This window comes from Hippopotamus amphibius, chromosome 12 (assembly GCF_030028045.1).
Source record: "Hippopotamus amphibius kiboko isolate mHipAmp2 chromosome 12, mHipAmp2.hap2, whole genome shotgun sequence".
In the NCBI taxonomy this organism is placed as follows: Eukaryota; Metazoa; Chordata; class Mammalia; order Artiodactyla; family Hippopotamidae; genus Hippopotamus; species Hippopotamus amphibius.
In genome coordinates, this window is record NC_080197.1 from 19,445,395 (window position 1) to 19,731,985 (window position 286,591).

At 45.8% G+C, this 286,591-nt stretch overlaps 5 protein-coding genes, 1 long non-coding RNA gene, 1 other non-coding gene and 1 pseudogene across 19 annotated transcripts in view; 4 read left to right on the top strand and 4 right to left on the bottom strand.

Moving 5' to 3' along the window:
- Positions 1 to 325: 325 nt before the first annotated feature.
- Positions 326 to 5,351, top strand: EMILIN3 (elastin microfibril interfacer 3). The gene is made up of 4 exons (XM_057703567.1): positions 326 to 507; positions 1,801 to 1,923; positions 3,073 to 3,296; positions 3,565 to 5,351. The coding sequence occupies exons 1-4, from the start codon at positions 341 to 343 to the stop codon at positions 5,349 to 5,351; spliced, it is 2,301 nt and encodes a 766-aa protein (XP_057559550.1). The 5' UTR covers positions 326 to 340.
- Positions 5,352 to 7,242: 1,891 nt separating this feature from the next.
- LPIN3 (lipin 3) lies at positions 7,243 to 22,609 on the bottom strand. Of its 9 annotated transcripts, none has more exons than XM_057702693.1 (20): positions 22,475 to 22,586; positions 18,525 to 18,959; positions 17,204 to 17,299; positions 16,058 to 16,323; positions 15,754 to 15,837; positions 15,121 to 15,241; positions 14,612 to 14,954; positions 13,747 to 13,846; positions 13,450 to 13,606; positions 12,965 to 13,026; positions 12,824 to 12,893; positions 11,132 to 11,224; positions 10,982 to 11,025; positions 10,151 to 10,289; positions 9,021 to 9,169; positions 8,733 to 8,819; positions 8,132 to 8,284; positions 7,793 to 7,907; positions 7,606 to 7,709; positions 7,243 to 7,400 (listed from the first exon to the last, which is right to left on the bottom strand). In XM_057702693.1, exons 2-20 carry the CDS (start codon positions 18,750 to 18,752, stop codon positions 7,256 to 7,258), a joined length of 2,556 nt encoding a protein of 851 aa, XP_057558676.1. In that variant the 5' UTR covers positions 18,753 to 18,959; positions 22,475 to 22,586; the 3' UTR covers positions 7,243 to 7,255. The 9 variants fall into 9 exon arrangements, with proteins under 9 accessions (XP_057558676.1, XP_057558675.1, XP_057558672.1 ...); XM_057702692.1 differs by having other exon boundaries at positions 12,965 to 13,058; positions 13,446 to 13,606; positions 22,475 to 22,585; XM_057702689.1 differs by having other exon boundaries at positions 12,824 to 13,026; positions 13,446 to 13,606; positions 18,525 to 18,723; positions 22,475 to 22,609.
- Positions 22,610 to 39,419: 16,810 nt separating this feature from the next.
- Positions 39,420 to 49,052, bottom strand: LOC130833920 (receptor-binding cancer antigen expressed on SiSo cells-like; annotated as a pseudogene).
- Positions 49,053 to 49,229: 177 nt separating this feature from the next.
- Positions 49,230 to 164,396, top strand: ZHX3 (zinc fingers and homeoboxes 3). Of its 2 annotated transcripts, none has more exons than XM_057702514.1 (4): positions 49,230 to 49,404; positions 92,025 to 92,132; positions 159,066 to 162,062; positions 164,263 to 164,396. In XM_057702514.1, the coding sequence occupies exons 3-4, from the start codon at positions 159,215 to 159,217 to the stop codon at positions 164,271 to 164,273; spliced, it is 2,859 nt and encodes a 952-aa protein (XP_057558497.1). In that variant the 5' UTR covers positions 49,230 to 49,404; positions 92,025 to 92,132; positions 159,066 to 159,214; the 3' UTR covers positions 164,274 to 164,396. The 2 variants fall into 2 exon arrangements, with proteins under 2 accessions (XP_057558497.1, XP_057558498.1); XM_057702515.1 differs by having other exon boundaries at positions 159,066 to 161,903; positions 164,263 to 164,388.
- LOC130834255 (U6 spliceosomal RNA) lies at positions 152,587 to 152,693 on the top strand. Its single transcript, XR_009048638.1, has one exon. It is a non-coding gene; the product is annotated as a U6 spliceosomal RNA (small nuclear RNA).
- Positions 164,397 to 172,917: 8,521 nt separating the features above from the next.
- PLCG1 (phospholipase C gamma 1) lies at positions 172,918 to 207,533 on the bottom strand. 3 transcript variants are annotated; one of them, XM_057702646.1, is made up of 33 exons: positions 207,427 to 207,533; positions 206,669 to 206,994; positions 188,213 to 188,365; positions 188,034 to 188,127; positions 187,848 to 187,895; positions 185,548 to 185,632; positions 185,380 to 185,463; positions 185,137 to 185,171; positions 184,835 to 184,907; positions 184,622 to 184,723; positions 184,318 to 184,436; positions 184,154 to 184,239; positions 183,955 to 184,075; positions 183,097 to 183,265; positions 182,861 to 182,983; positions 182,679 to 182,780; positions 182,411 to 182,598; positions 181,998 to 182,198; positions 181,810 to 181,929; positions 181,535 to 181,715; positions 180,601 to 180,678; positions 179,665 to 179,768; positions 179,407 to 179,503; positions 179,057 to 179,126; positions 178,514 to 178,671; positions 177,097 to 177,193; positions 176,780 to 177,004; positions 176,557 to 176,705; positions 175,649 to 175,763; positions 175,369 to 175,530; positions 175,177 to 175,265; positions 174,897 to 175,081; positions 172,918 to 174,726 (listed from the first exon to the last, which is right to left on the bottom strand). In XM_057702646.1, the coding sequence occupies exons 2-33, from the start codon at positions 206,883 to 206,885 to the stop codon at positions 174,684 to 174,686; spliced, it is 3,873 nt and encodes a 1,290-aa protein (XP_057558629.1). In that variant the 5' UTR covers positions 206,886 to 206,994; positions 207,427 to 207,533; the 3' UTR covers positions 172,918 to 174,683. The 3 variants fall into 3 exon arrangements, with proteins under 3 accessions (XP_057558629.1, XP_057558627.1, XP_057558628.1); XM_057702644.1 differs by having other exon boundaries at positions 174,897 to 175,084; XM_057702645.1 differs by lacking the exon at positions 207,427 to 207,533 and adding an exon at positions 207,312 to 207,405 and having other exon boundaries at positions 174,897 to 175,084.
- LOC130833227 (uncharacterized) lies at positions 207,114 to 234,015 on the top strand. The gene is made up of 3 exons (XR_009048435.1): positions 207,114 to 207,380; positions 208,593 to 208,805; positions 231,465 to 234,015. It is a non-coding gene; the product is annotated as an uncharacterized LOC130833227 (long non-coding RNA).
- The window catches only part of TOP1 (DNA topoisomerase I), an 86,490-nt gene continuing 16,535 nt past the window's right edge, over positions 216,637 to 286,591 (bottom strand). Inside the window, exons 3-21 of one of the 2 annotated variants that reach the window (XM_057702647.1) lie at positions 273,479 to 273,581; positions 259,795 to 259,918; positions 258,585 to 258,640; positions 256,106 to 256,201; positions 255,039 to 255,114; positions 251,756 to 251,868; positions 246,803 to 246,918; positions 243,354 to 243,475; positions 242,338 to 242,460; positions 237,606 to 237,793; positions 237,198 to 237,342; positions 226,761 to 226,904; positions 225,649 to 225,834; positions 224,132 to 224,200; positions 223,482 to 223,596; positions 222,420 to 222,547; positions 219,344 to 219,438; positions 218,983 to 219,132; positions 216,637 to 217,927 (exon numbers count right to left, since the gene is read on the bottom strand). In XM_057702647.1, coding sequence (XP_057558630.1) covers positions 217,825 to 217,927; positions 218,983 to 219,132; positions 219,344 to 219,438; positions 222,420 to 222,547; positions 223,482 to 223,596; positions 224,132 to 224,200; positions 225,649 to 225,834; positions 226,761 to 226,904; positions 237,198 to 237,342; positions 237,606 to 237,793; positions 242,338 to 242,460; positions 243,354 to 243,475; positions 246,803 to 246,918; positions 251,756 to 251,868; positions 255,039 to 255,114; positions 256,106 to 256,201; positions 258,585 to 258,640; positions 259,795 to 259,918; positions 273,479 to 273,581 — 2,252 coding nt within the window. In that variant the 3' untranslated portion in view covers positions 216,637 to 217,824. Of the gene's footprint in view, positions 217,928 to 218,982; positions 219,133 to 219,343; positions 219,439 to 222,419; positions 222,548 to 223,481; positions 223,597 to 224,131; positions 224,201 to 225,648; positions 225,835 to 226,760; positions 226,905 to 237,197; positions 237,343 to 237,605; positions 237,794 to 242,337; positions 242,461 to 243,353; positions 243,476 to 243,690; positions 243,867 to 246,802; positions 246,919 to 251,755; positions 251,869 to 255,038; positions 255,115 to 256,105; positions 256,202 to 258,584; positions 258,641 to 259,794; positions 259,919 to 273,478; positions 273,582 to 286,591 lie in introns of those variants that run through there. The other variant, XM_057702648.1, reaches the window with a different exon arrangement.

Sequence of the window (286,591 nt, forward strand, 5' to 3'; positions counted from 1 at the left end):
TTTGTAACCTCTCGCCCGCGGGCGGCCCCTCGGGCGTCAGCTGGGAGCTGGGGCGGGGGGCTGGCGACGGAGAGGGGGACGGCGGAGGAGAGCGACGCGGCCCCAAGTTTATGCTAATCCGCGCAGAGCCCGCCTCCCGCCTCCCCTCGGCGGCCCCAGGCGCGAGCAGCGCCGGCCACTCGGCGGGACGCAGCCGCCGCGAAGCGCCAGGCGGCCCGGCCAGCGAGCTCCGGGGGCCGCGACCGGCGGCGGGACCCGGGCGGGCGGGCGAACGGCGGGGCGGCGGGCGGACACCCGGCGGGGGCCCCGCGCGGGGCCGGGGGCAGACCCGGGGGCCGCGATGGGCCGCCGCCGCCTGCCGGTCTGGCTGTGCGCCGTCGCGGCGCTGCTCTCGGGGGCGCAGGCCAAGGGCACCCCGCTCCTCGCGCGGCCCGTGCCGCCCGGTGCCTCCCGCTACAGCCTCTACACGACGGGATGGCGCCCGCGGCTGCGCCCGGGGCCGCACAAGTAAGCGCGGGCCGCGCCGCGGGCGGGAAGCGGGAGGGATGGGCCCGGGAGGCGCTCCCACCTGCCCCGGCCGTGCGCGGGGGGCTCCGGGCACACCAGGACGAGCCCCCGTCCGGGCGGGCGCCGCACGCTCCGGGGGGCTGCGGGGCTGGCGCAGGAAAATAAGCCGAGGGGGCCTGGCGCGGCGGCTGGGGTCCTGGCAGTGCCCGCGGAAACCTTTCCAGCGAAGTAACATTTTCCAGCTGCGCTGTGTGCAGACTCCGGGCGCAGCGGACCAGGTGGAGGGAGAGGAGGGAGGGAGAGCGGGCGGTCCGCACGCGGAGCACGCGGGCCACCCCCATCCCGCGCCGGGGCCTCTCATCTCTCCCCTGCCCGGCCAGGTGGGCGATGGAGCCGTGCGCCCCGCGGCTCGCCCCCTCCCGCGGTCAGCCTGGACGCCCGCAACCCTTTGGAGGTCCCAGCGTGGCTGGGCCGCGGGGTCGGTGGGGGCTCCTGGGTCCTGGGCCCGTGTTGTGGCTCCAGGGCCCCGTAGTAGTCCACAGGCGGCCGGCTTATGGCAGGCGGCGGCCTCCCCAGCCCTTGTGGCCTCCCTTGCCTCAGCTTCTGGTCTTTAGCAGCTTCAGGTGAGCTAATGGCTCTGCCTGGGGCGCTAGCTGAACGTGAACTCTAGCTGAGTTTGAGAAGATTATAGGAGGTGTGTGCCCTCCTGCACCCATGGCTGACACTCAGTAGGCCTGGGCACATTAGAGCAGGCTTCCTGGAGGAGGTGGTACAAAAAGTGATCTGAGAGGGAGGAACCCAGGAGCGAAGGCAGGGGCGGGAAAACTACAAGGTGGGATGTCTTTCCCCAGGAGTCAGTTGGGAGGAAAAATGAGAAGTGTGGTCTCAAAGGCAGTATGTTGGGATCTCAGAAGCGTCAACTGCTGAGATGAGTTGAGAGCCAGGGAAGGAGGTGGAGGAGGGCAGGGAGTGGGGCAAGGCTCTTGGGGGAAATCCAGGGTGGGCCTCTTCCCCGGGCAGGGAGGGCAGCTGCGCTGGGCTCCTGGTTCATTCAGTACAGCACTTACTTAGCCCAGTGACCAACCCACTGGGGAGGCTGGAATTAGAGAGACCCGCAGTGGGGCTGGACCCTAGGCCAAGGGCCCTGGATCCCAGGAACAAGAAGAAGGGGCAGAGGAGAGATGGGAGTCTGGTCTCTTGCCAAGGCCCACAGTTGGGGGTGGGGGGAGGGGTAGACGCCTCCGCGGGCCTGGCACAGGCCAGCTATTCCAAGGATGCCACTTCCCCCTGCAGGGCCCTCTGTGCCTACGTTGTACATAGGAATGTGACGTGTGTCCTACAGGAGGGAGCAGAGAGCTACATAAAGGCTGAATACCGGCGATGTGGATGGGGGCCCAAGTGCCCCGGGACAGTCACGTGAGTGCACCCGCATCCCATCCACTCAAGATCCCGGGGCACAAGCCCCAGGCCTGCCTTCAGCCAAGGGCAGCAGCTAGCTCCACAAGGGCTATAACTCCTTGAACTCCAAAGAGCCTACCCCTGCCCCCACACAGGCCGGATGGAGGGGGCCGGGGGGGCCAGGGCAGGCTCAGGTTGGAGCCCCCAGGGGGACCCCGGGGAGGGCTCCCAGGGGAGAAGCGGCACAGGGCAAGGAAGGAGCAGAGGCAAAGGGGGGGGGGTGGGCACAGGGGAGAGCAGAGGGTCACACTGGCAATGGTTGATCCCAAAGGGGACCCTGGGTAGATCCAGGGAGGGTTGTGGTGACCGTGGAGAAGGCAGACCAAGGGTGAGAGGATGGGAGCCAGATTTCTGGGTCTTCGGCCAGATAGGGGGGCTGTGAGGACGTGCTGCACGCAGGCGTGCTGCACAGGTCTGTCCTTGGAGACATTCAGACGCATGTCTGAAAGCAGACCCGTTTGCTCCCACGTGTCAGTGGGTAAACAGGTCCACGGCTGAACAGGTGAGAGAGTGCCTGTGGTGAGTGCTGTCCCGCGCCCCTGGGTGTTCCCCAAAATCAAGGTGCCATTCTGCCAGCCTCTGGGACCAGAGCCGAATTCCCAGAGTAGGATGGGGATGAGGGGAAAGAACTATGTGGCCCCCAGGCCGTGTGAAGGGCAGCCTGCCTGAGCTCCACTGCTGTACCCCTCACCTATCCAGAGGGGAGGGGCTGGGGTTTTGTCAAAGTTTTCAAGGTGCCCCAAAGCCTGAGTGGAACTTCTGATGGCACTTTGAACCAAAGGGCATCCAAGTGGTCTTGGCAGTCTTGGGGCTAAACTCCCACTAGCCTTTTTCCAAGCAAACAGCGTGGGGGAGGGCTTGTACCTGCCCCCTCCCCTAATGCATCTCTGAGCCTCTGCAAGGCCTGCTTCCACCCCACTGCCCTGTGGCCTTAAGCACAGAAAAAGGAAAAATGCTGGCGGTGCCGTGGAGCCAGGAGCCTCTAGACCTTCTGCCAGTGTCTAAGAGTGGCCCTGGACCCCAGCCAGGGAGCAAGATCACCTGCCAGGAGACAGGAGCCACAGGCCACAGGTGCAGAGCCCTGCCCTCTCCCCGCCCCTGGCCCAGGTACCGCACAGTGCTCAGACCCAAATACAAGGTGGGCTACAAAACAGTGACGGACCTCGCCTGGCGTTGCTGCCCTGGCCTCGCTGGAGAAGGCTGCCCCGAGCATCTCACGGACCATGGGGCCACCCCACCTCAGCCGGTGCCTGAGCCTCAGATTCCCTCGGGGCAGGTGGGCCCAGGCCCCAGGCCCCTTCCTTCCAGCAGAGCCGCCCCCACCCCGCACGGTGAGTCTGCCCGTGGAGAGCCTCGCCGGGGTGATCGGGTTCCTGGGGACTGACCCAAGCTGGCTGAGCCCAAGCAGGGCTGGGGAGGGTGCATCTCATGCTGGACGTGAGGGTGAGCCCCCAGAGCCCCTTCCCACAGCTGGGGCGGGGGGACATACCCAGCGAGCTCAGCTTAGCACAGAACATCTCTCGGGGTGGCCCGCCAGCAGGACACGCTGAGAGAGCGAGGCCAGGGATGCCCCTGGGGTTCTCTCCTCCTCTTTCCCAGGAAGAAAAGGCCCAGGGCTGTTTGGTGAACGGCTGGAACGCCTGGAGGGTGATGTCCAGCGCCTGGCACAAGCATATGGTACCCTCAGTGGCCTGGTGGCCAGACATGAAGACCCCAACAGGATGAGCGGTGGCCCTAGGGCTCCTGCGGCCCCTGTGGGCTTCGGGGTCATCCCCGAGGGGTTTGTGAATCCCAGAGACAGAGCTGGAGGACCGCTCACTCCTCCCCTGGACGAGATCCTGAGCAAGGTGACAGAGGTAAGCAACACCCTCCGGACCAAGGTGCAGCTGCTGGACAAGGTGCACGGGCTGGCCCTTGGCCACGAGGCTCACCTGCAGCAGCTGCGGGAGGCGCCCCCGTCTCCGCTCACCTCTCTGGCGCTGCTGGACGAGTATGTGGACCGACGCCTGCGCCGACTCTGGGGGAGCCTGCTGGACGGCTTCGAGCAGAAGCTGCAGGGCGTCCAGAATGTGTGTGACCTGCGGGTGCAGGAGGTGCGGCAGCAGTGCGAGGAGGGCCAGGCGGCCAGCCGGAGGCTGCACCAGAGCCTGGATGGCCGCGAGCTGGCCCTGCGCCGGGAGCTGTCGCAGCTGGGTACCCGGCTGCAGGGCCTGAGTGTGGCTGGGGGGGGCAGCTGCTGCAGCCAGCTGGCCGTGATCAGTGCCCGCGTGGACAGCCTCGAGAGGAACCTGCAGGCGGCGACCGAGGCCCAAGGGGGCCACAGCTCCCCCGACGGGAGTGACCTCAGGCGCCTCTCTGCTGCCGTGCTCGAGGGGGGCGTGGATGGGCTGCTGGAGGGCCTGGAGACCATCAATGGGACGGAGGGCGGAGCCGGGGGCTGCTGTCTGGGGGTGGAGGAGGGGGGCTGGGGCGTGCGCGGCTTCCCCACCACGCTGGAGGAGCGCGTGCAGAGGCTGGAGGAGCGCCTGGTGACGCTGGCTGGGGAGCCCGGCCGGGACAGCGCCCCTCCAGGCAGGTCGGCTCGGCCCCTCGTGCAGACGGAGCTGGCTGTGCTGGAGCAACGGCTGGTTTCCCTGGAGACCTCGTGTACCCCCAGCACCACCTCAGCCATCCTGGACAACCTCGTGGCTGAGGTGAAGGCCTGGCAGAGCCGGAGCGAGGCCCTCCTCCGCCAGGTGGCCAGCCACGCGGCCCTGCTCCAGCGGCTCAACGGCACGGTGGCTGAAGTCCAGGGGCAGCTGGCGGAAGCCATGGGCAGCTCCCTGCAAGGAGAGATCACCCTACTCAAGGTGAATCTGAACTCCGTGAGGAAGTCACTCACGGGCCTCAGTGACTCTGTCGGCCAGTATTCTGACGCGCTCTCGGCTGCCAACACATCCCTGGATGAGCGGGAACGCAAGGTGGAGGCCGAGGTCCACGCCATCCAGGAGCAGGTCAGTAGCCAAGGCTCGCGGCTTCGGGCTGGCCACAGGCAGGTCCTGAGCCTGCGGGGGGAGCTGGAGCAACTCAAGGCCGGCGTGGCCGACGTGGCGGGCGGGCTGAGCCGCTGCCGAGACACAGCCCAGGAACTCCAGCTCGCAGTGGGCCACTTCGACCAGAGGGTGGCCCGAGTGGAAGGCGCCTGCGGGAGGCTGGGCCTGCTGGCTGCAGGCCTGGACAGCGCGCCGGCCGAGTCTCTTAGGCCCAGGGCGGGCCTGTGGGACCACATGGACCAGCTGAATCGCACACTGGCCCAGCACGCAAAGGACATCGCCCGCCTCCGGGATGACCTGCTGCACTGCCGGGCACAGCTGGCCGAGCAGGGGCGCCCGGAGCAGGCCGACTAGGTGGGCTGGACACGACCCAACCCCCAGATCCCGCCAACCCTGGGGACCCTCCCCCAGAGCCCAGCCTTGCCCAGCAGTGCCTCCCAGCCTCCCCTGGCCAGCACAGATGCCATTTCAGAGGGCCCTGAAGCAACAGCCTTGGTTCAGCTCCACCCGACTGTCCAGGTGCCGGACCAATATCCACGCTCAGTGCTGCGCCAACTGGACAATTCAGGATTGTGGTCAAGGCCGGTACGTCATGCCTGAAGGCCGGGGTGGCCCCGAGAGACCTCACAATCAAATTGCTGTTCTGCAGACACACCAGTTGGCACCCGTGCCTAGACCTCCAGGTCCCTTCTCAGACAGCAGTCTCTCTGCATCTCCATTTGCCCATGGACAACAGCCCCCAGCCCTTGGAGGCTTCTGGTCCCCCTGCCCCCTTGGCTTCTCTTCTCAGCCACCTGGGCTTGGTTTCTTCAGGAAGGTGGTGCCCACTGGCACTGTTCTCCCACCTGGCAGCTTTAAGGATGCTGTTTCTGAACCAAGGACCAGAGGTTTCCACCGCCCCATGGTTCCTTCAGGACAGAACGGAAACACCAGGACTGAGGGAAAGCTCTCTTTATTGCTTCTGGTCCTCCCCCAAGGTGAGGGTGTAGGCAGCTGTGGACTCCCGGAGGAAAGGATGGGGTCCAAGTGATCTGTTCGGAGACCCCTCCCACTGTAATTTATCCTTTTCTTCCCTTCCCCAAAGATGTTTTTAGGGTACTTTGGTCCCCACATGGTCTTCTTTTCCATTTGGGGGAAAATCTCCCCCCACCCCACGTCAGGGCCTCGCTCCAGAGGGTGGCCCTCATGTACGTCATGGCCTGAATGAGGCCAGACCCTGGGCAGGAGGCCACAGCTGGAGGGAAAGGGCTCCAGGCCTAGTTTCCAACATCCTTGGAAAACCCCAGCCCTGCCCGGATGTTCACAAAGTGGTGGGAAATTCAGGTACGACAACATAACACAAGCGTTTGTCTGGCCCGTGTGGCCCCCAGAGACCCATCCCTGCTGAGCCCCCCCCCCCCCCAGCCTCAGTTTCCCCAGGGCAGCTCGGGCCCGCCGGTGCTGTTCTGCAGGTCCTTGCAGCCCCGCCTCCTGGGTTCCTGACATGGGGTGTTCTGCCCTCCACTTTGGTGCTGTTGGGGGAGGGCGGGCCCGGATTAAAGCTTGTAGCCTGTCTAAAGGAACGTTCTTCCCCGAAGACTGGGAGGGAAAGGCCGCAGTGGGGCGTCGGCCCCGCTTCCCGCGGCAGCTGTGTGGGCGGGGCCGCGGGGTGTGCGTTAAGCCAAGCGGGAGCCACGCCCTCAGCCCAGACACTGCCCCTGGATCCCCCTCCCCAGAAGTCGGAGGGGCCCTGGAGCACCTGGGGCTGGGATGTGCCGAGACACCAGGCCACCAGCGTGGGAGAGCCGTGATGTCTGGCTCCAGAGCTGTGGGAAGGGGCCAGGGCTGTGCAGGGTCTAGCTTTAGCGGGTGCGGTCCAGGCTCCCTGACGTGGGTTGGGCGAAAATTTCTTCCCAGATGCTTGTCTGCCACCAACCCTTTCCTGGGCGTACAGTCCTCAAGCCTCACAGCGGCCTCTGACCTAGCAAGAGCTGAGGCAGGGCTCCAGGGGGACAGGGACAGAGACATCAAGGGTATGGCAGACCCTACAAGGACCCACTCATTTAGTGGCTAAGGGCAGGGCCACGCCGGGGCCTGGAGCGGCTGACCCACCCGTTGCGGCTCAGCTGGCAGAGGCAGGGGGCAGGGGAGGCTGTGACCAGCCCTCAGCCCCCTCCTCCCCTTCAGGGGGTTGCTCCTGCCAGCACCCAGCTTCCCACCCTGTGCCCCGGGACACACAGTCCTGGGCCGGGCCAGCGTGGGGGGCAGCCGGGGCAGGTTCAGGCCAAGGCGCTGAGGTCCACAGGGACCAGCGGCTCCCGCCAGTAGCAGAAGTTGCTGTATTCAGGGTTGGCCAGGTCTGCGCTGGGGCCACGAGACACAGGCGGGAAGAGGAGTTCGACCACCTCGCTGAGCCGCTCGTACCTACGGGGGCAGGAGGTGCCAGGCTGAGCCTCAGCCGCCACCAGCTGCAGCCTCCATCGCAGCAGGTGGAGACCTTGCATTCTGCCTGGGAGCCCTGGACCAGGGAGGGGGTTCCCGGGTGGGGGGTGTGCACTGGGCTCCGGGGAGAGGCTGGGGCATGGGGCCCCAGCAGGGCGTGGGGGCACGTGGCAGGGTCTGGCCTCACGTGGACTTGTGGTTCTTCGTGAGCTCCTGGCTGAGCTCTCCCCGGGGGTTGACTGTGAAGATGCGGGAGGCAGGCAGGCCGACCTGCCGGTAGGCAGTGACATCCTGTGGGGGCACAAGGAGGGGTCGGTGGGCTGGGAGGTGTGGAGCAGGTGGGCTCGGACCCACAGGAACCTGGCGACACTCACGTTGGGCCTATTCCCGAAGGCGGCATAGAAGGGCTGTTCCTGGGGCAGAAAGAGCTGCTGGATGTCACCCAGGCAGGCGATCTTGAACACCTCCGGCTTCTTCTCAATCACCTCCCTGCGGCAGCCGGGGCCGTGGGCAGGAGGGGGTTAGCAACCAGGGGACGGCAGGGTCAGGTGACACTGCTACAGGCGCTGACCCAGCAGACGCCCGAGCGAGGCCTGATGCTGGCCAGGCTTGGGCTGGGCTGGGCTTGGCTGGGCTGGCGGTGGGCCTGTGCAATCCCCCACTGGGCTGTGGGCTCACATCCCGCAGGGAGGTCGCCTGTGCAGGGTGCTTACCTGTGCAGGGCGGAGAAGAGGCTGCTGGGAGACAGCAGGATGGGGCCCTTGGGGAGGCCACAGCCCCGCTCGCTCACCCACTGCAGGTACCCCTTGGTGAGGTCAGCCATGCCAATGGCCCGTGCCGAGCAGTACAGGAACTTGTATCCATTTCTGGGGGTGGGACACAGGTAGCAGAGAGCCGTCAGAGACCAGCCGTCCCCATCTCACCTTCTTGGCTTAGGGCCAACTCAGCCCAACCCTGGGACCTCTGCAGGGAGGGGACTTAGGAGAACAGCTGAGCCAGGCCTGAGAGGTAGAAGGAGCCTGCAGAGTCTTAAGGCCCAGGTGCACCGGGATAGGTGAGGACTTGGGCAAGTCTGTAGGCTTTGCCTACAGCAGGAAGACCAGCAGCTAGACTCAGAGCCCAACCACAGCCCCAAGAGACAAGTCTTTCACAGGAGGACTGAGGGCCAGTTGGTCTCAGCGCTCCAGAGACCTGCCCTGGTCTCCTTTCCTGTGGGTCCCCAAGCCTGGCTTCCCAGGGCTGAGGCCAGGCTGCTCTAAGACATCTTGTCACTCCCTCCCTGAGGTCTCCCCCCAGCCCAGCCCAGGCACTCACAGGTGGATTTTGTGGTAGAGACTAGTGATACCCTGATGTGTCCAGTCTTTCCCCAGCTGGGGCAGAATGTGGCCCAAAGCATCCGACCTAGACCCACAGAGTAATGGTCACTCTGAGGCAGCCCCACGTGGCCCTCCTGCTCTGGGTGTGGCCCAGTGGGGCCCCATCCCCCACCCCAGGATGGCCCACTGGGAGGAGAGGGCCTCTCTCTCTGTCCCCCCCGCCCCAGCACAGAAAGAGGTAAGTCCCCAGGCCCTCCCTCTCCTGCCACGGCCAACCGGGTCTCACTTGGTGATGGTGCCGTCGATGTCTGAGATGACCACCTTGTCGTCCCATTTCCACAGGTATATGGTGGCCCTGCAGCGGCAGGTGCCCTGGTACTGGGTGGTCACGCTGAAGACCACATCGTTGGCACCTTCTTGCAGGTTCAAGTGCCGCTGAGGCCAGACAAGGGGGGAGCTGTGATCTGCCACAGCCAGACACTGTCCACCCACAACCACCCCACCCCCCAACTGTGGCCTTCCGTCTCCACAGGCCTCTCTTTCTCCTGTTCCTCCCAACTCAAGAACCTTCCTGAATTCATCAGAGATAGCCTGTGGGCAGAAGGTGGCCGCAGGGAGGACGTGAGGGGGTGCTGGTGGGGCCTGCCCAGCGCTGGATACAGGAGCTTTGAGATGAAGCTCAGGGACCAAGCCTGGCCCGTGACCCCATCCAGGTTTTGCAGGTCAGCCTCGGGGGCCGGCACTGCTCTGGGCAGACAGACACCCCGCTCCGCAGAGGGGGCCCTGTGGGCGTCTTCACAGGCAGCCTCCTGCCTGGGGCTAGGGTACCTGTGCCATTCCCTGCAGAGAGAGACCTAGCCCTGTCCTTGGTCCAAAGAGAAGGATCAGGGCAGCTCTCAGCACAGCCTGTGACATGGCTGACCCCGAGCTGGGTGTGAGCCCCAGGGAACCACATGGAGGGCAGCGACTCTGTACCAGGCTGGCCAGACCCTCCTGGGCACCTCCCCGACCACAGAGTCACACTCAGGAAGAAAACATTCTTATTACAGCAGCCACAGTTACTCAAAGATGTGGCTTGGGGGCCTGGAGTTGCCAAAGTCTGAGAGGCTGTCATCAGCATTTGATTCCTGTAGCTTCCGAAGGCAGACCCAGAGCCAACCAACCCGCTGCTGGCAGATATTTTAAGATGACATAAGAGGGGGCTTTTCTAGCGAGAGCATCCAACAGGGAATGGGCTGACATGTGAAGAAGTGGCACCGGAAGCTGTCCCTGGAGGATGCAAGCAGAGGCCAGCAGGGAGGCTGCCACGGGGATGGATTCTGGGCTTTGGTGAACACAAGCTGTTCCTCAGCTGGGCCCCGAGGCCACAGGAAGAGTTATCTCAGCCCCGTCACCCCTGCACCTGTGCGTACTTACGATCTGACTGGAGGAGAGGCGGAGGGACTTCTTGTAGGTAGGAGCATGGGCCGGAGGCGAGAGGGGTGGTGAGGGGGCCTCCAGGATGACGGGGCTGTCGGGGACGTCGTCCTCACTGCTCAGGGCTTCGCTTTTCTCCCTGCGGGCAGCCCGGCTCTCAAGCCACTTCCCCCAGCCAAGGCCTTCACTCCTGTAGATGGCCACCCCTCGCCCAGGCCGCGAGGAGCCTGCCGCTTGTCTGTGCCCCTCTAGGGACCCCTCCCTCTAGGTGCCACCCATTTTGGGGGTGGCAGCAGGCATCCGGATACAGGTCAGTAGTCTACACCCAGAAAGGTGACCACAGAGCTGGAGCGGAGACCCAGGGTGCTCTCCACAGCCAGGATGCTGGTACCTGCTTTGAAAATGTTTACCGGAAAAATCTAGAATCGCATCTTGGCCAATCCCACCTGCTGTGGGAGCAGTCAGCCTGTCCTTGATCACCCTCCACCCAGCCCTGGACATTCTGGGTCACTTCGGACGTGAAAAAAGGATGCAAGGTCGTCTGGCCCCTGGCGGAGAGGGGAAGCCCTACTTCTCCTTAGTACAGTAGCCCCTTGTCTGGGCCAGGAGCCTGGGTACCCGTTCCAGCTCTGTCACTTCCTGGCTGCGGGACATCTGATCATCTGTGAAATGGGGACATATCCCAGGAAAAAAAAAGGGGCGGTGTAGAAGTGATTGTGGAGTGACAGAGACCCACGGCAGGGGAGGGGTGCTGGCTCCCTCCCCACCCACAGCGATCTTCCCTGCGCTCCAGCTCCAGCTGCAGAGCCCCAGCCGGGAGAGCCCACTCACCCCCGCTGCTCCCGTGCTGTGATTTTCTCCCTCTGGGCACTGCACTGTGGGGAGAATGTCCATCTAGTGAACGCCATCTCCTGCCTGTGCTGGCCCTGCCCTGTGACCATGACCCCGTGCTGGCCCCGCCCTGTGACCATGACCACCTACCTCCTTGGCTGGAAAGTCCCTGCGCCGCCAGGAAAACCACCACCGCCCTCCCTTTCGGGGCATCTTCTCCTTCTCCAGCTTGTCCACGGTGCTCTGCGGGCAGATGAAGGCCATGGCATTTTTTTCCCACACCACACAAACCCACCTTACATCGCCCTCGGGGCCCCCATGAGCCCAGAGTCTGGGGCTGACCCTACAGCAAGGAGTTATTAACGTTTGGAGGCTAAAGAAGCATATTCACCCTCATCTTGGGATTCTGAGCAATGATTCACAGAGATAAGTGTGGGAGAACAAGGGCTACTTCTGCCCGCCTCCACCCCACCCCAGTCCTGACCCCCCAGCTCTAGCCCAGCCTTGGCCTGGCCCCCAGATCTTGTGGATCAATCTCCCTACTCCAGTAGCTGAAGGCAGTGCTTTGGGAGTTTCTCAAGATCTGGGTCTCCCTGCACGATGCTACCAAGTGGCGGCAGGGACAGTCTCTGGTTAGTACCACCCTCAACCTCTAAGACCAACATGGGCAATTCTAAGGTCAGTGATCTACCCCATGAACAGCCTTCCTCTCCACATGTTACCATCACTGTCTGGTGGGGACAACATGACCCTGTGAAAAACTCTGATTAGGTTTGTGCCAGATAAACCCAGGGGGAGCCCAGACCCAGGCCCACCTAGGAGACACATCAGCTTCCTGCAAACACAGACAAGAGAACCCACGTCAGGAGGACAACAGCCAGGGTGTCCACCTGGGCTGGGAACAGGCTGGGGGAGTGTCCCCTAAGGGGTGGAGCTGTCTGGGTAAGGTGAGGAGAGCCAAGCGGGGTTGGGAGGGGACCCTCTCTCTTCCCACAGGCTCTGGGTCCTAGCTTAGCCCCAGAGCCAGCCAGAGGACAGAGCTGAGTGTCACCAACGGGAGGCGCCAGCTGTCAACATCAGGCGAGCGGTGTTCTTTGGGCAGCCTAACCAAGCTGACAGAGGTGCGCCAGACCAGGGTGGGGCCCCGCCTGGCTCCCAGAGGGGCAGAAGGGGCAGGTGCAGGTCAGCCCCGCGCAGGGTGGAGGTTCTGGGAGGGACGCTACAGGCGGGTCCTCGCCAACTCATCCTTCAGACCTCTGCCCAGCGGGCACCTGCTCAGCAAAGCACATGTTGGGGGCTCTGAAAACACCTCAGACCTCTCCTTCCCAATACTCACAGTTGAACTGTGTATTCATTTGGCTGAGTCTTTGATTAACTGTCTTCCTATGAGGGCATGACTGTCCCCGGTCAGGGCCTGGCACACAGCAGGTACTCAACAACTGTGTGCTGATAAAGCAAGCACCGCAGCCCAGGCTGGAGAGGGTCTCAGGGGAAGGTGAGGGGTGGGACCTCCGTCTCCTAAGACTGTCTCGCAGATCCAAAAACACCCTGTTGAAGGCACGTCCCTGTCACCTCTGGTTTGTCCTGAATTCCTCTGAAGTAAAGTCCAAATCCAATCCAGATGGATTCAGATATGCCAGGAAACCAGGGAAGGGGGGTGCTTCGTCCACACCGCCGGGGGCGAGGCTTCAGGGGACCCGGATCTCTCCTCCCAGAGTGGGTCCTGCAGCCCGTCAGCCCCAGGCCCATTTCAGCCCACCCTCTGCTTCCTTGCCAAGGGTCCCCCTACCCCAAGGCTATGGCCACTTCCCTCAGGAGGCCCAGGGGTGCTCTAACCATTACCTTGGGCAAATTTTTCTGGAAGGCTTGCAGGGAGAGGATCATGGGGGCAGCTACAGCCCAGTTGTAATGCCTGCAGAGACAGATGGGGGTGTTAGGGCCGTGGACGGCGGGGCGACCCAGCAGCCCAGCCCCAGTACCCACTTCTCGTTGATCTTCACCACCAGGTTCGGGTCGTCCAGGAGGCCGGGGTTTTGGACAAGGTCCTGGTAGGAGACGATATGCTGGCTGAACTTCTCTGGGTACAGAGGCAGAGAGCAAGGGGTCAGGCTGACACATCCCACGTGACCTGCTACCCCGGCCCCTCCCGACTGCCCCACCTCTGCCACTCGGGCCTCCTGCGGCTTTGCAGGGCTCCTCGCTGGCTGGGGTTCTGGCGCCTGCTGGTCCCACCCCAGGGACTCGCCATCCTGGATTCACAGGATAAGTCCCAGCTTAGCGTGACTTTGCATTTGCTTCATAGGGTCTTGGAGATGCCCAGTGCCTGCTGGCCAAGGGTGGGCTCCACAAAGCCCAGCCTCACGCACACCTTCACTGCCCCACCCTCAGGGGTCTCCCCTCCCCTCTCCCGCCCCCTGGCCTCAGTGACAGTCCTCAGAAGGGCGGGAGCCACAGTCGAGCATACCCACAGAGATGCCCCCGCTGCCAGCCAGGCCCCCACAGAGGGACAGCACCACCGTGTCCGCTGTGTCCACACTGGGCTCTGGCTCCTGCTCGGGGCTGCAGTCCCCCAGGGACTTCTGGCTGCTGAGTTCACCGCACGTCCTGGCCCCCAGCCCACAGCCGCTGGGGACAAAGGGACCAACAGTGACATGAGTACAGAAAGGCTGGGAAGAGGGGCCGGAGCCCTCCCAGGCCCTTGATAGCTGGTCCCCAGCCCCACAGGCCCCGATCCCAAGACACCCTGGTGTCTAGAACCCAGGCACCTCGGGGGGAAGTAAAGGGCTGCATTCTCCGAATCCAAGGAGGGCAAGTCATCCAGGTAGATGTCACTGGGGCCCAGGTGCTGGCTTCTCTTCAGGGAGCCTAAGGGCAGAGGAGGGGACATCTGTGGACCTAACACGGGAGATCTACTGTTGCGAGCAGTGTGCGTCCCCCTGCCTTTGAGCTCTGTAAGGCGGCACTATCCAGCAGAACTTTCCGCAGTGCTAGAAAGGTCCTATGTCTGCACTGTCCAATAAGGTAGCTGCTGGCCACACAAGGCTATTGGGCATATTTAAAATGTAGCGTGATGGAGAATGGAATTTTAAGTGTCATTTACTTTTAATTAATTTAAATGTAACCTTAAATAGCCAGATATAGCCAGTGACTACCCATCTGGACAGCAGAGGGATGCCAGCTTCCCCTCCTAACCCTCTCCCTGGCCTTGCTCAAGACATACCAGCTGCCTCAGTTCCTAGACATGAAACCTCTTCTCCTCATGGCCTTGACACACACGGTTCCCTCTGCCTACAGTTCTCTTCCCCTGGTCCTCACGTGGCTGGATCTTTACGGCCCATGTCTCAGCTCAGGCATTACCTGCTCAGAGAGGCCTTCCCTGGCCACATGATTTAAATAGCCCCCGTCCCAACCAACGATTCTGTTCCGCGTTCCCCTCCCCCAATGTCATGCTCTTCCTGGTTTATGACTGTGTCATCTGTCTGCTCCACTGGACTGTGAGGCCTATGAGGGCCAGGACCAGCTACAGCGTCCGGCCCACAGGAGGTGTTCAAACATGCTTGAAATCCCAGAGTCCACCCCGGGGATAACGTGAGCCAGGGAAGCCGTGGGAGGAGCCCAGCCATCACTCACCTTTCCTCCTGGAGACCCCATCCAGCTGCGCGGTGTGAGCGGGGACCTCCAAAGCAGCCCAGCTCCACGACTTAGAGGGAGGAGGGAGGCCTGCATCCCCGGAACACTGTGTCTTGGCTTCCTCTCTCTCGGGGGTGGGGAGAGGGGGACCCACCAGAGTGGGTGCCTCCGTGTCAGGCTGAAGAAGGTCAGTGCCAGCCCCTGTTTGCAGGATTTGGGTTCCGGAAGGGTCCATGTCAACCACAGAGGCGGAGGGGGTGCTGGGCCCTCCCTGAGGTGGAGAGGCTGTCCTGGAGCTGCCGTCAGGGACCACTGAGGACGCGGGCCACTCCGCTTTGCCCACCTTCAATCAGACAAATGGGGGAAGATGGGGGCGGGGCAGGGTCTGACTCCCACACCCCGCAAGGTCTCAGGGAGGTGGCCCACGTCTCAGTCACTCCAGTCCTGACCCACAAGGGCCCCGGAGCCCCGGAAAGGTAAGGATGGGGGGTCGACACAGGGGAACTCACCTTAGGCAGCCTCCCCCAGGCCCACTGCACGTGGGACTCAGCTCTCAGGGGGCTGGCTTCAGGGGTCCGTACCTCCAGCTCCGAGTCACTCTTGGGGGATGTTAGCTCTCCCGACGAGAGGCTGCAGGAAGCAAGAACTCAGAGGCCCCCTAAGCCCACCTGCCACCCCTGCTGCCCTCCCTGGCCTGAGAAAATTTTTTCTATAACATGATTTATGCCTGTGTCAGATCCAGAATATATAAGGAGCTCCTATAAATCAACAATAAGAAGGCAATCCAGTAGAAAACAACAAACAATGGGCAAGGTTGTGGCTTCTTAATGGGTGTGAGGTTTTCACTTAAGGGTGATGAAGTTTTGGAACTAGATAGAGGGTGATGGTTGTACCACATCATGAATATACTAAATGCCACTGAATTGTGCCCTTTAAAATGGTTAAAATGGTAAACTTTATGTTATATGTATTTTACAACAATAAAAATAATGGTTAAAAGACCTGAATATTAACTTTACAAAAAAGAAATACGAATAGCTAGTAAACAATAAATATGTTTCTATTCATCAGAAACATGTAAATGGAGACCCCTCTGAGACCCTGGCCTTGAGTCTCTGCCTGCAGACCACCTGGATTCTCACCTGGCCTGGGGGGGCCACTCTCCATCAGAGTAGGGGTAGATATCTTTGGGCTGCGGTGAGGACTCTCCTTCTGGCTGGACACTTCTGAGGCGCCACAGGGAAATAAATGGTCAGTGACAGGACAAGTGCCCTGGGCAGGGCATGGAAGCCTGGACATCAGGGGCTTGAGGAAACAAAACAACTAAAGCCCAGAGAGGTCAAGGACCTTACCCAGGGTCACACAGCATCAGCAGAGGAAATTGTGCTTGAACTCCAGTTGGCATTCCCACATCCTCAACCCCTACATATCCTGGTCCCTACATACCCCGGGGGCTCCAGCCTCGGCCTTTCCAGCAGGGACAGCTCACTCTCAGAGCCTGCCTCTAGCTCCTCTGAACTAGAATCGGCCACCACCGCATCCTCCTTCCGCCTGGGTTTCCTCCTGCGACGCTTCTTCTTCCGCCCCGTGGAGGCTGTGCCCGCGATGCTAGCCTGAGGCTCGCTGGCTGTGCCCAGCCGGGAGTCCGAAGGGAACCCAGACAGGCCCCCCCAAGGGATGGGTGATGTGCACAGGCGGGGAGGCACATCTTCCTGTGGAGCAGACCAGGGGCAGGGCTGAGGGGGCTGTAGCTGGGGGCAGGGGTCAGGAAAACAGGCGTGGAGGCTGGATAGAGGCGGCGGCAGCATGACCTTGTAACTGTTGCTGGCCTCAAAGTTCCCTAACAGAGACAAAGCAGCCCCAATCCGAGGAGTGCGTGCACCCCTGGCAGCCCATGGCAACCACATGGTCCTCTCATCTCCCCTGCCCACACCTACCACAGCAGACAGCTACTTCCCCTTTAAGACTCAGCCAGGTGTCACCTCCTCCAGGAAGCTTGCCCTGACTTTCCTCGGGGTTCAGTTCCAGCCCACTTCGCTGCAATAACCAAACAGCTTTCACCTGTTGTTTACCTGTCTGTCTCCCAAGCTAGTCTGGGAACCTTCTTTTTAGGCAGGGGTCACCACTCATCCAGGTCTACCGCAGTGTCTGACATACAGTAGGGGCTCAAAGTTTCTCAAACACTTTAAACACTTCTACTGGCTTCTTCTGGGCCCTGCCTCCCTTCTGCAAACACCCCTCTGCTCCTCCCCCACCCCCACACTCCATATTCCAGCTGCCCTGAGCGGCATCAGATCTAGAACAAACTATCTCTTGCTTTCCAGTCCCAGCCACTGCTCAGCATGCTGCTCCTCTCAGAGCTGCCCAGGGAGGGCCTCCTTTTCACCCTTCAGGGGCCCAGCTCAAGTGTCTTCTTCTGAGAAAACCTCCCCAAGAGAAGCGTCAGCCCTTCCTGCCTCCCAACCCCCACATCCCTCCCCAGGTCCCACCAGCACAACCTGATGCCCCTGCCTCCCCACAGTGGGGACAGTGACAAATGCCCAGGCCCCGCCCGGAGGGAACACCAGTGAAGAGACAGGGCCAGGCACTCACCTCATCACTCTCCAGCTCCTGGACGAAGAAGGCCTCCCCATTGTCCCCCAGCTTCATGTGCAAGTCCACCGGCTCCCCGTTGATCTCGATGTCCACCTGTAACGGGACATGGTGGGGCGGGAGTCCCCACGGTTGGCTCTCATTCCCTTCCTCCAGTCCACTGGCCTCCCAGCTGGTCCTGGAGACACAGGCTCCCTGCTGCCCCAGAGCACTGTACTTTCTGGAATTTTCTTCCCCCTGACCTTGGGGCACCCCCTGCTCCCCACTCTGAGGGTCTCTGCTCACCATCTCAGTATTCTTGTTTATGCATTGGTTTCTGTGTTCCTCTCTCTCCCACAGCCCATAAGAACACGATCCATCTTGTCACTGTGTGTCCCCAACCCCCAGGGGAGCGCCCAAACATTTGTGGATGACATGAATACAAGGTAAGAATGACCTTTTCCTGGGCACTTCATCTTGTGTGTTACATAGACCATTTCATTTAATCTTCACAACAACCCCTGGCAGTAGTTCCCATCATTATCCCCACTTTATAGATGAGGAAACTGAGGCTCGGAGGGGTTGACTAATTCTCTGGGAATTACTATGAACCCAGAAGGTCTGAGTCCACAATCCAAGCTCTCAACCACTTAGCTATGCTGTCTCCCACAAGTTTACACTCTCCTATTAGGATTCTGGAAAGTTCACAGTCACCCCAACATGAAGGAGGTTTGGGCCCCCCAAAGCTCTACTCACATACCAGAACTCAGCGCTAACAAAAATCTGTCATGTTAGCCTGAGCCTCGAGAAGATGGTGCCGGTTTCCTAAGGGGGAGGAACTAATTTTTGAGTATCACCCCCATGCCTGTCTCTGGGACAGTGTTATCAGCTCCTATTTAATCACCAGGCAGATGAGAGAGTGCATCCATTTGTACAGGTGAAGCAACACACAGGTAAGGTCTCAGAAAGCCGGAGCCAGGACTGACGGCCCTAGCATGGAGACTGCCCTGCTGCGCTGCTTCCAGGGGAAAACAGGGACCATCTTAGACCAAAAAACCCCAAACCAACCCAAAACCTCCCAAGAAAATGAGGAAGCCTGGGTGTTAGGATTAAATTAAGAATGAATGTAAAGTTCTTAGCATTGTTCCTGGCGTATAAAGAGTGCGCCATAAACGAGAGTTATGTAACTATTGTATAATTACACAAAACTATACAATGAAAGGAAAAAAAAAAAAAAAGAAGCCTGTCCAGAGGACACATCCCCGCTGCAGGGAGGTTTGGGTCCTGTCCTGGGACTGCAGTGGCTGCCCCAGCTTCCAGAGCCCGCCCGGCCAATACGCACCACTTTCTCCCGCGAGCGCAGGACGCCCAGCTTGCCGAAGCGCACGTGGAAGGGCGAGCACCGGAAGGAGCCGTCCGCCTGCCTCACCACCAGCACGTCGATGCCACCGCTCAGCGTGGCCGGGTTCAGGCCCCGGTACAGCCCCTTCACCGTCCCAAACACGGTCTCCGCCAGCTGCCCCACGTAGTTCATGGCTGTGCTGGTAAAGGGAGGCTGCGCTGGGACCATGGCCTGGGCCACCGCGCTCCGCTGTGGTCCTCAGCGCACCTCCACGGACGGGCAGCAGTGACGGGGTGGGTGGTGCGCCTAAGGCTGTGGGTTCTAATCCCGACCCGCCGTGGGGCTCTTGGATGACCGCCTCCCTTCTTCAAGTGCTGATGCCCACGTCTGTCACATCAGGGCACCGGGTAAAGCCATCCAGGGCGCCGGGAGCCTCTAAATGCCATGAGTAATGACAATGACCTTGGTGCTCAGTGGCACGGCTCATTTCATCTTTACAACAACCTGCCAGGCTGGCCGAGCGAGTGTCATTATCCCTATTTACAGACCAGCCAGCCGAGGCTCAGAGAGGTGGAGTGACTTGCCCACGATCTCACCACTAGTCAGGAGAGGAGCCAGGATTCCCACCCAGGCCTGTGTGATTGCAGAGCCCTCAGTTTGGACCACTGGGATGGCCCAACTGTGGGGACAGGCACCCCACCCTGGGGTGCAATGAGGGGCAGCCTCATGATAGATCAGGCCCAGGGCCCTACTGGGTAACAGGTGACTGTCTTGAAGGCTGATCTCTTTCCAGGAAGTGGGGAGGAGGGCGCCTCAGTTTTTCTATCTGAGAAATGGGTTCAGCTATCTTGCTGCCGCCTGGTTCTAGGAGGTGGAAGGGACCTTGCTGGGCCACTATGGCTAATTTGTGGGGGACCAGGAGTGGGGGTACCCCAGGTACCCAACGTTCTGCCCAGCTCTCAGATGCTTGCAATAGGGCACCCCCATAGCTGGGCCCAAACTTCAAAATTTAAGGCCCAAACTCCAGAAATCCTTCCTGGGACATGTGGGAAGCCCATCCATGGCCACTGACCCCAGTGTCTCTAGGGCACAGTTCTCAGCCTTGACCCCCACTCCTCAGACCCACATTCAGGTATTGGGCTGGCCCCTGGCCCATCAAAGCTGTTCCTTCTTCCGCCAGCCAGACCAGTCCCTCCAGCTTTCCCACACCAGGCAGAGCCGGGTGAGCCAGAGGCGGGAGCTGTAGCAGCTGCGGAGAAGAGCCTGGGCCATACGAGAGCCACCTCCACGCTGGCATGGTGCCCGTCCCACCAGCTTCAGCTCATCACCCCTCCCCTGCTGGCCACGCCAGTGGCCTATAACCTTCTGGCTGCTAGGACCCAAACCATCCTACCTCCACAGGGCACTTCCCTCTGACCTTGCATCAGAACCCCTGGAGGTCCGCCTGCCACACAAGATCACCCCTCAAAGAAGTCAAGTGACTTATCCAAACCCTATGAAGCCAATAGGCTGTAGATGGGGGAGGGGGTGATGACTCATATCCTGGTTTCCTGATTCCATACCCTGGTTCCTTCCTCTCCATGGTCCCCAAACCACACCACAGTGGTCTGCAGAGAGGGCTGCCCAGCTCCCAGCCCACCTCTGCACAGCCCTGTAATGCCTAGCCACTCAGAACGTGGTCCAGGGCCCAGCATTACTTGGGAGCTGATTAGAAACGGAGAGCTTCACAAACACAAGGTCCCATGAGAATCGCTAAAGTGAAAACTTGAGATAAAAAATGAAACGCTTCGGACCCCGAACATGTCACTCAAATTGAACACGTCTTTTGTCTGCAAGGCACCTGCTACGTGGTAGGTGAAAACTCCCACTTTGGTTTCTCTGTCCCTCACACCAACGTCTGAATATAGGTCTGGGGAGACAGACCGACTGACAAGGAGAGACATGTGGTAGGCAGGGCTCTAGACCAGTGTGCCCAGAGAAAGCAGAAAAGACTCCAGAAGCTTCTAGGAACATGAAGGAGCAAGCATGCGAGGGGCACACCGGGAGTGGGGGCAAGGTTCTGCCCAGGTGGTGGCCCTAGCCTGAGCCATCTGCCCTGCTGAGAGCACAGGAGCATGTGGTGGGCGGGTGGGGTGGGGGTGGAGGAGACAGGCTCAGCTCCACCCACTACTGAGTTTTTCAACTTCGCCAACCACTGCTGTTTGGGGCTGGATAATTCTTTGTTGCCGGGTTATAAGACATTTAGCAGCATTCCTTGTCTACCCACTAGATGCCAAGTGGAACCCTACCTCCAGTTGTGACAACCAAATTGTCTCCAAACTTTGTCACACGTCCCCTGGGGGACACAGTGGCCCTCAGTTGAGAGCCATGGAAACAGCAGAAAGAGCTGAAGGGCAGAGGGGGCACCTGGGTCCTACTCTGATCCACCCATGGAATATTCTTGGGCAAGTAACTTGCTGGCCTGTTTCCCCTTCTAAGAAACAAGGCCTGGGTTTCTCAGACCTTCTCAGCTCTAATGTCATGGGAGCCTAGAATTCATTCCTCTCCTTGCTCTTCCTGCCCCATGAGTGGATGCCCCCGTCTCTGCCTGCTCAGCATTTTGGAGAGGAGGGGGAATCCTGTGAGCCATGCCTTGGGCTCCTCTCCACTACCTGCACCCATCCCTGAAGGCATCTCCTGTCCCCAGGACCAGCTCTGCCTCCTTGGTCTGCTGCAGATGGAGGAGAGCTCTCCCTGGCTCCCCTATACCACCCTTCCCACCCCCCAAAACGAACAGGTCTAAAATCAAACACTTCATCTTCCCCTGGAGAACCTGGTCAGCTGAATTCCTCTCAGGACTCATCGGTACCCCTCCCTCCCAAGCCTCCTGAATCCTATTCCCCAGTTTCCTGCTCATCTGGCCTTTCCTTTCTCCTCTGGCTGCCTAGGTCAAGGCTTTATGACCAATGCCTAGATCCTGGGTGGCAGCAGGCACTGTGGTGAAGGCACCAGACTGTCTGGATTCTAATCCCCTCCCTGACACTTACTAGCTGTGAGCCTGGGCAAGTCACGTTACCTCTTTGAGGCTCAGTTTCAGCCTCTGAAATGGGGTAACATTAGGGATGCCTGAGTAATTCACGAGATAGTTCATAGACAGCAGTAGCATGCAGTAAACGCCCACTCACGTCACCTAGTAGCAGCAGCCCCACTCACCCAGGCTGGTCCCGAAGGCACAATAGGTCAGATGCCAGTGCACTGCCCCTGCCCTGAGTTTAGACTTCTCAACTTGGCATTCGAGGCCCTGCGCGATGGTGGCCCTGCTGTTTGCTCCAGGTGGGCCTCAAGGGCCCACTCTGGGAACATCCACACGCCTCCCAGGCCTGCATACAAGCCCACCACTGGGAAGCCAGACCAGGCTGCCCTGGGTGTCAGCCCCCAGCCTTTCTGGGCTCCCAGATGAAGGCAGGGGTGGGGGTGTGGCTCTCCACCTAGGACCAGAGGGAGCCGGAGCATCAGCACTATTGCCCTGCAAGGGAGACGCTCCACCCACGGTTCCCAGCAGCCTTCGCAGCTACTGCATCTGCCCTGCCCAGTCTCAGGGCAGGCGGGCAAGGGTCAGACCCTGTTTTGCAACTGACGACACTCAGTACCAGAGAGGGTGGGTATTTTCCCCAAGGTCACACAGTCTGGAGTGAAGTTGAAGTGAAACTTTTCCCCTGAGAGGTTTGCACATTCTCTCCCGATCCCGTATGCTGGATGTCCGGGCGGGGCCTGCAGCCGCTGGATCGGGGAGAGGGATGAAGGGAAGCCGGCCCCTCAGGCCCGGGAACGGGAAGGAACGAGGGTCAGATGGCAGGACGGATGGACAGGGCAGGGCGGGGCGGGGGAGGGGTGCCTCATCTCCGGCCCTGGTTGGGCCCTACCTGGGGAGCTGCCCACTGGACTCCGGACCCCGGAGCCGCCGCTTCTACCTGAGTGCCGAGTCAGCCGGTAGGTGTCTTCGGCCCCGCAATCACTAGGCACTTCCGGCTCCTCTGGGACTGGGTGAGATCCCGGTTCCGCCCCTTCCACGAGCCAAGGGCGGCCTCTGCAGGTCCCAATCCGTCTAGACTCCACCCCCAGCAAGGAGACCCCGCCCCTGCTCAGTCCGCAAGCCCGAGGGCGCCCTTTCACCTATGGAGGGAGGGGCGAGGCCAGGCCCCGCCCACTCCGGCTCCAGCCCGCCCCGCCCTGCCCGGCGCCCTGGCGTTCCTGGATGGAAAGTCCCAGGAGCCCGCCACCAGCCCCAGCTCCGGGAGCGGCGGAAAAGCGGGGACTTTCGAATCGAGCAGACCTAAGCCTTCCTGGCTTTGCTCGTAGCTCGCTGTGTGACTCTGGTAAATTCTTTCCCCAAGCTGACCCCATTTTTTCGGCTTTGTCGAAGGGGATAGCCACCTTGCAGGATTTTCGAGATTACCTAAATGACTTTGTGGGGCACCTGGCACTCAAAAGCCCCCTCTTGGGGGCAGCGTGGACTCCCACCCCCACCCCCAACAGCCCCCCGCCCGAAGGCTGGACCGGACCCTCGTATCACACACACTCACATAGCCCACAGTTGTAATTTCATATTCGCTGCAATAACTATTTGATTATTGCCTGCCTCTTTGGATCTGAATTCCGTGAGAGCAGGTCGCGTTCATCCTTATACCCCAGTTTCCAGTTTAGTTCTGACATACAGCAGGAGCTCAATAAATGCCCGCTCTCCATTCCATACAGCTGATGCACTGGTGGAGCGGAAGCGGGCTCAATACCTCCACCCGCCAGCGGAGGGCAGGCGATGACAAGCCTTCTCGCCGAGCTGAGCATTCTCTCCGCCCGCACGCGCGCGAGGGAAACAGGTAAGCCCAGGTGTGCGAAGATTTGAAGGATTGATGGACCAGCAAGCCCCGGGCGAGGTTTGGGTCAGGCAGTTGTTTTATCCTTTGGAGCTGTGGTTCGTGGCTTGTCCTGGACCAAAGACGTCTCCGACAACCTGTGAGGATGTACGGCTCCTGCTAAGATGATGCTCTGAGAAAGGTCGGGAGATGAGGAATTTTGCTGTAAAGAGGGAGGGAACCAGGAAAAGTTCGGAGGGGTGGGATGCAATGGCAAACAGGCTCAGAAAGTACTGGGCGGTGGGGAGTGAGAGGTGGCCGCTATTGTTCTGACTCAAGATGACAGGACCTGGCTGGGAATGACTGGCCTCAGTTGTCATTGCTTTAGCAAAAGTCATGTGGTGTCAGTCCTGAGACAGGACTGTGTCTGGCTGTTAATCTCAGAAGAGCCCTGTTGGGAGCAGAGCTATTTCAAGGTGGCCAGAGGGCAGAGCCATGACACAAACATGTCTGTGGAAGCATTGTATATAACCACTATATTCGACAGTGAAACACTGGAAACATCAGGAATCCTTTAAGGGAGCCTGGGAGGGAAGGAAGGAGAGATCAGAGATTATGGCTACAGATGCCACAGTAGTAACTCTACCTCTTTGAGCCTCAATTTCCTCATCTGCAAGATGGAGATAAAATCTACCTTGCAGGATTTTATTGTGTGGATTAAACAGAATGAACTAAATCAGTGGTTCTCAACCTTGGCTGCACATTGAAACCACTGTGCCATTGGCAAATACTGATATCTGGGGTGTGGGGGTTAAAACAAACAAACAAACCTGTCCAGGTGATGGTAATGTGCAGCCAAGGCTGAGAACTACAGAGCTAAATAAAACGCTGAAGACAGCGCAGGGCACACACTAGGTGTTCAACAATGTTTAGCACATTTTTTTTTAAAATGGAGCACACATTGTTTTCATTGTTTCTTCTTAGAGAAAAAAAAAAGTTGATATAAAGATTGTTGCAGAAATTGGATTTCCGACAGGCTTGTTTCCGGAACAATGAATCATCTGGGATTTGATGCTTATGGGGGTGGGGAAGACAGGAAGCCTCTAGTATGACTTGTCCTAACACCCAGCTGAGATGAAGGAGGCAGGGACCACCCTGTCCTAGCTTGCATCACCATCTCTGAGGCGTACTTGGAGCGTGCGAGCAACATGAGCGCTTGTGTTTGGCCATTTCTGGGGTTAAGGATAGAGGCAATGTTCTGTTCTCCCTCACCGGTGGTGGGGGGTGGGGTGGCGGCGCTTACACCACTGTTTGTTCTTGGAATAACCCATCAGTGCAGGGGGCACTCCTTTATGGAAGTTGGTAGCCATAGGTGCTTTAAGTCACAGAGCCAATGATTATTTACTGTGTCCCACTGCTTTCTTGCTGGGTGAACCCGGCATGAAGTGGGAGGACCCATTCGCTCAGGCCTGCAGCTGTGGCCACTTGTCATGGGCAGCAAGACTGGCTGCAGGAGCAGCTCCTCAACCACTCCTGGTGGCCCCCGGTGAACGTGGGAAGGGAGGCAGAGGAACCTGCACCATCTCCCTCCAGGATGCAGGCTTGTAGGTTGCCTGGCAGGCAGTTGATGTCTGGCCAGGATGGTCAGATTTAGCAAATAAAAATAAAGAATGCCCAGTTAATTTTGAATTTCAGATAAATAACAAAAGATTTTTTGGTGTAAGTATGTTTGGGACATACTTATATTAAAAGAAATATTCTTTGGCATCTGAAATTCAAATTTATCCTTTATTTTTCCTGGCTGAATCTGGTATCCCTATGCCTGGTCAAACAGCCAAGGAGTACTCAGCACATGGGGTTTGCAATGGCCTCCTGCTTAATGTTGCCACATGCAGCTTCCACCTGTCAGTGCCCTGCTCCAGAACTATGTGTGGCTCCCAGCTGCTTCCATAGAGCAACTTGGACTCCCTGGCTGCTGTGCTGGGCTTTCCTCTTCTGCCAGGCCAGCTGCCCTGCTTGGGCCCTTTCCCACGTCTGCCCCAGCTCATGTTTTCCCTGCCTGGTGTGTCTCCTGGCCACTCCTGGTAGCAACTGCAAACACTTATTGAGCACCTACTGGGTGCAGGCAACATGCTGAGTTTTTCATTTGCATTGTCTCGTGATTGTCGCAAAACCTAGTACAGGAGGGACAGTAGTTATCCTATTTTACCAGTGAAGGAACTGATGCTCTAAGACATGACTCTTTTTTTTAAATTGAACTATAGTTGATTTACAATATTGTGTTAGTTTCAGGTGTACAGCAAAGTGATTTGGTTATATATATATATATTTTTTTTTCTTTTCCAGATTCTTTACCATTATAGGTTATTACAAGATATTGAATATAGTTCCCTGTGCTATACAATTAATCCTTGTTGTTTACCTGTTTTATATATAGTAATATGTATCTGTTAATCCCATACTCCTAATTTATCCCTCTCCCCTTTGATAATTATGTTTGTTTTCTATGTCTGTGAGTCTGTTTCTGTTTTGTAAATAAGTTCATTGGTATTATTTTTTAGATTCCACATATAAGTGATATATAACATTTGTCTTTGACTGGCTTCACTTAGCATGATAATCTCTAGGTCCATCCATGTTGCTGCAGTTGGCAATATTTCACCCTTTTTTATGGCTGAGTAATATTCCATTGCATATATATACCACATCTTTATCCATGTGTCTGTTGATGGACACCTAGGTTGCTTCCATGTCTTGGCTATTGTAAGTAGTTCTGCTATGAACATTGGGGTACATGTATCTTTTTGAATTAGAATTTTCATCTTTTCTGGATATATGCCCAGGACTGGGATTGCTGGATTATACAGTAACTCTATTTTTAGTTTTTTAAGGCATCTCTATACTGTTTTTCATAGTGGCTGCACCAATTTACATTCCCACCAACACTATATGAGGATTCCCTTTTCTCCAACCCTCACCCGCACTTATGCTTTTTGATGATGGCCATTCTGATTGGTGTAAGGTGATACCTCACTGTGATTTTGATTTGCATTTCTCTAATAATTAGCGATGTGGAGCATCTTTTCATGTGCCTGTTGGCCATCTGTATGTCTTCTTTGGAGAAATGTCTAGGTCTTCTGCCCATTTTTTGATTGGGTTGTTAGTTTTTTTTGATATTGAGTTGTATGAGCTGTGTGTATATTTTGGAAATTAAGCCCTGCATCGTTTGCAAATATCTTCTCCCAGTCTGTAGGTGGTAAGACATGATTCTTATAGTATGGCCTCTGGGCCAGCAGCTGCAACATCACCTGGGAAATGTACACTCTCAGGCCCTACTCCAGACCTACTGAATCAGAAACTCTGAGGGTGGGGCCCAGCAATCTGTATTTTAATAAGCTCCCTTCCCCAACACCAAAGTCTTTCTAGTTTGGGACCTGCTGTTCTAAGACATGGAGTAACTGCAGGAGCGTCCCATCCAGGCAGCGGTATAGAGGATGGTAGAGGGCCACCAGACAGGGCGTTTATGAACATTCAGAGCATCATGCCTGGGCCAGGCACTGGGGATGCTGCAGTGACCCCACAGTCTTGGTGAGGGCAGGGGGAAGGGAAAGAAGAACTGACAGGCAGTCAGGCAATTGTGATGTAAGGTAGCAGGATGGGAGGGTCAAGGAAAGCTTTCCCGAGTAGATATCTATCTAAGCCTGAAAAATAAATTGGAATTAGTTAGATGAAGAAGGGTGGGAACGGTGTTCCAGGTGTACTGACTAGTTTGTATGGAGGCGGGGCAGAGCTATCTGGGGATAGTTCAGTCTTGATGACGGAGGGTGTGACAAGGTGAGTAGGGGGCGGGGGAGGAATCATATTGTGTGTTTGTGGAGGGAGGGAGTGCGGGGCTCCTCTGCCCTCAAAGCAAAGGAAGAAGCTGTAATGGGTATTGAGAAAAAGCCTTCTGGCTTCCATGTGGAGTAGGCACTAGGGATGATGGGGGTGGGGGGAGAGGAGGAGAGACCCAGGGGATGTCAAGCCTTCCCTCGCCCCTAGATCCAGCCTGCTACCGACCTCCAAGGCAGCTGCAGAGACTCAGCCCCCAGTCACAGGTTTGGGCAGGTAGCGGTTCCAGGACCAGGGCTGCAGCACCCAAGGCCTGCTCCTTCCAGGGCTAAGGGGTGGGGCTGGGGAAGCAGCCCGGACCCGACCCCGCCCGCCGCTACCGGCCCACCCAGGGCCCCGCCCCCACCGCCGGCCCCGCCCCCGCCCCGCCCCTCCCGCGGCTTCTGGCTGGAGGAAGCCAGGCTCTGGGCTGCCACCTGGGTTGCTTTTCCCTTCCTTGTTCCCTTTCCCTGCTTATGTGGCTAAGGCTGTGGTGCTACTGGGGCCTCTTCTCCCAGGCCTTGCAGGGACAGGCTCTGGCTGTGGTCAGGGATCCCTAGGCTGGAGGGCAGGAGACTTCCGTTGCTGTCCGCTACTGCTGCCAACCACGCCGTTGGTGCCGGCCGAGGACTGGCCCGGCCTGGCCAGGCTGCCTGGCAGTGTGGGCTGCGGCTGGGCAGTTCCCAGCTCCAACTGTCCTTCCCGGAAAAACGTCAGTTTGACTGAACTCTTTTGGAGTCCATTTGTGATTTCTAGCCTAGGGAAGAATACTGAAAGATCATTAATCACTCCATGAAGTGGAGCTTTCTGTGTGTTCTAAAATTCCTGAAGGACTTACCAGCTGTCCCATGAACTGGACCTTCAGCAAGAGGACGTCTTATTCTTCCTCTTTCTATTTCGATATACTTTCCAGCCCCATTCCGCTCCATCTGGCATCCAGAGTCATGTCTCAGTATGCTTTGCAATTCAAGGAGGGTCTAGCATGGATGTTCAAAATATTTAGATTTTGTTCGTAAATAGAATGATAATAGATGCTCAAAAATATTATTTAGAGATCAATTGATGCTGGATTATATATAGATGGAGTATATACGGGAGGGTCGGGGCGGTGGAAGTGGTGAGTGAAGCCATGGATACTGGAGAGAGAAAGTGAGTGCAAGGAGATGGCCTGTCTGGCCTTGAATATGGGGCAAAACCGTGGGCAGTGAGGAGCCATTGATGTTGTTGAGCAGGAGAGTGATACAGCCTTGCTAGTCACTGTGCTGGATCCTTTGTAAATGTTACATGTACTGTCCTGCTCCCATTGTTCTCTCTACCTGGACAGTGCTTCCCTCCTCTGTCCATATAGTTAACTCATTTTTTTAGATTCTAGCTCCACTGTTCCTTGCTCAGGGAAGTCTTCAGTGGCAGAGAGACTTCGAGGTCACTCCCTGTATTCCCACCTCCTGGTTTTCATGCCTTTGTGTAACCCCTTCCTTTTGAGTGACAGTGGGATCTGTGACTTGCTTCTTTTAAAATTTTTTATAGTTTAATTTTGTTTATATGTCTTTGGGGCTGCGTTGGGTCTTTGTTGCTGCACACAGGCTTTCTCTAGTTGTGGTGAATGGGGGCTACTCTTTGTTGCGGTGCGCGGGCTTCTCATTGCAGTGGCTTCTCATGTTGCAGAGCACAGGCTCCGGGCGTGTGGGCTTTGGTAGTTGCTGCATGTGAGCTCAGTAGTTGTGGCACACAGGCTTAGTTGCTCCATGGCCGGTGGGATCTTCCTGGACCAGGGATTGAACCTGTGTCCCCTGCATTGGCAGGCAGATTCCTAACCACTGTGCCACCAGGGACGTCCCTGTGACTTGCTTTTAACCAGTAGAATGTGGCAAAGTTAACAGGATGTCACCTCTCATAGTACGTTATGGTGTATAAAAGTCTTGCTAGCAGACTAGCCCTGGAGACTCTCCTTGCTAACTTGATGAAGTAAACAGCCGTATAGAGAAAGCAAACATGGCAAGGAGCTCAGGGTGGCCTCTAGAAGCTGACAATCAGCAAGAAGCCAGGGTCCTCAATCCTACAGCCACAAGGAAATGAATCCTGCCAACAACCTGAGGGGACCTGGAACTGATTCCTCCCCAGTTGAGCCTCCAGGTGAGAATGCAACCCAGCTGTCACCTTGATTACAGCCTTGTGAGAGACCCTAAGGTGAACCCAGCTAAGCCATGCTCGGACTCCTGACTCGCAGAAACTGAGATAATAAATGTATGCTGTTTAAAGTCTAAGGTGGTAGTGATTTGTTACACAGTGATAGCTAACTAATACACCTTGTGGCTAGGTTAAATTTCCCTTACGTAGGCTCTCATAACATCATATGCTTTCTCATCTTACTCTTCTATGGGAACTTTATATATACTATTTGATGAATGCTGTATCTTCATGAGGGTACTTTTTGCACATCACTGTACCCTAGACCCTCACTTGGTACCTGTCACTTAGAAAAAGACCCATAATAAGTATTAGTTGCATGTGTTAGTGAGTGAATGCTCTCATTTAATTTTTACTCAACTTGGTAAAGTGGGAAGCATTGTTGCATATGAAGAAAAGGAAACCAATAATATATAGTCAAAAGTATACTGAACGGAATGTTATTATCTGATACTTAATACAATTTTGGTTGTGCATGCCAGTCTATCCTAATTTTTATTATGACTAAAGAATAAATGATTTGGGACCAGGGTATAGATTGCATGGTATGACATCCCTCATGGAGCATTGCATTTTCTGAAAAAGCACAACTATCAAAAATCACTTCTGGGCTTCTTTGGTTTTCCCCAAACCTTCTCTTAGCCCTTACCACTACTACTACTACCACCACCACCACTACTACTACTTCTCCTCCTCCTCCTCCTCCTCCTCTTAATTAATTTATATATTTGTTGGATGTGTTGGCTCTTCGTTGCTGCACGCGGGCTTTCTCTAGTTGTGCAGAGTGGGGGCTACTCTATGTTGTGGTGCACTGGCTTCTCATTGTGGTGATTTCTCTTGTTGTGGAGCATGGGCTCGAGCGCATGGGCTTCAATAGTTGTGGCACATGGGCTCAGTCGTTGTGGCTTGCAGGCTCTAGAGCACAGGCTCAGTAGTTATGGCACACGGGCTTAGTTGCTCTGCAGCATGTAGGATCTTCCCGGACCAGGGATCGAACCCATGTCTCCTGCACTGGCAGCCTAGCCCTTACTTATTCTTCTGAAATTCCTGCCCTGTCACTGTCCTTTTCTAACACTGACGGGCCTTCATCTTCCAATGCTTTGTGTGATTCTACTTGTACTCAACGTCACTTTCATCAACTTCATAAACTCTACGTCTTTGGCAAGATTGGCACTTTTATCTTGCACTCCACTTGCCCTGGACTCTCAGCGGTCAAAGCCATCTGATAGGGGGATGTCAGTTCTGGTTAGATCTCTGGTCAAGACCCTCCAATCGCTCCCACCTCCCACCTCTCTGCTGTCCCCTCCTACCACACTCCCCCCACTCACTGTGCAGCCACCATGGTCACATCCTCATGGATGTTTCAGCACACCAGGCACACTCCCCCTTGCGCTGGAGGTTTCCTCTGTTCAGAAGGCTCTTTCCCCAGACACCCACGTGACTCACTGCCTCACCCACTCAGGACCACTCAGATGTCACCTTCTACCGTGACCACTCCCGTCCATCTTTCCCTGTTCTGATCTTTTGCAGTTAGCACTAACTACCCATACACATGCTATATACTTGACTTATTTCTGATATTTGATGTTTATCTGTCTCTTCCTTTGAGAATGTAGGCCCCATGAAGACATGACTCACTGTCTTCATTGATATATCCCAAGAATGGGGTCTGGCACACAGTAGGTCTCCAATAAAGAAGAGCAGGTGAGAATGTCCACATCTTTGATGGTCTTGCCTCTACCTTGGTGTCTCTATCCCTTGCTTCTGGCCTGTCTCCCTCTGGCCTCTCTTGCTGTGCTCTGGGCCTTGTGCAGGTGATATGACTTGTTGCCGGTATCCTCCTGACACAGTAGGGCCTTCCTAGGGGGCCAGTGTTAGGACTTTGCTGTGTCTCTGCCAAGTCTCCTGCTGGTGTGAAATATTAAATTCCAGACTTTTAAATTTCTTTAAGGGCAAGAGAATTAAAGAAGAAGAAGCAAGGAGAAAAGAGATGATGCAGGAAGCAATGGGAGAGGGTGGAAAGAAGAAGACAGTCATGGATTTTCCCGAGGTCCCCACCCAGTCAGCTTTCCAAGCGGCTGGAGGAGCAGCCAGCAGGGAGTGAGGGCTGAGTGCCACATATTCTGAGCTGGGTGCCACGTATCGTGGGCTGGGGGCCACATTTCGTGGGTTGGCAGGCCATGTGGCAGAAGCAGTCCCGTTGAGTCATGGGACACACAGCCACACTGCTTTGTGAAGCTTGGTGTGTGGAGTATTTTTGTTTTTTACAGCCCAGCTGTCTGTGTAATGACTTCCTTCCCTCGGCCTTGTTCACCGAGGTGTCCCTGGGCGACCAGCTGAGTCACCACATTCCTTGCAGCTTAAAACACTGGCCCAAGCACAGGGGCTCAGTTCCTTCATGTAGGTGGGACCTTTGAAGGCTTCCAGGGAGTGCTGTGGAAAGACAGGCTACAGAGCTCCCATCTCTCACCTGCCCCTCTACCCAAAAACATGATTTAAGAAACCAGTGGAAATAGAAATTCCATCGTTTAAATGCTAGGGAATGGCCAAAGCCGTGTGTCACACACTGAACAATTATTTGTCAGCCACCATGAAATCAATACCAAATTGAATGTGTGGAGGGGGGTGGGGCCAGGAACCTACATCCGTGCAGTCTGTCCTATTGCAGCGTGAAAGGTCAGAAATCCAAGTGAAGAGACTGGGAGCTCTCAGGCCCAGCTGGCAGGAATGGAAACTTGCTCAGCCCTTCTGTAAAATAAGCAAAATAAGCAGGCAGATTTCAGTAAAATTAAGTATGCATTGGGCACGTAGTTCAGCAATCTTACTCCTTGAAACATGTTTTAAAGAAAGTTTGCTCAGATACGTAAGAAGACAAGGAGGACGTTATTTATCATCGCCTTGTTCATGGCATAGGTGAACAGGAGGCAGAAGTGAGCTAGTAAACCGTGGTGGGTGTAGACCTTGGAATTCTACATAGCACTGAGAAATGATGCAATATACAATAGCATGGATGAAACTTATAGTGTGAAGTAGGGAAACCAGTAAATGAGATTTAAAGCACAATGCGTTCCCAGTTTTACTGAGGTAGGAGTACAATCAACCACATATATTTAAAGTGTACAGTTTGAGTTTTGACATCTATAGGTACCCATAAAACCATCACCACAATCAAGCTAATGAATATATCCGTCTCCCTGCAAAGTATGAAGTAGATCTATATGTATTAAAATGGACCGGTGTTGAACACCTATTAAGTTAGGAAAAACAAGTTCAGCAGTGTGTGTAATATAATCTCATAGTTATAATAACAAAAAATGTTTAGGGACCCTAAAAAAATCTGGAAGAACATATACCAAATTAAATTATATTTGTTATTTGGAATCTTGCAAAAGCTGCATGGCCCCATTGTACCTTGCACCCCAGAAATTACCATACCTGTTAGCCCACATCATGGTCTCCAGGTTTCCAGTGAAGGTTTAAAACAGTAGAAATTTGTCATTATGGTCCCCTAATTTTGAGTGACTTTATTAAAATGTCACAGAGTCCATCACAATGGACCCTGACAGAGGGTGCCTGACTCTATTGTTTTCCACCCCCACATCAGAGAACTGTGTCAATAATTTCCTTCAGTTCAACCTCCAAGTCATTTTCTCTTGTCATCGCTCCAAACAGGAGATATTCTAGCAGTGGGTTGATTGTGGCTGGGGGCAAAAGAATGATTCCTCAACTTGTTTTCAAATTTATCTTTTATTGCTGCTCTTCTCATATCTCAAAAGTACAGGAGTGGAGGAAGATTGTGGGCGCAGGGGTGTACTTAGTTTTGTCTGGTTATGGGTTTCATATAAAGGACATCATTCATTAAGTGTGTGTTCTTTTGTGTCTGGCTTCTTTCACACTCCACATTATTTGTCTTCCACGTTGTGTGCAGCTGTAGTTCATTTGCTTTTAGTGCAGCATATAGCATTCCATTGGGTGAATATACCACAATTTATTTATCCCTTCAACTACTAATTGACATTTGGGTTGTTTCCAACTGGGGGCTATTATAAATAATGCTGCCATGAACATTTTGGTACATGTCTACTGCTTTACCTGAGCGTGTTTTTCTCTTAGGTATATACTTTGGAGCAGAGTTGCTGGGTTATAGGTATGCCTTATGTGTAATTCTAAAAAATAATGCCAAACTGTTTTCCAAAATGATTACACAAATAACACTCCCTCCACTGCCCCAGCGATAAATAAGAGCTCTTCTTGTACATTCACCAGCAGTTGGTATTGTCAGACTTTGTACTGTTAGCCATCTGGTGGGTCTGTAGTAGTTGCTCACTGTGTTTCATTCTCCTGATTACTAAGGAAGCTAAGCACCTTTCATATGTTTTTGGCCATTTGGATTTTCTTGATGTGAAGTGAAGAGCCTGTTCTTGCCCATTTTTTCTATTGGGCTGTCTTTTCATTATTTATTTATAGCAGGTTTTTTTTGTATATTCTGAATATAAATCCTTTGTCAGTTATATGCATTGCAAATCTTTCTCCTCTGTGCCTTTCCTCTTCACTCTGTTAATAATGTTTCTTGATTAATAGAAGTTCTTAACTGTAAGGAAGTCCAATTTATCAATCTTTCCTTTGTGGTTAGTGCTTTTCCTGTGTTATTTAAGAAAGACTTTCCTGCTTTGAGGTCATGAAAATATTATTGTATGTTATCTTCTAAAAGCTGTATTGTTTTACCTTACATATTTAAGTCCATATCCAACAGAAATTGGTTTTGTTGTTTATTGAATAAGTGAAGTTAAATTGGAATAACACATCCCATGTATACACCCATTCATTCAAAAAATGTTTATTGTTTCTTCTGTGTGTCAGGCCATGTTTATTGTTTTACTTTTCATATTTAGGTCCATAATCCATCAGAAGTTGGCTTTTGAGTATGGTGTGAGATAGGGTTCCGGTGTCATTTTTCCCATATGAATGTTAAATTGACTCAACACTATTTATTCAAAAGATCATTACCCCACACTGTTCTGCAATGATATTTTTATCATTAATCTGTTTTTTTGGGGGGGGGGTTGGGGAGTCCCTTTTCTATCCACTAGTTTTTGTCTACTCTTGTACCAATACCATACTATCTTAATTATTAGAGCCTTATTATAAGTATTATTAGCTGATAGAGTAAATCTTCCTACCTTGTACTTCTTCAAGTGTGCCTTAGCTGTTCTTCACTTTCTGCAATTTCACATAAAATTTATGTTAGAACTAGCTTGTCATGATCCATGTGAAAATCAACTGAGATTGCTTTGAATCTATAGACCAACTGGAGAGAATGATAATTTTACACTATTGAGCCTTATAATCGATTAACATGGTATTTTCCTCCATTATTCATTTATTCTTTAACATCTATTAAAATGTTCATGGTTTCCCCCACAGAGGTCTTAACATGTCTTTTGTAAGGTCCACCTATAGGTACTTGGGGTCTTTTTGTTTTTATTTTGTTTTTGCTATTTCAAAACTCTTTTGACTATTGTTTTAAAAAAAACTCTTTTCTGACACTTGCTGAAATATAGAAATAAGGTTGATTTTGGTATATTGATTTTGTAACCCAGAAGAGGGTCTTTCTCAGAACCCGACCATGGTGGCACCCTGATCTCAGACTCCAATCTCTAGACCTGTGAGAAATAAATTTCTATTGATTACAAGCTACCCAGTATTTTGTTATAGCAGCCAGACTAAGACATTCATTTATTAGTTCTAAAAGTTTTTTTGATATTCCTTAGGATTTTCTAGCTACACAATCGTGTCATCTTTGAATAGGGATAGTTGTTTTTTTTTTTTCCCTGTCTTTATGACTTTTTCTTTTTCTTGCCTTATTGCCCTGGCTAGGACTGCTAGTAAAATGTTGATTAGAGGTGGAATTAGTTGATATTCTTCCTCTGTTTCTGACTTTAGGGAGGAAAATATCCAATATTTTACCATTAAGGATGATCTTAGCTCTAGGTTTTTTTCCTACATACCCTATATCTGATTGAGGAAAATCTTTCCTATTCCTAGGTTGCTGAGAGTTTTTATTGTGAGTAGATGTTGAATTTTATTAAATGCTTTTCCAGCATCTATTCAGATGATCAAATTATTTTTCCCCTTTATGCTGTTAATGTGGTTGGTCAGTTTTTAAATGTTAAACCAATTTGCATTCCTGGGATAAGTTCCACTTGGTTGTGATTTATTATCCTTTTCATTTATTGCTGGATTTGATTTGGCTAACATTTTGTTAAGAGCTGTTGCATTTATGGTCATGAGAGATATTGGCCTGTGGTATTTTGTTTTGGTCATGCTCTTACCAGGTTTTGGTAGTAGGATTATGCTGAACTTGTAAAATAAGTTGGAAAGTGTTTCCTCTATTTTCTGAAAGAATTTGTATGAGATAGGTATTATTTCTTATTTAAATGCTAGCTAGACTATTTCCATTCTTTTATCTCTTAAACCTATACATCTTTATATTAAAGTGTCTCTTATAAACATCATATAGTTGTCTTGTTTTTTGCTTGTTTGTTTAAATTCATCCTGTCAATTTTTTTTCTTTTTATTAGAATATTTAGTCCACTTACATTTAACATAATTACAGGTATGGTTCCAAGTCATTTACATCTACAATCTGGTTATTTCTCTTCTATTTGTCCTATCTGGATTTTCTTCCTGTTTTTCTCTTTTTCTTCCTTCTTTTGGATCAACCAGGTGTTTTTTATTATTCCATTTTATCTTCTGTATTAGATTTTTTTTTTTTTTTACTAATTAAAAAAAATTATTTATTTATTGGCTGCATTGGGTCTTCGTTGCTGGACATGGGCTTTCTCTAGTTGTGGCAATCAAGGGCCACTCTTCCTTGCAGTGCACGGGCTTCTCAGTGCGGTGGCTTCTCTTGTTGCAGAGCACGGGCTCTAGGTGTGTGGGCTTCAGTGGCTGCGGCACGCGGGCTCAGTAGTCGTGGCTCGAGGACTCTAGAGCACAGACTCAGTAGTTGTGGCTCATCGTCTTAGTTGCTCCGCGGCATGTGGGATCTTCCTGGACCAGGGATCGAACTCGTGTCCCCTGCGTTGGCAGGCGGATTCTTAACCACTGTGCCACCAGGGAAGTTCTAGATTTTTTAAATTGTGGTAAAATGTACATAACACAAAATTTACCATTATAACCATTTTAAAATGTACAGTTCACTAGTTTTAAGCACATTCACATTTTTGTGCAACCAATCTCCAAAACCATTTTCATCTTGCAAAACTGAAATGCTATACCCATTAAACAATAACTTCCCATTCACCCCTCCCCTGAGTCCGTGGTAACCATCATTCTACTTTCTATCAGTATGAATTTGACTCTTCTAGGTATTTCATATAAATGGAGTCATACAGTATTTGTCTTTTTGTGACTGGCTTATTTTCAATTAGCATTATATCCTCAAAGTTCATCTATGTTGTAGCATTTGTCGGAATTTAATTTTCTTTCTTTTAAGACTGAATAATATCCTACTGTATGTATGTACTACATTTTGTTTTTCCATTCACCTGTTGATGAACATTCGGGCTGCTTCTACCTTTTGGCTATTGTGACTAATGCTGCTATGAATATGAGTGTACAGATTTGAGACCCTGCTTTCAATTCTTTTCCCACTGAATTTTTAGATAAACTATTTTTTTATATTTAAGTGCTTATTTTAGAGTTTATAATATACATTCTTATTGCAGTATAACTTGAATTAGTACTTTACAATATCGCACATAATGTAAGAACCAGTTAACAGTGCAATTCCCTTTACTGCTCCTATCTTCTATGCTATTTTTGTCATTTATTTTATTTTGCTTTTTTGGCCATGCGGCTTGCAGCATCTTAATTCCCCGACCAGGGATAGAACACAGGCCCTTGGCAGTGAAAGCACAGAGTCCTAAACACTGGACTGCCAGGAAATTCCCTTTGTCATATATTTTACTTCTGCATGTTACGAATCCACAGTACATTGTTGTTGCTTTAAATAGTAACTTGTTTTAAATTTAGAGTTTTTATATTTACCCACATATACCCTTTCCTATGATCTTCATTTTGTCTTATAGATCAATGGCTTCTACCTAGAATTGTTTTTCTTTGACTTGAGAAATTTTAATACTTCTTGTCGTACAGGCTTGTGGCATTGAATTCTCCAAGTTGCTTTTTTTTTTTTTTCTGGTCTGAAAATGTTGTTATTTCATTTAATTTTGAAAGCTAGTTTCACTGAGTACAAAATTCCCTGGTTGGCAGTTTTCTTCCCCTTTAAACTTTAACGATATCGTTTTAGCCTTCTATCTTCTTTTTGATGAGAAGCAGGTTGTCATTCTAATTGTTGTTTCTCTGAAATATGTCTTACTTTTTCTTCTGCCTACTGTTAAGATTCTATCTTTGACTTTTAGTAGTTTGACTATGTTGTGTCTAAAATGTGGCTGTCTTTATATGGTATTCAATGTATTATTTATTTGCTGAGCCTCTTGAATCTGTGAATATCTTTCATTAATTTTGAAAAATTCTTAACTATCATCTCTTCAAATATTTTTTTCTTTCCACTCTCTCTTTTCCTTCTGGTACTCAAATTACTTTTTTTTCTGTTTAATTGGGAGTTTATTGGCAATAACTCTAATAAACGTGTATGGTTTGTGATTTTACTATGAAATATCAGTTTAATTCAAATATATTATCAATATTTGGCCTGTAGAGTGTCTACAACATTTAAAAAAACCATGAAGTGTTAATTTGGGGCAACCACTTTAAAGAAAGAAAAAAATTGTAAAAATTCTAAAGCCCTAGAAAATCAGACTGGATGTATTTTAATTGTGTAGAAAAATATTAATGATATTTTAAACTAGCAAATCTACATTTTTCCCTATGAACACAATATATATCTATTTCCTTAAAACTATTCTGGAGCTAATCAACATCCCAAAATAAAAGTTTTATTACTTCTATCTTGGTTTACAATTTAATGAATCAATAATCCTATCTTAGCCAACAACAAGGTAACCTGCATTGTGTTAGATATATAAAATTGATATAGGAATCATCTAAAATCTTTGAAATAGTAGAATTGAAGGCTTTCTGCATTTGTAAATTAATGACTTTTGCGGGGGAAGAAGCAAGGCACTTAAATACACCATAACATCTTAAAATCTACAACAAAGGGAGAAAAACCACTAGTACTAGTTTTAAAAACTTACAAGTTACAACAATGTAAAACGATTTGCCATTTGAGCTGATTTTCAGTATGTTTGTATATGCAATATGTTACAAATATTTGTAACATTACAACACCATCTAAAAGAAAGCAGTGATGTATAAAATCTTTATGATAAATACAATTATTGCATTTAATGTCATTTTCTTGAAAATCAAAATCATCAAATTCCTTAATGTTGTATCCAACATAAAGAATACCAGTTCAAATTAGAGGAAATACATGCCAACACCAGCTTCTGATGACAAAAATAAAGAAGTTAACTTTGCTGTACAGCAGAGATTGGCACAACATTATAAATCAATTATACGTCAATAAAAAATAAATAAAAAGAATACTTAAAATTATTTATTTTATCATTATGCACATTGATGGAAAGCATTATAGACAGCAGAGTTCTTTCCCACCATAAAATTATTTACACCCATTTATTTAGCTAGAAACACTAGGTTGAAGAGGTACTGGTATATCCGTTTGTAATAATTTCTCCAGAGCAAACAAACCATTGTCTTAAGGTTGGAGCATGCTGAAGATGATATTGTTTTCTCATAAGTCTTTTTGTTCTTTCGAGTCTCAATCCCGAAGAGTTCAAGGGACTTTGAGATAATCCCAGTGTCCTGGATGACCTGATGAATGCATTAAAATCAAGCATTGTATTTGTATTCTAAAAATACTCTTAGATCCATATGAATGTTGTTTGGGTTGTGGAACTGATATTTGTCCCATCAGCATTAAGATTTTTGAAGAACATTTGTTATGAAAGTTTCACATCAATTTTGTTTTGTTCCTTTTCCATTTTTTCCCCTTGTTGTTCTTTTGCTCTTGTTTACCTGTCTGCTATCTTCTGCTGCCTCAGGACTTCTTTGGTTTGCCAGACTGCATCTTCTTTCTCCCATGCATTGGTATTTTCCTGCCAGGTATCCAAGTCATCTAATTCAGGAGACTGATGAATAGAAGGCCTATCTTGTGTAGCTGCTAATCTACTATAGAAATTTGTGCTACCAACTGGGATGCCAAAATGTAATGGTTCTCTCTTCTTAATGGTTTTTTGAGTTTTCCTTTTAGTCATTGTCATGTCCTTAAAATAGTCAGAATCCAGTTGTTCTAACACATTTTTTTGTGTTGCCACGTTCCCATTTCCTCCTTCAATCTTTACACTTGTGGGTGCATCTTCATCTCGGGAAGTCCACTCTTCCACATCTGTCTGCTGAGGAGCTGATGATGACTAACCAACTGCAGTTGGCAAAGTTATTTGGTCTCCCCTTAATTTCCATCCTCTGCCAGATCTGCATATTAATCTCTTTAGGAATGGGAATACTGTTGTAAGTACACATTTTAATACTAGGCAGGTACACATTTTAAATAATCGAAACCATGTGACGGCCATGGTGGGAGTCAAAACTTGCCCCTTTCTCTCCCCGCCCTCCCAGCAGAAGTTCCGATCAAATTACTTCTTATATTAGGCCAATTTGATATGTCCTTAGTTTCCTGTGGTTTCATTGTGATGTGTCTAGGTGTCGACTGACTTTTATTTATCCTGATTTGAACGTATTTGGCTTCTTTAACCTATGACCTGATGTCTTTCATAAGGAGGAGATATTATCTTTTCAAATATTGCTTCTGTTTTGTTTTCTCTCTTTTCTTTTTCTGCGACTCCAGTGAGAATGTGTGTTAAACCTCACTATATCTTCTGTGTCCCTTACTTTCTCCTGTATTTTCTATCTGTCTCCCCATATTTCATTCTGGGTGTTTTCTTCTCATGTATAATATTGATGGGCATTTGCAGTGCTTCCACATTTGGCTACTGTGAATAACGCTGCTATGAACATGGGTGTACAAATGTCTGTTCAAGTTCCTACTTCCAGTTCTATGGGGTATAGACCCAGAGGTAGAATTTCTGGATCATATGGTAATTCTGTGTTTAATTTTTGGAGGAACCATCACACTGTTTTCCACAGCAGCTGCACTGTTCTGCATTCTTACCAATCGTGCACAAGGGTTCCAATTTCTCTATATCTACTCCAACACTTCTTTCCTTTTTCCTTTCTTGTTTGGATAATAAGCATTCTAAGGGCTGTGAAGTGATATCTCATGATTTTAATTTGTCTAAGCTTGGCTTTTATTTCCTTGAATATAGTAAGCTTAGTTGTTTTTGGTCCGTGTCTGATAATTTCCTGTATTTCGTGTCCCTGTGGTTCTGTTTCTTTGTTGTTTTACTCATTTCCTCTTATGATGTCTTATTTCCTTACGTGTTTGGCTATATGTGATTTTGCATTAGGCATTGTAATACATTTGAAAAAATTGTTTGTAGAAACCATTTAAAGGATAGAATGATGTAGACTTCTTCCAAAGAGATTTTAAAAAGTTTTTTTTTTACTAGCCCCTGGGAAGTGCTAACAGTTCAGGGTCTCTTTAATCTGTATTCAGAATTTGACATTATCTAGACCACTCAGATGACTTGAAACCAGGCTGCATCTGTGAAAGGAATGGATCACTTCCAGTTTACATTTTCTCTGAAATCAAAATTCTTCAGGATCCTAGATTAAACTAAAGTGTAAAGAGTTTTGTTGGTTGAGAACTTGCATGTCACACTGAGGAGTCTAGAGAAGGGATGGGCAGTTGTTGGATTCATCAATCTGATTGGTCAGAGGGAAGCATGTTGTCAGTTTTTTTAATTGAAGTATAGTTGATTTACAATGTTGTGTTAATTTCTGCTGTATAGGACAGTGATTCAGGTATACATATATAAATATACATTCTTTTTTAAAAAATATTCTTTTCCATTATGGCTTATCATAGGATATTGAATATAGCTCTCTGTGTTATACAATAAGACTTTGTTGTTTATCCATTTTATATATAAAAGCTTACATCTGCTAAACCTAGCGTCTTACTCCATCCTTCTTCCAACCCTCTCCCCCTTGGCAACCACCAATATGTTTTCTATGTCTGTGATTCTATTTCTGTTTCATAGATAGGTTCATTTGTGTCATATTTTAGATTCCACATATAAGTGATATCATATGGTATTTGTCTTTCTCTTTCTGACGTGTTTCACTTAGTATGATAATCTCTAGTTGCATCCATGTAACTGCAAATGGCATTATTTCATTCTTCTTTATGGTTGAGTGGTATTCTGTTGTGCATATGTACCACATCTTCTTTATCCTTTCAGCTGTTGATGGACATTTAATTTGTTTCCATGTCTTGGCTAAGGTGAATAGTGCTGCTGTGAACATAGGGGTGCATGTATCTTTTCGGATTATAGTTTTGTCTGGATATATGCCCAAGAATGGGATTGCTGGATCATATGACAATTCTATTTTTAGTTTTCTGAGGAGCTTCCACACTGTTTTGCACAGTGGCTGCACCAACTTACATTAGAGGGCAGCACGTTGAAACTTAGTACTGTGGTCCAATGTGGGAAAAGGAGGAAGGCAGACTGGGCCAGACTAGGGCTAGGGAAACAGAACCAGCCACAGAGATGGGCTGTCCTGGCTGAGGTGGTATAAGGCACAGGGTCTACCAGGTGGAGTAGGGAAGGGGCGAAGCCAGGACTGTAGAGAAGCTAAGAATGTGACTGGGGATGACTCTGTATTCCAAGGTGTCTGCTCACCTGGGGCAAAAGCAAGTTCTCTTCCCTGGTCCTGGGCAGTTTGGCCAGCCAGTGTCTCCTCCAGGCCAACCAGTGCCCATTTGTATAGCCTGGGCTAAATCTGGACTCTCTGGACAACTTCATTATTGCTCTCCCTGCATCCATTCTGAGCCCTCCATTCTGATCTGCACCCAGCATGTTATCCCTACACCTTTATGGAAGGGCTCTTAGGATGCAACTCAACTTATTACCACTACCTTCAAGGCCCTGCATGATCTGGCCACTGTCCACCTCTCCAGCCTGATCTCCTCCCGTTATTCGCCTCATTTTCCATGCTCCTTCTCCCTCTTTGTTTAAACCACCAGGTACCCTTGGCCGCCACAGGGCCTATGCATGTGCTGTTCCCTCTAGAGGGAGCACTCTTCTTTCCCATATTTTCCTAGTGTTATGGACTAAATGTATGTGTACCCACAAAATTCATAGGTTGAAGCCCTAACATCCAGTGTGGCTATATTTGGGGTAAGGAAGTAAAGTTAAATGAAATCATGAGGGTGGGGTCCTGATCCAGTAGGATTAGTGTCCTTATAAGAAGAGATACCAAAAAGTTCACTCTCCTTCTCTCCCCATGCACACATTTGAGGGCACAGCAAGAAAGCAGTCATGTGCAAGCCAGGAAGAGAGTCCTCACCAGAAACTGAATTGGCTGGAAACTTGATCTTGGACTTCCAGCTTCAAGAATTGTAAGACTATCAGTTTCTGCTGTGGAAGCCACCTGGTCTATGGTATTTTGTTATGGCAGCCCAAGGCCACCAATACATCCAGCTTAACCCCTATTTTCCCCTTTAGATCTCACACCAACTATTTCCCTAAACATCTTTGATCCAAAGCCTCTATTTCTGGATCTCATGGTACCATGCACCATGTAAGATTTCTGTTTTTGATTATTTGACCAATGTCTGCCTGACATACTAGACTGTAAATTCCATGAAGGTCTTTGGTTTTGTTCAAGGCTACATACCCAGCACCTAACACACAGCCAGGTACATAGTAGGTGCACAATACCTATTTACTGGGAGAGAGAGTGGTGGGTGGGGACGGACAATGCCTTGAGTTGGGAGGGTTTAATCTCTGGTCTAGCAGCATCCCTCTAGCACTCTCTACTGACAAAACCTAACATTGTGCCACTGACAAAAAAGAAATGTTGACAGAATTCAGCTCCAGTATCACAAAGCAAGGCAAGGAAGTATGGATTTAGAGCAGAGAGGCAATAAGTTGGCACAACTGGATTCAGAACTTTTCTTAAGAAGACTAATGGGACTTCCTTTTTAACTTTTGAGTTATCACGCATCAGACACCATGGTTATAACAACATGTGGATTATCTCATTCAATTCTCACAACAACATTAGGGGGTTAAGTCAGTTACTCAAGCTCACACAGCAAGTAAGTGGGGGAAGACAGGATTCAAACTCAGGGGTTCTGGATTTAAATCCTAATTACTGGGACTTCCCTGGTGGCACAGTGGTTAAGAATCCAGCTGCCAATGCAGGGGACACTGGTTTGAGCCCTGGTCTGGAAAGATCCCACATGCCAAGGAGCAACTAAGCCCTTGAGCCACAACTACTGAGTCTGAGTGCCACAACTACTGAAGCCTGTGTGCCTAGAGCCCGTGCTCCGCAACAAGAGAAGCCACCGCAATGTGAAGCCTGCGCACTGCAGCAAAGAGTAGCCCCTGCTCGCCCCAACTAGAGAGAGCCTGTGCACAGCAACAAAGACCCAACACAGCCAAAAAAAATCAATCAATCAATCAATCAATCACTCCTACTTACTTACATACTACATTAAACTAACTGCTTCCCGGATTCTTTCACTCCAGACTTTATAAAGGCAACGTGAGGATTCATGGAGAGTGATATGACCTTCTCTATGAAATTAACTATGTACTGTTGATTAAGCTAAAGGGTTGTCACTATCCTGGTCCTATAGAATTCTTTTCCTTCTAATCCTCAGTTCACAGCTGGTTACTGTTCCTTCTCTGTGTTCTTCCTGCATTGTGATATCCCTATTCTTGACAAGGAGCTGGCAAAGAAATCACATAGAATTATTACCTTCTCTTCCTGCAATTGTTTACAGCTAGACTCCCACCTGTGATTCTGTGGTGCTGGCTGCTACCCAAGAGCTGTGCAGCAAATGTGGCAGAATAGCCATTGTTGGAAAGCTTTGGGTTTCAAGTAATAGAAAAATCCAGCTCAAGTCAGAATCAACAATAAAGGGAATGTGTTGATTTATGTGACTTGATTGGTAAATGGGATTCAGATAAGCCTTGGTTGGCATTCCAACGCTCTTTCTCTTCAGTGCTTTCCACTTTTCCCTATTCCATGTGTTGGCTTCATCTTTAGGCTGGCTTTTCTCACTGTCAGAGAATAACTGCCAGCAGCAAATGGGTCCTCACTGACATCCAGGGAGGCAGTGAAGGTTTTAGCCAGTTGTTGTGAAGAGGTAAATATTGGGTACTGATAGATGTAGGTCTGGGTAATAGATCTATCCTTGAAGCAATCAATACAATGTTATATTACATGACTTCAATGGACTTAGAACAGTCAGAATTGAGGTTCCACACTCACATGTGGGAGATGGGGTCCATCCCACCCAAACTGCCTCAAGGCTGTACAATATGGAGTGGGATAAACTGGATATTAGGAAGATGCATCTGTCAGGATAGGCTAGGTTTTGCTTTGGTAACAAACAAGCCCTGATCTTGTTTTTTTGTTTTGTTTTGTTTTTAATGTTTATGTATGTATGTATGTATGTATGTATGTATGTGGTTGTGCTGGGTCTTAGATATGGCATGTGAACTCTTAGTTGCAGCATGCATATGGGATCTACTTCCCTGACCAGCGATTGAGGCCAGCCCCCCTGCATTGGTAGCACAGAGTCTTAACCACTGCCCCACCAGGGAAGCCCTCCAATCTTGTTTTTATAGCAGCAAAGTTTTATTTCTTGCTTAGACTACATGTCTGCTTGGGTCATTATCCCATGTTTTCTTACTCCAGGACCTAGACTGATGGAGCTGTCACCACCTCATGTGTTGTCTATTGCTATTGCTGAGGGAAAGGGAGTATAGAAAATTGCCTACTAATTATCTTAAAGTTTGGGCCTGAGAGTGATGTACATCTACTCACACGTTAAAAAGTAAGTTACTTGGCCACTTCTGACTCCAAGCTGTAAGAAAGTATAACCCTCTCATGTGCCTGGGAAGCAAACCAGAAGTATTTGGTGGCCTAGCATTAATGTCAACTACCACAAAGGGCTTATGGAGAGGACCCCAAGTTTTGCCCACTTTTCGTTGGGAAAAAAACTCCCTGTTTTGATTCCTACATAAGAGTGAGAGAGAGAGAGAGAGAGAGAGAGAAAGAGAGAGAGACCGCCCTACTGTGCAGAAATCAGGTGTTTTCCTGATTGCTGACCAAATGCTTCCCAGGTGTTTTGCATTAAGCAGAATCAGTGGTTCTGTGGAGGACTTCTATGAAGATGTCTCCTTAACTAAAAATGACTCCCTTTTTTGTGGTCTTGATCAACAGAAGTGGATTCCTGATGAAACTCATGAACTGTAAGCTGGTCTTGATTGTTCTGGGGGAGGGGGACACCTGACTCAAATTGGGTCAGTTAGGGCCTTTTTTCTGGGATTTTGGAATGGGAATGATTAGGGATTTGTAGTCTCTCTGGGTAACTGGAATTATGTCTTGTCCTTGGGAGTGGCTGGGAGATAGATTTCCTATTGGAAGCAGAGGAAACAAGTTTGCAGGGAGAGTCTTACTAGCAACTTTTGCTCTGCCTCCATTCCATCCAGAAGTCCAGTTGGGTTCTTCCTGTTGGCCTGAGAATCCCCTCCCATTTGCCCCCTCCCCAAAGCCTTAAGATAAATTCCCCTCTTATTTTTCTTAAGCTGGGCTGATGGGTTACTGGTACTTGTAGCCAGAAAACTCCTAATTGAATACATGTTCTTTGCTTCTGGAACCTGACATGAAAAGTCACAGGTGCAGCCCATTCCAATAAAACAGAGGGGTTGTAATTCTATTGCAACAACTATACTTCTGGCAGTTTCTTTTCTGCCAGAGAAAGCTCATCGGAATGTGAATGGGTGCAGGTGACATCATTACATGGATTACCTGGAATTTGTTTAAAATGTTTTTTTAAAATAAATTTATTTATTTATTTATCTTTCATTGGCTGTGTTAGGTCTTTTTATCCTGTGCGCGGGCTTTAGTTGCGGTGAGTGGAGGCTACTCTTTGTTGTGGTGCGCGGCTCCTCATTGCCGTGGCTTCCCTTGTTGCAGAGCATGGGCTCTAGGCACGTGGGCTTCAGTGGTTGCAGCACACGGGCTCAACAGTTGTGGTGCATGGGCTTAGTTGCTCTGCAGCATGTGGAATCTTCCTGGAGCAGGGATCAAACCCATGTCCCCTGAACTGGCAGGCAGATTCTTAACCACTGCGCCACCTAGGAAGCCCCTAAAATGTTTTTTAAAGGAGAATGACCTGCCTCCCTTTGTAAACATTATTTGCCACATACCTCCCAACACTGGTATCAAGTGCATGCTGTTTCCTCTGCCTGGTGTCCTCTCCTCACCTACTTTTTAGACCCAGCCTCACTCTCACCTCCTCTGGGAAGCCTTTCCACACTTTCTTATATAGAACGAATGAGGTCTTTCTCTCTGCTTCCCAAAGCAGTTGACACACACATCTAGTGTTACATACTTTTTCCCAGAAGTACTTCTTTCCATGTCTGGCTCCTCTGAAATACCGAGTTCTTGGTGGTTGGGAGATTGCCTTATCTCTGCATCCCACAGTGCTGGATTGGAATAGATGCTCGAAGAAGTTTGTTGAATAAATGAAGTTTTAAGTGGGAGCAACATATCCCGTATACAGCCGTCCCTCAGTATCTGCTGCAGATACCAACATCCATGGATGCTCAAGCCCCATAGTTGGCCCTCTGTACCTCTGGTTTCGCATCCTTGGATTCAACCAACCACAGATCGTGCAGTACAGTGGTATGATTTTAGTGAAAAAGATCCGTGACCTGCGCAGTTCAAGCCTGTGTTGTTTAAGGGTCAACTGTATATATACTTACTCATTCAAGAAATATTTATTGACTAAGCACATCAGGCCATGTTCCAGATGCTGCGGATGGGTAACACAAAGTCTCTGAGAACGTTACAGATGTTACTGAGCCCATAAGGGCTATGAGGGAAAGTAAAGCAAGATGATGGGAGAGAGTGATGGGGGTTGGGACTTGATGTTTTAGTAGTGTTCTGGGAAAGTCTTTCTGGGGAGGTGACTTCTGAGTAGAAATTTGGATTAAGGGCACATGCGTTTCTGATATCTTGAGGGAAGAAACACTAAGTGCAAAGGTCCTGGGGTAGGAGTGAGCCTGCATGTTCCAGGAGTAGGAAGGAGGCTAGTGTGACAGGAAAGTAGTGAGGGGGATGAGTGGATAGAGATGCAGTTAGAGAGGTGGGAAAGTGTAGGCAGGGAGGGGAAGGAGATAGGATCTTGGAGCCCCTTGAAAAAAATTTTTTGGTTTTTGCTGAGTGAGATGGGAAGCTATTGGAGGCTTTAGAGAAGGAGAGAAACAGGTTTTGACTTAGGATTTAAAAGACTCTTTCTGGCTGCTTGAGAACAAGCTCTATGAGAGCAGAGTGGAATCAGGGAGAGCAGTTTGGAAGTTACTGCAGTATTCCAGGACAGAGAAGATGAGGGCTCAAATGAGGGTATTTTACAGGTAGAGCTGACAGACTTTGCTACTGGATTACATGTGGGATATAATAGGAAGAGAGGAGTCAAGGATGACTTCAAGGTTTGGCCGAAGCCCCTGGAAGGATGGAATTGACCTTAACTGAGGTGGGGAAGACTGTGAAAGCAGCAAGTTGAGGGGCAAGTTCCACAGTTTGGCTTTGGACCTGTCAAATTGGACATATTGCTCAATGCTTATGTTTATGTTCACTGGTTTTCAGGAACTGAAGGTTATAGTGCAACCTGAAGTTAAAGTCAGCACTGCTTATTTAACACCAGGCACTGTGCAGAAAGCTGCACGTGTGCTGTCATTTAATCCTTTCAGTCATTCCTGTTGGCTTACTTACTGATATTTTCATTGCTGTTTTATGGATGAGAGATTAAATAGCATGTCCAAAGTCACTCAGCCAATTATTAATCTGCTAGTATAATGCAGACCCGGGATTCCAACCCAGGTATGTCGGACTGAAGAGATTCTAAAGGGACCACTTTCTGAGGATATTTGCTACAAACTTGGACTCCATAACAAAAACGGTGCCTAGGACGTGACAAAAACTCAGAAAAGGGTCCTCACCCCAGTCGTTACAGGTTACACAACAGAAACTGTGAAAAAAGAGCATTATTGTACCTGAGGCTAACTGATACTTGAAAGTTCTGAAGTACCTGAAGACTTAATGTTAAGAAAGCAGTCATCAGAAGTCGTCGTTGTTAAGAAACAGAAGAGATTTAAAAAAATTGCGGTGATGTGCTCGTGGGATAAAAGAAAAACCAACTCCTAGGCGAGGCTCCTTGCTGGGAGGAGTGGGGCTGGGAAAGGGCCGGGGTCCTTGCCCTGCCTGCATCCTTTTGAAAGTGCAGCCTGGCGTGTCCTTCCTTAGGTGGTCCTCTAGAAAGACCAGGATACAGAGTACAAAAGCCGGGAACCTCCGGGGCCGCAGCATCCGCCCCCTGTCTCCTCCTTCTCCGCCCCCTTCGGCCTACCCGCGGGGAAAAGCGGGAGCGGCGCCCGCGCATGCGCCCGGAGTAAGGTCCGCTCTCTGCGACGACAGGGGGCTTGCGCCCGCACGAAAGCCCCGCCCCCCCGGGCGCCAGAGGCGACCTGGGCGGGGGGCCTTGGGCCACGCCCCCAGCCGAACCGAGCGGGGGCCGAGCGGAACCGAGCGTCTCCGAGTGCGGCCGAGTCTAGCCGAGCGGCCCGGAGTCGGTTGGTGCAGCTGCGTCCCCGCCGCCCAGCAGTTCGCGGCTCCGGCGTCGCCGCCGCTGCCGCCTCCGCGGGGCCTGCTCCGGCCGGGCGGCCGCCCGCCCGCTGGGAGGGAGGCCCGGAGAGCGGCCCAGCCGCGGGCGCTGCCGCCGCTGCAGCTGCCAGGTGAGCGCCCGCCGCGGCCCGCCAGCCCCGTGTGCCCCCGCGACTGTCAGCCCCCGTGTGTGTGTGTGTGTTGTGTGTGTGTGTGTGTGTGTGTGTGTGTGTGTGTCTCCGCCTGTCAGCCCCCTGTGTCTGCGCGAACTCCTCCCACCACGCCTGGTCCCCGGCCCTGCCCGCAGTGCCCGCCACCCCCTCCCGCCCGCTGCCCCGGGTCTTTCTGTCAGCCGCCAGCACCCCCTGGCTGGGAGGCTCCGCCCCTTCCCCCCGAAGCCCCGCCCTCCGCCCCATCTGTCATCACACCCCCCCCCTCCACCCCGCGCCTCGCTCCCGGCTCGGGCGCCGCGGAGGCGTGAGGGTGCAGCCGCTCCCCGGGGGTCCGAGGAGCCCCCGCGGGCCACGCGGCTGCAAGGAAGGGGTCGTGGAGGGGCAGTGGGGGTGTCCACCGATGCCCGCCGGACCATGTGAGGGTGCGTGTCCCCGTGTGCGCCGGGTGCGAGCACCGCGTGTGCGCTCGAGAGCCGGGAGGAGAGCGCGGGGGGCGGCCTGACCGACATGGGGCGGAGATGCCGGGGGAGGAGGGGGGAGCTGAGAGCCGCTTGCTCCGAGTCCCCCGGGCGGGCTGCGTCCTGCGGAGATGCGGCAGCCCCTGCCTCTGGTGCGCTCCACCAGGGAGGCAGCTGAACCGGGACTCCGGCCACTCGGGGGACAGCAGACGCCTCCATTCTGGGACCGGTGTTGGCTCTCGCGGAGGCAGCGAAGCTGGGCTCTGGCCCCCCGGATGCCGCAGGTGGCACGTGAGCGGAGTTTGGGGGCTTGCTAAACCTTCCCGGTTTGGGATTTCCATTCAGAGAAGCCTGTCGGAAGTGATTGCGGAGTGGGTGGGATGTGGAGCTTAGGTGGAAAGTGTTTTGAGAGCTTGAGTCATTTTGAGTTGCGTGATTGGCATTTTTGAGCAGTGATTGCCCTGGGCTTTTGCCCTGTGAGAAAGTGTTATGGGGAGGGGGGGGTGTAGTGGAGGAGGGAGGGCACACTCCTTTCTGTTTTTATCTGTTTCATGTGTACATATAGTATATTTATTCATGAGACCTCCACACATCCTCAGTTTTAAAAAGTATTACTGTAGTTTCCATTTATACATACTCTTGTGTGCTGTTACCTTGATGTTCTTTATTTGCAGTAACTTCGTGTTGCTGTATTTCAAAACTAAGAGAAAATGCGTCCTGAAACAATTGGTATTTTGCCGGATAATTCGCAACCACGGGGAAAGAGCCAAAAGCGCACTTCATTAGCTGGAACAACTTATTCGGGCTTAATTTGTTTCTAAGAGACACACTGTGGAAAAATCCGGAAGCGGCGTAGTAGTAGCTAAGAGTGTTAGGAGATTAATGAAAAGGGCCCTTCTATTGCTGCCTTGGAAAGATGGTATCAAAGTTGCTGTAGAGGACAAGAGCTGCTATGTAATGATAAACATATTAACCAAGTTGGTTTTGTGACCTTGATACATTGCGCGGTGCTCGATTTGTGCCATGCTTCGTAGCAGGAAAACATTGCATGGGAAGCAGGGTAATTTGGGGAGAAAATGGTCCCCCCCCTTTTTTGGTCATATTTAAATAAGATTTCAGACTAGGGCAGTCTTATGGTGGGAGTGGTTTTTTTCTTTTCTAAGTTAACATCAAAAATTACAAAAGCTCATGTTTAAGGCAGAAAACTAGGGGGAAAAAAAACCTAAGAAAAGCATAAGAAAAAACCCACCATCCCACAAACCATAGTAAACCAGAGTTTGGTATTTATCCCATTAGTCTTTTGTTCCTGTATGTATTTTTTGTCTTACAGAAATGCTACGGTACTATAAGATTGTTTTATTATCTGCTTTGTTACACTTATAGATTGTGAGAGGTATGTCTTGTTTTTATAAGAACTTGTTCCTTTTCTGATCCTTTTAAAAAGGAGAGTAGATCCTTTGCTTAGAGAGCTCCAACAACTTGGCATCTTAAAGTAAATTCTGAAGTCCTTGCCGTGGTCTACGAGGCTGCCTCCCTGTCCTCACTTCCAGCCTTGCCAGACAGATCTTTTTCTAGTCCTTAAAAACTTCAAGCATATGCCAGCCTCAGTGCCTTTGCATTTGCTGTTGCGTCGACTTGGAACTCTGTTCCCTGGATACCATGGTTCTTCCCTCAAGTCTATGCTCCAGTGTAACCTTTTAAGGACTTTCACTGACCACTCTGTGGGAGATACACTCCATTCCCCTGTCCTCCTTAACCTACCTTACTTTTCTTCATGGCACTTACCACCACTTGGCAAACACGTATTTACTTGGTGGTTTATTGTCTCTTTCCCTCTATTAATCTGGAAGTTTGAGGCTTTTGCCACTGGTGAATCTTCAGGGCCCAGAACAGCACCGGACACATTATGGGTGCTTAATCAATATTTGTTGAATGGATGAATGCTCATTACCCATCCATTCATGCGACCTTCCTGGTGGCCTCCTAGCCTTTTAGATAGCTGTATCTTGAAGTGGGATAACAGTCCTTTAAAAGTTAGGATGGTCCTCTGCTTTACATACCTGAGGAGAAAAATTTTACAAAGAGAGGCTTATGATCTTAAAAAGAATTACAATCTTGATTTAACTTGAACAGTTGAGGGAAGGAACAGTTTTGGCAAATGTTACTTTCCTTCTTATACATTACTCCTTGTGTTACATTGGAAATCTTTGAAACAAGTGTCCCAGTTGTGTTTATTGCTATGATTTCATTTTGGTAGTTCTTAGTGATAGTATTAGCCTCAAGAGGATGGTGAGTTTTTTGTGTCAACAGATACCCAGAGATATAATTACAGCTTTAATGCATTTTCATTTGAGGAATAGCTGTTATATTTACTTATTTTCCTGGCAATTCTATCCTTTTCAGCTCCCTGCTTGTCAGTTTTTGGATGGCCTAGCAGGTAACCTAAGGTTTTTTTTGTTTTGTTTTGTTTTTTAACATTTTAAAATAAATCCTTGATCTATTGAGCATTTTACAACTCTCACATGACTTGAACTGTTTGAAAGTACCAGCTTCATCTTTCAGGATGAAATGACGTCTGTAGTAAAACATATAGTTGCATTTTCATTATAAGGAAGTGAAAAATTGTATGTTGGGGTAGAATTTTTACAGAGAGAATATAGTGTGAGTGTAAGCTTTCTAAAGTCTTAAATTTCAAGTAGGCAATCTTTAATTTTAGTGAGTTTTTGAAAAAAGAAATCCTTGCCTTTTGCTCTAAAGGAAAAGAATTCCTTTGAACACAATCCAAACCTTCAAAAAGTTTTTTTCTTATGCCTCATACATATGAGAACTTGGAGGAAAAATCCTAAATGAAAAATTTTATTATTTTAAAGGCCTAAAGGGAATGTGTTAAGAATTTATTTTTATTTGTTGCGCAGGCATTTATCAAACACGTAGTTGGGGCAGTTCTGTGTGTTTTTGTATGGGTTACATTACCATGTTTAGGTTAGGTTACCAACCTGATTTGGTATTATTTCTTCTCTTCCCGCTTGGCTACCTCCCCTCTCTCATCATACTCTCTTCCTAAGTGATCTCATCCATTCCCAGGACTTTTCTACCCTCTGGATGCAGATGACTACCTCAGTTACACCTCCCTTCTGGACCTTTCTTTGGTTCTAGACTTACATTTTTAGCTACCGCCTCCCTGCTGTCTGTCCTGCAGCCTCACAGCGATCTCAAACTTCACATGTCCAAAATCGATCACTTAGTCTCCCTCTCAGCCTTCCAAATTTATATTCCTCATTCTTGACCCCCTCCCCTCTCTCCTCCAGCCTTCCCCTGCCCCCAGTCTTTCCTGTCTCAGTGTCATTACTGTCCCTTCATCGTTTAGCCAGAGACTTGAAAGTTGACCTGGATTTTTCCCGATTCCTCACCCTATGTCCAGTCCATCAGTGTGGCCTGTAGGCCTAGCCTCCAGATGCTTTGGATCCTCCCTTCCACCCTCCTCCTAATCCAGCCACTGTCCTCTCTCAGCTGGGTGCCTGCCCCTGCCTGTCACCCGGTCTCCCAGCTTTCACTGCTGCCTTCTCTCCCCCCCTCAGCCAGTGAGCCTACCAGTCCATGTCACCCCGCTCACCCCCTGCCCACTTTGCGGCTTCCCACCGCCCTCAGACCCACATCCACACTTACTCAGTTGCCGGCCCCTGCCTCCTCTCCACCTTGCTTGCCGCACTCCGATCAGGTGGGAGCACCATCAGTTCCTCGCATTGCCAAGTTCTTCTGTACAGTCCTTCCCTCTGCCCGGCACTGTTCCCCCAACTCTTCCAGTGGAAGGTCCTTCCCCAACATCTGGGCTCAGCAAAAATGTCCCTCCTCAGAGGAGCCTCCTCGCTGATCACCCCTTTACAGTAGCTTCCTCCCCACTGTTCCCCTCTCAGTAGGTGTGCGCTTCCTGCTAGCACTTCACCAGAATTCCAAGTATTTCATTCATTTGTTTGTTTCCTTCTTTACTGTCTACTCCAGTAGACTGCAAGACCAAAAGGGCAGGGACAGCCTTGGCCTGTTTATGGGCCAGTCTTGGCACCATGCTCTGCCTAGACTCCACCAGCCACAGGACCCCAGTACCTTTTGAATGATAAGGATTGTTATAACAGCTAACCTGTATTGAGACTATGTGCCAGGTGCATGGCTGTGTTCACACATTATCTCTAAATCTCTGGGAGAACCTGCTAAGGTGGTGTTGTTTATTACATTATCATTTGGGGTTTTGTTGTTGTTGTTGTTTTGAAAAAATTGAGCTTAGAGAAGTAATTTTTAAAATTATGCAGCTAAAGAAAGTGGTGGAGCTAGAATTTGGATCCGTTTGATCTGACTAGAATCTTCCCTCTGATTCGTTGCCACCTTCTGATATGAATGTAGGAATGAGAGAATGAATGTGGAATGTGTGGTGATATTAATATTGGGTGGTTCCTCATGTTTGTGTTTCTGAGCATATATTGGAGTATAAAAAACAATGCTTAGATTAGGGTGGTGCATTTCCTGGGAAGTTTCTGTTAATAACCACTGTGCCAAAGCACAGAGATTAGTTTGTGTTTGGGCTCTGTGTTTTAATTTGACCTTTGCCACTTTCTAGCTTGCAGCCCATGGGCAAATTCCTTAACGTGTCTAAGTCTGTTTTTTTCCAGTTGTAAATGGAGAAAAATAATAGTTCTTATCTCACAAGGTCATTGTGAGTAGCATAATTAGACCCCCAAAAAGAGTCAGAGTTAGCGATCAATATTAATATTATATGGAAGAGAAAGAAAAAGTTAGGAAGAGACTTTTAGCCACATCAACAAATTAGAGTTTGGTTAAGCATAGTAGACAGGCCATAACTAACAGTATTGTTTCACTGACTCTAGTTTTGAGTTTATAGAAATTATTATGGAATTAACTGTTTGGCTTTGGATGTATAATCATTCTATTGATGTACGCAATTTTGCATTTGTATTTAAACTTGTTAAATGCTTCTAGGTAAGATAGTTTTGTTTTCTTCTTTTTCTTTTAAACTCCTCCCAGTCTTAAAATGATTCTCAGGGTTGAGGGATCCTTTGAGAGGCTGGCTATTTTTTTTCTCCCCATTCACCACCATTACAGCTTACCTCAGTAATGATTATCACCAAGGAGCTTCAAATAACCAAGCAAACAGTAGGCCCAGCATAGGCATGGAGGTTAGCAGCCCTTACGATGAAATATCTGGGCACAGTTGCATTTTCTGGTGAGATGGCTCATGAGCAGGTGCTAGCCTAATGACTTCCATCATCTCTGTGAAATAGAGGGTGAGGTTGTCTAAGAGTAAGTGGGAAGAGGTCAGAGGAAAAACAAGGAGATTTGACATGCACTTGAAGTCAGGAAGAGGAAGAGTGAACTCGGGGTAACGTCCACGACCTCTCGGCAGTTTGCAAAGCTCCATTAAGGTAGGAGACCGTGGATTGATCGGGACTCCAGGAGCATTCAGCTGCCTGGTTTTAGAAGCGAAGAAGACATATAGTTGGACTGAGCCAGGGTTGAGGTTTGCTGGGGGTGAGCAGCAGCAGGACAGTGGAGCAGAGGAGCAGAGGGTGTTGAGCAGGGAGTGATGAACACAAGTGGTGAGGGGGTCTCTGCTGGACACGGAGGAGAAAAGGACCAGAAGTGTGGATGAAATGAAGCAATGGGTGTATTGGAGTGATGGAGTAATAGGAGGATGTGGTTAGAGAGGGACATGTGAGCAGAAGATTTCAGAGTTGGAGCAATTAATTACTGGACATGACAGGCGCCTGGGTTTTGCCACAGACATAAGTGGCTCAAGTGAAGCGAACTCAGTGAAGGAGATCAAGTACCTGAGGCTGGAGAGTTGTTTGGGTCATCTGTGTAGTTACCCAAGCCATCAAAAGGATGGCAGGACATTTGGGGTGGAGAGAAGGAAGGCATGCCAAGTCTTTGGTGAATGACGTACCAGCACTGAGAAGAGGTGTGATGACCAGTCTGCAGGAGCCGCAGAAGATCAGGGCATTTTGTCTGAGGGCAGTGGCAGAGCAGTGACCTGGAATATTTGTTGGTTGCAAGGTCTCTTTGGAAGAAGCCAGCCTTGGCCCAGGTTCATTATGCTCCTGAAGGAATCCCAATTCCAAGAGGGCAGCATAGATGGCGTGTAGATTTGTGTTTCTAAACCTGGTCATGGAAATTGTCCAAGGGTCTGTGTTAAAAATACAGATTCCAGGGCTCCACCCCAGGCCCAATGAATTAGAGTTTCTAGGAGAGGAGCCTGAGAATATGCATTTTAACACTCTGCCCTCCACATACACACCTGGTAATTCTTTATAATTAGGCAAGTTTGGGAAATGCAGCTGTAGTGGATAAGAATATGGCGTCTGGAGGCCGACTGCCTGGGTCTGAAGTGAGGCTGGTGAGAGCGAACCTTAGCCCGTGACTCTTTTTTTTTCTTTTTTTTTCTTTTTTTCTTTTTTGGGGGTACACCAGGTTCAATCATCTGTTTTTATACACATATCCCCGTATTCCCTCCCTTCCTTGACTACCCCCCCCTCGAGTCCCCCCCACCCTCCCCACCCCAGTCCTCTAAGGCATCTTCCATCCTCGAGTTGGACTCCCTTTGTTATACAACAACTTCCCACTGACTATTTTGCAGTTGGTAGTATATATATGTCTGTGCTACTCTCTTGCTTCGTCTCAGTTTCCCCTTCACCTCCCGCCCCCTCCCATACCTCGAGTTCTCCAGTCCATTCTCTGTATCTGCATCCTTGTTCTTGTCACTGAGTTCATCAGTACCATTTTTAGATTCCGTATATGTGAGTTAGCATACAATATTTGTCCTTCTCTTTCTGACTTACTTCACTCTGTAAGCCCGTGACTCTTAATAGCTTTCCTTTCCAAGTCTAGCTGATACCAGACGCTCTGAATTAAGAGACCCTCCATTAGAGGCAAACCCCCTGATGAAAGCGAGAAGAGACAGCTGCTGATGACGGAGACAGTAATGCTCTAGAAAATAATTCAAAGTGTAGCAGTCTGGGGACATTGGTAGAGGAGTCTCGTTTGCCTCCATGGTTTCGGAATACATTAATCATATTGCTATCCTGTTCATCAGGAATAGGTCAAATTATGGTTTGGTTAGTTCAGAAAGGTTGAGAAGGAGGTAATGTGATTTAATTTAGAAAGCTTTCTGTTCTAATCTTGCATGTTTTAGTGCTTCAGTTATCAGTAAAATTAACTTACGTGACACAGTTCTGTCTCTGAAGATACTGGATTAAAAAACCCTTTACTCAAGGACAAGCTGAAGATAAGAACAGTTATTATCCCTGAGGGGCTGCCTACATGACTAGATACTTAATATCATGATACCAGCAGCCCTACCACCCCATTCTCCCTATTTTTATGAAGAAAACTCTGCTCCTTTCCATGGCACGGATAAGGAATCCTGCAAGAGAATAGCTGCTGGGGAGGGAACTTGGAGTTCACCATCCTGGGCTGACCACTTAGAAAACCTGGTTGCTGGTGAGGAGGGTGTGAGTTTGAGTGTTTGGAATATTAGACTATGCTTACCGCCTGTTATGTCATACCCAAACACTAAAGGTTTGGGAAAACAGTGTTGTCAGCCCTGCTAGAAGTGGTTGCTTTGGACCTTGAGCCTGAAATTTGAGTCGCTCGATCGTGTGCTCTGTTTCCTATTTCCTCGTACCACTGAGGAGCCTGGTTTTCAAACTGGTGAACTGGGCGTCAGACGTGGCATAGCATCTCGGCTACATTCCCGTCACTTGCCGTGTCCTTCCACGCGCTGTCTCACCTCGCTGCTGAACTGCAGGCAGCCATTTGAAGGCACATCTCGAGACCTAGAAAATGTGGCAATGGAGGTTTAGCAATGCCAGCTCCACCAGGGCTTTCTGTTTGCAAGTGAGATTTTTAAAAAGTAATTCCCTTTTAGGAAGAAAAAAAAAAACCCAAACAGGAATTTAGAGTATTTTTCCCTTGTAGAAAAACATTTTCTTCTGAAGCTGAGAAATACTGAACAGAGTCCAAAGAGGATTTTAATGATACTAATGTGTTCTCTGATACCACACTTTCAGAGCTCAGGAACCCTTGAAGGCTCTGCTGTGTTATGGGCCCTTTACAGCATCTGAATCACTAAGAGTATTCAATTTGTGAAGTGTTTGTATGCCTGCCTTGAAGTAGGCAAAAAAAAGGTCTCTGGTCTCCAAGAACTTTTTTTTTTAAGTTAGACAAGGTGCATTTAAATCTCTAACCTCAAGCAGACCACGCAGTGTGCTGTGAAGGAGCTATAATCAAAATGTAGGATCACAGACAAAAGAGAGGTTATTTCTGGTGGTGGGTGGAGGTGTTGAGAGAGGGTTGGAGGACGCTTTCAGGGAATGTTTGTAATCAGACTGGATCTTGAAGGTTGGGTAGAATTTTGAACTATTTTTGATATTCTTTATTTACTAAGGCATCGTTTATTTTAGCAAGACTATAGAAATATTTTGGTGCTTAATGAATTAGCTTTCAGTTATCTAAATGACTCATCCAGAATGCCTCACGCCTTAATTATTTTGGATAACTTGTCTCTGTAAGAGACATCTGAAGTATTAAGGAATGTATGATGGAGAAGGGCTTTTATGGAAGCCCTTAAAGATAATCTTGGGATCATAGTGGATATCGCAGATCCCTGAAGAAATGGAAATATAGTGCTGTGGTGATTAATGGAAAATCAGAATGACAATTGAAGGCATATGTTTGGGTGTGTGGTTTAGGAACTGGGGGAAGATGGAGTTCTAAGTGATACTGGTGAGGATTTCACAGGAAAGGAATAGTCTGCTGGGTTAGGAGGCCTCTTGAACACCATAATAAGCTGAAGGCGGCCAGCTCCTCCTTGTTCTCCCTTGCTCTAGCGTGACTGAGCACACGGGGCTTTACAGGAAGGCTGTGAAGCCATGCCCAGAATTTCTCTTCCTGCTGAAGCCTCTGGGTTCCTTGTTGCTGGGCTTGTCCTGCCTCAGACCTGCATCTTTGTGCCACAGATTCTGTCGTGTTGATGTATGTCCCTCTGGGTGAATCCTCACTCCTTTAGCAAGCCCATTTCTTGCCATGATAAGTTAGCGACAGCTGGGCCATTATACCAGCCTTGCAAATGGTTATATTATGCCAGAGACCTTGCAGTTTTTCCTTTCCCCGTAAAGGCTCTATTCTCAATCTTCCACTTGCCCCATCAAGCCAACACTTAATTTTCCAGGAAGGTGAAAAACATACCACTTGCTGCCTTGTGTGCTGAAGTGGGGCCCCGGCTCAGAATACTGATCCCCTTGGGCATCAACAGTACGATTCGGAAAAGGTAGTGCTTTCTTTTTTTGGTTATCCCTGATAATGCCAGTAACATTTTGAAAGCCAAGATGCTTGGCAATACTATATGTCCCAATCTACCATGTAGATGACTAAAGCAACTCTAAGAAAATGAATTCAGTTGCTTACCAATAATGTACTTATTGTGTGTCTGCTGTGTGTCAGGTACTGTGCTAGATACCGTGGGGCGCAGGTCAGACGTGGTCTCCCTCTGACCTTGTGCCGCGGACAGTCTGCGGGTCCATGGTCAGGAAGCCATGGTAGGTTAGTAGAGTTACGGTAGGCAGGGGCAGAAAGGCCTGGTGTCTAGTTCTGCTTTTGCCTTTTCTCAATTACATGACCCTAGGCCTTTGCCCCTCTTTTCTGTCAGCTGGAATAAAACACCTTTTAAAAAGGTTTTTATAAGGGTTTTATAATACTTAAATGACAGTACATAAATAAGAGTTTTGAAAAGGTCAAGTTACTACATACGCTAATGTAGGCTGGGGTAATCGGGCCCTGTCTTGTTCAATAGGAGTAGCTAATGGAGAGTTTCCGCTACTCCATGGCTTCAGAGCATCACCGAATACAATATTTGGACTATATGTTATTTCACTAATTCTAATGTTTATTAATAATAAGAAAACCAGCTATTTTTTGATGCCTGGGGTTAATATAGTCTACTTAGTCATCCCTAAAGAATGGTAGGTTTAATACATACTCACATTATTTCAGAAAGGAATGTATGCTTCTAGATATTTAGTATATAACCAGAAATTTATTACTGCAACAATGAACAACAATTAAAATAAACAATATCCCTTGTAAATAGTAGAAGATATGTTTAGTTTTTGCAGATTTCGATAAAGAGTTTCATACTGCGTGGGTCCTTTTTGGTTCTGACCTGTTGTTTTTATGGTCCCCTTATGCTTGTCACTGAAGAACTAAGACCTTTCACATTGTAGATATTTTCTGTAGCAACCTAGACAAGACCCTTAGTCTTTCTGAGCCTCATAAAATGTGGCCTCTTCTTGGCCACGCCAGTTTCACAGGGTTGTTGAGTCATTCAAGTTGGAGTGGATGTGCTACTCTCAGTGTGAGGGTCCCCATTCAGTTGTAGGTGTAGCAGTCAGGTAATTCTGGCAGGTGAATGCCCCAGGAAGGCTGTGTCTCAGTTTACAGCACAGCCCTTGTTCAAGTTTCCTGATTCTTCCTCATCACAATTTGGTGCCTCCCACATCCTTTTGTCCCATTCTCATTTAATAGCATTTCACTTTATACCCGGTTGGCTGTTAGCCAACATTTATTGAGCTGCTGCTGTGCGTCAGGCACTGTGTAGGGTGCTGTGGGTGTAGAGGTGAGAGGGCTGAACCCTGACTCCAGAGTGCCTGTCTGAGTCCAAGACTGCCCATCAACTCTGGCATGCATTTCCGGCCTGCTGGTCTTCCCTGCAGATTTCAGACTTGCCAGCCCCTACAATCATGTGAGCCAGTTCCTTAAAATAAATCTCTTAATTTGCATGTGTGTACACACACACACACACACACACACACACACACACACACAAATACATATCCTGTTGGTTCTGTTTCTCTGGAGAACCAAGACTGATATGGTACTCAACAAATCCTATCAGTATCAATGAAGAAAGAGGAGAAGGACCAAGTGTGGTAAGCAGGTTGCTTAGTGTGGTTTTGGCCACGTTGAATTTGAGGTGCCCATGGAATCCACAGGGGATGTCGGCAGGCAAATGTAGCCAGGGCACGAAGAGCTCACACAAGTGGTCCGGACTGCAGACATGTAAATTTGGAAGTCACCAGTATGTTGCTATCAGTTGAAGCTGTGTTTGTGGGTGATTTCAGACAGAGCAGGGTTTGTAAGGTAAGAGGAGGTGTAGAAATGGAACCCTAGGAAACACTAACATTTAGGGGAGAGGCAGAGAAAGAGGAGCCAGTGAAGACAGAGAGTGAAGACAGAGAGGAGGAAGATCAGGAGAGAGCAGATCATGGAAATCATGGCAGGGGAGAATTTCAAGAGTGCAGCACTGTCAAGTGCCATAAAAAGTTCGAGAGAAATGTTGCTGTCTGTCCACTGAACCTAGCTCTTAGGAGGTGTCATTAGAGGTGACTGTTTCAGTGCCATAAGTCATTACAGTGGGTAGGATAGAGGACCCAGGGTGATGAAGTGGAGATGCATATTTGCTGCTGCTGCTTCTTAAAGGAGCTCAGTTATGAAGTAAGGGGAGAAGAAAGGACTGTGGGCTTCCTGAGGAAGGGATGATTTTAGGATGTGAGGGGCCCTAGCATGTTCACAGAGGCTGAAGAGACAGAAGTAGAAGAAAGGAAGAGGCAGAGGTTCAAGGGAGAGAAAGGACAAATGATTGATCAAGGTGTCCTCCATGGATAGAGGGATGTGCACAGCGGGTGGTCAGTAGTGTTACCAGAGGAGGGATGCCTCTCACTTGGTAGAAAGGGGAAAGGGTATTTGGAGATACCAATACATCTAAAGAGGCTAGGGGGCTGGAAGTTTTGCCCTCATAAAAGCTTCTATTTTCTTTGTGAAGTGTACAACAACCGAGAGCCAAGGGGAGAGGGTGCAGTAAGGTCTTTGAAGACACAGGTGAAGGTATAAAAGTACTGCTGTGGGGCTTGAAAGTGGAGTCTGACTATTGTTCTCCATTCTCTATTGAATGAAAGTTACACTCCACAGTTTGATGTTTATAAAGTCCTCCATGGTCTGCCTTTAACCAATTCTGCCAGACTCGCTGTCTTTGTTTTATTCCAGCACCCTTGTGTGCTTCAGCTGAGAGTATCTGTTGTAGCACTGGAGTGTGGCTTTGAGAGACTGGATGCTGCAGGGGAGATGCTAGTGGACTAGGAGTCGGGAGTCCTGTGGTCCTATCTTGGCTCCTCCATTTACTACCGATGGGACCTTGGACACACCTTAACTTCTCTAAGTCTGTTTCTTTATTTGTAAACTGTTAATTGTAACAACACCAATGATAAGTGATGGTGGTGATGGTTGTGTCAGATAAGAAAAGGAATTTTAAAGTACTTTGAAGAGGATAAGGAATATATAAATGGAGCTGGTGTCATCAGGCCATGAGTAATCTTAGATCCAGGCTTTCTTCTTTGCTTCTTCTTTACTGCTAATCCTCCCCCCTTCTCTCCAGCTATCTAAATTCAGCCTGTATTATGTAGAGAAATGCAAGCTCCTGTAACAGATAAACCCTGCTGAAATCTCAGTGGCTTAGAACATTTTCATGCTCAGTTCAAATCCAACCAGCCATGGGGGTGGGGGGCCCAGACTGGTGGATGATGCTCTGCCACCTTCAGACCACGGTTTCCATGGTTGCCCTGGGTGTGGCTGTCCAGGCAGCAGTGTGGGGGAAGAGAAGGTCCATGATTAGGAGGTTTTGATGCATCAGGCCTAGGATGGGAACTGGTGACTAAGGCCAAAGGAGAGATGGTTGAGAGGAGACATTTACTGGATAGGAGATCAGCTTGGGGTGTGTGGGTTTTAGTGTGTGCAGAAGGGTGGAGGGGGCTGAAAAGAGTGAGGCAGGACCTGTGGAGCCTAGGACAGAATGGAGAGGCTACTCCTCCTGCCTCGAGGGACAGAGCTTGGGAAGGGGGAAGAGCTGAGGGGCATAGGACTGGTTCCCCATGCAGTCAGGCACCACAAAGGTAGGAGAGAGGCCCCTGGGTCAGGGGAGACAGGTGGGTGAGAACTGGGATGTCTACACAGCTTCTGAGATGAGCTTCCTAACAGCTGGGGAGGTAGACCCTGTTTATCTTCTTCAAGATGAGAAAACTGGTGAGGTGGTGACTTGTCAGGAGACACACAATTAATAGGCAGCAGAGAAATGAGCTAGAACTTGAGGTTTTTGATGTCAGAGCCCCTAGCGGTGAGAGCCAGGAAATATTCCACTGGAGGACTGGAGAACCTGGACTCTGAAGTTGGCTTGAGGTGAACCCCTGGGGAGGGCGGGGTGGGAGGACCTCTGTGGTGGCTGCTCCTTTATAGGGATTCTCCCTGTGGCTGTTTGGGTTGGAGGAGAGAGGGCAGGAGGGGGGCATTCTAGGCAGAGGGAGCAGCCTGAGCAGAGATCCTAGGGCAGAAGGGTGCTTCGAGGGTTTGGGGACTGCAGGGAGGCCAGCTTGGTCCACGCGGAGCTGCAGGGAGAGTGTGGAAGATGAAGCTGGGGCAGGAAGAGGGCCCAGATCACACAGCGTGTGCAGGCCGTGGCAAGGAGGTGAGATTTTATTCTGAGGGCAGCATGAAACCTTTTGAGTAGGGGCAAGATGGTTTGATTTCTACTTTAAAAAGACCACTCTGGCTGTTGTGTGGAGAGTGGGTGGAAGGGAGGTCACATTTGGATGCGGTGGGTGAGGGAAAAGGAGGAATTCACACGGAAGGGAGTCTGGGGCTCTGAACAGAGGTTCAGGCTGGCAAAGAAAATTTGATGCTGTATTTCCCGTTAGCTCCCTTCCTGTTCTCACAGTCTCTATTTCCTCACCTCCTCAGCTCAGGCCGCTGTCGCTGCCACTTCCCAGAAATGTCTCAGGCAAGGGGCACTCTAGGCCCTTTATGATAAGCCAAGTCCAGGCCTTTGACCCTTGCCTGGCTTGAGTTGCATCCAGTCACACCATGAGCAGTTCCTCCCTTGAAATGCTCCTTAGCCCTCTGTCTCTCTGGCCCCTTTGTGGTCCCCAAGTCCTTAGGCTTGTCCTGAAATGATAGCATTACCCAGGCTCCCGACCTTGGTCCTCCTGGATTTCCTCTGTGCCTCTCGGAAAAGAAAGAGCCTTCCCCCTGTTCATGAGGGCAATGCCTACTTGCCCCCTCCTCCAGGTGCCCCCTCCTCCAGGAAGCCTTCCCTGACCCTTCAGACTGGGTTAGGTGCCACTTCTCCTCCTTTTCTGTTTCTCCTGGAGCATAAAGTGGATATGGTAGCACTCAGCATCCTGCTTACTTATTAGTCTCCCCGGTCTAATCACGCTGGAAGGATAGGATTACAACGAAGTGCCCTGCGATCTAGGACAAAGATTGCGCTCTCCAGTTCAGGTGAAAGCCACACTTTATAATGAAGGTATCTACACCTGATTGTATGTCCTTTAGCATAACATTCATTTCTCACTGGATCTGAGGGCTGTGAGTTCTGGTATAATGTCTTCTGTGAACAGAAGGAATTCATTTAACTCAAAAGAATTAGTAATCGTCTCCATCTTCTGAAAGGAAAAAAAATCTGAAAATTTAAGAATGTGAACTGATTCAGAAGAGCTTCCAAAGACCTGCATTGCCTGGTAACTTGGGTCTCCACGCCCTTGCCCCCACCCCTAAACCTGTTACATGTGCCTCATATTTTGTGATTCCGCAATTCTGGGTTTGACATTACGGCTGCCTCCATGGTGATGAGCACTAACGTTCTCCTGGGCTCAGATGTGATTGCCTTCAAAGGCAGCAAATGGGCTGAATGAAAGATGAGCTTCTGCCTTTAGATCATTCCCTGCTAACCAGGAGTGAAAAAGAAGAGGTGGGTAGAGACAGCAAAGTATACATGTCACACATCTGGAATTTCGGTAAGGTTCTGGGTGGTTAATGTCACTGACTCTCACGCTTCTCTTTTAAATGTCTTTTTCTACCCTTTTGAATTCTTTTTGGTCTTTTCTCTCAGTTCTAAACCCACTTTATCTTTTTTGGCAGGTGGAACAAAGAAAAGAAAAAAAATCAGTGGCTTGCTCTTTGGAATATTAAAAAATTTTTTTCCCTGTGTTTCGTTTTCTGAGCCTAACAGAGCAAAAAGCAGAGATACCTTTGACCAAATGGAACTCTTAGCTTCATTACTCAAAATAATGCTGCAGGTTGTACTTGTGCTTTTTGGATGTAGCATTGGGCTCATTATTTTCTAAGGAAAAACACTATGAGATTGTTATTTATTTTTAACTTTAGACATCTCTTAAATGAAAGTAATGTGTGTGTAATAAGGGACCAAGTTTGAGCTCCCACATTGCTCTCTCAAGGGTTTGCTGTTTTCAGGATGAGAAATGCTTGCACACGAGTTCCACTCTGTCGATTCCCACTTATGTTTATTTCTGGTGTCCAAACGAGACATTAGAATTACAGATGCTAAGACAGGAAGGGACACAGGGTTTACCAGTGTGCCCACTAGTGAGATGCCAACTCCCCTCCTTACGTGCGGGGCCTCTCTATTAGCCTGAGAACATTCTTCCTCACAGGAAGCTACAATCTTTGACCCTTTGGTTTTACTTAGTGAGTCTTTTCCACCACATACAGCATGTTCAACTCTTTCGGTACTTGAAGACAGCTATCTTCCCTTTTATTGCCCAAGCCCTTTTTTATCGACTATGGATTCCTGGTTTCTTCATATGTAACCTCCTTCCTTATTCTGTGTATTGTGATAGAGCATCCCACAGGTTCATTAGCTTTTTCTGGTGGCTCGGTCTCCTGTTGAATTTGCTCTCAGCTGAAACCCACCTTTGTGGAACTGTGGAACCCGCCGTTGAGTGGCGGTTCTAAAATGTCTTTTTAACGGAATATTTTTTAATCTCAGTGGTCTTACGTAACAGTAAAGCATTTTGTTACATTTGATAATGTTATAATATACTTTCCCTTAAAAAGAAAACAAAGGCTTTTAAGTCCTAGGGTGCAGGTAGAATGCCAGTAAGGCTGTGGAATTTGATTTCTCGCCAGAGGAGGCTTAAGCAAGTTCAGTTGGGTCTGATAATAAAGGCTGGCATTGAATGTGCCCTCACAGCATGCCTGCCACTGTGCCAGGGATTGTTGCACATAGCATTTACTTTCTTACTCACAGCGACCCTAGTTAATAATGATACCATTAATAGTAGATACTGTTATTGAGCTCATTTTAATGATGAAGAAATGGAGTCTTAGAAAGGTTGGGACTTGCCCCATGTTTCACATATTATTGTAGTGTGACCCAGACCTTGAGCTCTTCCTATGCCGCTGTCCTGCTTCTCTGACACCTTTCTGCTGGGTAAAGCTCTGAGTACCATGCCCTTCTCTTGTGCCTCATGTTTAGCTCTGTGGTCTTCTTAATTAAAAAGTAAATTTTAGGAAGAAAGAATTGGATGTTTCTTTGCAACTCACCAGGGCACCTAGAAGAGTGCTCTGTACATGGTAGGTGCTGACAAGAGAATTGAGGTCCTTAGTTCTGTGTCTCCAGGCCCAAGAAAAAGAGACTAAACCTCTATGAGGTCTTTTTTTTTTTCTTTCTTTTTTTTTAGCTCTTTATTGGAATATATATGAGGTCTTTAGTCTTGGGATGACTAGGGCCACTTTAGACCCCATAAGTCCATCTTAAACCAGTAAAAGTCTAATGCCATCCTGGTGGGCTAGGACTAACCCTTTGATTTGCATTTGGACAACTGGCTAGCACAGACCAGAGTGGAGGGTATGGCTGTTGTTGTTAAGGTTCGACAGGCAGCCAGGACTGAATATAGGGACCTGATATCAGATCAGCCTTACACACTCATCCTCTGTGAGCCTGTGTCCTCCTTTCCAGGAAGTTGGGAGGGAGAGAAAGGCATGAGGGGTGTGGGGAGTTGGTTATTCCACATTTTTTCCCCACGCTTTCAGAGGTTACAGTAGCCCTTTTGGTGTTGGAGAGTCAGTTCTTGTGCCTTATTTCCCAACTCCACACTTGAGACAGTGGCATAGTTGGGAGGATGGGACTTTGGGAGGCTGCTGTTTCCTCTCTCCCAGTCTCTAAGAAATTAGTGAATCAGACACCGTTTTAAACTTGGGATAAAACTGGAACTCTTTAACTGAGCCTGGACTGAGGAATTAAAATATAGGTCTGCCCAGAACCTCACCCCCAGTTCACAGGGCCCCAAGGGTTTAGGAATGGATGTTAACTCCCCTGTGGTCTGAGGAGAGTGGCTCGGTTGTAGGACTACTTCAGTCCTATTGGGGGAGCACCGGCTAGTCTGGGCAGCCTAGTATCTTAGAATCATCAGGTCCTGCCTGTGTGTGCCTCTCAGCCTGAGATGAAGTCTGGAACTGCTCACTGTCCCTGTGATTCAAGGTATAAATGTTGTAGATAGAATGCTGCAGATAGGACTTTATCAGTCAGAGTCCCAATAGGAAAAGCTGGTATTCTCAATTCAGGATAATTATGGGAGAGTTAAAGAGGTGTGGGTAGGATGTAGAGGCAATCTCAAGGGACAGAGCAAGACCCTCGAGTTGTGGTAATGATGGAATTAGTACCACCCCTAGCTGTAGTGGGACAAGTGGATGGAGCAGTCATCAGAAGCCAGAAGAGATTGTCATTTAGAAGAGGCCACCTTGAGAGGAGCAGCGCCATCTGGTTGAGGGAGACAGCTGGCAGAAGTAGAATATATGAATTCCTAAGCTCAGCCTTCTCTCGCCCCCCACCCCCACCCTGCTTCCTTCCCTGACCTCTTTCTGGGATTCAGCATTGGACAAATTTAATGAGAAGTCTGGGGCACAGGGCCAGTTGATGGGATCTATAAAGATCAGCCTGCAGGGGCAGGAGCAAGGTAGGGAAGGGTGGGGGGCGCACCTGGAGAACAATAGGAAGATACTAGACGGAAGGACCACGCGAATTCATAATGGACAGAACGTGTGTGCATGTGTGTGTGCGTGCATATGTGTGTGTAATGGAAGGTGTGGAAGAAAAGGATAAGGTAAGCATTTCTTGAGCATCAGCATGTGCTAGGGACTTTCTCCTGACTCAGTCACCTTGCAGGGTAAGTAGAAGTATTTCCATGCTATAGTTGTGGGAAACTTGAACCCAAATCTCTTGGCCCCAAGTCAGCTCAGTCTTGGTGATCCCCATGGTGACAGATGTTAGCCAGATAGCTCATACATCTGACTTTCTCTGAGCTCATTCCTGAAAGCCACCGTTCATGGCATTGCTGGGAGAACCGGGGGGTGGGGGGGACTGTAAAAGAGCTGCTGTGTATTTTTTTTTTCCCTTCACATCTACGAACTTGAAGAGAAGGGGAAAGAGGAGGAAAAAAGCTCAACTTGGCATGAATGATGTTAACTGAGATCAAATAAGGTGAAAAGCAAAATAGAATCCAGAAATTTAGTTTTGCTTTTACCCGAAGTTCACGGGCGGCTGCTGTACAAAGTCCTTTTTACTTTCCATAAATGTTAAGCACTTTTCATAACATGAATCTCATTATCTTTTACTTTTGGTTGTTTATGAAAAATAGCTTTATAAAAGACAAGAACCAATTGAACATTAAGATCCAGCTAACTGTCGCCTTTGTGATTTAATTTCTTGCTAATGTACAAATTATTACACTTATAAATTAAAATTATTTTGGTTCCTGATACAGTCATTGTAAAATTATTTATTGAACAGTCAACAGTGAAATAGAAATTCTAAATTTAAAAAAGAGGAATCCTGATAGTCTAGAAAATAAAGTTTAAATTTTTCTTTTTTTTTCTTGGTTTTTATTATATGCACGCATACATTTTAGATGGCTAGAATTGTGCAAGTTTATATTGTTTTCTTGTCATTATGAGTATATTTCCATGTCACTATATAAACTTCGTGATTATTTATAATAATTTATCAATTTACCTTAAACATTCTCCTAATTGTTGGATGTTATTCACTTTGCTTCATGCCATAAAAAGATTGGCGGTGGAAGCAACCTAAATGCCCATCAACAAATGAATGGATACAGAAGATGTGGCATATATATACAATGGAATATTACTCAGCTATAAAAAGGGATGAGATGGAGCTATATGTAATGAGGTGGATAGAACTACAATCTGTCATACATAGTGAAGTAAGTCAGAAAGAGAAGGACAAATATTGTATGCTAACTCACATATACGGACTCTAAAAATGGTACTGATGAACTCAGTGACAAGAAGAAGGAAGCAGATACAGAGAATGGACTGGAGAACTCGAGGTATGGGAGGGGGCGGGGGGTGAAGGGGAAACTGAGAAGAAGCGAGAGAGTAGCACAGACATATATATACTACCAACTGTAAAATAGTCAGTGGGAAGTTGTATAACAAAGGGAGTCCAACTTGAAGATGGAAGATGCCTTAGAGGATTGGGGCAGGGAGGGTGGGGGGGACTCGAGGGGGGGGGCGTCAAGGAAGGGAGGGAATATGGGGATATGTGTATAAAAACAGTTGATTGAACCTGGTGTACCCCCAAAAAAAATAAATTAAAAAAAAAAAAAAAGATTGGTGGTTTCGTTGAACATTTAAGTAGTTTATTTACGGTTTTTCTTTATAAACATTATTCATTTGAATCATCATGCATCTGGTTTCCCCATCCCCTCTCTCTTTTGTTCTTTCTGGCAAAGGGAAAGGAGCTGTTAATTTTTTGGATAATTTCTCAGAAGTGAGATGAGCAACTCTGAAGGTATATCAAGGAATATTGAATATAGTAGTTTTAAGGGTCGCTGAGAGAAGCAAGATTACAGTTAAAATGAGTCGTTAAGCAGAGTTGTTGCTTAAAATGTTAATGTGGGTTTTTATTAAATCCTAGGTTTAAAAAACGACTGCTGAAAGAGAAGTTAGACACCATTTACATTTACATACAAAATTTAGCTGAAACCCTAAGTCATGATTAAGTTTTAAAAAATTTGTTCTTGGCTAAATTGAACATAGTGTAATTCTGAACAAATTTTGTATTTGATTAATGATACTGGCCCTGGTTATCCTGCAACTCTGGAATATAGCATTGGCCTGCGAGTCCCCTGGGCTGCTCCCTGGGAGGCACAGTTCCCCTCCCTAACCTGTTCTGCTCAGCCCAGGGGGCCTGGCCACTGCCATCTGTGCACTCTTTACAAAGCTGGAGCCCCCTGGCCAGAGGGGCTTCCTTGTGTGGCGCCCTTGCCCTTCCACTTGCCGTCCATCTGCCACAGTTCTGCTTTCTGGAACAACAGACAAGTTTCTCCCACTAGTCGGGAAACTAGAAAATCAGAGAGCAGTTCTGGTTTCGCTCTGTCCTTAGCTCCTGGCATTGTGCCTGGCACATAGCAGATGCTCAAAAACACATTTGCAGAATGAAATATCTTGAGACAGCCCTTCAGATGTGTGAATACAACCACAGTGTCCCCACTTAGTCGCCTCTTCTTCGGGTTTAAAGTCCTCCAGGTCAGCCATTCCTCATGAAAGACTCTCCAGATCCCTTTACCTCCCGGTTCTCGCCATTGTCTGTGTCCACAGTTTGCTGTCAGCCACTCTGTTAGAATATGTGGCCAGATCTGCAGCCTCTTCTCCAGAAGTGGTCTGATTTGTAGTAATACAGTCAAGTGTGCATTACTTTTTTTTTTTCTTTAACAGATTGCTGATTGCTTACATCTTTTCACGTGATCTGCTGTCAAACCTGGCCTCTTCCAAGAGGTGCTTGTGCAATCGAGTGTTTCCTTCTAGATTAGTGTTACTTGGGATTTGATGAGGGCTCTTTGTGTCTTCATGTGAGTCATCAGTAAAAGTGAGGAACAGGGGAGGCCCACAGAAGAACACTGTGGAAACCTCCCTCCACTTTGACAGTAATCCCCTAATCCCATGCTTTTTCAAACTGTGACATGCATACAGATTATCTGGGGGTTTGGTTAACATGCAGATTCTGATTCAGTAGGTCTGGGTGCAGCTTGAGATTCTGTCTTTCTAACGAGTTGCCGGGTGATGCTAATGCTGCGGGCCTATCACTTTGAGTAGCAAGGCCCAGTTTTGGGGAAGAGTTGTTCATGAGTAAATAAATCCTTCGGTGTTTGGATAGCTGTGCTCTGATGAAGGCACTTGACCCCATACTCAAAGGTTCATCTCCTACCCCACTAAGTAAATGAAGAAAACAAGAGTGGTGCTGTTTTGCCAGCTTCCAAGTGGTGTGCTTTCTGTGCATCTTTGGTTGGACCATTTATTCCAGCCTGATAAACTGCTATCCGGCATATTTGGTATCTTTTCAAGTTTCTTGTCATCTGGACATTTGATACAGTGCTATGTAAACTGAGCACTTTAAAAAATTTTTTATTAATATGGTATACCTTCATATACCAGAAAGTTAGCCGAAGAGAAACTAAATGGATACTTAGTTTTTTAAACGTTGGTTATAAAATAGTGTTCCTGATAAAATTCTTCTATAAGAAATACTATGGAACATCCAAATTTTTTTTTCTCTTGAAATTTGGAGAAAATGGATGCAATGTTGAAATTACATTCCTAAGATGAAAGATCCTCATGTAGCTGATGGCCTTTCAGTAATAGATTAGCAAGTTAGTCTGTAGAACACAAGGCAGGGAGGTCATGAGCACCTGACCCCTCTTTAAGCTTTTACTCTTTTAGCTCAGGGGACAGGTATTTTTCTTTTGCCCTTTATAAAAGGCAGGTAACACTGTGGCCAAGATTTTTTTGGTCATTTCAAGGGATGATTATTATGTCAAAATGTAGAGAAAAAAATATTGACGCTTGCTTATTTTGTAGAGCTTATTGTGACCTGGTCAGTAGGGTGTGTCTCGGAATTAGGGATTCCCTACCTCTATATGAGCTGAGCTATTTCCTCAAAGCCGGAGGATGCGGCTAAAGTTCTTGAAAGAGAAGTTTTGCTTTGAATCATTCTGTAGCCCTAAGGGTGGGGGCCTTCTGGGCTCAGAGTTTGTGCTTAGAACCTAACCAGCATTCTCCTTTCCCTGAGCAGGCCTCTGGGATGCAGTGTTCTTGAGGTGGGAGCATCTCAGAGTCACTCTCACAGTGCACCCTACCCAGTGCCTTTGTGGCAGTGTAGAGCCTGGGTGGTATAATTATTATAGCACACACGCACACACATGCTCACACAGTCCTACAATCCCTTAAATTTTACCTGGGTAGGCCACTTTTTCCTTTTTTTGCCCCAGTGGAACAGAAGGAATTTTGTTTTATTTTTTATTATTTATTTTTTATTGGAATATAATTGATTTACAGTGCTTCAGGTGTACAGCAAAGTGATTCAGTTATATATATGTGTGTGTATACATACATATATATATATAGTTCCCTGTGCTGTACAGTAAGTCCTTGTTTATCTATTTTATATATAGTAGTGTGAATTCCACTGTTAATCCCAAATTCCCAATTTATCCCTCCCCTCCTTTTCCTTTCTTGAAAATATAGGTGTGGCGACCACCCTGGAAGGTATGCGGCCCACTGAGTGCGAGAAAGCCCTTTCTCCCTGGGTTCTTAAAGCCCCTGAGCCCTGAGTTCATCACGTGAGCCTGTGGGGGACAGTTATGGAGCGACATGTCGCTGCTGTAATTCACCCGTTCATTTCCTCCCTTTCTGTGATGGTTTTCCAAGATCAGTCAGATGTCTTTGTGTTCTTTCAGCAGCTCACATGCAAGCACAGGTGCAGCAGCAATTATGCCTTTCCTTTCACAATTTTTTTATTACAATGATTTTCAAATATGTATTATGAACCTCCATGAACCCATCAATATAACCTCAACGATGTCAGCATCTTTCTAATCTTATTTCATTTATTTCCCACCCCTTTTCATCCTCTTCCCCACCCACTAGCATACATGGTCTCCCTGCTCTCCCCCCTCCCCATCTTCTGGTCTTTTAAAGCAAATTCCAGATATCCTGTGATTTCATCTATAATATTTCAGTATGTAACATAACAGAAATTTTCTAAAACTTTTTTATTAGAATATAATATACATAAAGAAAAATGAACATAAGTTTAGAGGCTGATGAATTTTCACAAACTGAGTAGGTCTGTGTAACGATGACCCAGATCAAGAAACAGAACGTTACCAGTACCAAGTGGTGGACTTTGGACTTTTCTGCATAAATTCAATGTTAATCTCCAACTTGTCCTTTACTAAATATTCTGAACCTATTCTGGTGCGTAATTGAAGCACCAGAATTTATGGTACATCCACAATTTAAGTAAATATAAGTAAATTTCATTCCAAATATATAAAACACAATTTGACTAACTCTGATTTTTAAAAAAGTATTATTAGTCTCAATAGTTGATTACTTCACCACTGTTGATTAATGTGTTTAAATAATTTTGACTCCTAAATACTAAAAACAGTGACTTCCAGATGTGTCCTAAAATTGAATCCTGTAACTGGACATTAAATTAGGAAATCCCAATCACAGGAGAAAGACAATAGCAACAAAAATAAAGCTTTGACATTGATAATAATTAGACCGCTTTATTTTAAGTGAAAAGTAAGCAATAATGCCCATATTCAGTTCAGGTTGAAAAGTAGTGACTTGAATGCATTAACAATGGTTGAATAATAGTACTTTAAAAAACCTGTAACTATAGCGCCATTACTGTACCTAAAAATAGCAGCAAGTTCTTTAATATCATCTGATACTCAGTATACTAAAATTTTCCTTATTGTTCAAAAATGTCTTTTTTTTTTTTTAGATTCATGCTTTAGTTGATGGCCCGTGTAAAAATTGTTGTAGGTTTAGAAGATGTATTTAAAAATTGATCCAGCCAACTTTTCCAAACTTATACTAACTTGGTTTAGTACAACACCAACTTACCAACACTTCTGTAACCCTCCTTCTGCAAAGTCATTTGTATTATTCTGGGTTTGCCTTTCTCTGGCAGCATTTCTTATCTACTTCTGTACATTCTTTTTTTTTTTTTTTATTTATTTATTGGCTGTGTTGGGTCTTCATTGCTGCACACAGGCTTTCTCTAGTTGCTGAGAGCGGGGGCTACTCTTCATTGTGGTGTGCGGGCTCCTCATTGTGGTGGCTTCTCTTATTGCGGAGCACGGGCTCTAGGCATGTGGGCTTCAGTAGTTGTGGCACACAGGATCAATAGTTGTGGCTCACAGGTACTTCCATACATTCTTTTTTTTTTTTAATCTCTTTATTGGAATATAATTGCTTTACACTCTTGTACCAATTTTTTGAGGTACACCAAAGTGAATCAGCTGTATTTATACATATATCCCCATATCCCCTCCCTCCCGAGACTCCCTCCCACCCTCCCTGTCCTGGCCCTCTAAGGCATCACCCATCATCGAGTTGATCTCCCTTTGTTATACAGCAACTTCCCACTAGCTATCTGTTTTACATTTGGTAGTGTGTCTATGTCTATGCTACTCTCTCACTTTGTCCCAGCTTCCCCTTCACCCCCCACTCCCCCCAGCCCCGTGTCCTCAAGTCTGTTCTCTACGTTTGCATCTTTATTCTTGCCCTGTTGCTGGTTTCATTAGTACCATTTTTTTAGATTCCATATATATGAGTTAGCATACGGTATTTGTTTTTCTCTTTCTGGCTTACTTCACTCTGTATGACAGTCTCTAGGTCTGTCCACCTCATTACATATAGTTCAATTTCATTCCTTTTTATGGCTGAGTAATACTCCATCGTATATATGTGCCACATCTTCTTTATCCATTCATATGTTGATGGGCACTTAGGTTGCTTCCATGTCCTGGCTATTGTAAATAGTGCTGCAATGAGCATTATGGTACATGTTTCTTTTTGGATTATGGTTTTCTCTCAGTATATGCCCAGTAGTGGGATTTTAGTTATTTAAGGAACCTCCAAACTGTTTTCCATAGTGGCTGTACCAGCTCACATTCCCACCAACAGTGCAGGAAACATACATTCTTAATGTGAATCTATTCTCTTCCCTTTTTCATGTGGGTTGCCTGCCTTGAGATTATGTGACTCCCCTTTTAATAGTGGAAGAAGAAAAACCCCTGGGTTCAAATCTCAGTTCTACCACTTTGTGACCTGAGGCAGTGTATTTTACCTCCCCAATTATTTGTAACATGTTTACTTCCTTTTTAGTGGCCTGCAACAAACAATACCACAAATTGTTTAAAATAACCAAAAGTTCCCCAAATTTGTAGGCAAGGAGGAAGCAAATCATCAGGTCACTGCTTGTCTTCCCAAATTACAACTTAGGGAGCATTGTCTAAGGAGTCAGGATGGGAGGCCCTACGTGCAGAAAGTGGGAGAGGAGACCCAGGAAGGGAGATGGTAGCTAGTATTTCCTGAGTGCCTGTGTTCACTTTTCCCTGTGCTCATTTGGACTTCATAGCTGCCCTGGCGACTTTATGATCAGTGTAACATTGCCTCTGCCAGGGTAGCCAAGTGGTTAAAAGCAATAGTCTGGATTGAAATTCCTGCTTTGACACCATGTGACCTAAGGCAGGTCTCTTGACCTCTCTGTGTCTGATTCCTCATTAGTAACAGGGAGGTAATGAGCCTCTCTTTCATAGGGTGTTGGTGAGGATTAGATGAAATAAGTAAGGTGCCAAGCACAGCACCTGGTATGTAATCAGCATTCAACAAAGCAAACTGCTATTTACCCTTTACTTCTTTTTAGACTTAACAGTCTTTTTTAAAAAAATTTTTATTTATTTTTGGCTGTGTTGGGTCTTCGTTGCTGCTCATGGGCTTCCTCTAGTTGCAGTGATTGGGGACTACTCTTCATTGTGCTGAGTGGGCTTCTCATTGCAGTGGCTTCTCTTGTTGTGGAGCACCGGCTCTAGGTGTGAGGGCTTCAGAAGTTGTGGCTCGCAGGCTCTACAGCACAGGCTCAGTAGTTGTGGCACACGGGCTTAGTTGCTCCAAGGCATGTGGAATCCTCCCAGGCCAGGGATTGAACACGTGTCCCCTGCATCGGCAGGTGGATTCTTAACCACAGAAATTCCTAGACTTAACAGTCTTTTTAAAGGAAGGCTGTGGAGTTTTAGTAGCATAATAACATTCAAAATTGTGACTACAGATTGAGCAGATTTTCCAACAATCATAACAGAACTTTGTCGAACATATGAGTGCTTTCTTTTCAAACTAGTCATCTTGAAAGTCTTTTACTTATTCCAATGTTGCCTTTGCCTCAAAACATGCTTGTACTTCTTATTACTAATTTTTAGTCTATAGGTGTCTTTTTGCTAGACTTACACCTAGGATAAAGGTGAATACTTGCATAATTAAATTTATTTATTCAACAAATTTTTTTGACCACCTACTATTTGTCACCTACTGCTAGACACTAGGATAATAGCAGTGACAAGTAAGATGGGATCATTTCCCTATGGCATTTGTAATCTAGGGGGCAAAAATCTTTCACCACCTTGGATTGTGTAAAAAAATGTGACAGCACTAAATGGCATTGTTAAAACCGCTGAAAGGAAAAATGCAGATTTTGGAATATTTTGTAGATATATCCAATACTTTTATTGGTATAAGATCACATCCATGATATGTTACCCAAAGAAAGATAGATGCCTTCTTTATGAGTAAAATGATATGTACTGAGGGAGACACTGATCTGTGTCCATGCAATGGATGTAACCAGCACTTTAAATTCAAATTTGGAATAAAACAAGGGGCTCCTTTATATCTTTTCTGTTTGACTGTGACTTGGAGTCACTCATTCATGAACTTGAAATCAGAAGCACAGTTAGATTAAACAAAACAATTGAAACTAAGTTATCATTCACCAGTAGCCTGGTGATGATTGAAAATAATTCTTGGTTATGCACTCAAGAGTATTTGTCAAGTTTCGGGTCTGGATTGGAGCAGAGAGTCCCAGGCACTTGTCCCCTCAGTGGTTGCCTCTTGGCCCCACCACTGCCCTGTGTCGTGGGACAGGGAGACTGGAGACCCAGCTGAGAACTTAGAAGGGTAGAGGGAAAAGATATTTTTTCTCCCCTACACTTTCTGATGACCATGAAAGGGTGGCTGGGACACCCCACTTGCTCTGGAAGCTGCAGATGGGATCTTGCAAAAACTGATAAAAGTCATTAAAGAATTCTTATTTCATTAAATAAGAATTCTTACTAAAGTCAGCTCTCCCACATCTCTGTAGTGCTCGGTCAATCAGGTTTTACTCCTGATTCTTCTCTGAAAGTGTTTACAGTCAATTACAAGCGAGCGTGCTTCATGATGCCGTCGCTTGAGTAACCTTGAGAACAGGCCAGCGGACTGCAGGTGCCCCTTATTAAATGCATGGTTACTCCCATCATACAGAGACCTAGCCAGTGGGCGTTTACTCCTACCTATACCGCCACCTCCTGAAATGAGACGCAACTGTTTGAATGGACTGACTGATTTCCAGGACTGAGGTTGATTTAGGTTAATGGAGAAGAAGTGTAATTCCTAAAGAATGGTATCTGAGTTTGTGAAGAACCTGCCAAGGTTGTTGTGGTGACACATGTGACTGATGGGTCTGTTGGATTTAGATACCTGCAGTGTTTTCAACATATGTTTAGCATTAAAATTGTTCCTGGGTCCTTTGCCAAAAAAGAAAAAACAAAGGTATTTGTTAAGGTTCCATTGGTTAGCATGTCTAAAAAGTATGTTGATTTCTTAAAACTTTCCAAATATTTCTGTTCAGTTTTTAACATCTTAATGTTAAATAATTGCAAATAAATACATAAATAACATATATAAATAAACAATTATAGAGTCCTGAAATTCAAAGGAGCTTTAAAGATAATTTAGGATAGTCACCCTTACAGTGCAAACATGCCTTCAGCCAGTGCCCAGCACCTCTGGGGATGGAGAATGTTTAACTATAGACCAGGGGTCATGGGCATATAATAGAAAGGTGGGAATTTGTCTTCATAAGACAGGAGTGGTAGTTACCTATGGGAAGCTTTTGGGCTCTATCTGTAAGTACATTTTTTTCCCCAAGTATCATTCTGGCCAGCTAAGATTTGTCTTACACAGTTCAGTTTCTTCCTGTGGACCTCCAGTTTGTAGCCCTTCCAGTAAACGCTGGCGTTGGCTAGAGAAACATCTTTTTAATTTTCCAAATTTGTAATTACCATTATAGCATATGGTTTTAACCATGTTTCGATTAGCTAATATTTATTGTGTCTATTGTGTACTAGTCACTTTTCTAGGCAAAAGATGTGATAGCACTGAGCAAAAAACAACTACCAGAATGGAGAGTTCATGAATCAGTGGCTCTAAAGTTGCAGTCGAACATGAAATAAAGGAAATGGATTAGGTTTGAGGGAGTTAATGATTCTGACTTGGGACATGTTGAGCATGGGAGGCAGTGGGCCATCCGAGGGCAGATATCTGGTGGGCAGCTGGCTCTGTAGTTGAGGGATAGCTGGCTTTAGGGATTGTTGGCATGGAAGGTGGAGTTTGAAGCAATCGAAGCAGAGAAGGTCAACAGGGGAAAGTGGTCTGAGAGAAGAGAGTCTAGGATGGCATAATGCTTGGTGCCTTGTAAGTACCAAGTAAATGTTTATGAATTCACTTATTTGATCTGCAGCTCTGTTCCTTTTGAAGTAACTGTGTAGTAAGCATTCTTTACTTGGTAATTATAACAGTATGAAGCAAGTACAATTTTCTTGTTATTTTGGGGAAACTCTCTTCTGTGACAAAGGTTTGAGAAATGGAGGTTTTCGTGTAATAACCTTTTTCTTTTTTTCCTTTTTTTTTTTTTTTTAGATTTGTATAAGTAACTCACAAACTTGTAACAGCCAAAAAACATACAAGTATAGAGAATAAAGTTTGGCCCTTTTCCCTCTCTTCTCACCTTTTTCCCACCTAAGACTTTTCAGTGACTTTCCATGTACTGTGCCTAAGAGAAGCTGTGTTCTGAACAACACCTAGGTTGGAGATTGGAGAATGTGATTCCTTATGTGTGTCTTCGACTCACAGTGACCATAGATAAGCTATATTAATGTTCATTCACTACCTCCCCAGGAGATGTACTTGCCTTAGCCCTTAGTGATGGGCGACCTTGCCTTTATGGGAAGTCATTCAACTGCATAGTTAGTAGATAGTTGGAGCTCCTTATTATGGACTTCTGGAAGCTCTGTTATAGCTAGATAGATGCAGGTTAGGGGAAAAATCTCATTTCCAGGGTACAGGAAATCATTGGTGTGTGAACACGTGCACACACACACGTGCACACACAGATGTACCCAGATGGGATACCTAAAGAGTTGTGAAGTATCTTTGGTAATTCACTGAGTTGTGAATGTTATTACTTGTACCAGTCTCTAGCTGATGAAAATAATCATCTTTAGGGACCATTAGTGAGAAGTAGTCATGAGACACTGTACATTTTATTAGGTCCCTATTTGCCCAGTTGTACTGCATGTAATGGACCTAGGTTTCTAGAGTTGATGTTTGGCTGTCATTTGGAGGTGACCTCATTAGAGGCACCTAAATGTGTTTAAAGGACCTCTGCAGCATTGCCTCCATAGTATTAAATATGCATAAAAATAGGTGTTTGAGGAAGACTGTTATATGGTAGGGAGGATGAGAAGAGAAGTTATGTGCCTGCCCTCAGTTATTTGCAGTATTATCATAGGATTTAAATTTAAATGAATAATTAGTCCAGAGCAAAAGCATCGAAAGGGTATTTAGTGTTTCGTTGACGACTTGCTGATCTCTGATCTCCCTCATCTTGGTATAATAGTACCTTCGTGGACTCTGTTGGTAAAGTCAGAAACCTGGGAGTCATTCTTAACAGCTCTGTCCCCCATGCCCACTCCACCAAAAGGCCTGCGGATCCCACCTCCACCGCCCAGAGAGCCCACCTCCACTGCCAGCGCCCTACCGTAGGCCACTGTTTTCACTGTCTGGGACTTCTGCAGTAGCCTTTTGTCTTCCCTTTCAGCTCCTCTCTTGCCTCTCTCCCAGGCATTTTATGCTTCAGCCAGAGTGATCTTTTTGGAAACATAAATCGAGTGTGGATTTACTCCCCTGCTTAAAACTCTGAAATGGCTTCCAGTTGCAGTTAGGACAAAATATTTAAATCCCCAGCTTGGCCTGCAAGGCTCTTTGTGACATGGCCTTGGACTCACTAACGTTATCTTGAGCCCTCTCACTCCACGTAGCATCATCCACCCAGTTCTGGAGCCGGGCCATCCTTTTATTTGAACCCAACCTTCTCTGTAGGCATCAAAATTGAATAGCACTTATATTTCCTCCACAAATAAGAAAAGACTTCAACCTACTTTTTTCCTAATCCTTTGGTTCCCAGATGTTTTTTTCAAAGTTTCTAATTAATTTTCTATATTATGCCAGTGCTCTTTCAAGAATTCTTATTAGCACTTCACATTATATTTGAGCAATAATTGTTGAGATTTAACTGGAAGTTTTACTTCTTTCTTTGATCAGCATTGCTTCTTATATCTCAGTTTGACTCAGTTAAATTTTTTTCTTATAAATTTATTTATTTACTTATTTATTTATCAGCTGCGTTGGGTCTTTGTTGCTGCACACAGGCTTTCTAGTTGCAGGGAGCGGGGACTACTCTTCATTGTGGTGTGCGAGCTCCTCATTGTGGTGGTTTCTCTTGTTGGGGAGCACGGGCTCCAGGGCTTCAGTAGTTGCAGGGCATGGGCTCAATAGTTGTGGCTCATGGGCTTTAGAGCACAGGCTCAGTAGTTGTGGTGCACGGGCTTAGTTGCTCTGAGTCATGTGGTATCTTCCTGGGGCAGGGATCGAACCCGTGTCCCCTGCATTGGCAGGCAGATGCTTAACCACTGTGCCACCTAGGAAGTCCCTGACTCAGTTTAAGTTAAATTTTGCTAAGGTACAACTTTAAGTCTCTTCTGCTTCTTTCCCCTCCAAAATGCATGCATGGGTGGTGAACTTCATGGAGCTCTTGCATACCCCCAGATATCTTCATTTTGCCTTCATACTTAAATGATGATTTTAGGGGGATCTAGGATTCTAAGTTTAAAATGACTTTTTCCTTCAACTCTTTGTAGAAGTTGTTTCATTTGTGTTTCAGCCTCTGGTGGTATGGATGAGAAGCCTGGTGCAGGTCCACTTTTCCATTCGTTGGGGTTGGCACCCCTGCCATCCTTCCCCACCTTAGATTGCCAGGGTCTCTTTATTTTTGCAGTTTAAAAATTTCACCAAGTTGTATTGAGATGTTTCTTTTTTCAATGTTGTTATAAACCATTGACCCTTTCAACCTAGCACTCAGGTCCCTCTCCAACTCAGAGAAATTAGCTCCTGTTCTTTCTTTGATATTTTTTCCCCCTCCATTGTCTCCCTTTTAAAAAACTACATGTATACCATATATAGATTGGATCATCTAGATTTATCCTCCCCCCCTCCCATATTTCGTATCCCTTGGTTTGGGAGAATTTATCAATTCAACCTTCCAGATCATTCCTGTCATCTTTGATCACACTCCTTTTGCTATACAGGGATTTGCTGTTGAGGGATTTAAAAAATAATTTTGTTTGTGTTAGTTTTGGTTCTTTATTCTCCACTAGTAACTTTTAGCATTGCTTTCCCCCACTGTAGTATCTTTATAGATATTTGGAATGGTATCTTCCTAGATCTTTCAGAGAATACTAAAATTATTTTGTTTCCTTTGTTAACCTTGTTTCTTCTGGGTTTGGTTCCTTTATTCAATTTGATGCCCCCATTCAATCTATTGTTTTTCTTAGTGTTTTATTCTTAGTTGGTTTTCTGTTCACATTTCTAAATAAGGATCTAGGTTAAATATTTTCAGTCCTACGGTACGTTGAATTATATGGGGAGAATTTAAATACAAATGCCTAGCTCCTCAGTCCCTCTATAAATGCTAATTTAATTGGATTAAGGTGGGGCCGAGGCAGTTATTTTCATTTTTTTGACATATAATTGACAATATAACGTTATGTTTCAGGGGTTTCACATGTGTGGTATAATGATTTGATATGTGTATGCATTGTGGAATGATCACCACAATAAGTCTAGTTAATATTCATCATCAAACATAGTTACGGAAGTTGTTTTTTTTCTTGTGATTTGGACTTTTAAGATCTACTTTCTTAGCGGATTTCAAATGTGCAGTTATTAACAGCAGCCGCCATGCTGTACATATCTATTTTATAAGTAAATAGGTACACCCGTGATTTCTTTATTTCGTGTCTGGAAATCTGTACCTTTTGATCCCCTTCACCAGTTTCACCAACGCCCCCTACCCTCTTGCCTCTGGCAACCACCAGTCTGTCCTCTGTATCTGTGAGCTTGATGTTTTTGCTGTTGTTGTTTTTGTTTTAGATTCTACATATAAGTGAGATCATACAGTATTTGTCTTTTTTTGATTTACTTCACTTAGCATAATGCCTTTAAGGTCCATACATATTGTCACAAATGACAATATTTCATTCTTTTTTTATATTCTAATATATAAATATACCACATTTTCTTTATCCACTCATCCATCAACGGACACTTAGGTGGTTTCCTAAGTGTCCTATATGTGGGGGTGCATATATCTTTTCTAGTTACCTTTTCATTTTCTTTGGGTAAGTACCCAGAGGTGGAATTGCTGGATCATATGGTAGTTCTGTTTTAAGTTTTCTGAGGAACCTGTGTACTATTTTCCATAGTGGATGCACCAGTTTATACTCCACCAACAGTGTACAAGTTTTCCTTTTCTCCACTCTCACCAAAACTTGTCATTTCTTGTCTTTTTGATAATAGACATTCTGACAGGTGTGCCATGATATCTCATTGTGATTTTGATTTACATTTCCCTGAGAATTCTTCTTTCAGGAGAAGATTCAGAGTACAGGAGCCCTGGTCCTGCTAAGTGGCCAGGATATCCCTACAGAGCTCTGGGTGGGTGTGTGCCTTGTCATTTGTGGTGCTATTTCTTCATCCTCTAGTCCTGGCCCTTATGTGAGTGGTCCCCTACTGCTGATCCCCACTTTATAGAGAGCTGCTTTCACAGCTTAGCCCTTCTGAGAACATTGGAGGATGTAGCTGTTTCTTAGACCTTTAATTATTCTCTTGACCATCCCTGGCTCTCTTCAACTTCCACATCCAGCTTCTTCTATCTCTGAATTTAGGTTTGTTTTCCACCAAGCTTCTCTTGGGCACACACATTTTAAAAACTTTCTTCTTTTGCTTGGTTCATGTTGGAGGTTCCTCTACATGGTTAGCACTGCCATCATTCAGTTCTGATGGCATCCTCCCCCCCCCCGAATTCCTTGCTCTTCTCCTGATGACATCTTTACTGTTTATCCTGTGCTGCTGTGGACTTATTCTTACTTATATTTTTATGATATATATCCTTACTGTTTTAATAAAAAATAAGTCTCTTATATTTGGCATTTTAAAGGAAGGGAGAAGTACTTCTAATACTCTACTATTTGTCATGAACCGGCAGTCCCCACTTTTTTTTGGTTACCTCTGAAAAGTGTCAGATATCCAAGGAATTTAGCAGACTTGTCATGGAAGAGGAACTATAGGCAGTTTAACCAAGTGAAAAATGACTTCATTCCATTAGTGAAGACTGCAATTAAAGTTGTAAGACCCCATTTGCACATATCAAATTAGCAGAGTGTGTTTTTTGGGGGGTATGGTGGGAGGTACGGTAGGGAGTAATGAGGAAGGGGGAGTGTGTGTATGTGAGGGACAGAGAAAGAATTTAATGCCAGCAAGGGTGTCAAAGTATAGATATTCTTATACACTGCTTGTGGAACACAACTTGATATAACTCTCAGTGCACTTTGGCCATATGGACCTTTTAAAAAGTTCATACTCTTTGACCCAGGGATTGAAATACTGGCAGTCTATCCCAAGGAAATAATTATAGGTTAAGACAATAATTTATGTACAGAGATGTTTATCTCCACATTATAAAGTAAAAAAAAAAAAAAGCAAAACGTACACATTCAGGTACCTGACACTGAGCAATTGTTAAATTTTGGTACGTCTATGCAGCTAACAAAATTCTACAAACAAAATGAAGCTAACAAAAATAAATGTTTAGAAAGACTTTAATGACATAGGGAAAATGCTTATGTAGTTTTTAATGATGCTAAGTGAAAAAAGATACACTCTAAAACGAACTTACCCAGAATATCAATTCTATAAGAAAAACATATTTGTAAAGAAAAGTAAAAATTAACAGTAGTGATTTTTTTTTTGATTTGGATTATGTGAGTTTTCCCCCTCTATAGTTTTATACTCTTCTTATGTATTTTCCACATTTCAGAGTAACTATATTATAATCAGGAAAAAGAATCAATATTGTTTTTTAAATTGCCAAGCTGTCTCACACAGAGAAATAAGACTGACCAACAATCACATGAAACTATTTAATTTTAGTAGTAACAAAAAAATGCAAAGAATGCTCAGTGATGTGGAAAATGTTTGTTACATAAATTTAAGTGAAAAAATAGTAACAGTGTGTACACTGTGATCCCAGTTTGGTTAAAACTGTGTGTGTCTGTGTGTGTATCGAAATGTGGACAGTACTTATCTTTGGGTGGGGAATATTTTTCAGATGACTTCTACTTTTCTTCTTTATGCTTATGATTTGGATTATGTGAGTTTTCTTCCCCTATTGTCTTCTGTATTTTCCAGTTTTCCAATACTAAATGTGTATTGCTCTTGTAATCGGGGACATTTTTTTTCACACATTAAAAAATATCAAATTAGTGTTTCTAATCCTCTGCACTATACTTTCTGCTCTGAAACATTCTTAAAATATTTAACTTGGATGTCGAGTAAGAGAAATTTGAGGAAATTCTTTACCTAATTCAGTCTTAAGAATTAAACGATTGCATGCTACTTTGAGAGATTTATCTTTGTTTTGTCTATAGGAATATATTTGAGTACTTTGAATATCTTGTCTCCTCAGAATGTCAGCCACATAGGTGCAACATGATGGAAAACTATCTTTTTGCCATTTTTAATAAAGACTTTTGAACTTTTTATTTTTAAAAATTGAAATATAGTTTACATACAGCAAAACATGCAGATTTTAACTGTATAGTTTAATACATTTTGGCAAATGTTTATACGATGTAAATACCGCCTCAACAGTCTGTAGAGCATTTTTGTCATTACAGAAAGGTTCCCTTGTGCTCCCTTTCTTGTCAGTCTTCACATCTGAACCCAAGCTCTATTATTATTTTACCACCATACACTACTCTTGTTTCTTCTAGAACTCTACGTAAACAGAGCCATGTATTATTCTCTTTTATGTCTACCTTATTTTGCTCACGATGATTTTGAGAGTCTTCCTATGGTGTATATTGGAAACTTTGTTTCTTTTTAATTGCTGAGTAGTATTCCATGGTATGACTACCACAATTTGTTTATCTTTTCTCATGTTGGCAACCTGTAGGATGTATCTGGGTTTGGCCCATTTTAAAATTAGGGATGCTGAGTTTGTATCTGTGCCCTAAACACCCCCCCCCCCACCCCCGCTTCTTTTTTCTCAACTAGCAGTACTCGCAAATCAGGGCTTGTTTCCAGGAGCTTGTAACTAAGACCACCACAAAGAGGTCAGAGAACAAAAGTCAAGTGGGTCTGCCAAGTCCAGGGCAGATGCCTCAGGAGTTCAGCTCCTGGGCACAGAATCGCAGGCCTGCAAGTTAACTGAAAGCTCCTTTCATAGGAAGAGAAAAAAAGAAAAAGCTAAGCATTAAAGAGCTCAGAGCACCCAGTTGAGGACCAAGAGAGCCATTACGGCATTTGATCCAAATCACAGCAGTTGTTTGAGGTTACTTGGGATGCTGAGTGTTAACTACACCGAGGCGGGGGTGGGGGTGGGGTGGGGGTGGTGTGTGTTTCCTCACCCCCGCTGGCCCCATAGCAGGTGTTGCCCGAGTGCCCATCTGGGCTCCCTTCTGCTGGGGTTTCTGGGGTGAGGGGTGCCAGGATGACTTGAAGCACTTGCTATGTGGCCCCTGACTGCTCTGCCAGTAGAGCTGTATAAAAACCCCACAGCCTCTTGGGGCACGTTATTTGACAGCTGGGAAAAAACTCCTCCCAGACCCAGGTGGCTATCACACATTCAGGTATTCAGCGTTATTACCCAAGAGCAGAAATTATGAGTTCTGGGTTTGAGAGGCCCAGGATGTCTCTCTGTAGGACAGAGACGGGCACAGCACTCCCTTCCCCCATTTCATTCCTTGTAGAGTTTATTTCCATCTGTTCTGCTCCCACCAAGGAGAACATGGCCTTTAGCCCACTTTCTCGGGCAGTGCTTCTTCTCCCGCCTTTCCCTTGAATCGTGACACAAGAGTCAGATGAACTGAGTGCAGATAGAGCTGAGGAAGCATGGAGGGAGAAGTACAGTTATTCAGTCAGTGTGTGGAAACTGCTCTTAGAGGGTGGGAAATGATGTGGTCCCTGAAGACACGACCCCCATTAGGCAGTGGCAGGACCAAAGGAGAGGGTGCCCTCTCCACCTGCCACGTGATAAGGGCTTTCCAGTTCTAGAAGAACTTGTGGCAAAACTCATGCCATGAGAGTATGTCTACCATGGATGTTATACTGACCAGCTTTGCTGATAACTGTCCTCCGAAAGGCTCCTCTGATGCTCAGCAGTGAACTCAGCCAGCAAGCTGTCCCCTCCGTGTGCCCCCAGGCCAGCTGTCCCCTCCCTGGACTGTTGTTTGTTACCTCACTGTGTCAGGTTCTTACCTGCTTATCTGGCCCCCATTTCTTGTGCAGGTCTGTTTTTTTCCCTTGCCGCCTCATTATTTTTTGCCCTCTTCAACTTAAACTTCCTGGTTAAAAACTAAAATAAACCGAACAAACATCAGACCTTCTAACTTTGCCTTAGCTAACATTCCCTGCCAAAGCACTGACCCTGAGCACCTGCCAGAAGATATTTTTATTACCTTTGGTTTCATTATGGATGACAAAATACATAGAATTGATTTCTTTTCCCCAGGATTTGGTTGCTAGTTGTTTATCTCAACACCAGATGGTATTTTCTGATTGAAGTTATTTATAAGCAGTTTGATTCTTAAAGTCCTTTTCGGTATTACTGGATCACCTTGGACCATGAGTCCCATGACCCACATGTTAAGAGGAGGTATAAACCGAAGCTTTGAAAAGTTGACACCAAATACAGGAACTGAAGGAATCACTGCCCCTCAGACTAATAATCTACTGGTTTCAAGATGACTTTTACTTTTGGGGAATCTATAAATTCCTTGAAATTGCTGCTCTTAGAAAAAGCCACAGTTATTTTTCCTGGGTTACTGTAATTGTCTTCAGTTCTAATTTTGACATAAGCGCAAAGAACAGATTGTGTCCAGCCCAGGTTACATTTATAACTTCAAACAATTGTTCTCTCATAGTCTTTAGCAAAAAATTTTTTAGAGAAAAGACTGTTAAAGACTTCTTCCCCTCCCTTCCAATTATAGTTGATACTTTAAGCTCTAACTAACCAAGGGTTTTTGAACACAGTCTTTGCCAAAGTAGATAATGTTTCATAATCAGTTTTTAAAATTTGAACTACATGAAAGAGAGTTCATGATACCATTTGATGAAGTCTACTAAACAACTTACTCTTTATCAGGGAATATAGAAGATTCATGTGTATGAATTCCTCTACTAGGAACTGAAGATGAAGATTAACTATAAATCAAGGAAATGAAAATCCTTGAGTTCTAACCCTTTGCATAGACAAAAGCAAAAAGCAAGACCCTGAAAAATTGACATTCCTTCTCTGGAATATGAATACTGGGCTCTCCATGGTAAATATAAACTTCATATTTGTGACTTACTCCAGGGTGTACCTAGTAGATTACATAGAGATACAGAAACTAAAGGAACTTATAGCATTACCTTATCAAGGACATTTTAAGGTAACTTAAAATTGTCATATAACAGAAAGATAGCCCATATCTATGGATTGGAAGACTTGATATATAGATGGCAGTACTACCCAAAGTGCTCTATGGATTCAGTGAAATCTCTGCCAAAATCCAGGCAGCCTTTTTTGCAGAAATGGAAAAGTTGATCCTAAAATTCATATGGAATTGCCAGGGACTCCAAATAGTCAAAACAATCTTGAAAAAGAAAGATATAGTTGAAGGACTCATGCTTCCCAGTTTTAAAAAAAGCTACAATAGGCCGCTTGCCTTCTGAGATGGCCCGCACTCTGTCTGTGGAGTATGTTTCTCCCAGGGCCATTCTCGCCTTTTGAGACGGACTGGATTCTGTCTATAGAATGTGTATCTCTCTAAATAAATCCACTTCTTACCTTTAAAAAAAAAGCTACAAGAATCAAAACAATGTGGTACTGGTGTAAGGATGGACAATATAGATCAATGGAATGGAATTGAAAATCCAGAGATAAACCCATATATCTATAGTCAATTGATTTTTAACAAGGGTACCAAGTCCATTCAATGGGGGAAAGGACAGTCTCTTCAACAAACGGTGCTGGGACAACTGGATATCCATGTGCAAAAGAATGAAGTTAGATTCCAACCTCACACCATGTACTAAAATTAACTCAAAATGAATCAAAGACTCTTAGAAGAAAATATAAGGGTAAATATTCATGACCTTGAATTTGGTAATGGATTCTTAGAAATGGCACTAATGGCATGAGTAACAAAAGAAAAAATAGATACATTGGACTTCATCAAAATTTACAACTTTTGTGCATCAAAGAACATTATTAAGAAGAAAGTGGAAAGACAGTCTACAGAATGGGAGAAAACATGCAAGCCTGAGAAGAGCCTGGTATCCATAATATTTAAAAAAAAAACTCTGAGAACTCAACAACAAAAAAGACAAACAACCCAATTAAAATGTGGGCAAAGGCTTGATTGGACATTTACCTAAAGAAGATATACAGATGGCCAACAATTATATGAAAAGGTGTTCAACATCATTGATCATTAAGGAAATGCAAATCAAAACCACAGGGAGATACTACTTCACATCCACAAGGATGGCTATGATTTAAAAGCATACCAAACAGAAAATATGAAGTGTTGGTGAGGATGTTGGACCCTTGTGCTTTGCTGGTGAGAATGTAAAATGACGTAGCCACCATGGGAAGCAGTTTGGCAGTTCCTCAAAACGTTAAATATAGACTTACTATATTTCCCAGCAGTTCTCCTTCTAGGTATATACCCCAAATGAAGACAGATATTCAAACAAGTACTTGTACACGATGTTCATAGCCGCACTATTCTCAGTAGCCAAAAGGTAGAAACAACCCAAATGTCCATCAGTGAATGAACAAAATGTGACATATCCCTACAATGGAGTATTTTTCAGCCATAAAAAGGAATCAATGCTACAATATGGAAGCACCTCAAAACATCATGCTAAATGAAAGAAGGCAGACACAAAAGGTCACATATGGTGTGATTGCATTTATGTGAAATATCCAGAATAGATAAATTCATTAAGGCAAAGAGCATATTAGTGGTTGCCAGGGACTGGAGCAGGGGGAATGGTAGTGACTGCTTAATGAGTACAAGGTTTCACTTGGGGATGACTAACGTGTTTTGGAACTAGATACAGGTGATAGTTGTACAACATTGTGAATATACTAAATGCCATTGAATTGTGCACCTTAAAATCGTTAATCTTATGTAAATTTTACCTCAAATTAAAAAAATTACATCACATAGTTTTGTGATCTCATAAATAACTGTGGCTTTGCTGTCATAGTTACCTTGTGACTGTCGGAATCCGTGTGCTTCGTAGCATTAGTACACGGGGAAAGTTCTCTCCAGCTGTGGGCAAGAAAACTTGAAGACGAATGATCCCAAGCAGGTTTATTCCTAGAATAACAATTAAGGAATATAGTTTTGCTTTTTCTTTCTTACTTGTGGAAGCTGGTAAAACTTCTACCTTGAGTGGGCCCTTGGTTGTTTAAAGTGTGATTTTGACTGATAGGAGTTGGTTTCTTCATTTAATTTGAAAAAGCAGGTTTACAATAGCTTCATAGTATTTGGAGGTGGAACAGCTTTTGGTTTTATGAAAATTAGGAGTAATTATTAAAGAATGTAAGATATACATATGGAATTGCAGTAGGATTTTTCTGGTGGTTTGCTGTGTTGCACCGCTAGAGATTTTTGTGACACTTTCGAAAGCCACCACAAGTGCTTTTTTTGGTCAGTGGAATTGGTGTCAGGAGTAAGGAATTCCTGTTTTCAGATCAAGCACATCTTGTGCAATAACTAAAAAAGCTTAGTTTCTTGTTTCAATCTTATACCTGTTTTGTTTTTTGAAGGAGGGACTTGAGGTTAGACTCCGGCAAAAGATCTGCGCTTGAGAAGAGCATCTTAATCAGAAAGGTAGAAGTGCTTTGCTGGGGATTGTGAAGCTTTTCTTTATGAATGGAGTTGACGCTTCTGCCTCAGAGTCCTGCTTCTGCCCCTGTGTTGTGTGCAGACTTGTTTCTCTAGCAGGTGTTATTTATGCTAGTTGTCTTGCACGCTTCTGCCTGGTTCCTCTTATGACCCAAAAAATGCCATCCAGGCTAAGCGTTTGCAGACATGCAGCAAACAAAGTGAAGTGGTTTGTGGTGGATTGAACCCACAGCTTTTGGCATCATTAGCGTTGGGTCCCAATCAACTGAACTAGAGCGCAAAAGAGTAAATAAATGCCTTGCTTGAGCGAGGGATTTGAAATTTTAAAGCTAGAAGCGATCTGGTAAGCATGATAAAGTATCTGGAATAAATATAATAATCTGAAGTAGGGGGTGAATGTAAGCAGCTGAAAGTCGTGATTGCTTCCGCTTTCCACAAAATTAGGAAGAGTTCCTTTTTGTGGTGTTCACTGGATAATTTTTTTAATTAAGAAAAGATCAGTTTTTTAAGTTGTGGAGAATTTAAAGTTTTTAATAAATTATTAATTAGAACAGTTTTCCAACAAGAGCTAATTTAGCCGTTGAGCTACTGCTATACCATAAGAGCAGTAGAAGAAAGTGAAATCGGTGGATGAAACTATAGCTTCCTGCAAGATCATGTGTGCCCAGGAACCCCTGCCTGTGAATGGCAGCATGTAGTGCATTTTTTTTGAACAATTTTCTTAACCTTTCTGTGTCTCTGTCTCCTCATCTGGGCAATTAGAATAATAGAATCTGCCTCATAGGGTTGTTATAAAGATTGAGTTAGTTAATGTAGTTAAAGGTCTTAGAACAGTGCCTGACACAGAGTAAAAGCTTGACACGTGTATACTAAAGACATAAGAGTGATGGTGAACGAGCACTCGGAGCTACTCTGGCGCTGGGTGCTTTTTTGAGGGCCAAACTTGTTTGCATTCGGATACTCATAGTCCCGACTCTCTCCAGTGTACCCATGCACCGTTCAAAGTTCTGAGAACCTCTGGTGTACTCACTTTAGGGCCATTTTACTGGGCATCTCAACGAAAGAGAAAGCTTCAGAAAAGAAGGAAAGGACTCAAAAGCAGTGGTTTTTCAGCTGTTTCCCAAGTAATTTTAAGATCATGTGAAGCACTTCTGGTCATTTGTTGAAAACATAGTTACTGTCTCATTCATTTGCCAAGAGTTACCATGTGTCTATCATTGGGTAGAATGGGACCACATAGGAATAAGGGTCAGAGACAAAGATGAAGGTAACATAGAACTCACAATCTAGACCATTTTTGGTACTTCTAGAATCCATGTCAGGAAAATGCCAGGGCTTTGAACGGAAGAGCATCAGAAAATAGCACATCCTTAATGGTATATACATCCTTGAAGTTGTAAGGCCATGTATCAGTTAATTTTATTATGTCTGCGAAGCCATCTCAAACTTAGCTAGGAGAGAGAGGTGGGAACTCATTAGTGGAAAGAGATTTTAATGAATCATCTTGTTCTGATCTTTTATCAGAGACAATCAAGTTTGCCTTTTTTCCATTGATATTTTTCAATTGCTACTAGCATTTTTAATCATTTTAAATTGCTAGTTTGTATTTTAATGACCTCTTTTTACTCTCTCAGTCCCCTTGGTTTTTCTGTTTGTGTGTAGTTCTGGTGAAAATGAGTTAGGAAAGGAGGTTGATGAGTTTGGATAGCTCAGCTTCCTAGAATACACTTTATCTCTTTTCTCGTAAAGTGAGGATATGCCACTTCTTTTGCAGGACTGGATTACAACTGCAGAAGCAACAACAAGTGAATATTTAAAAGATGCACATGGGGCTGCACAAAGAGAAGAGAGAAACTGGAGAAACCAAGGAAGTGAGGAAAAGGTATGTTTCCTGGGTAGTTAGTACACTTCTGAATTTTAAGTTTCTTGCCATATCAATTACCATCATGTCGTCACGCCTAAGTCTTTATGGCCGTATTTAGTCTTTGTATTGCTGTCAAACATTATTTTCTTCGTCCTTGATTTTTATTGCTGAGCTCTTTGACCAAATGATTCTTTTTTGGATTAATCTAAAAAATCTGTATTGAATATACAATTTAGGTTACTTCTTAAATCACTTGATAGGAACCTGTTATATCTTAGGTTGACCATTGGGTATTATAAAAGTAGAGTTGTGTGTTGTGTCTCCGTGATGTGAAGGTTTAGTTCAAGGTCAACTTTTAGTCTGAGTGCAAAACTTATGCTTTATTAATTGAGAAACACTGGTTTGAATACCAAATTATCCAAGCCATATTCTCAGGCTACAAGATGCATGGCACTGCCCTCTGGAATAGGAAACTTAATACTAAAGGCAAAGTAGACTGGCAAATAATTAATGTAAATAGGCATAGCCTTCCCTTGATGAAATAGGTGTGTCCTAGCAAATCTTTATACTCATATTTTATGTGTGTGTGTATATATATATATATTTGAGTTGGAAACTCAATTTATTCTGTTAATGGGCCACTCACAAGCTTAGATTTTGAGGGTTTTTATTGTTAAAGTTTTTTCAAATAAAGGAAATTTAGTACATTATTTATCATTATAAAGTTAAGAACCTGTCTTCAGTATGCTGAGTAGAACTTTTTGGAAAGAAAGGGGAGGAAATGGAGTCACAGCCATCGCTGGTATATAATGGAAGTTCTGTGCACAGCAGCCTGACTTGGACAACTCCATGGCAACACCACTCCCTCCCCACAAGCCTGGGCCACCCAGCCCATGGGAATTTCCGCACAACTGTCACTTGTGGAACTTCCTGCCTCATGGTGGATTGTGGCAGGGCTACTGTTAGATACAAGATATATTCCAGTTCTCTCATTTTTTAACTTTGAGTTGGAAGGTGGAGTAAAAACTATTTAATGGCCTTGCATCAATCCTCTAAACTAAAAATGGCATAGGGGAAGTTTGTTACAAGTGAGGGGAAGTTTATTACGAGTGAACTTGCGCACACATTTTCTAGTGCTCACCTTCACACCGCCTTTGCTTCAGTCACACCAATCTCCTTACTGCTCTTCAGTCAGTGCTGGAATCTTCTCCTCCCAGGTAGCCACGTGGTTTCTGCCCACCTTGTCCTTCAGGTTTCTGCTGTGGGGGCAAAGTGAATGTGATGGGCAAAGCCAAATTAGAATCACCAGTCATTTTCTGTGATGTCGGTCTCTGTACCTACTCCCTGGCAGCACTGAACCACCTTGCCTAGCTTCAGCTTACTTCCTTTCTCCCACTCCACTCCTCCTACCTATTAAATGTGGTATTTTATTTATCCTACACATCATGCTTTTTCTATTTCACCTTTAAGATCTTTTAAAATTAATCTTTCACTTTGACAGGCACATGCCATTTGACTCAGCAATTGCATTTCTAGGAATTTATCTCACATATAACCTCACACAGATGTGCAAGTAATCTTGTACCCCCTCAGCCTCTGTTAAATCTTCCTGCATGCTTCTGATTTCAGTAGCGCTTGCACTGAGACCAATTATCTCTTGCTGCCACCATTCTGTTGTTGCCATGGGTCACGTCCCCCTCCGATGCCTTGGGTGGCTGCCTGCCTCTTTGCCTAAACCGCAGTGGACTGGAGACTCTGGCACAGGAGCTAAATATTTATGTCCCCTTTTGGGCTTCTACTTCTGCACTTCTTTTGCCTTACAGCGAATATCACAAATGGTTTTGCATTACATTTTTTAGATATTTAGATAATTACATATATAGTAGTGGCATCTCGACTTAGCTGCACATTAGAATCAACTTAGAAGCATTATAAAATTACTCATGTCTGGTCCCACCCCCAGAGATGCTGAGGCAGTTTGTCTGGAGTGAGTTGTAAGCGTTGGCATTTTAAAAAGCTGCCTGGGTGATTTTCATTGTGATCAAGTTTGAGGACCAGAAATAGTATTGATTTTTTTATGTTGGTGATGACTTTGGTCACTTTAAGCTCATTGTAACCATTTAAGTGATTCCTTTGGGTTTGTAAGTTACAGTAGTGTTATATATATTAAAATTTTTGCCTCTTCTTTTATTGTATTTGTATTTCATACTTGTTTTTATTGCTTTTTATTAGAAGGCACTTCTGATCCTGTATTAACAGTGATGATAAAATGCTGTTTCACTTTGTGCCTATTTTTAATGACTGCATGTCTCATTTCTTCCTTGAAGTATACTGTTGACATTTGGTTTTAAATAGATACTCTAAAAGGGGTAAGAAAGTATACCTTTATTATTAGTTTTAGAATTTTAAAATTAATATCTGTTGGAGTTCAACAAATGAATTTTTGGTATCTGGTGACATGACGCAATTTAAAATTTTAACCTATTCCTGGGTTCTATTTATTTATTTATTTTAAATTTTTGAGCATAAATTTTAAGAAAGCTTCATCTGTAGTTTTCTCTTTTCATTTTCTTTAGCCAGTTTTAGAATTGGGTCAGTAGAATGAACTAGATAACCTATATCTTGACCTTTTTTAGCTATGTTTTCTATCATGTGGTTTGTTTGTTCCTGGAGTTTGAAATGGTCCACTAATAAACAGTCAGGGATGAGTTGCTTTGGGGGTGGGGGTGTAGTTATTTGTTTTTAAAGATATTGGTCTAGTAAAGTATTTTATTTTTCTTAACATTGGAATTTTACATTTTTAATGGAAAATCCATCTATTAATTTTTTTCAAGTTTATTAACACATATTTCCCTACAATTTTATTGCTGCTTTTATGTCCTATATTTCCATTTTCATGCATTTCTTCTTTTTTGTAATTAGCTTTACTAGTAGTATCACTTTTAGTCTCTTCAGAGAAATTTTAGTTGGGGAAATTCAAAACTTTAAAAGTACAAAATGTGGGAATTCCCTGGTGGTCCAGTGGTTGGGACTCCATGCTTTCACTGCCGTGGGCCCAGGTTCAATCCCTGGTCAGGGAACTGAGATTTCCAGTAAGCTGTGTGGTGTGGCCAAAAAATAAAAATAAAAAATAAAAACGTAAAAGTACAAAATGAGGTAATGAAAAGTCAGTTTCCTCCTTACCCCTGATCCTCAAGCAATACGTTCCCCTCCTCGGTGGCACCTCTTGTTTGTTTATTATGGGTCCTTCCAAAGTATTTTGGTTTTTGCTTTCAAAATATCTAATTCTTTTTAAGAAAAGTTCCTCTCAGGCTTTTTCAGTTGTTTGTTTCTCGAGATTATTAGTTGCATTTTTAGCTTTTGTTTTTGTTTTTTTGACGATACTTAAAGCAGTGCTTATCCTCTATTCTTTTTTTAATAGTCTGTAAATTTCTTGTGCAGTGATTTTGTTATATTTTCTAATTTCATTGTTATTTCAGAGCTCTTATAAGCAGAATATTGTTGGGTTTTATGTTCTGTTCAACCAATTTTGAAGATTCTATAACTTATTTGTGAATTTAGTGTCTATAATTTATGGTTGCTTTTGCATTTGTTATGTTTTCTATGTATAATTTGTTTCTTAATTTTTATATATTGCTTCATTGTCTCTTTCCTGTTACACCTTCTGTTTTGTGGAGCGTCCTCTCCTTCTTTTTAACTTTAAGACAGACTTTAAAGGTGAACAGTTCTCTTAGTGCTGAAAATAACATTTGTTCCTATATTTATTTACTATCATCAAAGCAAAAGCAGGAACTTTTCCTTTCCTTCCAAATAAGGAAATTCAGTTTTTCCCTGTTTTGGCATCGCCTCTTCCTACTCCTCATCTAACCCTGTTATTTTTACCCTTCATGTTTTTACATTTGTTCTGTGAGGCACACTAATTCTTCTAGGCTTCAGCCTGATACTCATAAGTGTTTTGTTATTCTTTTTTTTTTAACTTTTAAACTTTTTATTTTTTACAATAAAATGCATATATTTAGAGTGTACAATTTGGTATCCCAGTCTCCTAATTCATTCCCCCCCCAACCCTCCCCGCTTTCCCCACTTGGTGTCCATATGTTTGTTCTCTACATCTGTGTCTCTATTTCTGCCTTGCAAACCCGTTGATTTGTACCATTTTTCTATAGTCCACATATATGTGTTAATATACAATATTTGTTTTTCTCTTTCTGACTCACTTCACTCTGTATGACAGTCTCTAGGTCCATCCATGTCTCTAAAAATGTCCCAGTTTCATTGCTTTTTACAGCTGAGTAATATTCCATTGTATATATATGTACCACATCTTCTTCTTTTTTTTTTTTTTTGTAAAGATGATGAACCTTTATTTCTCTTCATTTTCCTTGGTCTCTAAGCATCACTCAGTATTTTTGATACCTTCTAAATGCTCTTATTTTTTTTTTTTAATTTTATTTATTTATTTATTATTTTTTTGGGGGTCCACCAAGTTCAATCATCTGTTTTTATACACATATCCCCGTATTCCCTCCCTTGACTCCCCCCCCACCCTCCCTTGAGTCCCCCCCACCCTCCCCGTCCCAGTCCTCTAAGGCATCTTCCATCCTCGAGTTGAACTCCCTTTGTTATACAACAGCTTCCCACTGGCTATCTACTTTACAGTTGGTAGTATATATATGTCTGTGCTACTCTCTTGCTTCGTCTCAGCTTCCCCTTCACCCCCAGCCCCCTCCCAAACCTTGAGTTCTCCAGTCCATTCTCTGCACCTGCGTCCTTGTTCTTGTCACTGAGTTCATCAGTACCATTTTCAGATTCTGTATATGTGAGTTAGCATACAATATTTGTCTTTCTCTTTCTGACTTACTTCACTCTGTATGACAGACTGTAGGTCTATCCACCTCATGACATATAGCTCCATCTCATCCCTTTTTATACCTGAGTAATATTCCGTTGTATATATATGCCACATCTTCTTTATCCATTCGTTTGTTGATGGGCATTTCGGTTGCTTCCATGTCCTGGCTATTGTAAGTAGTGCTGCAATAAACATGATGGTACAAGTTTCTTTTGGGATTATGGTTTTCTTTGGGTATATGCCCAGCAGTGGGATTACTGGATCATATGGTAGTTCTATTTGTAGTTTTTGAAGGAACCTCCAAATTGTTTTCCATAGTGGCTGTACCAACTTACATTCCCACCAACAGTGCAGGAGAGTTCCCTTTTCTCCACACCCTCTCCAACATTTGTTGTTTCCAGATTTTGTGATGATGGCCATTCTGATTGGTGTGAGGTGATACCTTATTGTGGCTTTGACCTGCATTTCTCTAATGATGAGTGATGTTGAGCATCTTTTCATGTGTTTGTTGGCCATCTGTATGTCTTCTTTGGAGAAGTGTCTATTTAGGTCTTCCGCCCATTTGTGGATTGGAATATTTGCTTTTTTGGCATTAAGCTGCATGAGCTGCTTGTATATTTTGGAGGTTAATCCTTTGTCCGTTGTTTCATAGGCAACTATTTTTTCCCATTCTGAGGGTTGCCTTCTAGTCTTGTTTATGGTTTCTTTCGCTGTGCAAAAGCTTTTAAGTTTCATGAGGTCCCATTTGTTTATTCTTGATTTTATTTCCATGATTCTAGGAGGTGGGTCCAAAAGGATCTTGCTTTGATGGATGTCATAGAGTGTTCTGCCTATGTTTTCCTCTAGGAGTTTTATAGTGTCTGGCCTTACATGTAGGTCTTTAATCCATTTGGAGTTTATTTTTGTGTATGGTGTTAGGAAGTGTTCTAATTTCATTCTTTTACGTGTAGCTGTCCAGTGTTCCCAGCACCACTTCTTGAAGAGGCTGTCTTTTTTCCATTGTATATTCGTGCCTTCTTTGTCAAAGATAAGGTGCCCATATGTGTTTGGGCTTACTTCTGAGTTGTCTATTCTATTCCATTGATCTTCCTTTCTATTTTTGTGCCAGTACCATACTGTCTTGATCACTATGGCCTTGTAGTATAGTTTGAAGTCAGGAAGCCTGATTCCACCAACTCCATTTTTCCTTCTCAAGATTGCTTTGGCTCTTCGGGGTCTTTTGCATTTCCTTACAAATCGTAAGATTTCTTGCTCTAGTTCTATGAAAAATGCCATTGATAATTTGATCGGGATTGCATTGAATCTGTAAATTGCTTTGGGTAGTACAGTCATTTTCACGATGTTGATTCTTCCAATCCAGGAACATGGTATGTCCCTCCATCTGTGTGTCATCTTTGATTTCTTTCATCAATGTCTTAAAGTTTTCTGCATACAAATCTTTTGCCTCCTTAGGCAGGTTTATTCCTAGGTATTTTATTCTTTTTGTTGCAGTGGTGAATGGGAGAGTTTCCTTCATTTCTCTTTCTGCTCTTCCATTGTTAGTGGATAGGAATGCAAGAGATATCTGTGTGTTAATTTTGTATCCTGCTACTTTACTAAACTCATCAATTAGTGCTAGCAGTTTTCTGGTAGAGTCTTTAGGGTTTTCCATATATAATATCATGTCATCTGCAAAGAGTGACAATTTTAGTTGTTCTTTTCCAATTTGTATTCCTTTTATTTCTTTTTCTTCTCTGATTGCTGTGGCTAAAACTTCCAAAACTATGTTGAATAACAGTGGTGAGAGTGGACACCCTTGTCTTGTTCCTGTTCTTAGAGGGAATTCTTCCAGTTTTTCCCCATTGAGAACGATGTTGGCTTTTGGTTTTTCATAAATGGCTTTTATTATGTTGAGGTAATTTCCTTCTATGCCCATTTTCTGGAGAGCTTTTATCATAAATGGATGTTGAACTTTGTCAAAAGCTTTTTCTGCATCTATTGAGATGATCATATGGTTTTTATCCTTCAATTTGTACCACATCTTCTTTATCCATTCATCTGTTGATGGACATTTAGGTTGCTCCCATGTTCTGGCTATTGTAAATAATGCTGCAATGAACATTGGAGTGCATGTGTCTTTTTGAATTATGGTGTTCTCTGGGTATATGCCCAGTGGTGGAATTGCTGGGTCATATGGTAGTTCTATTTTTAGTTTTGCAAGGAACCTCCATACTGTTCTCCATAGTGGCTATATCAGTTTACATTCCCACCATCAGTGCAAGACCGTTCCTTTTTCTCCACACCCTCTCCAGCATTTACTGTTTGTAGATTTTCTGATGATGCCCATTCTAACCGGTGTGAGGTGATAGCTCATTGTAGTTTTGATTTGCATTTCTAATAATTAGTGATGTTGAGCAGCTTTTCATGTGCCTCTTGGCCATCCGTATGTCTTCCTTGGAGAAATGCCTGTTTAGGTCTTCTGCCCATTTTTTGATTGGGTTGTTTGTTTTTTTGATATTGAGCTGGATAAACTGTTTATATATTTTGGAGATTAGTCCTTTGTCTGTTGATTCATTTGCAAATATTTTTTCCCATTCTGAGGGTTGTCTTTTCGTCTTGCTTATAGTTTCTTTTGCTATGCAGAAGCTTTGAAGTTTCATTAGGTCCCACTTATTTATTTTTGTTTTTATTTCCATTATTCTAGGGGGTGGATCAGAAAAGATCTTGCTGTTATTTACGTCAAAGAGTGTTCTTCCTATGTTTTCCTCTAGGAGTTTTATAGTGTCTGGCCTTCCATTTAGGTCTTTAATCCATTTTGAGTTTATTTTTGTGTATGGTGTTAAAGAGTGTTCTAATTTCATTCTTTTACATGTAGCTGTCCAGTTTTCCCAGCACCACTTATTGAAGAGGCTGCCTTTTCTCCATTGTATATCCTTGCCTCCTTTGTCATAGATTAGTTGACCATAGTTTATCTCTGGGCTTTGTATCCTGTTCCATTGATCTATATGTCTGTTTTTGTGCCAGTACTATACGGTCTTGATCACTGTAGCCTTGTAGTATAGCCTGAAGTCGGGAAGCCTGATTCCATCAACTCCGTCTTTCCTTCTCAAGACTGCTTTGGCTCTTCGGGGTCTTTTGCATTTCCATACAAATCGTAAAATTTCTTGTTCTAGTTCTGTGAGAAATGCCATTGGTAATTTGGTAGGGATTGCATTGAATCTGTAAATTGCTTTGGGTAGTATAGTCATTTTCACGATGTTGATTCTTCCAATCCAGGAACATAGTATGTCCCTCCATCTGTTTGTGTCATCTTTGATTTCTTTCATTAGTGTCTTAGAGTTTTCTGAGTACAGGTCTTTTACCTCCTTGGTTAGGTTTATTCCTAGGTATTTTATTCTTTTTGTTGCAGTGGTGAATGGGAGAGTTTCCTTCATTTCTCTTTCTGCTCTTCCGTTGTTAGTGTATAGAAATGCAAGAGATTTCTGTGTGTTAATTTTGTATCCTGCAACTTTACCAAATTCATTGATTAGCTTGAGTAGTTTTCTGGTGGCATCTTTAGGATTTTCTATGTATAGTATCATGTCATCTGCGAACAGTGACAGTTTTACTTCTTCTTTTCCAATTTGGATTCCTTTTATTTCTTTTTCTTCTCTGATCGCTGTGGCAAGGACTTCCAAAACTATGTTGAATAGTAGTGGCGAGAGTGGACATCCTTTTCTTGTTCCTGATCTTAGAGGGAATGCTTCCCGTTTTTCACCATTGAGAAGGATGTTTGCTGTGGGTTTGTCATATATGGCCTTCATTATGTTGAGGTAGTTTCCCTCTATGCCCACCTTCTGGAGAGTTTTTATCATAAATGGGTGTTGAATTTTGTCAAAAGCTTTTTCTGCATCTATTGAGATGATCATGTGGTTTTTATCCTTCAGTTTGTTAATATGGTATATCACATTGATTGATTTGCATATATTAAAGAAGCCTTGCATTCCAGGGATAAATCCCACTTGATCATGGTGTATGATCCTTTTAATGTGTTGTTGGATTCTGTTGGCTAGTATTTTGTTGAGGATTTTTGCATCTAAATTCATCCATGATATTGGTCTGTAGTTTTCTTTTTTTGTAGTATCATTGTCTGGTTTTGGTATCAGGGTGATGGTGGCTTCATAAAATGAGTTTGGGAGTGTTCCTTCCTCTGCAGTGTTTGAGAAAGATGGGTGTTAGCTCTTCTCTAAATGTTTGATAAAATTCACCTGTGAATCCATCTGGTCCTGGACTTTTGTTTGTTGGGAGATTTTTAATCACAGTTTCAATTCCATTACTTGTGCTTGGTCTGTTCTTATTTTCTATGGCTTCCTGATTCAGTCTTGGAAGGTTATAACTTTCTAAGAATCTGTCCATTTCATCCAGGTTGTCCATTTTATTGGCATATAGTTGCTTGTAGTAATCTCTTATGGTGCTTTTTATTTCTGTGGTGTCTGTTGTAACTTCTCCTGTTTCATTTCTAATTTTATTGATTTGAGTCCTGTCCCTCTTTTTCTTGATGAGTCTTGCTAGAGGTTTATCAATTTTATTTATCTTCTCAAAGAACCAGCTTTTAGTTTTATTGATTTTTGCTACTGTTTTCTTTGTTTCTATTTCATTTATTTCTGCTCTGATCTTGATGATTTCTCTCCATCTACTAACTTTGGGTTTTGTTTGCTCTTCTTTCTCTAGTTTCTTTAGGTGTAAGGTTAGATTGTTTATTTGGGATTTTTCTTGTTTCTTGAGGTAGGATTGTGTCGCTACAAACTTCCCTCTTAGAACTGCCTTTGCTGCATCCCATAGGTTTTGGATCATTGTGTTTTCATTGTCATTTGTCTGTAGGTATTTTTGGATTTCCTCTTTGATTTCTTCAGTGATCTGTTGGTTATTTAGTAGCGTATTGTTTAGCCTCCATGTGTTTGTCTTTTTTTACCATTTTTTTCCTGTAATTGATTTCTAATCTCATAGCGTTGTGGTCAGAAAAGATGCTTGATACGATTTCAGTTTTCTTGAATTTACCAAGGCTTGATTTATGACCCAAAATGTGATCTATCCTGGAGAATGTTCCATGTGCACTTGAGAAGAATGTGTAATCTGCTGTTTTTGGATGTAGTGTCCTATAGATATCTATTAAATCCAGCTGATTTATTGTGTCATTTAAAGCTTATGTTTCCTTACTAATTTTCTGTCTGGATGATGTGTCCATTGGTGTAAGTGGGGTGTTAAAGTCCCCCACTATGGTTGTGTTACTGTTGATTTCCTCTTTCATAGTTGTTAGCATTTGCCTTACGTATTGAGGTGCTCGTATATTGGGTGCATATATATTTATAATTGTTATCTCTTCTTCTTGGATGGATCCCTCAATCTTTATGTAGTGTCCTTTCTTGTCTCTTGTAACATTTTTTATTTTAAAGTCTATTTTATCTGATATGAGTATCGCTACCCCAGCTTTCTTTTGGTTTCCATTTGCATGGAATATCTTTTTCCATCCCCTCACTTTCAGTCTGTATGTGTCCCTAGGTCTGAAGTGAGTGTCTTGTAGACAGCATATATATGGGTCTTGCTTTGGTATCCATTCAGCCAGTCTGTGTCTTTTGGTTGGTGTATTTAGTCCATTTACATTCAAGGTAATTATCGGTATGTATGTTCCTATTACCATTTTCTTAATTGTTTTGTTTTTGTTTTTGTAGGTCCTTTTCTTTTCTTATGTTTCCCGTTTAGAGAAGTTCCTTTAGCATTTGCTGTAAGGCTGGTTTGGTGGTACTGAATTCTCTTAGCTGTTGCTTGTCTGTAAAGCTTTTGATTTCTCCATCAAATCTGAATGAGATCCTTGCTGGGTAGAGTATTCTTGGTTGCAGGTTCTTCCCTGTCATCACTTTAAATATATCATGCCACTCCTTTCTGGCTTGTAGAGTTTCTGCTGAGAAATCAGCTGTTAACCTGATGGGAGTTCCCTTGTATGTTATTTGTGGTTTTTCCCTTGTTGCTTTTAATTACTTTTCTCTGTCTTTAATTTTTGTCAATTTGACTACTGTATGTCTTGGTGTGTTTCTCCTTGGATTTATCCTGCCTGGGACTCTCTGCGCTTCCTGCACTTGGGTAGCTATTTCCTTTCCCATGTTAGGGAAGTTTTCAACTAAAATCTCTTCCGGTATTTTTTGGGGTCTTTCTCTCTCTCTTCTCCTTCTGGGACCCCTATAATGCGAATGTTGGCACGTTTAACATTGTCCCAGAGGTCTCTTAGGCTGTCTTCAGTTCTTTTCATTCCTTTTCTTTATTCTTTTCTGCATCAGTGATTATCACCATTTTGTCTTCCAGCTCACTTATTTGCCCTTCTGCCTCAGTTAATCTGCTATTGGTTCCTTCTAGTGTATTTTTCATTTCATTGATTGTGTTGCATATCTCTGTTTGTATGCTCTTTAATTCTTCTAGGTCTTTGGTAAACTTTTCTTGCAACTTTTCGATCTTTGCATCCAGTCTTTTTTCAAAGTCCTGGATCATCTTCACCATCATTATTCTGAATTCTTTTCCTGGAAGAGTGCCTATCTGCTCTTCATTTAGTTGTTTTTCTGGTGTTTTATCTTGTCCCTTCATCTGGTACAAAGTCTTTTGCCTTTTCATTTTCTCTGTCTTTCTGTGGCTGTGATTTTCAGTCCCACAAGGTGAAATAGTGCTGATACTGCTTGATACTGCTGTCTTCCCTCTTGTGGAGGCTCGTGGGTGCTTCCTGATGGGAGGGACTTGTGGTGGGTTGGGCTGGGTGGGTGGAGCTCAGTGACACTTTAATCTGCTTGTCTGCCAATGGGTGGGGCTGTGTTCCCACCCTGGTGGTCGTTTGGCCTGAGGCGACCCAGCACTAGAGCTTACAGGCTCTTTGCTGGAGCTAATGATGGACTCTGGAAGGGCTCACGCCAACGAGCACTTCTCAGAACCTCTGCTGCCAGTGCCCCTGTATCCTCGGTGAGCCACAGCTGCCCCCCACCTCTGCAGGCAGTCCTCCAACACTAGCAGGTAGGTCTGGTTCAGTCTCCTATGGGTTCACTGCTCCTTCCCCCTGGGTCCTGGCAAGCACACTTTTTTGTGTGCCCTCCAAGAGTAGAGTCTCTGTTTCCCCCAGTCCTGTGGAGGTCCTGCAATCAAATCCCGCTGGCTTTCAAAGTCTGATTCTCTGGGGATTCCTCCTCCTGTTGTGGGACCCCGAGGTTAGGAAGCCTGACGTGGGGCTCAGAACCCTCAGGACTTCTGCAGTATAACTGTTCTCCAGTTTGTGAGTCACCCACCCAGCATCTATGGGATTTGATTTTAACACGATTGTGTCCCTCCTACCGTCTCATTGCGGCTTCTCCTTTGTCTCTGGATGTGGGGTGGTTTTTTTTGGTGAGTTCCAGTGTCTTTCTGTTGATGGTTGTTCAGCAATTAGTTGTAATTCTGGTGCTCTTTCAAAAGGGAGTGAGCGCACATCCTCCTACTCCACCATCTTGATTCTTCTATCAGTATTTTGTTATTCTTTTTTAAATTTTTTAAATTTATTTTTTGGCTGCATTGGGTCTTCATTGCTGCATGCAGGCTTTCTCTAGTTGTGGTGAGCAGCTTCATTGTGGTGTGCGGGCTTCCCATTGTGGTGGCTTCTCTTACTGCAGAGCGCAGGCTCTAGGCACATGGGCTTCAGTAGATGCAGCATGTGGGCTCAGCAGTTGTGGCACTTGGGCCCTAGAGCATGTGGGTTTCAGGAGTTGTGGTGCGGGGCTCTAGGGTGCAGGCTCAGTAGTTGTGGCAAACAGTTGCTTCTCGGCCTGTGGGATCTTCCTGGACTAGAGATCGAATTCATGTCCCCTGCATTGGCAGGTGGATTCTTAACCACTTCACCACCAGAGAAGTCCAGTATTTTGTTATTTTTCATTAAGTTAGTTAACAACTACCAAAGCCTCACTGCGAGATGGACAGACACTGAGCTAGGTGCAGGAGATACAAAGGAGAAGGCAGTTCTGTCCTTGCCTTCAAAGTCCCTTTCTGGTTGAGGAGGTGGCCAGCATGCAAACCAACGACAAAAGATGTGATGTGTCAGGCGTCCTGGAGACACAGGGAGGGAGGGAATGGTTCGGTGAGTCAGCGAAGGCATCCTGGGAGCTGAATGTTACTGTGCCAGTGGAGCTTGGCAGAATAGTGGATAAAATGAATGAGCAAAAGCCCGAAGGTACCCAAGTGGCTGGAGATGAGACTGGACAAAGGGATGTTGGGGCCAGATTGTGAAGCACCTGGAATGCCTGGCCAACAAGTTCTAGTTTGTATCCCATGGCCGCACCAGAAAGGTTTTAAAGCAGGGGAGTACTCTGCTCAAACTCATTTTTAGGAAGATAACCCTGGCTGTCATGTGAAGCACGGGCTGAAGGGAGGAAGTCAGTTAAGTGGCTGTGGCAGTCATCCAGGTGAGAGATGATGAGAACATGGTGATGGAGAATATGAGGTATTTTGAGGCAGAATCTGAAAATACTAGTTCCTGACTCAGGTGAGATTGGAATTTAGAGGATGACTTAGGTTTTCGTGTTTATTTGTTTTAGGAAAGGTAATAATAGATGGTGGAAATATTGACTACCTTACGTCATGGAGTAAAGGTTGTGGAGGGGGTTGCAGAGACTAATCTGGAGAGAGAGCATTTTAGGACTTTTTGAATTTAAGAAGTCGTCAAGAGATCTAGGAAAACATATCTAGGAGTAATTGGAAATATGAGTTAGAAACTTAATTGAGATGTAGGGGCTGGATATAAAGGTTGTGAGATATACTTGCTCCAAGGAGGAGGTCAAAGCTTTGGAATAGATATAAAGTTCTCTCAGGTAGAGCGTGTAGACAGAAAAAAAGGGCTTTGGTTGGCCTCCTGGCCAAGACCAGTCTTTATGTGCAGGAAGTCAGAACATACTGAGCATTGTAATGCATGTCCTGCGTGGCGTGGTGAGCGCTTTTTCAGATGGTTTACTTTATCTTCTTAATAGCCCTGTGTATGGAAATTATTACTACCCTACTTTATGGGCCAGGAAACTAAGGCTCCAAGGCATTGTTACCAAGCTAGTGAGTGGGATTGCAGACCAGGCCTTATAGCCAAGCCGATGCTAGAGGAAGAGGTAGGGGAGAAGCAGAAAAGATTGGTGTGGGAAAAGATGATTTCCTACAAGGCGCAGTGGCCGGCAGTGGCCACTCACCCAGAGGTCTAGTAGGATAAGGAGAAGCTGAGCCACTGGTTTTCTAAGGTAGAAAACCGATAGTGACCCCACCATGCTCAGTCCACAGAGTATGGAGGTCAGCTCACACTGGAGTCAGAAGGCGCTGAGGAAATGCAGACAGCGCTGTTGACTGCAGCTCTTGGAGACATCTAGGTGGTAGAGGAATGAAAAGAGCATCTGGCCTAAGGAGTTGGCATCATTTTGTTTGTTTAGAGATGACAGCTTGAAGTATTCTGATTCAGTCATCTGTTATCCTTTGAGGTCTTATAGCTTAGATTGCCTTGTCTCTGGGCTTCTGTTACTTAAAAAAAAAAGAATCAAAAGTAACTGCTGGATTCCCTTTCACATAACCTGCTTGTTTAACTTGTCAATTTGGAGTCCTTTCCTACACATTGTTTTCAGATGTTTCCAGGCTGTTGTCTTAGTGACCTACTTTGATTGCTAATTATGTGTGACATCTTAAGAGCCCCTTCTTGTCTCTTCACTTAGGTCTTTCCATTCTGGAAGTGGTTTTCATCTGTCATTTGAATCTTTTGTTCAATTCAGCTTCCTCCAGAACTTGAATTCATGGACTGTCTCTCTCTTCCAGATGATAATGTGTTCTTGCATTCTCTGACGGTAGGAGAACGTAGTGCTAAGAGCCTGCGCTCTGGAACTATAGGCTTGCCTGGGTTCAGATTCCGGCTCCACCAGCTATGAACTGAGTGACCTTGAGCAAGTCACTTTTTGTAACTTCTTTGTGCCTCATTTTCCTTATCTGTAAACTGGAGGCAATAATAATACCTCTTAGCAAAGACTGTGATGGGACTTAAATGAACTAGTGGATGTAACGGGCTTAGAAAGCACAGTGTCCAGTGTGAGTTGTGTATTTCACCGTTGTAAACTATTCTTATGGTTGTTATTGTTCTGGAGGAAAAGAGTGGGAGAGGTAATAACCGTTTCCCCATTGTCATTTGGGTCACGCAAATAAGTGATGCATTTACAGTCTGTTGGAGCCTCACTTGATAAACTCGAAATAGGCAAATCCTGGGGACCACGTAGCATTCCTTCCAGTCGTTAAGGAGTTCAGCAATGAACACTTTGAGCCTTGGTCCAAATATGGCATCTGGAGTTGCAGATGTCCACTGTGTGACCTCACCTTCCCCATGGCTGTGTTCCATTGACTTCCCTTAAATACAGGCCATAAAATTTTTACTTCTACCTTACTGAATAGTTCTTCTCCAAAAATGTGATTTAATTTTGCTCACCCCATCAGCAAATAACAGAGGCTGGCCAAACCACACAAAATTAGGTAACTTTCCTGAAGTGCGTGGTGGAGCTGGGACTTAAGAAGCCCATAGTATCTGATTCCAGTAGTATTAAAAAAGGAAAAGAGGTTCACTGATATCTATGTCTCTATCTTTATCTACATATATATATATGTAGAGTGCTATTTTAGTTTAGGCTGCTGTAACAAAATAGGGGTGGCTTATAAACAGACATTTGTTTCTCACTGTGCTGGTGGCTGGACGTTGAGATCAGGGTGCCAGCATGGTTGGGTTCTGGTGAGGGCCCTCTTCCGGGTTGTAGACAGCCTTTTTCTTGTTGTAGACTCATATAGTGGAAAGGGGTGAGAGTGCTCTCTAGGGTCCCTTTTATAAGGGCACTAATTGCATTTATGAGGGTTCCACTGTGATGACCTAATTATCTCCCAAAGGCCCCATGTCCTCATACCCCATCACATTAGGGGTTAGAATTTCAACATGAATTTGGGGGGAGGGGGACACAAGTGTTCAGTCCATAATAGGTACCAGTCTCTAAAGGCATGGTTATGAACATGCCACATTTTCTTTTTGATAATGAAGATATGCTATTTTTACAAGTAGAAGAAAAATAAATCTCACTGAACAAAAAAGTAATAACAAAGTGCTTGCATGACAGACATAGTAAGGGGGAAATAATATCAACTAACCTCTTGGAGTTTTTAAGGAAAGCAAGCAGCCTTCTTAAACAGAGCCAAAAATCCTTTAAGAAACCTTTGCCAGAATTTGCATAGTCTTAAATCAACTCCTTCAAAATATTTATTAACTGTAAAGGAAAGAAAAAATAGTAACTTTGTAGTAGAGAAACCACCTTAGCCAAGAGGTCAAGGTCAGCATCACCGATAATAAGAAAAGCAACATCATGAACCCCATGATATGATGCACTAAGAAGAATACAACATCATTTCTGTGGCATTTTTGCCAGAAATGTATAACCTCAGTGTAATCATGAGACAACATCAGGCAAACCCAAATCAAGGGACATTCAACAAAGTAACTGATTAATACTTCCGAAAAGTGTCAAAGGCATAAATAACAAGGAAGACTGAGGAGCTGTCACAGACCACAGCAGACTAAGAAATAACGACAAAATACAATGGGGATCCTGAATAGGATCCTGGGACAGAAAAAGGACATTAGTAGAAAAAACTGGTGCAATTTGCATAAGACCTTTGGTTTAGTTAGTAGTAGCGTGCCAGCGTTCATGCCCTGGTTCTGTTCAGTTACTGTGGTTATTATGTAAGATTTGGGCAGGCTGGGTCAGGGATATAGGGAAACTCTCTGTACTATTTTTGCAACTTTTCTATAAGTCTATAATTAGCTCAAAATTTAAAATTTAAAAATTTCTGTTTTTTCTCTCTCTCACTTTTCTTTTAAGTAAAAAATCATCATGGAATAGAGAAACTATTTGATCCTCGGTAGAAACTGGCTTAAGAGGAAAGAAAGCTTAGAGTTAAGGTCCCTTCTCCAAGTGGGTAAATATTAATGATGACCTTTCACAGTGTTGCCTCAAGGCTCATTCCAGATATGTTGGATTTCCTAGACCTTTCTAAAGGGTACAGTAGTAAAAAGCTATGCTGTTGGGAGATTTTTCTGAAAATTTTATGAGGCCAAGTGGATAGAAAATTAGACAATGCAAGATCCTGCACTTAAGGGAAAAAAAAATCCAAACCAGTCTTAAACAGAGCTTTGGGTGGGTATCACTTAGTACCCTGGGGTTCTCTGAAGATACTGCTCAGCATTTGCTGCTGAGGCCAAAATGGCCTGAAAATTGGTGCACGTCCATGCAGAGATGACCAGACCCACGTGATCCTCTGGAGGCATATGGAGATGAAAGTTCCTCTCTGGTCATTAGAGAGAGGCCAAATTAAAGGACTGTAAACAGAAAAATCTTAAAAGCGAGGGGTTTATGACTCGTTCAAATGAAGAATGCTGCAAAGGGACACCAGATTGGAAGTCTGCATGCAGCCTGGGAAGGATTTGGAGGATTGGACTCCATCAGAGTACATCTCCCTCTGTCCACAGGAGGCGAGATGCCACAGTGGCCTGGGGCAAACATTCTGCTTGCTGCAGAGCTGGGTTTGCTATATACGTAGGCTGAAAACCTTCTTAGAAGTTCTAAATTTGTTCCTCAGGCAACCACATGATTCCCTAATCTGTTTGCCAGGTGTCCTCATGTTAGGAAAGATCAATTATGGGTAAATTTCAGAAGCAGTAGGGCTCCTGGAAAGCTAAACTCTCTCTAAAATGAGGGGTGGGGGTATCTAATGTGTCTCCATTGAGTTTGGTTGGTATTAAACCACTTCTGCCCCACTAAATTAAGAATTTAATAATCTCAGTGAACTAAAAAAACATTGTTATCTCTGAACTTATAAAGCAGGGGACTAGATCATTTACTTATTTAGTCAACAAATATTTTGTGAGCACCCACCACAGGCCAGGCACTATTAGGCCCCGAGACCACAGCAGCGAGCAAGACAGTTGTGCTTCTCACAGAGCCTCAGACCAGGAGACAGTTCCTCTGAGCCCAAACCAGCCAGCCCACCAGCTCACTAAAGGGTGCCTCCACTAAACAGGCTTGGTTTGCACCAAGATAAAAGTTTCCCTGTATATAATCCCATAAGTTTTAAACCTCGTTATGTATATTTTGTTATTTTAATTTCCTTACAATAGTGCTAGAAAGAAAAGGTGTTTTCATGTGTAGTTCGTATATTTAATTTACATAATTTGGAAGCAACATTTGCTTTTGATCGTAAAACCTTCCCCGTCCCCCGGCTGCTCCCCTTAGGCTCTGCTATTGAAGACACTTGGGTCAGGCTTAGTGGGTTTGCCAGTGCATACAGCCATCAGAAATGTGTTTACCAAGGCAGAGCGAGCTCTGAGAGGTGCAGCACGGCCAGCTGGCAGCATCCAAAGGGAGCCAGCCCTTCTCTGCTGCTGCCTGGACTTTTCTCCCTTCCTGAATTTAATCTCTTTGGTCAGATTCCAAACTGAACCTCAAAGCAGTGAACCAAATAGAGTGGTGCTAACTAACTTGATTCCATAACACTGTTAGTGAGTTCTTGCCTGGCCCTCCCTCCAGAGGCTCTGGGCCTTCTTCTTGAATAGAGATGCCTTGAATTGGTAAAATAGTTACTGTAATGAATTTTTAGTTATTCTATACAAAGAGTGCAGTGGCTAAATGATTACCAGTATTTGTTATTGATCAGATAGAAAAATCAAGGATTTTTTTTTGTCAACAATTAATTGTGGAGACTCACCTCTCCTAACCCATGGGATGTATACATGGGTGATCATTTTTCCAAAGTACCAAGTCCACATTCATCAGTAGAGTTTTCTGCCATCTGATCCCAATCTCTTTCCAGCCTCAAATCTTTTAACCTGCCCCTACATATCTTTTCTTAAGCTCTAGTAGGCTCTCTGTACTTTCACATTACCAGCCTTTTTCTTCCCCTTCTCTGCCTTCAAGTTCCAGATCGTCCAGGGCCATCCCCTTGAGGCCTTCCTGGGTCTTCCTGGGTCATTGTCATCAGTCTGTTTTTCCCATGTCCCAAGCTCAGCATCACATACCACTTTGTGATGCTTCTGTTGACATGGCTTTCTCCTCTCCTGGATGATCAACTCCTTGAGGTGTCAGGGACTTACGCATTCCATTCGTCTTCCTATTCTCCAAATACCCAGCATAGTGAGCTTGCTCACGTTGATCGAGAGCTTATACAGTTCCAGCCACTGTCTAAGCACTTTGTATATATTGTCATGTTGAATTGTCATAATAACTCATGAAAGAGAACACTTATCCTTTTTTTTTTCACAGAGTAGGAAACTGAAGCACAGAAAGGTTAAGGATTTTGCCCAAAGCTGCAAAGTGGTAGAGTTGGGATTTGAACCCAGGCAGTCAGTTAAGGGTCAGGGCTTCTAGCCACTGCTTGCTACTGGAATAATACACTATAATGCCCTTGTTCTTTATGTAATACTGGCATAAGAATAGCTAGCTTTTATCAAGCACCAGTTACATGGCAGGTACCGAGCTTAATTGTTATATGTTTATTATCTTAATCCTCAGAAAAACCCCATGAGGCACATGTAGTTATTATTTCACACATGAGGAAACACATTCAGAGGGTTTGGGGTTAAGCAGCTTGTACTAGGCAATTCTACGGTGTGTGCCTAGGAAGTGTTTGCCCGTAAATGAATAAATGGATGAATGAAGATAGGGAGAGGGTTCAGGAAAAGAACCCTTTCTTTTCCATAGCATATGTTTTCCCGACATTTTATTATGAAAAATTTCAAACATACTGCAAAACAGAAGATTTTACAGTGAGAAGCCACCCACCCACCACCAGATTTAACCATTAACATTTTACTCTGTGCTTCCTATTCCTCTGTCCAGCCGTCTGTCCATCCTGTTTTTTATGCATTCCCCCTCAGTGCTTTGGCATGTGTATCACTAAGTAGAGGTCATTATTTGTTTATAGTTTTTTTCTTATGAGGTAAGATTGGTACATTTCATTGTAGTTAAATTTTAACTGTACATTTACCGAGTTTTGACAACTGCATACACCTGTGTAACCCAAACTCCTATGAGGATGTCATTACCCAAAAGTTGCCTTATATCCCTTCCCAGTCAGTGCCCACCCCTACTTCCCAGCAGAGTGTCTACTATTTTTATGCTGTATTTTTATATGCTGTTTTTTTGTTCCAAAAGAATTTAAGGTGACTCATTTAGGCCCATAAAAACATAAAGCATAAATCATAAACGAGAAATAGTTGGAAAAAAGAAATTAAGGTAGGAATGTTAAGTGGACCCAAGAGAGCACCTGTGATATGCCAGGCACTTTTATAAGTAATATATTACTTAATCCTCATAAGCGGCATGCATACTTATTTCCATTTTGTAGATGAAGAGGCTGCAGAGTTATGTGGCTAATAAGTAATAGGGATACTCTTTGACTCCAGAGTCCATGCTTTTTCCACTATAGCCCCCAAAAGCAAGACAACAAGTAAAGTAAAAGTTTATTTTAAAAGTTAACATGGTCATCAATACATGCTCAAGTATTTGTAAAATTGTGTTACTTCATCATGTGTGTAGTTTAGCTATGGGAGATGGCAAAGGTGGGGGCACTAAAATAGTCCTACAGTGTTTGCAAGGTGCTGTAAAGTCAAGGTTGGCTTTGAGTTATCCTGTATGGAACTAGAGATGGGATTCCATGTCCTTAGTAAGAGAAAAAGGTAACTTTTCCAGAATTGATCGTAACAGTGGGAAGTCTTGAAATAGTTTCATTGACTGTTAAATCAAGCCCTAGCAACATCAACAAGGAAGTATCTTATATGTGAAGGAACCTCGGTCAGAGATTTCAACTCTCACTTTAAGAGGGTTTGTATACTCATTGTGTTAAGAAAGGGTAAAGGTAATCTTTGGTAAAAGAATTACAGATCTCTAATAGGGAATCTTAGAAAACATTTTATCTGCTACCTTGTGCATTCTATGTTAAATTTCCTTTATAATAGATTGGATACACAAAGGGTAAGGAAGAATTGAAGATTACTTTGATGAGTTTTCTTAATTGAAATGCTAGAAAAAGGATTGGGTCTGTTATGTTGGGAAGCTTATCACTGGGTTCCTGGATAAAGTTAGAGAGAGACTTTGAAAAAGAAAGGAAGAAAGGGGCGTTAAATTGATACCAACTTGGCAATATCAAATAGAAGAATTTCCTCTTCTTTACTGTGGCCTCCAGCATGGTGGGATGATCCACATGTTAGGCTCTGTTGGGCTGTGAGGACCAAGCCATGCTCGTGTGGCCTTGGGTGATAGAGTGAAGAAATATGGGACCCAGCTCAGTGGTCAGGCCTGTGGAGACCTAGAGCAGTGACTCTGGAGACCACTGGAAGTGGGGCAGGTTTCCAGCAGTCCTGCCCTGCAGTCCCCATCTGTCAGCTCCCTCCCCCTCCCTACCCCCATCTCCCTGAATCTCATGTACAAAGCTTGCAGAAAGAACACTTTCTGAGTCTTTCAGGCCTTCTGCCTTGTACCTCTGGTCCTCTGGGGAGCAGGAAAGGGAGAGACAGCCAACTCAATAGTAGAAAGAGCCACGTTAACCGTGGCTACCAATGATAAATATTAGTTTTTCTCCCCAGGCAGCAGCAGTTATCTTTAATAGACTGCTTTAATTGAAGAGAATTTTTAAAAAGATAATGTTTTCTGATTATAAAAGCCATTCATTCTGTGGTAGAAATCTGAAAAATATAGGAAAGCATAATGAAGATAATTGAGATTCTTGCTAGTGATACCCTAACATGTATTCTTTTTTAGGCATTTATTTACAAATTCTTTACATACAGTGCAAAGTCATACTCTATATACATTTTGTATCTTGCTTTGAAAATATTTACTTATTTAATTTTCATGTCTTATAAAATGTAATAGTCTAAACATTTTCCTGTATCATCAAAACTATTCATAAGCATAATTTAAAAGAGCTATTGATATTCCATCTACTGTATGGACAGCACTCTGTTTTCAGCCTGCTTATCTCATTGAATTTGAAGTGAGTTTTGTGTGAACAGCATATAGTTGGGTTGTAGTTTTATCCATTCTGACAATTTCTACTTTTTTTTTCTTTTTCTACTTTTTAATTGGTTTATTTAGACTGTTTACATTTAAGATAATTATTTACATATTAGCCTTTTAATCTGCTATTTTATTATTTGTTTTGCTTCTGGTTTCTCTTTTCTTGCCTTTCTCTGGGTGACTTGAACATTTTAAAGGATTTTATCTTATTTGTAGTGTTTTTGAGTGTATCTCTTTGTATCATTTGTATCATTTTCACATTGCTCTGAGTATTACAACATACGTATTTGACTTATAACAGTCTACTGGTATCAACATTTCACCACTTTGAGTGAAATGTGGAAACCTTACTTCCATCTAGTTCCCTGTTATCTCCACTTTTAAGTATAATTATCTTGAGCATCAGATGGTATTATAATTTTTGTTTCAGGCATTAAATATGATATAAAACTCATGAGGAGAAGAATAGTCTATTGTGTATGCTCATTTTCTTTTTCTGTTCTTTATTCCTAACTGATATGCCAAGATTTCTTGTATCATTTCCTGTCTCTTTGAAGAACTTTTAGCCATTCTTAAAGGGTAGTCTTCTAGCTACACATTCTTTTAGTTTTCCTTAGTCTGAGAATGTCTTTTCCCCTCCAGTCTTGAGGAATAATTTCCCCAGATACAGAATTCATGGTTGACAGTTCTTTTCTTTCAGCACTGAAAATGTTGTAGCTACTTCCTCCTGGCCTCCGTGGTTTCAAATGAGAAATCTGTTGTCATTTGAACTGGTGTTCTCTTATAGACGATGTGTTGTTTCTCTCAGTTTTCAAGGGTTTTTCTTTGTCTTTAATTATCAGAACTTTAATCATCTTGTGTCTTGTCATGGCTTTCTTTGAGTTTATCTATTTGAGGTTTGCCCCGCTTCTTGAATCTGTAGGTTTATGTCTTTCACCAGGTTTGGGACATTCTCAGCCATTATCTTTTTGAATACTCTTTCAGCCCCTCTCTTTTTATTCTCCTTCTAGGACTCTGATGATATGAACTTTGGATCTTTTGTTACTGTCTCGCAAGTTCTTGAAGCTCTGTTCATTTGTTTTCAGTCTGTCTTCTCTCTTTTGTTCATACTGGGTAAGTTCTGTTGACCTAGCTTCAAGTTCATTGATTTTATCCTCTGTCATCTCTATTATTAAGCTTATCTAGCAAGTTTTTATTTCTATTATTGTGTCTTTCAGTTCTATAATTTTTATTTGGTCCTTTTTATAACTTCTGTTTCTTTGATGAGATTTTCTATTTTTTCACTTATTTTAAGAGAATTTTTAATTGCTTGTTGCAGCATTTTTGTGAGGGCTGCTTTAAAATCCTTTGTAAGCTGATTCCAACATCAGATTCATCTTGGTGTCAGTTGATCATCTTTTCTCACTCAAGTTATGGGTTTCCTGATTCTTGGTAGGAAGGGGATTTTCCATTCTGTTCTGGACATTTTGTCTATTATGTCAGGAGACTCTGTGTCCTGTTTAAACCTTTTATTTTACCAGGAAGTCACTCTCTTTAGGTTAAGCACCCAGGTTGGGATCTACTTTTGTGGGCTGTGGTTCCAGTGACAATTTACTTTTCAGAGCCTTTGCTGTTACTGTTTTGGTCTGCTTGGTTTATCTGGTGCAGCTGGGGCTCCCTTGGGCCCTGCTGGTGCTATCTGGTGGAAGGAAGAAGTTTCCCCAGCCCATGCTGCCTGGTGCCTTCAGGTGGGAGAAAGGAGTCTCCATCCTGCTGGAATAAAGAGTACTTTCTGGGGGCCCTGAAGAGAGGGAGAGTGTTTCCCCAGATTGTTTTAATATCAGTGGGCTTCTGATCTGTCCTCCTTGTTGTGCTGCCAGCTGGCCTGGTGTTGTCAGCAGAACTCCCATTCTGTCATAGGGAAGGATGTGCCTTCCTGGGTTGCCTTATGTTGCTAGGCTGGGGCTAGGGAAACATTTGGCCTGGGCCACGTTCTTCAGTTGGATAGGGGAGTCATAAGATGCCCTGCTGCTGTGTTGTTTCCGTAGTCCTGGGGTCCCTGACATGTTCACCTTCCTTTTCCTACCTTTCAGACTTCTCCTTTAGTTGTCTCTTGTATTATTTCCAGGGTTTATAGTTGTGCTTAGCAAGGAGGCTGGTGGAGAAATGGTTTACAGCATCTTGTCCAGGATCGTGACAGTGTTCTATTTTAACCGTTCATCTTTTGGATGATTAGGTTGTTTTAAATGATGACTACTATAGACAGCGTGATGGCAGGGTAGGGGTGAGGGGCTAGGGGTGAGGTTCCAACAGCCTTGAAATTTGAAAGGCTTCCTTACTCCACAGACCCATGGGCCTGGGTCTGGTTGGCCGCCCAGTACAGGCTGTTACTCATCTGTCTTCCGTTTGCTTGGCTGTAATGTCAGCTCTTCGTGTCTGCTTTAAAGGCAGGCATTTCTTGTTGTTCTTATGCTCGCTGAATAATGCAGTAGTTTGTCACACTTCTAGCATGATTAAAACAGATAAACTATGGCCTTTGTAGAGCCATTTTCTCAGCCTCTCCTTTTGGTTAATTTTGTTTCTCTTTTGGCAGAGATTTTGTATTCAGCCGTGCAAATTGTATTTAATTGTGATTTAACTGGGAGATATTTACTTTTTTTATGTGAATATTTCTATTTCAGGGCTGCAAAACAGTGACCAAGTTTTTTCATAAATTAGTGTGAAAAACTTTTTGACATTTTTCCACTTGCAAGTGAGGAATTCGAGGTCATCTCAGTTCTTCCAGAGTAAATGTGTCTTTAAGAAAAATCAGAGTGGGAAATCCTTTGTATTGGAAGGCATGGGTCCCTTTGTATAGTTTACAATAATAGTTTTACACAAATAATTTCAGGTTAAAATTGCATACTATTTATTCCCACCCATTTCCTTTATTGGCTGTGACACACAGGAATTACGCCCATTGCTTGACTAACCTTTCTGACCTTTTGTTACTTGGCTATAAATTGACTTGGGTCTTTTGCAAAAACACTGTCAGGGGGGAAAAATCTTTTTGTTAGAACCCAGCCAATTCCTGCTTCAGTGCAGAACAGTTTGTTCTCCTGAAGAAATGAGCCAGTTCAGTGAACAGAAAAACATAGCCATGAACTGGCATCGCCAAAAGCTGCAAATGCGATTGCCCGTGATCATTCCGTGGAGCAAGGGAACTTTAGGAAGGAATGAGGCTGCGGGGAGAAAAATACAGTTTGGAGTTCCACGGGCTTTAGGTAAATGTAATTGACTCGTTAGAGTTGTAACCACATAAAAAGGATTCCTTTTTCTGAGCTCTGGCAGTCACCACCATGTCACCATTTTCAATGGGAATATTGTCAAATTCTCCCTCTGTCAGCTCTCACAGTGGCAGGCTGCTCTGGTAGCTCACAGCCCCTGCATTTGCAGCGGCTCTTCCCACCAGGTTGGAAGCTTCTTTGGTTCAACACTGTAAACATTTCCTGAGTGACTGCTCTGTGCAAGACCAAGTCCTGGATTCACCCCCCAAAGAAGATATTTATAGTGGTCGAGTGAATTCCAAGAAAACATGAAAAATAATTATAGCATGGCAGGTACAGTAACAGACAAAGATATAAAACACAGTCACTATTTGACAGACTGTCACAGAAGTGGGGCCATTTGAAGACTGTCTAGCACTTTGCCAAATAGATGAAAGGAGGAGGGTATTCTGGGCAAAGAGAGGAGTGTGTATAAAGTTGAAGAGTGATGAGACAGCATAGGGTTCCGGTACTATAAGTAGAATTGCTTGGCTATAAAGTATGAGGAGGGAAAGGAGTGGTGGCCGGTGAAACTGGAGATGAAGAGGGACCAGATAACATGTCTCAGGTGCTACATGAAGTAGTTTGGAGTTTATACTGTAAGCCGTGGGGGCTGTGTAAGGGCTTTGAAGCAGGGGGGTGGGCTGGGCAGAGTTGGAGTGGGAAGACTTGCATTTGCAAGGAACCATGAGCTCAGAAAGGGTGGGTTGGGCTAGACTAATAAAAGACCGTGACACCAGCCTCAAGTGGGTGGACTTTATGCTGCACGGAGTCACTGAAGACAGTGATCTGTGTGTCTAAAGGCTAATGGGGGAAGGAGGTTGTGCGTGTGCAGGCAGTGTAGGTCACTGAAGACACCACAGCTATTTGCAGGCAAAAGGAGATGTTCAGTGCTCAGAAACTGTGCAGAAGGGCCACCTTGGTGATGGACAGTTCAGGGAGTGAGGAAGGAGGCAGGGAGCCTGAGACTTTTGCCTGACTGTCAACGTGCCCGCCAGGGATGCTTTCCCATAGACTATCTTGTTTACTTTTTGTAGTGAGCCTTACCCTGTATGCACTGATACCATTTCCATTTTATAAAAGAAAACTGAGGTTTGGGAGGTTAAATACATCACCCAAGACCCAAGTGACCTGCACTAGGAAGTTGCTGAGTCAGGGTTGGGACTCAGGTTTATCTAACTCCCAAGATAGTGACAGGCTACCTTTGAATAGAACTTGCTAGAACTGAGCTGCCTGGTGTTGCAAGTCTCAAAATGTCTACATACTCTCTGTAAGAGCTATGCCTATAAATAATAGCTCTGCTAATTCTTAGACTTTACTATTAATGTTAATACAATCAATATTTTAAAAGCCTATTTTTCTTCTTAACCTGTCATCTCATGAAAACATCAGGTTCATAATTTTATTTCTTAAAATCTCACCATTTTGGAAGGATTGGTCTGGAGAAAGGCCCAACTAATTTGTTAAAAAGTTAAAGGACTGAATATACTTAGAGAAATGTAATGTTTTAATATTCAAGTGAGTATGTGTTATAACAGTTCCTATTAGAATAACAAACTCTGGCTTTCAGTAATTAGAGAACCTTTTAGGACCAACATGAAGTTAATATGGTGATTTTTAGTAAATATATGCTTTTAAAGGTGTTAGAAAATACTTTTCTGGTAACTCTACTACAGCTGAAGAAAGGGGTTTACTAAGCAAAACTTATCTTCAGTCAAGTCCCAGGACAAATGAATGATGCTATGAAATATTCATTCTATAGTCGTGAGGTCATGGATTCCCAGTTAGGGCTTAGGAGGCAGATAAGGAAGAATCAGAAACAAATCTGGCCTAGTCTGTATCAGAAACATGTTCTTGGTTAGTGGATCAGCGCCTGTTTAGTTACCAAAGGGAAACACTGTCCCATCTGGGATTGGAGCCTTGAAAAGGGAAACAATGTCCCATCTGGGATTGGAGCCTTGAGGTTCCAGCATCAAAGGCTGTAATTATGGGATGTTGTGAGCTGTCTCTTCGCCATCTCATTTTCACCCTTTCCTTTGCTTCTTGAAGTGGAACCAGAAATAAAGTCTGTTTTTGAGAGAGAGAAAAATGCTGTAAATGTGGGGAAAGTATCTAAACCTTACGCCAAGTCTGTCTTCTTCTTTTGCGGCATCACTAGTAAAAGAAAATTTGCTGAATTCTTAAGAAAAAATGAGTATCTCCTGTGACTGAGTTGTGGAACTGCAGCAAGCTCCCCTGCCAAAATGGAGATTATATATAGCACAGGGGAGGCAAGAGCCCCGCTTCCCTCCAGGGGCCGAGTGGAGCAGGAGAAGCACTTATGTAAGGGGTGTGCGTGTGCCTGCTCTTCTGCCCTCCGCTCACACAGCTGGGCCTTGGCGGCTCTTTGTTTGCCTCCGTGTTAACTCTTGCCTGCTTCCTCCATGGATGGGAGCCCTTACCTGGTTCGTAAGGAAATGCTGGACACACAGGACCCAACACACAGCCTCTGACAGTCTCAGTCTAGTGAACCAGACTGGCAAGGGAGGGCAGCAAGGGCTGTGGGCCCTGGAGCTGAGGGGAGGCACAGCGAAGGGGGAGGGGCCCGCCAACCACTCCTGGGGCCTCTGGTCATTTGGGGAGGCCCCTCCAGCCGGGAACAAAGAGAAATTCCTCACCTCCCTACACCTTCCTTTCCTCTGCTGTAGAAAGATTGCAGTAGCCACACTGCTCATAGGTATCGTATGATGCTGTGAAACCCGAACGTGTAACTCATGCAGTGGGCCTCGCCCAAAGCTGGAACTCAGTGTGCGTTTTGTAAATATTCATTTCTCTGCCTTTTTCTTTTCCTCAATCCCCCAGACTCAGTTCTACTTTGTTGTCACTTCGCTGAGCAACATGGTGCCCTTTGTGAACTCTGTTGGTATATCTCTTGAACCTCAAAATTCTTTCATCTTCACCCCCTTTCTCTTTTTTCCTTCCTGTCTCCCAGGATAGGTATCCCAATTCCTTTCAGCTTTTCCCGGGCAACTGCAGTCCAAGGGTGAGAGGTGTGGGAGTGGGAGATGGCCTCTGAAGGGAAGGATGACGTCGCCGTCACGGGCAAATCGCAGCTCGCTCGTCCTCCTAGTCCAGGTCCCCTCAAAGCTCCCAAATAGGTTTGGAAATTCCAGGTTCCTGTAGTTTTCCCCTTGTCTTCCTCTCTTGCTTCAGTTCACTGAAAGGAGAAAAGAGAGTATGGGAGTAAGGGTGCCCTTTGCAAGTTGCCTGGTCTAGAATCCTTCCTCTCCTCCTGCAGAGGTTCTTCTCCCAGCCAGGGTCCTCCTGCGCACCTTCAAAGGGACCTCATCCTGGGGTCATGTTTGGCCCCATTTATCCTAATGTCGTCAGAGCCCGTACCTGAAGGGCTTAATGAGAGGACACGCGGGGCACTCTCTGTTCCCTTTCCTGTGTGGTCATGGCCTCCCCTTCTTTCTCTGCTCCTCCACAGACCACCGGCTAGCCAGGTGCCAGTTGCTGGCACATCACCGTCTAAGGCAGTGGGTCTCAACAGGCGATGTTTGGCAGTGTCGAGAGACTTTTTTGATTGTCACAACAAGGGGCAGGATGGGAGGTGCCACTGGTACCTAGTGGATAAAGGTCAGGGATATTGCTAAATATCCTACAGTGCAGCCCCCAGGACAAAGAATTATCTGGTCTAAAAGGTTAGTACCAAGGTTGAGAAGCCCTTGTTTCCTATACGGTCCCTTTCTTTGTGCTTTTCTCTCTGTGTCTGTGCTTTTAGGGGCTTTTGTTAACCTCCACAGCTCCTGCTCCCCAATGGGTGGCCTCACCTCTATCGGGTCTTCCCATCCTGACCTCAGTCGGAGCTGATCCTCCCCCCAGGGTTTCCACACGGCCTGTGTCCATTCACTCCAACACTTACCGCCCTTGGCATTCTGATAGCCCCCTTCAACATGATTTATTTTTTCTCTTTTGAAAGTAGAGTGAGAGCTGGCTGTAATGAGGGTGACCATCCAAACTCCAGTTTATATAATAATAATATCCCAAGGCCCCAAACCTTGCACAATGTGGAATGAACACTGGACTTGGCATCAGGAGATTCAGTCTGGTCCCCAGTTCTGTGACCACAGACATAACTTCCCGGAGCCCTGGCATCCACGCAAGTAAGGTAGAGATAATGTCCATTTCCTAGGATTGTTTGTGGCTGTGAGGAGATGTTAGCTCAGAACCTGGTACACAGAGATCAGGCAAATATAGGTTGAAGCTGAAAATGATTCCAGGGCCCCGGATGTGACCCTGAAAACAGAATTGTTTCCCATTGCCTCGAGAGCAGCAGTCTTAGTTCCAGATCACCCCTCACTGTCGCTCCTTACAGGAGAATGAGTAGGAGCCCTACCAGCACATCCTGTTCATGGCAGAAGTACTAGAGTATTGAGGAAATCCCATATGCTTCTGACTCCCTGATGTTTTAGAAGGAGATATTTCCCCCTCACTTGGAACACCGGGGCCCCAGAACCATGCCCTGGAGGTTGGGAGGTTTGCCGTGCCCTGAGGTAACCAGAAGTTGGCTGCCTTATAAAGGGGCTGCTGAGGCATGAGAAGGACACTGTCCCCATTCACTCCCACCACTTTCTGGTACATGGAGACCAGCGCAGAGGAAGTGGTATTACATTTTGTTCAGACATTAATGTTACATTTACTTTTTGCCACAGTGGTAGGTGGTTAGAGCTAGGGCTAGAGTTATACAAATCATGTAAATATTCAGCAGTGGAAATAACATCTAGTATTTCCCCAGAGAGTTTCAAACTTAATTCCTCAATATACGCGCTTATCTCTAGAACCCAGAGGAAATCTTGGCACATCAGGAAAGAACTGATTCCATCCTTGGAGATCACTATGAAACGTCCTAAGGCCTGCACAAATGTTGCTGGCCTTCCGTTTTTATCAATGGCTGAGAGGGAAGAAGTGTCACAGGAGGCGGCCGTGGGTCTGAGGCCAGGGGACAGGCGGGGTACCAGCAATTGGGCACCCGCTCCCACGACGGACAGCGGCACGTGATAGCTCACCCTCATACCGCGGGCTGCCTTTGGCTTCCCCAGAGTCCCCAGGCGCTCAGCTCTGCGTTCCAGGACTGAGCTCTTCACTCTGACATAGTGTCTTGTACTGTCCGCTCTTTCGGGATGTTCGTGTTGTGGGTTAAGAGTGTCGTTTTGGAATCAAGAAGGCCTAGGTGTGAATCCCAGCTGTTGCCTGCTGCTTGTGTGACCTGAGTCAAGTTACTTAGCCATTTAACTTTGGTCTCCTAATTTGGAAAATCCATTGATGATACTTAGCTGATAGGATTATTGTGAGGATTAAATTAAATGAGGAAATAAATGTAGATGAGTTAGCACAGTGCCTGACAAATAGTAATTTTACTAGGCTGGTGGCGGGAGTGGTGGTTGTACTCCTTGAGGGCAGAAATGTGGCCTTGAGTCCTCCCATTTCCACCCTGTTTCTTAGGACAGAGCTGAGCACCTAGTAGCACTCAAATATTGTATTTAAAATAAGTGACAGGCACACACGTGCACATGCAGGCACACTCTCAGAGGGTAATCTGATGCTGACAGTAACTTAAAAAACTCTAGAGTCAGGTTTTTAACATGTTTTAGCTAATTTTTAGAAATTTGCTATATAAGAAGGAGTCTAAAACAGGTCAGTCTCTATTCTTTGCAGTAAGTTAGATCATTTGAAGAGAAGCATCTGAACCATTTCATCTCAGCCCTCTACTGAAATACCTTCACTTGATTTTGACTTACTCTCACGTCCTCTGTCTTCTGGAGGATCAGCGTAAGAATGGACTGTTCAAGTGGGTTTCATTGTATCTTTCCAAACTTAGCCTGCTTTCCTCTCCTTTACCTGTTTTCCCTTACGTAGAGTGCGAGACATATTTCTTCTTGAGTTTACCTCCAAGTGAGTTTGTCTCTGTACAGGAATAGATGTTCATCTTTGTTACATGATAAAGTATCACGTTACATGATAAAGTATCACATTTGCCCTTGATACTGGGGATCTGAGTCAAACTCAGTACCAGGTGAGCTGTGGGGACTTTATAATTGTCCCCATTCCTCTCCCATGTCTTCTACCTTCCCACCTCCTCTCATAGCAAACAACATGTTGTGTTTGTCTTCTGGTAGAGAGGAATTGGTACCCCCTTAGCTCCAGGGGTGGCCCTTGAGTGTTTAAGCCCCATCAGATAACCCCTCACATGTCATTACAGTGATTAACCCAGTGGTGGTCACTGTTGGGGGGACAGGTTCAGTGCTGGGCACGTGACCCAGGTCAGGCCATCAGAATGTTTGCTGAGGACTTTGGGAAGAAGCTCTCCTCAGTGTTTTGAGAGGTCTTCCCAAAGCCAGCCCTCTCTCTGTCGTTCTGGGTGGTGTGGGGACATGAAGCCTGAGGCTGCTGTAGCCATCTTGCCATGACTAGGGAAGTTACCCCTAAGATGCAGCTAACAAAGTTGAGAGAAGAGAACAGGGCCTTGCTTTCATCATACAGCAACTGAATCAAACCCTACCTCCAGACTTTCCACTTAGGTGTGCCAGTAACCCCCCGTTATTACAAAGGCCATTGTGAATTTGGGGCTCATTACTTGTGCCTTAGAGTCCAAATAGTACTTGGTAGATAAATTTCCTTCTATTTTGCATATATCGGTGATTTTAAACTGTGAACCAAGACTCTACCTTGGAGGAGGGGGGAGTCATCTGAAGGTTTTGATTAATGAAATACAAATTTAGATAGAACTACTGAATTTATAGGTTTTTGTTTTGTATTTCCACATGAACAGATGTTAAAAGTATCATGTAAATTTCTGCAGAAATGTTTTTTAGTAGAGAAGCCATTGCTCAGGTGTTTCTTCCCTTCCTCTCTTTCCTTTGTCTCTTTTCCTTCTCTCTCTCTCTCTCCCCCCTCTCCCTCCCTTCCTCTCTCTCTCTTTCTAGTTCTTTCTCTAAATCCTTTATCACTCAGTTTTCTTTCTATTTAGTCTTATTAGTTATCTCAATGTCTGTTGGAAATAGTTGAGATGTAAGTTTGAATTAATTTTACTTGGATGTGGGCATTAAGATTTAGCTTAACTTTTCAGGCTCTGCACCTATAAGTTCTCCATAGATACAAACAGTGACGGGTGTTGAGTCCTTTAGTATCAAGGGACCTAAACTGAGGTTCAGCCACATGTAACAAGTTGAGTATCAGATGGAAATACTTGTAATTGTAGTCCCCCTTTTCTTGTTAGTAAAGCAGGACTCTGCAAGTGAACTCGTGTAATTGCTGTATTTAATAGATGGCCACTGTATGCATATCACCGTTGCTAAGGCTGAGTGGTCTAGTGCTGAGCCCTTACCTCAGAAATTTTGCCATTCTTTGGAGAGAAAAGCCATGTACATCAGATACTATATGAGCCAGGGCTATTTTTATAGAGGAATACCTCAGTAGACCATTTTGAAACCTCTTTTTTAGAATTACTCCAGAGAGTCCTCAGGAACCCAAGTTTCATAAATATCGTCCACTGCTATTATGAAATATACTGTTTACTAATAAAACATATTGCCTCAATGCCCTTCTCCTTACCTTCTCTGTTTTTTGTTGGTGTTGTTGTTGTTGTTGGTGGTGGTGGTGGTGTTTTGTTTTGTTTTGTTGTTAATGCTGCGTGGCTTGCGGAATCTCAGTTCCCCAACCAGGGGTTGAACCCGGGCCACGGCAGTGAGAGCCCAGAGTCCTCACCTTTAGGCCGCCAGGGAACTCCCACCTCTGTTCTACCACCAATTCCTGATCAGTAATTCTCAGCCTTTTTTTTTTTTTTTTAAAAAACAATCCACAGCAGTTTTTTGCCATAGAACCAAAATTTTGACACCCCTCCCAGTCATGCACATCCAGAGAATTTGCTGCAAGTAAAGCATTGTAATAATTCATAATTGTAACTCTCTCACGGAAAAGAGGCTGCTGTTGGCCCCACATAGGTATAAGCAAGCTAACCGAATGCCCTTTCTTTCTTTCCTATTGAATAAAGTATAGCTGAATACAGGGAAAGAGACTTATCATAAGGACCACCTTCAATCGTCTTCTAGTTTGTTCAAAACAAAACTTAGCAACTCTGGCTGTTCCACGTCAGCAGTGACAGAGGCTTGCTGAGCGCCCAGTAGTTCTAGGATGCCAGTGGGAAGGCCAGGCCGAGGCTGCCAGCTGGCCATGGAGCCCTTATTCTAAGACAGTGCTGCCACTTTCTTGTGACACTGGAGTCAGAGGCAAAAGGGGCTTGGCTGCCAGTAACCCAAAGGGCTGTATTCAGGCAGTGACCTATTTTGACACTGTAATCTGGTTGGGTTTCTCTTTTCCGTCACGAGGAGGTAATCTCACATTCTTCTGGGTGCGTGGGAAGCCATCTTCCTGTCACCTCTTTGGCTTGGTGGCTTTTTCATGTGATGGAGGTCACTCTTAACTGGGGACACAGATATGTGCTCCTTTTCCTCAGTTGGAGGGTCAGGGTTGATTTGTGAGGATAAAATGATAGAATAGGAAAGCCTGGACCAGGTGAGGATGGAAAGCTTACAAGGAAGAATAAAACAAGATGAACTGCATAGGGGAAGGTGTTGGGATAACAGGTCCAGGGTTCTGCCCTTTTAAATCCTATCACGTGTATGAGCTGATGACTTAGGTTACTCATCCAGTTTGTTTGAGCTCCATATGTGCTGAGTGATCGAGGCATGGTGATAAAAAGGTGACCGCTCTTGCCTCAGCCCATGGTCTTGTGGGGCAGGAAGCTTGTACCCACAGTCATAGTGCATTGTCAACAGTGCTGTAAGGGAGAGGGGCGCCCAGCAAGGCTGTGACTCATTGGGATGGAGGGGGGCCAAGAGGTGTCAGGGAGCTTTCTAGCCAGATCCTTGCCTCCCAGTGCTCTCGACTCCAGCCCATTCACGCCTTTAGCAGACCAGTGCCTGGACTGCGTCATTTTTGTTTATTTGTTACCACTTACGTATGTGCTTTGTATAGTGTACAGAGGTCTCCTGCCTCCTTAAGGAAACCCTGGGACAGGAGGAGAGGTTGCCTGGACAATCTCTCTCACCCTTTGAGACCTGCTTCCACAGGATGTCAGTTCTTCTCTCATGTCCTGAGGAAAACACCCAGCTAGTACTTCTCTGGTGTTTCCATTGCCTTTTTTCTTTGCTCTGTTAGACTTATAGCTTTGGAGTCCGATGATTTATCCACCTCCCCCTCTTGGACTGTGACTCTCGGACACAGGGCCTGGGCTTTATTCATCGAGGACACACCAACTGCTTAGCAGGAGTGAGTCACGTGAATGAAGTGTACGTGTCATGTAATGAGGTTCCCCCTGGCACCAAGGTGACTAAAGACACGGGGAGGACCTCAAAACATCCCTGATGGAGTCTCAGACATTTTGAGCTCGTAGAATATCTTTTGTACTTAACAATAAAAGGAAGGGATATGGAGAAAGTTCTGGAGTATATAGCCTAGGAGGATGTAAAAAGTGGCCTGTTGGCATTCAGGAGACAAAGAGGGATTGGAAAGGAGGGGCTGTGTACACCGTGGCAGAATGGGGGGACATGTCAGAGGAGCACCCCACTCGGGTGTTCCCTGACTTTTGTATATTATGTACTCCAGGGCAAAACTCAAAGGACGTGGTAGACAGAATTGTCATGCCTCAGCAGCAGGTGCTGATGTGCCAGCTGACGTATCAGAGTCTGCGTTTGGCATTCAGACGTGATTGGGACGCAGCCGTGTTCAGTGTTCACAGAAGTGAGGTTGCCTGTATAAGAGTCTTCTTGGTACCAAAGTGGGAACTGCAGAGCAAGTGCTTGATACAGATGGTTGTAGCGATTAAATGAACATTAGGACCAGTCTGGTTTAAGTTTCTCTGGACTCTGTCATGGTTTGGACCCTACATTTTCAGAAATACTGACATATGTCAAGAATCTTCCTTGATTGAAGGACAGTTACGTACACCAGAGGGTGCTGTGTTTCAATTTTCGTATCTTTATTTCTTTCCTATTCCTATGGTTGTGCATTATGTGATTCGTTTGATGATTAGCCAGTTGAGGATTTGCCCTCAACAAAGGATTATTGAAGGCCTGAACAAACCCTACCCACTTGCTGCTTTCTTAGCATAATTAAGACGATAGCACGCACTCCCTTGGATCTGCTTTGCTGTAAGCTAGTTCTTAGCCAGTAAGTTCTTTCTTTAAAACTAGACAACTTTTCTTATGCTGCAACTTAAGTCCATTTTCAGTATTCTTTCTTTGGTGGAAATGGAGACCATCTGGTCACCATCATCTGTGCAGTAACAATGATTGAAGATGGTTATTAAGTCACCCTTCGGCCTTTTCTCTTGTCTGGGCAAAATTGTCTCTGTTCCTGTGGCCATTCCCCATAAATCTCATTTTCCAACCCTTTAATCATCTTGGTGGCTTTCTTTGGAAACTACTTCAAAGGTTCAGTTTCAGGGCCTCTATTCTGGTGGAGTCTGGGCTGTCAGCTAATGGATGTGGAATGTGGTTTTAACCATTCAATTTCCATAGCTAGTCCCCCCATTTCCAAGCCAGTCAGAATCCACTAACCATTAGGGAATGGTTCACCATCTCTTAATTGTGACATGGTTTATAAGTGTTATTACGGTATGGATTTGAGTTAAAAAACAAATTTTAGCTTGTGAATAATTTTAACTATTGGGTGATATAGTTTTGCAGCCTGGTTTGTTGCATTTAAGATACTTTTCTGAGCTGTCTGATATTTCAGTGGATATCTTGTCTCTTATTGGAGGATAATCTGAATTTTATGTTTCCTTCATTTATTCATTCAACATCTGTGTGTGCCCACTGAGTGTCAGGCTCTGTGCTAGGGATGGAGGACCCAAAGATGAACAAAACATGGTCCCTAACTTCAGGGAGCGCAAATCTAAAGGGAAAGTCAAGCACATGAAAATTTACAGTATGGGAATTCCCTGGCAGTCCAGTGGTTAAGACCCCGCACTTTCACTGCTGAGGGCCTGGGTTCAGTCCCTGGTTGGGGAACTAAGATCCCACAAGCCACACATCACGGCCAAAAGAAAATTACAATATAAAGTGTAAAGTGCTGTAAAAGGTGACTTAGGTGCAGTGGAAGTTTAGAAGGGCCTCACTGAACATGTCATATTTGAACTGGGTCTGAACATGAATTAGTCTTCAGGGAAAAGGAAGGTAAAGTCTAGTGGGGAGACTGTAGTACATGTGAAGGCAAGGAGGCTGGCATGTCAGGGGGCAGGGAACTCGGAGTGGCCAGGCATAAACCCGAGTGGCTGGAGAGCAAGGGAGATGCCAGGCTCTGAAAAACTGCCCGTGCCAAGCCAACGAGTATCCAACAGAAATATAACGTGAGCTGCATATGTCATTTTACAATTCTAGGAGCACCATTTTAAAAAATAAACAAGATAAACTGTAGCTTTGCTGTACAGATATAACAACTGTTAACTTCAAGTTCAAGTTCAATTTAACCATTGACTAGTTACAAATGAATGTCATTTGTGCAACTTACAAGCTGTTATGCAAATCATAAAGTTTGGGATATGTTTTAGAAACCGTTTTTTAAGTTTTCTTGTTGGATAGAAGCTGTCTCTTAGCAAAGGCTAATGGTCTAACTGTTACTAAAGCTTTTGCTCTGTCATGCAAGAAACTCTTATCAAGCACCTTCTCTGTGTTTGACATTGGGTTAAAGAATGTAGATACAGTATGGAGCAAGATAAACCCATTTCCTGCTCTCATAGAATATATTGCCTCATGTATAGTAACCATTAACCATGAAAGACATTCAAAGTAAATGTTAAAATGCTGTCTAGAAAACATAATCAGATATAGTTTGCCTAAAAATCTTAAGCGCACCATTCAGATTAATAATTCTAGGTTTTCCTAACAATATTCATGAACAGTTGTTCTTAGTTAAATGTAAGACTCAAGAAAGAATTGAGTGTTCCACTGAAGAATGAACGTACTGTTTCCTAGCCAGGAGTGTGCTTCAGAATTATCCAGGAATATTTTAGAAATACCTGTGCCTTGGCTCACTCCTAGAGATTTGTCTTCCATAAACATCTCTGTATTAAGTTGGTTTCCCAAGATGGTTCTTACCTAGTTAAGAGCTGTGTGCTATTGAAAATTCTCATTAGAGCACCTATATGCCCCACCAATAGCAATAATTTGAAGGAAAATAAGACAAAGAGAGACATGTATTGATTAACTACATTAACCAATAAGAAGAGAACAAGCAACACCCAGGGTCCAGAGTGAAAGAAGCTTTGTGATTGCTTAGTGATGCTTTCCATGTGGAACTTTAGGATTTGACTCCTGAGATAAGAGGACTAGTAGAGCAGAGAGAAGGATACTTCTACTTGTTCCACGGGTTTGGAAAATTTGAGAAAATGACTAAAGGATTCTCTTAGGCATCTTATGATTTCCAAACTGGGTGCACTTGAATAGTTTCATTTTGATTATGAAGATCCTAGAAAAGAAAAGAAAAAGTAGAGTGACCACTAATGATCAGTGACCATCTGAAAAATGCTAGGGAAAATACTATCTCCAGGTAAGCTTTGCTAAGCATCTAACCAGGATAAGTAGTAAGCTCTTATCAAATGATTCCATCCAACTGAAATCTCTTCCTGGGGTTTGTACTTAACTCTTTTAAGTGAACAGGAAGGAAAAAAATATATTGACTAAGCAGTGCGCTTGTATTAACTATAGTTACGTGTGCCTTTATGAATGTTGGAATAAAATGTTTCTCCAAAGGTACATATACTTTTGAATGTTATATTTACTAACATTGCTGCTTACTAAAATAAAACACATTAATAATGAAAAAACAAACAAACAAGATATGAGCCATCAAGCCTCAAAAAGACATGGAGGAACCTTAAATGCATATTACTAGGTGAAAGAAGCCCATCTGAAAAGGCTACACACTGTGTGATTCCAACTGTATTACATTCGGGAAAAGGCAAAACTATGGAGATAGTAAAAAGACCCGTGGTTGCCAGGGGTTGGGGGGATGGAGGGATGACTAGGTAGAGCACAGAGGATTTTTAGGGCAGTAAAACTATTCTATAGGGTCCTGCAATGGTAGATACATGTTGTTATAAATTTGTTCAAACCCATAGAATGTAGACATCAAGAGTGAACTGTGATGTAAACTGTGGACTTTGGGTGATAATAATGTGTCCTTATACATTCATCAGTTGTAACAAAGGTACCATCTGGTGGGGGTGTTGACAATGGGCGAGGCTGCGCATATGTGGGAACAGAGGGGATACAGGAAATCTTTATACCTTCCACTCAGGTTTTCTGTGAACCTAAAACTGCTCTTTAAAAACTATTGAAAATTAATGAACAAACAACTTGAGTTTATTTTAACAATATATTTTATTTAACCCAGTCTATCAAAGTATTAATATTTCAACATGTAATGAATATAAAGGTTATTAATGAGATATTTTTGGTACCAAGTCTGAAATCTAGTCTGCATTTTACACTTCCAGTGCATCTCCGTTTGCACCAGCCACATTTCAAGTACTCACTGGGCATGTGTGGCTAGTGGCTGTTGTACTGGATGGAACAGGCCTTGAAACCTGAGCTTCCCTGATTCAGAAATCTCACTTCTCAACCACGTTGTTCTCCTGCTGCCTAAGCACAGTAATGATCAACACAAAAGGAAGGGATCTTTCAGGCTGTCATTGAATCCCCTGGCATCAGCTGTCGCCTGGCGGCCTGAGTTCAGAGCATCTAGAGCAGCACTACTAATAGAAATACAACGCGAGCCGCATGTGTGATTTAAAATGTTTTAGCAACTACATTGAAAAAGTAAAAAGAAACAGTTAAAATTAATTTTAAGACTGTATTTAACCCAATATATCGAAAATACTGTTTCAACATGTATTTAATATTAAAAATTATTAACGAAGAGATACAGACCAATGGAAGAGAATAGAAAGCCCAGAAATAAACCCTCACACATGATGTCAAATGATTTTGATTAGAGTCCCAAGACCATGCCATGGGAAAAGGACAGTCTTTTCAACAAATGATGCTGGAAAAACGGGATAGTCACATGTAGAAGTGTGGTGTTGCACCCTTACCTTTCTACCACATACAAAAATTAATTAAGAATGGATCAAAGGCCTAACTTAAAGAGCTAAAACTATGAGACTCTTAGAAGAAAACATAGTGGAAAAGGTTTATGACAATGGATTTAGCAGTGATTTCTTGCATATAATATCAAAAGCATAGGCAACAAAAGAAAAAGTAGGTAAATTATACTACATCACAATTAAAAACTTCTGTGCTTCAGAGGACACATTCAACAGAGTGGGAGCCCAGCCTATGGAATGGAAGAAAATATTTGCAAGTCATATAGTTAATAAAGGGTTAATATCCAGAATATATAAAGAACTCCTGCAACTCAACAACAAAAATACAACCTGATTTTAAAATGGGCAGAGGACTTGAATAGACACTTCTCCAAAGAAGTTATATAGATGGTTAATAAGCACCTGAAAAGGTGTTCAGCATCACTAATCATTAGGGAAATGCAAATCAAAACCACAATAAGATACCATCTCACACCTCTTAGGATGGCTACTATCAAAAAATCCAGAAAATAACAAATAGCAACTTGAATGTGGACTAATTAGAACTCTTGTCGCTGTTGATAGGAATATAAAATGGGACAGATACTATGGAAAACAATATGAAAGTCACTCAAATAGTTGAACATATAATTACCATCTGATCCAGCAATTCTACTTCTGGGTATATACCCCCAGAATATTGAAAGCAAGGACCCAAAGAAATATTTATACACCCATGTTCATAGCAGCGTTATTTACAATAGCCAAAAGATGGAAGCAACTCAGGTGTTCATTGAAGGATGAATGAATGAATGAAATGTGTTATATACATACAAGGGAATATTATTCAGTCTTACAAAGGAAGGAAATTCTGACACATGCTACAACATGGATGAACCTTGAAGACAGCCTGCTAAGTGAAATAAGCCAGTCACAAAAGGACAAATACTGTATGACTCTACTTATATGAGGTACCTAGAGTAGTCACATTCATAGAGACAGAAAGCAGAATGGTGGTTTCCAGGGACTACAGGGAATTAGGAGTTACTGTTTAGTGGGAACAGAACTTTCTGTTTTGCAAGATGAAAAGAATTCTGAAGATGGATGGTGGTGATGGTTATACAACACTATAAATGTACGTAATGCCCCTGAATTGTATACTTAAAAATGGTTAAGGTGGTAAATTTTATGTTATGTGTAAATACATGCTTTTTTTTACATTATTTTATCACAATATTTTTTAAAAAATCCCCCTTTCAAAAGAGATGTAATTACTTCTGAGACCATAGACATTTCAGATGGAAAAGAGAAAAAGGAGACGTGAGTAAAGGGACTGAGAAAAATAAGAAACTACCAAAAAATGTAAGCCTGTTGATATAAAAAGTTCATTTAAAAGTGATTTAAAAGACATTAAATCAGTGTTTGTTCTATTTCTGCTTTAAATAAAGAACTCTGTTGTACTAAAGAAAATTATTAGTCAGTAATCTTACATTCCTTTTCATACTAAATTTTCAGATCCAGTGTGTATTTTATCCTTATAGCACATCTCAATTTGGACACGCCACAATTGAAGTGCTAAATAGCCACACGTGGCTGGTGGCTAAAGTATCAAACGACGTAAGTGTAGAATCTTCTGATTAGAAGTTAGATGCCCACAGAAATTCTCTAAACCAAGGAGTGACATGAGCAGATTTGTGTTTTCGGATGTTGAGCATGGTGGCAGTGTTAGAGGTGGACTGAAGGGGGAAAGAACTAAGGGCTGGGAGACTGAACGGTTGTTCTAGGACTCCAGGCCAGAGCAGACAAGGGACTGAATTAGGGTGAAAGACGCAGGGATGATGCCAGTAGCCACCGTTTATGGTGCACTTGCTAGGTGTCACGCATGGTGTTGCACCCCTTATACCCACATCTTCATTTTTGTAACAACTCTGAAAAATTAAGACTGTTGTCTCCACTCGAAGAGGAGGAATGGAGACCTAGGAGGCACGAGCACCTTGCCCAGGGAACCCAGGCTCACAGGAGGCAGAATCAGGACATAAACCAGGACATAAACACACTTAACCACTGGGCTGTGTCTTGCATGGATGGAGAAGGAGGTCAGATTTGAAACATTCTTCCGTGTGTAGAATTTGCTGGCAGCGGCTAAGGGGGAGATGGGCGAGGGCTGCATGAAGGATACAGGGGTGGTTTGGAGATCAGACATGTTCCTTGCAAATCTGGATGGATGATGAGACGTGAGATGAAGATCTAGGCAGTAGGACATGGTAGCTGAATTTTTTGTTTTGCTTGTTTTGTTTTGAGGGGTGAATGCCAAGGTAAGAGGAGGTAGAAACTGTACAGTTTTAAAAAACCTGCAAGGACCAGTGGCATTTGGAAGTGATAGACTTGAAGCTGGACCGGTAATTTATGGCTGACAAGGGCAATTTGGAAGTCATTTGGGTACAGAAGATTGCAAAGCCCTGGGCAGGGGTGAGTTTGCTCCCTTGTGGAGAGCTTGTAGAGGTGTGGTTTTTAATCTCCTTTAGGTCCTGAATAACTTTGAGACTTGCCAGCCGGGGAGTCAGAAAGAGCCACTTGACTGGTGGCCTTGGTGCCAGTAGTTTGTGCAGAATAGGAAGGGGAGCAGAGCCTGCAGTGTGCCAGGGACTGGCTGAGCGAGGAAGTGGGGTCAGTGCGGCAGTGGCAGCGGCTGTGTGGGGGAGGGGGGCCGAGGCCAGTTAGGGGGATGATCTCTGTTCTTATGAGAGTTAAGTGGTATTTCAAGTAAAGTCAGATGAACTTTTGTTGCCAAGATTATCATAGAAATACCACCACCATGTACTATTAAAGCAGCCTTTTGCTTACAAACAGATAAATATATGATGGCAGGGACGTCACATCAATTCTCATCTGTGCTGTCAAGAGAAATTCTTAGAAACTTTTAATTTAGCCTCCTGAAGTCTCATGGAAAGAAAATAAATATGTTTACGAGTTTGCAACAGAAACTACACCTGCTCAAACACTCTCCTGCGTGTACCAGTGGAGAGTGTGTGTGCTGCGCGCACACCCTCACGTATAATAGGAAGAGGGTTGAGATGAGAGTAGGGAGGTGTGTGTACTTTATTCCTGGTTTGATGATGTTTGTGAGTAAATAGTTGTAGGAATTTTATATTTTGCACAATCATAGCCACTCCTGTTTCCATGATGTGTGATTGACTTTACAGCTTTATAGACTAGAGAAAGCGTGGGTGCTGAGGCCTATTGCTCCTCCTTACCCCGGGAGACCTTGGCACCCTAAGGTTCCTCAAAACAGAGCCACGTGCCCCCAGAAGGCCTGTTGTCTCTTCCATTTGGCTCTCAGTGACTCTGTCCTGCTGCCCCTCAGGACAATAATGTGAAAGTGACCATGATCCTGAAGAGTTATGAGAAAATGTGAAACTTTATTGATCACATCCAGTTGGTCCCTCTGGTTGGACGTTATAAGATTGGAAATGGGTTTGCGTAGAAATACCCTGGCTGTCAGTCACAAGGCTGTTAAGCCCAGTGAATGTTATTTAATTTTACCTGTCAAGGGAAACGAGTAACTTCCTGATGAGATACTGACAGCATTCAAAACATTACTCATAGGGAATTCCCTGGTGGTCCAGTGGTTAGGACTTGAAGCTTTCACTGCCGGGACCCGTGTTCGATCCCTGGTCAAGGAACTAAGATCCCGCAAGCTACACGGTGCAGCGGGGAGAATTACTCATAAACTGAACATTATTAAAACTGTCCTAAACCAGCTGAGCTTATGCCACAGCCCTGCACTGTTCCAGGGGCCTGGGCCCTGGGCTCCTGCTGCTCCCTCCTGCTCAGGCCTGGGGCAGGGCACTACTGCAGACTAGGGCCCTGGAGATTTTCCAACAGAGGGGAGAAGGAGAAGCTTAATAGCTTCCCTCTCTTCTTGACAAAGATATAAATTCAGATTTTGACCTATTGAATTCACTTAAAAATAGAGGAACCTGGAGGACATCAGAAAGGACTAGGGAGTGAGCTTGGGGCAGAGGTAACTTGGTGACAGGAGCAGCATAGGTGAAAGCAAATATGACCACTATAACTAGTGCTGTTCCACTGGCGTGATTGGTTGGAGAAGAGTTGAAAAAAAAAAAGAAAAAAGCGATCTCTATCCACAAGAATTGAAAGCAGGGTCTCAGAGACCCGCACACACGTTTTTATGAAGCAGCATTTTCACAGTAGCCGAAGGTGGAAGCAACCCACGTGTCTGTCAACAGATACATGGATAAAAATGTGGTCTGCACACACAGTGGAATATTCAGCCTTTAAAAAGGAAGGGAATCCTGTCATATGGTACAGTGTGGGTGAACCTTGAGGACATAACACTTGAGTGAAATCAGCCAGGCATAGAAACACAACTACTGTCTAGCTCCACATCTGAAGTAGGCAAACTCTTATTAGAGAGTAGAGTGGTGGTTGCCAGGGGCTAGGGGGAGGGGAAAGGGACCCATTGGTGTTCAATGGATACAGAGTTTCAGTTTTACAAGATGAAAAGAGTGCTGGAGATGTGTTGGACAACAGTGTGGGTTTAGTTAATCCTACTGTACACTTAAAAGTATTAAGTTGGTGTATTTTGTGTTATATGTTTTTTACCACAACTTTTTTAAAAAAGCAAGCAGGATAAAACAGCAGATGTATCTTTTGCTGTTCCAGTTAATTGTCATCCTCCAGTGGCCAGCCTCTGAGTAGAAGGTGGTAGGATTAGGGCAGCCGCAGTTGCTGTAGTGACTGTGATCTATTGAGTGCTTTCTGTGAACGAGGCAGCACGCTAAATCCATTTGTGCACTCCTTATCAATTCGCTGAATATCATGCCGGCTCGGTGAGGTAGGCGTTATCGTCTCCATTTTACCAGGGAGGAATCAAGTCATTTGCCCAGGAATACACAGTTCACAGTGGCAGGGCTCTGGGACACACACCCAGCTCTGCCTGATGTTAGGGTTGCTAACCCCATTCTCAGCTCCCATTTATTCATCCACTCACTCACTGAAAATCATGACAGTGTGCCTGGCACTGTGCTGGGTGCTGAGGACACTGGGGGCTTGGGCCCCGACTTTATCGAGCTTACAGCCAACTAGGGTGAGAGACGGTAAGCAGGAAAAGACGTGAATAAGGAGCCAGTGACACATTTTGATAAGTGTTATGAGAGAGACAATTAGGGCGCTGTGATAGAAGACTGTTAAGGGTGGAGGTTGGGCCAACTTAGACATTTAAAGAGGGTGTTCACAGAGAAGATCTGAGGGCTGTGATCCCTGGGGAGAGAGGTGTTAGCAGCGTGGAGGGATCCCTGGCGCCATCCCCACCCAGGCCCTCTGGAGCCTACAGGAGCCTCACTGGCCACAGAGCTGTGATCCAGGTGGCTCAGTTATAATAAAGACAAGAAACTGAAATGTTCCTTCCTTAAGACGAGATGGTGGGTGTGTGAGGGGAGCGGGAGTAGGATGAAGGCAGTCAAAAGGGTCAGACTTCCAGTTATGAGATAAATAAGTACTAGCATGGTAAATATAATAAACACTGCTGTACATTGTATATGAAAGTTGTTAAGAGAGTAAATCCTACGAGTTCTCATCACAGGGAAAAAAATTTGTTTTTCGTTTCTTTAATGTTCTGTCTGTCTGAGATGATGTGTGTTCCTTAAACTTATTGTGATCATCATTTCATGCTGTAGGGAAGTCAAATCATTAGGCTATATGCCTTAAACTCATACAGCAATGCTGTATGTCAGTTATATCTCAATAAAAGGGGGGGAAAAGAAGATGAGAAGGTAGAATTCAAAGGGGAAGAAAGCAGAGAGCTGCTCTATCAGAATTATAAAATACGTACCCAAATGGCCTCATGATGAAAGAATTCCAGTCCCACCAAATTCCAGCAGTGTTCCTTTGTCCCACTGGGTCACCTCACCTCTCTGGGCCTTACACTCCTCATTTGTGTGGGGAGAAAAAGAAAATCGAAGTTTTTCCTGGATGGATTTCTGGTAGCATTTGCAGTGGTAGTAGAATGATTGAAACACTGCCTGGTTCGATTCTCCTCTGGTTGGGCTAAATCTTGAATGCTTGTTCGGTTCTGATTGCCACATTTTGAGAGAGACACAGACAAAACAAAGTGTATTCAAAAAAAGCAGGTCACTGGAGAGAGAATGGGTTGAATTTGGGATGCTCACACTGCAGAGGTGAATGCTAAAGGATGAAATGACGACCTTCAACTGCATGAAAGGCTGATGTATAGACAGAGCTGACTGCACCACATAGTGAAGAGTATTGACCTGTTCTGTGTCTGCTCAAAAGACAAATCTAAAACCTGGGAATCAGGTTCAACTAAGAAAAGAGCTTTTAATAAACTGTCATAAGCGGTAACAAGCTCTCAGACCATGGAGATATTCAAGTGGAGACTGGATAACAGGTTGCTGTGGGATTTTTTTGATTGGGAAGGAGGTTGCTCTGCACATAGTATCCCATTCCTCCATCTTGGATGCTTTGAAGTTACTTTAGAACCATGGCTTAGGCTGGAGGCAGACGGAATATGTTTAGTTGTAGATGTTATATTTAGTTGTAGATGATGTGCCCTTGTGCACCGCTACGGAAATTAAACTACAAGCCCATCTGAATTTATTAGGAGTTTGAAGTGTAGAGGAGCCTCTACATGTTGTTCGACCCCAGTCACATATTCTTCAAGGCCCTCTGCCTCATCAACCGCTGACTTCTTCACTTGCTGCTGTTTGTAACAACTCACATACTTCAGGATAGAGGCTAACATTTTTCCATTTATATGTTTATTCACATTTTAATCTTTTGTTTTGAACACCTAGCACCTTCACGTTGTTCAGAATTTAAAATGGTTCACAGGCAAAAGCTTCCGTCTCCCTGTTCCCCTCCCCAGAGGCAACCACTGTTACTAGTTTCTCATGTACTGGCCTGGAGAGATTTGAAGTGCGTGTATACATGAGTACATGTATATTTTTTCTTCTGCACTTTGCTTTTTAAAAGACAACATATGTCAGGACATCTTCACACTACTATATATAAAATAGACAACTGATAAGGACCTGCTATAAAGCCCAGGGAACTCTGCTCAATATGCTGTAATGGCCTAAGCGGGAAAAGAATTAAAAAAAAAAAAAAGAGTGGATATATGTATATGTATAACTGATTCACTTTGCTGTACACCTGAAACTAACAGAACATTGTAAATCAACTATACTCCAATAAAAATTTTTTTAAAAAAGACATCTTGAAGCTTAATCCATAGCAGTGTAAAAAGTGTACCCCCACTCTTTTTCATGGGTGCGTGTTAGTCCCTTCCCCTGTTTGTGGGACAGTTAGGTTATTTCCAGCTCTTTGTTACTACAGGATTGACAGTGGACCACCTTATACCTACATCGCTGTGCTCATGGACAAGCACATCTGCAGGCTACATCCCTAGAGGCAGACTTGCTGAATCAAGGGGAGTGGGCATTTGTAATTTTGTTAGCTGTTGTTAAACATTCTCAGTAGAGGTTTTACCCACTCTCACTCCCACAGCTGTGTGTGAGGGCGCCTTATTTCCTCACTCCCCTGCCAACTCAGTACATTGTCAAATGTTCGAGCCTCTCCAAAGTAAGTGAAAGAAGGAGAATCAGAGTGGTTTTAATTAGTAATTCTCTTACTCTGAGTGAAATCGAGCATCCTTTCTCATGTGTGAGAGCTTGGTGGGCTTTGTAGTGGGGCCACTGAAGAAAGTTCTCAGTGCAGATTGAGCCTGGGAGGGGAGAGGGGAATAGTGCCCCCAAAGGGGAGAGCCAGAGAGTTCGCTTCAGATGAATGCTCCTGAGAGGCTCAGACATGCCCACTAGCCTGCAAGCTATTTAGCCTGTAAAGTCTCTGACCCACACTTGGAAAAATTCAATTAAAACAAAACCAGTGCAATTCAGAAGTAAAACCACATCCAGAACAAACCATTTACTTTTTGCTTTTTTGAAAATATTTAGTTTTAAATTTAATAAAGTAATTTACTTTTGTAAATTGAAACAACATTTGGGATTCAAGTATGTTTCAATGTAACGATTAACTTTGGAAGGTGCAGGTTCTGACTAGTTGGCTTTCAAGGTATCCTCGGTCTGTCCCCAGCTTCCCCCGTCCCCACCTCCTAATCCCCCAGCCCCCACCCGCTTCCCAGAGTTTTTCTGTGGGTCCGAGCAGGTTTTGGCAGAGACCAGAGTCTTTTCACTGGGACACTGGCCTTACGCAGCCTCCCAGCTCATTAGCAGCCTGACCATTAGTTCTCTGAAACGCTCATGTCCAAACCAGCTCAATCCAATTTTTCACCTAGAAAGGGACCTTCCAGTCTCAGCACACATTTGCTTTGGCTTTTGACAGGAAGCTTCCCAGGTTCAAACCTGTCTTGGTTGACAGCAGTACCACCCTTCCAGCTGCCGAAGTCACAAACCTTAGAGTCAGCCTTGCTTCCTGTGTTTGTGATGTTCACACGCTCCATCCTTAGGGTATCTTGTCAGCTCTCCTTTCAGAATGTGTCCAGAATCCAGACGTTTCTCTTTACCTCCATCTCTACCATCCTGGCCCAGGCTGTTGTCATCTCCTGTCTGGATTGCTGCCAACAGGTTTCCTGCTTCTCCTCTTGTTTTTCCTGCAGTCTGTTCTCAACACAGCCAGCAGATGCGTCCTGTGGAATGCAGGTTAGATCACGTCAGCCCTCTGCTCCAGGCCCGCCTGGGCGCTACCCATCTCAGAGAAACTCAGGTCGTCACAATGGCCCTGCACAGTCTGCCACCTCACCTCTTTGACCCTGTCTTCTGCTCTCTCTCAACTACTCCCACTCAGCTGTCCTCCTTGCTGTTCTCTGAACAAGCTAGGCACATTCCCACCTCAAGGTCTTTGCACCAGCTTGTGCCTGTGCCCGGAACACTCTTCAACTCCAGATGGCTCACTTCCTCACCCCCGAGTCTCTGTTCCAATGTCATGTTCTCAGTAAAGCCATTCCAGCCACCATATTTAACATTGCAACCTCATCCCCTCCCCATCTACCACATTCCTTGTCCCTCTTCCCTGCTTTATTTTTCTCCATTGCACTTGTTACTCTTTAACACACAATTTCACTACTCTATTTGATTTACTGTCTCTCCCCTAAACTAGAGTGTAAACCCCAGGACGGCAGAGAATTTTGTATCTCTTTTTTGTCCTACCCATATTCTAGCATCTAGGACAGTGCCTGGCACAGGGCAGGTGCTTAGTAAACATTTGTTAACTGAATTAACTTTCTTTTCTCTATCAAGCTAGTTCTTCAAAGTCTGCCAAACCTAAAGGGAAACAATCAAGTGTTGTATTTTGTTGCTGGTAATGGGGGTGAATTAAATCCAGGAGCAATGCTCCGTGTTTTTCTGGGGAATTTCACAGTATAAATAATCTAACATCACTGGGTAGCAACTTTTATGGAAGGATTAGGAATGATGCATGAAACTTCATTAAGAAAAGTGATAAATACATTCAGACTCCATCTGGAGAATTCGATATGGAGTCAGGTGTCACTCTTAAGAGGGCTCTGGACAAATAGCACATTCAGAGAAGAGGAATTGAGATGACGCCAGGCATTCCAACCCATGACCCCATGTGCAGGAATGAGAATGATTGGCTTGGGGGGAAAAGGACTCTTAGGGAACATGATTCCTTTTTTCAAATGTTGAAAAAGCTGTCATGTGGAAGATTAATAGGTCTTCAGATCTTCTCTGTAGACCTGTCATCATCTTCTCCCCTCCACCCCATCAAAAGCAGACCCAGCTTTAGTGGAACCTGAACATTAGGAGGCAGGGTCTCCTGGGGGGGGGGGGGGGGAAGGTGTCAAGAATATAAGCATAACTTTGTAAAAATACAGATACATTCCTTGGGAGGTGCCCATCAAGTGAGGGTCCCTAAAGCATCAGCGTCTTTAGATTCATGGGAAATCCACCACATTCAGACTCATACGCCAGCGAAACGCAACTCCTTGGTAGCTCTCCAAGCCATGTCGCCTCTTTCCTCCGTGGCTTTGCATAAAGAGTTCCTCTGTCTGGAACACCCTTTTCTCAACAATCTGCTCAGCAGTGTCTACTCGTCCTCCAGCCTCTATTTCAAAGGCTGCCCTTCTGTGAGGCCTTATTACGCAAGTCCTCCAGAAAATGTAGGTGGTGGTAAATCTTTTCCTGCACCCTCACTTGCAATGAATCTTGCGATGCCTCCACTGCAACACTTGGCTTATTGTTTGATTTTTGTTGATTTGTTTATCTGGTTTCCCTTATACTGTGTATCTGTCAGGATGGGTTGGATTATGCTGTAGTATCAAGCAACTCCCAAAACAGCAGTGGATTAAAACAACAAAGGTTATTTCTTGCTCACGTTACGTGTACATTGCAGGTCAGCTTTTGTTCTCCCTTTAGGACCCAGGCTAACAGAATGGCCATGATCTGAAACATTGCCAGTTGCCGGAAAGCATGTACTTTCTCTTAATGCTTTCGCCTAAAGATGACACACTTGCTTACATTTCACTGTTTGCACCCAACTGCAGGTGGGCAGGGAAATCCACTGTGTGCAGAAGGAAAGCAAATCCCAGATTACAGATGAATAGCTTCATAATTATAATACGCGATTAGCTTCTTCAGTATGGGGATGGCATCTTTTCAAAAATCTTTGTATACCCAGTGCCTAGCACGTAGTAAGTCCTCAACTATTTTTGAGTGAAAAATTAAATTTAGTAAAACCCACGGGAAGGTAATTTTGGGGGTGCTTACTGCAAGGAGCCGTTTCCAACATCTTTTCAGCCCCAGTAGGTGCTGACCTCCCCGTCTCTGGAGATAATGAAGCATGGGCCAGTCTAACCACCTTGTAGGCCTGGGTGGTTAGCCATCCTAACCACAGTGGTGATACTTTCAAGATGATTCATGCAGAGACGAGCGATTGAAATATGTGGCCTCTTAAGTCCCTTTATTCTGAGGCCACTGTGTTTTTATCATCGTCACCTTTCTGCGCCTGAGAAAGTGAATTACTGTTCACTACAGAGGCGATGACATCTGACGGGAGCAGGCTGTTTCTGTTGGTGACTTGACAGAAACAAGAATTGTTTGAGGGGGAAACATAAGAGAGCTCTGGCGCTGAGCCCCCTGCTGGATGGTGATTACTAAATGCAGAAAGTATCGTGACCTGTAAGTATCCAGAGAGCGAAATGAGGCCAGCTCTGGGCTTGACGTGGCTTTGACACTTGAGGCCTTGGACTCAGAGACAGACTTCAGTTCTTTGTGACTCCTTCTTTGTTTCAGCAGAAATCTGACAGTCCCGACCAGCAGATCTGCTGGGCTGCCAAGGTCCCGCCCACACACATTCCTGAGGGTGGCCGGGCTCCCTTGTGTTCTTTGTGTTGCAGACTCCCGCTGGCTAACCTCGGTCTCATCACTGAGCCCCACTGTATCAGAGTGCTCTAGTCATACTCAAGAGGAAGCAATCCCTCCCCTCTTCTGTCAGTCTGCACACGTTCTACATATTAAGGATCATGCTAGGACTTCCCAGGTGGCGCAGTGGTTGGGAATCTGCCTGCCAGTGCAGGGGACACGGGTTTGAGTCCTGCTCTGGGAAGATTCCACATGCTGTGGACCAACTGGGCCCATGTGCCACAACTGTTGAGCCTGTGCTCTGGAGTCCGTGAGCCACAACTATTGAGCCCATGTGCCACAACTATTGAAGCCCACGTGCCTGGAGCCTGTGCTCTGCAACAAGAGAAGCTACTACGAGGAGCCCGTGGTACTAAGAGTGGCCCCGCTCTCAGCAACTAGAGAGGGCCTGTGTGCAGCAAGGAAGACCCAATGCAGCCAATAAATAAAATAAATAAATTTATTAAAAAAAAAAAAAAGGATCATGCTAGCCCTGGCAAGTCATTTTAATCTTTAAAAATAACAACACTGGACAAATTCAGCTTGTAAAAACCTTTGAGCCTTATGTAAGAAGGCTCAAAATCATGCAGTTAATGATGTAAATAATGTAGAAAGAATGAAAGGTAGTGGGTTTATTATTCATTTGGTATTCAGAGTGAATGTGGCTTAAAAAAGAACATTGGAGTTAGAACATTAGGCTCACATACGGATCTGCGTGTGGCTTTGGTCCTGTCACCTTCCCTTTCTTGCTCAATAGCTCCTCAGTGCTGTGGGCACAGGGGCAAGAGTAACTAACTCTGGAGGCTACTGGGATGGATCGAGAGAGATGAAGGCACTTTGCAGGCTGTGAAGCACTTTGAGAGAGAGAATTGAAGTAAACCCAGTTTCCTGGTTGGTCATGGATATTTCTCAGACTTTCTCGCACAGCAGTGGCGCCATCAGTGCAAATCGATCCACTTGTGTGTGGTATTATCTTATACTTCAGAAGTTTCTGGAGATGGGACCCATTGATTTAATTCAGAGTTTGTGGCAAGCAGTTCACAGTTCATGCCAAACAGCGACTCTAAAAGGTATTTAGACATTGTGTCACTTATGGCCTGGACCAAATTCACATGAGAACCTGCTGGGTATTTTGTTTTATTTTTCTTGCACATCTGGCCCCAATACAACTTTTTGACACTTGCAGTGTATGGGGTTCACTCATTTTTTTCAGCTGTTGTGTGTGACTTCACACAAATATATAATTTTCAGGATGTTTATAACTAGGGTGATTTTCAAGGGTAAAAACTCTGCACTTTCAAGGATCCTGCCTACTCAAACTGTGCCCTGAAGGATTTCAGGATGTCAAGGGTCCAACGAAATGGTCAAGTCCATTGATGACTTGAAATTGATATTTGAAAACAGTGAGTGCTCAGATTCCCTCCACCTCTCTGGTACAGGTAAATCCATGGTGGTTATCATTTGTTCCTATTGAATGACTTCAGCAAGGTGAGTTTGCTAAGTAAATGATAAGATAGTGACACAAAATAGGGGGCTCCATTTTGACAAGGCCTTGGCATCTGTGAGGGTATCAGGACCCCCTCCGCCATCCCCCATCTTGTACCTCCGGTGCACAGAATGGTCGTGTCACACTGAAACCTCCCAGCTGTTACATGAGCTATTCACAGCCATGCTGTATGCTGGCTACCCTGTTTGCAGGGTGCACTGCTCACTGGCACTATTCATTTTATTTATTTTAATCCTTACTGCTATTTTAAAAATTAAAAGCAACACATGATTGTAACAAATTCAAACAATAAAGAACGCATAAAGTTAAAAAAAAAGTAGTCATTATTGTCTAATGGGTTCTTTGTTCTAAATTCTGTTCATATTCAAACAGATACAAGTCTAGATAGATTGTTCATTATATGATGAAATCATATATTTTATTATGCAGTATACTACATATTTTATTATTTAAATGTGTCTCAGAGATATATTTACATCAGTGCATGTAGGTCTCAATCCTTTTCAATGGCTGCATTTCATTTCCTAGTTCGTATGTTCTGTTTTTTGTTTTATCACTACTTTACTAATGGACATTGTTAATGCTAAGAAGTGAGGCAATGAATGACCTTGTTGATATCATTGTGATCCTGTGCATGTGTTTCAGCACTTCATCAGACTGTGTGGGTTCTTAGAAGTGAAATGTCTAGATAAAAGGATATGCCTTTTAACATTTTGATGGTTATTATGACATTGACCTTCATAAAAATGTCACCAGTTTATGTTCTCACCAATGGTGCATGACTACTGTATGGTCTGTATTTCCAGTTTTTGCCAATCTGTGAGGAATGGGAAAAAAAAAGAATCTCATTTTTTATTTAATTTCAATATCCCTAATTACTAGTGAGGTTGAGAATCTTTCCTAGTTTATAGCTTGTGTATTTTGCTTGTTCATTTTCTTTGCTGCTTTTTCTGTATTTTTGTCTTATATATTGTAAATGTTAATTATTTATAATGTGCTTTGTAAAATTTCTCCCAGTGCGTCATCTGTGTTTAACCCTTATCAGTGGTTTCTTTTACTATTCAGAAGTTTTAAATATTTATGTAGTCAGATCAATCAGCCTTTTCTTTTGTGGTTTCTAGGTTTTGAGTCTTACATAGGAAGAACTTTAAAATGTTCAGCACAACTAAAAACTTCTTTTTTCTCCAGCATGTTTGTAACTTTTATTTTTCTGTTAAATTCGCTTGAAAAATAGTGTTCTTCATAGCATGAGGTAGGGATTGAACTTAGTTGTCCTCATAGTTACTCATTTGTCTCTCTTTCCCAACTGATTTAAAAATGGCACTGCTTTCATAGTCTGAAAATCCTCTGTATTCAAAGTGTATCTAGATGGTCCATTCATCCATTTATCAGTTCTTATGCTGATAATACATTATTTTAATTATTCAAGCCTTAAAATATGTTTTGCTGTAATGGAAGTTCCTCTTAATAGTTCTGTCTCAAAACTTTTAAAGCTATTTTGTACTTTTTTCCTTCCAGAGGAATTTCAGATTCAGCTTGTCAAGTTCTATCAAAGATCATGATGCAGTTCTCCCAACATTTTTTAAGTAAAAAGTTTCAAACATACAGAAAAATTGAATTTTATAGCAAACATCCATATACTCACTACCTAGATTTTACCATTAATATTTTACAATACTTGCTTTACCTGATGGAATTTTGATTGTGATTATAATTCTTCTGAATTTAGAGATGATTAGAGAGAACGGACATCTATACAAATCCACATCTTTATCTTCAGGAATATGCTATGATTCTCCATTTATTTAGCTCTTTTTTGTTCTTATTAAAGTTTTATAGTTATTGTCATACAGATTTTGCATGTATCTTATCAGGTTTATTTAAAAAATTTTTAAACTGAGTATAGTTGATTTATAATATTGTATTACTTTCAGGTATGCAACATAGTAATTCAATATTTTTATAGATTATACTCCATTTAAAGTTGTTACAACATAATGGCTATATTTCACCCTGCTATACAATATATCATTGTTTACTTTATACATAATACTTTGTATCTCTTAATCCCATAACCCCCCCCCCCCACCCTCTTCCCTCTCCCTACTGGTAACCACGTTTGTTCTCTATATCTGTAAGTCTGTTTTGTTATATGCAGTTGTTTGTTTTACTTTTTAAATTCCACATATAAGTGATAACATAGAGTATTTGTCTTTCTCTGTCTGACTTATTTCACTAAGCATAATATTGTCTAGGTCCATCCATGTTGTTGCAAATGGCAGAATTTCATCCTTTTTTATGGCTGAGTAATATTCTATCATACACACACACACACACACACACACACACACACACACACCCCACATCTTCTTTATCCATTTATTTGTTGATGGACACTTTGGTAGCTTCCATATCTTGGCTGTTGTGAATAATGCTGCTGTGAACATTGAGGTAATGTATCTTTTTGAATTTGAGTTTTCATCTCTTCCAAATATATGCCCAGGGGTGAGATTGCTGGATCATATGGTAGTTCTATTTTTAGTTTTTTGAGGAGCCTCCATACTGTTTTCCATAGTGACTGCACCAATTTACATTCCCACCAACAGAGTACAAGGGTCCCTTTTCTCCACATTTTCAGCTACATTTGTTATTTGTAGGCTTTTGGACAATAGCCATTTTAACAGGTGTGAGGTGACATAAGGTTTACTCAGGTCTTTTCCACATTTGCTCCTTACTGTGAGTGGGCTTGTTCTCTCCCCTGCTCCATTTCCTTCTCTAATTGATTACTTTTGGCATATGGGAAAGTTAATGGTTTGTATGTGTTGCAAATATATCTCATCATCCTATCAGTTCTCTTATTAGTTATAATAATTTTTCAGGGGGTTTTCTTACTAGACAGTCCCCTTGTATGCAAGTAACACTGGTTTGTCTCAACAGTTTTTACTGTCTAGGATCCTATTACTATGTCAAATGATAATAGTGGGAATCATAATCTTGTTCCTGACTTGAAATGTTTCACTATTAGGTGTAATGTTTGCTGTGGTTTCTGGGAGAAATCCTTCATCTAAGGACATTTCCTTCTTTTTTCCTTGATTTCCTTCATTTGCTAAATCTTTTCAAGAATGGTAGTTTAGACTTGAATAACTCTAAAGAACAATTGAACCTAATGGACATGTATAGAACACTCCTCCCAGCAACAGCAGAATATACACCTTAAGTGCACACAGAATATTTTCTAGGATAGATCACATGTTTGGACACAAAACAAGTCTTAAGAAATTTAAGAAGGTTGAAGTTGTATCAAGTATCTTTTCCAGCCACAATGAAATGAAACTAGAAACCAATAGCAGAAGGAAAACTGAAAAATTCACAAATATGAGGAAATTAAAAACACATTCTTTAACAACCAAGTGGGTCAAGAAAGAAATCACAAGGGAAACTAGAAAATACCTCGAAACAAATGAAAACAAAACCACAACACTCTAAAACTTAAGTATGCAGCAAAAGCAATACAAGGGGGGGGGCATTTATAGCAGTAAATACTTTCATTAAAAAAAGAAGAAAGATCTCAAATCAACAACCTAACTTTATACCTCAAGGAAATAGAAAAACAAGAACAAACTAAACCCAAAGTTAGCAGAAGGAAGGAAATAATAAAGATTAGAGGGAAAATAGAGAATAAAAAAACCATAGAAATATTCAACAAAACAGAATTGTTTTTTTGTTTGTTTGTTTTTTTAAAGATCGACAAACGTGAAAAATTCTTAGCCAGACTAAAAAAAAAAAAGAGAGAGAAGACCCAGTAACAAAAATCAGAAATGAAAGAGGAGACAGTACAACTGATGCCACAAAAATAAAAAAGATCATAAGAGGCTATTATATGCCAACAAATTGGATAACCTAGAAGAAATGGATAAATTCCTTAATACATACAGCCTACAAAAACTGAATCATAAAGAAATAAAAAATCTGGCCAGACTTATAACTAGTAAGGAGATTAAATCAGTAATCCAAAACCTTCCAACAAAGAAAAGCCCAGGATCAAAAGGCTTCACAGGAGATTTCTACCAAGGCATTTAAGAATTTTAATTCAATTGTACCTTAATAGTAAATAAATGAATGAATGGATGAATGAATGAATGAATTTTAATACCATACCTTCTCAAACTCTTCCAGAAATCAAAGAGGAGGGAATACTTCCAAACTCATGAGGTCAGCATTACTTGATACCAAAACCAGACAAAGATACTATAAGAAAGAAGACGGCAGACCAATATTCCTGACGAACGTTGATATAGAAACAATCAACAAGATACTGGCAAATTGAATTCAATGGCATATTAAAAGGATTATACACTGTGACCAAGTGGGTTTATTCCTGGAGTGCAAGGATAGTTCAACATATGAAAATCAATCAACATAGTATACAACATTAACAAAATTGAGGACAGAAACCGCGTGATCATCTGAATTGATGAAGAAAAAGCACTTAATAAAATTTAACATCCTTTATGATAGAAACATTCAACAAACTAGGAATGGAAGATAATTACCTCAACATAGTATGAAATGCCCACCATTCTTAATGGTGAGAAACTGAAAGATTTTCATCTAGGTTTAGGAACGAGGCAAGGATGCCCACTCTTAGCATCTCTTTTCAACTACTGGAAGTCTTAGCAGAGGCATTTAACTTGAAAAGGAGAGAGTAAAATTGTCTCTGTATACAGATGACACGATCATGTAAGTAGAAAACCCTAAACATTCCACCAAAATAACTCTTAGGAATTCAACAAAGTTACAGGACACAAAATCAACGCACAACAAAATCAGCTTATATATACTAACAGTGAAAATCCAAAAAGGAAATTAGGAAAATAATCTCATTTACAATAGTATCAAAAAGAATAAAATACTTGATAATAAGCTTAATTAAGGAGTCAAAAGACTTGTACATTAAAAACTACAAAACAATGCCAAAAGAAATTAAAGAGGATGCAAGTAAGTAGACATCTCACGTTCATGGATTGGAAAACTTAGTATTGTTAAAATGTCCATACTATCCAAAGCAATCTGTAGATTGAACCTGTAGGCTCAGTGCAATCCCTATAGATATCCCACTGACATTTTCTTGCAGAAATAGAAAAAAATTCTAAAATTCATATGAAATCTCAAAGGACGCTGAATAGCCAAAACAATCCCGTGAAAGAGAAACAAAGCTAGAAGCTTCACACATCCTGATTTCAAAATATATTACAAAGCTACAACAATCAAAACAGTATGGTACTGGCATAAAGACAGGCATAGACCAATGGAACAGAATACAGAGCCCAGAAGTAAAACTCTCTCATATATGGTCAAATGATCTTCAGCAAGGATGCCAAGACTACACAGTGGAGAAAGGATAGTCTCTTCAACAAATGGTGATGTGGGCAAACTGGATATCCACATGCAAAAAGAATAAAGATGGACCATTACCTTACATCATATATAAAAATTAACTCAGAAATAAAGACCTAAACATAAGACCTGAAACTGTAAAACTCCTGGAAGGAAACACAGGGGGAAAGCTTCATGATATTGGTTTGGCAGTGATTTCTTGGCTATGACACAAAAAGCAAATGCAACAGAAGCAAAAATAGACAAATGGGACTATATTAACCTTAAAAACTTCTGTGCATCAAAGGAAACAACAGAAAGAAAAGGCAACCTATAGAATGGGAGAAAATATTTGCAAACTATATATCTAGTAATGGGTTAATATCTGGAATACATAAAGGACTCCTACAACACAACAACAAAAAACAAATAACCTGATTAAAAATGGGTAAAGGACTTGGATAGACATTTCTCCAAAGAAGCTATACAAATGGCTAAGAAGCATATGAAGAGATGCTCAGCATCACTAATCATTAGGGAAATGCAAGTCAAACCAAATCAGATATCACCTCATACCTGTTAAGACAGCCAGTATCCCCCCACCAAAAAAAAGCACACACAAAATAGTAAGTGTTGGTGAGGATGTGGAAAAATTGAAACCCTTGTCACTGTTGGTGGGAATATAAAGTAGATGCTATGGAAAACATTATGAAGGTCCTCAGTAAATCAAAAATAGAATTCCCATGTTACCAACAAATCTACTTCAGGGTTTATATCCAAAAGAATTGAAAGCAGAAATGTGAAGAGATATTTGTACACCCATGTTCATAGCATTATTTAAAATAGCCAAGATATGGAAGCAACCTAAATGTCCATCAACAGATGAATGGATAAAGAAAATGTGGGATACACACACACACACACACACACACACACACACACACACACACACACACAATGGAATATTATTCAGCCCTTAAAAGGAAGGAAATACTGTCATATGGTAACACATGGGTGGACCTTGAGGACATTAAGTGAAATAAGCCAGTCACAGAAACACAAGTTCTGCATGGTTCCACTTACATGAGGTGTCCAAAGTTGTCAAACTTGTAGAGGCAGAAAGTAGAATGGTGGTTTTCAGGGGCTGGGGAGAGGGATAGGGGACCCATTGGTTTTCAGTGAGTATAGAGTTGCAGTTCTGCAAGAGAAAAAGAGGTCTGAAGATCTGTTGTACAGCAGTATGGGTGTAGTTAACACTACTCTACTGTACACTTAAAAGTAGTTAAGATTGTAAATTTTAAGTTATGTGTTTTTTACCACAAGAAAAATGAGAGTGTAATCCTATTAAATGCTGTTTTGTTTTCTCTCCTTTAATTTATTAATGATATTAAGTATTTTTAGAGATTTCTTAGTTTTAAAACATCCTTGCAATCTTAGTGTGAACCACAGCTCCTCTGTGACAGATGATAAGGAGCCAATTTCCTTAGTATATAGAGAACTCTTAAAATCCATAGAAAAATGGACAAAAAATAATTTATCACAAAATGTCAGTAACATGTGAAAAGATTCTCAGCCATGCCTATAAAGAAATGCAAGTTAAAACAATAGTGACCAGGGACTTCCCTAGTGGCGCAATGGTTAAGAATCCGCCTGCTAATGCAGGGGACATGGGTTCAAGCCCCAGTCCAGGAAGATCTCACATGCCGCGGAGCAACTAAGCCTGTGTGCCACAACTACTGAGTCTGTGCTCTAGAGCCCGAGAGCCACAACTGTTGAGCCCATGTGCCACAACTATTGAAGCCCGCGTGCCTAGAGCCCGGGCTCTGCAACAAGAGAAGCCATCACAATGAAAAGCCCACAAACCGCAACGAAGAGTAACCCCTGCTCACCGCAACTAGAGAGAGCCCATGTGCAGCAAGGAAGATCCAACGCAGTCAATAAATAAATTAATTAAAAACAAAAACAACAGTAGTGACCAGTTTTTCATGTATATATTAGCAAAGACTAGAAGTAGTGATGACATGCAGTGACACTTAGGTCACTTCATTCTCTGGTGATGGGAGTGAAAATCAGTACCGCCTAATTAGAGGGCAATTTTTTAGTTTATGGCAGTATTTTAAATGCCACAGCAATTGTACTTATAAGAAATATAGAATTTCAGATATTTTCAAATGCACAAAAGTATTTGCCGGGATAGCCATTGAGCCATTATTTGTAAGAGTTTAAAAAATTGGAGAAATGCAAATGTCTATTAAGAGATTGGTTAAGTAAATTATGATACATGCATAAGTTAGAACACTGTTTAAAAGAATGAGATAAACCGTAGGCTCTGACATGGAAAGATGTTGAAAGTACATTGTCGTGGGAAGAAAGGAGAGGATCAGAACAGAATGTGAAGGGACTTCCTAGGTGGCGCAGTGGTTGAGAACCTGCCTGCCAATGCAGGGGACACGGGTTTGATCCCTGCTCCAGGAAGATCCCACATGCCATGGAGCAACTAAGCCCATGCACCACAACAACTGAGCCTGTGCTCTAGAGCCCGTGAGCCATAACTATTGAGCCCATGTGCTGCAACTACTGAAGCCCACGCCCCTAGAGCCTGTGCTCCGCAACAAGAGAAGCCACCACAATGAGAAGCCCGCGCACCACAATGAAGAGTAGCCCCTACTTGCAGCAACTAGAGAAAACCTGTGCACAGTAGCAAAGACCCAATGCAGCCAATAAATAAAAATAAGTTAAAAAAAAAAAACAAACAGAATGTGAAAATACAACTCCATTTTTGGTTTTTTAAAAAATCGGTTGTAGTAACTTATGCCTAGAAAACATCTGAGTGCTCGCTTCGGCAACACATATACTAAAATTGGAATGATACAGAGAAGATTAGCATGGCCCCTGTGCAAGGATGACACGCAAATTCGTGACACATTCCATATTTTTTAAAAAATAATAAATAAATAAAATGAAAAAAAATTAATAGAAAACATCTGGAATAATAGACCCTAGATTATTAACAGTGGCTATCTCTAGGGAGAATAGGGAAGATTTTCACTTCATTATTTCTGAGAGAAACTCTACATAGAGCATCATTTGAAATAGAAAGAAAAGGGTAAATTTCAACGTAAATCTGTATTGCTAACAATTACAAAGAAAAGGGAATGCTACCTGAAAATTTTTATTTTGGAATCAGTTGAGGTTTCCTTGTGGTCTGTTATACCACATGACCCACTTTTAAATATGTCTCATGAATGTTCTTAAAAGAATATGAAGTTGATTGCTGTGGAATATTCAAAACTACTCATATCTGTCAAATTCTCATTATAGAAATCTCATTCTTCACATCCTTTCCTGTTGTCTACTCGGGCTTTCAAAACCATGAGTAGTGTATTAAAATCTCGGATTATGTTTCTGTAACGCTGTCAGCTTCTCCCATCATTCCTGTTTCTATCAGTAAATTGTGGGTTGTATGTTCAGGAGGGCCGCAGTCCAGCCACCATAACGCTTGGAAAGCGTCTGCTGGCAGTTGCCTTCTAAACTTTCGAAATCTTTTGTTGAACTCTTATTGTCCTTCCAGTTCCTTCCTGAGAATTAAAACAACAGAAAGTTCCTGACTTATCTGTAATTTAAAGCTAAACACTTTAAGAATTTGATCTACAAACTCATATCTTTTTTTCCAGCCCCACACGTGTGATATTTTGCAGTGTTGAAGTACAGTGACTATTTATTAGCTGCAGCTTTGTTAATTTAGGGAACTGAGCAATTCCTAGTTTCCAAAGGCAGATTTTTTGGGGAAAGTTATATACTTTCAGTCTTATTTCCTCATTAAAAAAAAATCCATTTATAAGATGGAAACTTTTGAGACAGGGTGTAGAGAGGATTGTATAAAGAATGAAGAACCTGCAATTGTCATCTGGTCCTTTTCTGGGCATCTCTTTGGCAGCATAAAATCTCACATTTACGAGGGTGAGTCAAAAATTATCCACACTCTGACTGTAGAATTTATTTTAATTAACTTTTAGAAAAGACAAATACATCATTTTCAACATAACCTCCTTGCTTTTCAATACAGTGTGTCCATCTGTCAACAGGCTTTCGTATTCCCTCATTAAAAACATTTTAGGCTGAGCTGTGAGCCAAGAATGCACTGCTGTCCTCACTTCTTCATCAGAAGTGAAACTTCATCTTTGTAGGGCTGCTTTCATGGGACCAAACAGGTGAAAGTCCGATGGAGCAAGATCAGGACTATAGGGAGGATGTTTTAACACCTCAAAACGAAGTTTTTGCAGTATGAGCAGAAGTGTGTGGACGTGCATTGTCATGCAAGATCACAGTGCCCTTGGATAGCAGTCCTCTGTGTTTAATCTGAAGTTTAGGCTTCAGCTCTTCAATAAGCATCTGACTGTAACGAGCACTGTTGATTGGTGAACTTTTTTCCATCTTAAGCCACTGTCTATTTGACAGAATCATTTCATGTGTACACTCAGTGTTGTCATCAGCCGTGGACGTCCAGCTCCTTCTTGATGGCTAACACTTGTGCAACCTTCCTTGAACTTCTCTATCCATTCATACACACTTCTTCGCGACAAAAGTTTCTCTCTGCTGCACACCGAGTACACCCTCAGGCCACAAAAAGTGAAGCATTGCACGCTGCTTTTCTTTGTGTAAATCACAAATGGGTCATCCATTTTTGTGCACAGCACAGTTACAAATGAACTGATGTAATGTGTTCACACCTGCACAGCAGTGACTGGGGAGACAGTAGCCTTGAACAGAAAGTGCTGATAAGACAGTGTGGCCAACAGAAGATTTAACTGACCGGAGTGTAGATAATTTTTGACTCACCCTCGTATATCAGCTTACCTCTCTCAGGGCTCAACTCAACAAACAGTGTATTTTCTCCAGTAATTACTGCCTCACTTGTCAGGCACGGTCCATGTGTGCCTTCTGGATGAGTGGTTTTCTTTTTCTTTTTTAGAACTTTTATTGAGATATGATTGACATATGATAAATTGCACATATTTAAAGTGTACAATTTGATGTTTTTTTCTGATTAGTAATGTATATATGGCAATCCCAATCTCCCAATTCATCCCCTCCTTCCCCGCTTTCCCCCCTTGGTGTCCATATGTTTGTTCTCTACATCTGTGTCTCTGTTTCTGCCTCGCAAACCAGTTAATATGTACCATTTTTCTAGGTTCTGCATATATTCGTTAATTGAATGAGTGGTTTTCTAGGGAATTAGAGTTTTACCCTTTAAGCACCACTTTTATTGGATACCTTTAAAAAAAAATGTATGACAAATAGACCAGCCCCAACTTAGCTAAATGGGTCGTGTTGCTGGTCAGGTGGTGAGTACCTGGGTATTCACTGAACAATTCTTTCAACTTTGTTGTGTGTTTGAAATCTTTCCTAATAAATGTTGGGGGAAATACAGCTCAGGAAAGTCATGCAGGTCTTCTTCCAGCAGCGTTGTGGTTGCTCGGAGAGCTCAGTGTGTGGAGTGGTTGAGGGCAGCCTCCAGAGCCAGCTTGCCAGCCTCTGCTGCCTCCTAGCTGTGTGCCCTTCAGGCGGTTACGCTTCTCTGAGCTTTGTCTTTCTTGTCTGTAAGGCACGAGTGAGAAGAGTTCCTCCTCTGGGGTTTGTTGTGAGAGTAAAACGCGAGGGTGTGGATAAAAGCACCCCCTACAGTATTAAACACTCAGTGACCTTTGGCAATTGCTGCCCCCCCCCCCCCCCCCCCGCCCCGACTGCTGTGGTTGCATCGCCTTGGTCATGCAGGACTGACCCACTCAGGGGTTGGCAGTGGCACACCCCAACATCATTGATGTGAAAGACAGTTTGGGGCTACCCTGAGGTTCAATTGTGAATGACACTGGGACCATTTCCCCAAATCAAATGCATCTTCATGTCATCCCCTTCTCAGCCTTCGTAGATAAAATACGAGGGACATCGTGTAACTCTCACTCGGTGGAGCCCAGTCCCCGTTGCAGATGTCAGTCAGGCCTGAGTGTCGGGTGCTGTGTAGCGGGCGGCGCCTGCCCCTCAGCTCCACTGCTGCCCGGCCTCCTGGGGCACACGCTCGATTCCTTAGCAGCGTCTGCAGTTCTCTTCCCTCTCTCGCCTCAGACTTGATGTTCACAGCCACTGCCCTGCACCTTTCCCCGGGGCAGAAGTCAGGAAGAGGAAGGCAAATAAGGAGGTATCATAAATCAGTGATGTCGCTGGTATTGGAACCTTAGAAGTGAGTGATGCCCCTCTTTGACAGAACTGAGGGCTGCAGCTTTCTGTCTGCCACCTTTCTTAGGTTTTTGAAGTCCTTTCAGTGGTTTTGTGTATATTCACAGTTGTATGCAACCATCACCACTACCTAATTTTAGACCATTTGCATCTCCCCCTTAGCAGTCAGTCCCCATTCTCCCCTCCCCCCTCAGCCCGGGGCAAATGCTGATCTGTTTTCTGTCACTATGGATGTACCTGCTCTGGGTGTTTCAGGCAATATGTGGCATTTTGTGTCTGCCTTGATGATGTTTCTGTCTGTGCTGTAGCATGTGTCAGTACTTCATGCCTTTCTATGGCTGAACAATAGTCCATCGTGTGGACATGCGTATTGTGTTTATTCATCCCCCTGTTGACGGCCATTGAGGTTGCTTGTACTTTTTGGCTATTATTATGGTGCTCTGAATATTTGTGTGGACATATTTTCATTTCTGTTTGGTATATACCTAAGCGTGGAATTAGGTCTTACGGTCACTCTATATTTAACTTTCTGAGGCACTGCCGGACTGTTTTCTGAAGTGCAGCAATGGCTGCACCATTTCACCTCCGCACCAGCAACGTAGGAGGGCTCTAGCTTCTCCGCTTCTCACCTGTAGTGTTATTTACTATGTCATTGTGATTATAGCCATCATGGTAGGTGTGAATTCATATCTCATTGTGGTTTTGGTTTGTATTTCCCTAATGACTAATGATGTTGAGCACTTTTTTAATATGCTTCTTGGCCATTTGTATGTCTTCTTTGGAGAAATGTCTGTTCAAATCCTTTACCTGTTTTTCAATTGGGTTTTTGTCTTTTTATTATTCAGTTATAAGCCCCTTATCAGATATGTGATTTGCAAATATTTTCTCCCTTTCTGTGGCTTGTCTTTTTCACTTTCTTGATGATGACCTTTAAAGCACAAAAGTTTTTTAATTTTGATGAAGTCTGATTTGTCTGTTTTTTTATGTCACTTGTGATTAAGATATTCTGTTTGACGTCTTCAGTGACTTATCTGAAAATCTGATTTGCTTACTGTAAATACAACGGTATTATTCTTAGTTTTCCTGATTTGGAATCTAACCAGGTGGTAAAGCACTTGATTTAAAATGTTTATTGGTAATATATAGAAGAGCTTAGAAATGTTGATACTCGTTGAGCTGGTAAATTACCCATTCCTGTGCACTCAGCCTCAGGAAATAGATAGAAGAAATACATCCTGTATGCCCAGAGGTCATTTCACTGTCACCTCTGAGAGTGGGACGCTGAAAGCCTGTTCATAGCAGAGGAGATTAAGTCCATAGTGGTCCATTATTAGGTAGCTGTTGAATATTATAATTCTGCAGCTTATTTAATGACACTGTTTATGATGAAATGTTTAGTGAAAAAAACCAAAACACAAGTGTGTGTCCATTAATGATTAAAAATGTGTATAAAATATCTGGACTAGGTGGAAAATTATAGCTGGCTTACTTGAATTTCATTTTATATTGATATTTTTACTATTAAAAATTGTTAAAAACATGCATGACATTTCACATGAGTGGGGGAAATGGTGACCAGTGGGTACACTGGGTATATGTTTATCCTAATCTCACACCAACTTTTTTTTTTTTTTTGGCTGCATTGGGTCTTTGTTGCTGCACGCGGGCTTTCTCTAGTTGTGGAGAGTGGGGCTACTCTTCGGCTTCTCATTGCAGTGGCTTCTTTTGTTGTGGAGTACGGGCTCTAGAGCACAGGCTCAGTAGTTGTGGCGCTCAGGCTTCGTTGCTTTGCAACATGTGGGATCTTCCCAGACCAGGTATCGTGTGCCCTGCATTGGCAGGTGGATTCTTAACCACTGTGCCACCAGGGACGTCCTTACACCAACTATTTTTTTAATAGTAATTATTTTTTATCATGATCATTAGGACTAGTCTTAAAATCAGAAAAAATAGTTTGCTGTATTTATTTACTAAGAACTTGAATAGAGGTATTTAATTTTCTTTACATTTTTATTATCAAACCCAAACACTGATGGTAATGTGACTCTGGTATTAGAATTGCTATTATTTTAGCCATTATCAGCACTGCAATTTGCTAAAAGAAAGGTAATGATGGTTGTGGTGCTATGTTAATAATAGAGGTCACAGAAACACTTTTCTCCTGGCATCTCATGAAAGAACTATTATTATTGGTATTTTACACGTATATAGATCAGTCATCCCAGCTTTTGAAACAAATTTTAAATGGATCAGAGATTTAAGGGTTGGTTTTTTCTTTAAGGAATAATAAAGGCACTGAAAGAAATAAAAAGTAAGCCTGATACAAGGTTAGGGGTAGCACACACACCGGAGGTGAGGCCGCTTGTGGGGTTGCTGCCCCAGAGAGAGGTGTACGGTTAACGGGCCACCGACCACGTTTGTGGATCCCTTGACCCTCTGGCCTTGGGCGTTACCTGAGCAACAGGGGACCAGGGCACAGCCAGTGACTGTGAGGTGAGCCCTCTTCCAGGGCCTGGAGTGGGGTGACAGGGCAGCAGGCAGGGGCGGCCCGTGGAGGCTGGCTCCTGCAGCAGCGCCCCTCCCCAGCGCACACACTGCCGCGGCCTTGGCCTCTGGGCCTGGCGTGGAAGAGGCAGAGGCGGCGTCCTCTTCTCATACGTGGGAAGGCTACGAAAAGAAAGCCCTTGTCGGCCCAAACATTTAAACAAGAATTACACTGGCATCTTTTGTTCTCACTCTGACATGGTCAGAATTCATTTGGAGGTCCAGAAGAGGCTTATTCTTGTTGTTGTCATTTCTGAATCTGAGTTATTTTATGTGAGGAAACAGAGGGAAACACAAAACAGAAACCCATGGTTGAAGTCTGTCTGGGGACGTCCCCTCGTCATTCTTCAGGGCGCTATTTTGTGAGTGTTTGGGGGGCTCCCAACTTGAAAATGACATCCAAGGTTGGATGCTGGATTCCTTGGAAAAAGGCCGGGGTGATGGAATGCAAGCAGTGGGGTGCGTCTGAGAATCTGGGAAACACACACACACAGCTCGTGAGACCCTCACTGTTTCTTTTTTCCTCCTCAGGTTTAATAGGGAAAACCTGCTTTCTGCAAACAACTGAAAAAGCCGCCCTTGGAAGCTGTCTCTTCGGGTCTCATGGAGCAGCTGGAACCTGTGCTGTGAGGCCCTCGACAGGACGAGCGGTCGCCCACCGACCACCCCACACTGTCGCCATGGCCAGCAAGAGGAAGTCCACCACCCCGTGCATGATCCCCGTGAAGACCGTGGCGCTGCAGGACGCTGCCGCTGAGGCCCCGCCCGCGGAGCCCGTGCCCGAGGGGCCCCCGCAGGAGCCGCCCCCGGAAGCGCCCGCTGCCAGCAGCGAGGCTGCCCAGGGCAGCAGTGGTCCCGACGGCACCGCGCTGGCCAACGGGCACCGGAGCACCTTGGACGGCTACGCATACGCCTGTAGATACTGTGACTTCAGATCCCAGGACATAACCCAGTTTGTGGGACACCTGAGCTCGGAGCACACAGACTTTAACAGAGACCCTACCTTTGTATGCACTGAATGCAGTTTTCTGGCAAAAACCCCCGAGGGGCTTTCTCTGCACAATGCCAAGTGTCACTCGGGAGAAGCCAGCTTTTTGTGGACCGTGGCCAAGCCGGACAATCATGTCGTCGTGGAGCAGAGCGTCCCCGAGAGCACCGGCCCTCCCGACCCTTCCGGGGAGCCGAACGTGGAAGCGACGGATGGACAGGCGGAAATCATCATCACCAAAACTCCAATCATGAAGATAATGAAAGGCAAAGTGGAAGCCAAAAAAATTCACACGCTCAAGGAGAACGTCCCCAGTCAGCCCGCAGGGGAGGCCGCACCGAACCCTTCGGCTGGGGACACGGAGGCGAAAGAGGGGGACCACGCCTTTGTCAACGGGGCGGCCCCCACCAGCCAGGCCTCTGCCAGCTCCGCGAAACCCCCCCACTCGGCCAACGGGCCCCTGCTGGGAGCAGTGCCGGCGCTGCCCGCGGGCATCGCGCAGTTCCTCTCCCTCCGGCAGCCGCCGCCACACGCCCAGCACCACGCCCGCCAGCCGCCGCCCACGGCCAAGGCCCTCCCCAAGGTGATGATCCCGCTGAGCAGCATCCCCGCGTACGACGCGGCCATGGACTCCGACAGCTTCCTGAAGACCTCCTTCCACAAGTTCCCCTACCCAACCAAGGCCGAGCTCTGCTACCTGACGGTGGTCACCAAGTACCCAGAAGAACAGCTCAAGATCTGGTTCACCGCCCAGAGGCTGAAGCAGGGCATCAGCTGGTCCCCGGAGGAGATCGAGGACGCCCGGAAAAAGATGTTCAACACGGTCATTCAGTCCGTCCCGCAGCCCACGATCACTGTCCTCAACACCCCCCTGGTCGCCAGTGGCGGCAACGTCCAGCATCTCATCCAGGCCACTCTGCCCGGCCATGTGGTGGGCCAGCCGGAGGGCACGGCCGGGGGACTTCTGGTCACTCAGCCGCTGATGGCCAACGGGTTGCAGGCACCCAGCTCTTCTCTCCCCCTGCCGGTCACATCTGTCCCCAAGCCGCCCTCTGTTGCGCCCATTAACACCGTGTGTTCAAATACAGCGTCGGCCGTGAAGGTGGTGAACGCCGCCCAGTCCCTCCTCACGGCGTGCCCCAGCATCACCTCCCAAGCCTTCCTGGATGCCAGCATCTACAAAAACAAGAAATCTCACGAACAGCTGTCAGCTCTGAAAGGGAGCTTTTGTCGGAACCAGTTCCCAGGACAGAGCGAAGTTGAGCACCTGACCAAAGTGACCGGCCTCAGCACCCGCGAGGTGCGGAAGTGGTTCAGCGACCGCAGGTACCACTGCCGGAACCTGAAGGGCTCCAGGGCTGGGCTGCCCGGAGAGCATGGCGCCCTCTTCGTCGACTCCGTGCCCGAGGTGCCCTTCTCCCCATCGTCCAAGGCCCCGGAGGTGACCTGCCTCCCGACGGCGGCCACCCTGGCCACCCCCACTTCTGCCAAGCGACAGTCCTGGCACCAGACCCCCGACTTCACACCAACCAAATACAAGGAGCGGGCCCCTGAGCAGCTCAGAGCCCTGGAGAGCAGTTTTGCACAAAACCCGCTTCCTCTTGATGAGGAACTGGACCGTCTGAGGACCGAAACCAAAATGACCCGCAGGGAGATTGATGGCTGGTTTTCAGAGAGACGGAAAAAAGTGAGCGCCGAGGAGGCCAAGAAGGCCGAGGAGGGTGCTTCTCAGGGGGACGAGGAGGCCGCCGAGGACGAGGGGGAGGAGGGTTCGGCCGGGGACCTGAGGGTTCTGGGGGAAGACGGCTCCCCGGAAGTACCCGGCAGCCTCGCGCTGGCGGAACGCAAAGTCAGTCCCATCAAAATCAACCTCAAGAACCTGCGGGTCACGGAGGCCAATGGCAAGGGTGAGCTCCTGGGGCTGGGCATCTGCGAGCCTGAGGACGACGCCCCCAGCAAGCTGGCAGAGCAGCCGCCGGGCAAGGTGAGCTACAAGAAGACAGCCCAGCAGCGGCACCTGCTGCGGCAGCTCTTCGTGCAGACGCAGTGGCCCAACAACCAGGACTACGACTCCATCATGGCCCAGACGGGCCTGCCGCGGCCTGAGGTGGTGCGCTGGTTCGGGGACAGCAGGTACGCCCTGAAGAACGGCCAGCTCAAGTGGTACGAAGACTACAAGCGGGGCAACTTCCCCCCCGGGCTGCTGGTCATCGCCCCCGGCAACCGGGAGCTGCTGCAAGACTATTACGTGACCCACAAGATGCTGTACGAGCAGGACCTGCAGAGCCTCTGCGACAAGACCCAGATGAGCGCCCAGCAGGTCAAGCAGTGGTTTGCCGAGAAGATGGGGGAGGAGACCCGAGCTGTGGCCGACATGGGTGGTGAGGGCCAGGGCCCCGGCGACCCCGCGGCAGTTCACAAAGGGATGGGCGACACCTATTCGGAGGTGTCTGAGAACAGTGAGTCATGGGAGCCTGGTGCCCCTGAGGCCAGCTCAGAGCCCTTTGACACGCCGAGTCCCCAGGCCGGACCTCAGCTGGGTAAGGAGCCTGTGGGGCCGTGCTGTCCTCTGTGGGTATGGGGGGCACCCGTGGCGGGCACTGAATCCAGTGCCGGGGCATCTGCTGTTTTTAAGGCTGTCTGGCAGCAGGACCACGTTGTCTGGCTGCTTCAAGGGGCACCTGGCAGCAGAAGCCATTGGAGCATCATATGATAAAGGGTTGATGGTTTTTCGTTTCATTTTATGTTCGCTAAACCTGCAGAGGGGAAGGAGTGTAGTGAACCCACAAGGGCCCACACTTTTCTAGTCATTGCTTAGCCAAAAAAGAATAGGTCAGAACATCACCTGAGCCAGACAGAACCATGACCACTGAGTGACAGAGAGAATAGGATTTTTGAGGAAATTCATCCAAAATTGGTGAACAAAAGCAGAGGGAGCCCTAATTGACCTTAGATACATGAAGTGCTTTTTTTTTTTATTATAATATATATATATTTTTTGGCTGTGTTGAGTCTTAGTTGCGGCACGTGGGGTCTTCCTTGAGGCATGCAGGATCTTTCATTATGGTGCATGGACTCTTTGTTGCAGTATGTAGGCTTCTCTCTCTAGCTGTGGTGCATGGGCTCTGTAGTTGCGGCACAGGGCTCTCTAGTTGTGGTGTGCAGGCTTAGTTGCCCAACCAGGGATTGAACCCACGTCCCCTGTATTGGAAGGTGGATTCTTAACCACTGGACCACTAGGGGAGCCCAGAAATGCTTTTTTTCAAAATGATAAAAAATCCTGTAATTTGTATTTCTGTTGTTCTTCCTGATGTAGTGGTAGTGGAAAATCTTCTTCCCTCTTAGACATACATGGAATCAAAAGCTTGAATTTTGTTCCTCAGTTTCTCTGGATCAGGACATTAGTACCTGAAAGAAAGCTTTAGAAGATTATTTTACTGAAGACAGTTTGAAGCCTCGGACAAGTCACATTATCTGGGTGTTGATTTTCTCGGGTCTCCATCCCTTCCCTCCCGGCCCCTCCCTTCCCTCCCATCCTCTTCACGGGGGCCTCGTCACAGGCTGGCCAGGAGCAAGGTAGCTTCGCTCTTCATGGGAGGCTGTGGAAACCGAGGGGATATCTGGACTCCCAGATTCTCTGGTTTGTGGACCTTTACAAGCTGGTTCCAGAGCTGGCTTTTTCTGGACTCAGCCTTGTTTCCTCCAGGCCCCCGTGAGTCAGCAAGGTCCCCCTACGAATCTTCCTGGGCACCAGGGACAGGTGTGGGCTCACAGGGCGGGTTGCCTTGGGCACCTTCCCCAGGACCTGGCCTGCCCCCTGCCCCCTCCCTGCCGGCTTTGGTTCTGCCAGCAAAATGGCAGATTGCTGGGAACTAGGAAAAACTAATTTCTTTAGGTTTTTTTTTTTTTTTTTTTCTTTTTAACTGCAATTGTACTGAATTATATTCTTGTAGCTGGAAATAGGGTGGTGGTTACACAACATTGTAGATATACTTAATGCCACTTAATTGTATATTTACAGATGATTAAAATGGTAGGTTCTGTGTTATGTATATTTGGCCACAGTTAAAATGCTAACGTGGGGTTGGGCTGAGTGGGTTTGAATCACCAGCACCAGCTCCCCTCAGCTGGTGACTCCAGCACTAAGTGCAGAGCTGGTGTCCTTGGTAGGACAGAGCAGGAGTGGCCGGGGGTGGCCATGCCACCATGGTGTCATCCTCTTCTCGCCGAGGGAGGTACCCGTGAGGACAGGGAGGGCTTGACTGCCTGCCTGTAGCTGGTTCTCACGGCTTGCTGAGACAGCCTCCACGCCGGGGCCCCACCTGTAAGCATCGCGGGTGAGGGCCTCTCTGAACAGCATCCCTGACAAATGAAGTGATGGCCTCAGTGGGACACACATCAGGAAGTGGACCAGCTGCTACCCTGTGAGAACAGTGTGTCTGGAGAGCCAGGACGGGGAGGGGGCCCATGGTGAGGGTTCGTGGCATAGAGAAGTCAGGTTCCCGCCCCGGCTCCAGGCCTGGGTTCACAGTGGTCCCTGGCGGGTCCCAGGGCTCTGCCAGAGTTCAGCCAGCATCCTGTCCTCAACCCACACGCCCTTCCCCAGCTTCCCTCGGGCTGGAGGGCAGGGAGGGGCTGGTGGGAGGGCCGGGCTCATGGAATTCAGTCTCCAACGTGGGAGGGAGGCTGGGCCATCCTGGGGGTGCACGCAGAGGTGACGGGCCTGTGTTTTCTCCTCAGAAACTGACTGAATGGGAACCGATGGCTGTGAAGGACCGGCCAGCCTGGGAGGCCGCCCTCCGCGCGGAAGGGCCCGACCCCTCTCTGCTGCCACAGGCCGCTGCCGCACCCGGCCGCCAGGCTCCAGGCTCGCACAGGCCTCCACGTGGCCGCGCCCCCGCCCCCCGGCCTGCCACCACAGCGAGCGGGGAGAAGCGTCCGTCAGTTCTTCCACCCACAACGTAGGACCTTTCCTTTGCTTTCCAGTGGATAAATAGTTCAGATTTCATATTCATAGACACAGAATCAAGTTTTTAACATATAAATCTGCCTATACACGTTTAATAAAACATCAGATTATAAACACTTTCATTACATAGAAACTTTGGTTAGCAAAACAGTACATGGTCTTTTCCATCATCTCTGGAAATGCCCCGTGTCTGTCCTCTGGAGATCGCTGGGCCTTGTGTTCCCGCACTGTCCACCGTCAGGCTGGGGTTATCACACCCTCGGAACCACACCCGCATCCACTGGGGCCCCTTGGTGCTCCTCGAGGAAGGCAGCACCTCTGAAGAGACCTCTGCTCCTCACGTGCTGCGCAGCAGGCTCGCCTCGCCTGCTGGGATCATCAGCGCAGAGCCCGCTGTGAGCGCAGTTCAGAAAACGGACCGCTTGTGTGATTAGTGTTTGATGCTTACCACTCTCATAAGCTGTTATGGTAATTTGCTTCTTCGTGGGCGTTTGAATCACGGACCATAACTCTTCAGTGATCAGATCAACTAAAGAAACATTTGTTAAGCCTAATGTACTGACCTATGTGCTGCCTTTATTTTCTTTTTTTCCTTTTCAGTCTAGACATGTTTAGAGTGAGAGGAAAACCGACAAGAGAAACAGGGATGGGGGATGGGAGTGAAGGCGCACGGCCGCCGGGGCTCTCGCGGCCCTCCAGCCACACTCACTCCAAAGCCACCTCCGGTGTGGGAAGGAAGACCCACGCTCGCCCGGTTAGAGTGAAAGCTGGCGGGGTTCGGGGACTTCTTGAAATGATCGGAGCCGGGGTGGTCCTCAGCACAAAGGCCTGCGTGTGGGGGTTCCCGGCAGAAGACCCAGAGTCCTCCTGGCCCCTGCGCCTGGGGCCTGGTTGGCATGCTGGACATCGCTGGACAGGTCCTTGTGAGGATGTTTTTAAAGTTCTATATTTATATCCCCAAACCTGGAAACAAGATCTCTGTCTCCTTTAGCCTAACCCTTGTATCCATTTTTTTTGTAATTGAGAAAAATCACAGGAAAAGGTGCCTTCGAAACATTGGGAAACTTGCTTACAAAGCTGTGCTAAACAGTAAATCCCTGTCTCCCCAAGACCAGCTGCTCTGAGAACAGCAGGTAAAGAGGGGGCCTTGCAAAGGTGCGTCACCTCCCAGAAACCGCCTGCTTCCCAGAGCACCAAGGCCTCAGGGGCGCACTCCTCCTGGGCCCAGGCGGGCAGCACCAGGAGACCACCCCAAAGAGAGGGCAGGGGCTTTGGGCAAGAAATACTGGGTGGGGGCGGCAGTTAGGCACGGTCCTTCTCCCCCACCCCACCTGGGAACTGGACCGGGCAGGGCACTTCACGGGCTTGGCTCCGAGCACAGAGATGGTGGTCGCACCTCCTGCCTCCAGGAGAGGCTTTCTTTGGAAACCAAAAGCCCTTGAGCCATTGTTTTTCTAAAGTATCTTCTCCTGCTTGCCCTGTCCCATTAGGGACCACCTCTTCTTTGTTTCAAACAGGTGACTTGTGAGGACTTGGCAAGTTTTGCAGCCTGTTTTTGTATCCTTTCCATTTTGGGTGTGAAGCTATTTAGTCCCAAGGCTTCTTTGCAGAATTGCCAAGAACGGCGAGTACTTGCCTTCCTTCAGAGGACAGACCCTTGGAACTTTCCCTGTAGTGTTTATGTACATGCAGATTAATTTATATGTATCCATATACAGTACAGATACTCATTTGATACTTTATTCGTGACCTGTACACCTGGCGGGACACGTGGGTGTTGGGGAAAGCAACCTGTGTGTGGGGGTGAGGAGAGGCTGGGGCAGCCCCATGCGAAGCCACCTTCAAGTATCTGAGACATCACCCTGCCGGCATCACTCTCAGGGCCCTGCGTGCCCTGGCTGAGGGCTGTGTCTTTAGAGAGGATTTTCTTGGTTATCATATTTGTATTCACATGTCATTTACAATCCAAACAGAAAAACAGAAAAAATAAATTACATGGTGGACAAGTTCACGCAGGACAGAGTGACCCATCCTCGGCACCAGCTTGTCCTTAAAAGGTTGGAGGAGTCACAGTGTTGCCCGTGGGCAGGTCTTCCTCACAGGTGTCAGCCCTGCCCGACAGCTGGGCCATCCCCCAGATGGTGAGACTGCCCAGGCTGGACCGACCCAGCTCCTTTCTTTGCTCTCAGACCTGAGTGACTAAGGAGTAGGGTGAGGGAGACAGATGGTTGGGTCATCGAGCAGGTGTCTAAAGGGATGTTGCAGCAGGTCCCCAGGGCCCTGGGGGGCAAAATCAGGCACACAGCCAACAGAGCAGAGACACACGCACAGCAGCCCGGAGCTGGGGTGCACCAGGGTACAGTGGGGGTGCAGGACGGCCACAGCTGGCCCTGTGGCCTTGTGGCCAGGCAGGTCACCGCGGGTTTGCACCCCACCCAGGGTTAAATTGTGATGTTGCCCTCGGGAGTCGGTGGTCTGTGGGCTGCAGAGTGAGGGGAGTTGAGGGAAGTAGGGTGGGGTTAATCTCTCCTGAAGAAAATGCTTGTTTTGTAAGGTGACTAACCTTTCCCCTCTTCTCTGTATGCACTTGGACTTGTCAGAGATGGTGAAGTATGTCAGTGTTTCTCGTTGCCTGTCTTGTACATATTTATTATATTTTTTACATGCGGTTGTAGATCCAGTTTTAATAGGTGAGACCAGATCACCGTTCTGATAAAGGAACCTGGGTTTATGATACATGTACTTTGCATACTTTGATTACGTATTTTAATTCTTGACTGTTGAGGAGCTTTCTTGATTTGGAAGGTGGGCTCTTGTTTCCCGGAGTCCTGGGCTCCTGAAGTGGAAAGCCCGGCTGGAGGCCTTGTGGCACCTGGAGTGGGTGGCCCTGTGTGACTCAAGCTTTTTTTTGCAGCCAAGCGCCCACACCACTGTTGGGAAGCAAAGGTAGGAGGGTCGCGTGGCAGCTGCAGGCTCCCGTGTGCATTCACAGCCCTTGGAGGCCGTCCCACCAAGAAGTCTCAGCATGTTCCCCAGGCCAAGGTGTGGGTGCCGTGGGCTTTGTCCTGCTCAGTCCATGGTCCTGTGGCGGTTGTGTGTCACCCTGCGTCCCCTGTGTGCCAGGCTGCCCTCCATGGAGATTCAGCACCGCCCTTTCCCTGCACCTCCTCGCCCATGGCTCCCGGCCAGTGCCGCCCTGTCTTCGGCCCTGTGGCCTCTTGTCTTCCTGTCCTCTTCTCGGACCCAAATCCTCGGGTCGGAGCGGCTTTGTCCGTTCAGACATCGCAGCCCAAGTGCATTAAAGGCACTTGGCAGGAGGGGAGGACCAACCAAGGAGAAAACCTTAAACAAAGCAAACCTGGAGGTTGGGCTTTTTCTAAAGTTTCTTCCTCCTTTCTGCTTGCTCAGACTTTACCTGGGGCAGGTTATCAGTTGACTCGCCTTTTGTATTAGGTCTAACTTGTCCTGCATCCCACTGAGTGACAGGGCTTAGTTGTGCTGAAGAAGAAAAGCCCTCTAACATGTGAAGGTCTGCGTGGCCAGCGCTTCCAGGTGGAAGCCGGCAGCCTGCCCGGGTCAGGACTGTGATGGGGCTCCCTCCTCCCCACTCCCCCTGCAGGCCCCCCTCCGGCTTTCCTGAACTGGTTCCTTCGCTCCCTTTCCTGGGAGCATAGGCCCTCCCAGCCTCTCTGCCCAGGCCTGGGGGGCCGTCTCCGTGTGGCTGGGGGAGCACCTGCCCTCCCAGAAGGTCCAACTTCCGAGAACGTAGGGAGTATGGAGCCCACGCCCTCTCCCGAACAGGCCCCTCCTGGAGTGAGGCTTCATCCGGGTGCTCACCATGCTGCTTCCTGCGGTCCGCTCACAAGCGCTGAGCCACGCGGTGACCGCTCCCCCAAGAGATGGGTGCTGACTTGGGCCGAGTGCGTGGAGGGTGGGAGTGATGGTCATGGAGCCGCTGGGCAGGTGGCAGGCGGGGGCCTGAGAGGAGTCTGAGTGCTCACCTGCCCTGAGTGCCTCTTCCTTCAGGAGCCTGGCTCTGTGTGTGTGTTGATGAGTAGCTTTTCTTGGCTAATGCTATATGACATCTGTTCTTCCCCTTGATGAGTGTTTGAAGGCCCCCACGTGAGATGTGACCGGAGTCGGAGGTGGAGTGTCTGGAGTGGAGGCTGTCCAGCGTCGCACGTGTAGAAAGCTGCAGGGCCGTGGGCCTTCCCAGGACTCAGCCCCAGAGCAGGTACCCTCAGAGGGGTGCCTGCTGATGCTGTAATCTGTGTTGAGACAGAGACTGTCACGCATGCCTGGCTCCTGCCCAACCCGCTGTCCCGTCCTGCCCTGCGGTTGCTGCAGGTACAGCCCAGAGGGCCAGCGCTCCCCTCAGCAGGTGCAGCCCCGTCAGCAGGCCACCGCGTGGGGAGAGGTGGTCGCGGCCGGGCAGCGGGCTCCCGCCCTGCTCCGCAGCACCGCTTTGTTCAGTGTGTCGGGAGGGCTGGACTGTGCCGTCTTTGTTGTTGAAAATAGAGACCTCCTCCCCTCTCCCATCCCCTCCCCTCCCCCGCCCAGCGTGGTTGATTGAAAGTGTACCAAGCATGGCTTTTGTGCAAGACAGGAGGTTGCCAGAGGCCTGCAGGTTCCGTCTGTCGCCCTGGTTCCTGGTTTTCTGCCATCCACTCCTGGTCTGGTCTTCAGCTCAGACCCTTTGTTCCCCGAGAGCAAGGGCAGCTGCAGAAGGGGGGCTGGAGAGGGCAGGGGCAGCTGGCTGTGGCGCACTTCCTGTCCCCCGGAGATGCCGAAGATGTCTTGGTGCTAAGAGGCCACCGCCCTGTTTGTCCAGAGGGCCCCACCTCCTGCGGTGGCTGAGTGTGAGAGACCAAACCGAGAGAGAGGCACCGGCACACTTTGGCTGTCACCAGGCTTGGACGGAAGGGGATTGTGCGCCCTGGGGAAATGTTTTCAACAGAAAGATGGAACTTGCCTTTGGACCGTAGCTGTGCCGGGGCGGGAGGAGTGGGCTGCCCTCTCTTGGCTGAGTCTCCAGGCCTCACAAGGTCCCCTGTGGGGATGCTGCTATTTCTAAGATGCAAATTGCACATTTCCTAGATTTTGTATCTGTATCTGTGGATTTGGATGAGAGAGGGGAACGGGGACAAACTGCTTGTACAATTTGAAATGGGTCGAAATGGTACTTAAAATCTTTTGACTGCTCCTAAATAAAAACGTAAATATATTTCTCATCTGCTGACTATTTTGTGGGGGAATCAAAAAAGCTGAGAACACTTCTAGCTCCTGATATACTCTGTGGGCAAGACCGACAGCTTGGAGAGATGAGTGGGGCAGTTTCCCTCGGGCACGCCAGGAACGTTCCAGCTCGCCCATCTCCCACACACGGCTGGGTCACTGGAGTGCCTCCTCAGGGAGGCAGTGTTGCAGAATTTACGCTAGACAAAGGGAAACTGAGTCAGACCTGGAGCCATCAGGCATCTGGTGAGAGGACACTTTCCTGGGAGGAAAGTACTGATAAGCTTGTCATTTGCTAAGGAGAGATTGGCGAATATGTCTAAGGACCCTGGGGCCTTGAAGGAATAGGATTAAAGCCCAACTTCTAATGTTCAAAGTGAGTGAATCTTGTTGGGGTGATCCTTAGGGCGTGTGCCAAAAGGAAAAAGGGACCCTTGGAAAAGCCCGTGGGGTGGAGACATACCAAGGCAGGACACCCAGGTGGACACCAGGTCCCATTCCTAACCCTGTCCCTCTGGAGACCAACTTAAGTCTTGGGGAAGCAGCTTTGTGTTGAATCTAGAAAGCAAGTCCTCAGAAGCTAGACCAACTGAGTGTGGAACCCTGACCCCATGGTGGCTGCAGACTCAGGCAGCAGTTCCCTTAGGACCTAACCATGGACGGAGTGGCAGCTGGGGTCACTGTGGGTGTCCTCAGGGCAGCTGCAGTGGCCTCCAGCAGGAGCAGAACCCAGACTGACCCTGGGAGACCCACTGAGGACTCTGGCTGAGATAGGACTTGATCCGCTTAAGTGGAATGGCAGGGAGGATGACCTTGTTTTGTTCCATGAGCTCGTTTGGTGGGGTCACTTGATACTACTTAGGGCGGTTTTTTCCCCAACACAATTGAAATGGTGAGGAATGATGAGCTCAAGCTGCGGGGCCAGTGAGTGTCTAGCTCCACGCCCAGCCCTGGGGGGTGATGCGCTCAAGACCACAGATCCTTGTCAAGGACAGTGTCCTCAGCCAAGGTCAGAAACCGCTCCGCCTCCTCCCTGCAGGGCAGCCCGTGGAGCGGGGGTTCTTGACTGGAGCCCTCTGGTCAGGCTGCAGAAAGCCCCTGCCCTTGTAGGTGGTGCCACGTGCACGCACATGGTGAGGCAGGCCACTCCCCACCACGGGCCAGGACATCCCGTCCCAAGTGAGGGTCTCCCCCCCAGTCCCCACCCCCATGCTGGGCCTCCTGGGTCATTCAACGATTGTCAGGTCTGAAAGAATTGCAGGTGAAACTGATCTGTTACTTTGCTTGAATTTGCTGTCACGTTTTCTACTAGGAAGAAGGATCAAGACACGTTCCGTGAAAGGTGAAGGCAGTCATAGGAAAGCCGAGAGGAGGCATGTCTCAGGTCAGCGAGGATGCTGAGACAGCAGAGCCAGTAAAAGAGGGATGTCCTGGTTAAAGTGAAAGTGGCCAATACCCACAGCCAAGGAAGTCACATGACAACACAGCTCCTAGCTCAACGGTCAGCACAGCACCTCCTTCATCACTGGTTAGAAAAGCTTTCTACTGCCCACAAGAAGCTGGGAAAACACGGGTCAGGAAAGCCCAGGTTAATTCTCACTTACCACCTTCTTGTCTGAGGGAAAAGACCACCACCTCTGAGTTGGATCACAAAGCTCCAAGAAGAAAGCCAAGGGGCCAGCAAGAACCTGAGCAGAGGCGCTCCACCCCATCTAGTTCAGGGGCAACAGAAAATATTCAAAACTGTGATCCCAGTTCTCCAGGTGGGTGGTGCTCAGAGGGGCCTACAAGGGACCAGGACTGGCCCCAAATCTGAAAACTTGAGGAACCTATGTCTTGGTCTGACTTGTCATACAAGAAAGGGATGCTCTGAACTGGTGACTCTAAATCTGCCTTGGGCTTGTCTTCAAAAAACTCTTGGTATCTCCGAAGCCAGCGACCATGCTTGGGCACCTGTGTTATCACACCAAGGCCGTGTGCCAAGGACCATTTTAAGAACTGACTGATAACACTTACCTGTGTCTCTTCAATGACAGACCTTCTCAGGCTTCCTGGGTTGGCCTATCATGCCTGTCCTCACCCATCCATCAGGCAGGCAGCTCTTTTCTCTGTACGGCATCATTTCTGATACACACCAGCACAGACCGCTACAAAAATAGCCACAGGAAGGGAAGGGCAGGGCCCTGTAAACCGTGTTGTAGGCACAGAGATTTTTGCCTGCAAGTTACAGAGGCAACCAGAGTGGCACCCAGAAATCTACATTTGAATGCTACGTCTTTCTTTTTCCCCTTTTTTTTTTTTAAGGAGAGATTTCTGGGGAACTGGGACGTGACTCTGGTTGCATCCTGTTCACCATGGCAGGCTGGCTGCCCACGGAAACCCAGGCTTGCTCACAGGCAGGCTGCACTCTATGCTGCTACGTGCTCGGCGGACAAGCTGGAGGAGAGGGTGGCCTCACACTTCCTCATAGCCCAGAGGGAAGGTCTGCGGGACCTGGGAAGTGAACAGAAATGCCCCACCTGCTTCTATGGCAGAGTAACCACCAGGCAAGCGTCCCTAGGTGACAAGTCTCCAGACAGCAGCAGGCTTTCCTAAGCCTCCAAAAGAACACACACGTTAAAGGAGAAAGGACATGAGATAATTTACGTGGCATTTAGACCTTAAGAGGGCAACAGAGCTAGCAAACAGCCGGCCCTGCGCCCAGGTGTGGGCAGAGAGTCTGTGCGAGTTGAATGCTGGATGTACTGAGGCCCCTTTGTGCCCACGGGCCTGGACTGCAGCCTCTGTCCTCCCCAGCCTTCCATCACCTTCCCGGGATCTTCTCACCATCTAGACATCAACTGCCGTGAGCACAGCAGCGTCCTTCAGCACCTGCTGCCTGTCTCCTGCGAGGCCAGCAGCTCCTTAATCCCTCTTTCCTTCCTGAGGGAAGGCATCCTGCAGTCTCTCCGTCTTTAAAGAAACCTCCATCACCACAGCAGGCTCTGCCTTGTCCTCTCCTCCCACCTCCTTGCTGAACACCCCAGATCAGCCCCTGCCAGCAGGGTGCACAGCCCCCACCGCTCTTTGCTCAGATGTTTCCCTCCAAGGGTCAGGAGCAAAATGCCATCACAACGCCACTGAGAAGAGAGGCGGTTCTCTCTTCTACCGTCCTTTTCAGAAGGAAAGCCTTTCCAATAAAATTTAAAATTTTTATTAACATTTAAATTATAAACCAAACGGCAACCATATATAGACGTTTGCTCTAGACAGCTGACTGCGAGGTCATACTTTCAAATACAACTTCAAAATTAGTTTAAATAAATCAATACGTTTTCTCAGAAATTGTATAATTTCCTTCGGTTTACAACCCATGATATGGAAAGTTTAATATATTGTTAGATAATTTACTGTCTATCCTAAAGGTAAGCTATAGAAAACTGAATCACTATTAGGATTGAATAACAACAAGGCTTTAACGGCTCAGTGGTTCTTGGGAAGAGTATATATAAATCTTGAAAAGGTAACACTGTTAGTTGAGCTGTAAAATCCATAAAAATAACAGTTCTGCCACAGTGCACAGCGAAGTTCATTCATGTTGCTTCCCCAACCCCCCCACCAAGCAGCTTTCAGGTCGGAAGTGGAAGACGTAGAAAATCATACATCCTACGTGAAGTAATGAAGATCGTGAGAAACAGTGTGCAAAAAATAAACTTTAAACATCCATACTCCAACATCATGTACATCTATTGACAGGATTTGACTGATTCTGTAAATACTCATGATCATCTCAGACAGGTCCCCTTCTGGTGTCATCCGGCAGACTCAGATCCACGGTCTTTTGATGCAACAGGGAAAGCGGTCTTCGGTCTTCGCAGCCGGCCTGCCGGGGCTGCGGAGGCGCCTTGCTGAGGGAGGACGTGTTACTTGTGTGCAGGAGTTTCCTGAACATCCGGGACAGTGCCCAGCTTGACCTCTGCCTTGGTGACTGGCTTTTCCGTCCTGGCCCTGCGGCACCGACCGTCCTGACCAGGCTGTCGTCTCGCTGCAGATCTCGGGGGCCGTGGCGTGAACGCCGGCACGTCCTCGCTGCCCATGCGGGAGGGGGAGGAGTGGCCGCCCAGCACGTCCAGCGCCCACAAACAGCTCCACCCTGGCGAGCGGGTCCTTCAGGCTGACGTCCAGGCTGCAGGCAGGTGGCGTCGCGGCCCAGCACATCCAGCCCTGGGGCCCTCGTCCTCCCACGGCCCCGAGGCACTGCTGTGGTGCTGGGACACGTCGTCCCTGTCCCTGCTCCAGGTGGCACCCTGGGGCTCAGCCTCCTCCGCTGGCTCCTCTTGGGGCGACCCTCCGTGGCCTGGCTGCCCGATACTGCTGTTTTCCTCACAAGTCCCCGCGTCTGTCAGGCTGGGCGGCGTCCCTGGCCTTGGGCACCGTGCCCTTGTGCTGTGTCCTCCTCTCCAGGCCAGCTCTGTGCTCCTCCGCCCTGGCTCCAGGGCCCAGTGTGGGGACACCACCCCTCCCTGCCTGGCTGTGGTCTTAAAGCTACGGGACTATGTAAACGTCGCCTCCCTAGCCCAGCAAGGCTGCTCCTCCTCCTCTCCTCTCCGGAATGCCAGTGGCTCCTCAGAGCCCCCGTGCCACCGACTGAGGCCGCCTCCCTCTCCGAGAGGCTGCGCCCATGGTCCTGGTCCCACAGATGGGAGGCTCCATCTCCAGAAGTCAGGGCCAGATGTGTGTGCTTAAATGCGAGACACAGTACAGTTTCTGCCTTCACCCAGAGCGGGGGCATGGAGGCCCCAAAATCGTCATGCATCTCACTAACGGCGTGGCGCTCGCCTGGCGTCCGCTGCTGGAACCCGGGCTCCAGGCAGCGAGGCCGGGAAGGCTGCCACACAGGCAGCTGACCAGGAACCCAGTCCAACGGCCCTCCATGAGATGCACGGCACCTGCTGCTCTCAATGAGGCCGGGGCACAGCTAGAGGCGGTTGTCTCCATTGACCCGAGTCCTTCGTGGGGCCCTGGACAGAAGGGAACAGTGTCCTTACCAGCAGCGGGCCTTGCAGCCCAGGGGGACAGCCCACAGGCCAAAAGGAGAGAGAAGAACCAAAGGCAGACCAGCCACTCTTTCCTGTCTCTCAGGCCCCCTCCTCCAGGCTGCACACTGGCCACCTTGTCTCCACCACCTCACCTTCGTTCCCGACTGTCAAAATGGTCTGCGAGATGCTCCTGGGAGACGCGGAAGTCCTCAAATGGTTGCTGGTAGCGAGCTTCGAAGGAGCCTTCCCGGGCCCGGCCATGAAACAGCTGGCCCGAGGTGTCACAGCCCCGCTCCCGCAGGGAGGCACCCCCGAAGGGACTGAGGTCACCATTCTCCTGCTTCAACAGGGGCAAATGCACAGGGGTCAGCGGCTGCCTGCCCTGGCGAGGCCGGGCCCAGCGCTCACCCCGCCCCACCTGGCCGCAGGTACCTTGGCAGGGAAAACATCAATCTTGACGAGCAGGGAGGCCAACTCCAGGTCCTCACTGTAGTTGTTTTTCAAAGGCACCGCTCTGTACCCTAGGAGGAGAAAGCCTGGCCCTGAGTCCAGGGTGAAGGCAAGCAAGGCCCCCCTGCCCCAAGCCAGATCGCGCAGGGCACAGTCTCTAGGAAGGGTCCTCACCCGTCTTCAGGCCCTTCACCGGGAAGGTAGCCTGAGCCAGGAAGTTCTGGTCACTAAACATGTCTTCCTCATACACTACGAAGCGCAGGAAGGCGAATTCGGGGTTACTGATCTGGAAGTGGAAGGGCTTGGCTGGCCACACGGGGTTCAGTCCATTGTCCACTGCGAAAGCAAGCACAAGAGGCCTCAGGCCACTGCTGGGAGAGGACGGGTCACAGGTGCGGTGGGGCCTTCAGTGCCGTGGAGGATGAGGGATGGTGAGTGCGGAGGGGAGACTCACCCACGAACTCCGTCTTCTGTTTGGTGCTGTCATAGTCAGCTCCGGCCACCTCAATCTCCACAAAAGGACACACGATGCCTCGGCCATTCTTTGGCAGATGCCGGGCCCCCAGCACCTGTAAGGCAGGCACAGATGGGCCGGGGATGGTCCTTCTGACTCAGGCCAAGTCCCCACTATGCAGTGGAGGCGGTGCGCCCTCTGCTGGGCCCCAAGCTCACTGCCCAGGAAGTCCCTCAAGTCATCAGGCCCCTAAGAGCAGCTGCTGCAGCAAAAGTTCATTTGAAGACGCCTTAGCTTTAGCCAAAATTTTCATGTGAGTTTTTGCAATCGACTCCACATTAACTCCATGTTTATTTTAACGTGAAAAATTTTAAATTACCTCCCCCTAGGACAAAAAAATAGAAATCTCTTCTCTGGGAAAAAACAGGCTCGCCCCATGCTGTCCTCACCCCTCCTTCAAGACTGCTCAGGCCCCCACACCTGAACCCCACAGCACCAAGCTGCCCACGTCACAGCTGCTCACCAGGGCCCTCAAGGGGGCTCAGTCTCGCTCAAGCCCCGTTCCAAGAAGTACCATCTAGATGATTCCCGCAGGTGGGCCACCAGCTCACCACTGGCACTAGCTTCCTGTCTTCTGCCCACTCCTGCCAGGCAGTGGCTCCCCATGGCTCGACCTTACTGGACAGCCTGACTCCTCAGTGCCAAAAACTGGCCACACGTAGCCCAGCTGCCTCCGGCCTGTGCTGCTCAGAGCCCAGCCCCAAGGGGGAAGCATGTAGCTACACGCCCACCTCATGGGACAGTCACATCTTTCTGGACTCCAGGACAGTTCAGTGCCCCTTTCCCCATTGTGTTAACCAACCCCCGGCCTTGACACTGCAATGAGCCCAGCAGTGTCCCCTTCCCACCTCGATACAGATGGCGCACGGCTCCAGCCCGCGGAGGCTGCTCTTGTCAAAGGGGTCGAAGGCCTCGTCGCGCATGACGCTCGGCTGCAGCACGTAGCCGCAGTGCCCGCCAGCCAGGAACAGAGCCTGGTTCATCTGCATGGGCTTGTCTGAAAGGGCCAGGTTACAGTGGACTCCAGCCCAGCTGCCCGGCAGGACCCCGCCCCACGGGCCGCCTCCTCACCTGGGGTCTGGAAGTTGAGGGCCACCAGCTGACTGCCACAGATCCACATGGGCAAGGGGTCGTAATTGGAAGAGTCCAGCCGCTGGCCCTTGGGGTAGATGCGGGAGAGCTGCAGCCGGTTGTACTGGAGGAACTTCTTGCCTTTGGCCTTGTTCACATATTTCTCGGCCTTGGTTTCCGGGAAGGACGACATGTCCCGGTAGCAGGCGCGTTCTGTGCCGATCTCTGGGCCAAACAGGGAGCGTGATCACAGAGCCCACCCACCCAGGCACTGCTGGGGGCCAGACCCCCGCCCCGCCCCTGGGCCAGACCCTTACTCTCTTCGTCGAAGGGAACAGGCCGGCAGTAGACGACGAGCTCCGAGAGCTCCAGGGCGATCTTCTTCCTCCGCTCCATCATCTTCCCCTCGGTGAGCTGATGGCACGCAGGCCCTGAGCCCAGGCAGGACTCCCCCTCCCTCTCTGCTCCCCACACCCCGCCCCCCCGCCGCCCCGAGAGGGAAGCCCACAGTCACGGTGGGCACACCCACCCACACCCACACCACTGTCTGTCCTCAATCTCACTCCAGAACCGTCCTCTCTCTTCCCTGCCCCTGAGGACACACGCCCTCCCAGATTTAAGAAGGTGGAATCCTCACCACCACCTGTGCCCCTGCGACACCCCAGGGCTCTGGACTGGCTGCACCTCCAGTGACGCTTTGTGACCATTCAATACCCAGCCGCCCTCAGGCACAAAGGCCACCTCCTGGTTTCCTTGTGGCTTCACTGGGAGCTCGGGCTTATCTTCTGTGTTCTAAGGACCGTCCTTGCACCCTCCTGGCCCAGAAGCCTCACCCCTCAGCTCCCCTCACTCAACACAACCACCGACTCACCTCAGCCAGACTTCAGCTACAGAAGCCTACTCACAAGTGCGCCCGTCCAGTCCTCTGACCCCTGGAGGCCCACTTCCTTCCAGAATGGGCTCCCATTCTCAGACTCTTCCTTCTCTTCTCAGCCCACACCTCAGGATCCATCCCTTCAACCACATGGTCCTTCCCGCCTTGTCCTTCCAGGCTCTGCTCTGACAAAACCCTCAGCACCCAGCCCTCTCGGCTTGGCTGGTGGATGTCCTTTCTCCGAAGCAGCCACAGGTGTGTAACGCAGCCCCTCCACACTGCCCCTGATGACCAGAGGTGGGGGGATGCAGGAGTTCCCGCACCCTGGCAAGCACTTCCTCCTTTGTCCTAGGCTCAGTGGAAGAGCCTCCCTCCTCCAGAGGCTGGTCTTCCCACCCAGCTCAGGCTCTGCGTCCTTGTGCTGTCCTACCCTGCAGAGCCTGCGCCCTTGCCTTCCACACTCGGTGAGGTGCCCACTGCCATCCCCCCAGCCACGACCTGATGCAGCTGCTGCCAGTTCCAACGGGCACTTCCAGGCTCTGATCCTGCCTGCTCCGCAGCCCTCCGCACACCAGCCCTCCCGGCCTTTCCCGACACCCATGTCCGTGAAGATCACGCCCCCTTCCCAACCTACAATGCCTTATCCCTAAAGCCCTAGGTATCCATTCCTGCCTCCAGCCCGTGACCCGTCCTCTCACCCCTGCCCTCGGAATCCAACTGCCCACTAAGCAGAACCACCTGGATGTCCCACGGGTACCTCAAACTCAACACATCCTCAACAGGCCACACCGCTGAGCACACGTGTTTCCTCTGACCCCTGCCTGGTGGCTGGGGCCCAAGGGCCACCTGCAGGCTCTCACCCTGGCATCCGCAGTCTGGGCCACTTCCCTGATCTTCTTCACCCAGTCCTGCAGCTCCTCCTGTGAGTCGGCCGCCACGTCCAGGGACCAGTGCGCCACCGACGCCATGCTGATGGAGAAGACGAAGAGCCGGCTGTTCTTGCCCTCAGGACGGATGGCTGGGAGGCAGAGGAGACACAGACATGTCTGAGTCCCCACCCCGTGAGGAGGTGGCACTGCTCACAGCTGACGACACTGCAGCCCAGGACCAGTCACTGCTGCTCTGGGCCACGTGCCCTCCCCGCCCTGTCTTCAACCCTCTGTCACCCCCAGGGGCCACCCCTGTGGACACCAGCATGCCAGCAGCGTCATCCAAAGTGGCTGCACGGGGCGAACATACAAGGGTCAAATGAAGGGAGCGTCAACAGGGTGTCCAGGAATGGGGAGAGCTCAGAACAAGGGCAGCCTTTGGGGGTCCAGCCATTGGCTTCCTCCCTCGGGGCAGGGAGAGAGCCACCAGGGACAGCCTGACCCTAAGAGGCAGAGAAAGGGCTGGGGGCTCACCTATCTGACAAGCCGGCACATCCAAGACCCCCCGCAGCAAGTCCCCCAGGGGGCTGTTCTCATCCAAGTGCTGTGGGAGGCAAAGCCCACAGATGGTCAGCAAGTCTGCTGCCCACACACATAAAGGGAGTGTCTGTGCACACGTGAGAAATACATCTGACAAGCGACCACGTGCCCACACAAGTGTCGCCCACGTTCATCAGTGACCTCGGGCTCCGCGGGGGAGCTGGGACCACGCGTGTGGGGGCTGTGCGCACGCTGGCATGCGGACACTGTGTGTGGAGGCGCGCACCCGGGGCAGGGCATCTGGGGACGGGAATCCCGTCCCACCCATGTGGCTCTGCTCTCACCTCTCTCTCAGGCTCCAGGGCCGCCGGGCTGACCATCTCTTCCACGTAGTTTGACGGGAACCACAGCTGCTTCTTGCCCCCGTAGTCACCCCGCCACCTGTGGAAGCCGCAGGGCGCTGACCCCCAGCAACCACCCCGAACTGCCCAGAGGAGGGCGGGCCTGCGGTGCACATCCGGGCCCATGCAGGCCGTGCCTCCCAAGCCCCGTCACATCCAGGCCGCTGGCTGCCAGGCCCAGCCTGGCCCATGGGCTCTCACCAGCCTCCCTCCTGCTTCTCCACGTTCTGGATGATGGCACTCTTGGTGAAAGTCAGCTCGTCCTCTCTCTGGGCCTTGTAGTCGAAGAGAGCTTTGACGGCACACTGTGGGGAGTGAGGGGGACGCACCGGTCAAAGCACACAGGCTCTCCTGCTCCTCTCCTGACCTGTGGCCACGTGTGTGCACACACGTGTGCTGGGGCTCCCCAGCCAGCGCTCAGGCACCACCGCCGGTGACCGCCCTGGCTGCCGTCCTCACCCTGGGCCTGCAGGAGGCTCCAGGGCAGATGTGACGGGACAGCCAGGGCCTCTGCCAGGGGAGGTTCTCGGGGTCTGGATGGAACCCTGCAAGCCCCTGCCTGGGACCCCAGGACTCAGGCCGAGAGGCTGGGAAAGGAGTGTCTGCGGGTGCCAAGTGCCTCCTGTGGGACTGGGCCGCCTCCGGGTGTGGATGGGACCTCATCATTCCTCATCTGCAAAGCAGGAGAAGGAATCTCCTCCCAGGCTCCCTGGCTGCTGAGGAAACGGGGTGAGGAAAAGGGCATAGCTCCTTACCCCTTAGAAAAAAGCCCCAAAGAGGAAGATCCTGTCTAACAGAGATCCACGAGGTGAGGGAGTGAGTGGCAAAGAACAAAGTCCTCTGGCCATTGTGCCCCACCCCCTGCCCTGCTGCCACCAGGGAGGAAACGGAGGTCACCCGGAGGGAGCAGTCTGGGAGGGTCAGTGCTGACCTCCAGGGACAGGAGCTGGGGAGGGGTCAGCCCCGGGAGAGCTGCGGTTGTGCACCAACCACACACCTCTCACCATGTCTCAGGCCTCAGCAAACCACAGACACCACTTCTCCCCAAAGACCGCAGGCGGCTCTGAGCAGAGAATGCAAGCCCCAGGCAGCTGGCGACCTTCCCCAGCTTCCTGAGCCCAGAGCCTGAGGCTGTACCTTGAAGGTCGGCATGGGGTTCGCCTCCACGTAGAAGCCAGGATTGCGGCCCTCGTACAGCGCCCCGTAGTCAGGCTCCTAGGAGCGGGATAGAGCAGCTGTGTAAACGCCCAGAGGTGAAAGCAGCCGCTGGCTTCCGTGTCCCCTCCCCTCCTCACCAGGCCACTAAGTCGGCCTGCTTCATGCACCTGGTCTGCCAGGGTCCCCCAACCTCAGGGGCCTGGCCTCACCCCTCCTCTTCTCCACATTTTTACCCTGGCCACCCAGACCACGGCTCTAGTCTTGCTGCTGGAGATGCACAGCACCACCACCCAGGGCCCCCAGCACGCTCCTCTCACACCCTAGCCTCAGCAGGCAGCGGCCCTCGCCCTGGCCACCCAGGCCTACTGAGGACAAGAGTCTCAAGTGGCCCTTCTGCCCGGGAACCCTTCCTTTTCCCTGGGGCCATGATCCTGACCCAGAGCCCTTGCGGCTCCCGCCTCACAGCCCTGCCTTCCTCACTGGTCTCCCCCTGTGGCTCTGCCCTCCACGACCACACGCTGCAGCCTCCGCGCCCCCGCCCTAGGGACAGAATCTGGTCTGCACCCAGCCCCGGGGATACCTCTCCCTGGGTGAGCTCTAGGACCTCCCACCCCATACCCTGGCCCACAGGACTCTCTCTATTGAATGCCTGGCCCCCACCTCTTCACCCATCCAACGCGTGCCTGTCCCTGTAGACCCCACTCAGAGGCCACTCCCCCCAGGACACCTTCCCGGCTCGCAGCTGGGCTAGCTGGCCCTCCCGGCGGCACCGCAGCACCCCAGGCCCCTCCATCCCATGCATCCACATCACCCCAGGACTGTCAAGTGCTGGCCTGCCCGGTGGCAAGACCTGGTAGTTCCTGGAGGGCCACCGGGTCGCCCGCGGCCCGCCCCGCCCCCCCCCGGCCCTCACAGCGGTCCCGATCTTCTCCAGCGCCTCCTCGTTGATGGGATAGCGCAGCTTCATCTTGCGGTACAGGGGGTGCTTCTCATAGTAGCTGACGAGGTCCACGAGGCTGTCGAACTCCGAGTTGCCCAGCATCACGGTCTGGCCCTCCTGCTGGACACGGCAGTGCTTGATCTTGCCCTCAGCCCTGGGCGGGGACAGAACAGCCGCACAGAGTCAGGGCGGCCAGGCCAGGCGGGGGCCCCGCACCACCTCCGTCCCGCCCCGGGCCGTCCCCTCACCGGAAGGAGATGGCATAGGAGCTGGGCTCGTTCCGCTTCCGCACCAGGAAGGCCCCGTCGCGGGGCACGCGCATCAGCATGTGCTCGGCCTGCGCTCTGGTCAGGCTCGCGTGGTACCACCTGCGGGCGGCCCGAGTCAGCCCCGGCCCCGCCCTCCGGCCCCGCCCCGGCCCCGGCCCCGCCCTCACTCTTTGCTCTCGTGGGCGTTGGTCTGCGGGACTGGCTCTGAGAGGCGCATCTCAAACTCGTTGCAGCGCAGGGGCACCTGCTGGTAGTGCGTGATGAGGTCATAGAGCGAGTCGAAGACCAGGTTGTCCGTCAGGAAGAACTTGGGGGTCCCCGCGTCCTGCCGGGAGTGGATCCGGCAGTGCTGGACTTTGCCGTTCCGCCTGAGGGCAGACGGGGAGGCAGTGAGCAGCAGGCGCGCGGCCCCGGGTCTCAGGGAGCCGACGCTCCAGGAAGGATTGGGGGGCGGGGGGGGGGTGCCCTGCAGGGGCTCGGCGCGGACTGCCAAGGCCCCTGCGCGCGCCCGACACGCTCCGCGGAGCGCTGCCGCCCCCGCAGGTGCCGGGCCCCCGCGTGCACGCGCGGGGCGGGTTACCAGAAGGAGAGGGTGTAGTCGCCCACGAAGGTCTCGCTCTCGCGCACGAGGAAGGAGCCGTCCGGGGCCCCGGTCTCGATGCAGTACTCCGTGAGCAGGCGCTCAGCGATGTGCCGCCCGTCCCGGCCCGCCCCGAGCTTTCCGTGGAACCACTTCTCGTTGGAGTGCAGCTCTGTGCTGCCACTGGCCTGCGGGGCAGAGGGCGACAGCAGAGACCCTCGGTGACTCTGACCCCGGCCCAGCCCCCAGCCCCGGGCCAGCCCCTCACCTCCTTGGGCTCCTCCTCGTCCTCGTTGCCCTGGTCACTGCTGGTCTCCTCAGAGTAGTAGATCTTGCTGCTGGTCAGAACAAAGTAGTGGGGATACCACTCCTGGAAGAGACGGCAGCGAGGCCTATGAACAGAGCCCTCTCACCACCCTGCCCCTCCGGCCCACCCGGCCCAACGCTCACGTGGTTCACAGGGTCCTCCAGGTACAGGATGCCGTTCTTGATGGAGTTGCTGATGTCATTCTCAGAGTACATCACGGACGTAGGCACTTCCTCATAGGCACTGCCCTCAGCCAGCTTCTTGTGCTGTGGGGGGCAGGCCAGGACATGGCATCCCAGGTCCAGGCCCAGAGCCCCACCTCCTCACCCAGGCCTGGACCCACCGCAGGAGTGGAGAAGTGGGGCCCCCACAGCCCTACCTTGATAAGGATCTTCCTTTTGAGCTGGTTGGGTGAGGGGAGCCCGTCGGCAGTGATGTCCACGGGCTTGGTGAGGAGTGTGTCGCCGAGCACCTTCTTGAAGTACTGGGCCATGTTCCTCTGCTGCGCAATGCTGCAGTGGTCCTCGATGGACAGGATAACTGGGTACCTGCGGGCGGGGGGCAGATATGACACAGATCCTGCTATTTCGGGGGGTCACGGCTCAGACCCTCACACAGTGAGGTGTTAGGAGCCTAGGGTCCAGTGTCCTTTCTGAAGGGGAGCTACCCCAGAGAAGAGGCGGGGGTAGCACCCCCACTGGGGGGTGTGGGTAGAAGAGGCTTCTGCAGAGGCACTCATGGGTGCAGAAGCCAAGGGCAGGGACTGCTGCAGGGAGGCATCCCCAGCGCTGCTTCCATCACGGAGGCTGCCACAGCAGCAGGGAGACAGCTACACCCAAGGTCAGGAGAGGGGACACGCAGCCTCTAAATCCAGCTACGGGGGGGCCCCAGTGATGCCCTGGGAGGTGGGAGAGACTAGTGACCACAGGTGGGGGGAATACTAGGACTGCAGAGTGAGACACAGGGAGCACAGATGGGAAAGGAGCTGGCAGAACAATGGCTCTGTGAGCCCGGGGTTAAGGAATTAATTTCTGCGGATGAGAAGAGCTTGACTGTGTTCCACAGGCTGAGGGAAGGACCCATGGAGAGGGCGGGCGTGCGGGTAGTCCGAGGGTGCAGAAGTGAGTAGCTCCGGAAGCAAGAGCTCCAGCAGGTGGCCGCAGGTAGAAGGCAGGGAGGGGGGCTGGGCATTCAAGGGGACCCAGGAAAGAGCTGGAGCCAAGCTGCCGCCACTCACTCTGAGGCCACAAAGGCGTGCTCCTTGATGGTGTGCAGGACGTCTGAGAACTTGATCTTGGTGGTCAGAGTGTGTCCATGGTAAATGACTGGCATCCCGTCTGGGCCGTCCCAGCAATCCACTGGGGGGCAGGGCAACCACTGTCAAGCAGACAGGCCTCCCCCGCCCCCACCCCACCCCCAGCCCGGCCCCCACGCACACTCAATGCAGCGGCAGCCCATCCGCAGGCAGCGAGCGTAGGCTTCCAGGGAGGACTCGCTGGAGAACTGGTCCCCAGTCAGGTACCTGGACAAGGAAGCAGAGTGGGTGGTCAGGCAGGCCCCCCGTCCCGGGGTCGGGCTGGGGGCCGAGGGAGCCACTCACGTGTTGTGCGAGGAGGAGATCCAGTAGTGGGACAGGGGGTTGTTCATGGTGTCGGGGCACACTGCGTCCAGCTGCACGTTCCAGACGCTGTTCTCCTTGGAGAACAGGAAGGTGACAAACTGCCCAGGAACAAACGCGGAGAGAAGAGAGGATGAGCCCCTGCCCTGGGCCATGGCGCAGGATGACACAGGAGAGCACTCAGTCTGGGCGCAGGGCACGGCGGACCGCGGGAGGGACCCGGCGTGGCTCCCGTTGGCCTATCTGCTCCCTGATTCCCCAACAGAGGGTGAAGGGCAGGGCTCACCTCATCCAGGAAGAAGTAAGGCTCCTCTATCTCTCTCAGGGGGTCTCGGAGGAAGCTGAGCATGAACTCCTGCACCTGCAGCCGGTCGACAGCCCACAGCTCCTGAGGGCCAGAGGTCGGGGCGTAAGAGGCCTCCAGCAGCAGGGAGCCCAGCCCCACCTCAGCTAGCACCCTGGCCCCAGCCCAGCCCAGCCCAGCCCAGTCCAGTCCTACCCCCTGGTACTCGAGGAGGAACTGCTGGAACTCAGGAAGGGACACCCGGCAGAGCTCCGGCCGCTCCCCCGCCCTGCAGGAGAGAAGGGAAGTGCCTGGCGGCCAGCTGGCTAGCGTGGGCCACAGACAATGAGAGGCCCCTTGGAAGGCAGAGCCCAGCTCCCGGCCAGCACAGCTGCCCAGAATGGTCCAGCAGGCCTCCTCCCCCACCCTCCACGCTGCCTCCCACCTGCATCGGGTATCAATCAGGGAAGGGACGAAGGGGCCCGGGGAGAACCCCACCTCCCCACTTCAGACCAAACCTCAGGGCACTGGCTTCCAGAAAGGGGAGGTCCATCTGCAGGAGACAGAACCAGGTCAGCACGAGCGCCCCTGGGAGGCCATGCGGGGCAGGAAGGGGCTCTCAGGAGGAAAGGCTGGGGCCACAGAAAGGGGCGGGCCTCACGAAGAGAAGAGCCGGGGAAATGGCACCCAATCGCCCCCAAGCAGGGCAGCAGGACTGAGGCGAGAGGGGCAGGCGTGGTGGGGGCGGGTGGCTCACGCACCGTCTTCTGAGCGCTGTACATGAGGCTGCGGTACAGCTGAGCGAACTGCCCGTAGGTGATGTCGCTGGTGCGCTGCTCCAGGTCCTGCGAGGCAGAGCGGTGGTCAGGCCCTGGCGGCGTGTGGGGCTGCCGGCCGCCCGCCTGCTGCAGACGCCCGCGGGCCCTTACCGTCAGCCGCTCGCGAAGGAAGCGCATGTTGGGGACCCGGTAGTTGACCTGGGACAGCATGTTCTTCAGGTCCTTGGCTGATATACTGAGGAAACAAGGACATCGCCAGTGGCCTCACCCCACCTCTCACGACCTCTGACTTGTGGGCTGAGTCCACCTGGGGCTGAACAGGTAAACAACACAACTGCAGGACCTGAGTCCTGGCGGGGAGGCTGGCTCAGAACCATGGGGTGACCCAGGGAAGTCCCTTCCCTTCTCTGGGCCTCAGTTTCCTCAGCTGAGCAAAGGGAAGCCTGTGATTCTGGCAAGGAGGGAGCGGCCAGGCTCAGTAAAGTGGGTTGGGCACAGGGTGAGGGGCGCCCACTGTGGGGCCGCCCCTGCCTCCAGCACTGCTCAGGCCCGCACGTCCGGCCCCTCAGCTCTCCCAGGGACAGACAGAGGCCGCCACTGCTGCAGGACCTCCAGGCTCCTCCGGCCTCACTCTCAGAGCTCCCGAAGAGGGGCAGGCAGCGCACAGGACTCCCGCCCACTGCCCCCGGGAGGTGGGGCTCCCCCGGGGAGGAGGGGGAAGAGCCTTCTCAGCCCAACACCACTGCTGACGACGGGGCACGCTCCTGGGGTCTGACAGGGAAGCACCCTGCCTTCCAGGGTGCCCTGCCCAAGAACAGGGCAGAAGACAGTACGGGGCCTGGTGACAGGATGAAAAACATCGGGAGAGGGGGGCCTTCTCTCCTGGGAGGTGGCGGCAGGGAGGTGCAAGTGGGTACCCCTCCTCCTCTTGCCCAAGGGGCTGGCAGGCAGCACCACAGCTCCCTGAGGGGCCCAGCCCTGCCCTGGGCGGTCCGGCTCTCTAACAGCAAGTGCTGTTCAGCAAGCGTTTGCCTGGTCTCAGTCACCCGGGAGGGGGGGTTGGGGGGGCCGTCAGGGTTTAGGAAACTTGCTGTGTCACCAAGCTTTCCTTCTGGGGACTCCCTGCCATCAGCATTACACACAGCTTGTCACCACTCTCCCAAAACACCTGTCTGCCCTGCTTCCTCTCCAGCCACTGTCCCTTCTCTGCTCTTCCTCACAGCAGCGCCTTAAAGGAGCCACCCAGGCTCCTTTCATTCCCTGAACCCCATCCCCACTCCTCCACTGCCCGCCTCAAGGTCACCAATGACCTCTGTGCTGTCAAGTCCAAGGGGCACCCCTCAGTCTTCCCCGCACGTGACAAGGCCTGGCACAGCTGACCACCCTGCCTCCCCCTGGGGCTCCCAGGGCTCTACACCCTCCGGTTCTCCTCTTACCCCTGGAGCAGCCCCTTCCCTTGCCTGGCCCCTCCCCTCCCCAGCCCCCAGGGTTGAAGCAGCCTGGACCTGGGATCAGCCCCTGGCCTCCTTCCCTTTTCCTGCCATGGTTACCCCCTCTCCGGCATCTCCAGCCTCCTAGCCTTCCAAATCACCTGTGTGCTTCTCAGGTACCAGCTCCAGCCCAACTTCTCCCCTGAACTCGTTCTACCCACCTGCCTGCTCCCCATCTCTACCTGAGCATCTAAAGGCATCACGGGACTTCACCCACACAAATGTGCTCCTCCCACGACTTTCCCCATCTCAGTCAATGGCAATTCCACCTTTCCAGATGCTCACGCCAAAAAGCTTATCACAAACCTCAACACTCTCTCTCACCCCAAATCAATCTGTTACAAAATTCTATTGGGCTCTATCTTCAAAATACAGCCCAGCCAAAATCCAACCCCTTCCTAACACCCACCCTGACCCAGCCCTCTTTCCTTCACCCAGAGTGTCTGAGTCGCTTCCTAACCGAGCTCTCCACCCCACCTGCCCTGACCTCTCCAAGCGCAGCCAGCGGTTCTGGGCAACTGAACTCAGGTCACGTCACGCTTCTCTTCAGAACCCCCTGTGGTGTCCATCTCTCTCCCAGTCAGCGGTCCTTATCATCCATCACCCAGCTTTTGTCCTGCACTTCTCTGCAGCCCCTCTGGCTGTCACACCATGACCTCAAAGCTGTGAGCTTTAATGCACCCCCCACCCCCGACACCACAGGACACCCAGAGCCAGTTCTGCACGGCCTGTCTCTGCCCACAGAGGCAGGGCACGTGGTTTATCATCCCTGGGCTCTCCCGCCAGCTTGCATAAGACCATCAGAGGGCTTTATGCAGGAAGCTACTTGTGCCAGAACCACCTGCCCACCCCCTGCCCTGCCTGAGTCAGGTCCTCTGGTTCTCCACGCAGCTGCCTGGAGGTAGGGCTATTGTTCTGGCAGCCCCGACCCACCCTACTGGGCTCGAGCTCAGTACCCACCGATCCTCGCGATTCCGGTCCACTGAGTAGAACTGCTTCCGCAGCCACCTGGAGGGAGAGACGCCTGCAGTGAGGCCCAGGCTTGGGGAGGAGACCAGCAGGCAGGCTCTGGGCACAGAGGGCTGAGTCCCTGCCCTGCCCCTAGAGCCTTACGCCTCAACCCCAACCACGTCAGGGGGTTCTCACCTCTCAATCTGTAGGGGTGTGGCCGCCTGCAACGTATCTTCCATCAGCCAAGTCAAGCCCTTGATCCACATGTTCACTTCGTCCTCAGACGTAGCTATGAGCAGGGGGCGGAGAGCTGAGCCTGGGGCCAGGGGTTGTTCCCTTAACTCCCCCACCTCCTCCAGCCCCGCAGCGCCCACCTTGCAGGCTCAGGGTCTTCAGGCGGAATTCCATTCCATACAGGATGACAAAGCAGTGGGACTGGTCCGGTCGAAAAGCAGGATCCTCTTGGTAGCGATCAAAGTCCCGTGAGGTCTTCCCTGGGCGGATCTCCTTGATTTCTCGAATGTCAACTAGGAAGGCAGGGAAGAGGTCAGGGTCAGGCTGGGGTCTCCCAGGGTCAGCACTGAAACGAGAGCAGCCTGGTCTCCCCACTCATTCCCACACTCTCCTCAGGGAGGACCACAAAGAGAGACACCCCCCTAGGGGCAGAGTCAAGACCACTCAGTCCCACTGGGGGATGGAGGAGAGCTGGGCCAAGTCTACGGACAGAGCTCTGTTAAAAGTTCGGGGTCTGGGGGAACAGGAAGCTCCGTCCGTGTACCTTCCCTCGATGACGATACAGGCAGGTCACTCCGACCTGGGAAAGCGCTGGACTCTAGAACGAGAAACAGGGACCCACGGCTGTTCTGTGAGGACCATTTCCTGACACAAAAGTACACAAACTGAATCGTAAAGTCCCAAGGGTAGGGCTGGGGCTGGACAGGCCCAAACGGGTCTCAGGGTCCATGGGAGGAAGGAGGGACTGGGCCAAGAGAACTGGTGCAGCCTGAACGGCCTACCCCCTAAATATCCCCGAGCATCTCACAGCAAGAGCAGCAGTTGCCCAAGGATGGCTCCCATCCTGGCCTCACAGCACAGACTGGGGAAGCACCCAGGTCGGAGTGGCAGACAAACTGCCTCGGCCGCTAACTCAGAGACCACGCTGAGTGACTCACTAAACTTCTCTCCATCTCGGTTGTACCATCTCTAGAGCAAAGAGCTTGACTGAATTTCTCCAGAAGGCATGGTGGCAAAAAAGACCTGCGTGGGCTCTGGAGTGGAAATGCCAGAACTAGACCCCCAGCTTCACCTCACCGCAGCTGCGTGACCTCGGCAGAGGGACAGCCACTCCGACCCCTCTGTGAACACAGGTCACAGACAGCAGCGCCTGGAGGTGCTGCTAAGCTCAAAAGTCCCAACAGCCCGGAGAGCCCCGCCCTGTAGGTGGCACATGGTGGGCACTCACTCAAGCCTCCCTTCCCTCATCTCTGGGGGTCTGCGGTCTGCACAGGGGTCGGGGCAGGTGCACAGGTTGTGACCCCAGGCCTGGAGAGGGCCCGGCTGCACACTCACTCTGTGCCCTGGTGCTGGCTGGGACCCTGCACGGAGGGCAGACTTTCCAGGCCCGATAAAGAGAGAGATTTTGGGAGGTCAAAAGAGAGAAGCCTGGCTTAGCTGCCAGAAGTGACTCTGAACCCTCTCTTGGCGCTAGAGCCTCTTCAGATGCTCTCAACCCAGACTGGCCCAGAGGATGTGGAGCCAGGAGCTCTGCCAGCATGCTGCCTGGCCCACCTTCCCGCCCCGGGCACCCTCCCAGCCCAAAGCGCACAGCACCCTGGCTGGAATGTTCTAAGAGGCTCCACCTTCCTGTCCCTCTAGCCACAGCTGTGCCCTATCTATCCCACCTCACACAGTGGCATCGCTTCCGGCCCCAAGCCCAGCGCCCCTGCCAAAGCATTACCGGTTCTACCTGGGCCCTGCCCCTGTGCCCTCAGCAACCCCCTCAGGCCTAGTCCTCCAGCTGAGAGCCCCTGCTTCCCTGCCAGTTGTCCTGCTGCCCCCGCGAGTTCCCCCCAATCAGCCATCCTTCCTGAGCCTCTGAATCTGTATAAGACATTGTTCTGATCCCTCCCGAGGTTGCTCACTATGGAGAACCTGCTCTTTCTCCTGCCTTCAAGGCCCTCTGGATGGGGCTCAGTGATTTACTGCCGCTTCGGCCCTCCCATCTTCTCTGCTCCATCCCAAGTAAGCTGGACTGAAGGCAAGAACAGTCATGTTTCCTGTCCCCCATCTCACCTTGTCCCTAGCCAGGGACTGTCTACCTCCCAGACTCCATTCTTTCCCACCAAAGACCCAATCTGGCAGAGCCCTCCTGCAGTAATCACACCCTTGACACCCTGCAGCACTCTGTTCTTCAGTCTCCCCCACGCGAGGTGAGGCGAGGCCACCCAGTGCTTGCTGAATGACTGAACAAACAACGGAAAAAGCAGGCACACCAGTGGGGGGAGGGGTAGCAAAATGGGAGAGGAGTTTTTAAAATGAAGCATTATGCTCAGGTAAAAACAGATGGGGGGTAGGGAGCCTGGGTCACAAAGACCCAGCCTGAGAAGACAAGGTTCCCAAAGATGGAAGGAGGAGCTGAACAGGGGAAATGCCCAGATCAGAAACTGCAGAATAACCACAAACCCTGCCCTTTGAAACAGAAACCAGCATGCTTTTCCGGTGCAGAGCTGCTGTCATCCCCCTCCCACACCTCTCACACAGGCACACAACCTCACACACACAATGCATACAGGCCAACAAGGTCTGCGTGGTCCACAGCCTGCACCCTTCCGCGCAGCTGCCCACCAATCATTAGAAGTAGTTAGTCCATGATGCGGCTACTGCCCAGCAAGCAACGACAGGGTCAGTCTGAAGCCTGCTGCCAGGCCACCTGCAGCACCCCACACGTGTGTGCCGCACGTGCACACACACGTACACACAATACACACTGCCAGCAGGACCTAGGTGACCCTGTGGCCTGCCCTGGGCTCCTGAGTACATTTCCAGTGAGACCAGGCTAGAAGGAGAAGAGGCCCCCACCCAAGACAAGGACCAGGTTAGGCACAGAGCAGCTCCAGGCCAGATGCCCAAGTCTCCCAGGCTCCTGCTGGCCACACAAGGTCCCCTGTACTTCTCCCCACTGGAGGTGTCAGCCTGGCCCTTGTGCCCTCCAAGTTCATCAAAGCCAACCGCAGGCTGGAAGGACAAGACCCCAGGGGAGAGGCTCTACCAGGTTCTCAGAAGCTGCATCCTGTGTGACCTCCTGCCTCACCCCCACTCTCCTGCCTCCCAGAATAAATACAGCAGGGTTCTCTTCCTGAGAGCCAGGGTGGGTCAGCCAGGGACTACCATCGAGGGGGGAGACGCCCTGGGACAGGCACAGCCTATGCCCCAGGATGTGAGCACGCCCCCCACCCCCACCCCCGCCAGGGTCTGGGTCAGACCTGAAGCAGGATAGGAAGGGCAGGAAGAGAGACCCTACCAGGACTTGGGAGCTTGGGGACGGGTGGAAAATTGCTTAGAGGAGCAGGAGACCCACTACCCAGCACTCATTCCCATGCAGAACCACGGAGAATAACTTTCAAGGGACACGGGGAAAAGAAAAGCCAGTGGTACTGGGAGATCCTGGCTAGGCTGGAGATGGGGAAGTGAGACGGGAGAACTCTCTGAGGACAAGGGCAGGATCCCACAACCAGGGGCCTGTAGCCGGGCCAGGCTGATGTGTAGCAGAAGGGAGTAGGGCTTTCGTTTATAACAAAGGTCCACGCCGAAGCTCACCCAAACCCAAGAGGGCCTGGGGCTCCAACAGCACAACCCAGCCAGCTCAGCCCGTCAGGAGCTGTGGAGGGCTCATTCCCCTAAGGACCAGGTCCTCAAGGCCCATGCAGAGGCTCCCAGGCTTCAGAAACAGCGTGGGTATCACCATTCCAAGCAAGGCCGTGTTAGGCAGTGACAAGATTAGCTGCCTGGGCGATGAGGGGGACTCCGTCCCTGGCATTTAATCGCCCACAAACTCTCATGAAGAAATAGGCTAGCCCTCCTCAAGAGGCTCTGGGCTAATGAGGGACCACCCGCACCTGGACCAGGGACTGGTCTCATGCCAGCCCTGAGGGCTGAGGACCTTCTCACAGGCCAGACTGCCTCCTTCCACTCCTTTAGGAAGCTGCCCTGACCATCCCCTTCCTGAAGGCTGCCCAGGCCTAGCAGAGGAGAACCACACAAATCTTAACTTCTAGCTGTGTGGCCCTGGGCAGCCCCACACTCTTTTGGCCTCAGTTTCCCCATCAGTAAACTGGGGACTCCTCCTACCTCACCAGGTTGCATAAGGGCCCTGCCGGGAGCCACCAGTCCCAGCGAAGTCTGAAACCCCTGCCTGTGTGTGCGTGAGCCAGCAGCAGGGGAGATGACAGTGGCCACTGCAAGAGGGCTTTGCTGGGGGCAAACCCAAACCCAGGCGAGGTAAAGCTGGCCCACAGCTGCCTCAGCCCAAGGAAGAGAACCCAAGCAGCCATTTCCCCAGCTCCAAAAGGGGCCTCCCATTGACGGGACATCGCAGGGGAAGAGTGGGACCCGTGGAGCCCCGAGTTCACGTCAGCGCACGTGGACCTGCTCTAAACCAGGGGCTGCTTCCTGCGCTGCAGCGCCCCCCTCCACACTTGCCAACACTTGCAGGCACCACACCCCTCACCTCGCACGTGGTGGGGCACCAGAACGGGACACTAACAGATCTGAAATCACAACGACCAAGCTTTAAATCCTGTTTCCAAGCATATAGCTTGGGCCTCAAGCAAGTCTCTCTCCTCTTAGGTAGCTTGTGGATAGAGAGAAGGCCTTAGTGCGGGTGGGCCTGCCATAACCCCTTCCCATGCAGACAGAGAACTACACACAGAGTCAGGAAAGTGATTTTACTAGAAAGGGACAGGAGGACATACTGAAAATTAAACCCCCAAGTGATGAAGATACTGTCAAGAAAATACCACCGCCACCACCACAAAAAAAGAGGAAATGGCACATATCACAAATTTCTGGACGTGAAACATGCATTCATGGAAATATTTCTGTTAAGAGCGTTTTCCCTTTAAGTGCGTAAGTTAATTGGTGGAAACTGCAATAGAAACTAACCATATAAAAAATTCACGTAAATACATTTTACAACTTAAAACAACTGTAAGTCATGATAAATATGAAAGTAAAAAAAAAAAAAAATCAAGAAAGCTTGAAAGAGATAAGTGAATATTACGTGGACAGTCCCTTCCCCTGGGGTTTTCACTGCCCCTGCCTATGGGCTGTGGACACCCAGCCCTGCACAGTGTACTGCTGGGCAAAGCCCAGCACTCCGCAAAAGGGCCCAAGTCCAGTCAAGGCCATGAGACCCAGAGACTCCAGCCCCACATCAGCTCCCAGCATTCCTCCTACCTCCCAGCCTCTGCGTGAGCCAGGCCCACCTTCTCACTTAAGTTCCCACCAGGCCTGGTCCAGTGGCATACTTGTTGCTCCCCCATTCTGGTCACACTGTCTGGTGCCTCCTTGGTGTCAAGGCCACTGACCTGCGAGTTCCACAAGGAAGAAACCACATCTGCCTCCTCTCCATGCGCCAAACCCAGGTCCCTGGGGAGGCCTCAAAATGCTTACAGAGTGCTTAGAAGCAGGAATGAACACATGAGAGTTAGGTGCCAGAGCTAATTATCTAAGAGGCCAGAGATGCTCAAAGATGGTATCAAGAATGACTTCCTGGAAGAAGTGGTGCCATGGGGCAATAAAGACTGAGGAGCTACAACAAATATGCAAATGAGTGGTCAGTGGGGTGACCATGTGGACAGAAGAAAGAAGGACCAGGCACGGTGGGGGCAGGGGGCACCATCCCTCGGGGCCAGAGTAATCTGAAAACACGGGGAGGTTCCTGTACAGAGACTCCTGCAGCGGGTGGGAACCATGGGACTTTGGGGAAAACAAAAGAGAAGAGGCAGGGCTCCCTGGGCACCACGCCCTGCTTGCCTCTAAGCCAAGGCCACCAGGAGATTCAAAAGAGCAGGTTCCAGGGGTCAGAAGAGTTGTACAGATCTTCCCAGAAACAATCTCTCATCATTCACATCTTCTTCACACACAGCCTGGGCCAAAGAGATGGGCCACTCCCAGTCCCCACCCCGCAAGCCAGCCACCTCCTGTACCACCCTCCAAAGAAACCAGAGCCCAAGAGAGCATAAACGGAGCTGAGCTTTCTCCCCAAGAGGATGCCGAGATGGAGAAAGGAAGCCACAAGGGGAAGCAAGTGCACTGCCAACCAGCCGGTTCCCAGCCCTACACCTCTGCTGCTCTACACAGGGAGCCAGAGGCAGAGGGGCTCTGCAGCCCAGGGTGCCTGCATCAGCCAGGACTAAGCAGCTCTGACAGAGCTTCGCAGCTCAGAAGGAGAGGATGGAGACGGACAAAGAGGAGACAAGACAGAACCTGGGCACAGGCGGGAAAGGAATCAGATGCGGCAGGAGCCAGGGCCTGGGATGGCCAGCAGTATCCATGCCGGCCACCTCCTGCCCAAGGACTAGGAGGAGTGAGAGTCACCCCCTCCCCCAACAGAAACAGGAGCAGCTTCCAGGGAGAAAGGTGAGAGTGGAAGGGTGGGGGGCTCTCAGCCTCCATTTTACAGAGGATGGATCTGGACTCGGAGACCCAGGGTCACAGGGTCATGCAGCAAAGGGAAGGTGAGGCTGGGGTTTATCCCCGTCCCATTCCTGCGCAGCAGCACCTTCAAACCAGACCAGCACGGGAGAGAGGACTAAACCCCCTTCCCAGGATGCAACACAGAAGCCCTAGCTGAACCCTGGAGTAGATACAGGGCACACCCAGGGCAGAGCTCAGCACCTGCTCCAGGCTGGGCTTTCGTCCATCACTGTTCCCCAAACACCCGACCGAGAAGAGCAGGAGGCCCTTCTCCCACCCTGACAAACAGGAAAAGGCCGTTCGGACAGCTGGGTGGGGATCTGTGGGGTCCTCCTACATGGAATCCTGCTCTCAGATACTAACTGGTTCAGGTCACAGCTGCAAAGGATCCTCGCCAGGTCATGGAACATCTGGAGTCTAGATTCCAGGTGAATCTCCTCTTTGGAGCAAGGAGGAAATGGAGGCTCCCAAGGGTCTTGTCATGGTCATGTGATAGTTCACGTAGAACTGGGACCCTCTGTAGTGGCCCCACAGCAGCATCCACTCCTGACCTTGGGTCTGCAGAGAAAAAGCAGGGCAGCCCAAGCAAAGCCTTCACACTGTTCAGGCAGGCAGCCCTCTTCCCTAGGATGCAAAATTAATCCAGCCATTTCAGAGGTGGGAACAGCAGGCCCTGGCCCCAAAGGAAGGAAGGACAAGGAGGCCCCAACCAGGGAGCACAAAACTGGAAGAGAGATGAGTGGCTATCTACTCGGCTTATTCTTTCATTCCATCACCCAGATCAAACACGCATCAAACGTCTATCTACTCCACGTCAGGCCCTGGGGTGGGTCCTAGATAAACAGAGATCAATAAGGCACTGGAGTTCCTGCCCCTGAGAAAGTCAGAAAGCCCCTGTCCGGTGGAGGAAACAGATGGGGAAGCAGATAACTATGAGGACCTGCAAAGAGTGGAACAGCAGGGAGGTGTCTGTGGCGCCAAGAGCCAGGGAAAGTGAGCAGCTGGACTTGGGAAGGCTTGGACCACTCTGTCCCGGAAGGCAGGTCTGGAGGACAGGCCTGCCCAGGTGTGTCGGGGGGGATCACGGAAGCCGAGGCATCGATGTAACAGTCTGGGTGTTTGGGGAAAAGGGCGTCCGGAGTCTCATGGATGAGAGGGGAGGGAAGGTGGGCCTCCGCTGGCCATCACCACCACTGTGCGGGCAAGTGCAGCAGGGGGCTTGCACGTGACCCTGCCCCCAGGCAACCTCTTGCGTGTGGACCTCCATCCCCTCCGCAGGCTGGTGCTGCCCAAGTTCTTTCTAGATGGCCTGTGTCTGCCAGGCCCCCAGCGACACGAGAGAGGACGAGGGCATCAGAGCGTTCAGGATCTCAAAAGGCCCACTGACATGCTCCTCATGGTGTATTCAGGCCACCTGGAGAATCAGAGTACTAAGCAGAAGTCACTTTTCTAGCCTTCTCTTTCCTGACCCTCAGGGCAATCAACATGGTTGAGCACACCCTCCTTCCTGCTGGAAGTTCTACCCTTGGCTTCTCCTTACAATCTCCCCTGATTTCCTGCTTCTTCTTGGGCTCCAGGCCTATCCCCACTACACGCTGGCCTTCATCAAGGCCCAAGCAAGGGCCTCTCCTCTCCCAGTGCTCTACCTGCTCCCCAGTCAGTGTCATGCAGGCCCACAGTTTAACCACCAATTAATTACAGACAATTCGCAAACACAACTCTAGCCTAGTCCTTGATTCTAAACTTCAGACCCTTCAAGCCAACTGCCTACTTACTGTCTCCATCTGTTCACCTCAAAGTCAACCCCTCATCAAAAGCAGGCCTCTTGCCACACCTCTTAGGTCAGCCAACAGCATCACCTCCAAAGCGGTGCATAAACTAGACTCTTCAGAATCACCCTTAACATCTTTTCTCTCACCACCCTCCAATCGACTCCTGGAACAAGTCCTACTGGCTTTTTTTTTTTTTTACATTATTCACAACCATATTTACCAAGGACCCAGATGAGCACGAACCCTGTGTATTTCAAGGCTATCTGAGCGACTGTCTTCTCCACTGGAGCAGGAGCTCCTTGAGGGCATGTACCATGCCTGCCGGCGTCAATGCCCCGCTGTTGAGCAGGAAATGGACTGTGTTAGGAGAAGAAAGAAAAAAGCTGGGGCCTCTCTCCTGAAAGGAAACGATTGGGGCCTCTGGCAGGGGGTCCAGTGATAGGGGCTGAAGTGGGGGTACAGGTGGGAGGGGGATGGCAAAGGCCTTCCCCTGTGGAGCTTGCCAACCCCCATGCTCTCTCACCACCCTGGCCCTGGCTCCCCGCCTCTCTGGTTTCTGTGTAACTGCCCCCATGGGCCCTTCCCTCTTTGGGGGAGATGTGGGGCCAGCCCTTAAGCCCCCAACAGGGTCAGCCTTGACTAGGCTGGTGATGCTCTAAACAGTGAAGAGTCATTAAGTCACAGGCCTGCCCACTCGGCCGCCGTCTTCTGCACACCACCTGCTCTCCTGGTTTAGAGCTGCTTGGCCCAGCCTCTCCTCATCATCGGGCCACTCCCTTTGGGTAACACCAGCCCCAGCTAAGCCACTCTCCTGTCCTCCTTTTGCTTCCTGGGGAGCCAAGGCCCCAGCATGTGATCTAGTCGCTGACAGCACTCCAAGGTGACAGGGAACACCCATTCCCTGCCTCCCCAGGAAGCCCAACTCAGATTCTTAGAAATCACCTCCCCTACTGAGAAGGGTGGCTACCTTGGAACTTCCCCTTCCTGATTTCAATTCCTTAGTTCCACCCTCTTAAGACAGCTTCTGGCCTCACCTCCCCTAGCACAGACACTGCCTCCTCACCTCCTATCCCAGCCTGCAGAGCCTCATTCTTCCAGCGGGGGCCAGTTCTCAGGCCAGGGACCAGGACACCCTCAAGGAACAGTCTGGAAATCAGATGTTCTCTCTGGAGGAGCCTCTCTCTCTCTCTCTCTCTCTATATATATATATATATTTTTTTTTTAACACACATTGCATTTATTTATTTTTTTCGCCTCTCTCTATATTTTATTGCTGGCCTCAAGAGACCCTGAGTAATCCCTGACAAAGTGAAATACACTACATTTTCTAACCTCCTTGGTGGATATGCTAAGAGCTCCCGAGAAAGGCCCCAGTCCCAGTTAGGAACTGACAAGTGAACACAGGCACATTAAACTCAATTACTGTGTTAGGGTCGGCATAGGAGAGCTACCACCAAACAGCGGGAGGACAAACAGGGGGAAGTGGCCTGCCGAGGCTCAGAGAGGGGCTCGTCACCCCCTGTCCCGGTCGCTGCCCAACCTCCCAGCTGAACTCCTGCCCTCAAGTAGGCGCAAAAGCCTTTGGGACCTGTGGCCAACTCCTCCCCTCCTTCCTAGGGTTAGTCACTCCGCGAACTCGGGCCCACACTCTTTGGGCCTGAGGCTGAAGTCACTCAATCCCATGGGGTTAGCATTCACCCACCACACACCCACAGCTACACAGCCAGAGTCCCGGTACAGTCAATGCCCTACCCCACCTCAGGCAAGGCCAGGCCAAGGACACTGTGACCTGGGGGGCGCCCCTTAAACAACTACTTCCCTCAGGACATTTCAGCTCAGCCATATCCTCAGGTGTCCAAGAAAACAGGAAGCCAACCTCAACGTGAACGGCCCACCCCTTCTGAGTTAGAATTAGATCTCACACAAACAAGTGGTCAAACGCTCTGCGGCCCCACCCCTTACCAGTCTGGTCAGCTGTCCACTGCCAGGGCCTGGAGCTTTGGTCAGACCGCCCACTCCTCACTGAGCCCATGCCTTGACCCGCTAGCCAACACCAGCCTGCCAGCCAGCAGGGGGAGGGACCCACAGGGCCAGGCTGATTCTCTCCAGAGCCCCACGCTCAGCCGACAGCACTTAAGGCACAACTGCTCCTGCCAGCCCTAGGCTTTCATGGTTTTCTGCACGTTCCAGATCACAAGCTTCCCAGGACCAAGGACTGGGTCACCTCCTTTTCTTGCTTCCTAACTCCAGGCTGCTCTGTGCCAAGCCTGGCTCAGCAAGGGAGATGCCAGTCTCCTGCAGGAGAAAGCCCTGCCCCGTTTATTCTGCATCCTCAGTCTTGCCGAAGCCAGGGCCACCGGCCAACACCGGGAAGGGCCCGGAAGGAAGCAGCAGAGCCTATACACAAAGCCTACATGTGGGCTATAAAAAGGAGCCCTCCCTGCTTCCCCCAGGACGGGCCTGGTTCCTAGGAGGTGATGAGTGGGGGAGAGACCTAGTACTTGTGCTTGGGCACTCGGCCACCCCAGCCTCTCAAAGGCAAGCCAAGCTCCTCCTCAAAAGGAACGAGTCCTACAAGGAGAGGGAGACCATCAGGAGCTGAGGCAGGAACACAAGCAGAGACTCTCAGAGCTGCATCTCCTGGGACCTCAGCCTCCACCAAAGCGACCACCTGTACCCTCCCCACCACCCCTTCCCCAGCCCCCCGAGTTCAGGAACCACCCCCTTCTCACACTTCTCCCCTCTCCTCTGGGGCTGAGGGCACTCCCTCTGGAGGCCCCAGCACACCCAGCTGTGATGAGCGTCTCTAACTCTGGGGTAATGGCAGGAAGCTGTGGCTCGGGGGACAGCTCAAGCAGGGGCACGTGTGTTGGGGTGAAGGCAGAGAGAGACAATTAGGCAAGGACTCAGCTAAAATACCTCGGAGTCTGAACACAAAGCTCCCTGTCTCCGAGGCCGCAGCCAGGGCAGCCTCCTGACCCACACGGGCTGCAGCCTACCTGCCCCAACAGTGCAGCCACTCGTGCCCAAGTCACCGGAACTTATCCCTCCCCTGCCTCCTTTCTCCAAATCCCCCTCCAGCCCAATCTGCCCAGAGTGTTCAGGCTGTGCACCGGGGGGGCCGACCCAGAGCTACTGAGGCCCCTCTCCGGAAACAGCTGGGTGGCGCGCCACGTGCGGCCCAGGGGAGAGGAGAGCGGAGGCTCGGCTGCCGTCAGCCGTGGAGATGAACGCACCCTCACCTCTCCAGGCCCACAGCGCAGCCTCGGCCTGCCTCCTTCTCAGCACGCCCGGACCCCGCCGTCATTTTTTCTTTCTGGCTGCATGTGCCGTAACCTTTATGTTTACCGCTAGACTCCACGGTGCTTGGCATGTCAGCAAACGCCAGAGTCCAAAGCCAGGGAAGCACAAGTGGCATCTCACTTGTTCCGTGTACCACAGGGGTCCAAGAAAGCTGTTCTCAGAGCTCTTTTTTTTTTTTTTAAGGAAAGAGTCGCTATGGTGATATGGAAAACGCACTATGCTAGAGATCTGCCACAGTGAACACGTCAGAGATTAGAGTGATCACGTCCGGTTCAGCGTACCTAACACACAGGAGCTAAGACCACACCGAATGTGGGATCAACGAAGGAACACGCGGACGAAGGCACATGCTTCAGCTCGTCGTCGGGTCCCGGAAAGGCCCTTCTCAGGGCACCTAGAGCACAGAGCCCCAGGCTCCCATTTCCCTGGCAGAGGCTCAGTGCTGTTGTCACCACAACCCAGTAAGAGCAAGTCAGGGCAAGGCTCTTCTGCTACCTTCACCCCCCGCAACAGGGAGGGAAGCATCTCGATGGGGGGCTGTGGCAAGAGGAAGGCAGCAGAGGATCCCAATGGAGGCACTGAGTCCAGGCTGTCCAGATGCAGGCCTGGGCTGGTCAAACAGCACATCTGCCCAGAGGGCAGAGGAGAGGTCAGACGGCTCTGTCCATGTAAAGAAAAACCACGCTGGTCCTACAGAACACCCACCTTACTGTCACTTTCCCCAGAGTGGAGGAAGAAACTGAACACTGTAGTGGGAATCAGAGATTCTAGGCTCTGGTCCCAGCGCTACCATGAACTTGCTGGGTGACCTTAGCCTTGAGGACTTGGCTTCCTCATCTACAGGGGAGAGCCTAGCATTCCCGCCTCTCCGTGGGAGCTGTGGTGGAGCTCAAACAACACAACGGATGAGAAGATGCTCCATGAACTAACGCACTATTCAAACACCCAACTTTCCTCCTGCCCCTGACCTCTGTGTACAGACTCAGGGAGGGAACAAAGAAAAGAAGCAGGAAACAGACTTCTAGACCAGGCTGTCAGAGCAGCCCCGACGGCCAGCTTGCTGGTGGAAAGAACTGGAGCTCTGTGGTGAGTTACAGCGAAAGCAAAGGAGACGGAGTTGTTAAGCACCCACGAGTGCCACGCACTATGCTGAGCTCTCGCACACAAAACCTCGCATTCTCACGTGGATCTCCCTTGATCACTGCTAATAAACAGCGCTGTGAGGGAGAAACTATGTTTACAGCTGCAGATCGGTTTCAGGTAGGTTAAAGTGACTGGTACCCAAGGTCACAGGAAGAGCTGAGACTCGGACCCAAATCTGACTGATTTTGGCCACAGCTGCTGGAGGCCCTGGACTCTGCCTAGAGTCTTATCACCTGTTACCACGCTGCTCTCAAAAGTTTCCCCCCAAGGAGGCTCAGGTGCCATGCCTCTTTAAACAAAGCACTCTACAAGGAGCTCCAGAACACTCTCCTCCTCCTACTGCACCTCCACTTCTCCTAGGACTCGCCTCAAAGTCCCCACTGCCTTCTGCACTTCTAAGAGAGGATACAGAGACGGGGCGGGGGGGGGGGGGGGGGGGGGAGGGAATCGCCTATCCCCCAACATCAGGCCTTTGCTACACCAGGCCTCACCTCCTCCCTCCAGCTTAGCCATCACTTGGCCTCCTTGAAGCCACACCTCAGAGGAAAGGGCACAGAGTGGGAAGAGATGCCATGAGTTCATGGAGACCGACACGGATGGTGAGGGGAGAGGCAAAGGCAGGCCCTAGCACACTGAGGTGCTGGCGTTAAAGCACTTCCTAGAATACAGAGGTCTCCCACCACTGTGTTCAGATAGCATTTCTCAGGGTGAGGTTCTTAGAAATAGGCCAGTCTGATATCTTCATATGACACCAAAACAGCTGCTCCCAGCCAACTGCCCTGACACCCTGCAAAAGTCAGCGGCAGGAAAGAGCCCTGACGACAGAGGGGCTGCTGAGAGCGTCAAGAAAGAGGCTAGGTGGCTTCCTTGTCTCTGAAACAGAAGGCCTGGTGGCCAGCTCCCGCAAAATCACAGGTACCTTTGCTCCTTTTCACTAGTGGGTCTTCCTAGGCAACTTAATCTTCACCTTCTTCCTGGTCGCGGCTCCCACATGTGAAGCATTTACATGGCGCTACACTCTTGTGTGAAGCATCTTACAGATTCTCACCAAATCCTCACAAGTTCCTTATGAGACAAATGTAGTTTGTTATTATCCCTCTTTCACAGATGAGGAGTCGAGAGAGAGAAAGGCACACACTCAAGGTCACAGAGCAAGTAAGCTGCACAACAGGATATTAACCTTGGCAGTCTGAGTTCAGAGCCCGAATGCTAAGCTACTCTGGCTCCACTGCCTCCTCCCTCCAGACCCAGCCCCTCCCCTCCCCTCCATCACCTTTGCATCCCGCCGCCTCCTCGGAGCAGGCCATGCCCTGCTCGTCTGCTCTCCCCTGCAAACAGCAGTGGCCCACTGGTCTCCCTCCTCAGCCTCTCCAGGACAAACACAGGACCACAGGACAGAGCGCCACCCACGAGGCATGGCATGCCACGGCCCTCCCTGCACTGTCCCCAGCCCAACCCCTGCACAGCCATCCCCAGGGCCTCAGGCAGGGCACAGGCAAGTTCCTCAACCACTCAAGGCCCAGCTCCCCGGCCACTTCCCCTGTGAAGCCTTCCTGGCTCTCTCCTCTCGACCCCCAGCTTGCTGAGCAGAGCTTATTACTCTGCACTCAGGAAGCTCGCGGTATGGACCTCTACTATGGTACATAACACATGGTGTTACAATTACACGTTTCCAAATCTGTCTCTTCCAAGAGCCTGGAGTTCCTCGATGGCACCCACCAGGTATTCTCCATCTTTTGAACCCTGAGTGCCTAGCACTGGGCAAACACAATATTGTGTTCACACAATATTTATTGAGCAAATAAATGCCCCTCATTCCAAGGGGCTATCGGAAACAAGCTAGTGGCCAAGAGTTCTAACTGGTAACTCAAGCCTGTGTATCTGTGTACGTGTGTGTGGGCACGTGCACACACGCAGAGAAGCTGGAGGTGATGGGGGCCCCAGTACTGGTGTGCTCAGCTCTTTCAGGCATCTGTGAAGCATGCCCCTTTCCTAGGTTCACAGGAAAGAAAAAGCCCCAGCTGGACAGGGGACCTGGCCGGGCTGGCCTGGAAACCCATACATCAGAGCAAGCCTGGGGGGCTGAGGAAACACTAAGAGGTCTGACTTCCCCTGGAAAAACTACAGTCAGACAGGAAACACACAGGCGAGGATGGCTAGCTCTGGAGATCCGGACACGTGCTCTCACCCCTCTCCCACTGGGAGCAACCAGCCAGCACAAAGAAAATCCCTGATGATACAGGCCTGCCCTCCTAGGGCGCCTTGGACCCAGCCTTCAGAGCTGGCCTCGTCTGTCTCCTCTGCAGTCCGACAGCCACAGTGGTCAGGCCTCAGACAGCTGGTCCCAACATCACCTCCCCTATGAGCCTGACTGCCTCGTGCAGGCAGTCTGCTTTCTTCTGCCACCCCCACCCCTGACATCAAAGGAACTGTTTGGAATTGTCACTGTCATTGTCCCCTTTAGTTTCCCTGAGGGCAAGGGCCTGCCTTCATTCACCACCCAAGGAAGCCTGGTGTCTAGAAGGGTATCCATGGGAGAATCAAAGACGAAAGCCTGGGGCTGCAAAAGTCCCCACAGATGTGCTTGGCTGGTACTCAGAGCCCTCCACCCTCCACGGAGCCTCCCCCCGAGCCACTGTGCCCACAATGACCCACGACTGAACACCTCATCCCAGAAGGCATCGGAAGGAAAAGTGTAGAGTCAGAGCCCAGAGCGGCTGAGGCTGTCAAAGGTACAGTCTGAACACAAAAGTTTTTCCTCAGAGGAGCAACACAGACCACAGGCACGCGCACCTGAGGCCACTCACAGCATAACCCCAGGGCTTAGAGTCAGTCTTCTTGGGATTGGCCGGCCAGCCCCAGACTGGGTTCAGCTGAGGCTGTCACATGAGAACATAATTCTCTCCCTACATTTCCATCTCCTCATGGATGAAGTGGGGTGGTACTCCAGACCACCCCCCAGGGCCCTTTAGAGGATCAGCCAAGAACACACGATGGAAAGCCTCTGTAGCACTCAGCAGGAAGTCTGTAGCTGCTCTGTACTCATCTATGTCAGTATCTGCAACATAAAAAGCCAAACATCGACCTGGTTCGTGTCACACCACTATGACAACCAGCGCCAAGGCACTTCCCCACCCGTCTTTTAAGCCAAACTCCCATCCGAGAAGTGAGCACCTGCCAGCCCTATGTCGCAAGTGAGGGATAAAGTGAGAGGGCACACAGGCCAGAACGAGGTCCCCTACTTGAGCGCCGTGCACCTTCACTGAACCCCAGTCTCTCCTCAGTGCCACGGCGCCCTAAGGGTCCCAGAAATGTCTCTCTCTTTGGCCAGGTTACAGGCACTGCATGGGACCCTGGCAGGGTCAGCAGGAAAAGGCCAGACACCTGAGGCACCTGGGCAAGAGGCCAGGTGGCAAGGGGCCCTGCTGGTAGTCCAAAGTTCCTCAGAACTCCAAGAGGGGGCTGCAGGGACCAGAACCCAACGAAGTGCACCCACGAACAGGGAGCAGCGGGGCAGCTGCAGCAGGAGGCTCCGTGTGCAAGGGCTGAACCCCACACGAGTGCCCACCAGCCTTCTCACCCAAACTCCTTCAATCCAGGCCTCCAACATCAAAGGGCCGGGGCCCCTGCTACATCCTTTACCCATGCTCCAGGCCTGTCAAATCCCAGCTAACTGAGGAGATCACTGAATTTGTACCCCTCTGAGTGACCTACCCTTGGGGGCTGGGGTCATCAGGTCCTCTGCATTCCTGCCTCCACCCCCAAAGACCTGAGACATCGTGGACTAGCCTCTTGCCTCTCCATACCCCTCCCTTCTGTACAGGCCCCAACTTATAAACACAAAAGTCACCCACCCAGGAGTCAGATGTGCAAATCTCCTTATACTTACTCTATCCACCGTTCTTCGTGCTAGGTGGGGAGATGAGTAGTTGGGTTGGGGCAAAACAAACCCATTTCCTCCCTTTTCCAGGTAGTGATCTAAGTGAAATGTGAACTGGTCCCCCTCCTCCTCCCTTTTTGCACCCTCACCCTCTTCTGCAGGTGGCCACACATTCCCAGTCCAGGAGGGCAGTGGTTGTATTGTTACTATTAGTAACAGTTACCTTTATTAAACATTTACAATGTATCCCGCACTGTGCTGGGTGTTTTATGTTACTCTTCTCATTTAACCCCCAGAGCAACCATGCATAGTGGATATATCATTACTCCCACCTCAGGGATGCGGACACTAAGGCTCAGAGAAGCAGCTAGCTGGGGAAATACACAACTAACATATATGGGCTTCAAATCCAACCTTGCCTTCAACCACTGTGCTGCGCTTAATGCCTGCTGATCACACGCACAGTTTGAAATGCAGCCTGTTACCCAGGAGAAGTCTATCTGGGAACCTCCAGCCAGTGCTACCAATTCAGGAGAGCACACCGAGCACCACAGAAACATGGAAGGGGCTGTGCCTGGAGTCTGATGCCTGGGTGATGTTTCCAGGACCATCCAACTCTGCAGTGTCTGCCCTTCCTCCACTTTGAAATCCAGTTTCTCAAATCACTAAAATTTTCTCCCAATGGCTGACAGGGCCAATGGGGGCACCAAGGAAGGCGGCTGCCGTGTGGAAGTTCAGCAGCTGTGTCAGATCTGGAGTTTGTAGTTGAGGATGGCTGCCTCACCACAAGGCCTTCCTTCCTCCCAATCTCCTTTGCCACCTACAGGCAGGTACACCACACCCAAGGAGGCCTGTAGGACCTTCCCTTGGGGGTGTCACTTCCTGACCACCCTGCCCTTCCTCCACATGGAACTAATTCTGAACCTGGTTCTAACACCAGTCTCTGGGGGTCCTTGCAGGAAGCAACCCACAGGCTGGGGTTGGAGACACATCATCTCTCACACTTGGAGGCGGGGGTGGGGGTGGGGAGATGGAGAGCAGAGCTGGGGGCCCATCCAGCCACAGCACAGGCACGCACTCAGTGGAATAGCACTCTGAAGAATCTGGGGTTTTTCAAAATCCCCCAACTCCCTCCTTCGCAAGAGCAGCCAAGGTCAGGCCTGGAAAGGCAAAGAGGCAGGAAACCAAGAGTGGCGACTCCTGGCTCCCTCCAGCTATGGGACACAGGACATAGGACACAAAGGGCTAGACCCCAATTTGCCTGCGTGCTCTTGAAGAGTACCTGACACAAGGCAGCTAGGCTGGCCTTTCTGAGGCCAAGCTCTTGAGGATGTGCTTCCAAGGACAAGAGGGGCCTGGCCGCTTTCCCTGCCCTGGCTTTGGGTGTCTGCCCACACACAGAGACCTCCAAAATTCAGCTTCAGGACAAGCGAAGCAGCGGGAAAAAGCAGCCACTGCCTCCTCTCAGGCTTTTCCAAACCAAACAGGACCACCTTCCTCCCTCTCCCCAGGAGGGAGATGAGTAGGCCCGGCTCCGCTCCAAGACCAGCCCTACCCCAACATCTGCCTAAGTTCTACTTAGGGAACCCAAAGGTTCCTTTGTAAGCATGAGCCCCGCCGGGACGGCCAGAGTTGCACCGAGACTGCTCTTTTTGGAGAAAGGGTGCATCTGGGCTGGCCCGGGGACGCCGCCTGGGCCGACACCGCTCCCGGGGTGTGGGGGGCCCGACGCCGGCCTCGCCGGTCTCCAACCCGCTAGGATTTTTAGGCCTCTGGGCAAAGCGCCTGGAACACTCCCCCCCCCCCGGGCTGGGGGAGGGGGTGTCCTGTCAGGTGACTGAGGACCCGGATGCCCCCCGCCCCCGGTGACCACCCGGGCCGAGGCGGGGGCGGGGCCCGGAGGGTGTGTGGGGGGGCCCCGAAAGTTTGCCCAAGTCTCTGCAGCGGCGGCGGCCCGGGGCGCGCGGGAGCTGGGCGCACACCCCCCGCCGCCCCCGCAGGCGCGCGGCGGGCCCCGGGGAGGGGGGCGCACTTACTGGCCCCCTCGATCTTGTCGGCGCCACGGCTCCACGTGATCTGCCGCGTCTCCAGCTTGACCTGGAAGGTCTTCCGCTCGGGCCGCTGCGACTTCTTGGAGTAGAACAAAGTCATGACGGTGCCCACCTCGAGGCTGCGGCAGAGGTGCAGCACCTCGGCGTCCGAGGGCGCGCCGGGCCCGCAGCCGTTGGCGCAGGGGGACGCGGCGCCCGCCATGGCTCCGGCGCTGGGGGGCGGCACAGGCGGCGGCGGCGGCGCAGGCCCGGCGGGAGCGAGCAGGCGGCGGCGGAGGCGGCGGCGGACGAGCGGACCCCGGCGGCGGCTCCTGCGGGCGGAGACGGGGCGGAGCCTGAGCGGGGGGCGGGGCGGCCCTGCAGGCCCCGCCCCGGCCCGCGCGCCGGGAACAAAGGCGCCCGCGCGCCCGGTGGCGAGGACCCCCGCCCGCCGCGCCTGCGCCCAGCGACCCCCGGACCGGCCCCGCGTGGAGGCGCGCGCGCCCCCCGCGGGCAGTCGGCCCGACCCTCCGTGGCGCGGAGCTTCCTCACGCGGCCGCGGCCGGCCCCCGTCACGCGCGGCGGCCTCGCGCCGGCCCGGCTGTCAGTCGCACACGCGCAGGCGGCTGCCCAGCCCACTGTCACGCACAGGCCCGGCCGCGGCGTCTCCCTCAAGCCCGCTCCCTGAGCGCCGCCCGCGCAGCGACCGCGAGGAGAGGTGAGGGTGCGGAGCGCCCCCCGGGCCCGCCAGCCAAACCCAGTACCTGGGCGGGCTGCCCGGCGGAGGGAACCAGGCCAGGCCGGGCCGCCTCACACCCGCAGCGGCGGCGGCGGCGGTGGAGGCGGGCCCTAGGCGCTCCCTCTCCGGGGAGGGGAGGGGGCGGGGCCGTCTGCGGATTGGTCGGCAGACTCTGATGGACAGCCGGCCTGCCCCGCCTCTCCCCTCTGGCCACCCAGGGCAGGCCCGCGGGCTGTTCTGCGACGGTCGGACCCAGGTGTGTCCCGGCCCTGTGGCCAGTATGGCTTTGCGGGGGCGGGTTCCCGTTATTCGGAGTAGCCCCCCAGGCCTGAATATCCCCTGCAAGCCCTCCAGTGGTCCTCGCCTCTGTCCCTCGCCTGCGCCAGTGCCCTCCGCACCCCACGCTGCGTCTCACCGCGCCCCTCCTGCAGATGCTCCCCGGAGCTTTGGTTTTCCCGGCCCGACTCCCGTTGTTTTCCTCCTCCCTCTCTGGCCGCTGCCTCTCGACCTCAGAAGCTTCTCTTCCTGTGCGGTGGGTCCTGAGTCAGTTCCCAAGGCGACCTGACCCTTCCCATGGAGTCACCCGCCTCCCACCCCACCCCTTGGTCCTTCCTCCCCCGCCAAACCCAGGCACCCTAGCGCCAAAGCTGTATCTCCCCTGCATCCCACTACTTGATCCACGTCCCCACGTAACACAGACATCTCACCTCCTTCCTCAAATTGCTTCTCCCATAGTCTTCACTTTCTCAGAACGCGGCATTAAACTCCTCTAAGATGCTTGGGTCAAAACCGTTGGAGATACCCTTGATTTCTCTCTGCCTCAACCTCAAAGGAATCCATCAAGTCCAGTTCACTCTACCTTCGGATATCTCCACTCCACCCATGAGCTCAAGGCCCATCTGTTCTCGTCCAGACTATTGACTCCCCTTGGTCTTTCCTGCATCTATTCTCTGTGCTCTAGTCTTTAAAATGAAATTAAATCATGATTCCCTACCTCCAGCCTCAAACCATGCATAACTTCCCATGGCACACAGAATCCACTCTGCCTGCCTGGCCCAGCAGGTCTTGCATGGTCTGGCCCTTTTCTCTCTCACCCACTTCATCTCTCACCACCTCCCCTTCACACCATTCTCCAGCCACAAGGCCTTTTGTTGGTCATTTGAATAATTCCCAGTCTTTGTCTTCCTGCAGCCACTCCCGAGACTCACCCCTGCAGTTTAGCTGCCCCTGTCACAGAACACTGCCCAAACTAAAGGCACCTTCGGGCACAGTGGAGCCTGTCTGACTGAGGTTGAGCCAGGCAGAGCCAGACAGAGCAGGACAACGTACTGCCTTTCAGAGGTGAGAGGCCCAGCAGAGCACCCGCAGCTGATGCTAGAGAAAGATCCAGGCTTCCAGCAACGTGTGAGTATATATGTAAGAGTGTGTGCTCAGGCAGTCCGTCCAGCTGGGTGGTGACTTGTGTCTGCGGCTGCCTCTGACTTTGTCTTGCGGTAATGGTAGCGTGTATATGTATGTGTTTTGATCCCCTCGAGTGCAGCCCCCAAGAATTCAGCCCAAAGTGGAGGCGGTTATGCTAGTCCCGCCACTCGAGGGGAGGTGGAGTGGCTGAGATGGACTGCCACCTAGTGACAGGCCTTTAAAATAGGAGGGAGGGAGGGAATGAAAGTTGACCGGATGCCCAGCCTGGCATTACAAGGTTTGCAACATGTGGTCCCACCTGATCCTCGTAATTACTCTAATCAGGGATTATTGTCCCCAGTTTACTGAGGAGAAACTGAGATTGAGAGAAGTTCTACAGCTTGCCCCAAGGCCATGTAACTAACAAGTGGGGATTTGAACCCAAATCTGTCTGACGACATGCATTTTCTGCCTCACAGGAGAGCCAGCAGCTTCAGTAGGTGCTGGTGGTCAGTGGACAGTGGGCGCAGAGGCCAGCTGGCTAATCAGCAAGGGCTAGGGGAGGCCCTGGGGGTGGTTGGCCCTGGGCACAGGAAGGTCGAGTGCAGAACTTGAGCGCTCACAGTGTGCAGCTTGGGCTTGCTGGGGCTCAAAGTCGTGCTTGCCCCGTCTTCAGCCTTGAGCTGTACGAGGCATTGGTGCCATGAGTCGGGAGAACAAGAGAAACTCAGCACCAGCCCCCCAGGAATTCACAGACTTTACACAGGTAAACATTCTGTTATGTGGGGACAATTGTGGTGGAAGCTATGGAGGAAGAGAAGGAGGATGTGAGCTAAAACCCTAGGGAGACCTACTTCAGACCTAGTAGACAAGGAAGGCTTTTCCCAGACTCAGCAGAGGCCTAAAGGATGTGAGGAGACGGCTGGATGAAATATTAGGGGTGGGTCGGAGGAAAGTACTTTCCAGGCAGAAAGGCATGCACAAAGGCCCCGAGGCCAGAAAGAGCTTAGTAAGTTTAGGAATAGAAAGAAGGCTAGACTTTACTAAGTGAGAGGGAGCACAGGAGGTGATGAGGCCAGGAAGACAAGTGGGGGCTGACCGGGCCCCTCCCTGCTTATCTGATCCTATCCGTTTTTCTAGGAGGCCTCCTAAGTGCTGCAGCCCTCATTTATTTCTTGGGCTGACTTGAGCAGCCTGTGGGCAGTGATGCTTTTTAAAAATCTCCATTTCTCCATTTTTTGAGAGCTTCCCGACATGTAGCCCATGCTTCCTTGCTTTTGCTTTTGCTTTTGCCTCTGGGGCCAGGCCTCCAGGGGCTCCAGAAATCTCTGCCAACAGGAGCTCATGTTTTCAGCCTGCTGCCAGGCCCTTAATCAGGAAACAGGGCCCCATTTCCTCCTGGGACTTCTGAGCCAGCATCCCAGGCCTCAGGTGCCTCCTTCCGCCAAAAGATGTTCAGGAAAAGCGCGGTGTGCAGAGGGTGTGACTGGTATGGTCTTCCCCCAGCTCAGCATATATATGGGTACATGGGTGTTACTGGCGGTGCCTGCAGCTGCGCTGGCTGGGAGGGAGCAGCCCATCACCCACACAAGGCACACGCCCATGACATCACCCAGGCTAGCCCTGCTTGGGCCTGTTGCTGTCAACACTCATGCTTCACCATGCTCTGGCTGCACCAATACCTGGGCCTGGAGTATGGGGGGGCGTCCCAGCCGAGTTGCCCCTGTGGGCCTGACCCCACAGGTGTTTATGTAGCAAACACTTAGAACAGCACTTGGCATACAGTAAGCCCTGTATAACTGCTTTCCCCACATTGGCTCATTTACTCTTCATTACAGCACTGAGATAAGTACTCATTATCATCCCCATTTTACAGAAGAAAAAATTGAGGCATGGAGAGATTGAGACATACTCATGGACACATAGCTAAGAGGTGGCAGAGATGGGATTCAAACCCATCCAGAGTCCATGCTGTGTTGCCTTCCATGTAGGTATGAACATTTTTTTGTGTTTTCTTACCCCTTCCGTAATAGCTATACCTGATGTGTTTTCTATTTTTAGTTGTTTGCTTAAATACTGTTACAGGTCAGGTTCTTTGGGAAGCAGGCTCTGTGACAGAGATTATTTTGCAGAATGTTTTTTAGGGAGTGCCCTTGGGATCAACACTGTGGAAGGGAGGGAAGGAAACAGGAGGGGGCACAGGGAGAAGTTAAGCTGTGATGCAGGCCTGATGACAGCCTCAGCCAGCCCCCAGGGGGCTCTGTTGCAGCACCTTAATTAGCTGTTGAATGTAGGCTGTGCTGGGAAGAGCACAGCCTGGGCCAGACAGCTGTCTGCAGCCATGGTGGTCTTAGGGGGCTGACAGGTCTCCCGGCAACAAGTACTTCCTTGAAGGGGAATCTGAGTGGCACATCACTGTGCCCACCACAGATGTCTTCTTTCTTAGTCTTTTAAGTCCTCCAAACATATCTTAAAAGACAAAAATATTGTACTGTAGAAATAGGATATGCTGTTATCAGAAGGAGGAATGTAATTCGGTTAGTAGGGGTTAATATGGCGGCTATGATTGAGAGTTGAATGTTGGCTGAGCTTCCTGGTAGCCAAAGCAAAAACTCTATTCTGATAACTGATTCCTTGGGGGAGAATGGTTTTCCTGGGTTTAAATTACGAAAGAAGTTTCTTAAGTGGACACTTATTTGATTGAAATAGTGGAGAATGTTCTTAGCAGATTAACAGCAAATGCCAACACAGTTTTCATTGTCCCTTGTAATGACCTTGAGTGAATATAGAAGGTATAAAAGTATAGCTTAGCAAAGCCCCTTGCACAATTGAAGGTAGGCAGAATTATAGACTTGCAGCATCAAATTTGATCCACGCATGAAACTTTATCCCTTTTCTTTAAACTGCTCTTTAATTTTTAGTCAGTAGTTTCTTATGTTAGATGTCTGACCAGCCCTTCTCAAGCGTTTGAGTCACAGTCAGCCTGCACCTAAGCATACAGCTGGTACTTAATAAGTACTCACCTTAGTGCACCTTGAACTCCATCCCACAACCTGTGGTCTTGGCTGTTGATCTCTGATTGCCAGTATCCATCCATGGCTCCTCCACCTTAGTCACTGGTCACACTTTTCGGCCTTATTCTCCTGCTCGCCTGGGATGCGCTCTCAGCCCCTCGAGAGCCTCGTGTTTTCTGTCATTCCAGGGCAAGGCAGGCCAGGACCCTGCTCTCTCTGCAAATCCTGCCTCCCCTTTGCTGATGGGCTCCTCTAGTGGGACCCAGATGTTGAGGCAGGAGAGCTGGACTCCAGACGTCCCTCCTTCAGAGAGATGGCAGGGATACTGTTGTTGCCTCGCTGCAGGCAGAGAAGTGGAGTGCCCTTGCTAGCCACTGGCACAGGCCAGGCCAGACCTACTGTTTTTCCACCTTTTCTTGCATTCTTCCAACAAACACTCCTGATGCCTCCGCTGTAGCAGTGAGACAGCAGGATGAATCAGACCACGTTCCCACTCCAGTAGTGGAGAGAGAAATGCCAAGAGACGTTTGTCAACAGATGACAGTTCAGTGTGATAAGGGCCCCTGGAACACTGGGAAGGGACAGCTGGCCATACTAGACCTGTTGGTGGCTGTGGGGACAGAGCAAAGTGAGGGGTATGTCTGAAGATATAGCAGCTCCAAATATAAGACAATCACTTGTTTTCACAATAGGGTCACTCCAGGTGTTTTGTGGCTGTTTTTGCAACAGAAATGTATTGATAAATGTTTTTAGAGATACATGATTCAGATGTCCACATATAACAGTTTATTTAGTTACATATTTTAAACATATTCTGTCACATATTATTTAAAACTATATTAATTTATGAGTATTGTTTTCCCGCTTTCGCCTTTTCAGTAATCACGTTCAAGCACTTTACATGAATCTTTGACGTCTGTATATTTTCACCACTAGAGCCACTTTGAGTCATCTAGTATAATTCCTGAAAGCACATCATCTTCTTTCTCAGTTGAGAAAGAGCACTTTTGAAAAATCAACTTTATTAAGGAATAACTTACATAAAATAAAATGCACCCATTTTAAGCATAGTTTGGTGAGCTTTACCAACTGTATACCCTCATGTGACCTCCACTCAGTTAAGACACAGAACATTTCCACAACCCCAAAAAGTGTTTTGGGTGCCCTTTTACAGTCAATCTCCCCTGCCCCCAGCCGGCAATCGCTAAGCCCACTTTCTGTCACTACAGATTAGTTTTGCCTGTTCTAAAGTTTCATGTAAATGGAATCAGAGTATGTACCCTTGGGTCTATGTTCAGCGTAATGTTTTTTGAGATTCATCCGTGTTGTTGCAGAGAAAATACTTTTTGAATCAGTATGTGATAGTTTCACTGGAAATTTTAGCCTAAGCATAATTACCTTTAGTATAACATTAAAACAGGTTTTTTTTCATTTCTCGCATAGATATATATTAATGATCTACATAATCACCACTTAAAAATGTTACAGAAAATTTCAAAGGTATATCAATGGAGCCAGGTTAGCGCAGTGAAATGTATCCAGGACAGTGTCAGCCAGTTTAATTATGAACTGGTGGCCACTCTTGTTTTGTGTCAGACTGTACCCCCAACCCCTTCCATGTAATTTTGACACAAATCTTAGCTCTGTAATGTTACCTATAAATATTTCAGTGTTTCTCTAAAAGACTTTTAAAAACGTATATACATAACTGCAGTACCATTTTCAAACTTGAAAATATCGACACCGTATTGCTATTTAAAGTGAGCTTGCAGAGGCCTATTTACATGTAATACTTGGGATTGTGAGAAATAATTACCGAGTCTGTGGTAAATTTCTTTGCCTCCTTGTTTACTGGTTTTGTCAAGGGACTACTTATAATCATCCAAAACTAGCTTGACTGAGGTCATTTCAGGATAATGTGTTTTCTCCAAAAAGTGCTTTCTGGTGCAAAACAAGTTGAGAGAACAACCATTGTGTGAGGGATTTTGTAAGGACTGAAATATAAGAAAACTTTTTTTCTCAGAAGAAAAAAACATTTCTTAAAAGTTCTCTGTGGAGGAAATACCTATACTTGGTATATGTGGTATTTAGGAAGTGCTATCAGAGTTGTTGGAGATTTACTGGATGTGGCAGTGAGAGAGAGAAAGGTGTGAAGGAGGATGGCTGCCCTAGGTTCCTGTTGGGGGACAGAGTGGATGGTGGTGCCTTTCCCTGAGATGTGAAACCAAGCCCAGTGGGCTTGGAATGGTAGGTACTGAGCTCGGCTCTAGAGACTTGAGATTGAGTAGCCCGTGGACATCCCCGCTGAGATGTAGCTGGCAGTACAGTGTGTGCCTGGAGCTCAGGAAAGGGGTCTAGGCTGTAGGTACAGATGTGCGGGTCTTCATGTTCAAGTGTGAATGAAATCAGCTGGGCTGAGAAGAGACCCACAGCAGTTAAGGACCTGATAGAGGAGGTGACAGAAGCAACAGCCTGAGAGGGAGAGGTAAAATCGGCAGGGTGGCGCCCTGGAAACCCAAGAGAAGTGCTTTAAGGGAGTGGTCACACGTTGTACGATTCTATTTATGTGACATGTCCAGGAAAGAAATCTGTACAGAAAGCAGATTAGTGCAGGCTGGAGGTGGGGATGGGGATTAACTGTATGTGGGCATGAGGGATTCTTACTGGGGGGATGAAGTTCTAAAACTGTGATGGCTACACCACTCACTAAAGTTACTAAAAATCACTGTACACTTGGAATGGGTGGATTTTATGATATGTAAAGTATCACTACTAGAGTAATTAAAAAAAAGTGGTCAAGTATCCGGTGCCACAGAGAGTTTAAATAAGATGCAGAAGCAGGGCTTCCTAGGTGGCGCAGCGGTTAAGAATCCGCCTACCCATGCAGAGGTCACGGGTTCGATCCCAGCTCCAGGAAGATCCCACATGCCACGGAGCAACTAAGCCCGTGTGCCAAAAAAAAAAAAAAAAAAAAAAAAAGGTAAAGATGCAGAAGCAGAGCCCATTTAGTGGTTTGGTCACTCATTCATGGGTGATTGTGGTCAGAGTGGAAGGGGAACTGGAGGCAAGATGGGGCAGAAGCTAGCTGCAGTGGGTGGGGAGTGACCTGGTGGTGGAGATGACTCATTCCAGGTGCTTGTTTGTGAAACAGAGAGAGGGAGGGGGTGGTGGCTGGAAAGGGCTGGGAGTTGTGGTTTCTTTTTTTTGTTTTACTTTAAATGTGGCAGAAGCCTGAGGTAGACTTGACAGGGAGAACGGACAGGACCTGCTGACCAGATGGGGGAGAGAGGAGCCAAGCAAAGAACCCAGATGTTGGCGGGGGTTGTGCGTGGAGGTGTCTCCCTTTGCCCACAGCTGGACTCCAGCATTTTGGAAGGGCCTGACAGGAGGGAGTGGGTCAGACCTGCACATCTGGCCTCTGCTCCCAGACAAGGCTGGAAGTGGGAGGAGGGAACCTCCCTGCCAGGTGAATAGGAAGGGGTGGGTCTCCTGACTCCATGCTCAAGCATCCTTCGGGACCCTTCAGACCTGGCCTTCACCTACCTGTCTAGCCTCTTCCCTCATTGATGTGGCAGGTCAGTTTCCCATTCTCTGGCTTGCTCTCCCTGGCTTGCTGCTACCACCCAGGATGTCCTTCACAACTGTTCTTGACCAGTATCTAGTTGCCCTGCACATGCCCTCAGAAGGAAGGTCCTTGCCAGGAAAGGTCGGCACAAATTTCTGCTCATCAGTAAAATCTGCCCGCAAGGCCTCCTGTCCCTAGTTTCTAGTTGTGGTCCAAGGTTTGTCCCCTGGTTGTGGCAGGTCCTGCTGAAGTGTACTGACAGGGCACTGGACCAGCCAGTTATTATTCCTTACATTCACTGGTCTGGCTACCCCAGAACCACAGAATTCAAAAATACCTGGCTGCAATCTCTTCCTCCAAAGCCATGGTGGCTACATAACCTCCTTTATTCCCTGGGGTAAATGCTGCCTCCCTCACTGGCTGATGAAAGACAGGCTGCCAAGGACACTTCAGGATTCTCTGCAGTGGGCCCAGTGCCAGCCCAGGCCCAGGAAGTTCGGAGACTGTCAAGGAGATGGCTTTCCTCCCAGAATACACAGGTGTGCATGCTGGCAAGCTAGAAGGTTTAGGACTAAGTGACCAATTCTGACCACTTTGGCCTTCCTGCCCCTGGCTCCATTTGACCAGGAAACCTCACCTTTCAACCTAATTCCAGACTTAGCTGTAACCTAGGATGAGTGGAGAAACAATTTTTGTAGAGACCCTGGCCAGCTTGGGTACTAGAGCACAGCAAAGTGGTCACAGACCACTCCCTCTCTCAATCAACAGAAGAAGTCTGCATTCCATCTGGGAGAGAGCTTCTGGGGTCCAATGTTCTAACTGGCTTGGTGTACCCTTAATTCCTGCCATCCGGTCAGTAACCTTGGCCACATAAGTAAATGCAAAGAAGCTCCCCACTGCTTCTCGCCAGTGTGCGCGGAAAGTGTTCTAAAATCTGCCTCCTGGATACACTGGCTCCATCTTGCTCAATAAACCCACCAGAGGCTCCACATATAGTTCTTGTAGATTTCTGTACCCGCCCTCACTTCCTGGGCCTGCTTTTTTCTCAGGATGTGGACTTTGGCTCCCTCCCCTTGGACCCACACCCACAGCAGCAGGACAGATGCAGCCCCTTCCAGGCCTGGCCCGGCCCCAGCTCCTGGGGAGGGAGGCACCCTTGCTGACTGGAGCAGCCAGACCACATCCCACACCAAGTCCAAGCCCCAGAGCCCCACTCTGGCCTGAGGCCGTGGGTGACAAAGAGGCAGACACCAAGTTTCCGTTAAGTTGTAGGAATTTATTTTAAATAACCTACAGTTGATTAAAAGGGAATTCATGATAAAAATAGAAGATACTTGAGGAAAGATGTGGGAAATGGACTCTGCACACACGCTAAACTAACAATGCCTCTAAAACTAATGATTATAGCAAAAAATGTCTTCACATTAAAATTCTGCTTTTTATGTGTTTTTTCTTCCATTTTTTACACAATTACAAAAGAAAAAATAAAAGCCCTAGAATCTTGATTATTTTTCCTTTTTTGGACCAAATACTCATTTTCCTCTAAATTTTTGACCTGTGAAACTTTTTATACAATAAAATCTTTCAAGTGAAAGACTGGGGTTTAAAATGAAAAAGATGGGTATCTGAAAGGGCACAGAGAATGTTCAGAACAAAGGATGATGGGAAAATGGTTTCAGTCACTGATTATTTCATTATCCTTAGACTTGCTCACCCCTCATCCCTCCCCAGCCCCAATCTACACGATCTTTAAGATCAAGAAAAAGGTTTAAATATTTTAAAATAATTAAAAAGAAATAAAAATTCACATTTAAAAAGGAACACTCAAGTCAGGAAATATTTTCCCATCATGCTTTTCTGTGAACAGGTGTCTGAACCAAAACACTGCCGATGTCACGACTGCTTTCAAGTTTAATGAAAATTGATTCCCATGACAATAGATAGTGACAGCTCTAACAGGTGCGCTGGGTTTTTGTTCTACTTAATTTTAAATTCCTGAAATGGGGGAGAGGGGAGTTTAGGAATTCATTTCTATTAAAATATAGAAGTTATTGCAAAACCCTAACTGTAAAAACGCACCAATATAATCGGACTTCGTATACAGTAGCTAAGAGAATCCAAATGTTTCAGTGAAACAGTGAATTTGCCTGGCAGAACTCTTGACAAATTCCCATCCACTTGACCCCTTGAAAATAAAAACAAAATTCAAAACAAATCATACAGCTAGAATTTTGATATCTGAAATATTTTTAAATAAGTTGTCCATAGGACAACTGGCTCAGCTCTCCCTTATAATATCTCCAGGTTTATCTTTTCTCAAAGATGTTGCTTTAAGACTTGCTGCCTCTTTCCCTCAGGTGCAAGGGCAAGTGAGGCTCACAGTTTATCCATCTTCTCCAAACCACACTGTTCCTTTTCACAGAACCCTGCCCCTCAAGACTGGCTAGAACTCGTAGTCCTCATCAGCCATGTCGATGGCCCAGGCAAACTTCTCCCGCTGGGTTTTGTTGTAAATTTTCTCAATTGGGACCCCCCACTTCTTGCACCTGCAAACAAGGGAGAGAGAAGGGGGATTAGTGTGTCTCAGGGAACAATGGGCCAGACCCAAGGCTGGGAGCTTGGATATGCTGCCTTCTCCTTCACATCCATCTGGTGAGAATAATAAGGTACCAGACATGTTTTATAGAGCTTCACGTGCTGAACTCATTTAATCTTGACAAAGACTTCTAAAGCAGGTGCTATTAGAGATGTACAAATGAAAAAGGTACAGATGAGAAACTAAGGCAGAGAAGCTAGGTAATTTCCTTTCATTCTGATGCACCTAATAAGCATGGAGCTGAAAAGTGAACCCAAGCAGTCTGGTTCCAGAGTCCATGCTCTTAACCACTGCACTCTATTGCTTCTCAAGCTAACCAAACCTCCAGCACCAAACAGGGCGAAACCAGTAAAAAGGGTACAAATGCTGGCTGGAACCCCTGGCCCAGAGGAGCAGGACCATAGGGGATGATTGCTCCTCCTAGGCCCAGAACCTAATAACTCAAGTTAACTAATAAGCATCTTCCAAAAAAGCCATTTATTTTTGGATATTATTTTATTGGGGGGGGGGGGGCGGGGGAGGGAGGGGGATTCTGTGGAAACAAGCAAACAAGAGTGCAGACTCTTTGCATAGGTTGCTCCCAGACTTGTATTCCTCATTTTTCTTTTTCGTTTCTCCCTATTCATACCTTTCTTCCTTCACTTGCAAAAAACAAAATTTATTGAAAAGTTAGGTAGATGGGCTCTTTCATATTTTTCCTTCAGTAAGGACTAAGAGTCTCCATTCTTGTTCTAAAGTTCCATTAGGGGTAGGGACCACAACTGCCTTAACAGAGATAAACACACTCCAAGGTGGTGTAACAGTATTGACCATTTAGGACCACCCAGGATGTTCCAGTGCACTGCAGAGTGCACAGCAGAAGACAGGTTTCCCAGAGGACTGTAAGTGTGCAGCGTAGGAACTGACATAATAGGTGATAACGCTGATAATGCTGATAATGCTCTTGGAACCCCCATCATCCTTCTCAAGCCAACGGGTGGAGTTCAAGAAGGGTGTGGTGCTTACCAAGCCACGGTGATCCTCGGGTCCAGATAATTGAGTTTGGAGGTTCCCAAAGCAATTTGTTTATTCTCCTCTCGGTCTGTGGCCTGAACTTCAAGCTTCATCAACTGCTCCTCCAATCTCTGCACAGCCTTCTTCTTTGACTCTACCACCCTGGAAGGAAGGAAGTCATCAAGAACCAGGCCTGGCCTCTGGATAAGAGCACTGCAACCCCATGCTGCCACCCAGGGGCAGTAAAAGCAGAAAAGCCCCAGGTACAGAGATTTCTAAAAGACATAACTCAGAAACCCTAGAAAAGCTAGGGCCTCTGGGCATCCTTCTCTCTTAACCAGCCCCCAAGCTTTGTATCACACTGGGCACGTACTTCTTGGTCTTTGCATCCTTCAGGACCTTGGCATCAGCCTTGGCACTTTTCAGGTCTCTCCGGGCATCTGCTAGCTGTTCCTTCTTGGCATCAATCTGGGTGGTGAAGAACAGTAAAATTTAGGGATAAAATAAGCCCAGAGAATAAAAAGAAGGGCTCCTCAAGAGAAGATGAAACCTAGAAGTTGTCTCCAGCAGGCAGGCTGTCTTAGCGGTCTGCCAGGTAAAAACAACTAGGGGTGGCTTCATGAAGGCACACAGTAAACGTGCAGTGGGTGCTGAATTCAAATGCTACTTGGCCACTTATGTTCTTAAGTCACCCTTGAAGAAATCAGGGTTTTATAGGCAGTGACCCAGGGCCCCATTAATCCAGAAGCTCAGGGAAAAGAACCCACTGGGACGGGAATGTGGGTGCTAATCTTTCAGAGAACACTTTGGTTTTAGGTACTAGGAGGAGGGCTACAGGTGAGAGCTGTTTATCAAATGGATCTTGTGCCAGGGTTTTGCCTCCATTTCAAGAATACTATTGCAGGAGATAATCTTTAAGAAGCTGAGATAGGGTCCTTGCATCTGCTGAGCCCAGCTCAATCCTCAGATTCTACCAGCACTCGGGTAGCTGCCAACTTCTCAAGAAAAAAGGATTCACTGAAGAGAATATCCAAGGGACTAGAAAATGGCAATTAATAGGTTCCCAGGAAGCCAAACAGCTCAGCTTAGTTTGTTCCAAGCCAATGGCCTGGCTTTGGCATTCTGTTTTTAAAAGGAGAGAAAGCTGAGATGGGAAGGAAATTAAAATGGTTATCACTCAAAACAGACTTGAAAACTTTTAGCTATGGAGCTCTTCTTCCAACTGAAATCTCATGGGGACCCAGTCTTTAAAGGAAGAGAAAAGAGCAGTTCCAGCCTTTCTTGCTTGACAGAACTAGTTCTAAGTTCTTCTTAGTTAAACAACACTGTGGAGTTAAGAGCCCCAAAGCAGTGAGCTCACACTGCTGGGAGCAAGAGAACCCCTAACCTGCTATTACCCTGCTAACCTGTAAGGTCAAGGGAACCTCTGTAAACACATGCCTCACACACACTGAGCTGTTGCTCTCAGCCTAGAATTATCTGTTAGATTTACACACACAGCCTAAGACTGGAAACAGAGGCCACCATTGTGAGAGAATCATTAAATGCATTTTACTATGAATGGCTTACTTCCAACATCTATGTTGTTCAAAGTCAAGCTGAAGGAACTGACTCTATACACAAAAGCATCACAGACACCACTAGCCAGATTCTTCTTAGGCTACAAATGCAACAAACCACAATCTTTTAACCATTTCTGTAAATGCTAAGTTGGCAGGCTATGTCGAATTCTCTCAAAGCATCAAAGGCTCCATTGATTCACTTGGCAAACAGGGGCATGTGTTTGCTTTGTGGGCACACAGGAGAGGGTTCCTGGGCTTAGAGGGCTCGTCTGGCAGGCAGCCTGGGCTGCCCAAACAGTGGTTCCAGAGTAAGACCAACAAAAGGCCTCCTCATGCCCCAGGGAGGGGTCTCCTGAATTAGGTTAAACAACACCTGAATAGTCATGCTTTTATTTCTGGCTTGAAATGATAGCATGAGGAGAGCAAATGGCACCAGATGACCACCATTAACAGAGTTGCTAGGCTGGGCGATCTGTACAGGCTCTTTGCTTGCCAATCACATGATCCAAGGATTTGAGACTATGGACACACATTTATTTACTGTGGATGTGAGCATCCCTTCAGGAAAGCCAAGTTGCATCTACAGTACGAACTGCAGGTTGTGTGTGTCTTTTGACCCACATGTACTACACCTGGGTATTTATTTGGAAGAAATTTCAACAGAAGGAAGACACCCTGAGGCCAAAAACATGTATGCAGCCTCACTCTACAGCAGTAGTTTTAAAACTCCAGTTGTCCAAGTACAGTATTCCATGAACGCAGGTGGAAAAGAATCAACCTGTAGTTTAATTAACCTCTAGCTGAAACTCATCATTTCTTCTTCAGTTATGAGTGTGGACAATTAATAGTGATGTCAGTAGTGCCTATGACTTTTTTTTTTTTTTTAGAACTTTTATTGAGATACAGTTAACATGTACCTATGACTTTATCACCAACAGACAGTTCATGTATTTTCATATTATAATTGTTGCAAAAATAAAAGTATCATTTATATTCAAGACTACCTTGACATTTACAGTAATTATTAGACCCACCTAAGATCCTACTTAATAAATTAATAAGGAGGCACATCTATTACTATATCAGACTTTTTGGTAAGTATATTTCAAGATAACTGGTTTACTTTGTAACGCATGTATCTGCTTGGTAGTGAAATATCTGCAAATTCTCGTGGGTTCATACATGAGAATGCATCAGTTGTGTAGCCATTGGTAACACAGAAATGCTCATCATCAAGTGTTAAGTGCCTCGCAGCTTAAAAGCTCAGTTCCAGGCAGAGTCAGAGGAAGGAGAGAGACACATGGAAGAGGAACAGCATGTAGTTCTTTGCACGTCAGCCTCTCCCAACAGGGCAGCAGCCCTGGCACACAGCCAGTATTCAACAGATGTTTGATGAAGAGCTATATAAAAATATGATTCATGTGGAACGTGTAAAAATAAAAATAGTTGTGCCAGGATTAGAGGGAAATTAAATATCATTGTTTCATCATCTTTTCAATTTAAAACAATCTAATTTGGAAACAGCTATATTTCTGGGCTGTGGAAAGGAATTGTGAAGACTATATCCAGATCCATTATTCTTTTGGATATCTTTATATCCATACTGTACAAGGACAATAATTAGCAGTAATGCAAAGAGGGTGCATCAAATTTAGCTTTTCAACACAGAATAAAGACCTCCTGAACAATGAGCACCTTATATTCAGTACCCTGATCAGGAATAACTACTATCAGATTTCCATTTATTTACCTTTAACATGAACCTTTCTTACAGAACAGACCCCAAACTGGCCATCTGATATCCCAGCCCAGAAGGGTGGAGTAGAAATGCCCATAGCAGACATGGTTCTCTTCATTTTGCTACCCCACCATCCAGATCCAAAATACCTTAGTTTGCAAGTTCATCATGGACTTCTCAAAAGTTTTTGGTGGTGCCCTCTGATGGTTACAAAGAATTGCAACAGCTCTGTTGGCACGGTTATAAGACAGTATCTTTGCTGGGATGTTCTCATCAGCTGTAAAGGAAGAAACATGGTAGTAAAAGAGTCAATTGTATAAGAAGAGAGAACACACAATGTACCTTCCCCAGTGCTTTATCCTCTGGTTTTACGGGTCCTCATCTCATTCAGCTGATCAATTCAAGCTCCCCCAAGGCACAAGGTCAAAATCTGATCGTGCCCACCTCCCCCAGCTAGCCACCCAAAACAGCCTGAAGAAAATACGGAATTGGGACAGAAAGAGCCTGCAGAGGAGGGTAAAATGAAGGGACCATAGATTTCACATTTTAAAACCACAAAGCACTATATCTTTCAGAAAGAAAAATACAAAATGTCATCTAAGAAATGTTTTTACTTGTGTCATATAGCACTCTTCACCCCACCCTAAAATAATGACCCTCAACATACCCATCTTTGGCTTTTTGAATACAATTTTTTAGTACCATCTGACATATTTCTGGAGGACAGTGGAAACTCAGCAGTGACTAAGCTCCCGAGGAAAAAAGCTTGTGGATCTTGGTGGCACTTCTGCAGCTAGTTTTTAGGAGAATACTACCTACTCTTAAGAGGGAAAAAAAGAAACCTCAGGGAAAGGATTTGCTCCTATGTTGTTTCAGTAACCATGACAACCTTACTCTCTCCAATTTAACAGAACATCATATCTTCATTCTATAAGCTTTTAGAATAGCATAGACATAAAACACAAAATGCAGGCATTTTCAGAGCAGATAGAAAGCCTCTGTAAGCATCCCATAAAACTAACCTAGAAGCTAGAGTAGCAATGGGGGAAACAGCACTGACATGTTCATACATCTCTATTAGAGGTATGGAGGGGAAGTTTCCAGTCACAATGTTAAGGAGGAGAAGTGGAAAAGATCTAGGACTCGGCTGAGTAAGGACAGTGGACATCATCAGTAAGGCTATGGGCCCTGTCTGGCCAGGCAGTACTTACGAGCTGTGAGTTCCTTTAGCTGCTGCTGTAGCGTGATGGAGGCGTTATATGTACGGAACACCTTGGCTGTCAAGCCCTCCATGAGATCCTGAAGATGTTTATTTAGAATACCGGTCTAGAGGAGATGAAGCAACAAAGAGGATGTTGGGATTTAGGTAAAAGCCATACATACCATTTTGGCCTCTCTGGCAAGCTCTAGGACATTCATTCCCGTGCAATTACAACCTTGTCAAGTTTACTGTTGGGAAGGTAGGAAACGGGAGAAGAATTCCAGAATACAGAGTTGCACGTACCTCCCTAAGAAGCACTTCAATCTTAAGCAGGCCAATAAAGCAAATGTATGCTTCCCTATTAAGATCTTCCCCAGTAATATTTCAGGGACAGGTGTTGGGTCTCTAGCACAGCTGGCTGAGCATCCAGCCAAGGGAAGGCTCTGCAGGAGCTAGAGGAGGATAGCAGGCAGGGTTCATCCACCCCACCCCAGGGCTTTGGCCATGGATTTGCTGTGTGCCTGAGGAAGGGCGGTATACAGGGTGCCCCAGGACAGGCCGAGGGGAGAGCCCCAGTCACTCCCAGGCAAACCTCTCCTTCAGGAGCTTGGGAGGCTCTGGCTGGGCCCCTCTTCAACCCAGTGCACTTTGTCCACTCACATTGAGTCTATCAAAAAGATCATCCTCAGGCTGTTTGTTCTCCATAAATAGTTGTAAGTTCTTAAAAACCTAAAAGAAATAAGCAGAGCCTAATTAGTATTTTTTTAAATTAATTTATTTTATTTAATTGGCTGGGTTGGGTCTTTTTTTTTTTGCTGTGCATGGGCTTTCTTTTTAGTTGCAGTGAGTGGGGGCTACTCTTCGTTGTGGTGCACGGGCTCCTCATTGCCGTGGTCTCTTTTGTTGTAAAGCACGGGCTCTAGGTGCGTGGGCTTCAGTAGTTGCAGCACATGGGCTCAATAGTTGTGGCTCACAGGCTCTAAAGCACAGGCTCAACAGTTGTGGTGCACGGGCTTAGCTGCTCTGTCGCATGTGGGATCTTCCTGAAGCAGGGATTGAACCCGTGTCCCCTGCATTGGCAGGCGGATTCTTAACCACTGCGCCACCTAGGAAGCCCAGTATTATTATTTTTTGAAACCTTTACTTTGGAAATAATTACAACTTAAAACTTGCAAAACAAAACAAAACCCACAAAGCACAAAGAAACATCCATACCCTTTACCTAGATTCACCTACCATTAATATTTTACCTCACTTCCTATCTGTGCAGTGCACATGTATACACATTTCCTTTCCACATCTATGTGTGTATATGCACAGTTATTTGTGCATATTTCTGGGTACTTACATAATTATGGGTACTTACATAATTATGGCCCTTTACCCTTGAATATTTCAGTGTATTTCCGAAGAATAGAGATACTCCCTTACATACACACAGTACTTCTCAGCTTTATAAATTTATATTGACACATTTTAATCCAATCTATTGCCCATATTCCAATTTTGTCAGCTGACCCAATGATGTTCTCTGCCTCCCCAGTATGGAATCCAGCCTAAACTCAGAAATTACATTTAACTGTCAGATCTCTTTAGCTTCATTTAACCTGGAACATTTCCACAGCCAGCAAAACCTAATTACTGATGAAACATCAGCCTGCTGGACTAGGGGTACTGCACTCTGTAGGGCTCTGCTTCAAGCCCAGTACTTCTGGGGGACTATGTGCTGCAGCACTGTCTTCAGCTATGGGCTCAGAGATCTGGGGACTCCGGATCCAGGCTACCTTTTTGCTGAATCAGAAGTTGGGGAAAAGTTGAGCAAAGCTGCAAAAATGACCAATTTGTAACATGCTCAGGGGATACTCAAGTGTGGTTAAATCATTAAAAAACGTGATGGGATAAACCTAATGTTCAGTTTGTTGTGAGGGCCAACTCTCTACAGCATGCTCTGCTGAATGCTGCCACAGGAGACAGCCCCTCATTCCCAGTAAGGTAGTGACAGGTGAGGGGCAGGGACTAAAAGGAGGTGCAGAGGACACCAAACAACACCTCTCCACTCTCTTTCAAGCCATTTTTTCTAGTGTGCAGCAAAGCACAGAGCACAAAAAGAGCACTCAACAGATGCTTATTGAATGAATGAAAAAACGGGCCAGGGAGCTTAGGCCACATTAACTTACTCGTTTCTCAACGGGGACTTTGTTATAGTATCTGATTGAGTCCTTTCCCAGGAAGTCAAACTCTACCACATATTCCTGACCGTCCAGCTCTGGGTGCAGATTGATGTGCTCCACACGAAGTGAGCAGCAACCCACAGTGTCCGCTGTTTCTCCTTCTTCCTTCTCATTGCCTGCTCGCAGAGCAAGCTGTCCAGGGAGGAGAGAAAGGGAAAACTAAATTTTTTAAAAAAGAAGCATGAATGAAGAAACTTCAATATCATAGGATCTCTGGGAAACCAAAATCAGAAGCCTCCCAGTTCTCTCTGGGGACAGAATATCAATCTGCAAGGCCTGAGCTGGATCTGCACTGTTGCTTCTTCCCTTATAAAATGAAGTGTGGAGAATCAAGGAATATTAAACCTTCCCAGAAATCTAAGCTTCTGTTTACTCTTGTCCTCTCAAATAGGGATGGAGGAAAGAAAATATTTAAAACCGGGCAATCAGACTCAAAAAACTAGTCTCTTAATTTTGCTTAATTTTTAAGACAATTCAGAACTTGTGTTACAATAAGTATATGCAGTGCGAAACCAGGGGAAAACATGAAATCTTTTTCTTCCAAAAGAGTGCTGAGAAACTGATCTCCAAAGCACTGTCTTCTAAACTAGTTGTGATACACTGGCAGATTATTTAACCAATTTTAAGAATTATAACCATCCTTTTTAGAAACAAGAAAGAGTAAAAAAATAGCAGAATTCACTGCTCGTAGAAAGGCTCAGCACTGGTTTGTGTAACATTTGTTTCAGTTATACACAAACATATTTATGTGTAAAATTTTGGGAGATGGTGCATTGTCAGAAAGAGTTTGAAAATGTCAGTGTTTCCGGCACATTCAGATTCATGAAAATCATCCTATTAGGCAGACTGTATCTAGACAGCAGCAGACTGAACACCTCTCTCTCCACTTCTACCTTCCTTACTGGACCAGAGATCAGGTGAGCAGGACCACACGTGTCTGAGCTGTCACTGCCTCTCCAGCAGTACTTATAGTATAGAGCCTGGAGGAGTAAATGCTTCCCACATCTTCATTAAGATGAACGAACATAGCAGGCGATGTAACGAGAAGATGCTTTCACCTTGTCGATGAAGTACAGGGCTACAGCTCTCTGCCGGACTTTCATCTCTTTGGACTTCCAGTCTTCCCGATACTGGTTCCGGATCTTGTCCACACACTTCTTCAGCCGCCGAGCAGTCTCATATTTCTGCCAGTCTTTTTCACCCTGCAAAGACCCAGCCCCAAAAGTGGATTGCTTAGGGATGGTGGAGTAAAGAAAGACACTGAATATCCAAGTTCAGAGCTCTGAACCAAAGAGAATGAACTCAAGCTTCAGTTAAGCAAGCCATTTACCTGATGAGAACTCACGCTGTCCCATTTCCCTGACAAGCAGAACTGGCTCTTGTCTGATTGCTAAGAAAGCCTCTGGCTTTCATTTTGTGAAATGTTTACGTTCTTAAGAAAAGCCCACATGACATGTCCCCCAAATTAACTTCTGTCAACACAAAGGGTATAAACATCCCTATTCCTACATCAGCATCACAGCTTTGCTGCTGAATCTGTGACCCAACAGCAGTTTTCTGCTAGGACTGAATTTCATTAAATTCAAGACAGTCATTCACAGTTTGATGGAACTGTCAAGGAAGCGGAACCAAAGATTACAACATGTAATTACTAAGGAACACAATGACTTCCAGGAACAGCTATAATTATTCACCATTTTCTAACTTCTGCATTTAAAAGTATTCTTGATGAGACTGAGGTAAACAATGTTACTGGGAAGACTTTTAACATTAGGGCTTTTGGTGGCAGGTTTAAAAATTGATTCTAAAGCCAATGAAAGGCTTTTTAAAAGGGTATGAAAAGACAGTCTAGTCAACAGTGATGGAAGAAGATTTCCATTACCTTGTTGAATGGAAAAAGATTCACAAGCAAGGACTGATAATGTCAAGTGAGAAAGGAAAGGAAAGGAAGGAAAAAAGAAAATCCAAGAAATCCAAAAGGGCCAGGGAATATTACAAGGCCTGAAACAGACTATATGACATGAACACAAGGAGAGAATTTACAGACTCAAGAATCTCTGCTCTTAATTCCTCCAGCCCACAACCAAAGAGTTGCAGTGGTTTCTACGTATGACATAGACGTGGTCTTTGAGGCACAAGAACTACAGTCAAGGTACCTGGCCTTCTGAGCACACAGGAGGGTGGGGCACATGGAGCAAGAAATGCCTTCTACTTCCAGTTCCTAACATTCAGGAATGAAAGCTTATCTGGCTATGCTAATGAGTCATCAGCACTCTCCCACAACTGTGTGTGGACCAGCTGAATGTGCTTGTTGGGGTACAAAATGAGAAGCTCAGTAACTACCTGTTTTTGTGGGTGGGTGATTTAGTAGTTGAGTGATACAGAAGAAATATCCAAGTTGTATATACTGACAATGGGAAACTGAAAATTTCTCTCAGGTTTCTTTTTCCCCCCCATGCTGAGCAGCACGCGGGGATCTTAGTTTCCTGAACAAGGATGGAACCTGCATCCTCCCCGGCATTTGAAGTGTGGACTCTCAACCACTGGATCACCAGCGCAGTCCCCTCTCTGGTTTTTCTAAGTGCATTCTGACATTTAAGAGGGCAAATAAGAAAATGGTGTGATAGTATATTTCCTCATGTAAGTAATAAATCTCAAGTCAGTCATAAATCTCCCTGACAGTCATTCTTACACACACACACACACACACACAACAGGACACAAAAGGTTCCTCTTCAGTAGCATAGTCTCCAGCTCAGAAATGGGCTTTCTGCCATCATTCTGATGCACACGGGCCTACCAAAACCTGGGTCTAAGTCTTCAAAGTCCAGTAGGGTTACGTTTGCTCCTTCCTTAGTCATACCACTGAAACAAAGTTTGGAAAACCTAACAAGTAAGTCATTCACAGGGGATAACCACAAGACCAACTTTTCTTCACAGGGTGGCTAGGCTCCTGGCACAAGGATCCAGGATTCTCTCAAATAAGGACACAGAGATGGGGGTGATGGGAGAAGTCACCTCGTCCAGGTCTAACAGGGGAGGACTGGCCTCTAGGATTCTTATCCCTTCGGCCTTGAGTTTCCCAGAACAGAATCCAGAGTGTATGGCAATCTGAACCCCAAACATACATAATTTAAACAAAAGACAACAAACTAGCCCTAAGTGTTTATACCATGTTTAAAAATAAAATCCAACCAGCTTTCCATATATGCCCATTCTTAAATATGTCTTTTTATTACTGATTTATAGGGTTCTTTATAGACTCAAATGCTTTTCAGATACTGGTCTATTTTCTTCCAATACTTCCTATTCAACCTATCATGCTGAATAAATCTTCTAAAAAGATTTTACATTATACAGAATTAAGTATACAGTTAGATCAGTTTCGACAATCCATAACCCAAGTAACCCACACCCCATGAAGTCAGAGAATATTTGTCATTCCAGAAAGTTCCCTTATGACCCTTCCCAGTTAATCACCAACCAAGCAACCACTGACCATATAATCTGATTTTTATTATCATAGATTAGCTTTGCCTAATCTAGAATATTGAATCATAAAGTTTAGATTCTTGTGTCTGGCTGTTCAACGTGTTGTATTTATCAGCAGTTCACTCCTTTTAACTTGCTGATCACACACACACGCGCATGTACGTGTAGACACACACACACACACGTGTGTCAAAAATTATCTGCACTCTGGTTATATTAAAACTTCTGTTGCCCGCACTGTCTTATCAGTGCTTTCCATTCAAGACTACTGTCTCCCCAGTCACTGCTATGCAGGTGTGAACATGTTACATCAGTTTATTTGTAACTGCAGTGTGAGCAAAAACTAGATGCCCCACTTGTGATTTACACTAAAGAAGAGCAGCGTGCAGTGATTCGTTTTTTGTGGTCTGAGGGTGTGCACGTCCGCACACTTCTGCCCACATTGTTGACAGTGCAAAAACTTTGTTTCGAGGTGTTAAAGCATCCTCCTGATCTTGCACCTGTTTGGTCCCCCAAAAACAGCCCTATGAGGACAAAGATTCACTTCTGATGAAGAAGTGAAGACAGCGGTGCATTTGTGGTTCGCAGCTCAGCCTAAAACATTTTTTAATGAGGGAATATGAAAGCTTGTTGACAGATGGACAAAAGTGTATTGAAAAGCAAGGAGACTGCATTGAAAAATCATGTACTTGTCTCTTCTAAAAGTTAATTAAAATAAATTCTACCGCCAGAGTGCAGATAATTTTTGACTCACCCTCATATATACACATACACACACAGTATATTCTAGGACTGTCTTTACTGTGTTTGACCATACCATACAATGTTTATTCTCATGATGGACCCCTGGGATATTTCCAGTTTTGGACTCTCAAAAATATAACATTATGGGACTTCCCTGGTGATGCAGTGGTTAAGAATCCGCCCACCAATGCAGTGGACACGGGTTCAACCCCTGGGCCGCGAATATCCCACATGTCGCAGAGCAACTAAGCCCGTGTGCCACAGCTAGTGAAGCCCGAGCACCTAGAGGCCATGCTCCGCAACCAGAGAAGCCACTGGAATGAGAAGCCCCAGCACTGCAATGAAGAGTAGCTCCCCCTCGTGGCAACTAGATAAAGCCCACATGCAGCAATAAAGACCCAATGCAGCCAAAAATAAATATATAAAATGTTTTTTTAAAAAATAGCATCATGAACATTGTTATACAAGTCTTTTTGTGGACATATGTTTTCATTTTATTTGCAGCAAAAATACCTAGAACTGGAATTAGTATCCTATTGTGGTTTAAGTGTGCATTCCACTGGTAATTAGTGATGTTGCATACTCTTTCATGTGCTTTTTTACTGGCCAACCCTCTACCTTCTAAAGCATCTTTCTTTCGCTCTTTTTTTTTTTGGGGGGGGGGGGAGGATGTTTGTCTTTTTATTATTGAGGGATAGGCATTCTTTGTATACTTGGGACACAAGTCTTTTGTCAGATATACATGTTGCAAATGTTTTCTCCTAGTCTGTTACTTGTATATTTATTTTCTTAGCAGTGTCCTTTGTTGAACATAAGTTTTTAATTTTAATAAAGTCCACTGTATCAACTGTTTATTGTTAGTGTTTATTTTGTGTCCTAAGAAATCTACTCCAAGGTTATGAAGATGTTCTACCGTGATATCATCTAGACGCTTTAAATGTTCTAGCTTATACTTAAAAAAAATTAGAATTGTATACTATGGAGTCAGGTTCAGAATATAATTTTTTAGAAAATAAGCATGTCATTTTCTCATTCTAATAAAGCTCACCAAATCAGAGCTTCCCAAGACTATGAAGTTCTATAAAGAGATTTTCCTTCAATCCAGCCCTGTAATCCCCAGATGGTTAGATTTAAAAGGCTGTAGACATATACATCTTTGAAACCCCAGAATTACAGGTTCTAAAGAGAGAAGCAGAAAAGTGTATTTGGCACTGAGAATATTTTAGTATGATGGAAGGCAGTGTGATAGCAACAGTGATCCTGAAGGTTGCTGTACTGCATGTAAAAGAAAAATGATAAATTTTGTTCTTAAAGTTAAGACTGGTTTGAAGAGCCTTACTGTTACTAAGGCTGACTTCCCCAGGTTACAAGACCAGATAATGCTTGGCAGGGGTTGGACTTAGCAGTTGAGTACTACTGTAAGTAGTCCTTTTGTAACCTCTAGATCCATGGTTTATCTGGGATCAGAGAGTTTTGTTGAAAACACAAATTCCAGAAAGCTGACTGTCACTTCCCTGCTATTTCAGATTCTACAGGCACCAGGTACAGAGCAGAAGAGGAAGGGAATGGAAATACTTGCAAGATGTCTGTATAATGGAAATCCTAAGGAGGAAAAGCAGAACAAACAAAGATGAGGATATAAAGATGTGAATGAGCTCAGGACAATCTTTTCAGTAGCTGGAGCATGTGCTACTGTGGCTCTCTAAAGTCCTGATCCTTTCAATGACCTGTGAGACCAGAAGTAGTGTAACCCTGGCTATGACTGCAAGCAAACCGACCCAAGTTTCTAGAAAGGGGGCAAGGACAGGGTACATCAAAGGGACACATTTCAGCTGTGCTCTTTTTTACCCTTGACTAACCAAATTTTTTAAATTGTCAAAAATCTGTAAGTCACATAATGCTTGAGTTAAATTTCTTGAAGGAGCAGAGATGGAGTAGAAGGTATAATATTACATGAGAGAAGTGAATGAGCAAAACATAGATACAAGAGCAAGCAGACTCTTAGGAGAAATCCCTGGAGGCTAAGCTGAAAGGTGTACAGCAGAGCCCCATGATGGCAGCCTCCCATAAACTGGACCTGAAGTTCCCCATGAAGTAAAACCACCAAATACCACCCTTCACCCGCTATGACAAAAACTTACTCTTCACAGACCTTTGGGTCAGATCAGGTCAGTGGACTCATGCTTTAATCATCCCTTTACTCCAAACATGTAGCAATGAAAGTGCTCCATGTAAGAAGGGCAGCCTGAAGCCAGGTCTGTGTTAGCTTGGGCTGAGCTGGGCTAGAAGCCTCCCTCTAAGACAGGAGGAATGGGCGGTGAAGTGGAGAGCAAAGAGGAGGAAAAGGGACTGACACCCAGGCAAAAACTACCTCCCAGTCAAACGGGTTTACAAACAAATTCCAAAATAATGAGGAAAATGGGTTAGAAGGACTGCCAACAAAACAATAATTAGTACGTGAATTTACTTCAGGTAACGTTTTAAAGAACAAAGACTTTCAAGAGGAAAAAAATATAACATCTACTAAAAAGGACAAAAAATGATAAAATAAAGCACAGCTTAAATGAAATGAAATCAGGTAAATATGAAATAAAAATAATTATTTCAAAACAAAAATAATAACTGAAAACAAAGTATAGATGGGGTAAACTTTAGAATGGATGTAATCAAACAGAGAATTAGTGAATAGAATTAAGTCCTAGAGAACTCCCCCCAAATGAAGACCAGACCTAATGAGATAAAGAAATAAATGACAGGAATGACCTAGAAGCTATGGAAGAAATAATGGCTGAGAGTTTTCTAGAATAAAAATGCTTTTGTCCTCGAATTGAAAGTCTAGTCTGAGTATCTTTAAAAATATATCTATACTTAGATACACCACAGAGCACCAATAATAAAGATGTATTCTCTACTGGAGAAAAGATAGAGCATGAGAATGAAAATAAAGAAACTTCCAGGTAAACAAAGGAAAAATCTGCCACCTATGGAAACTCACTAAATAAATGGTAAAGGATGTATTTCAACAAGTAAACATGGAGAGAAGGTACTGAGTACAGAAATTAATCAAGTATTTGACTGTGACGGCAGTTGACTAGTGAGAAGCTAAGGTTTTATGGATGACTGTGTTTTTTAAAAATATAAAAAGTGTCACTATTCAGAAACTCCAAAAGACACAGACCCTTTCAGAATAAGAGTTAAGCAGTGTTGCCAGATAGAAGATCACTATTAAAAAATCAACAGCATTACCACCCCAGTAATAACAAAAATGTAACAACAACAACAACAAAAAGCTTATTCAATAGCACAAAAAACTAAAAGGTCTCTAAGAAAAGTTTTTTAAAAATGTGTAAAACCTTTATGGAGAAAATTACGAAACAATATTGAAGGATGTATTCAAAGACATGAATTAATGAGAGGGGTGATATGTTCATGGATGGAAGATTCAATAAAATAATATTAATATTTTCTCCCTATTAATCTATAATTTCAATGCAATCTTATTAAAAAAGTCTCAACAGTCTTCATTAGAACTTGACAAATTTATCTCAAAATTAATGTGAAACAGCAGAGAGCCAAGACAATTTTGAAGAATGAGATGAAGGAAACTTGTCCGACTCAAGAGTAAGACTTTATGAAGCTACAGCAGTTAAGACAGCATGTTACTGATGAAGAAACAGACAAATGAAACAGGACAGAGAGCCCAGAAACAATATGACATATATGTAGAAATGTGACATGTGACAGACGGGGTAACCACAACTAAATTGTTCTGGGACAACTGGTCATGCATTTGGAAAAAAATATATTAGATCTCAACCTCATACCATACACAAAAATACATTCCAGTGGATCAAAGATCCAAATATAAAAAGCAAAATTTTAGAAACATTGGCCAGGATCTGGAAAAAAGAGACCCTTGTGCGCAATGTTGGGAGGATGATGGTGATTTAAACTGGTTCAAGTACTTCAGAGAACAATCTGGAAATACCTAATAAAGAATCTTTAAGGGAAATTTTCATCTATATACACAAGGAAAATGTGTTTATTCCAGCAGTATTTATATTAGCAAATGACTGTAAACCCTAAGTATCTCTTGACAGGAGAACAGATAATTTTTTATGTAACAGAGTACCATGTAGCAAATAAAAAGGATAAATTAGAAATGTATATCAAGATAATAAAATCTCAAAACCCAAGCTGGGTGAAATAAGTTGCACAATGATCTCAGTAACATATGTAATTTAAAATCAAATCTTGTAAAACAATACTACATATTGTTCACACACACATAATATACTGTAAAAACACAAAAACATGCACAAGAAGGGAAACATTACATCCATTATAGTATTCTCCAGGGAAAGAGGCGGACGGTACATACTGGGCTTCAGCTATGCTTATCAGAATGCTTTTCATGAAATGAAGCAACTGAAGAAATAGGACATGGCATTAAGGTTTGACACAGCCAGATGGTAGGTATGTGAGTGTTTGTTATATCTATTCTTGTATATTTGAAATATTTCATTGAAAATAAAATCTCTGTTGCTTATATCTTTCTATTTTTCTAAAAAGTGAATGCTTCTCCTGCTGACAGTGCAGTTAAAAAACGATTTAACACACTGTCAAAACCTCGACCTCTGAAGATCTGTTCTGCTGAGTGGGAAATAACCGAGGCGGACTGGCAGAAAGCTTAAGAAATCACATTTATTTTCCCCTCAACAGTACCACTTGCCAAGGCTGTAACCATTTTTCATGACTGAGGATCCCAACCCAGTTGCTAGAGTGAGCCACTCTGTCCTGGGTATAAGGTTCTAGGCAGGGCCTACATCTAGGTGGCTTTCTAGGTTTACTACCATAACCATCACTCAGAAGCCTGCACAAATCCTTACAGTACATAGGAGTTACCTGGATATTGTCTGAAAAAACTGGCTGGCTCTCTGCCCTTGAGGAACTCCACTGGCTTATCTAATGAGGCTCTCAATCCTCAGACTCTCCTACTATCAACTCTAATCCTGCCTGTAAAAAGCACACAGTCTACATGTATTTGGCATCTGTTCACCCCTCTCGACCCCCACTGCCATTATCTTGTCTAGGTCATTGCCATTTCTTGCCTGGACTACTTAACTGCAACAGCCTCCTACTGCTCTCCCTACTTCCTGCCTGTGTCCAATCCAGTCTCCACAGAGCAGAAGTCAGAATGATCATAATCACAGGTTTTTGAAACACAAATCTGGCATTATTCCCCTCTTTAAAAATCAGTGGCTTCCTACTAGATTTAGATTAATATAAAAAATTTTAGGGACTTCCCTGGCAGTCCAGTAGTTAAGACTTTGCCTTCCAATGCAGGGGGTGCGGGTTCCATCCCTGGTTGGGGAAGCTAAAATCCCACATGCCTCATAGCCAAAAAACCAAAATGTAAAACAGAGGCAATGTTGTAACAAAATTCAATAAAGACTTTAAAAATGGTCCACATTAAAAAAAAAAAATCTTGAAAAATTTTTTTGGTTTTAAGGAAGAGTCTGGAGATTTGGCCTGCATCCTCTCCAGTCTCCTCCTCGTCGTGCGCCTTTCTTGCTCATTATATTCCAGCGACGGTGGTATCCTCTCAGGTCTCAAGAACACCCAGCTCTTTTTTACCTCAAGAATTTCAAAAGGCTATTTTCCTTTGTCTGGAAAGCCCATTTCCCTATCCTTTCCATGGATAAATCCTATTCATCCTGTAAGTCTCATCTTAAATGTTACTTTCTCAGAAAGGCCTTCCCTAAACCCCAGAAGCCAGATCAAGTGCCCTGGCACACTCTCAAGTGGTACCCTGTATCCTCTGCTGCATTTACAACAGTTTGTATTTATTGATGTGATTATGCATAATGCCTGTAAATCTTGCTCAAGCGGAGTTATGTTCAAGACACTCTTCTGTTCCAAGTCAATGGTTCTCCATCAAATGCAGAACATGGTCTAGTCACTTTAGCATGGCATTTCAGGCTGGCCACAATTTGGCCTCTCAGAGACTAAATTTACCTGTAAAATGGTGGCATTAGTACATGTTTCACATGGTTATTAAAGAATCAAATGTCAACTTTCGTGAAAATACTTTAACAGTAATCCAATATCCTTTATCTTGATAATTGTTTTAATGTGGTAAAACACACATAATATAAAATTTACCATTAGTGACATTTAGCACATTCACAATGCTGTGCAACAATCACTTGATAATTCTTTTTGTTTCTCCTTTTCATACCCCCACCTCTCTGTCTATAATGACATTTCTCTCTGTTTGAAATACCTCTCTTTTAAGACCTAACTGTAACCAAATTTCCTTCATAAAGTTGTTCCTAATCTCTAACTGCTGGGAATAACTTCCCCATTTATCTAAAGCATTTAACATTTACACCTTTCTAATACAACTGAATTCTTACCCGATTTGCTCAGCGGGCTAAAACCATTGTTTATCCACGTTGGTAGCCCTACAGCTTTGTGGTATTTCAGAAGAGGAATACAACATGTTTCTTTAAATGACTTGACTTTCACTTGCCATGGGGGTTCTCTTTCTGATTCTATACTTACTCTAAACTAAACATAGTGACATTTTCCAATTACACTGAAGAAAATATATACATGGGTATTTTTCATTAGGACACAGGACTATAAGAAAATATAGAAAATGTGCAGTTTAGTCTTGAAAAGACAAATGGCCTTTTGAGCTGTGGCTTTCAAATCTTAGCAAGTGTTTAATAAACTATAAACCAAGATAAAGAGGGTCTTTAGTCTCAGTCCCCTGCATATAAACAGTCAGTCTACACAGAACTAATTCCTTCACTGTTTTTTTGTAGAGCCCATCTCTTTTAAGTTGCCATTCGCATTTCCATAGTATGTCTGAGGTACTTGCCCAAGCAGGGTATGCCCAGCAGGCCAACAAGAATTGACTGCCCTTTCAAGACAGTTTTCTCCTTTCAATACGGGTATCAATAAGTAGCAACACATGGATACACAACAGTTTATGATATGCTTTCACATACATTACCCCACTTGGTCCTGGTGGAATCTACCCACATGAAACCTTAGCAAGACAGAGTATGTAAGACTCTAGATTTTACAACCTCTTTCTGGATTCAGAGTAATTACATTCCCTTCTTCAGAGCCCAGAAAGGTGAGGAAGAGAACTAGCTGTACAAACCATACACGTTTACCATGTTCTTCACTGCACCTGACCATTGCACAGTAAGCACTAACTTGTGTAGCTCTTGGCTACCCCTTACCTTGATTCGTGAGCTAGGGTTCAGCATGATGTATTTAATAGAACCCTGGATGTTCTCTGTCCAGGAGACTAGCCAAGTAACCTTGTTATCATGTCGGACCTCCTTCCACTTATGACCTGGAGGAGGAGAAGGAACCTTGGCATCTCTGTGGGGAAAAAAGCAGGAGAGCAGTGAGGTGAGAAGTAATGAACAATTTCACCTTTCATAACCTGAAGTGGACAAATCTGCTGAGGATATATTTCCAAGTCTCCTCCTCACCAGTCAATACATAATAAACACCTGGAGATCCACACACAGAAATACCACCCTGCTCCCAAACAGTCCTCTATAATGTGGGAAAATTCCCAACTATCAAGAACAAAGGAAGCCCTCCACTTCATTTCTGGCCAAAGGATGAACTGTGCTCACTTGCTACAGTTGATGATTATGTCCTCAGGCAGGATCCGTCTCTTCAGCATGCCCATCTTGGGGTGGTTGCCACGGCCACGGAAAAGCCCAGGAGGTTCTATCTTGAAGTTGGCAATCCTCTCTTTGTGGTTATCCATAATACAGAAGCCATACTCTTTCAGTAATTTTTCATTCTCCTCTTTGATTTTCTGGAAGGAAGCAAGGAAGTATTCAAAAGGGATTCAAACTACTGTTCTCAACTCATACATTTTTAGCTCTTGTGCAAGAACAGGTCAAGACTTCCGTGGGGGCACAGTGGCTAAGAATCTGCCTGCCAATGCAGGGGACACGGGTTGAGCCCTGCTCCAGGAAGATCCCACAGGCCATGGAGCAACTAAGCCTGTGTGCCACAACTACTGAGCCTGTGCTCTAGAGCCTGCAAGTCATAACTACTGACCCCGCGTTCCACAAGTGTAGACTACACGCCTAAAGCCTGTGCTGCGCAACAAGAGAAGCCACCTCAATGAGAAGCCCGCCCACCACAATTAAGAGTAGCCCCCGCTCGCCGCAACTAGAGAAAGCCTGTGTACAGCAACAAAGATACAACACAGCCAACAAATAAATAAATAAATAAACAAATAAATTTATTCAAAAAAAAAAAAAAAAGAACAGGTCACAGTAGAGAAAAGTCTAATAATCACTAAAGGAAAACCTAAGAGATTGCTCTCTTTTTTAACTTTTTTTTTATTTTTTACAATTAACTGCATATATTTAGAGTGTACAATTTGGTATCCAAATCTCCCAATTCATTCCCCCCCCAACCCTCCCCGCTTTCCCCACTTGGTGTCCATATGTTTGTTCTCTACATCTGTGTCTCTATTTCTGCCTTGCAAACTGGTTGATCTGTACCATTTTTCTATAGTCCACATATATGTGTTAATATACAATATTTGTTTTTCTCTTTCTGACTCACTTCACTCTGTATGACAGTCTCTAGGTCTATCCATGTCTCTAAAAATGTCCCAGTTTCACTGCTTTTTACAGCTGAGTAATATTCCATTGTATATATGTTCCACATCTTCTTTATCCATTCATCTGTTGGTGGGCACTTCAGTTGCTTCCATGTTCTGGCTATTGTAAATAGTGCTGCAATGAACATTGGAGTGCATGTGTCTTTTTGAATTATGGTGTTCCCTGGGTATATATGCCCAGTAGTGGAATTGCTGGGTCATATGGTGACTCTATTTTTAGTTTTGCAAGGAACCTCCATACTGTTCTCCATAGTGGCTATATCAGTTTACATTCCCACCAGCAATGTAAGAGCGTTCCTTTTTCTCCACACCCTCTCCAGCATTTACTGTTTGTAGATTTTCTGATGACGCCCATTCTAACCGGTGTGAGGTGATAGCTCATTGTAGTTTTGATGTGCATTTCTAATAATTAGTGATGTTGAGCAGCTTTTCATGCACCTCTTGGCCATCCGTATGTCTTCTTTGGAGATATGCCTATTTAGGTCTTCTGCCCGTTTTTTGATTGGGTTGTTTGTTTTTTTTGATATTGAGCTGGATAAACTGTTTATATATTTTGGAGATTAGTCCTTTGTCTGTTGATTCATTTGCAAATATTTTTTCCCATTCTGAGGGTTGTCTTTTCGTCTTGCTTATAGTTTCTTTTGCTATGCAGAAGCTTTGAAGTTTCATTAGGTCCCACTTATTTATTTTTGTTTTTATTTCCATTATTCTAGGGGGTGGACCAGAAAAGATCTTGCTGTTATTTACGTTGAAGAGTGTTCTTCCTATGTTTTCCTCTAGGAGTTTTATGGTGTCTGGCCTTCCATTTAGGTCTTTAATCCATTTTGAGTTTATTTTTGTGTATGGTGTTAAAGAGTGTTCTAATTTCATTCTTTTACATGTAGCTGTCCAGTTTTCCCAGCACCACTTATTGAAGAGACTGCCTTTTCTCCATTGTATATCCTTGCCCCCTTTGTCATAGATTAGTTGACTGTAGTTTATCTCTGGGCTTTCTATCCTGTTCCATTGATCTATATGTCTGTTTTTGTGCCAGTACCATATGGTCTTGATCACTGTAGCCTTATAGTATAGCCTGAAGTCGGGAAGCCTGATTCCACCAACTCCGTCTTTCCTTCTCCAGATTGCTTTGGCAACTTGGGGTCTTTTGCTTTTCCATACAAATCGTAAAATTTCTTGTTCTAGTTCTGTGAAAAATGCCATTGGTAATTTGATCGGGATTGCACTGAATCTGTAAATTGCTTTCGGTAATATAGTCATTTTCACAATGGTGATTCTTCCAATCCAAGAACATGGTATGTCCCTCCATCTATTTGGGTCATCTTTGATTTCTTTCATTAGTGTCTTATAGTTTTCTGAATACAGGTCTTTTACCTCCTTGGTTAGGTTTATTCCTAGGTATTTTATTCTTTTTGTTGCAGTGGTGAATGGGATTGTTCCCTTAATTTCTCTTTCTGATCTTTTATTGTTAGTGTATAGAAATGCAAGAGATTTTTGTGTGTTAATTTTGTATCCTGCAACTTTACCAGATTCATTGATTAGCTCGAGTAGTTTTCTAGTGGCATCTTTAGGATTTTCTATGTATAGTATCATGTCATCTGCAAACAGTGACAGTTTTACTTCTTTTCCAATTTGGGTTCCTTTTATTTCTTTTTCTTCTCTGATTGCTGTGGCAAGGACTTCCAAAACTATGTTGAATAGTAGTGGCGAGAGTGGACATCCTTGTCTTGTTCCTGATCTTAGAGGGAATGCTTCCTGTTTTTCACCATTAAGAATGATGTTTGCTGTGGGTTTGTCAAATATGACCTTTATTATGTTGAGATAGGTTCCCTCTATGCCCACCTTCTGGGGAGTTTTTTATCATAAATGGGTGTTGAATTTTGTCAAGAGCTTTTTCTGCATCTATTGAAATGATTTGAGATGATTTTTTTTTTAAGGCCGCATGGGCCCCCTGCAGTGGAAGCACAGAGTCCTAACCACTGGACTGCCAGGGAATTCCCGGAAATACAAAGAGATTTTTTTAAGCTTACATACAATAAAATTCCCATGTGAACAGTATTTCACATGGGTTTTCAAGCGCAAACAAACCTGTTATGGATTTCTTTTCTAGTACACGGGTATGTATATTTTATACTGTGATCCCTGCTGCAAAGATGGAAGGATTTGGAGCCTCCTTACCCTCTGCTGACTCTTTCTTCATATTATACTCAGCAATTCAATTTAACTAAGTCCTGCTGCCTTGTGGGTAGATAAAAATCCACAACTTGCTGGCAACAGGTGTCCTTGGCAGGGCTCTGACATAGTGATACTTATAAAACCTCCCTAGGGACTTCCCTGGTGGTCCAGTGGTTAAGACGCCACGCTCCCAAAGTAGGAGACCCGGGTTCAATCCCTAGTCAAGGAACTAGATCCCCCATGCCGCAACTAAGAGCCTGCACACCGCAATTAAAAATCCCACGTGCTGCAACGAACCACCTGGCACAGCCAAATAAATTAAATATTAACCAAAAAAAACCCCCAAAAAACACACCCCCTCCCTAAAGTGGTTTTTAATTTGAAAAACACCCCTGAAGTGAAAAATAAACCAAATCTCACTAATTTGGAGTAATGGGGGAAAAAACTAAGCTGAGACTAAAAAGCCTGGTGCAGGTATCATTCTAATGATCCCTGTAGTAACTCCTAATATTTTGAACTAAAGGTCAAACAGGCACCCTCAAACAATGAGTTATATAAAGACAATGGCCTAAATTACAGAAACATGCAAGTTTAACATACTGAAACTACAAAGCCTTGAAGTGCAAAGAATTTCTTAAAATCCTTAAATTGTAGGCCTCTTATTAAAGAAAGGAAGGAAGGAAGGGAGGAAAGAAAGAAAGAAAGGAAGGAAGGAAGGAGGGAGGGAGGGAGGGAGGGAGGGAAGGAAGGAAGGAAGGAAGGAAGGAAGGAAGGAAGGAAGGAAGGAAGGAAGGAAGGAAGGAAGGAAGGAAGAAAAAGAAAAATCAAACTCCAACTTTGATTCCTCTAGATCAGGGGATGGCAAACCTTTTCTAGATAGAAAATGCTTTAGGCCTGAGGGCCATACAGTCTCTGCTGTAATTATTCAACTCTGCCACTGTTGCATGAAAGCAACCATAGATAACAGGTAAACAGGCACTTGTGGCGTGTTCCAATAAAACTTTTTTACAAAAACAAGCAACCTATCTATAGCTTGCCTACCAGTATTCTAGAAGAACGTGACATACCCGTTGGATACTAGAAAGATCCTTCAGGAATGAGGTTGGCCAAGGCTAGAAGATAAAGATGGATGAGGGTGCCTAGGTTCCATAGTAAAATAGATCAAAGAAGGAGTGTGTGTGTGTGTGTGTGTGTGTACATGGCCAATATGATTTTATCTGTCTTAAATCCCTAACATCCAGGAGCCACTGTGGGTCAGATCGGGCCATCCTTAAATACTGTATTATTGGAGCTACTGCCTGGTTTTCCAGTCAACAGAACACCAAGGGTTCTCATATTGAGCCATTAAACATGGTGCTTATTCACAATTTTCAGTCTACGTAAAACCCTCAAGAAATTCTAGACTTCACTAGGCTGAGAATCCTAAATCTTTAGTATAGACCCATGTGAAATCATTAAAGTCAAAACTGTTTTGTAAGAACCAAGAAAAAAATTAGATAAACAAATCACTATTCCAAAATTCTCCAGAAGTTTAAGAAATTCTGCTGTACCAGTTTCTCTTCCTTGCTCATCTGTTTCCGAGCTTCTGTCTGGGCTTTGAAATACTGGCTCATCTGGGTAAAATCACATTTGCTGAGGTTGGTGATAATATTCTTCTCTTCATTGGTCATTTCCTAGTTACAAGAAAAGGAGGAGACAGAAGAAGAAGAAGGTAAATAAACTAACAAACCCTCAGGTTTCTCTGCAATTATAGCAAAGCATCATGCTTTCAGTCAAAGGGTATCTGGCGAGGTAGTCAATCTAAACTTGGAGTTTTGAAAAAAAAGAAACAAGTTTACTACTTCATTCTATTATAAAATATGTATTTGATAGAAACTGTAAAATAACATTGAAAAGGGTAACTCTTACTCAGTTTCCTGTATTCCTTGGCACATTGCTGCAATCCCCTAAGCATATGAATAGCACAGCTGGAGAAACACGAATATATATCCTTCGTTTTTGTAATGAGAGAAATATTCCCATACTCATTCTCTCTTAGAAACATCCTTGCTCTATTCACTTATTAAATCTTACTTCTAGAGCTATTCAGAACGTTAACTTCAGATCAGCCTCTGTTCACATTATCCAAATTGAGAATAAGGAAATTGTTTAAAATCACCTAAGGCAGATACAGGATACGTGGTTTCAAGAGCAGGAAGTAGCTAAAGCTAGTGAGGGAACAGGACAGCACCAGCACATGTCTCTCTGCAACAGCAGACAGACGGCAGTCCTGCAGAGACAAACTTTCCTGTGCTCAACTTGAGCTGAGGTTTTCTGTTTGGCCTAATCTGATAAATTACCCCCTACAGCCCTATAAGAGCCGGGAGGAAAGAAATATAGGTATTCTTATTGAGTAGAAAACATATAATACAGTAAATGAACAGGAAAAAAAAACCTTTTAATACAATAAAATTCATAAAACTCAAATTGTACATCAGGGAATTTTTGGTAAAATTACAATTTATTACTTAGTGGTTAATCAATATTTCTGTAAGGTGCTAGGATATTAATACGTGGGCTACAATACCTTTCTCCAGTCTTTAAAGAAATTTTTCCTAAATATTTCCTTAGTAGTATATTCATGGTCGAGCATTTTTGCAAAGAATGTAGCTACTTCTTCCGCTTTGGGGCTCAGCTTCATGACTTTACCTAGAGAAAAAAGTGGTTCCAAAAAATAAGGTGTAGTATTCGTGTTCTGAGTATAAACACTGAGGCTCTGGAGACATCTTCTTTAACAACGGTTTACCTGCCACAGGTATGGATATAAAGGTCTGGTGACGCATGGTAACAACAACAACAATAAAGACAATATATTGATTTGTATCTACTTGTATGAATTCGCCTTCTCTTTAGCAGATATTTACCTGGGTCATTCTCTGGAGACTATGCCAGTAAACTGTTCCCAGGAGCCTGCTCAGGACAGGGATGACCTGGGGGAGGCCCAGTCACTCTTCCTTTTCCTTTCAGCAAGCAGGGTCCTTTACACCTCTTCAATGGTTTTTAAAAATCAAATCCTCAGAGGGACTCCTGCCACTGCTAAGCTAAACAGCTTCTGTTCAAGAAGGGGAGGAAGGGACAGGGCAGGGAGTGGAAGAAAGGAATTGTGGGGAAAAGAAATAGGCATCTTTCTTCTTTAAAGTTAGGTGGGTGGAATATGAATTAAAAATATATATTCATAGCAGGCAAGCCCAGATATCCCATATAAAAAATATAAGTAAGACCTTCCTCTAGAATCTTGCTACTCAAAGTATGGTTCATGGACCAGCAGTACTGACATCACATGGAAGTTTGTTAGAAATGCAGAATCTCAGGCCCCACCCCAGACCTACTGAACCAGAAAATGCATTTTAACGAGACCCGCAGGTGGCTTGTGTTTATACTAGAGTCTGAGATGCCCTGGAGCACAGGCATTATGAGGTTGCCTCTTTCAGGGAAACAGGACTCATCCAGGACACAGGGATGACTGGGGTTCCTGGCACTGTTTCTCCACTGCCTTACTATTACATAGGTACTAATAATTCACCAAGGATTTTCACATTTATATAGAAAACTAAAACTTAAACAGAAACCCATTCATTTAAAAACTCAGAAGATGTCTTTATCTCATGATGCTTGGAAAGTTATTATCCCTGATTGTAGGGATGGTACAGGCAATTGCAGCTCCAAAGTGAAACTTTCAGGGTACACACAACGAACCTGCTTCAAATCCATTACTTTAAAAGGCCAACAGGTGGCGCCACTTCCCCTCTCAACCTTCCAGCTCCTTCCAAAGAAGACACTCTGGGGAGGATAGGCTGGCTTCCAAGAGTTTCCTGCACTTCTTCAGAATTCCCCCACTCAAATCTGAACCAGTGTTGCCAGTTAAGATGTAACATGCTTCCAATATAAAGGAAACCATTAAGTCACTAAGAATAAAATGAAATAAAAGGCAAGAAAGAATGTAAACTGTTTCAGGTATGTTTGGTATACTCTGGGAAATTTTACTGAATTCTGTCCAACAAAGAAAGCAATTTTGACTCCTCCTGTTTTAGATGAGCTGTCAAAAGATGAAATGACAACTCCCAGCAGTAGAAGGGTAGGAGGATGACTTAAAACTTCCTGGCAATGGTAGTGCTTTGTAGAAAAGGCTGAGCTCCAGGAATAAGAAACTGCTGATTCAGAGCTGAAAACTGGAGGTTCTTAGAGGCCATTCACTGCTTCAGCCAGCCCGGTCCCCACCTCCCTGGCAGGCGCTAACGGAGTCTGAGAATTCTCTTCCCTAGAAAGTAGGCAGGACTGACAGTATCACTTTGGACTAGTAAGTCAAATACAACTTCTTGACTTACAGCACTGTGGGAGTTTACCTAATCAAAGAGAAGAAATCTGAGAAAGACCAAATGAGAAAATGCAAGAGCCCTGGAGCTGGAGTTCCTATAATGGATGACTGGGCAAGGACTGCAAGAAGGGACCATGGTGACCAGTGATGATTAGTTCAGGCCTTGGCTTCCCGTCTTGGAAAGTAAGAGAAACCCAAAGGCTAAAGAAAGGAATCTAGCTTTCCTTCAAATCATTTTGGACCTCAGAGTTCGGCTTTACCAACTGAGCTTTCTAAAGCTCTTGGTAAACCCATACTAGGGCTACAGAATACCTGTACTTTTATGATTATCTAAGGCTCTTCCTCTTCATTGGAGTTTTGGCTTTGAGTCCCATTTAAGAGTCTCCAGGAATGACCCACTGTGAGGGCTGACAGTAGAACGCTGTACTCTTGTCCTGTGTTCTCCAGGCAACACAGGTCAGAGTGTTTACCAGATAAAAACATTTGTCACTAAGGCTATAAGGTCCTGCTAGATCGCACACTCCAGGAGATGAGGGATTTGTCAGTATTGTCTGCTCCTGGGTCTTGGTGTCTGAATACAGGCACACTGAATAAATACAGTTTAAAAAAACAAATTGCAGCTTGCCAAGTCTGACATGTTCCTCACTTGCAAGACCCAGTCTTTCAATATCAACTACTACCCCTAACCTATAAGCACCCATGGCCTGAGGCCCCTGTGGACAGAGAGATGTACCAGAACTCTGAGTGTTCACCACTGATGCTTTTCAGCAGTTCTCCTGGCCCAGTGTTTCTCGAAGTTTGGTCAGTAGACCACTTGGCTCAGAAGGACCCAATATCACTCAACATCAATTAAAAGGGGCCAGATCCACCTGGTGAATCTAAAGCACATGAGAGTTTGAGGAATAATGCTCTAGTTATTTCTGGAGAAAACTCTTGGAATGAGGGAAAGCAGCTGAGTATTACCATCTACATACTGCTATCTGCCAATAAAGGAGCATCAAAAACTAGTCTGAAAATTTTCTACCCAAGGACAGAAATATCAGTGGCAGTTAATGGACAATTCTGAGGGTTCTAAGAGAACTAGGCAGGATATTTCTTCAAAGCAGCTCAACAGACTTGACTGCACGAAGGGCAAAGGCGTAGTGTAGTGCTATGCAGAGTGAGTGATAGACACCTACCAGTCCTACCTAGAGGCTGATGGCAGACTAATTAATCCTCAACCAAGTACTAAATACTATTTCTAGCAATGAGCAGCTTGTCAGCTTGCATTATATCACTAAAATAAAATACTACCATTCAAGTCAGGCTTTTCTAGTAATTTTTACAAAGAGTAGTTCCTTAGAAATGAAGTTCAGATAAAAACATTTAGCTTGTGGACCAAGTGCTGTGACCTACGTGGATGAACCTTTCTGAAACCAGGTCTCAAAGGGAGACGAGGGAGATAAGACACCCTTTCTCATGGCACATTTTCTCCACCAAATGGGCCTTTAAGAGTTAAGTAAACACCTGATGGCCTTTCCCCCAAACCATGCGATGACAATAAAACAAAATGAAATAAACAAAAAGGATTATACAGCACGTGATCCTCCCTCACTTTCTGTTCCTAAATAGAAGCAGACTCTTTCCTTGGCCAAGAATTGGACAACCTTGGAACAACTCACCATCATAGTAAAACTTGACATTCTCTGGAAGAGATTCATATGGTGGAGCAAATACAGGACCTTTATGTTCTAGGAATTTCCACTTGATGCCTTCAGGATAGCGCTCTTCTTCCCACCTTTAAGAGACAAAGTACAACCTCATTTAGTGATCGCTTCACCTAGTACAGAGATTATCACCTATTAAATGCCAAAATAATCATTTGCTCAACTGGTGTTCTGGAATGACTCTGGGCCACACATTCAAGGTCTGGGTCAAAAAACCCAGCATCTTTCATTTTGAAAAAGCCAATACTCATAACAAATATGATGGAATACTCAGGTGAATGGAGGAAAATACATTTCAACAGTTTAGTTCAAAGATATTGCATACATGAGATCATTATTCAGCAATTAGTAGGGGATATGGATATGGAAACAGTTGCTCTATCACAATGATGTAACAGTAAGCCACAATGGTGCACACGACAGAGGTTAATATTTATACAGCTGATACACAGGAAAAGGCCTCCTGGGAATGGAGATGCCAGGTGACGGTATAAGGGAAAACAACCCTTTGAGAAAGTACATAATGACTATTATCATATGTAATAGTTCCCTAGTACCCTTCTAATACTCAGACCACATTAAAAACATCCCAATTATATCTAAAATGTATTTTATAAACTAGGATACAATTAAGGACCACATGGCAATTGGTTGATATGTCTCAAAGTCTTTCTTTCTCTAGAAGCAGACCTTCTTCTCAACACCCCCATTTTGTTTTTGAGTCAGTCAGTTGTCTTACAGATAGAATACTTAAAGACTTCACAGATTTTAATCTTCAGTATTTCTATCTTAAAATGAAAACTCCTATAGTTCTACAATTATTCTGAAGGCCAATTATACATATTCTATTACTTCCTATCATCTTCTAACTCCAACGTTTTAAAGCTCAGAAACATCAAATAAAAATTACATGTATCAAAACTGTGCTGTAACAATAGCACTACTATAAACCAAGGTCAATATAAACGGTCAAATAATTTTTGACAAGGGTGCCAATTATTAGGAAAATGTAAACCAAAACCATGAGATACCACTCTCACCTACTAGGATAGCTATTCTTAAAAACAAAAACAAACCAGAAATAACAAGTGTTGGAGAAACTGGAATTCTTATGCACTGCTGGAGGGAATGAAAGTGGGTACAGCTGCTATGATAACAACATGGCAGTTCTTCAAAAAGTTAAACACAGAATTACCATATGATTTAGCAATTTTACTCCTGGGAATATAATCAAGAGGATGGAAAACAGATATTCAAACAAACATCTGTACACAAATGTTCACAGCAGCACTATTCACAACTGCCAAAAAAGGTAGAAGCAATCTAAGCATCCATTAACAGATAAATGGATAAATAAAAAGTGGTCTATACATACAATGGAATATTATTCAGCCTTAAAAAGGAAGAAAATTCTGACATGATATAACATGAATGAATCTTGAGGACACTTTCTTAAGCAAAATAATCCAGTCACAAAAGGTCAAATATTGTGATTCCACTTACACAAGGTACCTAGATTAATCAGATTCACAGAGACAGAAAGTAGAATGGTGGTTACTGAGGGCAAGGAGAAAAGGGCGGATGAAGGAGAGTTACTGTTTAACAAAGAGTTTCACTTTTGTAAGATGAGGAAAATTCTGGAGATGGGTGGTGGTGGGGATCACTGCACAACAAAGTGAATGTACTTATACCACTTAACTGCACACCTCCCCCAGAGTCTATTACTCTCAAAATTGGAGAAAATACGTATGTACGTATGTATGTATGCGTGTATGGATACGAGAGCAATTGCAAGAAGCCTATCTATAGCAGTCACAGAGTAACTGCATATGGATCCAGAACACCATGTTTCCCTGTATCCTAGGACTTGGTTCCATTCTTCTCATCAAGTCCACTGTTTTGTTTTTTGGCCGCACCATGTGGCATGTGGGATCTTAGTTCCCTGACCAGGGATCAAACCCTGGCCTACAGCAGTGAAAGCGCAGAGTCCTAAGCACTGGACCACCAGAGAAATCCCAACTCCAGTGTTTTTTGATTAAGATTCCAACTTTTTATAATTCTTCCTACTCCGTCATGTTCATCCTGAGGGCTCAAGGTAACTTCTTAATCATTTAAGCAAATTAAGAGATTCACTCAACACTAAACCTCAGTTAAACAGAAAGACAGAACATATCCTACAACACACAGTGATATCACTGGCTCAAAAACTACTAGTATATTAATAAAAATAGTAGTGTTGTCCTTTTAGGCCCCCATCAATGGCTCACCAACAAAGTTAAGAAAAACATGTACTTAATTACATTTAACACCATCAACAGACTCCCCAGTTTCTAGATCTTTTCATGAAGAATCATCTGTTTAGAATCAACATGGGACTTAAGTTCCAACAGGTCAACCCTGGCACAAAAGTACACAACTCAAAGCAGAGCTGAAACCCTATATAACTACAGTGGGTAACAGTGAAAAACAGGGGGAGCTGGGTTTAAGCAGGTTTCTAAGAAGGAGCCTAGCATACTACCACTACTTGTAACATTGTTTCTATGAAGAAAATGTGACACAGTGAAGAAACCCACAGGGATCCCCATCATTTTCCCATTCCCAAAATTACCAAGGAGAGGGAGAAAAGGCTCAAAGTTGGCTTGTTTTTGGCAGGATGAACAAGTCAAGGACTTTGGGGGGGAAGCAAAAGATCTGCACGTATACCAAAATGGTAAAGGGTATAATTCATTTAGTGAGATAGCAAGAGAGGTAGTAAAAATGAGTATCTGCCATTTAAGTTCCCTGACTAGACTGTCAATGATAGTCACTGAGGACTGGACCACCAACTTCAGAGTCTAACAGGCAAGCCTACAGTGACAGAAGGAAAGGGCAAGTGGTAGGTTAAGAGGCCAATCATCCTGTTCTCTAATTCTAAAAACTTACAGTGGTACCTTCAAGCATTGTGCTTAAGAATGCACACAAGTTAACAACCAGACTTGAGAAACACAGGCATTGGAGGCTATGGCAAAGACTGCTCAGCCCCAAACCCGCCATCTTCAATGGTCCCACTTCAACCAAAATAAGAATGAAAACCATAGGTCACAAGTCTCTCAGAATTAACGTGTGGTAACACTGATAAGAATTTCAACCACAGATGCAAAATTAGGCTATTAGACCCTTCAAGGATACCTAATTCCACACACACTAGGTGGACCAGAAAAAGAGTACATCTACTTCCAGGCCCAATAAGAGCCAGGGCTCCAAAGGAAGGGGGAAGACAGCAGAGAGCTTGTGACGACAGAAAAATGAACTTGTTCACTCAACAAACTTACTGAGCACCCGACCACAGAACCCAGAGAGACATAACAGACTGGTGGATTACTAATTCAGCACTCCCAATAATAACCCCTGATTTATACAAACACTTCATCTTAAAAAAAATTTTTTTAAATTAAAGGTCATAAAAACCTTTCAATATTCCATCAACTAAAACTTTGATTAGTTTCAAAGGAAAAAAATGAAATAAAAATAAGGAAAATAAAAACACAAGTTCTTTTGTTTTCTGACTCTGACCCCAGAAAGGCACAGGATTCCTTTGCTCTGTATTTTTCCTTTTCTACACTTCCCTTTTAACCCTATGTATGTCCACACCAACAACGCCAATCACACAGCTGTGCTGAGCCTTTCTGCCACTGCAGCTCTGCTCCTCTCGGCCACCTCCCTGGTCATGGATGTTTCCCCTTTGCTCAGAGGTACTGGCAAGATTACTGTTCCCTATTACAAAAGCCACAGAGTAAATAAATGCATACCAGTGGGTCTGGAACTCTACATACCAAACTACAAACAGTGGTTACCTCAAAGCTAGAAAAGAAAAATGGGAAAGGCAACTGTCATTTTTTTCTAACTTGTATACCTCTGAATCATTGGAATTTTTTCAACATAAATACAAATCATGTATAGTACAGATGTAGTAGCTAATTAATACAAAGTTTTAAGAAACACCAGTATTAAAAATACAAATAAAATTATTTCAAAACTCTAAACATCTAGAAGTAATCTGTTATTGCTAAACTATCCTCCACTGAAGACTGTCTGAATCTTCATTCCCCACAGTGAAGAATGCCTGTTTTCTCATATTTACAGCCCTAGATATTTTGATACTTATTAATCTTTCCTAATCTTAGAGACATTAAACAAAAAGATGTATCATTTATTATTTTTCTTTGCATCTTTCTTTGAGGTTGACCATATTTTAAGATGTTTGCTAATCATTTATTTTCTTTAATGAGCTGCCTTTTCCTCACTTTTCTATCAGACTATTCCTTTCACTACTTGTTTTAAAAGATCTTTTTTTCATATTAGGAATCTTAGCCCACTGTATTGCAAATATTTTCCTTTAGGATTTTTTTTTAATGGCTTGAGTTCATTTGCCATATAGAAGATTTTAATTTTGATTTATCAAATTGATAAATATTTTCCTTACGGCTCTGTTTATAATGTCTTGCTTCAAAAGGTCTTTGTTATTCTACAATTATAAAAATATTCACCCAGGTTTTCTTATGGAAGTTTTTTTTTTTTTTTAAAACAGGCAATTCCCCTAACATGATTTACAGAACAATCTATCTTTTCCCTCTCATTTTAAATGCAACATTATAAATATGCTAAATTTCCATATATACATAGGACTTCTATAGCTCACTCTGTTCAATAGGGTGGGGCCTAGTTTTGAGATCCAATAGGGTAAGGGCTAGTTAATGCTCTCACTAGGACCTGCAAAACTTGTTTCAGAATGTTATTTCAGAGAGATTCTTTTAAGTACTTCCCCTCCTTCCCCAAATACCAGGCTATTAATTTTAATACTCAATATTCTTGTTTCATTAGGCTGTAGAATCAAAGAGCTAACATTTTAACCCAGTGCTGAAATATTACCATTTCCACTTCTGTTCCTCTTCTTTCTTCGGCTTCTTTTTCTTGCTATCTGGCTCGGGAACTTTTTTATCTTTATCTTTATCCTTATTCTTGGGTTTTCTCAATTTACCATCCTATAAAGAAACATGGTGAGAAAGCACTTAAATAAGGACCAATCACACTTCTCGAAGCAGTTTTGGGAGGCCATTAGGAAGTAAAACTGGAACCATGGACTATTAGAACTGGAGAAGTTCTTAAGTCCAGTACTCTCAATTTGATAGATGAATAAAAATTTAGTGGTACTTTTCTCTAAAGCAGTATTTCCTAAAACTCCCTGACACATGATTACCTGAAAAAGTAGTTAAAAACACTCATTCTGTAGGGGAAGAGCCTGGGAAATTGTATTTTCTTAGCCTCAGTGGAGTTTTGGACAGCACTGCTAGAGAGAGTAATCCTAGTGTATTATCCTCACTTATTTTAAAATCTACTCATCTTTAAACCTCTTCTAATACCATCAAATAATGTATAGGAGACTTTGATGTATTAAATATACCATTTAGAAGGAAATACTTTATCTCTGCTGTTTGCATACAGAAAGTCATGAAGCAGTAGGAAGCAAGTACTTCGGAAGTCCTACAACAATGACCAATTCCTACAAAAGTATTTCTTTGAACTGTAACACTAGATGAGTTGTCACAGTGGCACAGAAAAAGAACAAACATTAACAAGTATAATTCACCAATACAGGTGATAAATCTCAAAATACACACACACACAAATGCGCTATTCGACAGGTGGGGGTCCTGCTTAACAGAATCTAAACTCTTCTGAATATTTTCCTTTGTCTTATATATATTCTTTTGTCAAATCATTTAAATCTTTATTCAGCAAGTTTTATATAGCTATGACAAGTGGTTCTGAGTCATCTTAAAATCAGTTACAGAATGGACTTGAAAGAACTTTATAGACAGTTTGGTTTGACCTCTTCCAGTTATAGTCAAGGAAACTCTGAAACAGGTTTTGTCACTTGCTCAAGGTCAAAAAGCTGCTAGTTTACCAGAAAAATAACGGAATGTGACTCATGGTAATGACTGGAATATATAAACACTCTAGGACTACATGATAGGACGGCAATCAAGATAACTCAGGGAAAGCAAACAGCCTCTGGTGTAGAAAGAAGGGGAAAGACTACAATACTACACACATTTTAAAACAGGAATGGAGACTGTAAATGTGTAAGTGTGTCTGGGAGGAGAAAATACTAGAGGATCGCATTAATTCAGATAATGTTTACTGTTTAGGCTGAAACACACCACAGGAAAAGGAAATGTTTTTCAGTTAAGGCATTCTCTGAACAGGCATGCAGATGGTTCCATCAGGAAACTACTGGCTACATCGTATGTTTTCAAGCCCCAAAATGGGATTATCAGTCACTAAGAAACTTCAGAACAATTCCCAGAAATGAAAATCACCATAGCCAGCAAGTGAGGTTTAATGACTGATATTGCCATCTGGGGTTCCTACCACAATAAGACTGGGTGTTAATTCAGTCTTTCAGCCTGCTTTTTTTCCCCTCCCCCTATAGGGAGAAGGTTGCTTCAATTAAATAAATGAAGCCAACCATTTTTTTTCCCAATCGGTTTTTAACGATTATTACTAACCTCTTTGAAACCCAGAGAAAGGTATTATTTTACATAAATGCAACATAAGCATAAAGGCAACACAGAACGCATGGAGAGCTAAAGTTTTACATTTCTTATTGACTGGTCCGTACTGATAATCTACATGAAAAGTGGAGTGACTACTCAACATTTCTCTCTCAATTCCTTGAGCTGGCTCGCATAAACTTGAGCTTCTGCCAAGAACAGGCTAGGTGTCAGAAAAACTACAATTCCCTAAATTCAGGCCCTGATCGTCTCTCTACGGCTCACCCACTCATTTATATTCTTAATATGATTTCATTAAAGACACTCCTTCTCCCTTCTTGTGGAGTCAGTGGATCAGGAAAGCATCACAGGAAGCAGGATGACATGGCAGCTAGTGTGCTGGCTCTGGAATCAAACCACATGGGATCAAATCCCAACTTTACCACTTAGTATCTGTGTGGCCTCAGGCAAATGATTTAACCTCTCCATGCCTCAGTTTCTGCATGTGTAAGATGGAGATAATAGTAGCAATATTTATCTCTAAGGGCTGTTGTAAGGGATTAAATGAAATGATACCTATATAAAGTGTGAAGAATAGTGCCTGGCACACAGAAAGCATATAGTAAGTACACTGAATGTGAATAATTAATATTATTACTACTATGGTAGATTACACTCCTAAGTCTCTTACTGTCACTGTCCTTACTGATGATACTTCAAGCTATTGACTTTACACTTATGAATCCATTTTGCCCAAGACAATGGCTAACCTCAAATGCAGCAAGAAAGCTAAGAACTCACTCAACCCCTTCTTCTCTTAGGGGAGTGTAAGATTAAGACCCCTGTGAATCTCTGACATCTTTTTCTTGAATAACTTGCCCACAATCCTTTAGTCCAAGAAATGGAAAGTGTCAAAAGAAGGGACCATATTAGTATATGTTAAATCTACCACAAGCATCAAATAGAACCCTCAGAAAAGTACTGGGGGAAAAATAAGTACTGGAGTTGAAACTGAGATTTTAAGGAAGGTTATAAGCTAGGAGAAGAAAGAAAAGAGGAAGAGTATGTGTATTCCAGACAGAGGGAACAGCATGTGTTACATAAAGCCCCGAAGCACAAAAGAATCTGGTGTGGAAAAGAAACAAAGGAGGTCTATGAGGCTGGAACAAGGTAGATTAGAGAAGAGGCACGAGATGCAGGGGCCAGATAGGGAGGAGCTGTAAAGAGCATGGATTTAATCCTGTATCCAAGGGACACCCATTAAAGGACTTTAAATAGGGAAAGTTACCCAAAATGAGTGACAAGCAAGCTTTGTTAGATGTAAGAAAGTACTAAAAAACCTTCCTAGGGAAAACTCTTTCAGGTTGTGAGCCAAAATATGATTTCTTGCTAATACTTTCCCTGTAGGTATGAAGATGGCGTAGTTTCTCCAAGAACACTTGTCAGTTGGCAGCATAACTAGGGACAGACACCCAGGAAGGCTGAGATCTTAAAACTAACAGTGCCACGGCCACTGTAACACACATAAGAGTTTTTCTCAGTGTTTCCTCTACAACAGAGCAATGAATTCCTAAAACCCATTTGCCTTCAAAAGTTATTTTATGAAAAACTCCCTATTCCAAACTCAAGCCCCAAAGGGCCTAAGTCTCTTTACTAACCTCTTCTTCCTCTAGTTTTCGTTTCTTCTCTTTCTTGGTATCTTCTGTTTTAATTTTCTTAGGTTTATAATCAGCACTAGAAAGGGGAACATGAATATGCAGTTAACACAATTGTGACTCAGTAGTTCTCACCAATAGGATTAGGACCTCCAAACTCTTCTTGGCGGCCTCCAAGGCAGGCGTGGCTGTTATTATTCTTGGCTGGGCATTCTACAGTCAAGAACAGGAATGGAGAAAGTAAAGAAGGCCAGACCAAGGACCAAGAGTTATAGCCCTATACAGAACAAAACAAACAACTCTACACGCAGGCTTGGAGGGGAAGTGGAGTAGAGGGATACATACAGAAATAGACAACTCTAGAAGGTAGAAATCTGGGAAGCACACACACAGTGTAACAATGGCTACCACAAAGTAGTAACTGGACAGAAAGGGGAGGAAAGAAATTCCCTATGAATTCTGAATATATACAAACAAGCTAAGTATTTCCCTCCTCCCTTTCCACCCATTTTCTCCCATAAATCATTTGTAGATTCCCAGGACATAATAAACGCTACAAGACTGAAAATAATGAACAGGATTTAAACTCACTGACTGAACCTAAAAGGTATATATATGCCTCAAGTAAGTGTTTTCAGTAAGAGCAATTTTATTACTTCTATACATGGAAACTTCACTTAGAAGATATAAACAGGCACAGATCCTAGGAAAAACTGCTTTAACAATGAACACTTATCTGTGGTAGGTGACGATAAACTTAAAGTAACTTAAATAATTTAAATATTCTTCATGAATTCTGGATTATTTGAAATTCCAACAATACATATGCATTATCTTTTCAATAAGAAAAAACATAATAAAAGTGTAAATATATATTCTCCATTTAAGCTTTAGGCACACTACTTATTTATTTAACCATCCCTATTTCTCATAATTCAAAGAGAAATTAGTCACCCAGTCTATTAATCACAAATTCCTAATGAATAAAAGTCAACTAATGCAGTTGTTCTCTGTTTTATTCTCTAAACAACTTTTTGTTTTCAAAAATCAAAATAATAAGAAATACTCACTCGTCCTCGTCTCGAGGTCTCTTTAATGGCTTTATATCCTCTTTAGGAGGAGCAAAATAGCCATCATCTTCAGGTTCATCTTTAATCCGTGGTGGACTAAAGAGAAGAAAAACTGCTAGTTAATGAGTGGCGGAACATCTACATTACTTCAAGTAATGCAAACTAGGGAGAAGTAGCTAATGGAAGGATAACAACATACATGTGTACATATTAAAAGGTTTTCCATGAGCACTTTTTCTCACTTAATTCTCACTACAGCCCTGTGAGGTAGACAGTATTGACCTCAATTTACAGATGAAGAGGCGATACCAAGGTTCGGGATCCAGACTCCTCATTCTCAGTCGGTATTCTTTCCACTACATTTTAGCTGTCTTTGCCAACACCACCCACACCACACAGGAACAAACCTAAGTTGTTTCCTCCCCTTATTTGAGGGGTCTGTGTATCTGATCCCACAAGCGATGTGTAACTGATTATTCTAGTGCTTCCAAAGCTAAAATATAGCTTTCAGCAAAAAAAAAAAAAAAAAAAAAAAAAAAAAGAAGGAATAAATATGTATTCCCCAAACCTGAGGCCCAAAACAAACTGAAGTCATTCTAAGCCAAATCTATTTACTGTTCAACTTTCTTCTTCAGTTTACTTACTTTATATACAGAAGAGTACCTTATTTTACTTTTGTTAAGATTTTGCCTTCTGAACATAAAAAGATGATTCTGTTAGATGATTATTTTGAACCAAAAAGAGGAAGGAACAAGTTAAAAAACCAACGGGACTGGGAGACTGGGATTGACATATATACGCTAATATGCATAAAACAGATAACTAATTAAAAAACAAAAACAAAAAAACCCTAATGGAACCAGCAATCACCACAGACTGGGATGTCCCCTGGTCTGGCACATCTTGTCAGAACCTCACTGCTCACAGCCAGAAGCATCCTCAAAGCTAACTAACTCAGCACAGGGAATGGCCTCCAGACACAAAGCCACCCATCTCTAAGGGGGCCGAGAGATAAGCATCCAGATTTAGCTGCCACAGAAAGGACATTCACAGGGTTTCAATGCTGCCCACGCCCCAGGCATCCTGGATCCCCTTGCTTGCCAAGGAACTTGAATGTTTAAAGAGATTAGCTTTCTTTCCTTATTTATGCACACTCGGCAAATGCCAACCTCTACAGCTGTTTCTCCCCACCATACAAACCACCGACACAGCCCCAAGGGTCCAAAATCTCCAAAAGCTTTGGCCAGAAAGAAATACTGCCGTTCACCCAACTAGTTAAGTAAACGCTAGATCCTAGTACTGTCCTGAGTAAAGTTAAAAACGTGGGAAGGGTAACCAGGCCTGAAGAATTTTTAAAACAATTACCAGAAAACTGTTCCATTCAATGAAGCATGTCTACCAAGACACAGATGCAAGCTAGCGAGCAGTCCAGCAAAGTGAACACAGCGGCCCCAGCCCTCGGCGAAGGGTGTGCTTCTGACCATCTAACCCAGAAAGTCTGAAACCAAACCCAGGACTCCAGGCCAAGTCCAAAGAGTCTAATCATATCTCAGTCTTAGTTTAATAAAAGTCCAAGGCAGTTTCCTGGCAGAAAATAGCTGCCCTGTGTTCAGTCACTGTTATCTAAGAAACCAGAATGCCTAGCTTACAGCTCTAATGCTTCTTGAGTTTTATTATTCTGCATTCCTAGAACAGTTACAGAATATGCCTGAAGAGGGCACTTGCTTCTCCTGGTCTAAGGGACACAGAGTACATGGCACAATTTTCAAAAATGTTCTCAAACGAAACTGAAAGTTCAAAGATTCAAGGAAGCAACACTGTCAAAATACTTTGCCCTGGACAATAATAATGCAAACACTCCCCAAAACTCCTAGTAAATCCATCCTGCCATTCAGTGGAGCAGGTGACCTCTAGATTGTGCGTATTTTCCTCTCTTTCTGGAAAAGAGATAAAGTATTTCTACTCAAATCTACACCTGTCCCTAAAATGCAGATCAAGTAAGTTTCTATACATGAGCCTCGGAACACTACTGAAGAATTCAGAGTAGGGGTTTTTCAGGAAACTCCATTTTACTACTAAGTAAAGAGCTTCTTTAGGGGGTGATGAAAATGTTCCGAAATTAGATAGGGATAGTGGGGAGTTTATAACCTTGTGAAACACTAAAACCCAATAAACCATACACTTTAAAAGGGTGTATTTTATGGAATGTAAATTATATCTCAATTAAAAAAAAAACTTCTGCCAACCGTCTCCACTCAAAATAGCTTTCTAGAAAATGTGCTGGTCAGTCTCACTAACTGGCACTCTAGAAATGCTCACACTGGCTTAGATCAAGTCCTTTGACTGCCAACTTCCTTGAAAACCTGCAGGTGGCCAGGTCAGTGCATCTTAGGTAAGCTCAGACAACACTACGACATGGGCAGCTAGCCTGCTGGACACACACAGAGAAAGAGAAGCCAAGGTAGCAAAGGAGTCTTACCTAGAAAAGCCATTTTCCTTCTCCTTTTTTATTTTTGCATCCCCAGAGGCTCTAATCTGAAAGGTAAAACATCAGTAACTGATTAGTACCTTGAAAGGACTAAACTCGAAGGACCCTCACCTTACTTGAGATGATCTGGCCTCCACTCTCGGGGCATCTTGATTCCAGACAGATTCTTCTTGTTAGCAAAACTAAACACGTGAACCAAAGGTCTTGACACTTCTCTAAGACTCCTTTTTTACAATTTTCAGATGAATTCCCCAATTTACTGAGAAATGTTTCCCTTCAAAATGGTGGCTTTTTACCTTTAAATGATGGTAGGTCCCCCTCCCTCAATAAGTATACTCCACCTCTCAAGGATCTGCCCTTAGCAGTATAGACAGGAAATAAAAAACCAAACCAAAACAAAAAGGAATACTTTATTTCCTATCTTCTCTGATTTAGGCAACGTATATTCACATTGGCCCTCCTTCAACTTTCCGGACGTTACAAAAATCTTCATGAACACACACGCAATGGTATACACACACATACGTAGGGTACCAATGGAAGAATACAAAAAATAGTATAGTGGCTGCCTCCAGAAAGGGAAAGATGGAGGATATTGAGTTGAGGGTAAAAGGGAGATGCATTTTTCACTATTATTCCCTATTTTATATTGTCTGAATTTACCAAGTCCATCCAGCATTACTTTCTCAGAAACTAAAATAAAAACTTAAAAAAAAAATACGCACAGTACTACTACTTATTCACAGCCAGATTAGCCTATTTTGAGAAGGCTTGTGCTAGTTATACTGGAACTAAAAGCCACAAATGGCACCAGCATTTCTAAATTTTCACTCAGGAAGAAGTTTCATTCAACAGAGCACCAACGTGGCATTAGGCCTTCTCCCAAAAACAGAATTAATTTTCCCCATGGAAGAAAACTGACTTTTCCAGAAACCCTACATCCCTCAATTTATCCATTTGCCATATAAAGTAAGGTAATGATATGGACAGATCTGGTGTATGAAATACAGTGGTAAAGAACTTTGGTTATCATAGTTTAAGATTCTGGTTGGCTCTGACATCTCCCAACACAGACCTTTTCACTCAAAGACCAGGGGACCTTGCTACCCAATGAAGGTACTTTCAATACCTGCTTTTAAAGGTAAACAAAATGAAAAGCACACCCCCACACCTCTTGCTTCCCCACTGGAAAGTTCTGTACCTTTTCCTCCTTTCGTTTTTCCTTGTCTCTGTCTTTGTGTTTGTCTTTATGCTTCTCTGAACTTCCATCTTTGTGTTTGGTTTTCTCCTTCTCTTTGTGTTTCTTTTCAGAATCTTTATGTTCACTGTGAAAAATAAGACACAAACAGTAAGCTCAGAGTAGGGATCACAGGGTTCATTTCACAAGATTAGCTCACAAGATACCCTGAGACAACATGAACCATGGAAACTTACAATGCTTTAAATAAACCAATCCTGATGGAAGGTTCAAGTAGAGGCTCTTGGCTATACCAGACTTTCTTATCTTGCTTAATGTTTTAATTTTTTCGAAGGAGCAAAGGAATCAGATAGAGAAACACAGTCAGTCTGAACACAGCAGGACATTTTTTTAAGTGACTAAGACTATACAGCAAACCCACTGTATTTCTATAACATTCTACCAGCAAAAAAACTATAATGAAAGCTCTAACTTGAGTACTTACATCTCATGTGAGGAGGTAAAAACAGTTCACCAAAAATCATTTGGTGGCTCAGTGCCAGACTTGAGACATACCACAAATGCAGCCACACCAGGGCTTTGTGCAGTGAGCAGCCCAACACAGTCAATGTTTCCTGTCAGCTTAGGAAAAGCTAGTCACTTCTAGATGGGGCTTATATACCCTGCTTGGTCCTCTCCTCACAATAAGAAAAGATCCATCTAAAAGCAAGGGCATTTCCTGTGTTATACATTTAAAGCCTTGCTTTTAAAGGGGTTTGTGGGTACACTGGTAGCACTGTAAAAAGGTGCCACTCCTTTGGAAAACAAAACATGACATTACAACATTATAAAACAAGAGTCATTAAAATGTTCATATCCTAGGTCTAGCTCCTAGAGATTTCTCTCTGGGTGAAATATTATAGAGATGCTCATTTTGATGCTTCCCATGACAAAAAGAAACAAGAACAAACAAATAAGAAATCACCAAGAAACCAGCCACAGCCTTGGTAAATAACAAGAGGGGGAAAGTGTGACTATATCAAAGCTCTATATCACAGTTATCATTATCATTATATAGCTATTAAGCTATAATTTGTGAGTCCCACAAATATACATGGAAAATGTTTATGACAAATGGAATAAAGGAACATGTAAAATGACTGCAATTATATAGAAAAATGCATGTAGATAAACACTAAAGAGCAAAAATCACAAGCTGTATTTTAGGGTGAACACTGAATGATTATTTTCTTCAGTGTACTGGGCAGGCAATTAGGAAACTTACTCACCCCAGCAGCCAATATATGCCACAAGATAACAAAAGAGTGCGTGAATTCAAGTGCTATGAACTGGGGGTCATTCTAGACACAAGACAGCCGACAGCAACCCCAGCTGACAGGGACAGTCTAACCTACAGGCAGCATCAGCTCTTGCCTTTCCCACCATAGACTGTATTTCCCATTTGTCACATTTACCACTTTCAGCCCAGGGGGAAAAAAATAGATTCTACCAGCAATGAGCTCACAAAGTTTGTTCTAAAGAGATCTGGCTAGCATACTCGGCTACATCAAGGGGCAAAAAGAGAGAAAGAAATGATGGCGACCAGTTAGGTGAGAGCCCCAGAACCTGGATCAGGAGAACGTCTGCTATCACTCACATCTCTAGGCACAAAAGGACCCCCAAATAAAGATAAGAATTTGGATAATATATCAGCAGAAACTGCGAAATCCAGCCAGGAGGGCAGGGGGACTAGTATAAATAGCACTACAGGTTTAGGGAGGACCCAAAACTATCACAGATGGAAAATAATGTCCACTTTCCTTAGTTGACACACCCCTCCCTCTATAACGTTCTCATTAGGTTCTCACTTAGATGTGCCACACATCTACATGGGCACACTTTCCTTTTTAACTCGAGTGTGCTTGGAAGCACGTGATGATCAATTTTTCCCACCATGCTTTTTATTCTCAGCATTACTATGATGTCACTCTCTACTCAACACACTCTCATAATCTGTTTTTACCAAAACGCAATGTTTTATAAACAAATTTATCCTTTATTTTGTACAAAATGGCTCCCAATTACAATAACACTCTTACTTCCAGTTCTCATTAATTCTTCCAGCTTTAGAATGGTGAAAAACAAAGTTGCCAGGATTGCAACTGATTCTTTAGGAGTTTACAAACATGAAATCATAAGCCCATGGTTTTGATACTACCAGCAAAATGTCTGAGCTTACTAGTCCATATACAAGCACTGAAGTTTCAGTTTTCATTTTGTTTTGAATATTAACTATATGAGGAATTAATGGTCATCTACAGAAGTTTCTGCCTAAAAGCAAAAAATGTGGAACAATTACATCCATAATATTATGGGTGGATATACTTCACCCCCCCCAGAGTAAGAAAAAAGAAAAATCTAAGCAAGCATTGTGCTCAGCGCTTTCACACACATTATTTCATTCAGTCCTCACAACACCCCTGTGAAGTAGGTTTATTATTCCCTTAGACTGATTTAGAAACAGAGGAACCAATGGTTCACTCTTATTCAAAGTTACATGTTAGGAAGAAGGGCAGTTGGGGTTTAAACTCAGTATTTCCATCTCCAAGTTTAGAGCTCTTTCCACTAAATCAATATCATTACATTTTCATGAAGTTGATACCTATCACTTTAAGGGTAGCCTGGTGTTAGAGACAAATGCATGGCCAGTCTGAGATGTGATGTATAAGATCAAAACTTTACCATCAAGTGGAAACTTTCTAGAATAGAGACCTAGGATATCTGAAATGATAAAACCCTTGGGATAGCTACTTCTCATTTTGTCTTCCCATGCAACTCTAAACGGCTGATTTAGGAATCTAAGCTTAGGACAGCTCCATGTTCCTTATTCCTTTATGTTCCACCTCCACGCCTCCCCCACTCCCACTCTCCCTATTCTCTTTCTCAATGAAAGCAATTCTGAGAACATTAATCTGTTTCAGTAGAAAACTGGCTTTGTGGCCTTCTGGCAATCACAGCGCAGGCACCGTAAGTACACACATAGGCATCCAGTTTCCAGCATTGCTTTTCATTATCACACCAAAGAGAGGTTGGGGAAAGAAGTCAACCAATGACATGGCTATGACAGCACCCAGGCCACCCTCAGGAAAGTGAAAAAAAGTCAATACTTCCTCTGCCTGCTAACTAGAGGGAAATCTATTCAGGAAATTCAAAGTTCCTGTTAGAGTAGTAACCCCTTTGTAGGTCATAATTAATCACAAAGACCAGAATGAGATGAAACTATCAACTTGACTTTCCAAAGGTAACTCACTCTCCTCTATTTCCAACTATTTAGATGTAAGAGAACAAGTTTGGATTTTTTACTGAGTTCAGGTGATTCAGGGTTAAGGAACATCTTATGGTACAAGGCATTCCATTTGGGGACTGTTAGAAATGTGAGTTTATGAAGCCCGATTAAGTCTCTGAGCACAATGCTAACATCTTATCTACTTGTCAGATGCTGTTCCTGTCTCTGCCTCCAGAAATAGAGAGCAGAGCACCGGGAGTCCTACCCCCTCGTCCATAACCCCACACTGACAGGAGTGCTGCCAAAGAGTGAGCCCCAGTGGCAGTCTTTCCTAGAAATCTACCTGAAGTAAGTAGCAGATGCACTTGGGAGTCAAATTCCTATGATACAGAAGCATGTCTAAGACTGTGCTGTGGAAGTTAGAAGTGGGATTTGGCCAGTAGTAGAAAATGCAGTAAATCTGGGATCAGTTACGCTGACTCATCATCATTCAGGATTTCCTAACATGTACCTTTTTCCAAAAGACTTAAAACTGGCTTGACTTTCACAGTGGCTTAAAGGGCAGCACCTTTCCACTTATGATAGTGAGATGATGGAAATTTTGACCAGTGCAGAAGAGAAGTTCATATGTTGACTACCTCTTTTAAGAGATGTTACTCATGGCTTTATACTGATCCTGCTACTCTTCCATAGACAACAGACACAATATGTAAAAGTCACAAAATGGGTTTGTTCCTTTTTTAAATAAATAAATTTATTTATTTATTGGCTGTGTTGGGTCTTCATTGCTACACACAGGCTTTCTCTAGTTGCAGCAAGTGGGGGCTACTCTTCATTGTGGTGCGTGGGCTGCTCACTGCAGTGGCTTCTCTTGTTGCAGAGCACGGGCTCTAGGTGCGCAGGCTTCAGTAGTTGCAGCACATAAGGCTCAACAGTTGTGGCGCACAGGCTCAACAGTTGTGGCACACAGGCTTTGTTGCTCTGAGGCACGTGGTATCTTCCTGGGGCAAGGCTTGAACCCTTGTCCCCTGTATTGGCAGGCAGATTCTTAACCACTGCGCCACCTAGGAAGTCCCCACGAAATGAGTTTTAAATATAACCAAGGACTAGAATACTGGCCAGTTTGGGACAACCGTGCAGGTGACTGTAATACTGAAGAAACTTTAGTGGGGCTAAATAAGAAAAACTGGAAGAAAAGCTTAATAGTGACCAAAGGAAGGAAACCCAAAGATTTGAAGAACAAATACACTTTAAGAGTAAATACATTTTTAGTCTGGGGTACACTGAACGCCAAAATACAGACAGTAAGTAGCTGGCATTCCTAGAACCTCTGAAATGGTCACATTTTTGGATGAAATATGAGTTTCATCATCAGGAACTCAGAGAGAAAACATTCAATTACTGGCTATACACAGAAGCTGACTCCTTGGCTCGGGGCTCATATCTGTCTGGGGATAAGAGCTACCTAACATCAGAGCCTAAACAAGCAAAAGTTAATGCCAAACAGAATAGATGGGAAGATTCAGTCACCTCTTGAGTGTGACTCTTGTTGGACCTGAGCAGACAAAAGAGAGGGTTGACCAGGGTTCCCTAGGCACTTGGGAAGAAGGATGGGAGAGAGGGTGGAAGTAGGGGGAAGGCAGCAGGAAGCCAGGAGGGAAAAATATTTTCCTTCTGCCTCAAGAAGGCATTTGCTCCCTCCTTAGGAAAAAACCCTATGTCTAATATTCTGGGAAGCTAGGATGTTGGCTATGGGAAACCATTTAAATCTGCTAAAGAAAACTAAAACAATGGTCTGTCCTCTATCGGCAATAAAAATATTTAACAGATACTTAAAACAGTACTAAGAGCCAGGTACTCTCTTCTAAGTAATTTAATCCCCATAACAAAACTCTGAGATAAGTATCTTCATTTTACAGATATGGAAACTGAGATACCGGGAGGTTCAGTAACTCGCCCAGGGAAATACATCTAACGACCAATAACTAGGATTTAAACTCAGGCAGTCATGCATTTGACCACTCTGGTGCCTTACTCCCCAAGCAAAGCAAAAACGAAACACTGCTAAGGGGAGAAGGAGCCTCTTTATCTTCTGAGAACAGGACCTAGCCACTAATAGCTAGGAGAACAAACTCATTCCAGCGCCCTGCCCGCTTCCTCAAGGCAGCAGACCTCTGCAGTTTGCAGCCAGTGGAGTCATAGGGGATTCCTATGGAAGAACCTAGAAAGATTCCAAGCTGTGAAAGGAAGAAATCCATGGCTCTCCAAAGGAAAACAGACAATTACGGCTTAAATAATGTTTGTTCAATTAAACATTCTAGGTAGGTAAATTCAAAAGCTGCCTCTGGAAAAAATGCAGCAACTAGTTTCTGAAAGGCTCTAAGAAATGAATGCTCACCCACCATTACAGGTTACTAAACAAAATCCCAAGAATTATTAAAACTTGGGAGTTGAGTGGAATTTTAGAAATTATTTAATCCTTTGTTAACAGGCCAGAGAAGATAAAGGGACACGCCCAAAGATGCCAAAATCAATACATATTCTGAACAGCCATTCCTTGCCTAAGTTCTTTATCTCTATTAACAGGGTAAATAGTTATCCAGTTATCCAAGCTGGGAATCCTTTTTCTTAGACCCTCTCATGCCACTTGTGGCTAAGTCCTGTACTTCCCTTTCTCAAGTATTTTCAATGGCTTCTTGCTCTCTTCAGAATCAAGTCCCAGCTTCCTGAAATAGCATTTAATAGTTCTGCCTCAAGCAACTTTTTGGAGATCTGGTTTTCTAACCCATTCTGTTAACCCAGGCATCCACCTAACTGGATTTTTCCCAGAGCTAAGTACATTACAACACTTCCATCTTTCCACGGTTAGCTCAAATACCCTTTCCACCATGAAATCTTAAAAAAAAGACTATAGATCATCACAATAAGGCTAGATATCAGTGAAAACTAGGGTACCAAATTGGATGTCATCAATAAGTAACTACTAAATTAGATTCAACTACCAAAATCAACAGCTTCAATTTATCTGAATGATATTCTACCAGGCTTTGTGGTAATCATCATAATCTCAATCACTGAGTATGTTACAGTTTCCAAAGAGCTTTTATTTGCATAATTACATTGAATTCTCCCCCAACACACTTGAAAAGCTTGACCAGACTAGTATTGCTATTAACACTCAACCAAAATGGAAAAAGACCCAGAAGTTAAGTGGCTTGGATAAGGACACACAGCCAGTAAATGATAGAACCTAGCCTCTCCACTTCTAGTCTAGTGTGCTTTTCACTACATCACATTGACTCCCACGTGGTGGTACTCAATTTCCTCATTTCTAAACTACCCAACCTTCTCTACTTACCTATGTTAACTGTCCATTTCCCCCAGACAGGTTGATATTGGGACATGTAGATAAATGGAGGGCTTCAGCCAACAGCTCACAAAAAAAGCAGCAAGCACATCTTTTAAATGTGATTACTTGCAGAAAAACTACCCCTAATCTGCGAACCAGTTGCTTAATTCCAGTACATTTCCCTAAGAGCCTATGTTCTTTCAACTCTAATTCAAGCAGGATTTGGAACTGAAGGGAAAGCAGAAACCAAAAGCATCCTTATTCTCACACTGACTGTATAAATTAGCACTGTCAACATGGCTGGAAAAGCACTTCCTTTACTATTTCACAGCATTCCTTTCTATCTTCTCTGGCCTTCCACAAATTTGTCACTCCACCCTGAGTGTCAGGTTTAAAGACGACAAGAGATGCACACAGTCAAAAGGGAGCAGGAGAAATCTTACATTTCACATGTGATAGTCCTTTATTTTCTGAAATCAAGCCTCCCCCTCCTCCACTAACTGCTTTTAATGATGTTGTATATGAGGTCTCGTATTAAAGATAATTTATGCTACGAATGCAACCTTTCGAGAGAAGCATCTTGTGAGATCCTACAAGCCCAGTGACTCCTTACCATCTAGTAAGAGTATTCCTTTTGTTTCTTTAGAGAGGATTTATATACTGCTTTAAGGGACCTGAAGTGCTAAACATCAACACTAACGGGAAGAAGCAGGATCAGAGACAAATAACAGAAGAAATTATTTTTATTTGACTTTGGTATAAACTTCCTGAGATGTTACAGGCCAGAGAGTCAGAGATAGGGTTTTCATAGAGTCAGAACTTAATGAGATTAATACTTCTAGTGCCAAAAACTTTAGGGACTTGGGGCCCAAAGAAAGAGGCAGGGTCTGAAATGATATGGTGTTTTAAAACCTAAGCTCCCTACACTATGCATACGAGAAAGAGATGCTTGTATTTAAACACAGATAGTTTAGCTACACAACTAACCTTTCTTAGGGAGGGAGATTTTTGTTTTGTTTTGTTTTTTACTGGAAGGAATAATGTAGTGGGAGAAAAATCAGAGTAGGACTCAGAAGCCCCGGTGTCTCATCCTTGCTCTGCTACCCCACTGCCATGTGGCTTCTGGGCATGTGACCTCAGACGCACGTCCACACAAAAAAGAGATGAGATGGAATGATCTTTAACACCCCTTCCCCTATTCTGCATCTTAAATGAGAATAATGAAAGGAGAAAGCACGTGAGTAAGATGGGATCTCCTGAGAGGTGGGTCTAAATCCCTTTCTATCCCAGAAAGGCTTGTTTTCCATTCTCTGATACCCAAGGATGCAGTACATATTACTATGTAGGAGAAAGAGGCCTCCTGGATTTGGGTCCTAAGTGGAGCCTAATGAAAAATGACTGAAGTTAATATCTAGCAGAAAAGGAAGGAATACAGGAACACACTACTGGAGAACTTGTTTCCTCATAACGGATAGCCACAAAATTAGGCAGGGTTGATGTACCAAGTGTTAAAATAAAGTGAAGCATTTTGGAACAGAATATGCTAAATCTTAATTATTCTGGACTTCAGAGGTGATTAAACAATCCCAAGGTTTCTTTAATGTGCTGAAGAAGAAAAATGAAGAAACAAAACTACTAGAAAGATGAGAAGTCACTTAAAAAGGAACACAGTGTACAGGATTTTCCTGGACCATAAGCAATACACTTGCTTTGCTGCAAAGACATAGTGTGTCAGCAGAGGTCAAAACAGGAAGTACTTAAAACTCTGCTTACAACACATCAACTGGTAAACTGTCTTCAACTTACTCACATGTGAATTAGAGATCCAGGGACAGATTTTGTCAAGTGTAAACAGAAACTCAGACCAGGTTCTTCCAAAGTCTTTTGGCAAACAGGCTATTGTTTTCTCAAGTATTCTGATTAGAAATGAAGAAAATATTAAAAGGCACAAAACTGCACAGAACAAATTCCTGAATTTGCCTATGCTACAGTCTTGGGAAAGCATGCTTTTAACAGATGTATAAAATATTCTCTCTTTACATCTGTAGAGCTGTTCACAGTTAAAGAGCTTCTATACTTACTGGCTCCCAGGGACCCTTCTGGAGCATGTATTAATATGAGAAAACTAAGGTAGATGAGAAAGCCCAGTTGAGAAAGATTAGGTAACCTAGTCAAGATCACATGAGACCTAAGTGGACAGACCAGAACCAGAAGGCCTAAGAAAACTACTGTGGACTTTTCGAGAAAAATGATGGCCAAAATTATATCCTTTATTTTTGAACAGATTTTGGTAAAACAGGACAGGGCCAAACTTATGTCCCAAACCCTTTAATGCCACTTCTACCTAATCTTTTCTCCCATCAAAATTGCAAATTATGGCTGGTGAAGTAAGATATGTCAGAGAATAAGAGATCCATTTTTTAAAGCTTATGGTATAAATAATAACTTCTATCTTTTAAAAGTCTTTTTGGACAGCTTTCAGATAACATGCAAATTAAGTACTTCTTCATCTGATGTATAAGCATTTTCCTCAGATGATGAATTTCTTCACAGTCAAGACTATCTCATTTTTTGGCACTTCACGTCAATTAGCACATCATAAACACAACAAGCAAGATAAAAATTCTTGTTTGACATGATCAGCAATTCTACTCCTAAGTATATACCCAAAAGAATTGAAAGCAGGGACTAAACAGATACTGTACATGCATGCTCATAGCAGCATTATTCAAAATAGCCAAAAGGTAGAAGCACCTCAAGTACCCATCAACTGATGAATGAATTTTAAAATGTGGTAGACATGCGATGAAATACTATTCAAGTATAAAAAGCAGTGGTATTCTGATAGTTGACAAAAATGGATGAACCTTTAAAACATTATGCTATGGAAGATACGACACAAAAAGAACAAATATTTTATGATTCCACTTACATGAGGTAGCTAGAGTGGAAAAATTCATTCAGACAGAAAGTAGAATAGAAGTTGCTAAGGGATGGGGGGGGACTTACAGGTATTATTTAAAAGGTTCAGAGATTATTTGGGACGATGAAAAAGTTCTGAAGATGGATACTGGGGATGGAGGTACAATACGGTGAATGTATTTAATGCCACTACAAAATAGCAAACTTTATGTTATGCATATTTCACCACAAACACACACAAAAAAAGTGTTTGAAATGTGGGATGGCCAAAGGGAACTATCCTACAGAATACTGAGAACGTATGAAAAGGAGAGAGACGATGGTAACTGGTGTAAACCATAGGTCAACCACTTATTGATTCAATAAATACACACTACTAAGTACCACCTATCTGCCAGGTACTATACTAAGCCTTGAGGATGTAAAATGAATATAACGCTGCTCCCAGGGACCTCAGAGTCCTACAGGGTACACAGAAAAGTAAACAGACAATTATAACACCACCATGACTGGTAATTACTGTGATTAGGGATAGAGTCAAGGTGCCAGAGAACACATAAAAATGGCACTTTAATATGAAGGGAGAGGGAAGAAAGGATACCTGAAAGAAGTAAACTCTATGCTGCAACTAAAAGAATGTTATTAAAAGGGCAACAGAGTACTTCAGAAACAGTAACAGCATATTTTAAAACCTAGAGGTATTCAGAAGACACACTGTGTTTGAAGAATTGAAAAGAAGTTCAAGGAGACTGGAAATGGAACGTGAGAGAAGCGTAAACAGCGAGAGAGGTAGCAGAGGAAGAGAGCCAAAGACTTAGAGAATCACTCTGTGAACTGGAATGAGAAGATGAAAAACGTGGCCTAAAAAGTGGAAAGCCAAGTGAAGTGGTTTCAGGGAGAAGGCCTGAGCCCAGAATATGGTGTATCTTGGTAAATGTTCCATGTGTATTTTACGGTTGAGTGTAATATTCTATAAATGTCAATTAAATCAGGTTGGTTGATGATGTTCAAAGTCTTCTATATCCTTAATGATTCTCTCTCTGCTTATCCTATCAATTGAGAAACAGGTAGTAAAATCTAACTATAAATATGAATTATTTCTCTCTTTGCAATTCAGTTTTTACTTCATATATTTTTTAAAATATTTACTTATTTTTGGCTGTGTTGGGTCTTAGTTGCTGTGCGAGCTTTCTCTAGCTGCAGTGAGTGGGGGGCTAGTGCAGCCTTCTTATTGCGGTGACTTCTCTTCTTGTGGAGCATAGGCTCTAGGCACTCGGGCTTCAGTAGTTGCAGCACGTGGGCTCAGCAGTTGTGGCACATTGGCCCTAGAGCAAGCAGGCTTCAGTAGTTGCAGTGCATGGGCTCAGCAGCTTTAGCTCGCAGGCTCTAGAGCACAGGCTCAGTAGTTGTGGCGCACGAGCTTAGTTGCTCCGCAGCATGTGGGATCTTCCTGGACCAGAGATGGAACCTCTGTACCCTGCACTGGCAGGCAGATTCTTAACCACTGTGCCACCAGGGAAGTCCACTTCATGTATTTTGAGGCTCTGATATCAGTATATAAACATTTACAACTGTTATGTCCTCCTGATTAACTGATCCCTTTTTATCATGAAATGAACTTCTTTATTCTTGGCAATATTCTTTGCTCTCAAATCTACTTTGGTAGATATTAATATAGGCTGAACAACTACAAACTGAAGAAAAGATCCATGTGAACTGAGACTAGATTCAACTACTGAGATTAAATTCACTAGACTAATGAAAACGGAAGCTAGATAATCAAATGGTAAGAAATGAGCAAGTGGTGGAGAAAGACTAGGAGTGGTAGATGATTCCGTGGTAGAATCATCCTCACTAGAGAAAATCAATCTGGTTATTTTAATGATTCATAAAGATTTATTAATTTAAAATTTTCATTTAAAATATTTTAAAAATTTTAGTTATTCATAAAAAGAATATACTTAGAAAGAATTCTCACTTTATCTTTTCTTCTTGATAAGCCTTATTTTTTTTAAGCTCTTTACTGGAATATAATTGCTTTACACTCTTGTACCAGTTTTTGAGGTACACCAAAGTGAATCAGCTGTACTTATACATATATCCCCATAAAGCCTTATTTTCTATAATTTTTAAAAATAAAAGTAGCTGATACACATAATTATATTCAGATCATATGTGCAAAGCTCAAAGAGTTATCACAAAATAAAGAGACAAATGTGAGTACCACCAAAGTCAAGAAAAATACCATTGATACCACACCAGAAGTTCCCCTCATATCATTTTACAACTGCTACCCTTACTTCCTCCCCGAAGATAACCATGCCCTGAATTCCAAAGGTCTTGATTAATTTGTGTCTGAACTTCAAATAAATTGAAGCATTCTTTTTCAATTTATTTATTTATTGATTGATTGATTTATGGCTGCGTTGGGTGTTTGTTGCTGTGCGCAGGGCTTTCTCTAGTTGTGGTGAGTAGGGGCTACTCTTCATTGTGGTGCTCAGGCTTCTCATTGCAGTGGCTTCTCTTGTTGTGGAGTGTGGGCTCTGGGCCCTCTGGCTTCAGTAGTTGTGGCACACAGGCTTAGCTGCTCTGCAGCATGTGGGATCTTCCCAGACCAAAGATGGAACCCATATCCCCTGCATTGGTAGGCAGATTCTTAACCACTGCGCCACCAGGGAAGTCCCTTGGCTAGATTCTTTCATTCAGTATAGGTTTGTAGAATTTACCTATGCTTATTATTTTAACCGTAATTATTTCATACTTATTTATGTATAGTATCCTAAGATGTGAATATACCACACTTCATTTCTATTTTACTATTAATGAGCATTTGCGAGATTTTCACTTCGGGGTTATTTAAAAAACAATGCAGCTCTGAATAGTTTTGTACATGCCCTTTGGTGCACAAATACACACATTTCTGCTGAGAACACACTCAAGAATGGAATTCTTAGGTTATAGGGTATACATATGTTAACTTTAGAAGACATGGCTAGTAGTTTTCCAAAATGATTTAATAATTTATAGTCCCATCAGAAACGGGATTGTGCCACATCATTGTAAGATCTTGGTATTAGCATTATTTTAATATTTAGCCATTACAACAATGTGTAGGATATTATATTGAGGTTGCATTTCCCTAATGAATAATGTTGAGCATCTTCTAGCATTTTTATTGGCCATCTGGATATCTTCTTTTGTGAAGAGGTTACTCAATCCTCTCATGAATTTTTCTGTTGGATTACCTGCCTCCTTTTTATTTATTTGTAGAAGATTTCTGTATATATTAGGAAAAAAAACTTCTAACCATTATGTTGAAAATATCTCATCTACAGACAACAAGCCAACCTAATGAAGTAATTCTAAGAGACTCCAGGCTGGAAGTACTTGTGCCAATAAATGACTAAACTTTATGTTCCTTCTAACAGTACTTAGGCCACTATGAGAATACTATATGGCTTTCTCACCAACAACTGCCTTTAACTCAAAATGGAAGCTTAAGTCCTCATTTTCAATAAGTGGTCCTATAATCCAAAATACCCTAAGTCTCTGGACTTAACCACTTGCCTCCTACACCAAACAAATGGAAGCAACAAGAACAAGAAAACATCTTTCTGATCCCTCTTGGATCCCAGAGGGCAGCACTAGTGAGTTTCATTTACACTGATGGTTACTGGCTTTTGTGAGAGCTGAACTCCTCTGGTAACCTGATGAAAGCTAGGAATGTTCTCTCCAGGAATATCCAATATACCCAACCTTTTGTATATGATTTCAGGGGCTCACAGACTATGGAACCCTAAGTTTAAATTTTTTTAATTTATACCCTTTAAAGTACAGAAAGAAGAAAAATATATATCTATCAAGTCTCCAATACAGTCACCTTTTATCAAGGCAAGCTCTCTGGACACTTGATTAAATGCCATCATGTGTTAACAATTCACCATACCTGCTTTGTACCTCCTGATCTGAACAAGGGCTTCCCCAGTAAGGCCTGAATTATCAAGGCCATCCTCTTAACAACTCTGGAATCAAAGTCTCTCCTGACTTTGCTATTCATGGTATTTACCTGTGATTCAAGTTTAGGCCTGTTCCAAGTGAGCCAAGCCATAGCCAACCCACTGCTGAATGAGACTTGCTGGTTCAACTCATACCTGTTGCTATGCTTGGACTTTTCTCGGTCCTTCTCCTTGTCCTTCTTGTGCTCTTTGTGCCGGTGTTCTCGATCTTTATGCTTATCCTTGTGTTTGTGAGAATCTGCAACCATAAGAGATGAGTCAGTTAAGAGGAGTCACGAGCTATCTCCTGCCCACCTACCTTGACAAGCTGGTCAAGAAGCACAATGACAGGATTCAAATGGCATGGTAGCCATAACAACACATTCCACTGGAGGGAAAGATTTCACAAAGCAGCCCGGACAAGGTATCCCAATAACCTGTCTCTAAAACCAAGACGTATTACAAATAAGCAGGAAGAGGAGGGGAGCCAATTCTACTGTAAAAGGAAGCAAAAGTTTGGCATTCCTTTAGATCTGGTACTATGAAGACTAAGCCATAAATGATTCAATGGGATAAATCATGAACACTGATTTTTAAGAGCAGATGGTTATCTACGTAACTGCTGGAAAATTCAAACCTTAAGAGAGATCTGTTTTTAAATCAACTTTAATGAAGTATAATTTCTATACAGTGACATATACACTTTTCAAAGATACAGTGTGGTAAGTCTAGCAAACATATGCACCGATACAATCCCCACCACAATCAAAATTTAGAACAATTCCATCATCCCCGGAAGTCTCCCCTGTGCCCGTCCCCGGTCAATCCCCATTTTCCACCTCCAGCCCAAAGCAACCACTGATCTGCAAACACAATGGATTAGATTTGTCTAGATTTCTAGTTTCATATGAATGAAATTACAGGATTTACTCTTTTGTGTGTGACTTTTTTCACTCAGAAAAATATTTCTGACATTCAACCATATTGCTGGATGCATCAGTAGTTGGTTAAATTTTATCAGAATGGTATCCCATTGTGTGGATACACTGCAAATTTATCCATTCACCTGTTGATAGACATCTGAGTTGTTTTCAGACACTGGTTTTTACCAATAAATCTGCTATGAACTTTCATATACAAGTCTTTGTGTAGACACGTTTCCATTTCTCTTGGGTACATACTTAATAGTGAAGTTACAGGGTCATACAGTAAGTATATGTTTAACCTTATAGGAAACTGTCAAACTGTATTCCAAAGTGATTGTACCATTAAACATTCCCACCAACAATGGATTAGAGTTCCAACTGCTACAAATTCCCACTAACACCTAGTATTATCAGTCTTTAAGTTCAGCCATTCTAGCAGGTATGTAGTGGTATCTCACTGTGGTTTTAATCAAGTTTCTTGATTAAACAATGGGCATCTTTTCACTTGTGGGTTGGCCACTCATATATCTTATTTGGTGAAGTATCTCTTCAAATCTTTCCCCCACTTTAAAAAATTTGTCTTATTCCTGAGTTGTAAGAGTTCTTTATACAATATGCATTACAAATTTTTGGTTAGACATCCATATTGTGAATATTCTTTTTTCTAGGAGTTTTACAGAGGTGAGGGACAAGGAACATTTTTTTTAGTCTATAAAGATGTCCAGTTGTTCTAGCACCATTTTTTTTTTTTAGAAGACTGACTTTTCCCTACTGAATTGCCTTGGGTCTCTTTACTGGAAATGTAGTGACGACACAATCACAGATCTGTTTCTGGATCCCATTTTATCCTTATACAAACACATACTATCTTGACTACTAAAGCATCACAGTAAAGGTTTTTTTTTTATCATAGTAAGTTTTGGGGTTTTTTTAAACTTTTTTTTCTTTTTTTTTTGGCTGTGTTGGGTCTTAGTTGCATATGTGGGATCTTTGTTGAGGCAGGTGGGATCTTTCTTTCTTTCTTTTTTTTTATTGGCTGTGTTGGGTCTTTGTTGCTACACGTGAGCTTTCTCTAGTTGTGGTGAGCGGGGACTACTCTCCGTTGTGGTGTGTGGGCTCCTCATTGCCGTGCCTTCTCTTGCTGTGGAGCACGGGCTACTAGGCGTGTGGGCTTCAGTAGTTGCAGCACATGGGCTCAATAGTTGTGGCTCATGGGCTCTAAAGCACAGGCTCAATAGTTGTGGCACACAGGCTTAGTTGCTCCGAGGTATGTGGGATCTTTCTGGAGCAGGGATTGAACCCGTGTCCCTGAGGCAGGTGGGATTTTTCGTTGCAGCACCCAGGCTTCTCTCTAGTTGTGGTACACGGGCTCCAGAGCACATGGCCTCTGTAGTTTGCAGCACGCAGGCTCTCTAGTTGAGGCACATGGGCTCAGCAGTTGTGGCACGTGGGCTTAATTGCCCTGTGGCATGTGGGATCTTAGTTCCATGACCAGGGATCGAACCCAAGTCCCCTGCATTGGGAGGCGGATTCTTTACCACTGGACCACCAGGGAGGTCCCCATAGTAAGTTTTGATATCAGGTAATGTAAGTACTTTAACTTTATTCTTTTTCAAAATTGTTTTGGCTATTCTGTCTTCTGCTGTATTTCCATATAAATTTTAAATTCAGTTGGTAGATTTCTTAAAAAAAAAAAAAAAGCCAGCTGGGAGTTTGTGTTCATATGACAATTTGGAGAGATGTGACATCAAAATATTATTGTGTCTTTTCATCCACAAACATGGTATCTCTCTCCACTTTTTTAGGTTAGTAACTCTCAACTTTTAGTGTATCAGAATTAACCCAAGAGCATATTAAAAATGTAGCTCACTGGGGCCAGGTCACCCCAATGTTGAATATGAATCAATTAGAAGTTTATGTGTCTAACACATGTGGTAGTTTTAAAATATGTCCAACAGATTCTTTGATACTCCTCCTTTCAAGGTGTGGCCTAATTTCCTTCTCCTTAAGTATGGACTGGACTTAGTAACTCACTCCTAAAAACAGGATAAAGCGGAAATGTCAGTGTGCAACTTCTAACACCAGGTCATAAAAGGCATGAGATTTTTCTCTTGCCCTGGGAAAAGCTAGTTGCCATATTACTAGGACACTCAAGCAGCCCTGTGGAGAGGCCCATGTGGTGAAGAATTGACACTTCTTGACAATAGCTATGTGAATGAACCACCTTGGAAGTGGGTCCTCTAGTCTCAAGCTTTCAGATGACAGCAATCTCAGACTCTGAGCTAAAACCACCCAGCTAAGCTGTTCTTGGATTCCTGATCCACGCAAACTGTGTGAGAAGACAAATGCTTGTTATTTTAAGCTGCTAAATTTTGAGATAACATGTTTAATAGCAATAAATAACTAACAATAATGCATATAGGCAATGTGTATGTTCACACTATTCTTGGCTCACAGCAAAAGAAGCCACATTTGGCATAATCCATTAGGCACCTATTCTGTGCTAGGCCCTAGGGAAACAGAAATTTGCATGACCATACCCCTGGCTGTAAGAAATTCTCACCCCACAGAAATGGGAAAATAAAATCATATGGTGTCAGAAGTAGGACTTGAACCCAATCTTCCATGTAGCATAAAGAATCCTCCAACTTCTGAAAATCTCAAGTCCATAATTTTAAAATGCTAAGTCAATCTGATACAAAGTTGGTGGCCCCTGTTTACTTGACAATAATTAATACCCTCATTACTTCTGCACCAACTAGCACTTATGGCTAAAATTATGACAAAACATGCCACCAGCACCACAACCTAGAATGAAGTCCATGTTGTTTGATTTTGTTTACAGGCCAGATTTAACAAACAAGAAAGAGAACATTAGGATGTGCTATTATAGCCCAAGGATATGGCAGGGACATAATATTTTTTTAAAAAATTACTCTGTGTATAATTCAACAAACACATAAACATGTCTGAAAAAGACTAGAAGACAGATACCAAATGTTAAAAGTAGTTTGGGTGGTAAATTTATGATCAACTTGAGTTTCTTTGTGTATACTTTGCCTTGTTTCCCAATTTTTTCCCAAGATGAGTCAGTTTTATAATAAAAAATAGAAGTTATTTTAAAAAATTACCAGGCTTTAAAAATTTATTTTGACAAGTACTGCTATACAGAAGGAAAAGGTAGTATTATTAACTCACTAAAAAGCACTAAATTTAAAGAAAAAGAAAACTAAGTAAAAGATAAATTGAAAATAATTCCAGGCAGTTTTAGATTACCAGTCTGCCAAAAACATTATTTTTCTAACTGCACGAAACCTCAAAATTGATTTTTAAAGGCAGGTCCCCAATTCTTTTCAAGCAATTGCTAATCTAAAAACATAAAACCAAAATGTCTGGTAAGAAACTTCAAGTTGCAGCTGAAAATTCCACTAGTGCAAATAAGACCTAGGTTAAAGATCTGAACCCCAAGTGTCCCTAATTTTAAGTTACTACATGTCTACCATATGCTCAAATTGTGCTGTGACAGGCAGCAAAAAGAGTAATATATGACAACTTCTTCAAATACTTGAATAGCTATAGTATAGTTCCACATGGCAGGCTGGGCCTTCTGAGGAGAAATGACAGGGAGGCAAAAAGGAATCTCCAGAATACCAAAAGTGTGTAAACAAGCTAGAATACCAACTGACAGGGAAACCACCATAGAGATGATCTGCACTATGTAAACTGATAGATAAATAACCTTTAAAGATGCATACCGAAGTATTTCCAGGTGAATGATGTCTGCAATTAGATTTAAAATACCCTCGGGCGAAAAAAAAATTGGAGGCATATGGGGAATAGATAAAACAAGATTGGCAAGAGGTTGACTGTTACTGAAGTGAGCAGTTAAGATGCATGGGAGTTCATTATACTACACTCTACCTAAATATGCTTGAAACTTTTCGTAATAAAAAGCTGAACACTATCTTTAAGCTTTGTCCCTTCCAATCCCTTATTTTTTCTTATTATATAAGGATACAGCAAGGAGAAGACCAGCCTAGTTCAAGAGAGGATTTGTGTTAAGGAGCAGTAAGAGACAAAGTTTGATAGATAAAATTAACCCAAGAGTCAGGGTGTCCTACTCTCAGGACGACAAGGAGACACTTCAAGCAGAAAAGGAACAAAATAACAGCCATACTTAAGGAAGATTAATTGAAGGGCAGTGTGGGTAGAAGGTAAAAGCAAAATAACTACCTAGTGTTTTTGAAGCAATCTAGAAAAAAGTGATAGCAAAGGGGCTAAGAACAAAGGAGAGAACGTAAAGGCATGTTGAAAAAAATGCAAGCAGAATCCAGTTCCACAAATTCGCTGGTATGTGTAATCAATAAATGCAGGGGAAGAGTCAAAGAAGACTCAAAGGCTTTAAGTCGAGGTGACTAGAACAAGGTGCCTTGGAAAAAGACACAGGAAAGCTACGCAGAACAAAAATGGAAAGAACGAAAAGACTGAAGAAATGATGAAACTAACTTAAGTAATATTGTATTTAAGGCAACACTGGGACATCTAAACATGCTGGTCAAAAGAGAAGCCAATAAGTAAAAAAGTGAAGCCAATAAGGGCACAATGATCTAATATTTCCCTTGGTGAAAATGTACGCAGACAGCATACTAATAATGGACTTGAAGATTACTTTTAGTACATACTCTTTCCCCTAACTGGAATTCATCTAAGAATAGATATTGTTAAAATGTTTTGGAGAAAGGATTTTGCCACTTCAAGCATCTGTTAAATGCAAAAAGAACTGTGTTGAACTTGACTGGTAGATTAGAAACGAAAGGTGCAAACCACTGTATATTAAGTCACCAGAAAACCTCATTCATTGTGAATTCTGGTCACCTAACAACCTCCTGATAACAAGTGTTTCAAATTCCAGCATTCAAAAATTCAAGATGAAGACATGGGAGGAAGACCCCTGAAATAAAGCAGCCTTGAGAGGACAGAAGACATTAACAACTAATTTCTTTCACTCTTGATAACTAGAGTTACTCCCTAAGAACAGATATGTAAATGAACAGAGAGAGAGAACAGGAATCAACGTCTTTTGTTATTGTTATCTAAGGTGTTCCTTGAGGTTAACAAAGATTTTAAGTAAAGAGACTTCCAAATGACAAAAGAGGTAAGTATCTGTGTCTTCTCCCGTTCCAGGAATAGTTGCTGGCTAGCATTACACAATGACTTGATAAATAATGTGCAAAACAAAAACAAAAACAAAAAGCAAAAAATCCAACGACCTTTTACTACTAGATTCAGAATTATATGCTGAAGACTAATTCAGGTTACAGCTATTTAAAATGCATTCTTAAATCCAAATCATCCTGCTCAAGACTCAGACACTGTGCCCTCAAGGAGTTTACAAGCCAGGAAGGTAATTAAGCTATGAGCCCAAACAGCCATGGCAAGCAAAAGAATAGGGGTACTAACATAGGCGCTGCACCATGCTAGAGTACTTACACTGTCTCATTCCATTTTCTTACTACTCTTGTGATAAGGAAATATTCCCAATTTCACACAAGAATAATAGTTATCCCTTTCTAAGGGTGCATTCAGCACAAGGGAGTATGCTTTATATATTACCTCTAGTTGTCACAAATCTGGGCAGTACTGATTTCATCAAATTTAATACACATTTTTGCCTCTTAACATCTCTGAAAAGGGGCATGTGGCTCATATAACTCCCAAAGAGGGGGAATTTGGCAATATCTAGCAGAACTAACTTACATACTCTCTTTTGACCCAGCAATCCATATCTAGGAATTTGGCCTGAAGATATACTTTGAAGGCAGACACTTTATGCTGGTCTATGTATATGTGCAGGCAGAGAAAATTAGGTCAGCAGAGAAGAAACCTTTAATTTTAGACTTGCTGAAATAGATTAAAATTCCTTTCCTATCCCCAAAAATCTCAAATGTCAAATGACTGACCTTAAAGCAACAGTGTTTGTATGGCATCACAATGCTTCTATCTTTAAGAAGGTAACATCTTCCCAAATGTCCACACACGAAACACATGGGTGTCATTACCTCTGTCTCTTACAGGATGGCAGAACTTTCTACTTTTCTGCCCTGTTATTTTTCAGAAAGGGTAGTAAGGCAGTAGGATTATGGGCATTTTAAAAAAATTCTTTACTTAAGAGTAAAAATAAGGAATATGGGTTAACTGCCTCCTTTGTTTCCAAGTGAAAAGTGACATAATGAGGAGAAACACTCTGGTTCCACCAGAGAATGGAAATAGAGAGCCTGGATCCAACAGGGCAGTAAGGTGTTAACATAGGCTTCCTGGAGGCAGTGTTTGAACCAAGTCTAAACTAAGTCAAACTAAGTTTGAACTAAAGGCTAAGAGGGAATTAGCAAGGTAGAGGACGGAGAAAGGGTATTCTTGGTAGATGAGACATGAAAGTCAACCACCCACTATTATTATCATTATTGTTGTTGTTGTTATTACTAAAAAATTTATCTTCTCATGATTAAGCAAAATTAAGTGACATACTTCCTGCCAGCTAGGAAATGGTAGAGTTGATTCTTATCAGGGCATACAAGAAAATAAAATCCCAGAGTTTATTTAATTTGCTTCTCTAAAGCCATGTGTCCCAAAAGCAGTTTCTTAAAAAAAGATATACACGCCTACTGCTTGTAGCTTTAGAGTCCTAATCCTCTGCTTAGAAAGAAGAGAAACAAAACACCTAGGAATAAGAAACTTCAGTATCAAATAAATCCAGCAAAATGTGACCCAATTGTTATAAAGTAGATGAAAGCTGGCCTAATCCCAGGATGACAATGATGCTGCAGGTCTGGAGACCAGGTGCAGACCCAGACCCAAGTAGCCAAATCAGTATCAAGGCATAGGAGGAAGTGTTCACTCCTCACAGGGAAACCAGACACACATACAAATTACGTGAAAAAGAAGCCAAGTCCATAAAACACTTTGTTAAATGTGTTCAAAAATGGGAATTCCCCAGCAGTCCAGTGGTTAGGACTCCGCACTTTCACTGCTGAGGGCTCAGGTTTGATCCCTGGTCAGGAAACTAAGATTCCACAAGCTGCTCGGCCGTTAGAACAAAAGATCATGGTTAAATCCTTATGATGGTTAGCGACATCACAGACAAGCACAGAATGTTGGAAACAACCTCTGAAGGAAGCAGACTGGTTCAACAGAGTGAAAAAATATCCGATTCAAATCTTGTTCTACCACTGACTATATGACCTTGGGTAAAAGTCACTCAACTACTGGGTCTATAAGAAGGTAGCATAGGTCAGTGATTAAGAGCTTCAAATCGGTTCATCACTGACTTGATACCTATGATCTTGGTAAACTCACTTCTCTGACAGATGAAGAAATTGGAGCTTAGAAAATTTAAGTGATCTTAAAGAATTTTATTTCAAAAGTCAAATTCTTTGTGTACAGTTTTAACAGAATTCCTGGCTAATCTCCACACAATTCCAAACATGTTCACAACTATCAATAAGGTACAACTATTAGTGAACCTTCTTCATGATTAATTTACATAAAACTGAAATGAGCATACCCAATCATTCCAAATAACTTAGGGTTGCAGCATCCAGGAAAGAAAAGCACTTACAAAGAAAGAAGTAAAACTTCGGTGTGATCTAACAATCCTGTACCCAGAAGCCTAAAATACCTAGAGGCTTTAAGGGATACACTGATAACACCCGCTAACACCCCAGGTAGAAATATCTGCATGAGTTTAGTGGCAATCAGCAGGTGGCGAACAGTGTTGCCAAGCTTATTCCACCCAGGGTCACTAATGCAACTACAATTCAACCCAAGCACAAACATACACTTTGTTAAGAAAGAAAAGGCTAAGGAATTGGCAAAGATTTCTGACCATTTTATCAACTACTCCATGATAGGATTTTACCACTCCACCATTCTTCTAAATGATTAGGCATCAGATCCCGGCAGGAGAGAAGAGTCCTCTGCTTCCTTAAAAACAAAAGCAGAGACTTATCTGGTATAAAAAAGGGTTCTTTGCCATGCTTTGAGGCAGACGTCTTTATACTGACTTTTGACAACAGGTTTTGAGACTTAAAGCAGTAGCTGTATAATATGATAGGCTCTTCCTTCAAAGATAGTCAAGTGTGTGGAGGATGGGGCTGGGGAACAGTTATCCAACCAAAAGATGTCTTCCCCAAAGAGGCCCTCAAACAACATTGTCAAAGATAACTTCTGCTCATCTCTGACACACAAATATACAGCCAGTGCATTAGTCAAGTGGTCAGTGGGATGAGTTGAGTGAAAACACTAGGTGAAGAAATTAATTTTCTAAAAAAGATATTTATCACCCACTCATTTATTAAATCACTTCTATTGGGATAAATCCTTGCATCTTCTCCTTCCTCCTTGACCTTCAAACCCAAGGATACCACATTCCCAGAAGCTGGAGCTTTAACAAAATCCTCATTTCTACTTAACACTCTACATCAAGTACATTCTAACACTTTTAAGACTGTTTTTGTCTAGGACAGATAACAAGCTGGTCTCAATGATAAAGACTGGCATCCGGAGTGTGGTCAGTGTATCAGGGGCGTGCGAGAATCTCCTCAGGAACTTAATGCCAAACTAAAAGCAGTCAGGAAGGCTGAAAGCCTGTCCCTGAAAAGGGGATGGGTTGAGGGGCGAAAGAATTCTACCCTTCCCTGCCCTCCCCCTGCCCCAGCTGCCTAAATTCAGACTTTACCAATGTTGATCTAGTTTCAGTCCAGGAAACCCAGTTTGTGACCCATCTTAATGGGTGGCTGATTTCAATTTGTAGCCCATGGAAAAGTCCTCATCACTATTTTACAGTGATTCTCAATGAGAACATTTCCAAAATTTGAGTGCATAGTTCATAGCCTTTCAAACCATGGAAGACAGAGGTTGTTATGGCTGAAAGTTCAAAGAGCTCCTGAATTTAAAAGAAAAATGTTTTAAAGTTTTATTTTTTCTTAGAGCATTCAGCTCTAAAGAAAATACTTCAAAACTCAAAAATGAGAAGGCACTAGTAACAATTCCAATTTTTGAAGTCCAAATTATCATTTGTTCTCCCCAGATGTGTACTGTATATAAACAAGACCTTTTGTCATGAATAGACCTGTTCATTATTGAAACTAATGGGGTTTCCTCATAGGAACCTAGTACTCGCAAGCTAGTAACACAAAAAACTCCAGCTGAGAAGACGGCAGATGAAAGTCTAAGTATGTCTTCTTCCCTCCTTAAAGAAGATAGGGTTCACAATATTCGTTCATTCAAATATTTATTGAGTACCAACTCTGTGTCAGGCATTGTTCTAGGTGTGGCAATACAGCAGGAAACAGTACCAAGTCTCTGGTCTCATGAAGTCCCATAATAAGCATCATTACCACCCCAAACCAGCAGCTGTTAAATGAGTAACTTTGAAAAGGGAGGGGAAAAAAGGGTCTGCATAAGGGTCTCCCAAGTTTCCCTGGTCTTGGCCCCACGAAGTTCCAGAATCAGACTTCAATGCTGCAGCTGGAAAAGACCTTCATAAGAAGTTATGGAGGCCAAGTCAAAGAAAGGGTCAATCAGATGAAGGTTGCCAAAAGTGCTTAAGTTTTTCTCAATATTCAATACTTGGTAAAATTTCATCATCAGAAACTTTGTAGTACAATGCATTAAAAGACTAAGAGTTGGTCAAAGATAGAAGTCTAGCATTTTCCATTTTGTTTTTAACAGCTCTGCAACACAATTTCAAATTCTAAAACTGATTACATCTTCCCAAGAGTCTACATGTTCAGAAGAAATCCCACAAAATGACTTAAAAACACTTAAATGAACCTATCTTGGTTCTTAAACATCAGCAACTCTGTAAGATCAGTGGCCAGATGTTCCAGGTCCTTGCCATGGAAAAGACACAACATGAAGCAGCCAACTGGTTTGCTTTAGGCCTCAATCTCATACAACAAAGGGTTAAATGGTCATAGGATGTTTTCTCTCCCCGTCCACTTCCGCATTTAAATTGGACTCCTTTTATGCTTTTACAACACTACCATTACCTTAATCTGTCTTTTCAGTCCCTTCCTGTCTATGTACCCTATTTTAACTTGTTTTACAACCTTCTCTCCCACCCTATTCCTTCCATTATGCTCCTTAAATTCAAGTTCATCTTCCTGTCTTCCTCTGGCTCTCATTCCCAGGGACCAATTGATTACATTAAAAATAAAAAACATGCAGTGTCATGACAGGGTCCTAGGTAATTTATTTCTCTGCTCTGGTCTCAAGTTTTCTAATCTGTAAAATGACCTCTACTGATCTCCTACACTTACAGTCCCAAGAATTCTGTGAGCTTTAAAATTTGTTTTAGTTCAAACGAATTAGGATAAAAAGAAAAAAAATCTAAATGCTCGAGAGCAGTGGTTCTCAAACTTTCCTGTGTATGAGACCTGGGAATAAGATCACCCTCAGATATCTGTATTGCAACACAAGCTCTCCAGGTGACTATAATCTAGAGTCATATTTTGAAAAACCCTGCTTTCTCATGTCTTGGTCCTTTGAGCAGTGATTAATACCAAATACCAGCCACCTACAATAATGGACGTGCTACTGATTTTATTTTCAATTTCTGTTTCAATTGGGTCTCTTTGTTCCTTTAAAAGGCAGGCACAAGGTGCTGAGTCAGTCCATGGGGATTTTTTATTTTTTAATTTACAGCTGAGAATACTGAGTCTCTACAATTGAGGAAGAAAGAGGTTTTCACCTGCTACTTTCCCAGCCCCTATTTGAGATGAAGAAGGAAAAGCTACTTAAGGAGTGACACAGCTACTCCAACTTAGATGAGTAGGGTAGTAAGGAGCTTTAGAAGAAATTTTCTTTGTTGTTTGGACATCAAGGCAGAGCCAAGCTTAGAGACAGGTAACTTGAGTCCCGCCACTGGGACTCAGTTGAGAAGATGAATGACTAGAAAAAAGATAGAATAAGACTTAATGGGGCTTCCTAGGTGGCGCAGTAGTTAAGAATCCGCCTGCCAATGCAGAGGTCATGGGTTCGATCCCAGCTCCAGGAAGATCCCACATGCCGTGGAGCAACTAAGCCCATGTGCCCCAAAAAAAAAAAAAAAAAAAGACTTAATGAAGCTGCAAGCTCAGAGTAAACTTTTGACACTTGGCTTATACAGATTCCTTTGGGAGCTAGAGGCTACCACGTTATATGAAAAGAGTTCTGTGAGCTTCCTGTGGTGCATACAAGCACCATATCAGCCAAGTAAGCAACTGGCACCACTCATCAAGCCATGGGTCAGCAAAATTTTTCTCTAAGGGGACAGGTAACAAATAGTTTAGGCTCTGTGGCCCATTCAATCTCTGTTGCAGTTAGTCCACTCTGCCACTGTAGCACAAAAGCAGCCACAGATTATATGTAAATGAATAAGCATGGCTGCATTCCAATAAAATTTTATTTATGGACACTGGAATTTACATTTCGTATCATTTTCCTGTATCATGAAATAATATTCTTTTTTTAAATTGAAGTATAACTGACATAACATTGTATTAGTTTCAGGTGTATTTAATAACTTTTTCGCCAACCAGTAAAAAAATATAAAAACCACTCATAGTTCATGGGCCATACAAAAGGCGGCAGAGTTTGCAGAGCTCTGCAATTATTTAATAGTGACTAGAAACTATCCCCGATGCTCCCATAGAGAGAGTGGTGCCATCCTGAAGCTCTGCGTGTAAGTGAAGAATACCTTCCTTGCTTTACCTAACGCTTTCTCCTAAATGATATCCACGCTCAGCCTGGCTCCCATTTCTCTCCTCCTTTCTAACAGCCCATGAATGGCCATTAATCAACTTGATTTAAAAAGTGGTTAAAACCTACTTGCCCTGCAAAACTAGACAGTCAGTCACGTGAACGCGAACTCTGAAGGGGAGGGCAAGGCTGAGCTCACTGCTAATTCTGCTTCTTAAGCAGCAAGCTAGTTAAATTTGTTATTTATCCCCCTTGAAGTGGGAACAACATCACACTTGTTCACACTCCTAACCACCTCCAATGAAATTCCTTAGTAAATAAGCAGACTTCAGAGATCCTTCTAAAATGAGGGGTTGGGGAGGGGGAGAGGGCAAGAGGTCTAGTAAATCCCTGGTTAACAAAAATATCCTTTTTCTTGAGTTCTCAGATAAACAGAGGTTTTGCTGATTTCTGGAGTAACTGGCTCCAAAAGCACAAGCTGAACTACTAAAAAGTAAATTATCCAGGCATCTCTGCTGCACAAGCAGGCAAGCTTTTCTTAATAGGGAAAGGATTACACATTAAAGTGCAACAGAGGGACTCCCCTGGTGGTCCAGTGGTTAAG

Bases quoted from the DNA above. Each gene is read 5' to 3' on its own strand.
- EMILIN3 (XM_057703567.1), top strand. From the start codon at position 341: ATGGGCCGCCGCCGCCTGCCGGTCTGGCTGTGCGCCGTCGCGGCGCTG. The intron at 1,924-3,072 runs GTGAGTGCACCC...CCCCTGGCCCAG, and splicing joins AAGTGCCCCGGGACAGTCAC to GTACCGCACAGTGCTCAGAC. The intron at 3,297-3,564 runs GTGAGTCTGCCC...CCTCTTTCCCAG, and splicing joins AGCCGCCCCCACCCCGCACG to GAAGAAAAGGCCCAGGGCTG.
- LPIN3 (XM_057702686.1), bottom strand. From the start codon at position 18,752: ATGGTCCCAGCGCAGCCTCCCTTTACCAGCACAGCCATGAACTACGTG. The intron at 15,242-15,753 runs GTGAGAATCCAG...TGCTTCCTGCAG, and splicing joins GAGTGGCCCCCCCAGGCCAG to CCTCTCGTCGGGAGAGCTAA. The intron at 9,170-10,150 runs GTAAGTACGCAC...GTCTGGCCTCAG, and splicing joins GCCTCTCCTCCAGTCAGATC to CGGCACTTGAACCTGCAAGA.
- ZHX3 (XM_057702514.1), top strand. From the start codon at position 159,215: ATGGCCAGCAAGAGGAAGTCCACCACCCCGTGCATGATCCCCGTGAAG.
- PLCG1 (XM_057702644.1), bottom strand. From the start codon at position 206,885: ATGGCGGGCGCCGCGTCCCCCTGCGCCAACGGCTGCGGGCCCGGCGCG. The intron at 188,128-188,212 runs GTGGGCGCTGCG...CCCTGCTCATAG, and splicing joins GAAGACCCTGAGCCTGCAAG to CTACGTCTGAGGACGAAGTG. The intron at 184,240-184,317 runs GTGAGTGGCTCC...TTCCTTGTCCAG, and splicing joins ATCTCCTCCTCGCACAACAC to GTACCTGACTGGGGACCAGT.